The following is a 258,715-nucleotide window of genomic DNA, read 5'->3' on the forward strand; positions in this document are numbered from 1 at the left end:
CCAACAAGACATAAGAAAAAACCACAACAACTCAACATAAAACGTTGTCACATAACAGGACCCCTCACAAAAACCGCATGAAATCATACTCCCACTCCTGGCCTAACCCACCAGGAAGGACGTCCTGAGCATGCTCTATAGCCGGCCTAACCCACCGCGCTACATCCACGCTTTGTGACCACACCTCTATTTTTAATAAGAGCTACTCAAGGGTGAGTAACTCTTCAAAATAACCGAACTAAAACAAAAAGCTTTTGTGAAAACAACTAACTAAAATCAAAATTAAAAAATATTAAACTAATAAAAGTTTTATAAAATGTAAATTACAATATGCAATACATAGATCAGAATACAACACCAAGGACGAACATCTAAAGACAAAACGACCCCACTACACTCGAGAGAGAATGGCCAACTACAATCGATATGCCACTCACAATCACAACTCAAAGGATTTAGAGTACGACTTGACTTCGCAGAAAAGGACTTCATTGAACTAGACCAATGACCACCTCGATGTTCAAGTATACGTACAGATCCGAGTAACCAGGCATCCCCTCCACGCACAATCTCCACGCCATTCCCAAACTAGATCAGACACAAAAGAAGTTCTCCACGCAGAACAGAAAAACCTGACATATCCAACCATTCTGAAATCAGATTTGAGTTTGTTGCGAAGACTTAGTCGTTGTCACTAGAAGACACAACGTCTTATGTCTCTAACTCCAGCTTCCTGGAACTTCCCTAACAAAGAGGAAACGGAAGAAAATTATGATGTTCGCCAAAAACCAACGTCCATCATCCATCCTTCGAATTGCAGAAGAACTATTCTAAAAAACTCTGTAAAACCCGGATGGGTGGAACCTGATCTAAACTACATTTTATGATTGGATAAATTAGATATTTTACCAATGTAAAGTATTTAATATTAACCAATCATGATCCATCTAACTAACAACCCACTTATTTGTAAGTGCTGAAATTACTTGTAATTTCAGCACCAGAGAGATTTGAATTTAACTTAGAAATTAGTTGAACTCTCCCGAGCACTTCAGCAGCCGCAATAAACCAGTATACCCTAGATCTATTGAGCCTAGCAGAGACTAGTTAAACAACCTGAGACTAGATAGTATAAGAGTAAGATTAGGATCGGTATTAGACTAAGAAGTTGCACGAATCTATCCGGCCGAAAATAAGATAGCGTGACGAGCAGACGGTGTACCCTATCCGAAATTACTCTATGAGTTATACCCATCGGTCCTAACTCAATTGCTTAATTAGGGGAAAGTTAATTAGAGTTTGAATTCTTAGCCAGCATTTCTGAAGATAAAAGATCTCGTGCGCAATAATTAGAGATTTGTTTTTGCCTTCCAAGTCTTTAAGTTCTACCGGGTTCATTTTCGCCAGGGTAAAAGTAACACTGGTCGATTCATATGTTGTAACAGTCATTAGCAGGGACTTAAAACGATTCTGATCTGAAGGAATATATGTGCTGATTAGTGTGTATGTTTGTAGCACTTGTAACAAAATTCTCTGCGGTAGCAGACTTAAGATGAACAAAAAATTCCCTTGCTGTTATTCTGTTCTTTTTTCTAAGCTGAACATTATTTTCAATTGCTATAGACAGCCTTGAAAAATAATCAGCTGCCAGATTTACTCTTAATTGAATATTCCCCAGAGCAAAATTGAACATTAGAATATGATATACTTCGTTCCAGAGTGACACAGGGACCCTTTTTGCTAGCAAGATTCTAGTGTGGTTTTTGATGTCGGTCAGAATTAGGAGTGGTTTTTCAACTCCCCAATTTACAGGTGCATAATTATCAAGGGCGAAATGTAGGACCAAAAAATCTTTTGCATAAACTGATATTTTGGGTTGGGCTGAATTGAAAATGCCTTGGAAAAAAGTTGGACGGTTTGGAGATCCAAAAAAACCGGTCCGTACTGTTTTTTTTTCGGCTTTTCCGTGTGATCTTAAGCCATCGAAACATCCAGCTGCGTAAAAGAATGAATCTGTTAAAACTAAATACTGGAGATATTTTTGAGTAATTGAAGGCTGAGATGATAAATCGCTTGTAACTAAGACTTCAAAGAATCTATAAATTCAAAGTGGCATCATCAGACTTTAAAAGTAAGTAGAAAGGAAGGAGCTTCTCGGCGTGCCTAGGATTATTTATTTTATAAAATTGACAAAGTCAATAAATTTTCGTTTCTGTTTAAACTTTCGCGATACGCTGAGTGTTTTCGCAATAATTTTTTGCGATACGCTGAGTGTTTTCACCCTAGTCGATCAAGGGAGGTTATCTTGCAAGATCTTGCAAGATTCTTGCAAAAGAGGGTTATCTTGCAAGATCTTGCAAGATGGAGGTTATCTTGCAAGATCTTGCAAGATGGAGGTTATCTTGCAAGAATCTTGAAAGAGGGAGGCTATCTTGCAAGAATCTTGCAAGAATCTTGCAAGATAACCATCCCAAAATTTCTGTCGAAAAACACAAAAAAATAACAGAAATTAGGTGTAAGATCAAAAAAATTGTTCTAGAACGAGATGCTTAACGAATAAAATTTCTAGAACGAGATGTTTCTAAATGCTTAATGAATAAAATTAGACAAAAATCATGCGTTAAAAAGTAGTCGCATATTTGTTGTTAATTTATTCAATGAGATTAAAAGTATCAACCAATCAAATCTTTTTAATTTATTCGCAATTATTGCGGCTACTGGTTTGCGAAAATTGAAGGATTATTGGCCAAAAAATTTTTGTGACGAATTGCTTTAATTAGTTCAAACCGGGGATATTTAGTTTTTTCGACTATCGATTTCTAGTTTTGAAAGTGGAATTTACTTTTTAGATTTCCAGAGAATAAAAACTTTACTTATTGATCCAGTTTTCTCAAGTCGGGTTCATGTTATCAAAAAAGCGCCCATCATAAATTGTTCTAGAAATTTAAAGAGCTTAAAGGGCTTCTATTTTTTTCTTTGAGTTTTGAAAGTTGAGATTTTTCAACAACGTCAGTGTTATTTTTTAATGTTTACTTGCGTTCATCTTGTGCTTAATCTTTACCTGTTTTTATTTCTTTAAATTTATGCTCTCAATTGATGTAAATTGTGTTTTTCCTATTTTGAGAGATTAAGGTATAAGTAGTCGATCAAAACTTGAAGATAGCCGCCTATCACAAAAAAAGTTTTAAAAAAAGAAGCTTTCTGGGGGCAACCGCCTAGCGGGCTGTGTGTATGTATGCGTAGCTAAGATTGCTTCCTTCTTCCACGAACGCTACTTGGTTGTCTTCGCGTGTAAAGCTGTTTTTGCCCAAAAAAATTGTATCTTTAAAGATCTTGCAAAAAAGATTATCTTTAAAGGAAGTTATCTTGCAAGATCTTGCAAGAATCTTGCAAGATCTTTTAAAGAGATGCATCCTCTTTAAAAGAATCTTGCAAGATTCTTGCAAGATCTTGCAAGATAACCTCCCTTGATCGACTAGGGCAGAACATTCCATCTTCTGTTATGGTGCTTCCGAGGAACGATACATTCGGCTGTCTGAAATTGCTTTTGCTTCTGCTTAGTTCTAGGTCACTTTTACGTATGCATTCTAGTTTTTGGGTGAAGTTGTCAACCATTTCTTTGCTAAATGTTGCGGCTGTTCCTGTTTCGTCGACGTATTGGAAACATTCATCAGTCAGGATGCACTCATCCAACTGTTATCGCATAGAGAAACATTAATAAACCTGTTTAGCGCCTGAAATGATCATGAAGATTGACTTCAAAATTTTATGTTTGCAGATGAAAATCTAAATTCATTGCTAATAAGATTCTAAATATAAAAGTTTGTGTTGGCTTTTGCCGTACAATCATAAAACTATTTAGTAAGTTTCTACTTTGTCGTATGTCGTCTCTTGTTCGAGGTCTTCTTCCAATTCCGGGTAGTTCTATTATTGTTCGGAATATCGGCTCTGATCTATTGAGTCGTAGAGACATTTCGATTAAATTATTATCGTATAACATTTTGAAAATGTTTTGTCTAAATTCTAATATATTTTTGGTTAGTTCTAAGCTATTAAGTCTTATTCGAGACTTATGGTCGCACCAGCTGAGTTAGAACCGATGTGGTATAACTCATAGAGTAATTTCGGATAGGGTACACCGTCTGCTATCTTATTTTCGGCCGGATAGATTCCTGCAACTTCTTAGTCTAATACCGATCCTAATCTTACTCTTATACTTTCTAGTCTCAGGGTGTTTAACTAGTCTCTGCGAGGCTCAATAGATCTAAAGTATACTGGCTTATTGCAACTGCTGAAGTTCTCTTGGAGAGGCAACTAATTTCAAAGTTAAATTCAAATCTCTCTGATGCTGAAATTACAAGTAATTTCAGCATTTACAAATAAGTGGGTTGTTAGTTAGATGGATTATGATTGGTTAATAGTAAATACTTTACAGTGGTAAAATAGCCAATTTATCCAATTTTAAAATGTAGTTTAGATCAGGATCCACCCATCCGTGGTTTACAGAGTTTTTTAGAACTATCTTTCTGCAATTTTGAAGGATTGATAATGAACGTTGGTATTTGGCGAACATCAATTTCTTGACCGGTTCCTCTTGGAGAAGAACGTTCCAGGACGCTGGAAATATGGATAGGAAATTGTTACGTTTTCATTCGACAACGACTGTGATCCCCAATGAAATCAATCCGATTTCAAAATGGTTTGCTATGACAGGTTTTTCTGTATTATGAAGAGAACTTGTTTTGTGTGCAACCTCGTCTGGGAATGGCGTGAAGATCGTGTGTGGAAGGGATGCCTTGTAACTCGGATCTGTACGTATACTTGAACATCGAGGTGGTCATTGGTCTAGTTCAATGAAGTCCTTTTCTGCGAAGTCAAGTCGTACTCTAAATACTTTGAGTTGTGATTGTGGATGGCATGTCGGTTGTGCTTAGCCATTCTATTGTTCGAGTGTGATGGGATCATCTAGTCTTTGAATGTTCGTCTTTGTTGTTGTGTTTTGATCTATATACTGCAAAGTATGATTTACATTTTATAGAATTATGTTAATTCAATTTTTTAATCATGATTTTAGTTAGTCGTTTTCACAAAAGCGTTTTGTTTCAGTTTGGTTATTTTGAAGAGTTACTCACCCTTGAGTACCTCTTATTAAAAATAGGAGTGTGATCACAAAGCGTGGATGTAGCGCGGTGGGTTAGGCCGGCTATAGAGCATGCTCAGAACGTCCTCTCTGGTGGGGTTAGGCGAGGAGTGGGAGTATGATTTCATGCTGTTTCTTTGAGAGGTCCTGTTATGTGATAACGTTTTATGTTGGGTTTATGTTGGTCTTTCTTATGTTGCTTTGGTTGTGTCCTTTTTTCAAAAATCAAATTGTTTTTGTTATGGGTTTGTCTTTCGACTTTTTTTATGTTTTATTATTTCTTTCTTAGATTTTATAATAGTCGTCAAAAGATTAATTTATCCAGTTTTATACTGGGTTAATCCGGTTTGGGTACCGTTGGTTTTCTTTTCTTAGTCATGCTGTTATTTTATGATTTGTGGTGTTTAGTAAGCTGCGTTGGTTAGTTTGGTTTAGTATATAATTCTTTTGCAACTGGGTTGAAGGAAAGTTTGAAACTTGTTATCGTGTGTTAGAGTTGTTGAGAGTGAAAGCTTGAAACTTAAAATCATTATTTAAACCATTCTTCGTGGGCGAGCTGTGCGAGATGAAATGGAATTTTTGTGCGAGTGAATTGGAAATATTGAAAAGGTTAGTACTGCCCCTCATTTTATTAATTTATTGAATAGAATTTGAAGTTTACTGCGTTTTGTGGGAATTTCAAAATCATAAATTTTCATCGTAATTAAGTTAACTGCTTCATGGGGAAATAATTCATAAATAAAATTACTACATTTGGTATGAATTTTATTACATTATTTAGTGCAAGAAATTAACGAATCTTAAGAGAATTTAACAAATTTGTATTTTTTTTCTTTTCTGTTTTGTAGATGATCGTGGTGTGAAGACTAGAATTATAAATCAAACATTGATAGAAAATAGTTAGTACTAATTTAAATTTATTAGTGAAGAGTATTTTGAAATTATACTTAACTGTTAATCATCTGGGAAAAAGCCGTGGGGGAAGATGTCGTGTATCATATCTGATGTTGTTAGTAATTTGGCTGGTATGCGTATGATGTTTCTAGTTTGTAGCAGTGGCCAAAGCAATTGAAGTGCTTTATTAGTATTTAGTTCTTCGGTGCCTACTGCAAACTTGTAAGGTGTGTTTTGAATGAGGTTATATATTTTGTGATTATACTTAGTATTGTGAATGAATTCTAATGTTGGTATTTCAATAGGCTGGATAAATTCATGCGGGATAAGGAATGGTCTGGATTCTTCGGCATTGAAGGTCTTCGTGATGGGACAGAAGATATACATTTGGGTAACTGGGTCATAGTTGCGGAGGATGCCGTGGAGGTTAGTATCTTTGATGCAATATGTAAAATTAAGGAAAATTGGTGACGTGTACTTTGAGTTGAGAAACTGAAAACGATGCTGAGGTTGTCTTGATGGGGTATGCAAATCAAAATGATTTTGTATAAAACGATAGTATGTATATGTGTGGGTTTGCTTAGTGCGTAACATAATATTGTGGGAACAGTGCAAATCGCGTTCCTGTGGTGAAAGAAAGTGAAAGGTTAGTGAAAATAACTGAAATTTGTCATAGAAGTTTTCGTATGCTTGAATATCAGCTAGTGATTCTGAAATAATCTGATAATTATTTCTATCAAAAATATTACGTGTGAATACGTATGATGTTTTGATGAAAACTTTTTCTGTTAGTTGCGGGTTTGCAAAGCGGTCTTTATCTAAAAAGTGGTCTTGATCAGGTCGGATGATATTATGGTCGTAATATTCTATTGCAAATTCGTTAGCTCGGGGTGCAGTGAACGTTTTTTGTAACTTTTTATATCCAACGTAAGTAAACTGTCGAGGTGTTAGTGTTGTAGTGAGTCTATATAACATGTCTTTGTTCTTTTCTATGCTGTCATGAGTATTAGTTAGTGGTAGGCAAAAGGGGTTAGTAAAATTATAATTGGCTGTCCAATGAAGCGTTGGCATTAAAACATGTTCATCTACAAAATTGCGTGTGTCATTATCGTTAGTTGTGTTTACTGTATATTGCGGAATTGAGACTAAGATGATTGCAAGAACATTTTTCGTGTTTGTATGTTGCGGGTGATTAATATATTCGCGGGCTGTTCCGGGTTTGGTCGGGAATGGGTGATTTGGGAATTTTCGTTTAAAAGTGCGATAAGCTCGGTGAGTGCTATTTGATGATTCGGTGGTTGTGGATGACTTTGCTAATGATGGAGTGTAAGCTGAGGAGGGTGTAGGAGTAGGTGGATTTGAGGATGTTATTGTGGATGATAGTTGATGTATTGTGAGGGTGTTAGGGTGTATTAGCTGTTGTTGTAGGGTGATAAAATTATTGAGTTTCTCGGAGATTTGGGGGGTATCTGGAGAATTATTAGATGATTGGTCGAATTGAAATGGAGAATAGGTTGGGGTCACTTGCGAAGCATAAGAAAGAGTGGAAACGGATGGGAGTAGATGATTTGATGGGATTGGTTGAAAGGGGGTTCTTAAAAAACGGAGGAGTTGGTTTGAGTATAATTTGAGGGTGATGGTTCGGAGTCTGCAAATTCGTCAGGGGTTTCTACATTAGGGTTATTAAATTGTGAGATAGAGAATAAAACTGAATATCTGAGTTAGTATCAGAATTCGTGCTTGATGGTATATTAATAATCGGAAAATCGGGTGTTGGGAAAGCAAAAAGTGGGATTATTGGGATTTGAGTTTAGAGGTTGGCTGGGTGGGAATTTGAGCGACGGAGAGATCCAAGTTGTCGGCTCATCGTGGGCTAAAAAAAATGATTATGTTGAGACTGAAAAGGGCCATCCTAGAAAAGCTAGAATTTCGTTCTTTAGGGTGACAAAACTGAAAATATTTATAGGTGAAATATCTTGTGGTCTGTATTTTTGCACCGTTTAAATATATGTAGTCTTTAAGGTCTTTAAAATATCCGCTATAATCTTGTGTATAAATATCTGCAAATCCTGCGGTTTCGGCAAGTTTTCTTAAATTCTGGTCAATTGACTGTCTTTGTATTGTGTCTCCATTTGTGTTAATAATTCTTGAAATTGTTGTGTTCTAATGTGATGTTGGATATCTGATTTAGAATATATTCTATTTGATTGTAAATCAATATTTGGATTACGAGCAATAGCTCTGATGCTTTCGGGTGAAATTTTTTTGAGTCATTGCATTAACGTAGGGTATGGTGTAAGGAGATAGTATTTATCTTCATCAGGATTCAATTGTACTACAATGTGGCTATTTTCTGATCCAAATGGGACTGCGGTATCCCAAAAGTTTGTTCGTCTTGAAAGTGTGTCGACAAAATGTACTTTTTTTTTATAGAATATAGGGATTCTTTTATAACATGGTTTGTCATCAAAATTATATAGTGGTGATACTCTTTTGGTAGAAGTATGAAACCATAAAATATTTCCATCGTAGTCTAGAAAATTTGATCTATTTTTTGATAATAAGTATCCTGCATAAGGTATTTTTAGTACTGCTAGTGCGAGTGATTGTAGGATTTGTGTTCTTTCCAATTCGCATAATTGGTGAAGTGTTTCTAATTCGGAGAGTGACATTTCTTGAAAAATTCGACTCATTGTGTAGCCTAACTTCATATCTAAGTGGATATCGTAATGAATAATACCGAAATAGGTGCTATTCATTAGTGATAGTTCTTGTAAACGTCTACTTTTACTGTCATGTGGTGTTAGTTTTCCTCCAGGTTGACCTGTGCTTTTTTGAAAGTTAACTGGTATGTATGATGTTCCTTCATTTATAGGGTGACTTGTGGCATAAGGGTCAAATTTTATTTTTCCAGTGGTCATGTCGAAACCTTTTTCGTATTTGACAAGTATTTCAGAATATTGTGTCTTATAAAGTGGATTTCTGTTTTTGCATGGTAATGTGGGGTACAAATTATATGTTGGTTCACTTAGAGGTGCCTGTCGCTGAACTGGTTACAATGGTTCGGATAAGCGAGCGTGTCGTTCTACAAAAGTGTATGGATTATCTTGAAAAGAAATTCGTGTGGATGTTTGGGGGTTTTGGGTAGTTGTGGGTATTGCTTGGTTTTCATAGGATGATGTCGGTGAAGACTGATTTTGTGATTGTTGGTTAGCAATTTTTGAAAGTGTTCTGATTGATTTTTTTCTAGTGGGAATATTTATGTTTATTGTAGTATTCTTCAATGAAAAGAATTAAAAGGATTGTTGCTAAGGCGAATGTGACTATTGCCTTTTTTAAACATTTGCACATTGTCAGTATTAGGGATGATAAAAAAATGATGAATATTATAAATAGTAAAAAAATAATTGTTCTACTAAAAATTGTTCGTATCATTTAAATAGATTTTGAATTATCGTACCTGTGAATATGATCAATGATTTGGGAATGTTGGAGATATATTTCAAAAAGGGAGCAGAAAAATTAAAAAACGTTGCAAAAGATTATTAAAATCATTATAAAAGCTTCAAAAGTATCAAATAGAAATATGAACAAAAGTTTGCTTATTATGAAAAAGTTTTTTAAAAAATTTAGATTTGAGCTTTTGAAGATATTGACTAATCGAGAGAAGAGCATTTAAGAAATGATTTCTTTGTCGAATATTTTTTGTTGTTTGAGGCGAGATTCGAGTGTGGTCGAGTTATTTATGGATTTTTTGACAAGTGGGTTGAGTTTTGTGAAATTTGTTGGGGGCTAATTTTATGGTGTTCGGGAGGTCTTCTTTGCTTTGTTTTTATTTGTCGGATGATCTGGGGTATTTTTGAGATATTTGTACTTTAGGCCAAATGAGTATGGTCCTTTTTTACTTTAGGATATTTTGCCATTTTTGGTTGGAGGGTTTTTGAGGTCTGAGTTGGGAAAAAATTGTTGATCTTTGCGTTATTAGATAGGGGAGGGTTGTAATATTATGGTGGTATTTATTCTAGTTGTCAAGTTTTATCCAGTTTCTTATTTTTGACCTGGAGGTTGTAAAATTATAGTTATAGATATGCCTGGAGTTTAATATTTTTCGGCTAATAGGTTGGTGTTAGAGATATAGAAGGTAACGGATTTAAATGAATCCTATTGGCTGAATCTGAACTAGAATTGTTGGGTATTTGTCAGCATGTTATCTTGAAAAATGAAAGTTCAGAATGATCCAGAGGTGCAAAAATTATAATCAAAGTTGTTTTTGAATTTCAACTTTCTTTAGTATTTTAGATTGTGAAATGAATGTTTTGTTGTTTTACGTGGTGATTTCTAAGTCGTGATGATTCTCTATGTTCGGATTTTTCTACTTAATCTAATTTGTTTTGATTTTTCTAATTTTTTCTATCTTTTTCCTGTTTTTTCTTTCTTTTTGAGGTATTTTGGGTCTGATATTTTTTGATTGTTTTTAGCTTTGGTTTGTTTTTGATTTTGATTTTCATGATGAACGTTGTCTTGTTCAACTATTTCTTTTTCTGTATGTGGATAATTTTGAATAACTTTTAAACCTATGAAAGAATATAATTGAGTTAATTCGCGTAGTGCGTATTCTTTTGGGTAGTAAGGCAATAGATTGTTACGATGTTGAACAATTTCTTTCTTTTTGAGAGATTCCTTTTTGCGTGTTAAAGTTAGGTGTTAAGACAAATGTTCCAACTTTTAAATCTGTGGCTGGTGTAGAGCTAGAATTAATTTGGTCGTTAATGTTTTGCCTTTGTAACAATTTCTTTGTTACTTTTTGGTAAATTTCATTGTGTTTTTTTATCTCTATTTAAATTCCATTCGGTGTGTGTGCCGGAGGCTAATTTAAGAATTTGTGGGTGATAAAAATGATCTTCATTTTGTGTGTGTAAAGGTAGGTTATAACAAATTGAGTTTTTATTTGGTTGGCAATAACCTTGTAGATTTTTATGGGAGTTTGCTGTAAACTTAATTGGTTTACGTGGCTTTTGATTAAAAACCATTTCGTATGGTGACATTCCTAAAGTTGTCGTGGTTTGTGAATTGTATGCTAAGGGAAACATTTTTACATCTGCTGAATACTCTGTGTATTTTGTATCATTTCCATTTCCATGATACATCGGAGATATTCTTGTAGTAAACGGTTCATACCTTCGACTAAACCGTTTGTCCAAGGTGCATGAGATGTACGTGGTTTATGTTTGATGTTATATAAGTGGGATAGTGTGATGATTTCATTATTTATGAACTCTGTACCGTTGTCTTTAACTAAGATTTCGGGTTATCCGAATTTAGCTATCCAATGTTCAAAAAGCGTCGTGTAAGCATAATAAGCATTACAATGTGGTACTGCGTTGAGTGCTACATAATGTGTGAATGCGTCAACAATGACCATAATGTAGGAATTTCCTTCAGAAGATGGTGAAATTGGTCCTTTTGTATCGAATGAAATGCGATGGTTAAAATATAAACTTTGTCCTTTAAAATCTTGTTTTTGTGCTATTTATTTTTGATTTGGATAAGGTTTGTTCAATTGACATATTATACAATCATTGGATAATACTTTTACCCAAATTGGTGCATTTGGGAAATAAAAATTTTGTGTAAAGTTTGAGTATGTTTTTTCTGATCCGGAGTGTCCTTTAGTATTTTGTGTATGTGAGATGTTAAAAGCTCTTAATATCATACTTAAAAGAAGACAGGGACCTTTTGAATCATTTAAAAGATAATCTAAAAACTCTGTATTTTCATTAATTGTTTTGTTATTAAATTTTCGGAAATACCAAGAGTGTTTTACTTCCTAAAATTGTGGTATCTGCTTTTACGGGCTGAGTTTTGTATTTGTGCCATGATTTTAGTTGTCTAATTACTGGGTCGAGATTTTGATATTGTTTTAAAAGTTCAAGTGTAATTTTATCTGTTGGGGGGAGAAAAATATTGTCAATTTCTAGTTTTTATAGGGGAATTGTGTCAAGTGGGTCATGGAGTTCAAAAACTTGATTTATTGTGTATTTTGAATCTTTTGTTTGCGGTCCTGATAAATTTTTTTTAACGGTTAAATTTTCTTTTTCGATTCATGGAAAAAGGTATTTTTTATGCGAGTGTTGTTTTATTCTTTTTTGTTGAGTGTTATTTTTTATCCATTGTGAGTATGGAATTGGTTGATGTGCCTAGTAAATCAACTTCATAGTGATTATTCTGGCAATCTAAGTAGAGTGGAAATTGCTGTAGATTTTTTATTTGTGATTGATCAATGTCCGTTTTTACTGCATATTTGCATTCTAGTCGGGCTGATGTTTCATATTTTGCGAGATAAATTTTAATATTTTTTTGGTATTTCAACTGTAGTTTTTCTTGTGAGTAATTCAGGTGGCGTATTTCGACTTGATGTATCTGGTAACGCATGGTTTTTTTCCTGCTGTCCAAACTATATGTAGGTTTGGAAATTTCATTAGAATTAGTTGAAATCTATAAACTCTATGATTTGAATTTGACTTTTGTGTAGAGAAAAATATAATTGGTTTGTGATCTGTGAATAGAACTGTTGGGTGTTTTGATCCAAGTATCAGAAATTCATATTCTGTAAGTGTATAAATTATAGCTGTACATTCTCTCATTAGAGTTGAGAGTCGTAGCTCTGCTTGAGTGAATAATCGTGAATTCGCTGATATAAGGTTCATTTTATTTGTTCTACTATGTGATTGTAGCAATGCTGCGCCGATGCCAAAAGTTGAAGCATCGCACATTGCATAGAATGGTTGATTTGGAACTGGAATTGTAATTGAAATTTGTTCAGTTAAAAGTTTTTTAATTTCTTCAAATTGTGTTTGATGTTCAGTGGTCCATTCAAAATTATTTTGTTGTCTGAGGATATTATAGAAGGGTCTTAAGTATAATCGCATTTTCTAAACATATTTACTTAAGAAGTTTAACATTCCAAGGAATTCTTGGGTTTTCTTTTTATTTGTAGGTGGTTGAAGTTTTTGAATGGCATCAATGCGTGATTTTAATGGAGGGATAGTTTTTCGTTCTATATTATGTTCTAAAAATTTAACGCGTGTTAAAAAGAAGTGTGATTTATCGGGAGCTGCCTTCAGATTTTCGTTCTGAAGTATTTTATGTTGCTGTTCTAAAACTGTAAACATTTCTTCTTTAGTTTTTGATTGCATGAAAACATCATCTAAGTAAGTGATTGCGTTTTTCATGAGTATTAGTGGTCTAAAAATTTTACTCATAAAGCTGAAAAAGCTGCTGTTCCTATGGATATTCCATAGAATAAGCGATTGAATTCATATTGTTGATTTCCAATAAAAAATTGTGTTAAACGTCGTGAATTTTCGTCTAGTGGCTTTTGATTATAAGCACTATTCGTATCTGCGGTTGTGAATTATATTTACCATTTATCTTTGTTAAGATAACTTGTATGGGTTCAATAGGCCAATTGCATTTTGATTCGTCAATTAGTGAATTGAGGTATCTAGCGTCTAAAACTATTTTTAGTGATTCACATTTTGCTAGAATGATAACAGGGTTGATAAAGGTGTTACCTTTTGGTTGTTCTTCCTTATTTACTGGTGAGATAATTTCGTATTGTTCTAAAATGTCAAGTAATCTGTTTACCTTGTCATGTAAGTAAATTGGTACTTTACTGGCTCTTTGAATTTTGAAAACTGCGTCGGGTTTTAACGGGACGTGTAGTGATGAACTAATTTTTCCAACGTCAAATTTTGATGTTGCGTAGACTGTTGAATATTTTAACAGCTGTTTTGCTAATTTATCAAATTAAATTTGTGTAATTTGTGAATGTTCAAAATTAAACATTGTTAAAAATTTTTGTTGTTCTTTTGTGTAATTTGTTATGTTGAATGTTGGTTTAAAATATTTTGTTTTTGTGAAGTAATCTGTGTTTTTTTTTCATTACTTAAAATGTTATTTATGGATAATTCTTCGTCAAGAATTGTTGATTGGCAAATATCTCATAGTTGGAGTATTTTATTAACGCTGTAGGCTACTTCATTTAGAGGTGAAATTGTAGCATTCTTTTCATAATATCCTAAAAGTCCTGAGAGTAAGGTTACTTGATATGGTGTGTTATTATACACGTGTAATGAAATGATGTCGGAATTCGTGTTTTTCGAATATTTTATGGTTGAGGTCGTAATTTTGAAAAATTTGTGAATAGGTTTAAATTCGAAGTCTGACATAAAAAGTTGTTGTTTATTTTGACTTTTATTATACTTGTGAACCTGTTTTATTGAAAAATTATTTATATTTCCCGATAGTCGTTTCAGGTGTTTCCGTTGTTGATTGTAAATGGGGTAAAACAACAAATTTTGAAAAAAAAATGGCGGTTGTTTGTTTAATCTTTGGAAGAATGTTAGGGCTGTATTTTTTGTTTTTGTGTATTTATCTTTGATATGGATCTTACTATTTAAGATGTTTATTGTTGGTATCTATTTAGATATAAATGGTATGCCAATGATATTGTGTTTAATATCAGTAATATGAAATATTTGTTTAAATGGTTTGTTTGAAATTTTGTTTTGTTCCATTGTTCTCGTGGAGAGAAGAAATAATTGGATTTTTCCATAATTTACTAATGTTGATCCTTGTGCTGTTGCTAATTTACTAGAGGTTTCAAGAGGTGTTAATTTTGGATGCAATGTTTTGATTTCATTCCATGTGGGAATATTAATTATGTTTGATTCTGCTCCTGAGTCAATTAAAAATCAATTTCAAGATCTGGTGGTTGAAATTCTTGGTTTCTTGAGCTTTCTAAGAGAAATGGAATTGTCCAAATTTTTTCTCTTGGTTGTTCTTTTTGTATATTTTGATAAATATGTTTTGTGTTTGAGCATTGTGTTTCGTCTTTTTTATCGGGTTTAATTACCGTGTTGATTCCGTTTACTTCTTGTGTAGTTTGTGTAGTATCAATGGGTCCAATATAGTAAATGTGAAGGTGTTCCAATTGATTTTCATATATCTGTGAAGTAAAAGGTTGTTCATATATGATAGGTTCACAGTCGTTTTTGACTGTTATCATAATTACATAAATGGTATTATCTGTATCACTTTCTGTATCTGACGATTCACAATTTATATGATTTAGTTGTAGTTCGTTACTTCCTGTGTCATCAATACCTGGGGGGTCTGAAGTTATTTCTTCATTTGTCTGCACTTGATTAATGTGTCTTTGATGTTTTGGTGTGCTACTTCTGTATCGATGTTTAGAATCAGGATAACGGTTAATATTCCTATGTGGTGGTGACTGGGAATAATTTTTGTATCGATTATTTTAACTTGAGTTTCGATTTTGTGAATTAATTTGTGATCTGTTTTGATAATTATCGTTTGATCTGTGATAATTTGATCTGTTATATGAGTTATTCCTTGATCGATTGTTTGGGTAATTCTGATTTTGGTTGTTTGAATAACTTCTATTTCGATTATTTGAGTAGTTTCTATTTCTATTACATGATGAGTTTCGTGATTGATTGTTTGGGTAGTATTTATTCCTTGATTGGGAATTAGATCTAGAAACAAATTGTGTTGTATTTGAATTTGATCTGGAGTAGTTATTTATTTGGTTCTTTTTACTTCTTAGGTTTATTCTGATTGTCTTGTTGTTTTTGTCTACATTGGGAAATACTGTGTCCGTATCGTCGGCAATAATTACACCATTTTTTCAAGGATGGTTTGCCTCTAAAGTTTGGATGTTTCTCGTAGATATTTGGTATTTCAGTGATTTTTTGTATGTATTTATATGTGTAGTATTTGTTTCAATTCGATGACATATTGTAGTTTTAGATTGTCTGTTTCTTCGAGTTTCATTGTGATTTCTGCTTGTTCTAGTTTATCTACTAATTTTCGAAAATTCAAATCTGATTCTCGAATTGAGGAAGGATGAGATGCTCTCTTTTTTATAGCTATTTTCCTTAATTGAGGTGTTAAGGTCATCATTAAAGTTTCTGTCATTTTTGTGTTTTTGTAATCATGTGTATTAAGTGAAAATGCTTTTCGAACTAGTGTTGCGATTCGTACTGCTAATTGTTTAATTGTTTCATTTGGTAATCTGCGGATTTCGTTGCATAAAACTCTTTGATGTTGTTTGTTTCTTTCAGAATCAAACACTTTTGAAAATTGATGTGTGAATCTTTTCCAGTCTGATTTTATTTCTATGGGTAATACTGAAATTGATATTTGAGCTGCGCCATCTAGCGTTGTTTGTATTAGTGCTGTGCGTCTATATATCCAATTTTGATGTAGTGGCGTATTAATTGGTTCGGGTCCTATATTTAAAATTAAATTTGCTGTTACTGAATTTAGATAATCTTCTACAGAATATTCAGGGTCTGTTCTTGTGATACCATTAATGGTTTATTCGAGGTTACTGATGATCCACCCATAAAGTATGGATTCATAGTCATCTGTAGTGATTCTGCGGCATTTGGCATTTGTGAAAAATTTGAAAGTTGATTTTTTGTGATTTCATTTTGCTGAAGGTAATATGGAAGCGGTATTTCATTTTGCATTTGTGTTGGTTGATAAGAATGCATTAACATTGGGTTTTGTGGTTGTATTGGTTGAAAAGATTGTGTGTTAAATGGGTTTTGTATATGCATTTGTTGTGGATTTTGTATATCTGTTGGGTTTTGTTGGTAAATTTTCATATTTTGAGATGGTTGAGATTGTCGCGGTCTCTGTGTGCGATATTCGTTAGTATATGGTGCAAAAACATCTGGTTGATGATAATCATCTCCAGATGATAAATAGTTTTTTTTTCATATGGTGTATGTTGTTTATTTTTATTTTGTTGAAAAAATGGGTAATTTTCACTATAATCCTGTGTAGGTTGTGGATTATCTGGAAAATTTACTGAATTGGTCGATGTTTTTGGGAGATTCCAATAATGGGAACAAAGGTCATTTAAATTTTGCGTATTTTTTCGGGGAGGTTGGTTTGTTCTTGGTTGGTGAGCATAATTATATTTGTGTTCTGCAAAAGTGTTTCTTGTGAAAGTTTTTCGTGTTTTTGACGGTATTGTCATTGGTCTATACGTTTGATAGTCCATATGTGAGTATTTTGGAGCAACCAAAGGTTTTACGGTTGATTGTAAGGTTACCTGTGTTAATGATCTTTTTGTATTTCTTGGTGTTGTCAGATTGGGGTGTATTGGTGAAATACTCTGTTGTGCAGTTGTTGCTGTTGTTTGGACGATTTCTTCATTTATGAAGTGTGATGGTGTTTGAATATCTTGTTGTGTAAGATTTCTGGTTCCATTGAGGTTTTCATTATGTATGACTGTTGAATTTAGGCTGTTATTTCGTGTATCAGGTAAGAATGTATTATAATTCAATGGTGTTGCATCACTGGTTAATGGTACTACTTTTACATAATCTCTGTGAAAAGATATTGTACTAATTGCTTGACTCGAGATAGCTTGTGGGATATTTAGAAATGCTGGATGAGACCAGTCACCGTCCCAAATGTAATCTGATTGTTCTGAAAGAACAGTGTCGTCATTGGTATTTTGAGGGCTGAAATTTTTTCTTGCTTGTGAAATTAAATCTAAATTGTGGGTGAAATAATCAATTATAAACCATGCTATAATCTTTTGTAAATCATGTTTTGTGTTTTGTGAAACATCACCTTTTAAATTTTCGCGAATTACATGTAGAAATGTTGAAAATACCTTGATTTAATTTCGTATTTTTGTATGTTTGGATGTTTCGATTGGTGATATACTTTGAACTTCTGTTTTTTCTAATATAGATATATAACTATATTTTACTGCAAAAGCTTCGTTAGTGAATATAGAGTTTGCTCTTTGTGAATTATGATATTGTATGCTTTTGAAATATTATATGAATACTTTTGAAAATTCTAGTTCAATATTGTCTGTTTGAATTACATATTTACGATGGGCTGTATTTGGTGTGCTGAATTCTATGGTGTAGATTCCATTTTGTTGTGTTAGATTACATATGTCTTTCAATTAATGTTCAATAATTTGTCTTTTGATTTTTACATCTGGGAATTCTGCTTTGCATGGGCTGATTCCTGTCTCAAACAAATTCACGAGTAAGTTCTGACAAAATCGTGTTTGTCCTCTATCATCGAGTGAATCTATAAGAAAGGGAAAACTGCTTCTTCATCTGGACTTTCGTCACTTTGAGTGTGGCTCATTTTTTCGTTTGATGACTGTTAATATATAACTATCTATGTGTCTAATTGGTTAATTCCAATTATACAAGTGTACTGGTTTGTGTTTGTATTGCTTTTTTCCCCTCTTTTTGATGAATTTAAATTTGTTTCTGAGTCGGAAAATATAACTGATCATGGATGGGACAATTTTTATCTATTGACTCTTTTAATTCGTATAGTTCGTTTAAATTGTTGGCTTCCGATTCAGAAAATGGGTTTCTATTTTTTGAAAATCTTTTTCGTGTGATTTGTCTCTGTTTGTTTATAATTTTTCTTTTTATTGTTTGTCGTTTTGTTCTAATGTATCCAACTGTTTGTGTATGAGGAGTGATTACAAGATCGTATTTTTGGTTGTCTATTTCACAATTGTGGAAAACGATAGTTTGTTTATTTCCTAAATTTTTGAATGACATAAGATTTAGGATGAGGGATGCAAGAAGTGGTTAGTTAATTTTATTTTCTTAGATAGTCCTTACGATTTTTTGGTTAGCTTAACCTGGGTCTTTTTGTTCAGGGTTGGAGAGAAAAGTATATCGATTCCGGAGAAGGATGTTTTATTTTCTCGTGGCTAGTCTAAGTTAACTTACTTAATCTTACTTAGGGGTACTGATTGTGTTCAAGGGTTGGAGAATAGTAAATCGATCCACAAGGTTCAGGTATAATTAGAACACAAGCAGTTCGTTAGCTACTATTTTAAACTTACTAAGTCTAAGATCTATCCTGGGTCTAGTACGAGGAGGGTTCAAGTGAAGGATGATTAACCGAAGTTCTTCACTGTTTATCGTAATTTGAATGGATTAGTTTTATTGAAAAATTTCTATTAGTCTTGGGTTTTTTGAAAGGGTTGGATAGTGAATCGACGTTTGAGGTCGTTAGACGCTAGCTAAGTGGGTGGGGGAGAACAAAATTGTTCTTTTTGATCCAAGGATAGGCCTTGATGATCAGATTTTAAATTTAGTGAGATAGAAAATTTATAAAGATCCAAGGATAAGCCATGATGATCTGATTTTTAAAATTAAGTGAATTTTTAAGTTTAAAATGGTTTAAAATTATTTTTAAAAAAAATTAGTTTTTCAATGATATTAGCGAGCTTATGATTGCTGTTATGTTTAGGTGATGAAGCTGGAACAACAAGATGATTTGTGATTACTAACTATTTATTGTCATGCTTCTAATTTTTATTTTTATTTTCAATAAATATTTTTCAAATATGTTTTATATAATACTGCAGAAATTAGGGAAACAATCTGAGATATTTTTATCAATCTTTATTGTACATTAATAATTTTGTTTAGCGCCTGAAATGATCATGAAGATTTACTTCAAAATTTTATGTTTGCAAATGAAAATCTAAATTCATTGCTAATAAGATTCTAAATATAAAAGTTTGTGTTGGCTTTTGCCGTACAACAATAAAACTAAATGGTAAGTTTTTACGTAGTCGTATATCGTCTCTTGTCCGAGGTCTTCTTCCAAAACCGGGTAGTTCTAAAATTGTTTGGAATATCGGCTCTGATCTATTGAGTCGTAGAGACATTTCAATTAAATTATTATCGTGTAACATTTTGAAAATGTTTTGTCTAATTTCTAATCTATATTTTGTTAATTCTAAGCTATTAAGGTCTTTTTCGAGACTTGTGGTCGCACCAAATGAGTTATGACCGATGTGGTTATTTCATAGAGTAATTTCGGATAGTGTTCACCGTCTGGTCGTCACGCTATCTTATTTTCGGACGGATAGATTCGTGCAACTTCTTAGTCTAATACCGATCCTAATCTTACTCTTATACTATCTAGTCTCAGGTTGAAAAACAGTTATATCCAGCATGCCGTGCAACTTTTTTCATGTCAATTTCATTGCTTGAAAACTAAAAATTTGATAATTTGTGACTGTGTTTTTTGTTCTCTTTAGGCGTAAGCGGCAAAATAATCCAAAACATGATTTCTTGTATGTATTTTGAGGCAAGAATTTTGTCATATGAGGGCTTAAAAACCTCAAAAAAAATAATATTTCTGCTTAACAGAGCGTGTCTAGACAAACTCTTGAATAACAGGAACTCTCTTTGTTGTTTTATGTGTAATTTTGATAGAACTTGCTGGCTGTCATAGGATTACACCCAAACTTACGTTTATCTTCCTCATTTTATGCTTTGATTGAATTTCACCCTAAGCGGTGCAGTAAATTCGTTCATTTTAAGCTTGATAAAATTATTAATACAAATGGACCAAAACAATTCTAGTAAAAAAATATATTCAAGATACTGCTGGATTAAAACTAAACAGAGACAGAGAGAGCCAAGAATTTACAAAAAGTAGAGCGATATATTATATGTAATCATAAATAAAAATCTCCAAATAAATTATCTCGTCGGATTTGTGAATCATATTTCATCATATATTTCTGTATCTATTTACTAAACTGACAAAATCTGTTATTATTTTGTCAATTTACTAACGTTGTATTATGCTGAGTGTCTTCGTTTTTCAACAGTGCACAAAAAAGCTCTTTTCTTTAGTATAATGAGATCAGGGGCGGATCTAGGATTTTCTCGAGGGGGGGGGGGCGGATTTTCAAAAAATTTTCCAAAATTTTGACGACCTTTTTTTTTATTACAGGTCGACCCAATTGATTTTTTGAGCTCTTCCCAAGCACTTTTTTGCCCCTATTTTGGCAAAATTTTCTGCGCCGCAGGCAAATGTTTGAAAAAACAGTCAAAAAAGCCGTTTTTGGCCACTTTTGAATTATGTTGACAAAAAATCGCGTTTTTTTTGCGCGCGCACCCCCTCAAACTAGTGTATATTTGCGCCAAAGGCGCCTTTAGAAAAATTTTAGGGTCGGTCGGCCCAAAATGGATTTCTGAAAAAGTATCAAAGGGGGGACCCTTTTGGTCGGCAGGGGGTCGAATCCCTGAGGGGGGAAGGCGATAGCCCCCCCCCCCCCCCAAATCCGGCCCCTGAATGAGATCAATTTTCTCTGTTTGACCGGGATAGGTTAACTTTCTCGGTTTTGTATGGTTCTTGCAAGTTCTTCCAAGACATTACATCTTCATTCCGACCAAGCTACCTAGTAAATTCTTGCAAAATCTAGATAGTCAAATAAATTTTTCAATCAAAATGTTTAGTTAGGTTGCGAAAATTCTCCAAGCCAAAACAATCGTACTAAAAATGTTGAGTAAACAATTTTTTTGCTTTTTCTTCGAAGTGTTTTTGTCCGCAACTACGTTGAGCAAAATTTTTAGAGGTTCGGATCACAGTTAAGCGTTTTCTTTAATTTTTTGACCTTAAACTTCATCAAAGCCATGACTAAGAGGGCTGATTCTAATTCTAAATCAAGCTTACCGAATCCCTGCTATCAAAAAAAGAAGAACTCGTTCCGTTCACTAACAATTGTCCGAAGTCAAAGAGATTCGTTGGAAATCTGAAACCTATAAAATTACACATCCGATCATGAGCCCTAGTAGCTTAATATGGGACCAATAGAGTGGAAGTACAGAGCTGGATGTGGTTGTCTTGTTTATCACTCCTTTTTTGCCGGCCTTACTGTACCTTAAAATGCATATATAAGGGAGGCAAAAAGGTCTGGTTCCAAATCTGGATACTAATTTTTCCTTTCGACAAATATAATAATTTTCTAAGAGTTTTTTGGAGACAAAAACAAATCTGGAAATTTACATCAAACTACCCTAAATTGCAGGAAACTTTGTTTTTAAACTCGTTTAAACTTCAATATAAATGGGTTTAGATTACGATTCAATTTATTTGACTTCATACAATTTTTTAAAACAACATTAAGGCCTGTAGGTAAAACTGTAAAGTATCTATAGGTAAGTTAAGCTTTAAAGATTCATGAGATATCCCTGATTCATAGGTCTTCAGGGTTTTTGCAATGAAAATCCATCCCTGATTCATGGATGACTTATGGCTGATTCATACCTGGAAATTTAGCGATATATGTATAAAGTGACCCTCATCATAGATTGAGCCATAGATGGTAATCGCTGCGATATCTCCGAATTAGCGATAATTTTTCCTGATAACTCAAGCTGGGTTGAGTTATTTTTAAGGTAATTTTCCCTAATTTTTTACAGTGTAGACAGCGCTAAATTTTATCAGATCTATTGAACCCCCCCCCCCCCTATTGCAACTAAATTATCAATGTAAAACTGTTGAAATAGTTCTTTAGAGGGGTGGAAACTCTTTATACTCGATGCTATAGGGAGATAGTTAAAGAGCTCTATTATCTCAAACTAGGTCGTGCCTAGAAAAGGGTCAAAGAGTCCACAAAAAAGCGCTCACAGCAAACATTTATTTGCGGACTTATACTTTATTCAGCTAATTAGGCTTCGGTCATTTATTTTTGTCGATTTTTGAGCACTTCTTCACCCACACAAAACAAAGAGAGGGAGGTTACACTATAGTTCTGGTTTTGCGGAGAAAAAAAGTGATTTCTCGGGGATTTGATTCCATTTTGTCGACATTGTCGTCTCAATTCTTCAAATTAAATTGCTATTACTTCTTCATTTGAACCTAAAACTAAAGTTTTAAATGTCATCAAAATGTCATCACGATGTCATCAAAATGTCTAACAATCAAATGACTTTAAAGCATTCAAAACCATATTACGACACAAAACCTTTATTTAAATTTTGAGAAATTTTACTCTTCAAAGCATAAAGTTATGAATTGGTTTTCGCAATCTGAACAATTTCACAAAGGAACAATTGTTTTGTTTCTCCTATTTTGCTTCCTTGGTCAATTGACATTCGGGCGTCGCTTGATGTCAGATCGACAGCCAACGAAGGCGCCAACTCCTGACATATGTTTAGGTTGGTGCTCACTTTTCTGATCAATCGCGTTCAATATCCTCCAAATCAATGTAGGGGCAAAAACAATTTTTTTTTGAAAAACTTAACTTTTTGAATGTAGCCAAAGTTCGATCAAATAGCAGTTTTATTAGAGAAAAAACTATTGACAACAAAAATTAGGGTATCAAAACGCAACCCCATATCAAAGTTTTTAAAAACAATTTAGTTAGAGCATTTTTCCTAAAGCATACTTTATAGAGAATCAGTTTGCAAAACTTTGAGCAGGCAAGGCAAATCAAATAGAGGATATTAAGGGTTTGATTCAGTTTTCATTTAATATGGTCGTAATCTTCATTTATTTGTCACAAATATCACAAAAGAGAACCAAAAAAATCAGAATTTTATTTTTTGTACCAAAGTTTTAACTTTCTAACCAAAAAACTACAAACCAACTCAAAGCAGACTTGGAAAAGCAGACTTGGAAAACAACCAACTATATATGCATATATGTTTTTGGTGGATTTCAGAAAAAAATGAACTTCCTCAAAATTTCCCCCATTTGGTATCTAATAAACGATCTGCACATTGTATATAAAAAGTGTTTCTGGTAAAGTTTCTGATAAACTTTGCTGCGCTCCGATTGTTTGAAATATCGCTGATTCAATGTACTTAACAGCCTGAGGTTGTTAAGTGGGTCCAAAAATAGTTTTTCAATTTCAAAGCAGTTTTTTTAGATGAAACTATTGAATTAATGCGCAGGCTACTGGAGCTGCTGTTTCCTGAACCTGTGATCGAATCTCAGGCAGGGGGATTTTCTCAAGGACCTTCTCAAGTGTCTATTGATCCGGTAGGTCAATACAAACAATCTCAAACAATCTTTTCCGACATTTCAAGTGGTCGCAGCATTCTGTGCTCCCTGTTTAGGACTACTTTTACCACTACACAACTTATCAAAATTCACAACTCATCAAACAATCACAGGAACTACTGCCTTCGAACCCACAGTATAGTCGAAGTCTTGGTTATGGTGTCTATGTCAGCGACTGCCCACCCTCGACTAACACTGATACTCTTAGATACCAACTGTTTCTAGGCGCAAGGGGGTCCGACTTCAAAATGGTTTCTTATGTCAAGCTGCGCAAATCAGACATTTCAAGGAAATATCCGGTGGAGCAGTACCCGGATGGACGCCGGTCGTTTAGAATTGATACTAATGAAAAACCAATACTACTGAATGAGATTGAACACCATTTTGGAAACCGAACCTCACCGAAAAATCCCTCAAAAAAAACTGCAAAAGTACAGACGAAAAATTAGAATGTTAAACTCAAATATGACTTTTATTTTTTTCTCAAAATGAGGCTATTTGAATTGTAGTCTTATTGACAACCTCAATATTACATCACTTTGTTTTATAGATTGGTTTAAGAAAATGGGTTTTGCAAAAGATGGGCATTTAGAACGGCTCTGCTGTTGTTACTAAGGAAACCATTCACCTCAAAATAAAAAATGCAGCAAAGGGTAAAGTTGTAGTTAACACTGTATTCAAAAACAATATTATAATCAAAAATGTTTTTTGTTGATGAGAAAAACAACAAAAAGCACTTTCAGTTGCATAGAGTAGGTTCGGTTTCTGCAACAAACAAAAACAATTTCAGCTGATTGAACTAAAATCTTTCAGCTGCATGGTTGCTTTTTTGTTTAGCTTATTCATCTCATGGCCACATTTTTCGTTGAAAAAAAACTTGAATTTAGAAAAAGTCATAATTATTTTTCTAGCCAAAAATGACATACTTAGCAGCATTTTTCTTAAAAGCAAAACTGTTAAAACATAGATATATTACAATGCCTTTTGTATATATTAGCTTTAAAACCACTTTAAATCTTGATTTGTGAGCAAACAGGCTTTTTGTGCATTTTTATTGGCTAGGAGCGCAGAAAAAATTCCGATTTTGTTTTAGAAACGATAAAAAAGATACCAAAACTAAAAACCTCAATAAAAAAATATCTCGACTTTTACAAAAAAAACTTTCATCTCGTCTCCGTTTTTTCAATGCATCGAAACAAATTAAACGCTAAGCAAATTGAGAAAAACTATTGTGTCTTTGGAGACGCATCTGACTAATTTTTGTTCAACTGGTGATACAAATGTTGATTGCTGTTAATTATTGCAGGAGTACCAACATACAATTAATCAGTATGTTTAGAAAATGAAGAGAAAACCAATTGCACTAAGGTTTGGCGTTCGTGAATTTTACAGATGTTTTTTATTTATAATTTAAAAATATATCAAACAATTACAACTAACAAATTTTCGTTAAATTCCCATCATTTCAACTTCAAGTCAAACCAGAAAACATAATGATCATCGCGTAATTAATTCATCCATGCCATTACGAAACATTTTTTCCTTTCTTCCCACATTTCCGAATTACCATTGTAGTCATCATATCAATTGACCGGTGGGAAATTTTTATGCTTAAGCGAAAATCACTTTTAATTTGACCTACAAATGAAATCGAATTTCATCTTCAGTGCGTCAAAAAACTTACTACAAAGTAGATCAAATGATCCCTCCCTCATTATCGTACTAACCTAAGATCATTTTCACAATACTAATTTGTTATTTTTATTTGAAAAAATCTAGCAAAAATATATATCACTGATTTTACAACTTGTTATGATCATCACACTCGCAGGCTACTCTAAGACATTAACAATTATTACACAGGTAAAAAATTAAAACCCCACTGAGGAAAACAATCCATAGATACGAACTTGTCAACGATCATTCGATCACAGACACTAAAAATTACCCTTCATATTGACCCCAACTCCCATAGTAGTCATTAAATCAATTGACCGGTCGAAAATTTTTATTTTTAAGCGAACATCGTTTTTGAGTTGACCTACAATTGAAATCCGTTCAAAGTCTCAAAAAACTTACAGCAAAATAGATCAAAGGATCCCTCTATCATCATATCACTGCTACTGACCGAAGATCAATTTCGCAATTTTCAGTATTTTTTTATATTTGATAGATATCTATCACAAAAATCTATCTCTTTGTAACTTGTTATGACCATCACACTCACACACTTTGGCCACATCTAACAAAACTTGATATCAATTCTTATTATCACGGGACTGGCAGTTTCTCTAACGATTTCTCTTTCAAAATCAAAAAACTATAAACCTTTCAAAAACAATCTGATAATTTTGTCAGACAAAACGTTTCACATTTATTTTTGAAAGCCAACAAGAAGAAAATTATACATCAAACCAAAATGATTATTACATGAAACTGGGTTAGTACAAGCCATGACTTTACACTCGCAGACATTATTATTACACAGATAACAAAATCAAATCCCACTAACAGAAAAACCATAGATACGATTTTGTCAATGATCATTCGATTAGAAACATTGAAACTTACACTCCAAATTTGAAAACCAGACTTCAAATAAATTTACTCGCACTAACTAACCAAACTGACTCTCACGCACACATGCCTATATACACAATATAAGTTTAGACAGCAACATTTTCATCACATGGTTCCCTTATTCATCCACTTCATCATTATTAATTCATAACCTCCAGCTATTTTTCACACTTTTCCTAAACATCACATATATCATCAAAAGAACTGAATATGTTACCCTAAGAAATTATGATTCAAATTGACAAATTATTTCAGTCCGCTATAATCCTTGTATTTCAGCCACATGTAACAAAACTTGAGACCATTTCTTATTATCACGAGTCTGACGTTTTCCCGAACGGTTTCTCTTTCAAAATAAAAAAACAATCAGTTTTTTAAAAACAATCTGAAGATTTTGTAGGACAATAAATTTCGCATTTGTTTTTGCAAGCCAACAAGAGGAAAATAATACATCAAACCAAAAACCTTTTTACATGAAATTGGGTTAGCATCAAATAACAAAAAATTTTAGAAGTTACAATTACGAAAATACGTTGATTATGTTACGCTAGTTGCGGTTCCAAGTTTTTCTTTTAAACCACAAAGAAAAAATGTATCGATTTAAACAAAATGTTTCTAAAGCCACTAAATAATGGCATAGACCAGAACAGCCCAGAGGTTCTCAAATACCCCAAATAAATTGCCAAAACTGTATTAAATATCTATCGAACCTTTAAAATAAAAAAAATGATTTACATAGTCAATGCATTAAGAAACAAAAATTTAATTAAAAATGACCCAATAACAAAAACCTTGTTGATACTAAAGAAGTTATAACAAAAATTTAAGGTAAAACAATCGCTCATTCCTTCCAAAGTATACCCCAAAAGTGGCCATAGACACTAAACAAGGTATACGTCCTGAGCATGCTCTAAAGCCGGCCTATACCACCGTGTTCAATCAAGCTTGAAACACCCGAATTAAATTTTTCAAGAGTGTTTCCAGTCGATTGATTTTCAAAAATGACTAACTAGCAAAAAGTGTTTGCGAAAGGGCTATTACTTAATATTACTGTGAGGAACATTGAGTTTTTGCTATCATTTTTTTTTCAGCATCAAAATGCTAAACGAAAGTAGACCCATTTAATATTGAGTGAAGTTAGTTTTTGTTCCACGGAAAAAAGTAAATGATATTTCGGTAAGCGAGAAAAACCACGTAAAATCTATTTAAAAAAGTCAAGCCAGTCTCCTTACACAGGCATATATGCTTATCTACCTCACTTCACATCAACTCGCAGACCATCTGATCACTGTTCAAAAACCTGTGACCTGCCTTTCAAGGGAAAAGGTAAGAACCCAGCAGATATGATCCTACCTGGCCGAGTGAAAATTTTTCAGCTGAACAACTACTGCATATCCACTAGAACCCGAGAACACTAAACGGAAACTTACCACAAAAAAGCAACAACTTGACAAAACTAACTTGAACGTGAAATGAAAAAAAAAATCATATGGATAAAAAATTTGTTTTCCATCGAATTTTCTGAAACCCCTATATGGGTGCGACCCATTTGGAGTTTCTTTGATATACCAGATTCTCCTTTGCTCTTCAAATGATTTTCAGTTTTTCTTAATTCAGCAGTCATATTTTATAACTATTTCAAAACATAAGTTTAAACAATTTTAGGAGTTTCATTTTTAACCTTGATTTATTTTTTGCACACCGATTGCTTTTATCATGAATAGAATAAAGAGGATTTCAAACACTAATTTATGTAGCATTGGGTATTATTTACTGAGACTAAGAAAACAATACAAAGCATTGGGTCAGTATTAGGCTAAGAAATTGTGCAACCCTATCTGGCCAAAAATAAGGAGCGTCACAAAGAAACAATGTACTCTATTTAAAATTACTCTTTGAAATAGCTAAACCTACCAATCGCAATTATTGTGTCAGGTAAAAACTAATCCCAAATATATTTTTGCCAATGAGTTAACCCTTGGTGAGTTGGAAGAATTGAGAAAACTTTTACAACGAGATTGAAATACAAGTACTTCATTCATGGAACCAGTTTTAAACTAGTATTTATAACCAATTATATTCTTGATGAAGCTATATCTAAAAAGTATTTCTTAATAACTAATCATGATCCATAACTAACACTGACAATTATTTTTACTATTTGTACTGCTAAAACTACTTGTAGTTTCAGCACCAGAACAATTTGAATAAATCTTAGAAGACAGTTGTTCTCTTTTGGAACAAGTTCCATAGACCTAGCCCGCAAATACCAGTATACTCTAGATCTATTGAGACTAAGAGATATAACAGTAAGATTAAGGTTGGTATTAGACTAAGAAGTTGCACGAATCTATACGGCCGAAAATAAGATGAACCGATGGTGTACTTTATCGTGACAAACAGACGGTGTACTTTATCTGAAATTACTCCATGAGAGAGCTACGCCGGGCTTTAACTCATCTGATACGACCAAAAATCTCGTACAAGACCTTCTAACTTTTAGGTTTAGCAAAATAGAATTAGAAATTAGATCAAAATAAATCGCAACATTACAAAATGTTAGTTAGCATAGACAACTTAAGAAGTATGTCTCTACGTGACAATGTGTCCATTTACATATTTCAATCGATACGGCAAATACAAGGTCGAAAATTGGACATCAGACCAAGCTTCTACATCGTGACACGACGCAAACCGCAAAGTGTATACGTCTTCAGAATTTTCTATGCTGTACTTTTTCATTCTCTGACATGACAACAATTTTACTTGGAGCAACAAGATTTGTTTCTAAGCAAGGTATTCCTTTATGTTGTATTACAAAACTATATAAATTAGAAACTGATAACAAGATACAAAAATCGTTTCTTTTATCGAAATCTGCCCTAATTTTCAAAAACTTTGTAAAATTAAAATTCATTTTTAAAACTACCAAAGGTAGTTAGTAAATAAATTAAAGTTAGTTTGTTTGAGCTCTCCCCATTCATTTTCCCCGTTCTCTTCATCCTTGTTTCCTGATCTAAATTATAACCAAAACTAATCAAAAACTTATATCACTCAAATTCACAATCTTAAATCTTATCTAGCCCTATCCTTGCTTTGTATTAATCTAAATTTAGCTTAAAACTAGATCAGTAAGGCTATCCTTGGATCTTTCAATTATAGTTTATTTTGAAATTTTATTTCTTTTAATCTAAATCTATTTGATCATCAAGGCATCGATTGGATCAATCACAACAAACCTTGTTGCCCCAACCTCCTAGAAAAAAGTTTCAAACGACCTCAAACGTCGATTCTTTCTCCAACCCCTATCGATGACCCAGGAGTAACAGAATTTCGTGAAAAACTAACGATCAAAATTAAGATGAACAATGAAGAATTTCGCTTACTCATCCTTCAGATGAGCCCCTTCTCTTAGCTGACCCAGGCTTAAGCACTATTATAGCATTTTTAAAGACCTATAATAGTATCTAACGATCTACGTGTGCTCTAGTTATACCTGAACCTTGTAGATTGATTTACTATTCTCCAACCCTTTATCACAAAATCACAACCTAAGTAAGATTAAGTAAGTTTTCTTAACATAAATCTAGGTAAACGAGAAAGTAAAACATCCTTCTAACGAATTGATATACTCTCTCTCCAACCAGTCAACCACGACAACCTATTTCCCAAGATTAGGATAACCCCACAAAAAACGTAAGAATTAACAGTTTAGGAAATAAAAAATTCTGACCCCTGGATTTTTCAACCTAAATCTCATTTCCTAAACCTCATCATCCTATACCTTATTTCAAAAGATAGTTTGGAAAATAAAAAAAATAATCAAACTTCATAACTGTATAATTCCAAACGAAAGTTACGATCTTAAAATTACACTACATAGACAAAAATAGGATATATCAGATCGAAAACAAAAACAAGAACAAAGTCAATTATAGCAAAACAAACACAAATATTTAAGCGAAGAATTTCTAAATCACGAAACGCAGTTTCGAAATCCGACACAGCTACAATACAAGAAGTTCAGGACCTAAAATACTCACAAAACAAAATTAACACATTAAATGACTATAAAAAACATTTCTGAATCAGAATCCAGAACGCCATCATCAACCAAAGGTAAACGCAGATTAATAAATTTATACCTTCGTTAACCAGTACGGTATAACGAAGGTATTGTTTTTGGAATCAACGGCTTTATATTTGGAATCAACGAATAAGACACAATGAAAGTTACACAATAACAGTAAGAAAAGACAAAAAATGATTCAATACGACGAACACACTGGCAATGCTTATATCCTCCCTTTTGTTATTCACCCACAAAGTGATCCCACTAGAGGACAGGTGCAATTTTGCCATAATTTAACCGCAAATATATTCAAAAAACTTGAGCATTATCTAAAGACAAAAACTTTAACAGGCATTAATAAATTACGTCATTTTTACTATTGAAAACTTACCATTACAAACAAATGAAACACCACACCGAATTCAAACAGTTGAAACAGACCAAACCTCAAAGGTTTTCAAAGAATATCTTAAGAAAATTCAACACCAAAGTTCACAAAGAACAAACTCAATTTTCACAAATGATGTTTTCTCTATCCATTATAGTTACATTTCCATATTAGAAACAAACAAAGTGCTGAGTGTATTACCACCTCAAGCATCTCGGCATACAATAGTAAGGCAAAAAATCAACCTTTTCTCGCAATTTTATACTCAATTCAAATAGTAAAGGTTGATCTACACATGGTTCAAATTAGACTATTTTGTACACAATATAGATCAAAACTCAGAAGCAAGAAGAAGTTTCCGACCATAAACTCTAAACGATGAAACCATGTTAGCAGATCAAACAGATTATGTTTGGGACCCGAAATGGTCTCATATATTCTTTGTTAATAACTCTTTGGACATTTCAAAAACAATGTTCAATAAAATCTTCACAAAAAAGTGGTCAAGATTCAGGTACCGAATTAGCAGAAAAAATCACTCAAATAAGAAACATTTATGAAAAGAACCCAAAGTTTAAAGGCAAACCATTATTCAAGAAATGGTACAATTATTGTCACAGATATGGAGATAGCAGTGCTAATTGTAGACAAAAATTACAAGACAAATTAAATAGACCACAAAAGCGCAGAGAACCAAATAAAAATTTCTATCAAAACATGAAATAGGATATAACAGTCGCCTGCTTAAGTTACTTATGAGGCTAAGAAAAATAGGCCCTCTAACCATTGGCTCAAGGGTTAGAGACACCATCTCTTGTGTTTTTATACCTCATTCAGTCGGAGCCGATTCGGTCACTTGCAACAAGAGGCTACAAACCGTGTTACAGCTTAGAGGCTACTATCAAAATACCCCCACTCTAGAAATAAGAACGCCACTATGGTCATGTCTCTAAATACCTAAAACGCTTAAACGCCATTAAAAACAGGGTTGGAAGCTTAATTATACCGTTAGTTTTTTTTGGACGGTAGACCTTTGGTCCATTTCAGACGGATCAACCTACAACTTGCCTTATCTCAACATAATCACATAAAATGCACTCAACAAATTCAAATTAAGTACTCGCATAGTGACGCGATTCTAGACTTAGGTAAACAATAGTAATAAAGCAACTCTAGAAGAAGTTTGAAGTAAATATGTTTAGCTCAAGAAACTTTATTCCCTGGAACATTGGGCAGCTTCGGCTGTCCAACTTCTCAGTCTAGTTTCACTCTCGTCCAATCAATTGCACTTCTTTTCTTGAACTCTCGATCCTCTCTATCAGGAACAAGACAACTCTACTCGTACTGAAAATTGTGATGAAATTACGAGTAGCAATTTTGGTCTAGTGATTTCTGTCGACTTTCCCACAAACATATCTCGAATATTCTGACCTTGTTTTTTTTGTAATATCAGTTGTCGCGAGAAACTTGAGCATGACAGGGATAATTCGAATTTTTGAAAAAATACTTTTTATCCCAAAACAAGGCTAAATTTCCAGATATAACCGACTGGCACATACTCCCCGGATTAAAGATCGATATCATCATCGCGCATCGTCGTCACGTCAGTGAGCCTCCAGAATGTTGAGTGCGTCTCAAGATATAGTGCAAGTTGTCATTTACAAAAGCTTGCAGCAGCTTCAACTTAATCTACATCCCCAAAATTCACATCCATGCAAAATTGTCACTCTATAGCTAAACGGCAATCAAAATCTGCATACACCTGCACCCTGAATTTCAGCTTTATCAGCCATTTCTTCAAAGTTTCTTTTGTCCAACCCAGGAAGATAAAAATTGTCTGCAATATTTTGATATATATAAATAGATATAGTACATTAAAAACAATGTTTTTGTATGTTAAAAATTCTTTTCCGTGCCCTCAGATTTCATCTGAGTTCACACTCAAGCCCCACTCCCCTCCATAATCAAGACTCAAGAACCAATCCCTGAGCATCCTGCTCAACTCCTGCCCACGTCTTCCAAGTACTGGGTCCAGATGCTTTCGACACATTGATTTGCCTCATTAATTCTTCCTCATCATCAGAACTGGCCACGATCTCCTCCCATGCCTTCAGTTGTTCATAGGCCTGCATCCATTCTCTTTGCTATTGCATTCTTCTCGATTGGTTTGGTAGACACTTCACTTTGGACTCTCTGTTCAAGTTTCAAGCAAAAGGAGTTATGCAAATTCAAGCTTATATTCTTCGCCAGGTCCTCTTCCAGTATCGATTCCCTTGCTTTGGTTTTATCTGTTATGCCATTACAATGAGTGAGTAAATATCTCTTGAAGCCTTCCGGCCCTATTTGAGCCAGGAATTGGCGATATTCTTTCTGGTGTTTCTTCATGTGGTTTTTGGTCAAGTTGTGCAGCCAAGAGTTCAGCGTCGCTCGAAACTATGAGAAGAACCTTATGCGACCCCACACGTGTCTCACTTCCATGGGTACAGGGAATACTTTGCAAGCAGTCTCAAACAACTCGAGCCTCCTGCTGTAGTCAATAGCATATATCGTCTCCACTGTTGGTACCTTTGACTCCCGATAATCTTCTCAACACGTCGCAACGCCAACATCAGGCCTACAACGAAGAGAGTAACCTTTTGTTGATGGTCAGGTTATCCTATCGATAGGATTTCATCGATATCCCATATCGAGAAGAGGTTTTGCTGCTCTGGAAACCACACAGTCTGTGCCAGACAGTGATATGGGTACTATCCGTGCGTCAGATTGATGCTTCGGAGGTTACACTCTCGAGAAACCTCGAGCAAAGGTTCAACTCCCTCATTTTTGCGTGTGTCACATCATTCTCGACTACCGCTTGCGTTTTGTTTGTCGCCTTCCCGATCGCGTTTTGCCTTTCGAAATCACTAGTGTTCTCTCCAGAATTCACTCAAGTCCTCCACTCGGTTCCCTGGCACCGCTCCCACCATCTTTCATAACAACCGATGCGAATGATGTGACATTCGCGCCCAGCGTACGCACTTGGGCACCGAGAAAGCTTTCTTGATTACCACCCTCTGGCTGGACGCTTTCAACCATCGCCATGCGCGGCGGGTAATGACTTCCGCACAAGTTCGTCATGATTGATCCCATCAGAGACTTCGCATTCATCGGCAGACTGTAGGCCTCACCTACGGGAAACCCCATCTCTGCCTCCAGACCGACTTTCCATCCCCTGATATGCTTCTGGACCAACTGCAACACTCCAAGCCAGGTTCCACACTAAACGCTGTCACCAGATGGTGTTCTGACTCTTGCATTTTCAGCGACTCAAGATTACACATTCTCGAAAAAAATGCCATTGTCGTCGCTAAATTCACCGTGGTGCTCGCGTAACAATCGGCCATTACTTGCACCTCAATTTTCTCCTTTTCTGTAATGTCACCTAAACAAGTGACTAGATCCTTCCTCTGAAATGACTGTATCCTTACGCAGGATCGCCCATCATCAAAGTGCTCTCCACATCCCGCTGCCAATTCAAGACATGATCCTGGCTCCATTTTCTTTGATGTTTCGTTTGACTTGTTCGTGATTTCTTTAGACTTTTCTCGATGAGGCAGGATCAACTTGTGTATCACGTTCAAGTTTCACAAATCCTCGTCCTTCCCTGGTGATAGCCTCACTCGCTCCGTGACCTCTTCATTCAAGGTCGCTTGCGGGTGTGGACGCCAGGATGCTCTCAGCAGTTTCCAAACTATCCCCAAATTTGTGGACAGTATGTCGTTTTCACCTCCTAGCCTCAATTCCACTTTCTTCTCAGAAAATGGCGCAAAGATGACCTCAGGTACCTTCCCCAGAAGCAAACCCAAGCTCGGCTTTCCTCTGTCAGTCGCTTTAATTTCGATTATTCTCTTCGTCCAAAACTTCAGCGATTCCGTGACCTCAAAATTCATGTAGGCAGCTCCCGCCTCCGAGTCCAAGGAAGGGTTGTCCGATATTCCCATCACGCCAGACACATATTGATACTCGTATGATACTCGCAATCATCCGCTAAAGCCACGTTACGATGTAAGTCACTCTCTTCTCCAATGCTTTACTTCCCGTCGCGCTCTGATAGCAGGCTTGGCTGGTAGCATCGTGTATCACTGACATTATTCATCTCAAGAAACAGGTGACATCTTTTGTCTTTGCCAGACTTAATCCCGAGTTTTCTCGAGCAAGATGCTGCATCAGCTTTCGATACACATGTAGGCCTTTGTCGGCCAACTTTAGTTTATCGTGAAGTCAGCTTTTCTAACGCCACTCCTGTCAGGCTCCATGTGAACAACAATTGCCCCGCCGTCCTGACGAAAGGATTCGCCATTATAGGTTCTGCCGACGAGGGCGCCCTCATTTCATTCTCGAAGTACTCTAGCAACAATTTCTCCCAAGCTCGTCCCAACTGGCTTCTCAACTCTAATTTGTTCAACTCGACTCTATGTTGGGTGGCCCAATTTTGGCGCTTTCTGGACGCTCCGCGATACAATTTCTTCAGGCAGCCTTCCAAATCTTTCGTCGTATCCAAGGCTATCCATCAGGAGCGGCCGTATTTCTCGTTAACCCTTTCTCGAGGGGGTCACTTGTCACTTGTTTTCCAATGCTCGAATCCAAGACTCGAGATCCATTCCTTGCCAATTTCCATTTCCCACATTTTTCCACTGGTAGAGCCTTTACTTGCATTCACCTTTCGAGGTTTGAAGTGTTCTTCCGTTCCTGGGATGGTCGCGGTTTCCATCTCGGTCAGAACGTCAGCCAACTTCCGTGCCATCGAGTTGCTCTTGAGTATTGTTGTCTTCTATCTGGCTAGGACCATCGGTGCCGTCTCTTTCAAGTTCTTCTCCGATATCACTTCTTCGCTAGGGGTAGCTCCTATCTCCGTTTCTTCTTCGTCTTCGCTGAGGGTTTCATCCATCTCCTCCCCTTCTCCTACTTCAGTTTCGTCTCTCTCCAGTGCATCCACAAATCTGCCTCCCACCGGAAGGCTCCTCTAGTCTCCAGGGGTATCGACTGACAAAGGTGAGGGCGGCGCTGGATCCATGACTTTGTACTCCGTTAGGGATACTTAAAAGGCTTCCGCCACGTCCAATTTTCGCCCATCATGCCGCAACTCCACCTCCTCAAGTCCATAAGGCGCCAGGTGTCTTTTCGTGCTGAGCAACATTTCGTCCTTTCGGGCCACGTGACCCTCTTCCATGATCATACTTCCGCTGTCGTATATGGGCTCCTTGTTCTCGAATCCAGCCATCTCAAGAATTTTTTTCACTTCCCGGACCTCATACTTGGGAGGCATTGAACCCCGCATCTTGTTGGCTTGAGTGGTCCATGAATTTATTTTAATTTCGCTCGTTTGGAAATACACTGCTGCCGAGTATCCAATGAATGAACAGGGGATCACATCCATCTGTGAACACTTTCTAGTGTCGTTCCACGGCCTCTCTAGCCTGTATCGATGGGACCATCATCGTGTTATTTCTTCCCAAAGTCATTCGCCTGATCGTTGGAAACTCTGGGATGGTGGCTGGCAACACTTCCCGCTCTAGAATCGCCTCAATCTCGCTCTTCACAAAATCAAAACTCTTCTTCCGTGCTGGAATTCTCAAAATCTCTCTAGTATTCTTCGCCACAGGATTCATGTTCCAGAATTTTGAGTAGGCCTCGATAGAATTCTCTCATCCCCCCCCCCCCATTCTACATTGCAGCTGACCTCTGAAATGGAGCACTATCAACTCTGGGTCTTTCACCTTTCCGAATAGCACCGTCTCACTCATCTGTGCTCCCAAGTCTTCTTGCCTACACCAATTCAACGCTGTCCCGTCCAGGATGCTGATTAGACTCACGTAGTACACTACTGAATGTCGGTCTCCGGTCACAAGTGGGTCTGGGAAGTCTTACGTTTCAGCGGGTCCATAGATGCAGTTCACTACCTCCCTCAGCCTCTGATCATTCCTAGAGGATCAGCCCGCATTGCCAAGCACAGTTCGGTCAGAAGGGGCATGCCTCCGTTCATCACTCTCATTTCTTCTTTAGTCTTCGAGTTCTTTTCCTCTCCTGTCAGGTGCCGATTCTGCATCAAGATTTATTCTACCAGAATGGTCTTTAATCCTGCGGCGCACTTGTAAGAACTTGGGTCTCAAGACTCGGGTGGGCTTTCCTTATCGACAGGGGGTCCACGCATTTCATCAATCGACTGAATACTGCCAGATTCCCATGCGTCAGAAGTACCAACGACAAGTACCCATCAATTCTGAAGGTTTCCACACCCCTACTGATCATGTAGGCAGGACCCATGTTGAACAAGTATCTGGGATACACCAGATACAAAGCTAACAACAGGTTGATTGACATACTCAAGAGATTCTGTACAAACGCTTCGAAGATAGTGTTTCCCGCGTAAAATATCCTGTCCATATAATTTTTATCCCAGCATGGGCTCAAGAATCTCAAGATTCTTTGTGATTTCCTCGTTTTCAAGCCACCCTCCGCATGTTCCCTCCAGAAGCCAGCGTTTGTGGTCTCGTTTGCTGATGTGACGAATGAGCCCACAGTCAGTTCCCACTTCTCAGAGTGCTCAAGTTGATTTTGCAGCAACTCCCATTAATCAAGGGAGGTGCGGTCTCCTTCGTGTCGTCAGTCACATTCTCCAGCCTTGGCGTCACGAACAGCCATTTCCCTTTTTCTGGAAATAAACGATACACCATCGACTTCAGCTGCTTCTCCATCCCCGCCACATTCTTCCGATCAATGATGGGTCTTCTCGTTTTGCTAGTGGAACCCGTTATCGTGATCTCCATATTTTGGAACCATAAACTAGCGGTCAGGTGGCTAATCACGGGATGATCATCCCCTTTTTCAGGGTTAAACTTCAGCTGTCTGGTCAGGTTCGATATCTCGAGACAAAGCACCTCATCCAACACGATCAATACGCTTGCAAGTACGTAGAAACCCCTCAAGGCGTGAGACACATCTGCCCAGGCCGCCGCAACTTTCGACTTCAGAAGACTCAAGTTCACCGGCTCAAGTTCTCTATTAGGAGTTGCCATCAACATCCGCAGCCCACTGCCCTCCGCTATCAACACTAACATCGCATATACGAACTGGAGAACTGGTGGCATGCTTGAATAGCCTGGTGATTATGTGAATACCACCTTGGTTTTCGATCCCAATCGAGAGGCCACCAAAATCTGCACTTCGTTCACTGGGGCAAACAGTGTCTGAATTGCATCCCAGATCTTTTTCGGCGTCGGTTCTCCGTTTCTCAAGGGCTTAAGTAATCCTGCAGCGTGCAGATGGTCGTTCATTCCTCAAACATCAACAACTCGGGTTCACAAGGTCTCTCCGACTTCATTGCCATTACCAGAGTCAACATCTGGTTCAGTTCCGCCCCTGGCAGCAGGTACATCAATGTTTCTGTCCAAAACAACTTTGGAGACGTTCCATCGAAGTCAGATCCCATTACGATGATTACTCTCGCGGCTCCAGGATATGAGCGATCATAGAATAACAGTGCAATGGCCAGCTGTGAGGTTCCATAAGACTTCCCATGTCGTGGATCGTTTGAAAATTTTGAGCCTATGTAAGCAGTATCGGGGAGTCCCATACTCATCGGCTCAAGAAGTTTCTCTACGGTTCTAAACTGTGCAGGATTCGCCACCTGGATTCTGACAACGCTCGTGCGCTGCTTTGGTGGTTCCACAATGAAGCCTGAGCTTCCTAAATCCTTGAGAGGCCGCTAGTTGACTAGACCAAATATCGATCTCCTCGGAATTCAAGTCAGGTCCGCCGCCTCCAAAGTCTTGTCTCGAGCAAAAGGCGCTTCATGCGCCTTTAGCCAATCCACGCAATAGTGGTTACTCAGATCCTCGTGTGACAGACTCTTGAATCCCAAGACTTCAATCAGCTCCCGCCTGCAGGCCAGATCTTTGAGATCCAGATTTCTAGCTCGCTCCAAATATCTGGCTTTGTTTGATTCTCCGGGGCCTTTTGCTGATGCCATGACGGTCTTGTCTTTCTCCGCTATCACTACTGATGACACCACCGAGCTTTGTGGCGTGGAAGACTCCATCTCATTCTTCTCCATGCGTGTCGAACCCAGCTGCTTGCTCCTGCTGCTCACTGAACTTTCTCAAGAATCGTTTTTCTCCCCCAGTTGGTCAGTCAAAGGCCTGACCAAGAAGAAGGAGGGCCTCGGGGTGGACCAAAAGTGAATTGGACATTTTCCAGTAGGTCTGACTCTAGATCGTTGATTTGTCTTTGAAAGACAACATTCAACCACTCATAGGCTTATGGAAGTGGATGCCATTTGGGGATGAGTCATGCGGCGAGGAATCCTCCATCATCCGTGCGACATCAAGCAGCCTCACGGGTAAGAGGTTCTTCTTCTGTATTTCTCTATTTATGTCGTTGATGTAGCGCCCCCTCTCATTCATGATCATTGCAATCTGGTCTGCAATCAGGTTATAGGGAACCATGCAGATCGTGATCACCGAATGGTCCAAGTAGATTCTTAGCTCCTCAAGAATGCAGTTCACTTTCTCCGGTAGCCTCATCATCTTCCTGGATTCGCCTCTAGAGACATCGTTGGTCCCCATGATCAAAGTGACCGTGTGTATCTTCCTCACTTCCAGCATCTCCAGTGACGCCAACATCTGAGTCATTGCTGCACCCGAGAAACTGAAGGCTCCCACTCACCAATGCGCCTGGGTCCTAGTCAGAACCCTGATCGGACTGTCCCCAATTATTATGTAGACCGTGCCGTCTGCTATTCTAGGTTGTTTAAAATTTTCCACCCAAGATGCATCATTGAAGGCGTCCCTCCTCTCGCGTTGTACTGCCGTCCAATGCTCCGTGTGAGGTCGGTGATTTGCGCCGTCGGTGTTCTTTTTGTAGTTTGAGAACATGACGCTCCTTACTGGCTGTACTCAGCTGACTGGTTCAGTCTCGCGTGCAGGACTCTCGGGAGTCCTTGATAGCAGCCTCCACTGCAATTCCTTGAGCCTGACTGCCACCCGTCGAGCTGGGTGTCAGACCCAGTAGTGCGACATCTACCCTTAGCGGCCTGATCCAGTCAGAATCAAGATCTCTCAAGGTAGGGACGGGTTGTGGTGACGTCCACGAGTCCAGGTCCTCGTTCTTTTGCTCCTGGGCTATACGGTCTATACGGTCCAGGTTGAAGCGTCCACTCGATCTGGAAGCTTCATCCACTTCTATCTTGTACATTGGTCTCGATCTCGTCATCAAGGGATCTATCGACGTCCTCATCTTCCGCTCCTTCCCACTTGTTAACTCTTGTTGTTTTCTCTACAATCGCTTCTGTTTTGATTTTATTCGGTCACAGTTCGCTGTGCTCTCGTGCAATTTTTGGGCTTGATCCGCTCCGCCCTCAATAAGTCCCTCTCAAGAATCACCTCCTTTTCGAGCACTGCTTGATCCCTGTCGAGATTGGCTTGGTCCCTTTCCCTTTGAGCCCTTTTCAGTTCCCTCTTCAAGTTACTGAGGTCTGGATATGCCTCCTGCGTTTGTTGAGACCGTATCATGTACAGGGCCTTGCTGCTGGACTGTGTTCCAATCCTCGTTGTCAGCCTGGTCGGGAGGGGAAATTCCACTGCGCCGTGTTCCATCGTATTGCTCAAGCCGGGACTCCTTGCCAGATCAAATACCCTCAAGCCTCCATCTAGATTCCAAGACAGCCACCTAGTCTGTTCTTGATTAGAGATCCCGTCCGAGGTGTAGCCCACCATCAGCACTGCCTCGGTCGTCGATTATCTGTGTTCCCCTTGGGACTCCAGCTGCAGGATGGCGTTAAGCATCACTGCCGGCCCACCATCAGCACTACCTCGGTCGCCGATTCTCTGCATTCCCCTTGGGACTCCAGCTGCAGGATGGCATTAAGCATCACTGCCAGCCTCTCGTCGACTTGCGTGCGATCAGGATCCATCAAGCGCCTATACAGTTCATCGAGCGTGGGTTTCTTCAATGCTGCTGGCATAGATTTCCAAAAACGGTCTGCCGTCGCTTTTTGCTTTCTAATGCTCAAGAAATCTTCTCACTTGTCAAACACTCAAAAAATACCTTTACCAGATAAACACCCAAGAAATGCCTTTCGCCGGTAATGATTGAGAATACTGGGTGATGCTCTTACTTCCGTAACTCGTATGCTTCAGTTTGGTTATCGTTGTTAGTGATTCAAAATCAATCTGAAAACAAAGCTGAAGTTCAGACCAAGAATGTTTTGCTCATGACCAATCTAAACCTCCCACTTTGCACCTCTAAAACGTTATTCGAACAATCTCTGATAAAATGAGTCCTTTGGGTATTAAAATCATGCAGGTCCATTCATGTTTTAGGACATAACAATTTTGATAAAAATTTTGTTTCGATTGTCAGGCCAGTTATAATAAAACCTATTTTCCTGTCGCGTAACCCCCTTTTACCTAGCTCAAGACCCTCGTGCTCATTCAAGATCCAGCCCCCAACTCGAGACCCTTGTGTCCACCGCAGAACCAGGCAAAATTCAAGTAGCACTTCTTGTGTAGAAGTACCATTATTTCTGTTACTGCAAAAACCACGTTCAGGATGGACTCAAGTTGCCGGGTGATATGTCTAAAGGTCGGTCTGTCGCTGTCCAGCCAAACAACGAGTTCCTCCTTCTCGCGTGTTTCCCTGCTGATATGTCGACTTGTAGGATGCTTTGTGTTTCGTTCTCGTCAGCCTGCAGACCATGTATCCACCCTAGAAACTAAGTTTGTGTTGTCCCTTTTTTTTAAATCTCACTCTGTTCTAGATCCAGCAACGAGTAGATTTTTTTCTGGCACAGTATGCTCCTCCTGCAACGAGTGCTCACTGTCGTGGACGATCTGCCACTCTTCATCTGCCACCAGGTCGGCAATTCTTACCATATCTGCTCTTATCTCGTCCGACTGTATTTTGTCAATTAAGAAGTCATCGCCATACGTGTTGTACCTCTGGTTTGTCTTTTTTCGCCCGCCCCTTCTTGTTTCCGTAGTCATGGGCATATCTGGTTCTGTCCATTTTGGCACCTGGGTCTGCTCTGGTTCGTTCCAGTCCTCTTCTGCAAAAGAGCCTTTGTCCGAGCCTACCTCTATCTTTTCATTGTAGTCCATAATCATGTTCTCGTTGCCAACATTTTTCTCCCTGGTGCCTTTCTCATTCACCTTACGTGCCGGTTTCACCACTAGATACTCATGTCCTTCTATATTTTGTGGCACGCGCCAATCTTCCGGTAATGGGAAATGAGGCTTCATATTCTCATAGTTCGCGGCGCGCCCTGTGCTCAAGCGGTAGAATCTACCCTGCTGGTGCACCTCTGTTACCATGAACGGTCCTCTCCATTTCTCCAATAACTTCTTTGTTCCTTTTGGAGGTATGACATTCTGGAACGCCCATACATATGATCCCACAGCTTATGAATTCGCTTGAAGCGTTTTCTCATCGTACTTCCTCCATTGTCTCATCTGGGCTTGGGCTGTATTCCTTCTGCATTGTTCGTTCAACTCCTGTTGTCTCTTGATTGCTTCCTTCACATATGCTTGAGGCAATGTTTTCTGCCCTTGGTATTCTGGCTAGAAGAAAATCAGAGGCATTGCTGTCTCCTTCCAATCAGACAACGGGAAATCATACCGTGATATCTAGTGCGTGATCAAGTGGTCGCAAGTTTCTTCTGCCGAGGCCGTCTGACACGGTACTGCTTCGGCCAGTTTCGGAAAGTGATCTATGAATACTAGTATCTGGTTATATCCTGAATCTGTCATGCAGATCTTTTGGTGATCTATCTGCACATCCTCATTGAACTCTCAGCTTTCAATTGATTTAAGAGGGAACTTCGTCTTCCTTCGGTTTTTTATACTTGTATGCACGACAAGCATGCGCTGACCCATCTCTTGCAAGCTTTCCTCATTCCAGGCCAATCAAATCGACGTAGTGTTCTTTGTTGCACCTTGTCTATTCCTTGATGTCCCATCTGATCATTTGATCTGAATAGCACTTCTGTTTGATAGAGCTGCGGTAAAATTACGAGATTATGTTCGTGCAGTATTTTCTCCTCGTCACTTCTGCAGGCCACCACAACGTCCGCTGTGTGGTAGAGTAAGTCCGTACGTTCATTGTAGAACTTGCTCAAGATCTTGTAGCTGTCCTCCTCCAGATCTCCCCTTTTCTTTTACTCCCGTTCGGATCCATTTGGAGAGGTTGCTTGTCTTTTTGTCTTTATTCTGTGCTCTTATCAGGTCCGATAGCCTGTATCTCGCCTTGACGTGCTCCTTTAGTTCCATCATTTGTCCGTTCAATTCTCCCGGATTGTGGATATCGTCCTTAAGCTTGATGCATACTATCCCTCTCAAGACCTCCCTATCACCTTCTGGCTCTAGATTCGTCCTGATGTTTAAACTGCTTGATATTTCCCTGAAAGGTTTCCTTGACCCCGCTATCATCTCTGGCTCTTCTCCTCCGTTCACGTCATGATGCTCAAGGTTGTATGTCTCGGACGAGGGATCAGTCTGCAATTCCCTGTCTTGATACCTTCTTTTTTCTCCAGCTATTATCGTGCAGAGGCTGTCTTGCTCAACACCACTTTCCACTGAATCGTTGTCCCATTCTCCGGACAAAGTTTCCTCCTCACCTTCCTTCTCTTGTGACAACCACTCCACGGACGCTTGATCTAGCCCGAGATCTTCAACTTTTTCTTTAAACGACACTTTTTTTCTCCGTAGCGTTGTTTGCTTGAGTATGTTTTCCGGGATATTCTCTACTAATGTTTGTACCACCTATTTGTTCTCTGGTTCCCCGGTTCTCAGTGAGTTTTCATCGCTTAAGACCTCTTTCCTTCTCATTATTGTGGTTTCTGGTTCATCATTTCTTTTGGTTGAGACCATGGGTTTGTCATCGGACAGCTTCTCAAGCAATCTCATCAAATCCTGTCTCAACATCGTTGCCTTCCCTGTTTCAACTTCGTCTAGGTCGTAACCTTTTGCTTTCAGTGTCTCTCTGTCTATCTTTGATTTGAGCAAGATTTCCTCCGGGCTCCCGGATTTTTTCTTCAGAATTGTCGTTTCCCGATGCTCACTGGGTAATTCAGGGCTGTCTTCTATCGGTTTGCCTGACTTGTCGAGCAATCTCATGAGCGGTAGGCTATCGTACGTTTCCTTGTCCATGAATTTTTTTATCTCAGGCCTATCAGCCTCCCTCTAATCTTGCCTCTCGTAGAATTCCGTTTTCTTGCTCAAGCTGTCGGCATTTTGGTGTTTATCTATCGTCCTATGAACAATTATCGTTTTGTAACCATCCAGTCGTACTATCCATCTCCCGATGTAGCTTTGGTCCATTGAGTACGTCTTCAGTCAACTAAAAGCCCTGTTGTCTACCCGTAGTTTAAAAAACTCACTGCCTAGATACGCCCTGTTTTTTTCAATAAAGCTGGCTACCGCAAAAATGTCCGCTTTGAGTGCCAATCCCGTGCCAATCCTGTTCTTGATGGAATATGCCAGAGATCGCGACCACCGATGCGTCTGTCTCCAGTACGTACATTTCCTTCCCTGTAGGCATGCCTAGCACAGGAGCTTCACACATTTATTTTTTTGTTTTTTGAAGTGATACTTCTTGCCTTTATGCCTCATGAGCTGTTGCATCGGGTATACTTTATCCGCATAGCCCTTGATGGATTCTCAGTAGTAGTTGGCGAAACCCAGTAAGCTCATCAACTGATGCTCAGTTTTTGGGTCACTTCCAGGTCACAACTGCTTCTACCGCATCTGGGTCTGGTCGGAAGCCATGTTTATCTACCATCATCCCCAGATATTTTATCGAGTCCTTTAAAATCTCACATTTCGATGGTTTACACTTCAGTCCTACCCTTTTCATACATGCAAGCACTTTGTCTAGTCGCTCGATGTGGTCCTCTACGGTAGGTGTCGCGATCACCACGTCATCCACGTAACACATCACCAAGTTGCAACATTTCTTCATTACACTTGTTAGTGCCTGTTCCATTAGTCGCTGAAATGTGGCTGTCGCGTTGCATCCTGTCGCGTAGTTGCTGAAATGTGGCTGTCGCGTAGTCGCTGAAATGTGGCTAACAAGTTGCAGGCTAAAGGGCATCCTCTTTCAAGAGTACACAGCAAGCCAAAGGGCATCCTATATCAAGAGTATTCAGCAAGACACTGACGCAGAGGCCACTCTTGGTGATCGAGAATGATCTTCCTAAAAAAGCAGCACTTTGGCTATAAGGACTCGTTACTAAACATACCTGTTTGATATCACTTAGTTCATTATAATTTTTATTTCTTAAACTTACTATGGCGGCTTCGGTCTCTTTTAACCTCAACCTTCTACTCAAGAAAACAGGAGCTTTTTTTCTCATTCGTCATTATCAAATTTACCGGTTTAATTACGTACTTCCTTTCCGGATTTCAAATCCTGAACATCGCAATTTTAAGATCAATCATTACATCAAAATTCCTGATTAAATTTCTGCCTAAAATAAATTGATCTGACTCCTCTAGATTCTCCACCACCAGAAACCTCATCCGCAGGTTGCGTTCCCCCAGGTTCAGAGATATTATCGTTGTCCTTCCAAGAATCCTCAATGCTCCTCTGTTCGCTGCGGACAGCCGTATCCTTGAGTCTATCAAGCCTTCTTTGTCGAATGCATACTTCTCCATAATTCTATTGGTATCACGAGTTGCCATTGGAGTGTCTCGATCATCTGTTGCCTCTATATTTCCTGCTTTAGCTTTTGTTCGATCTCTCTTCTCACCAAGTCTTGTTTTACTTTATTGATAACCTCTGTTACTGCTTTCTGGTATTGTATTCCTAGTGAAATTTTCGTCTTAGCCTCTCCGGCATTTCTCTCTTCGGTCACGGCCTTCATTGAATTTGTCGTTAAGTCACCACTTGTCACCTCCTTGTTCTGCAAGTCGTTCTCAGCTTGTCTGTTCCTGGTATTCTGTTAAATTGTGTTTTGGGTGATTCTGAATCTTTATTTTAATCCAAAACAGGGGACAGTCTATTCTAAAAAGGCCTTCTTGATTGCAGAAAAAGCACCTGGCGCCTATCTTAATAATCAAGCCACTATAAAATTCGTGTTTTTCTATTTGATTCATGTCCTCTTCATCAGGTGTATATCCCAAATTTTTCATCCTTTATTCGTGGTGATCAGCTGAGCCACAATTCGCTCATGACCTTCGTTTGTCTATATCGTCTCTTGTGGCTCGTACCACGACGACCTCTGTTGTTGGCTTCCCCCTTGCAGGTTCCTACTGTTTGAAAAATAGTTTTTCTTTGGTTTCATTAACATGTACTCTTTAGACTTCTGTCTCATCTCTTCTGGCGTGGGCGCATTATCCTTCGATAGCGTGTAGTATGTTCCCAATATCGTTCTCAAGTCATCACGTTTCACCCCATCAATGAATTTCGAAGCAAGGCCAAAGTTTCTCCTATTGGTTGATTTCTCTGGATCGCTTCTTCTTGTTAAGCTCTCTAGATCATCCAGGAGTCGATCAATCGATTCACCATCTCTCTGTCTCCTTTTCTCAAATCTCATCATGGCTTGGTACCCTTCATACCGGATCCAAATCGGCTCAGAAAAATTTCAAAAATCTTGTCCGCCGTGTCACGTTCCTCTTCTTTCTTGGCTACTACGCACTTCAGCGCCGTGCCCTCCAGATTGCTTAGTATCGCTGTGAACGCCTGCTTTTCATCATTCAGGTTGATATTACGAAATAAGTCATTTTATCATAACAATTGTGTTTTTATCAACTTTTCTGAGCTAGTGCGAATAAATTTGGAAACATTTTACACTCAATGCTGATTTTTTGGAGCATGTCAAGTAACTAATGCATAGCGAGTAATTAAATGGCACAAATGTTTAAGACGGAAAAAAATGGAGACAGTCGAAACATGTTCTCTGTTGGTAAACAGATTGAGAAACGTCTGGTGTCTGTCGAGCAATTGTTCGGAAAAATTTTTTGATCAAGAAGTTAGACAGTTGAAACCTGCTTTTTTGGTCCAAATTGTACCTGAACTACAACGAGCAAAAACAAATCATTTTTTTGGTTGGTGAAAGTGAAAATTAACGGATATTTCATGAGGCAGTCGGAACATAACTCGAGCACCTGGTTGTACTCGATATGGCGTAAGGGAAACAAGTCTTGAAAGTTCCCAAAGTTGATGGACTGCGCGGTTCAGTTAGAATCAGCAGTTCCCCCAAGTTATTGATGCCTTGATGCTGAGAAAAATCAAAAAATGTTTCTAATAAGCAAACTTTTAGTTAAGCAATCCGATGAGACAATTTTGATGGAGAACTTCTTTGTTTTAAAAAGCAGATGTTTGAAAGAAAATACTGATGGTTTGTTTTAATTAATCTGTGATGTTGTTTTGATGTCATAAAAAAAAATCGCAAAGACTTACATTTATTCACAGAAATTTTCTAGATGATAGGTGACGTAAAAGAAATGATAAAGCTTGAAAGTGGCGATGATAGCATTTGATATAATATATATCTGTTTTCAGGCGTGGATCTAAACATTTCTCGAGAAGGGGCGTTCCTCGAAGAATTTCAAAAAATTTTCGAAAAAAAAAATTTCATTTTGTTTAATTACATTCAATTTTTTGCTGTTTTTACTACTCCATAAAACTTAAATGGCAGTCGGAACATTCAGGGCTTCGCCCTGATACGAGCAGTCTTGTTGTTATATGTTGAAGAATTCTTTTTTTATTGCTTAGCATATATATCGCTCTACATTTTTCAACGTCTCCGCTCTCTCTCTATCTCTCTTTTTCTCTCTCTTGATTTTTATTCCAGCGATATCTTGATTATGTTTTTGTACTCGCTTTTCATTGGTTCATTAGTATTAAAAGTTTTATCAAGCTCAAAATGAACAAATCTACTGCAACGGTGGAAAATCAATCAATGGTTAAGAGACGGACGGGAAACCTAAACGTGAGTGTAACATTATGACAGCCAGCAGGTTTTGTCAAAATTACACACGAACCAACAAATGGAGTTCAAGGTATTCAAGAGTTTGTCTAGACTCGCTCTGTTAAGGACAAATAAGCCCTCAAATGACCGAATAGCTTGCCTCAAACTAGTTACAAAGCACCATGTTTCGGATTATTTCACCGCTTACGCCCTAAAAGAATAAAAAAAGAGTCACGAGGAATCAAACTTTTAGTTTTCAAGCAATGAAATTGACATAAAAAAAAGTTTCACGGCAGAAGTTTTATCATATGCTGGATACAACTGTTTTTCAAAAAAGGCGGCAAAAACTGTAAAAACTAGTCAAGGCGTCGATGGCTCTTTTAATTAGAAGGCGTCAGAAACGTGTTCTTAGTGCCAAAAACTAATATGCGGGAAATTTTAGGTTTTAAAAATATTCGCTTGAAAATTGAAAAATAACTGAAATTTCTAATAAAAACGTTTTTTTTTGTTCAATTGACACCGAATTATTGTTGGCGCAAGATTTATCAAGCAACTTCGCCATTAAACTTGATAAGTGATCCGGAAGGTCAACAAAAACAACCTTAATCATCACGTTTTTTGACTTTTTTGTACTGTAACCAGATACCCGTGTATTTGTTTAAGGCTGCTACTACTAACTTATGACACACCAGGGTGAATCATCATCAAACTTCTGCCTTCGACACTCAGCCAAATTTTTTGAAACCTCGGCAATTTAGTCTACGTCAATTTTATTGAAACTCTGCCTAAACTCGATTGACTTTGACATTCTACCTAACCAGTTTTTGAGAATGGAGAAAATTATGACTTGAAGTTTGTGTTAGGAAAATATCCGCATATGGAGCTAGTTGTATAAAATTAATAGTTGTATAAAATGGTTGCTTGTTGTATAAAATTAACAATTATCGGCAACCAATTGATTATTTCAAAATTGACTACTTCTAAAAAATTGTAAATCTAGTAAAAATTAAATTTGAACTTGTAAGGATAGGAAGATTGCTCTTTCGTGACTTTCTAAGTGCGACAATTTTTTCCTCAAAACCTCCATGATTCATGGTTTTTAACAAAATAGATTTTTCTCATTGCGCTCCAATGTGGGCTCAGCAAAACTTTGATATCAAAAACTCACAAAATGTACAAAAGCGTGATGCTGACAAAATGATATATTAGCACTTGTTTATCAAATTCTTTCTTGATTTTTATGCATACGTGATTTATTTTTCAATTTATTAAGTGTGGTAAGAGTGAAATTGTCTAGATGAGACCTGTATACCATAGAAGACTTTCCGAGACCTACTCATCATACCTGCGCCAGTTTTTTTAGTCAAATGACGGCCGTTTTGGATTTTGCTAATTGAAAAGCTCCACTTTTTTTGTTTGCTACTATTAGCTCGACTTTATTTAAAATTGCCATTACTGTACACTTTTGCTCCTTTTTATCGGATATTGCTCGAAGGATTTTGGTTTTCTCAGTCTGTTATTTTGATCTTTCAAATCGAGAGTTCGTAGATCTCAAAATATCAAGCACATTTGCTCAAAGTTGTGCGTTTCGATAATTATTTCTCCAAAAGTGATTTAAACTCAATGACAGAATTTGAAAAAAATAACAATCGATACTTAAATTTTTTGCTATTTTAAAACTAAAACAAAATCTAACAAAAACTATTATTTGACATCGTTCGATCTATGATCGGAATCTGTTTGACCCATAGTTTGACCAAACTTGATCTATGATTTGGTATGTTTGAATTATGCTTTGACCGTCGACCCTGATTAGCACTATGTAAATTTGATTGACTGTTGATTGGAGCGAGTTTTTTCGAGGTGTGGACAAAAGCTTGTTCCAGTTTGATCACAATTGTTGATTCGTAAGCTAAACTCCGTCTCACCACGGGCATGAATGACGATATTATTCACACAATTTCTCTAAAAAATCGTAAATACTGCAGATAAAAATCTCGGATTGCCCACCTTAGAAGATAATGCGCAACCACACACGATTCTTACCAAATTTTCAAAACTTTACTTCAAGATTTTTCAAAGATCGCAAAGATTGCTAGGCCTGGGTTATCAAATATGGTTCCTTGTTTATATTTTAATATAAATTTTCTGATGGTACCCATACGTCGCGCCATGCATGATACCATAGTACCCATACATTGCAAGCATCCATGGTGACATATCACTTCTCAACAGACCTGATAAAATTATCAAAAATATCTAATTTGAAGTCCCTAAACAAAAAAAAATGTGAACCGTACGTCGCGTCAAGCATGGAAAATGTGTTAATTTTTAATTACGTGGGCAGTTTTTCTTGGCTTCCATGGAACCATGCATGGTGCGACGTATGGTTGCACATTTTGGTCAAACCGGTATGTGACTAAAAACCTGGGGTCACTTGGTAAAATTGCTCATTCGAAAATTGCTCAATCAAAAATTGTTCATTTGGCCAACTCGGGACACGTGCAAATCATTATTTTTTATCGAGTATATTGAAAACACAAACGAAACTTGCGGTTTGAAACTTATTTTTGATTGAAAGCTGGCACAAAACGAATCACAGTATTCTAATCATTGCGGGGATGTAGGATTCTTTCTCTTTCTAAAACTGGAGATTTTCTAAAAATTTCCACCACTTGACGACATTTTTGCTGAACCAAACTGATTTTCCCAATCTCTTAAAAACCAGGTTAATTTTTGTAAATTCAAAGCACTCTAAAAACCAATTTGGGCAATTTCTGGAAAGTTTTGTTCGAAAAATTGTGTTCTGAGTCCCCTCAAAACTAGTAAAAATTGGCGCCAATGGCGCCGTTAGAGTATTTGGTGTTGAGTTTCGGAGAAATGACCTCTCACTTTATAGAGAAGTCACTTCCCACTTTTTGATTAAAAAAAAACATGATTGGATATCGCATGATGTCACGCGATATTGCGCGATGTCAAGTCACGAGATCAGATCTCAACAGGCGGTTAATTTTCCATATATATATAGAAATTGATTTACTACTCTTTTATCGCTCTCTAACTAAACTGTTGATTATACCTAGTTTTGCTGCCAACCTGTGAAATTTTGTGGGCTCAGCTGCTAAAATACAAGGCAGAAGTCAAGATTGTTTGACTTAACGAAAAAAAAAATTCAGAGAGCAAGGTTTAAATTGTTGACACAGTAAAAGTCACAAAAAAGACAACCGAGAAAAAAATCACAAAGTGAACTGGCAGATAGATAACAGAGCAAAACAAAGAGTCATTGAGACAGGGCATTGAGACAATTCAGTGATCAGTGAAAGCGGGAGTCACAACGAAAGCTGAAAGGAGCGCACGCGAGAAAGAGATACACACACACACAGAGAGAGAGAGAGAGAGAGAGAGAGAGAGAGAGAGGTAGAAAAAGAGAGAGAGAGAGAGAGAGAGAGAGACAGAGAAAGAGAAACTGAAAAACTGTTCAATTTGATAATTCAATTGATGTGGTGTTTTATATAAATTTGTAGATAATTGTTGTTGCTTGGGGGGATCGTAATCCGTCGCTGCGAGATCTGCACTCGAACCTGATTTAACGAGTAGAAGTTCCACAAAAAAACTCTCTATTTTGCTAATATATATTGCTATGTATGATGTCTGTGAAGTAACCTTGGCTTTGCTAAATCGATGATGTGTTATTCAGTACGTATACCGTTAGCTTTTGGATCAGACTTAGGTAATGAGATACATGATTATTTTTATTATGCGCTGCGATATGTTAGCTGATATATTATAGACTGAATTTTTGTCATTGAAAAGTACGTGGAACATAAGGTATTTGTTCAGGGCAATACGGTTAAGGTGAAAAATGTTTAAGTTAGAGAGAATAGTGTTTTCAGGAAAAGAAGAAGATTTTTTGTATTTTGCAGAGCAATTTGAGGCTAGAATTCTCCATCTTAAACTGAATAAATTTATCAATAGAGAAGTAGATGAGAAAGATTTTGCACCCATTGTTAGGAATAATGCTATTGTAGAACAGAGAGAGGCGTCTTTAAGAAAAGGGAGAGAAATTTTAGAAGAAAAAAATTGCATGTTTGGTATGAGTTGGTGCATTGTTTAGACAAAAAAAACTGTTTTGTTTTTAAGACCCTATAAAGGCAAGGGAAGTAAGGCTTGGGAAATTTTGTGCAAAAAGTTCAAAAGCGCCGAAAGACCTAGACTGCAGCAATTGATTTCAGATTTAACTTCGATAAGATTGAAAGCTAATGAGGGTATAGTCGAGTATATCACTAGAGCTGAAGAGTTGCAGTATAATTTAGATGAAGTAGACGAGGGTTTAAGTGAAAAGATGTTTGTGTCAATCATTCTTAAAGGCCTACCAAAAGAATTCAATTTTGTACTTTGGTTAATTTTAGCAAAGATGATAAGAGTTTGAACGAAATTAAGAAAGACTTGTTAAACTTTGAAAGTGATCATAAGAAGGAGAAGGAGGAGACTGAACCTTCGTTTATTTCTAGAACAAAAACATGTTTTAGGTGCAATAAGACAGGACATATAGCAGCTCATTGTATATCTAAGTAAGTGAATAAGGTTAACCAGTCATCTAGTGATAGACCTCCTGTGAAATGTTCTAGGTGCTTAAAAATAGGACACATAGCTAGGGATTGTAAGAAGGAATTGAGAGAAAAAGCGTGAGAAAAGACCAGCAGTTGGCTGAAACAAAAGAAACCTATTTTAGCTTTTACAACTCGGCTGAGAGAGTCAACGGTGACCTAGTTATAGATTCAGGTGGAACTTGCATTATGATAAAGGATAAGAATTTATTTGTTGAGCTTGACCAGAGTTTTAGCGAAACTGTGGAAAACGCTAACAAAACGGAGTCTATGGTTTTAGGTAAAGGAAGTGTTGAGTTTTTCGTGAAAGATGTTCAACAAAATTCAAAAAAAGTTTCAATGAATGATAATTTCTATGTACCAGAAAACTCAGAAAATTTCTCAAAACTTACTAGAGGAGGAGCTAAAGTAGTTTTTGGAGAGAAGTCACGTATTGAGTAAGGAAATGGGACTGTTTATCTACTTAGTTAGAGAGGTAATCTTTTCATTGGGAGAATAATAGGATTTGGAAATCACCAAAAATTAAGTGCTGAAAAAGTGGAAAAAAATTCTTCAGAGTTCAGAGTCAGTAAGACTTATTTTTGCAGAGAAACAGAAGAGAAGATTTTTAGTGAGCAAAATGAGATTTTGATAACAGACGATGATATAAGGAAAAAAGTTGAGCTGAAAAATGAACCTAGAGCCCATCCAAAATCTAAAACGTCATTAGATGAACGAGATAAGGAGGAGTCGAGAAATTTATGCGAGGTTGAGAAGTTTCAGAGTATGGACATGAAGTTATGTTCAAAGCTAAGGGAGCGTAAGAAGTTTGAAAGCAGAGCAGGCAAATTGATACGGATATTTGACTTAGGAAAAAAAAAGTGATATTGCTCTTAACAAACATCGTATGGGACACGGTCAAACTGCTCCTCCAGACTAGTGTAGGCTATGTTTTAGTAATTATTTTGAAAGGAGGAGTGTTAAGTTTCGGAGAATTGACCTCTCACTTTATAGAGAAGTCATTTCCTACTTTTTGGTTCAAAAAAAGAACATGATTGGATATCGCACGATGTCACGCGATATTGCGCAATGTCATATCACGAGATCAGATTTCAACAGGTTGTTAACTTTCCATATATATACATATTGATTTACTACTCTTTTATCGCTCTCTAATTAAACTGTTGGTTATACCTAGTTTTGCTGATGCCAAGATGTGAAATTTGGAGAGTCGATTGGCTGAAAATTGATCTTGTAAAAATGTACCAAAGAAGGGATCCATTGGGTGGTAAGATGGTCAAATCAATTGGGATAAGGAAGCGTCCCTCCGTACGCTTTGCTTTTTTTCACGCGTTATTAGCTCGCTTATTACCTTAATTCCACCACAATGTACCTAAAGATTAGCTGAAAAAATGGTAATTTTTATCTTAATTGAGTTAAGATAAACTAAGTTTGAAAAAAATGGTAGCCCCAGAACGAAATTTTGACGAAAAAAATCCAACTAACATGGTATCGTCAGAGTAGCAGACAATTCTTGAAAAATCCAACTAACAAGGAATAAATTATTCAAGGAAAAGAACCTTTTTTTATAATGTATTCGAGTACTCGTAAATGTATTTAAAGTGCGGATCTAGGAATTTCTCGAGGGGGGGGGCGGTTTTTTAAAAAAATTCGAAAATGTTGTCGACTTTTTTCTTAGGTCAACCAAATTGATTTTCTGAGCTCTCCCAAACTAGGCTCTTTTCCAGTTTTCCCTCCCTTGTAAACTTACAAAACAAAGCTGTTCATAAATTGTTCACACGGCAAATTGCACGAGAGAAATTTTGTAAGAATTTGTTCACTTGTTCACGCTGACAAGTTTTAATGCAGTTTATAACAACAAAAGTCATTTTAAATAGTCTTTCAGCAAAAAATGGATTTCGGAAAAAATCAAAAGGGGGACTAGAAAAAAGCCCCAAATTACTATAAAGACCCTAATTTGACCAAATTTTCGGTGCCGCAGGCAAATTTTTGAAAACAATCAAAAAAAAGAAAGGGGTTTTTAGACACTTTTTGGAAAATTTCGACCAAAAAATTGCGTTTTTTTCGTCGCGCGCTCCCCCCTCGATAATGTTTGCGAAATTGATTTTTAAAAACAATTGGTTTCTGATGTGAGTTTTGTGAACGCTTTTTTCCTGGATTTGATAAAATTACTCATTCACTATTCAGCCTAAATATCTCGTGATATTGTTTAGCAAATTCAAAAATATTTTAAAAGAGAAAATCCGTTGGAAATTGTTGGAAAGCATCCGATCATGAGCCCCAGAAGCTTAATATGGGTCCAATGTAGTGGGAGGGCAGAGCTTGACGTGGTTTTAATATTTTATCACTCATTTTTGCCCGGCCTTACTGTACCTTAAAATGCATATATAAGGGAGGCAAAGAAGTCTTGTTCCAAATCTGGATACTAGTTTTTCCTTTCAACAAAATTAATAATTTGATTTGGAGACGATTCCAAGGTTTGATTTGGAGACAAAAACAAATCAAGAAATTTGCATCAAACTACCCTAAATTGCAGGAAAGTTTGTTTTTAAACACGTATAAACTTCAAGATAAATGGGTTTAGGTTACTATTCAATTTTTTTGACTTCATACAATTGTTTAAAACAACATTAAGCCTGTAGGTAAAACTGTGAAGTATCTATAGGTGAGTTAAGCTTTGAATTATTTTCAAGGTAGTTTTCCCTAATTTTTTTAAAGTGTAGACAGCGCTCCATTTTTTTCAGATTTATTCAACTCCAAAAGCCCCCCCCCCCCTCCCGCTTATTGCAACAAAAATATCATATGTATAAATGTTGAAACAGTTCTTTAGAGGGGTGGCAATTCTTTATACTCGGTGCTATAGGAGATAGCTAAAGAGATCCATTATCTCAAACTAGGTCGGGCCTAGAAGGAGGTCAAAGATTCCACAAAACAAGAGCTCACAGCAAACATATAATTGCGCTCAATTATTGTTTTCGGCTTTTGAGCTATTTCTTCATCCTCACTCATTCAAAGTGATTTGAATCTGTTTTGCCCAGATTGTCGTCTCACTTCTTCAAATGTAAATGCTATTATATCTTCATTTGAAACTAAAACTAAGATTCTAAATGTCATCAAAATGTCATCAAAATGTCATCGAAATGTCTAACAATCAAATGACTTTAAAGCAACCAAAACCATATTGCGACACAGAACCTATATTTGATTTTTGAGAAATTTCAGTGTTCAAAGAATAAAGTTATGAATTGGTTTTTGCAATCTGAGCAACTTCACCAAGGAATAATTGTTTTATTCCTTCTATTTTGCTTCCATGGTCAATTGACATTTGGGCGTCGCTTGATGTCAGGTCGACACCCAATGAAGGCACCAACTCGTGACATTTGTTTAGGTTGGTTCTCAGCGTTCAATATCCTCCAAATCGGTATAGGGACAAAAACAATTTTTAGTAGTTCTTAGATCAATTAGTAGTTTTATTAGAGCAAAAACTTTTGACAACATTAATTAGGGTATCAAAATGCAATACCATATCAAAGTTTTTAAAAACAATTTAAATTGAGCATTGGTTGCTAATGCATACTATGTAGAGAATCAGTTTGCAAAACTTTGAGCAGGCTACCCGGGTCGAGGTCCGCGACTTAAGTAAAGACTTTTTAAGTCAGGCCGCATAACGTTTTCAGACTTTTAGCATAGCGCCGTCAGTCTTTTATTAATACGCGACGTCAGTATTTTTGTAAGTAGCGCCGCTTAAGTCTTTTCTTAGGTCGCGCCGTCAGTCTTTTCTTAAGTCGCTCCGTAAGTCTCTTCTTAAGTCGCACCGTCAGTCTTTTTTTAAGTCGCGCCATCCGTCTTTTCTTAAGTCGCGCCGCCAGTCTTTTCTTCAGTCGGGCCGTCAGTCTTTTTTAAGGCGCACCATCAGTCTTTTCTTAAGTCGCGCCGTCAGTATTTTCTTAATTAAAGACCCGAAAGGCGCGACATAAGAAAAAACTGAAGCGGCGCGACTTAAGAAAAGACTTTTTAAGTCAGGCCGCATAACGTTTTCAGACTGGATTTTGCAGTCACGCTGCGTGCTTAAGTCGCGCCGTCAGTCTTTTATTAAGTCGCGACGTCAGTATTTTTGTAAGTAGCGCCGCCTAAGTCTTTTCTTAGGTCGTGCCGTCAGTCTTTTCTTAAGTCGCTCCGTAAGTCTCTTCTTAAGTCGCACCGTCAGTCTTTTTTTAAGTCGCGCCGTCAGTCTTTTCTTAAGTCGCGCCGTCAGTCTTTTCTTAAGTCGCGCCGTCAGTCTTTTCCTAATTAAAGACCTGAAAAGCGCGACTTAAGAAAAGACTGAAGCGGCGCGACTTAAGAGAAGACCGACGGCGCGACTTACGAAAATACTTTTGGTATTTTGCTCAGTCGCGCATGTCGCGGCGGTTTATTCTCAGTCGCGCCGGTCTCAAAAAAAAAATTTCACTAGCGCTGGTCGCGCCATTACCTTAGGTCGCGCCGGTTTCGACAGTGTTTTGAGTTGCGCCGGTTGCGGTGGTTTTTTTCAGTCGCGCCGGTCTTCAATTGCCAATATAATGTCGTGCTGGTCCGGAATTGCCACATTTGAGTCACGCTGGTCTTTTCTTAAGTCGCAGACCTCGACCCGGGTAGGCAAATCAAATAGAGGATATTATAGGATTGATACAATTTTCATTTAATATGGTCGTAAGCTTCATCTATTAGTCACAAATATCACAAAAGAGAACCAACAAAATCAAAATTATAGTTTTGTACAGAAATTTTATTTTTCTAAGCAAAAAGAAAAACTTAAATTACAAACCACCTCCCGCCAACATTTTAAAAAAAGCAGACTTGGAAAACAACCAACTACATATGCATATATATTTTTGGTGGATTTTAGAAAAAAAAATGAACTTCCTCACAATTTTCCTCATATGGTATCTAATAAATGATGTGCACCCTGTATATAAAAAGTGTTTCTGGTAAAGTTTCGGACTTTGCTGCGCTCTGATTGTTTGAAGTATCGCTGAGTCAATCTACTTAATAGCAACATGTTGTTAATCGGATCCAAAAATAGTTTTTTTTTCTCAAAACAGTTTTCTTTAAGATGAAACCATTGAATTAATGCGCATACAACTGGAGCTGCTGTTTACTGACGTCATCATGGCTCAAGCGGGATCTTCTCCACTGACTACCGATCCGGTAGGTCAATACTAACAATTTCAAATTATCTTTTCCGCCATTTCAAGTGGTCGCAACATTCTGTGCTCCCTGTTTAGGACTACTATTACCACTACACAACTCATCATAATTTAATACTCATCAAAAAATCAAAGCAACTTCTGCCTTCGTACCCATACCAGTTTCGTGGAAGTCTTGGCATTGGTGTCTATGTCAGCGACTGCCCACCCTCGAATGACTTTTTTACTCTTAGATACGAACTGTTTAAAAACGGGAAGCTGTCCGACTTCAAAATGGTTTCTTATGTCAAATTGCGCAAATCAGATATTTTAAGGAAATATCAGGTGGAGCAGTACGCAGATGAACGCCGGTCGTTTAGAATTGATACTAATGAACAGCCAATGCCACTGAATGAGATCGAACACCATTTTGGAAACCGAACCTCACCCTCCAATCCCTCAGAAAAATTTTCTAGGGTACGGACGAAAAAGTACGGACGAACATTAAACTAAATATGATGCTTATTAATTGCTCAACATGACGCTATTTTGATTCTAGTCTCATTGATAACCTCAATATTATATCACTTTGTTGTACAGACTGGTTTAAGAAAATGAGTTTTGTGAAAGATGGACATTTAGAACGGTTCTGCTTTTGTTAATAAGAAAACCATTCGCCTCAAAGTAAAAATGCGAAGGGTAAAATTGAAAAAAATATTATAATCAAAAGTGTTTTTGTTGTTGAGAAAAACTAAAAAAAAAACACTTTCAGTTGCATAAAGTAGGTTTGGTTTCTACAACAAACAAAAGCATTTTCAGCTGCGTGTATCTAAAATCATTATTGTTGAAATGCCGGGAAAATCAAACAAAAAATGGTTGCTTTTTTGTTTAAATTATACATCTCAGGCTTAGATTTTTTTTTTATAAAAAACGCTGAATTTAAAAAAGTCATAATTGTTTGTCTAGCCAAAAAAGACAAAATTATTAGCATTTTACTGAAAAACAAAATTGTTTGAACGTTTAAACATGGATATATCTCAATGCTTTTTGTATATATTAGCTTGAAAACCACTGTAACTCTTGATTTTTGAGCAAACAGGTTTTTTAGCATTGTTATAAGCTAAAAGCGCAGAAAAATTTGCCACTTTTCTTGTCAAACTTTTAGTTTGAATAAATTTTTTTTTCAAAACACTAAAAGAAGCCAAAGAAAGAATCACGATATAAACGATATAAATGTTTTAAAGTGATGTTTACAATAAAACAAAAAAACTACATGAGGCTTTTTGAGATTCCGATAAGTACAAAATAATTACTGAAGAGCTGAAGAACAATTCCAAACTGAAACTATTTTTAGTATATGTTTTGCTTGAAATATTTATCTCGTCTACGTTCTTTCAATACGCTGAAACAAGTCAAATGCTAATCAAATTGAGAAAAAATATTGTGCCTTTGGAGCCGTATCTGACCAGTTTTATGATCAAAGGTTGATACAAATGTTGGTTGCTGCTGATTAATGTGCGAGTACCGTTCCCAACAACTTATCAGAATGTTTTGAAAACATTAGAGAAATTAAAGAGAAAATCAATGGCACTAACTTTTGGGGTCCGTGAGTTTAACAGAATTTTCAATTTTCGCTTTAAAGATACATCAAACAAATACATCAAACGAATTTAATCAAACCAAAAACTTCGTATCCCCCAGCCGCAATTGTCATTACATTTCCACCACTTCAAGTGCACGTCAAACCTGGAAACATAATGATCATCAGAGACCTGTGTGAATAATTCATCCATGCCATTACGAAATATTTTTTTCTTTCTTCTCTTATTTCCGAATTCTCATAGAAGTCATTATATCAATTGACCGGTTGAAAACTTTTATGCTTAAGCGAAAGTAATTTTTAGTTGACCTACAATTGAAATCGACTTTCAACTTCAGTGTCTCAAAAAAACTTACATCAAAATAGATCAAAGGATCCATCCATCATCATCGCACTGCTACAAACTTAAGAACAATTTCACAATATTCATTTTTTTTATATTTGAAAGATATCTAGCGAAAATATACATCACTGACTTTATAACTCATTAACTACCACCAGGGATAGATCTACCATTTTCTCGAGGGGAGAGGTTTTTTTCAAAATGCTTGTCAAACTTCTTTTGTCGACTAATATGATTTTCCAAGCGCTCCCAGAACACTATAAAGAACATATTTTTCTTCAAAAACCGATCACAAAAACCCGAAAAAATGTCATTTTTGGCCACTTTTGGAAAATTTTGACCAAAAAACAGCATTTTTTCAACGCGCACTCAAAATTAGTATGTTTTGCCTTTTAAAAAAGTTTAGGATGGTTTGAACAAAAATGGATGTCATAAAACAATAGAAAAGGAGGTAACCCTTTGGTTGGTGTAGGGGTCGAATCTCTGAAGGATTGCTCAATTCCTGAAGGCATCGACGATATACCCTGATTAGTATAAGCTCGCCAAACTCCGGTGATAATAAATTACTCAAGATCTTGAAATTTATCTACCTGAACTAACTGTTGTTCCAATCGTACTTCGACGATAACTCCTTGCAAGCCATAGATGAATCGTACACCACTACAAGGACGAAGAATGAAAAAGAGCCATTCCTTAGTTCTTCCATTTCCCTAAAAATTGATCCCTTGTGATAATAGGGCGCTTTATAAAATTCTCGTATAATTTTCATTTTCAAAAAAACATATTCAACAAAATTCAGAATGAACATGGCGGAAATTTTGTGGATCTGTTTTCCGCCAAAACCTTTCAGGAAGACTAGACTTGAAAAATTGTTGGGAAATTTGAAAATAGAGTAACAAATAATAAAAAAGACTGCTCGTATTATATCAAGGCAAAGCAAAATGATGTCAGTTTTCGAATTTGAAGATCGGATATTATCTGCCGTAGTTTTTAGTGATTTTTTTTCGACAAATCTGAATACTAGTCAACTCTGTTCGAGTTTTTTGGTAATTGCTCGATTTTCAAAAAATTTTTATTAGTTAAAAACTAAATTTTATGATCAAATTGTATGGTGACTTTTGTCATCACAAAATTAGAATGGATCATCTTTGTATCAAAATCTTTTCTTTTCATAAAGTTTTTCAACATCGCACTAACTCCTGTGTAAAATCACTGGCTTTTTGTTGTTCTTCCAAGATTGGATTGTTTTATTGTGAGTTATCCAAAAACTAATCGAGTCTGTTCCCTTCTCTGAAACGAACTTTATATGATTATTATGATTGAAAAAAAAGATGATAAGCTAATGATTTGTTTTGCAAAAAAAATCCAATATTTTTGTCTTATATTGTCAATTCTTAAAAAGTCCCATCAATTAAATGGCTTTCAATAACAGGCTAAACAAAAATGAGTATTTCTAAGCCTAAACCTGGTCGAAGACTTCCATTGTTCGGATAGAACCTTCTTGATCATTTAATAATTAGAAAACACATGCTTTTGAAAACCCCGCTTAGTCCATGATCTGATTCTCTTCGACAAATGATTCGGCTACATATGACAAATGAGTTGGTAAAATCAGCCTATATTGATCGGATTCTGATTTACGCTATATAAGCCTCATCATTCTATGATTGAAGAAATTTATTTCGAGAGGTGGTAAAAACGGAACATCGTTGGATCATTTTGGTCGATTTATAAGCCAAGCAACACCTCTACGTGGAAAAAAAAACAAAGTACTAATTCCAAATTTTGCTTAAAAGAATTGTAAAAACTGTCTATAAAATTTAAGTGGACATGGAAAAAAAACAATAATTAGTTTACTTATTTGGAAAACGATAGTTTGGCCATTTAGGAGATCTGATAGGAGCAAAGCTATCAGACAGCAAAGTAATCAGCGAATCGAAAATCAATCTGATTTGAAAGGTGAACAATAAATCAATTTATGATAACTATAGTGTGCTTCATCAACAATTTTGAGCTACTGCGATTGAATTCAGACTGGTTTTCCATTCAATGAATATCGAGCATTTAATATGATCATAAAATACTATTTTTTGTCAAGTAGTTAGCTTGAAATAACTTTTTTTCAAATTTTAAATTCACTGAAGCCAAAGTAGGAATCACGATATAAATGCTTAATTAGATTTTCCCAATAGAACAACTAAAAACTTTCATGATTCTTTTTTGTGATTCCGATAAGCATGAATCGAACACAGAGGATCAATTCCAAACAAAAACTTATTTGGATATATCTGTTAGCTTGTATCCCGTTTTTCACCGAAAAAAAAACCTTTACTTCATCTCCGTTCTTTCACGGTGTTAAAACATGTCAAATACTAAGCCGATAGAGAAAAAATGTTATGTATTTCGAGCCGTATCTTATCAACGTTTTGATCAACGGTTGATGCAAATGTTGGTTGCTGGTATTTAATGCGCGTGTATCGTTCCCAGTATTTACTCTGTATGTTTTGAATACTAATACAGAAATTAAAGAGAAAACCAATTGTACTAAAATTTGGGGTCCGTGAATTTTACACTGCTTTCATTTTTAACTTTAAATGTCAATCAAAATAATACAAGTAACAAGTTTAACTAAGCCACCAGTCTTATATCACCCAGGAGCAATTCTCGTTAAATTCCTACCATTTCAATAACGTCAAGCAAAGAAATATAATGATTATATGATAGATCATCGCGGATGATAGATCAGCCGCGCCAATACGAAACATTTTTTCCCGTTTTTCTCATATTTCCCATAATAGTCATTATATCAATTGACTGGTGGAAAATATCTATGCTTAAGCGAACATCACCTTTAAGTTGACCTGCAGTTTAATACGAGTTCCAACTTCATTGTCTTAAAAAATTTACAGCAAAATAGATCAAAGTATCCCTCTATCATAATCTCACTGTTACTAACCGAAGATCAATTTCGCCGTGTTCAGTTGTTATCTCTGACTTTGTAAGTTGTTATGATCATCACACTCGCAGACATTAACAATTATTAAACAGATGACAAATTAAAATTCCACTAACGGAAAAAAATCATAGATACGAGTTTTTCAATGATTTTTTGATCACAAACACTGAAAATCACACTCTGAAACTTACACTTAAAACCTAGTCTTAACCCGCATTACGGTTGTTAAAAGAGAGAAATAATTCCCAAGTACGCCAAGTTTTAACTTCCATTTACGCGTGTTAAAGCTTAGCCTTAACTCTTTTTACGCTTGTTAAACCTTAGTTTTATTTCCCATTTACGCTTGTTAAAGCTTAGTTTTAACTGACATTTACGGTAGTTAAACCTTAGTTCTAACTCCTATTTACGCTTTTTAAAACTTATTTTTAACTCCCATTCATGTTTGCTAGAGTTTAGTTTTAACTCCCATTTACGCTTTTTAAAGCTTAGTTTTGACACCCATTTACGCTTGTTGGAGCTTAGTTTCAACTCCCAATTACGTTTGTTGAAACTTAGTCTTAACTCCCATTTACGCTTGCTAAAGTTTAGTTTTAACTGCCATTTACGCTTGCTAAACCTTAGTTTTAACTCCTATTTACGCTTGCTAAAGTTTAGCTTTAACTGCCATTTACGCTTGTTAAAGCTTAGTTTTAACCAGCTAAAATATGACTAATAAAGCTGGCGAGAAAAACGGAATGATAAATTTTGAGTCTACAAAATTTCTCAAGTTGCGCTCGCCAACTATGAGTCAACATAATTGCTAAAAAACGCAAGTCAATTTTGTTTTTCTTGAGAAAAAATTTACAGCAAAATAGATCAAAGTATCCCTCTATCATAATCTCACTGTTACTAACCGAAGATCAATTTCGCCGTGTTCAGTTGTTATCTCTGACTTTGTAAGTTGTTATGATCATCACACTCGCAGACATTAACAATTATTAAACAGATGACAAAATTAAAATTCCACTAACGGAAAAAAATCATAGATACGAGTTTTTCAATGATTTTTTGATCACAAACACTGAAAATCACACTCTGAAACTTACACTTAAAACCTAGTCTTAACCCGCATTACGGTTGTTAAAAGAGAGAAATAATTCCCAAGTACGCCAAGTTTTAACTTCCATTTACGCGTGTTAAAGCTTAGCCTTAACTCTTTTTACGCTTGTTAAACCTTAGTTTTATTTCCCATTTACGCTTGTTAAAGCTTAGTTTTAACTGACATTTACGGTAGTTAAACCTTAGTTCTAACTCCTATTTACGCTTTTTAAAACTTATTTTTAACTCCCATTCATGTTTGCTAGAGTTTAGTTTTAACTCCCATTTACGCTTTTTAAAGCTTAGTTTTGACACCCATTTACGCTTGTTGGAGCTTAGTTTCAACTCCCAATTACGTTTGTTGAAACTTAGTCTTAACTCCCATTTACGCTTGCTAAAGTTTAGTTTTAACTCCCATTTACGCTTGCTAAACCTTAGTTTTAACTCCTATTTACGCTTGCTAAAGTTTAGCTTTAACTGCCATTTACGCTTGTTAAAGCTTAGTTTTAACCAGCTAAAATATGACTAATAAAGCTGGCGAGAAAAACGGAATGATAAATTTTGAGTCTACAAAATTTCTCAAGTTACGCTCGCCAACTATGAGTCAACATAATTGCTAAAAAACGCAAGTCAATTTTGTCGCATTAGCAGTACCAGTCGAGTTTTAAAAAAAAGAAATTTATCAGCTAACATGCCTCAATTTAGAGAGCGGATGCAATTTAACTAGCATAAGAAAAGATTCATTTAAAACATTCGACCTTGCCCAGATTTGAACACTCATATTTTGTTGGGGGTCTCCTTCCCTACCTCTACGTTACAGATTCATGATACCTTAAAGTTAAAAAGCTATTTGTAATATAATAGCCTTTGTTATTATCCTTAGCATTGGCTGTACTTAATAGTTAGTTATTGGTCAAATTGAACGCTTTCAAAATGAACACATTTTGTCGCAACAATATTTGCGAATTAAGTTGAAAAAAGATACTATTACACATGCTTTGCTTGTGTAAAAACTTAAAAATGAGCAATGTCAACTTTGATTTAAAACTTTGAAGACTTTATATATGATACTGACAACCTAACACTCTTAGCGAATAGAAAAAGTAAACCTAACACGCATTAGCACATGAAAGCTAAGTCTTTAAATTAGTTGAAACAAATAAAAAAAATTTCCTCTGAGTACAGGCGTAAACTTATACCGCTCAAAATTCTTCCCAAATGAAATCAGGAAAACTAATTATCAACCTATTGCTCCGACTTTCATAACGGAAGAAACGGAATATTTGTGCACGGGGTGGGTTTTTTTCTTCAGACAAATTTCGACTTTTAACTAGCCATTTTTGTAAAGTTATGAGGGTTTAAAAGTTGGCACTTCATCCAATTTGGGACAATTAAAGCGATATATTTCGCGCTATTAAAGCGTAAGCGGAGATTTAACCTATCTTAAAAATCGTACCAAAATGGTTGAACGAAGCTTATTTGCCATACTTGATTTTTTTACAAGGAGCGAAATCTATCCTTTTGTATTTTATGTGACACAGGCTGATTTTCACAAAGAATCTCAAATTTTGAAAGAAATAAAAATCATTTTATTTTTTTATGTTATTACTGCTCCTCCATAAACCTTAAAAGGCAATCGGAACATTTAGAGTTTCGCCCTTAATGTTTATACGGCACGTGCGTGTGGGGGGATCATTTTCACAAAAAAAAACTCAAATTTTAGAGAAAAAAAATTGCTGTTAATTTTTTTTACATTCAATTTTTTTAAATGTTTTTACTGCTCTATAACCCCTAAAAGGCAGTCGGAACATTTAGGGCTACGCCTTGATACGAGCAGTCTTGTTTCGACTCAAACTTAAATGCTTAATATTTGATATTGACAGTCTAAAATGTTGAGTTTTGTAGTTTGAAAATTTATATCTTTAAAAACACATGGAGCCCAGGTAAGAGGCAGGTAGGAGCCCAATTAGTCTTCATCTTAATCACGTTTTACCAAAAACCATGCCTTTCCTTTTGTAAATTAAGTGACATTTGCATTTTTCCAAATCGTCGAAACTTTTCAAAATTTTGCTCTATGAAGTTAAGCGAACATACGGCTGACAGTTGGATGTCTTTTTATGATGATAAGAAAAGGAATTTTTGCAAAATAATTGTAATTCAGATAGAATGATATGAAATGTCTACATGATATGGTTGCGGTAGAACTATTGATATCAATTTGCAGAGGAGGTAACTTCTAATCATCCAAATTTTAGCTTGATTATTTTTTGCGCTCTTTTCGACTCAGCGGTTCCTACTAATTGTTTTTCAGGTTCCCGTGCGAGTCGAGGGGGGCATGTTTTTCATGTTGCGGGGTGTCAAAACGTGTCTTCAGTAGAGTGCTTTGATCTTGGCCACCGACTGTGTCCAGTTGTTGCTCCACCGCCTCTCCTGGATCCTCTCGTGCTCAAAGTGATTCTCACTCTTCTTCGCTTTCATCTGGAACTCCGTCACAAACAGCTGACAAAAACACAAAAAAGCAGAATAACAAAAGCAGCCGTGCCTGAGTAGGCAACGCACAAACCTCCTAATAAGAGGGTCGTGAGTTCGAATCGCACTTCGGTCACGGTTTGAGGGGTCACAGTGTCTTGTGCATCCCCAGGTTAAGAAAAAAATTTTTGGTTATACGGTCCAAAATTACCAAATTTTTAGGACAACAAACAAATAAGCCTCACAGTTTTTTTGCTTTTCTTTTGCTATATGGCTCAAAATTACAAAATTGTTCACAAAGCTTCAGTTTTTGATCAAAACTTCGAATTTTTTATTGCTTGCATTAAATTTAGCCAACAGATTCGAGCATTATTGTGGTATTTGCAAATACTACAAGGCAAGTTTTGCGCCGTATAACAGAAAAGGCACCAATTTTCATATGCCTATAGTTTTTTTGCTGGTTTTAAAGATTGAAGACCTCAAAGTTTTCTCAATTCTGCAAGCAGTGATTACGAATCATACCGGGCCTCAAGCCTCCAATTTATCTATTTTCAGAGGCAAGTCTCTAAAGTGTTACACTTCAGTCGGCATGATCAAAGGAAACACAAGATCAAAGAAAGATCAAAGAGAAGTCGCAATGCGAATTCCGCATACAATTCTCAAAGTACACAATTGGTCTCGTAATGAAGCGGACACGTAGCCACGACTTCGGCGCCATTTTGAAAATCATCTTATTTTGCTCAGCATTTTCTTACAAGCAAAAAGTAACAGCGATATTGGCCATTAAATGGATTAATTTAATGATGCATCAAAAACATTGCCCTATTCTAATCCGGTGTCAAGACAAAAGAAGACCATACCAAGAAAAAGCTCCATGACAAATGTGATTGCACCAAAATATCCCAAAAAATAAAATCGCCCAAACCATAAGATCCCATGCCAATTAAAAAGATCCCATGAATTATGAAGAAAAGACATAATCAAAATGCAATCAGAAACATATCTAGAATAATGATACCTCAATTAAGTTCGCGTTATTAATTAAAAACGCAACTCTAAGCTAACTAAACTCCAACTGGACTCATTTTTTCGGAATAATATAGTGCCAGCATGAGTTTAATTTAGTGTTAATTTGTTACTGAATTAGAACAGCTCAAATGAAAATGTATACAATCTGCATTCATTATCTCACTTTTTAACACATCGAATAGTCAAAAAGGATTTCTTTTACGTGGAGAACCTCACAAAAAGGTCAAAAACTTATTATACTTGACGGCCATGAATTTCAAAAGAAGCGCGACAGAAAGACAGCACACAGGATCTGCAGAAAATTGAGATCACATATTTTGCCGAAAACATTAATCACATCATCATTATCATAGTCCGTATAGCACCGGCGTAAAAAAAGCTTGCTGTCAAAATTCGAATTCTGCGTGGTCGGCACTCCCACAAAGAGCCGCCGAGTGGAGATAATTCTGTAACCGTTTCATCTCCGTTCATTTTCTAACGGATCTGAAGCTATATAAGGAAAATCCAAACTGGGCATTAAGAAGACATAGGAATCAAACAGCGAGCAAGTCTAAAGGCTGAAAATCTTTCTGCCCTTAGTTTTCTACCGGAGTCAAAGTGGAAATTGCGTTCGACTTGGTAATTGAGGAAATATTTTTTTAACAACCAAACTGGATAAATCTTAAAACTATCTCCAAAAATTAGACAAGCTCACGGGTTCTTTGAAAAAAAAAACATTTTACCGACGTTTTTTTTCGATTTGATTGATTTTTTGCCTTTTTCAATTCTTTGGTTCTTTTTTCCCTTGTTATTTTAGTTAATTTATTATGGTTTTTAAATCGTGGGCGATTTGAGGACGAGGTATTTTTTGGATAGGTACCATATCAGCTGGTATCTTCTCGCTTCGGATCTTAAGGTAAGGGATCTTTTGTCATGTAATCTCCATTACAACCTGAGAAGTAAAATCACGATTATTATATCAGACAGCACGCGTTTTATTTTTCACATTGAAAGCTCAAAATACTCGATTCGGGTCTTTCCCAATATAGTCCCCCAGTCTGGAAAGAGCCTTCGATCTATCGCCCGTTCTGCCTAGTGAACAAATAAAGATAAAGGGACTGACCTCGAAGTACTTGTCCTTTAAGATGTCCACTGTCTTGTGCACATCACTTGACTTCATCGTGCTCACCACCGCCGACTTCACCACCTACGAAGTCAAAAACGACAACTCACTTCCCGAATGTTCTTTTTTGGTTTGAAATTAAATTAATCAAAACAAGTATAGTTCGTTGCTGTGCAGAAAGCCCCGATGGTTGTGACCAAACAGAAACATACTTGCAAAAAAATTCATTTTTTTAAATATTTTTGAATATAATCAATTTTTTAAAGAATTTTTCGAAAACGCCTTGCTGTCAATATATTCGAAAACGCCTTGCTGTCAATATATATTGACTTCAAGTTATACTTGCTCTAACTTTAATTTATACCTATTTTAAGGGGTGACCGCGCGCCAAAAATAGGCGATTGTTGGTCAAAGCCATCCGAAACGTGCTCAAAAACAGCGGCGTAGAAATTTAGAAATTTAATTCCCTTTGCATGTTTTTTTTGCGTATCGACGAATGTCAAAAATGTATTTGGTGGACCTAAAAAGGCCGCCAAAATGTTTGAAGTACAAAAAAAATAAATGCACAAGGGGGAGATTCGTTACTAGGTATTTAATTATCATATGCTTAACTGTTAATTTATTTTTTATAGGGGGGATATTCGTTACTAGGTACCCGAGTGGGAATAGTTAAAGAGATCAAACCATCTAAGCAAATTCATGAGTTCTACAGAAAAAAAAGTAAATTAAAACACCACCTGTAGATTAGGGTCTAAATCAGATGTGGCTAGTGTGTTAAGTGGGATGCCCTCCCAGTTTCCCCTCCCTCTGGACGCCACTGGCTGCTCCACCGGCTCCTCCAGCGACTCGCCATTCGCCTTCCGGCGGATCAATTCTTCAGTGCTCAGCTCTTTGGTGCCGAAATCTGCAAGACAAAAAAAAAAGAAATATTATAGATAATTAATTAATTCCAAGTTGAGTAAAATTATAAGCAATATCATTTTTGATTTACATTTTTGGCAGCTGATAGTTAGAAAATCTGAAGAACATAACATTATGACTAAAATATATCCAACTGACAGTTCGAAAAGAGTAAATAAACGCAAGTAAACAGAAAGAAAGATTGACTTGTTTTTTGAAAAAATCTCAACTTTCAAATTTCGACAAAAAGAAATAGATGCTTAAAGCTCTTTGAAATTGTAGAAATTATTATTGGCATTTTTAAAATAATATTAACTCAGTTTGAGCAAACTGGGTCAATAAGTAAAGTTCTTATTTCGCTGGGAAAAATGAAAATTAAATTCCACGTTCGCGACCTATATATAAGAGTCTGAACTACGTTCATCGACTCTTAATTAAAATACTATTGATAAAAAAATTATTTACAAAATGGATAAGCTAATAAACACCATCATTAGTTTATATACAATTTTGACAGCATATAGACAAGAAATATTAAAAAGATCACATTATGACTAAAATTCATCAAAAGAACTTATTTACTTCTGTTTGAAAGATGATCAAATTTTGCAAAAAAAACATCACGAAGTTATTTACTTGTATTTAAAAAGATGATCAAATTGAAGTCAAGTTTATCGAATTGGCTTCCAATTGAATGAAAAAGACCGCGTTTTTGATGCTGGAAAAATCAGTGATAACAATCAAGGCAACTAAAACATTAATCGTTAATTTAATACAACTAATTGTATTACTAATTGTTAATACAACTAATAACTAAAAATGACACAATTGTTAGTATGGCAATATTTTTGAAGACCGATGATATAAATCCATGCCTCGATTTCTTAGAAATCAGGTGGGCATGATCCTTTATAAAAACTTTCAGAGCTTCTAGGGGGGCGGATCTAGGATTTTCTTGAGGGGGGGGGGCGGATTTTCAAAAAATTTTCGAAAATTTTGTCGACTATTTTTTAGGCCGACCAAATTGATTTTCCGAGCTCTCCCAGAGCTTTTAGGCACTTTTTGCACTTATCGCTTTTTTGGCGCGCGCTCCCCCTCAAAATTAGTATTTATTGGCACCAAAGGCGCGTTTAGAAAAATTTTAGGGTCCGTCACCAAATATGGATATCTCAAAATAGTACAAAGGTGGACCCTTTGGGTAGAATCCCTGCGGGGGGCGTCCACCCCCCCCCCCCTCTAAATCCTCCCCTGAGAGCTTCCGTAGTTTTACCGTTTTATACAGCTTTCAATTCAGCTTTTGGACCACCTTTGGAATTACATTCAGCCCGGTTTTTTTCAGACATCGAAAAATAGAACAAATATATCTTACAGCATGACTTGTAGTAGTCTACAAATAGAAATTTATGAAAAAAATAGGTAGCTCGACCACATTTTTCTAGCACAGATGTTGAAGACAAAAACGTCTTAGGATATTTTTTGTAATAATTTTTCTGTAACCGTCTCTAAGGGAATTTGTAGGACTTGTCCTTAATTAATGAAATGAGATTTAAGAACTTTAACTTCAAACAACATCCTCCATAGATATTAGTCGCCTGTAAACCGGATCTTGTTTTGGATGGTTATTTTGTATATTATTTCCGAAACAGTTGAAGCCCTTTCAAACCCCCCTAACTTTGCAAGTTTTCTATTTTTCGATATTTCTGCATGCTATTACGGCTAAATGCATGATTTTATTGGGAAAAAATTGGAAACGAGAGTTCAAAATACTTAAGTTGTTGAACATGAAAAAATTCATTCCAGCACTGAAACGTTGAAATAGATTTTTTTTTTGAAAATGAAACTAAAATGCGGGGACAATGGATAAAAAAAGTATTGCTGAACATCAAATTCGGATTCTAAAACGATTTAATTAAGAAAAATTTCAGGTGCTGAGAGAAATTTACGAAATTTTCCGCAGGCAGAATGAAGGTTTCCCAAAACATCATGAACATATTGGTGATAAAAATGTGTGTGTCTACAATCTTCCCAATGAATGGTCAAACAAAAATCTATTAAACATGATCAAACATCCATGATGAGCAAAATGATTTCCTGAGCTAATTTGTATCCTACGTGCTTATTTTATGACAATCTGCCAAAAAAACGACACATCGACCAATAACCTGTCACACTTCACTCCTAAAAATGAACCGTCCCCCCACCCAACACTTCACTCTTAAAACAGCACTCAGTAACACAGCCATCTCCCCCCCCCCCCGCCCTAAAAAAATTTCTTGTGATGACTACTTACTGCCCATATTGACATCTTCGATGAGGAGGAGGCCGTCATACTGTAGCAACAGCTGTTCCGATAGCTTGGCCAGATCAGAACAGTAGGCCTTCGCCTGTCTGTTCAACAGCTCCTAAAATATAAACGAAAACTTTTTTGTTTATTCTAACAAAAAACATTAAACATAAGCAAACCCGTTTTTCTTTATTTCAAATGTCTATGTTGGACACTAACTCTTTGTGTCTCTGCTGTTCTTTACTGGAATTACATTGACGCCTGAGTTGCAAATGTCTATACTAACACTAACTCTTTGTCTCTGCTGTTCATTGCTGAACTTACATTGACGCCTGAATTGCAAATGTCTTTTGTGGACACCATCTTTGTGTCTCTCCTGTTCATTGGTGGACGTATATTGACGCCTGAGTTGCAAATGTCTATAGTGGGCACTAACTCTTTGTGTCTCTGCTGTTCATTGCTGGAATAACATTGACGCCTGAGTTGCAAATTTCTATAGTGGACACTAACTCTTTGTCTCTGACGTTCTTTACTGGACTTACATTGACGCCTGAGTTGCAAATGTCTATAGTGCACACTAAATCTTTGTGTCTCTGCTGTTCATTGCTGGAATAACATTGACGCCTGAGTTACAAATGCCTGTACTAGACACTAACTCTTTGTGTCTCTGCTGTTCTTTACTGGACTTAAACTGACACCTGAGTTACAAATGTCTATTGTGGACACCATCTTTGTGTCTCTCCTGTTCATTGGTGGACTTATATTGACGCCTGAGTAGCAAATGTCTATAGTGGACACTAACTCTTTGTCTCTGACGTTCTTTACTGGACTTACATTGACGCCTGAGTTGCAAATGTCTATAGTGCACACTAACTCTTTGTGTCTCTGCTGTTCATTAATGGAATAACACTGACGCCTGAGTTGCAAATGTCTATACTAGACACTAATTCTTTGTCTCCGCTGTTCATTGCTGAACTTACATTGACGCCTGAGTTGCAAATGTCTATAGTGAGCAGTAACTCTTTGTGTCTCTGCTGTTTATTGGTGCACTTACAATGACGACTGAGTTGCAAATGTCTATACTAAACACTAACTCTTTGTCTCTGCTGTTCATTGTTGAACTTACATTGATGCCTGAATTGCAAATGTCTATTGTGGACACCATCTTTGTGTCTCTCCTGTTCATTGGTGGACTTATATTGACGCCTGAGTTGCAAATGTCTATAGTGGCCACTAACTCTTTGTCTCTGACGTTCTTTACTGGACTTACATTGACGCCTGAGTTGCAAATGTCTATAGTGCATACTAACTCTTTGTGTCTCTGCTGTTCATTGCTGGAATAACACTGACGCCTGAGTTGCAAATGTCTATACTAGACACTAAATCTTTGTCTCCGCTGTTCATTGCTGAACTTACATTGACGCCTGAGTTGCAAATGTCTATAGTGAGCAGTAACTCTTTGTGTCTCTGCTGTTTATTGGTGCACTTACAATGACGACTGAGTTGCAAATGTCTATAGTGGGCACTAACTCTTTGTGTCTCTGCTGTTCATTGCTGGAATAACATTGACGACTGAGTTGCAAATATCTATAGTGGACACTAACTCTTTGTGTCTCTGCTGTTCATTGCTGGAACAACATTGACGCCTAAGTTGCAAATGCCTGTACTAGACACTAACTCTTTGTGTCTCTGCTGTTCTTTACTGGACTTAAAGTGACGCCTGAGTTGCAAATGTTTATACTAAACACTAACTCTTTGTCTCTGCTGTTCATTGCTGAACTTACATTGACGCCTGAGTTGCAAATGTCTATAGTGCACACTAAATCTTTGTGTCTCTGCTGTTCATTGCTGGAATAACATTGACGCCTGAGTTACAAATGCCTGTACTAGACACTAACTCTTTGTGTCTCTGCTGTTCTTTACTGGACTTAAACTGACACCTGAGTTGCAAATGTCTATTGTGGACACCATCTTTGTGTCTCTCCTGTTCATTGGTGGACTTATATTGACGCCTGAGTAGCAAATGTCTATAGTGGACACTAACTCTTTGTCTCTGACGTTCTTTACTGGACTTACATTGACGCCTGAGTTGCAAATGTCTATAGTGCACACTAACTCTTTGTGTCTCTGCTGTTCATTAATGGAATAACACTGACACCTGAATTGCAAATGTCTATACTAGACACTAATTCTTTGTCTCCGCTGTTCATTGCTGAACTTACATTGACGCCTGAGTTGCAAATGTCTATAGTGAGCAGTAACTCTTTGTGTCTCTGCTGTTTATTGGTGCACTTACAATGACGACTGAGTTGCAAATGTCTATACTAAACACTAACTCTTTGTCTCTGCTGTTCATTGCTGAACTTACATTGACGCCTGAATTGCAAATGTCTATTGTGGACACCATCTTTGTGTCTCTCCTGTTCATTGGTGGACTTATATTGACGCCTGAGTTGCAAATGTCTATAGTGGCCACTAACTCTTTGTCTCTGACGTTCTTTACTGGACTTACATTGACGCCTGAGTTGCAAATGTCTATAGTGCACACTAACTCTTTGTGTCTCTGCTGTTCATTGCTGGAATAACACTGACGCCTGAGTTGCAAATGTCTATACTAGACACTAAATCTTTGTCTCCGCTGTTCATTGCTGAACTTACATTGACGCCTGAGTTGCAAATGTCTATAGTGAGCAGTAACTCTTTGTGTCTCTGCTGTTTATTGGTGCACTTACAATGACGACTGAGTTGCAAATGTCTATAGTGGACACTAACTCTTTGTGTCTCTGCTGTTCATTGCTGGAATAACATTGACGACTGAGTTGCAAATGTCTATAGTGGACACTAACTCTTTGTGTCTCTGCTGTTCATTGCTGGAACAACATTGACGCCTAAGTTGCAAATGCCTGTACTAGACACTAACTCTTTGTGTCTCTGCTGTTCTTTACTGGACTTAAAGTGACGCCTGAGTTGCAAATGTCTATACTAAACACTAACTCTTTGTCTCTGCTGTTCATTGCTGAACTTACATTGACGCCTGAAATGCAAATGTCTATTGTGGACTCCATCTTTGTGTCTCTCCTGTTCATTGGTGGACTTATATTGACGCCTGAGTTGCAAATGTCTTTAGTGGACTGGACACTAACTCTTTGTCTCTGACGTTCTTTACTGGACTTAAAGTGACGCCTGAGTTGCAAATGTCTATACTAAACACTAATTATTTGTATCTGCTGTTCATTGCTGAACTTACATTGACGCCTGAGTTGCAAATGTCTATAGTGCACACTAACTCTTTGTGTCTCTGCTGTTCATTGCTGGAATATTGCAAATGTCTATACTAGACACTAATTCTTTGTCTCCGCTGTTCATTGCTGAACTTACATTGACGCCTGAGTTGCAAATGTCTATAGTTAGCAGTAACTCTTTGTGTCTCTGCTGTTTCTTGGTGCACTTACAATGACGACTGAGTTGCAAATGTCTATAGTGGACACTAACTCTTTGTGTCTCTGCTGTTCATTGCTGGAATAACATTGACGACTGAGTTGCAAATGTCTATAGTGGACACTAACTCTTTGTGTCTCTGCTGTTCATTGCTGGAACAACATTGACGCCTGAGTTGCAAATGCCTGTACTAGACACTAACTCTTTGTGTCTCTGCTGTTCTTTACTGGACTTAAAGTGACGCCTGAGTTGCAAATGTCTATACTAAACACTAACTATTTGTCTCTGCTGTTCATTGCTGAACTTACATTGACGCCTGAGTTGCAAATGTCTATTGTGGACTCCATCTTTGTGTCTCTCCTGTTCATTGGTGGACTTATATTGACGCCTGAGTTGCAAATGTCTATAGTGCACACTAACTCTTTGTGTCTCTGCTGTTCATTGCTGGAATAACATTGACGCCTGAGCTGCAAATGTCTATACTAGACATTAACTCTTTGTGTATCTGCTGTTCTTTACTGGACTTACATTGACGTCTGAGTTGCAAATGTCTATAGTGGACACTAACTCTTTGTCTCTGGGGTTCTTTACTGGACTTACATTGACGCCTGAGTTGCAAATGTCTATAGTGCACACTAACTCTTTGTGTCTCTGTTGTTCATTGCTGGAATAACATTGACGCCTGAGTTGCAAATGTCTATACTAGACAATTACTCTTTTTGTCTCTGCTGTTCTTTACTGGACTTACATTGACGCCTGAGTTGCAAATGTCTATACTAACACTAACTCTTTGTCTTTGCTGTTCATTGCTGAACTTACATTGGCGCCTGAATTGCAAATGTCTATTGTGGACACCATCTTTGTGTCTCTCGTGTTCTTTGGTGGACTTATATTGACGCCTGAGTTGCAAATGTCTATACTAAACACTAACTCTTTGTCTCTGATGTTCATTGCTGAACTTACATTGACGCCTGAATTGCAAATGTCTATTGTGGACTCCATCTTTGTGTCTCTCCTGTTCATTGGTGGACTTATATTGACGCCTGAGTTGCAATTGTCTTTAGTGGACACTAACTCTTTGTCTCTGACGTTCTTTACTGGACTTAAAGTGACGCCTGAGTTGCAAATGTCCATACTAAACACTAACTCTTTGTCTCTGCTGTTCATTGCTGAACTTACATTGACGCCTGAATTGCAAATGTCTATTGTGGACTCCATCTTTGTGTCTCTCCTGTTCAATGGCGGACTTACATTGATGCCTGAGTTGCAAATGTCTAATGTGGACACCATATTTGTGTCTCTCCTGTTCATTGGTGGACTTACATTGACGCCTGAGTTGCCTATGTCTATAGTGGACACTATCTCTTTGTGTCTCTGCAGTTTATCGGTGCACTTACATTGACGCCTGAGTTGCAAATGTCTATACTAACACTAACTCTTTGTCTCTGCTGTTCATTGCTGAACTTACATTGGCGCCTGAATTGCAAATGTCTATTGTGGACACCATCTTTGTGTCTCTCCTGTTCTTTGGTGGACTTATATTGACACCTGAGTTGCAAATGTCTATACTAAATACTAACTCTTTGTCTCTGCTATTCATTGCTGAACTTACATTGACGCCTGAATTGCAAATGTCTATTGTGGACTCCATCTTTGTGTCTCTCCTGTTCATTGGTGGACTTATATTGACGCCTGAGTTGCATATGTCTTTAGTGGACACTAACTCATTGTCTCTGACGTTCTTTACTGGATTTAAAGTGACGCCTGAGTTGAAAATGTCTATACTAAACACCAACTCTTTGTCTCTGCTGTTCATTGCTGAACTTACATTGACGCCTGAATTGCAAATTTCTATTGTGGGATCCATCTTTGTGTCTCTCCTGTTCATTGGTGGACTTATATTGACGCCTGAGTTGCAAATGTCTATTGTGCACACTAACTCTTTGTGTCTCTGCTGTTCATTGCTAGAATAACATTGACGCCTGAGTTGCAAATGTCTATACTAGACATTAACTCTTTGTGTATCTGCTGTTCTTTACTGGACTTACATTGACGCCTGAGTTGCAAATATCTATAGTGGACACTAACTCTTTGTCTCTGAGGTTCTTTACTGGACTTACATTGACGCCTGATTTGCAAATGTCTATAGTGCACACTAACTCTTTGTGTCTCTGTTGTTAATTGCTGGAATAACATTGACGCCTGAGTTGCAAATGTCTATACTAGACAATTACTCTTTTTGTCTCTGCTGTTCTTTACTGGACTTACATTGACGCCTGAGTTGCAAATGTCTATACTAACACTAACTCTTTGTCTCTGCTGTTCATTGCTGAACTTACATTGGCGCCTGAATTGCAAATGTCTATTGTGGACACCATCTTTGTGTCTCTCCTGTTCTTTGGTGGACTTATATTGACGCCTGAGTTGCAAATGTCTATAGTGGACACTAACTCTTGTCTCTGACATTCTTTACTGGCCTTACATTGTTGCCTGAGTTGCAAATGTCTATAGTGGACGCTATCTCTTTGTGTCTCTGATGTTCATTGCTGGAATCACATTGACGCCTGAGTTGAAAATGTCTATACTAGACACTAACTCTTTGTCTCCGCTGTTCATTCCTGAACTTACATTGACGCCTGAGTTGCAAATGTCTATAGTGGACATTAACTCTTTGTGTCTCTGCTGTTTATTGGTGCACTTACAATGACGACTGAGTTGCAAATGTCTATAGTGGACACTAACTCTTTGTGTCTCTGCTGTTCATTGCTGGAATAACATTGACGAATGAGTTGCAAATTTCTATAGTGGACACTAACTCTTTGTGTCTCTGCTGTTCATTGCTGGAATAACATTGACGCCTGAGTTGCAAATGCCTGTACTAGACACTAACTCTTTGTGTCTCTGCTGTTCTTTACTGGACTTAAATTGACGCCTGAGTTGCAAATGTCTATACTAAACACTAACTCTTTGTCTCTGCTGTTCATTGCAGAACTTACATTGACGCCTGAATTGCAAATGTCTACTGTGGACACCATCTTTGTGTCTCTCCTGTTCATTGGTGGACTTATATTGACGCCTGAGTTGCAAATGTCTATAGTGGACACTAACTCTTTGACTCTGACGTTCTTTACTGGACTTACATTGACGCCTGAGTTGCAAATGTCTATGTTGGACACTAACTCTTTGTGTCTCTGCTGTTCATTGCTGGAATAACATTGACGCCTGAGTTGCAAATGTCTATACTAGACACTAACTCTTTGTGTCTCTGCTGTTCTTTAATGGACTTACATTGACGCCTGAGTTGCAAATGTCTATAGTGGACACTAACTCTTTGTCTCTGAGGTTTTTTACTGGACTTACATTGACGCCTGAGTTGCAAATGTCTATAGTGCACACTAACTCTTTGTGTCTCTGTTGTTCATTGCTGGAATAACATTGACGCCTGAGTTGCAAATGTCTATACTAGACAATTACTCTTTGTGTCTCTGCTGTTCTTTACTGGACTTACATTGACACCTGAGTTGCAAATGTCTATACTAAACACTAACTCTTTGTCTCTGCTGTTCATTGCTGAACTTACATTGACGCCTGAGCTGCAAATGTCTATAGTAGACAGTAACTCTTTGTGTCTCTGCTGTTTATTGGTGCACTTACAATGACGACTGAGTTGCAAATGTCTATAGTGGACACTAACTCTTTGTCTCTGAGGTTCTTTACTGGACTTACATTGACGCCTGAGTTGCAAATGTCTATAGTGCACACTAAATCTTTGTGTCTCTGTTGTTCATTGCTGGAATAACATTGACGCCTGAGTTGCAAATGTCTATACTAGACAATTACTCTTTGTGTCTCTGCTGTTCTTTACTGGACTTACATTGACACCTGAGTTGCAAATGTCTATACTAAACACTAACTCTTTGTCTCTGCTGTTCATTGCTGAACTTACATTGACTCCTGAGCTGCAAATGTCTATAGTAGACAGTAACTCTTTGTGTCTCTGCTGTTTATTGGTGCACTTACAATGACGACTGAGTTGCAAATGTCTATAGTGGACACTAACTCTTTGTCTCTGAGGTTTTTTACTGGACTTACATTGACGCCTGAGTTGCAAATGTCTATAGTGCACACTAACTCTTTGTGTCTCTGTTGTTCATTGCTGGAATAACATTGACGCCTGAGTTGCAAATGTCTATACTAGACAATTACTCTTTGTGTCTCTGCTGTTCTTTACTGGACTTACATTGACACCTGAGTTGCAAATGTCTATACTAAACACTAACTCTTTGTCTCTGCTGTTCATTGCTGAACTTACATTGACGCCTGAGCTGCAAATGTCTATAGCGGACACTAACTCTTTGTGCCTCTCCTGTTTACTAGTGCACTCACATTGACGCCTGAGTCGCAAATGTCAATAGTGGACACTATCTCTTTGTGTCTGCTGTTCATTGCTGAACTTACATTGGCGCCTGAATTGCAAATGTCTATTGTGGACACCATTTTTGTGTCTCTCCTGTTCTTTGGTGGACTTATATTGACGCCTGAGTTGCAAATGTCTATAGTGGACACTAACTCTTTGTCTCTGAGGTTTTTTACTGGACTTACATTGACGCCTGAGTTGCAAATGTCTATAGTGCACACTAACTCTTTGTGTCTCTGTTGTTCATTGCTGGAATAACATTGACGCCTGAGTTGCAAATATCTATACTAGACAATTACTCTTTGTGTCTCTGCTGTTCTTTACTGGACTTACATTGACACCTGAGTTGCAAATGTCTATACTAAACACTAACTCTTTGTCTCTGCTGTTCTTTACTGGACTTACATTGACGCCTGATTTGCAAATGTCTATGTTGGACACTAACTCTTTGTGTCTCTGCTGTTCATTGCTAGAATAACATTGACGCCTGAGTTGCAAATGTCTATACTAGACACTAACTCTTTGTGTCTCTGCTGTTCTTTAATGGACTTACATTGACGCCTGAGTTGCAAATGTCTATAGTGGACACTAACTCTTTGTCTCTGAGGTTTTTTACTGGACTTACATTGACGCCTGAGTTGCAAATGTCTATAGTGCACACTAACTCTTTGTGTCTCTGTTGTTCATTGCTGGAATAACATTGACGCCTGAGTTGCAAATGTCTATACTAGACAATTACTCTTTGTGTCTCTGCTGTTCTTTACTGGACTTACATTGACACCTGAGTTGCAAATGTCTATAATAAACACTAACTCTTTGTCTCTGCTGTTCATTGCTGAACTTACATTGACGCCTGAGCTGCAAATGTCTATAGTAGACAGTAACTCTTTGTGTCTCTGCTGTTTATTGGTGCACTTACAATGACGACTGAGTTGCAAATGTCTATAGTGGACACTAACTCTTTGTCTCTGAGGTTCTTTACTGGACTTACATTGACGCCTGAGTTGCAAATGTCTATAGTGCACACTAAATCTTTGTGTCTCTGCTGTTTATTGATGCAAATACTTTGACGCCTGAGTTGCAAATGTCTATAGCGGACACTAACTCTTTGTGCCTCTCCTGTTTATTAGTGCACTCACATTGACGCCTGAGTCGCAAATGTCAATAGTGGACACTATCTCTTTGTGTCTGCTGTTCATTGCTGAACTTACATTGGCGCCTGAATTGCAAATGTCTATTGTGGACACCATCTTTGTGTCTCTCTTGTTCTTTGGTGGACTTATATTGACGCCTGAGTTGCAAATGTCTATAGTGGACACTAACTCTTTGTCTCTGATGTTCTTTACTGGCCTTACATTGTTGCCTGAGTTGCAAATGTCTATAGTGGACGCTATCTCTTTGTGTCTCTACTGTTCATTGCTGGAATAACATCGACGCCTGAGTTGAAAATGTCTATACTAGACACTAACTCTTTGTCTCCGCTGTTCATTGCTGAACTTACATTGACGCCTGAGTTGCAAATGTCTATAGTGGACATTAACTCTTTGTGTCTCTGCTGTTTATTGGTGCACTTACAATGACGACTGAGTTGCAAATGTCTATAGTGGACACTAACTCTTTGTGTCTCTGCTGTTCATTGCTGGAATAACATTGACGAATGAGTTGCAAATGTCTATAGTGGACACTAACTCTTTGTGTCTCTGCTGTTCATTGCTGGAATAACATTGACGCCTGAATTGCAAATGCCTGTACTAGACACTAACTCTTTGTGTCTCTGCTGTTCTTTACTGGACTTAAATTGACGCCTGAATTGCAAATGTCTATACTAAACACTAACTCTTTGTCTCTGCTGTTCATTGCAGAACTTACATTGACGCCTGAATTGCAAATGTCTACTGTGGACACCATCTTTGTGTCTCTCCTGTTCATTGGTGGACTTATATTGACGCCTGAGTTGCAAATGTCTTTAGTGGACACTAACTCTTTGTCTCTGACGTTCTTTACTGGACTTAAATTGACGCCTGAGTTGCAAATGTCTATGTTGGACACTAACTCTTTGTGTCTCTGCTGTTCATTGCTGGAATAACATTGACGCCTGAGTTGCAAATGTCTATACTAGACACTAACTCTTTGTGTCTCTGCTGTTCTTTAATGGACTTACATTGACGCCTGAGTTGCAAATGTCTATAGATGACACTAACTCTTTGTCTCTGAGGTTTTTACTGGACTTACATTGACGCCTGAGTTGCAAATGTCTATAGTGCACACTAACTCTTTGTGTCTCTGTTGTTCATTGCTGGAATAACATTGACGCCTGAGTTGCCAATGTCTTTACTAGACAATTACTCTTTGTGTCTCTGCAGTTCTTTACTGGACTTACATTGATGCCTGAGTTGCAAATGTCAATACTAAACACTAACTCTTTGTCTCTGCTGTTCATTGCTGAACTTACATTGACGCCTGAGCTGCAAATGTCTATATTAGACAGTAACTCTTTGTGTCTCTGCTGTTTATTGGTGCACTTACAATGACGACTGAGTTGCAAATGTCTATAGTGGACACTAACTCTTTGTCTCTGAGGTTCTTTACTGGACTTACATTGACGCCTGAGTTGCAAATGTCTATAGTGCACACTAAATCTTTGTGTCTCTGCTGTTTATTGATGCAAATACTTTGACGCCTGAGTTGCAAATGTCTATAGCGGACACTAACTCTTTGTGCCTCTCCTGTTTATTAGTGCACTCACATTGACGCCTGAGTCGCAAATGTCAATAGTGGACACTATCTCTTTGTGTCTTTCATGTTCATTGGTGGACTAACATTGACGCCTGAGTTGCAAATGTCTATAAGGGAGATTAACTCTTTGTCTCTGCTGTTCTTTACTGGACTTACATTGACGCCTGAGTTGCAAATGTCTATAGTGCACACTAACTCTTTGTGTCTCTGCTGTTCATTGCTGGAAAAACAATGACGCCTGAGTTGCAAATGTCTATACTAGACACTATCTCTTTGTATACGCTGTTCATTGCTGAACTTACATTGACGCCTGAGTCGCAAATGTCTATAGTGGACAGTAACTCTTTGTGTCTCTGCTGTTTATTGGTGCACTTACAATGACGACTGAGTTGCAAATGTCTATAGTGGACACTAACTCTTTGTCTCTGAGGTTCTTTACTGGACTTACATTGACGCCTGAGTTGCAAATGTCTATAGTGCACACTAAATCTTTGTGTCTCTGCTGTTTATGGATGCAAATACTTTGACGCCTGAGTTGCAAATGTCTATAGCGGACACTAACTCTTTGTGCCTCTCCTGTTTATTAGTGCACTCACATTGACGCCTGAGTCGCAAATGTCAATAGTGGACACTATCTCTTTGTGTCTTTCATGTTCATTGGTGGACTAACATTGACGCCTGAGTTGCAAATGTCTATAATGGAGATTAACTCTTTGTCTCTGCTGTTCTTTACTGGACTTACATTGACGCCTGAGTTGCAAATGTCTATAGTGCACACTAACTCTTTGTGTCTCTGCTGTTCATTGCTGGAATAACAATGACGCCTGAGTTGCAAATGTCTATACTAGACACTAACTCTTTGTATACGCAGTTCATTGCTGAACTTACATTGACGCCTGAGTCGCAAATGTCTATAGTGGACAGTAACTCTTTGTATCTCTGCTGTTTATTGGTGCACTTACAATGACGACTGAATTGCAAATGTCTATAGTGGGCACTAACTCTTTGTGTCGCTGCTCTTTATTGGTGCACTTACATTGACACCTGAATTGCAAATGTCTATAGTGGACACTATCTCTTTGTGTCTCTGCTGTTTATTGATGCAAATACTTTGACGCCTGAGTTGCAGATGTCTATAGTGGACACTAACTCTTTGTGACTCTCCTGTTTATTAGTGCACTCACACTGACGCCTGAGTTGCAAATGTCTATAGTGCACACTAACTCTTTGTGTCTCTGTTGTTCATTGCTGGAATAACATTGACGCCTGAGTTGCAAATGTCTATACTAGACAATTACTCTTTGTGTCTCTGCTGTTCTTTACTGGACTTACATTGACACCTGAGTTGCAAATGTCTATACTAAACACTAACTCTTTGTCTCTGCTGTTCTTTACTGGACTTACATTGACGCCTGATTTGCAAATGTCTATGTTGGACACTAACTCTTTGTGTCTCTGCTGTTCATTGCTAGAATAACATTGACGCCTGAGTTGCAAATGTCTATACTAGACACTAACTCTTTGTGTCTCTGCTGTTCTTTAATGGACTTACATTGACGCCTGAGTTGCAAATGTCTATAGTGGACACTAACTCTTTGTCTCTGAGGTTTTTTACTGGACTTACATTGACGCCTGAGTTGCAAATGTCTATAGTGCACACTAACTCTTTGTGTCTCTGTTGTTCATTGCTGGAATAACATTGACGCCTGAGTTGCAAATGTCTATACTAGACAATTACTCTTTGTGTCTCTGCTGTTCTTTACTGGACTTACATTGACACCTGAGTTGCAAATGTCTATAATAAACACTAACTCTTTGTCTCTGCTGTTCATTGCTGAACTTACATTGACGCCTGAGCTGCAAATGTCTATAGTAGACAGTAACTCTTTGTGTCTCTGCTGTTTATTGGTGCACTTACAATGACGACTGAGTTGCAAATGTCTATAGTGGACACTAACTCTTTGTCTCTGAGGTTCTTTACTGGACTTACATTGACGCCTGAGTTGCAAATGTCTATAGTGCACACTAAATCTTTGTGTCTCTGCTGTTTATTGATGCAAATACTTTGACGCCTGAGTTGCAAATGTCTATAGCGGACACTAACTCTTTGTGCCTCTCCTGTTTATTAGTGCACTCACATTGACGCCTGAGTCGCAAATGTCAATAGTGGACACTATCTCTTTGTGTCTGCTGTTCATTGCTGAACTTACATTGGCGCCTGAATTGCAAATGTCTATTGTGGACACCATCTTTGTGTCTCTCCTGTTCTTTGGTGGACTTATATTGACGCCTGAGTTGCAAATGTCTATAGTGGACACTAACTCTTTGTCTCTGATGTTCTTTACTGGCCTTACATTGTTGCCTGAGTTGCAAATGTCTATAGTGGACGCTATCTCTTTGTGTCTCTACTGTTCATTGCTGGAATAACATCGACGCCTGAGTTGAAAATGTCTATACTAGACACTAACTCTTTGTCTCCGCTGTTCATTGCTGAACTTACATTGACGCCTGAGTTGCAAATGTCTATAGTGGACATTAACTCTTTGTGTCTCTGCTGTTTATTGGTGCACTTACAATGACGACTGAGTTGCAAATGTCTATAGTGGACACTAACTCTTTGTGTCTCTGCTGTTCATTGCTGGAATAACATTGACGAATGAGTTGCAAATGTCTATAGTGGACACTAACTCTTTGTGTCTCTGCTGTTCATTGCTGGAATAACATTGACGCCTGAATTGCAAATGCCTGTACTAGACACTAACTCTTTGTGTCTCTGCTGTTCTTTACTGGACTTAAATTGACGCCTGAATTGCAAATGTCTATACTAAACACTAACTCTTTGTCTCTGCTGTTCATTGCAGAACTTACATTGACGCCTGAATTGCAAATGTCTACTGTGGACACCATCTTTGTGTCTCTCCTGTTCATTGGTGGACTTATATTGACGCCTGAGTTGCAAATGTCTTTAGTGGACACTAACTCTTTGTCTCTGACGTTCTTTACTGGACTTAAATTGACGCCTGAGTTGCAAATGTCTATGTTGGACACTAACTCTTTGTGTCTCTGCTGTTCATTGCTGGAATAACATTGACGCCTGAGTTGCAAATGTCTATACTAGACACTAACTCTTTGTGTCTCTGCTGTTCTTTAATGGACTTACATTGACGCCTGAGTTGCAAATGTCTATAGATGACACTAACTCTTTGTCTCTGAGGTTTTTACTGGACTTACATTGACGCCTGAGTTGCAAATGTCTATAGTGCACACTAACTCTTTGTGTCTCTGTTGTTCATTGCTGGAATAACATTGACGCCTGAGTTGCCAATGTCTTTACTAGACAATTACTCTTTGTGTCTCTGCTGTTCTTTACTGGACTTACATTGATGCCTGAGTTGCAAATGTCAATACTAAACACTAACTCTTTTGTCTCTGCTGTTCATTGCTGAACTTACATTGACGCCTGAGCTGCAAATGTCTATATTAGACAGTAACTCTTTGTGTCTCTGCTGTTTATTGGTGCACTTACAATGACGACTGAGTTGCAAATGTCTATAGTGGACACTAACTCTTTGTCTCTGAGGTTCTTTACTGGACTTACATTGACGCCTGAGTTGCAAATGTCTATAGTGCACACTAAATCTTTGTGTCTCTGCTGTTTATTGATGCAAATACTTTGACGCCTGAGTTGCAAATGTCTATAGCGGACACTAACTCTTTGTGCCTCTCCTGTTTATTAGTGCACTCACATTGACGCCTGAGTCGCAAATGTCAATAGTGGACACTATCTCTTTGTGTCTTTCATGTTCATTGGTGGACTAACATTGACGCCTGAGTTGCAAATGTCTATAAGGGAGATTAACTCTTTGTCTCTGCTGTTCTTTACTGGACTTACATTGACGCCTGAGTTGCAAATGTCTATAGTGCACACTAACTCTTTGTGTCTCTGCTGTTCATTGCTGGAAAAACAATGACGCCTGAGTTGCAAATGTCTATACTAGACACTATCTCTTTGTATACGCTGTTCATTGCTGAACTTACATTGACGCCTGAGTCGCAAATGTCTATAGTGGACAGTAACTCTTTGTGTCTCTGCTGTTTATTGGTGCACTTACAATGACGACTGAGTTGCAAATGTCTATAGTGGACACTAACTCTTTGTCTCTGAGGTTCTTTACTGGACTTACATTGACGCCTGAGTTGCAAATGTCTATAGTGCACACTAAATCTTTGTGTCTCTGCTGTTTATTGATGCAAATACTTTGACGCCTGAGTTGCAAATGTCTATAGCGGACACTAACTCTTTGTGCCTCTCCTGTTTATTAGTGCACTCACATTGACGCCTGAGTCGCAAATGTCAATAGTGGACACTATCTCTTTGTGTCTTTCATGTTCATTGGTGGACTAGCATTGACGCCTGAGTTGCAAATGTCTATAATGGAGATTAACTCTTTGTCTCTGCTGTTCTTTACTGGACTTACATTGACGCCTGAGTTGCAAATGTCTATAGTGCACACTAACTCTTTGTGTCTCTGCTGTTCATTGCTGGAATAACAATGACGCCTGAGTTGCAAATGTCTATACTAGACACTAACTCTTTGTATACGCTGTTCATTGCTGAACTTACATTGACGCCTGAGTCGCAAATGTCTATAGTGGACAGTAACTCTTTGTATCTCTGCTGTTTATTGGTGCACTTACAATGACGACTGAATTGCAAATGTCTATAGTGGGCACTAACTCTTTGTGTCGCTGCTCTTTATTGGTGCACTTACATTGACACCTGAATTGCAAATGTCTATAGTGGACACTATCTCTTTGTGTCTCTGCTGTTTATTGATGCAAATACTTTGACGCCTGAGTTGCAGATGTCTATAGTGGACACTAACTCTTTGTGACTCTCCTGTTTATTAGTGCACTCACACTGACGCCTGAGTCACAAATGTCAATAGTGGACACTATCTCTTTGTGTCTTTCATGTTCATCGATGGATTTACACTGACGCCTAAATTGCAAATGTCTATAATCGACACCATCTCTTTGTGTCTCTCCTGTTCAATGGTGGACTTACATTGACGCCTGAGTTGCAAATTTCTAATGTGGACACCATATTTGTGTCTCTCCTGTTCATTAGTGGACTAACATTGACGCCTGAGTTGCAAATGTCTATAATGGAGACTAACTCTTTGTCTCTGTCGTTCTTTACTGGACCTAAATTGACGCCTGAGTTTCAAATATCTATAGTGCACACTAACTCTTTGTGTCTCTGCTGTTCATTGCTGGAATAACATTGACGCCTGAGTAGCAAATGTCTATACTAGACACTAACTCTTTGTCTCCGCTGTTCATTGCTGAACTTACATTGACGCCTGAAATGCAAATGTCTATAGTGGACAGTAACTCCTTGTGTCTCGGCTGTTTATTGGTGCACTTACAATGACGACTGAATTGCAAATGTCTATAGTGGACACTAACTCTTTGTGTCGCTGATGTTTATTGGTGCACTTACATTGACACTTGAGTTGCAAATGTCTATAGTGGACACAAACTCTTTGTGTCTCTGCTGTTTATTGATGCAAATACTTTGACGCCTCAGTTGCAAATGTCTAGAGTGGACACTAACTCTTTGTGCCTCTCCTATTTATTGGTGAACTTACATTGACGCCTGAGTCGCAAATGTCAATAGTGGACACTACCTTTTTGTATCTTTCATGTTCATCGATGGATTTACACTGACGCCTAAATTGCTAATGTCTATGATCGACACCATCTCTTTGTATCTCTCCTGTTCAATGGCGGACTTACATTGATGCCTGAGTTGCAAATGTCTATTGTGGACACCATATTTGTGTCTCTCCTGTTCATTGGTGGACTTACATTGACGCCTGAGTCGCAAATGTCAATAGTGGACACTAACTCTTTGTGCCTATCCTGATTATTGGTGCACTTACGTTGACGCCTGAATTGCAAATGTCTATAGTGGACACTATCTCTTTGTGTCTCTGCAGTTTATTGGTGCACTTACATTGACGCCTGAGTTCCAAATGTCTAGAGTGGACACTAACTCTTTGTGCCTCTCCTGTTTATTGGTGAACTTACATTGACGCCTGAGTCGCAAATGTCAATAGTGGACACTATCTTTTTGTGTCTTTCATGTTCATCGATGGATTTACACTGACGCCTAAATTGCTAATGTCTATGATCGACACCATCTCTTTGTATCTCTCCTGTTCAATGGCGGACTTACATTGATGCCTGAGTTGCAAATGTCTAATGTGGACACTATATTTGTGTCTCTCCTGTTCATTGGTGGACTTACATTGACGCCTGAGTTGCAAATGTCTATAGTGGACACTAACTAGTTGTGTCTCTACTGTTCATTGGTGCACTTACATTGACGCCTGAGTCGCAAATGTCAATAGTGGACACTAACTCTTTGTGCCTCTCCTGATTATTGGTGCACTTACATTGACGCCTGAGTTCCAAATGTCTAGAGTGGACACTAACTCTTTGTGCCTCTCCTGTTTATTGGTGAACTTACATTGACGCCTGAGTCGCAAATGTCAATAGTGGACACTATCTTTTTGTGTCTTTCATGTTCATCGATGGATTTACACTGACGCCTAAATTGCTAATGTCTATGATCGACACCATCTCTTTGTATCTCTCCTCTTCAATGGCGGACTTATATTGATGCCTGAGTTGCAAATGTCTAATGTGGACACCATATTTGTGTCTCTCCTGTTCATTGGTGGACTTACATTGACGCCTGAGTTGCAAATGTCTATAGTGGACACTAACTCGTTGTGTCTCTACTGTTCATTGGTGCACTTACATTGACGCCTGAGTCGCAAATGTCAATAGTGGACACTAACTCTTTGTGCCTCTCCTGATTATTGGCGGACTTATATTGATGCCTGAGTTGCAAATGTCTAATGTGGACACCAAATTTGTGTCTCTCCTGTTCATTGGTGGACTTACATTGACGCCTGAGTTGCAAATGTCTATAGTGGACACTATCTCTTTGTGTCTCTGCAGTTTATTGGTGCGCTTACATTGACGCCTGAGTTGCAAATGTCTATAGTGGACACTAACTCGTTGTGTCTCTACTGTTCATTGGTGCACTTACATTGACGCCTGAGTCGCAAATGTCAATAGTGGACACTAACACTTTGTGCCTCTCCTGATTATTGGTGCACTTACAATGACGCCTGAATTGCAAATGTCTATAGTGGACACAAACTCTTTGTGTCTCTGCTGTTTATTGATGCAAATACTTTGACGCCTCAGTTGCAAATGTCTAGAGTGGACACTAACTCGTTGTGCCTCTCCTGTTTATTGGTGAACTTACATTGACGCCTGAGTCGCAAATGTCAATAGTGGACACTATTTCTTTGTGTCTCTGCAGTTTATTGGTGCACTTACATTGACGCCTGAGTTGCAAATCTCTATAGTGGACAGTATCTCTTTGTGCCTCTCTTGTTTATTGGTGCACTTACATTGACGCCTCAGTTGCAAATGTCTATAGTGGACACTATCTCTTTGTGTCTCTGCAGTTTATTGGTGCGCTTACATTGACGCCTGAGTTGCAAATGTCTATAGTGGACACTAACTCGTTGTGTCTCTACTGTTCATTGGTGCACTTACATTGACGCCTGAGTCGCAAATGTCAATAGTGGACACTAACTTTTTGTGCCTCTCCTGATTATTGGTGCACTTACATTGACGCCTGAATTGCAAATGTCTATAGTGGACACTATCTCTTTGTGTCTCTGCAGTTTATTGCTGCACTTACATTGACGCCTGAGTTGCAAATGTCTATAGTGCACACTATTTCTTTGTGTCTCTGCAGTTTATTGGTGCACTTACATTGACGCCTAAGTTGCAAATGTCTGTAGTGGACACTAACTCTTTTCCTTTTTGTCTCTCCTGCTTATTGGTGCACTTACATTGACGCCTGAGTTGCAAATCTCTATAGTGGACAGTATCTCTTTGTGCCTCTCTTGTTTATTGGTGCACTTACATTGACGCCTCAGTTGCAAATGTCTATAGTGGACACTATCTCTTTGTGTCTCTGCTATTTAATGGTGCACTTACATTGACGCCCGAGTTGCGAATGTCAATAGTGGACACTATCTCTTTGTGCCTCTCCAGTTTATTGGTGCAATTAAATTGACGCCTGAGTTCAATTTTCTAAAGTGGACACTATCTCTTGGTGTCTCTCATGTTCAATGGTGTACTTACATTGACGCCTGAGTTGCAAATGTCTATAGTGGACACTATCTTTTTGTGTCTCTGCTGTTCAGTGCTGGAATAACATTGACGCCTGAGTTGCAAATGTCTATACTAGACACTAACTCTTTTCCTTTTTGTCTCTCCTGCTTATTGGTGCACTTACGTTGACACCCGAGTTGCAAATGTCAATAGTGGACAGTATCTCTTTGTGCCTCTCCTGTTTATTGGTGCACTTACATTGACGCCTCAGTTGCAAATGTCTATAGTGGACACTATGTCTTTGTGTCTCTGCTATTTAATGGTGCACTTACATTGACGCCGAGTTGCGAATGTCAATAGTGGACACTATCTCTTTGTGCCTCTCCTGTTTATTGGTGTACTTACATTGACGCCCGAGTTGCAAATGTCAATAGTGGACAGTTTCTCTTTGTGACTCTACTGTTTATTGGTGCACTTACATTGACGCCTCAGTTGCAAATGTCTATAGTTGACACTATCTCTTTGTGTCTCTGCTATTTAATGGTGCACTTACGTTGACGCCTGAATTGCAAATGTCTATAGTGGACACTATCTCTTTGTGTCTCTGCAGTTTATTGGTGCACTTACATTGACGCCTGAGTTCCAAATGTCTAGAGTGGACACTAACTCTTTGTGCCTCTCCTGTTTATTGGTGAACTTACATTGACGCCTGAGTCGCAAATGTCAATAGTGGACACTATCTTTTTGTGTCTTTCATGTTCATCGATGGATTTACACTGACGCCTAAATTGCTAATGTCTATGATCGACACCATCTCTTTGTATCTCTCCTGTTCAATGGCGGACTTACATTGATGCCTGAGTTGCAAATGTCTAATGTGGACACTATATTTGTGTCTCTCCTGTTCATTGGTGGACTTACATTGACGCCTGAGTTGCAAATGTCTATAGTGGACACTAACTAGTTGTGTCTCTACTGTTCATTGGTGCACTTACATTGACGCCTGAGTCGCAAATGTCAATAGTGGACACTAACTCTTTGTGCCTCTCCTGATTATTGGTGCACTTACATTGACGCCTGAGTTCCAAATGTCTAGAGTGGACACTAACTCTTTGTGCCTCTCCTGTTTATTGGTGAACTTACATTGACGCCTGAGTCGCAAATGTCAATAGTGGACACTATCTTTTTGTGTCTTTCATGTTCATCGATGGATTTACACTGACGCCTAAATTGCTAATGTCTATGATCGACACCATCTCTTTGTATCTCTCCTCTTCAATGGCGGACTTATATTGATGCCTGAGTTGCAAATGTCTAATGTGGACACCATATTTGTGTCTCTCCTGTTCATTGGTGGACTTACATTGACGCCTGAGTTGCAAATGTCTATAGTGGACACTAACTCGTTGTGTCTCTACTGTTCATTGGTGCACTTACATTGACGCCTGAGTCGCAAATGTCAATAGTGGACACTAACTCTTTGTGCCTCTCCTGATTATTGGCGGACTTATATTGATGCCTGAGTTGCAAATGTCTAATGTGGACACCAAATTTGTATCTCTCCTGTTCATTGGTGGACTTACATTGACGCCTGAGTTGCAAATGTCTATAGTGGACACTATCTCTTTGTGTCTCTGCAGTTTATTGGTGCGCTTACATTGACGCCTGAGTTGCAAATGTCTATAGTGGACACTAACTCGTTGTGTCTCTACTGTTCATTGGTGCACTTACATTGACGCCTGAGTCGCAAATGTCAATAGTGGACACTAACACTTTGTGCCTCTCCTGATTATTGGTGCACTTACAATGACGCCTGAATTGCAAATGTCTATAGTGGACACAAACTCTTTGTGTCTCTGCTGTTTATTGATGCAAATACTTTGACGCCTCAGTTGCAAATGTCTAGAGTGGACACTAACTCGTTGTGCCTCTCCTGTTTATTGGTGAACTTACATTGACGCCTGAGTCGCAAATGTCAATAGTGGACACTACCTTTTTGTGTCTTTCATGTTCATCGATGGATTTACACTGACGCCTAAATTGCTAATGTCTATGATCGACACCATCTCTTTGTATTTCTCCTGTTCAATGGCGGACTTACATTGATGCCTGAGTTGCAAATTTCTAATGTGGACACCATATTTGTGTCTCTCCTGTTCATTGGTGGACTTACATTGACGCCTGAGTTGCAAATGTCTATAGTGGACACTAACTCGTTGTGTCTCTACTGTTCATTGGTGCACTTACATTGACGCCTGAGTCGCAAATGTCAATAGTGGACACTAACTTTTTGTGCCTCTCCTGATTATTGGTGCACTTACATTGACGCCTGAATTGCAAATGTCTATAGTGGACACTATCTCTTTGTGTCTCTGCAGTTTATTGCTGCACTTACATTGACGCCTGAGTTGCAAATGTCTATAGTGCACACTATTTCTTTGTGTCTCTGCAGTTTATTGGTGCACTTACATTGACGCCTAAGTTGCAAATGTCTGTAGTGGACACTAACTCTTTTCCTTTTTGTCTCTCCTGCTTATTGGTGCACTTACATTGACGCCTGAGTTGCAAATCTCTATAGTGGACAGTATCTCTTTGTGCCTCTCTTGTTTATTGGTGCACTTACATTGACGCCTCAGTTGCAAATGTCTATAGTGGACACTATCTCTTTGTGTCTCTGCTATTTAATGGTGCACTTACATTGACGCCCGAGTTGCGAATGTCAATAGTGGACACTATCTCTTTGTGCCTCTCCAGTTTATTGGTGCAATTAAATTGACGCCTGAGTTCAATTTTCTAAAGTGGACACTATCTCTTGGTGTCTCTCATGTTCAATGGTGTACTTACATTGACGCCTGAGTTGCAAATGTCTATAGTGGACACTATCTTTTTGTGTCTCTGCTGTTCAGTGCTGGAATAACATTGACGCCTGAGTTGCAAATGTCTATACTAGACACTAACTCTTTTCCTTTTTGTCTCTCCTGCTTATTGGTGCACTTACGTTGACACCCGAGTTGCAAATGTCAATAGTGGACAGTATCTCTTTGTGCCTCTCCTGTTTATTGGTGCACTTACATTGACGCCTCAGTTGCAAATGTCTATAGTGGACACTATGTCTTTGTGTCTCTGCTATTTAATGGTGCACTTACATTGACGCCGAGTTGCGAATGTCAATAGTGGACACTATCTCTTTGTGCCTCTCCTGTTTATTGGTGTACTTACATTGACGCCCGAGTTGCAAATGTCAATAGTGGACAGTTTCTCTTTGTGACTCTACTGTTTATTGGTGCACTTACATTGACGCCTCAGTTGCAAATGTCTATAGTTGACACTATCTCTTTGTGTCTCTGCTATTTAATGGTGCACTTACATTGACGCCCGAGTTGCGATTGTCAATAGTGGACACTATCTCTTTGGCCCTCTCCTGTTTATTGGTGTACTTACATTGACGCCTGAGTTGCAAATGTCTATAGTGGACACTATCTCTTTGTGCCTCTCCTGTTTATTGGTGCACTTACATTGACGCCTCAGTTGCAAATGTCTATAGTGGACACTATGTCTTTGTGTCTCTGCTATTTAATGGTGCACTTACATTGACGCCGAGTTGCGAATGTCAATAGTGGACACTATCTCTTTGTGCCTCTCCTGTTTATTGTTGTACTTACATTGACGCCCGAGTTGCAAATGTCAATAGTGGACAGTATCTCTTTGTGACTCTACTGTTTATTGGTGCACTTACATTGACGCCTCAGTTGCAAATGTCTATAGTTGACACTATCTCTTTGTGTCTCTGCTATTTAATGGTGCACTTACATTGACGCCCGAGTTGCGATTGTCAATAGTGGACACTATCTCTTTGGCCCTCTCCTGTTTATTGGTGTACTTACATTGACGCCTGAGTTGCAAATGTCTATAGTGGACACTATCTCTTTGTGCCTCTCCTGTTTATTGGTGCACTTACATTGACGCATCAGTTGCAAATGTCTATAGTGGACACTATGTCTTTGTGTCTCTGCTATTTAATGGTGCACTTACATTGACGCCGAGTTGCGAATGTCAATAGTGGACACTATCTCTTTGTGCCTCTCCTGTTTATTGTTGTACTTACATTGACGCCCGAGTTGCAAATGTCAATAGTGGACAGTATCTCTTTGTGACTCTCCTGTTTATTGGTGCACTTACATTGACGCCTCAGTTGCAAATGTCTGTAGTGGACACTACCTCTTTGTGTCTCTGCTACTTAATGGTGCACTTACATTGACGCCCGAGTTGCGATTGTCAATAGTGGACACTATCTCTTTGGCCCTCTCCTGTCTATTGGTGTACTTACATTGACGCCCGAGTTGCAAATGTCAATAGTGGACAGTATCTCTTTGTGCCTCTCCTGTTTATTGGTGCACTTACATTGACGCCTCAGTTGCAAATGTCTATAGTGGACACTATCTCTTTGTGTCTCTGCTATTTAATGGTGCACTTACATTGACGCCCGAGTTGCGATTGTCAATAGTGGACACTATCTCTTTGGCCCTCTCCTGTTTATTGGTGTACTTACATTGACGCCTGAGTTGCAAATGTCTACAGTGGACACTATCTCTTTGTGCCTCTCCTGTTTATTGGTGCACTTACATTGACGCCTCAGTTGCAAATGTCTATAGTGGACACTGTCTTTGTGTCTCTGCTATTTAATGGTGCACTTACATTGACGCCGAGTTGCGAATGTCAATAGTGGACACTATCTCTTTGTGCCTCTCCTGTTTATTGTTGTACTTACATTGACGCCCGAGTTGCAAATGTCAATAGTGGACAGTATCTCTTTGTGACTCTCCTGTTTATTGGTGTACTTACATTGACGCCTGAGTTGCAAATGTCTATAGTGGACAATATCTCTTTGTGCCTCTCCTGTTTATTGGTGCACTTACATTGACGCCTCAGTTGCAAATGTCTAAAGTGGACACTATGTCTTTGTGTCTCTGCTATTTAATGGTGCACTTACATTGACGCCGAGTTGCGAATGTCAATAGTGGACACTATCTCTTTGTGCCTCTCCTGTTTATTGTTGTACTTACATTGACGCCCGAGTTGCAAATGTCAATAGTGGACAGTATCTCTTTGTGACTCTCCTGTTTATTGGTGCACTTACATTGACGCCTCAGTTGCAAATGTCTATAGTGGACACTATCTCTTTGTGCCTCTCCTGTTTATTGTTGTACTTACATTGACGCCCGAGTTGCAAATGTCAATAGTGGACAGTATCTCTTTGTGACTCTCCTGTTTATTGGTGCACTTACATTGACGCCTCAGTTGCAAATGTCTATAGTGGACACTATCTCTTTGGCCCTCTCCTGTTTATTGGTGTACTTACATTGACGCCTGAGTTGCAAATGTCTATAGTGGACACTATCTCTTTGTGTCTCTCTTGTTCAGCCCCATCCAACTGGCCCAATTGCACGACTCTATTCGGATGGCCCATCTCTGGGTGCAGCTTAGCCTCGAACTCCTAAAGAACAATCAAACACATCCTTAATTGAACGGTCGTTGTGAGATTCAATCAGTTAATAACTTAGTGGATTCGAAAACGTAAACAGTTCCGCCAAAGTCAAATAGAAACAAGGATAGCTGATTAATGTGCAAATCGCACAGAATGTTCCGATCATAGTTTTAAAAAATGCAACAACGTTTTTCAATGTATTGTTGTTTTTTTTTTCGGCGTTTTTTAATCATTTTTGTGAAATTCTTTGAGCGCCGTATTTTGAGCAACTGAATAATCACTTAGAATCAGTAGCGTGCCGACCGTCTCATACCTGTAATTCTATCTGCCAAAATTTCCCAAGAGTCCCATCCATTTTTGGCTAGCCAGCCTCAAAATTTATTTAAGCGCCAATGTAACTAAATTTGACGATTGCGCGCACCGAAAAAAAAAACAATTTTTAAAAATCTGATCAAAATCAAAGCGTCATTTTTAGCATGTTTTTTTGTCAAAAATTTGACAAAATAGGGTTCTTATAGTTATTTTTGAAGAACTCGAGAGATCAAAGTAATGAACCTAAAAAAAAGTCAAACAAATTTTTCAAAAGTTTCATATTTTCGAAAAACTGCCCAGCTGCGTTTGGTGGTAAATTGACACAGATCCTGCACAAAAAGACAACAAGACCGCACTTATCGAGGCGAAGCTCTGAATTTTCCGACTGCCTTTAACCTTTAAAGTTCTATGACTGTGTTCGCTTAAAAACAATTTGATGCAATTACCAAAATAACACTTTTTTTGAGAATTTTTTAAATCATCTCACCACACCTTATGTTAAATATAAAGTGATATTTTTCGCATATACCAAAGTACTAAATAGACCAAATAGCATGCCTCAATTCAGTTAGGAACAATTTCAAGACTGATTAAATCTCAGCTCAGGCAATTTTACACCAAGGCAATCTTTAAACCCCAAAAACCTAACAAAAAAAGCTCACAAGTAAGATACCCTTCTACATTTGAGCTCCGGATAACAATGCTTTTCAAATGGTATACAAATGCTGCCAAAAAGGGTTAGTTAAAAAGTCAAAATTTGTCCTGAGAAGTAAAAACAAAACAAACCCGAGCACAAACATTCCGTCACTTTCTTCGAACAATTACGACCGGTGGAAAAACGGATGATTTTATCCCGCACAAACAAATCAAAGATTGCAAATTATACTTGATTGTATACAGATTCGGCACTGATTGTATATAAAAGTAGATAAGTCAGCCTGTATATCAGGTCAAAGCCCTGAGAGTTCCGACCGCTCATTAACTGGTCCGGAATAGCTTTTGATTAATGAAATCTTGACACACTATGATCTTAGCGGCCTAAAATTCACAGTGTTTCAAAATTTGACTAGAGTGCGGAATTATTAAGACTTATTAGCTGGCTTCAAATCAACTTTGAACGATTTGTAGTGCGGGATAAATCGCCACGCGTAAATAATGCGCGTTACACTTTCGGTATCAAAGCATAAAACGAGCATTTTAGCTATACTTGAGCCAAATTAAAATAGTGGTGTTCGAACACGTCGGAGCGCAGAAAGATCCAGGGATCGATCCTCCGAGAGTAAATTTCTTTTGAAAGTTGGCCTGATTAAAAAACTACACCGAGCATATATATATATTCATCACTTTACTCAAAAGTCTGAACAATACGCTCATAACGAGAAGAATGAGTACAAAAAACCGAATTTCCAAAGATTGTAATATGGATTCGGATGTCCAACTTCAAAACAACTTCAAAATCTACTTATTGTTCCGACTTTCGGTACGAAAGTAACGGAATATTTGTGCTCGGGGTGGGTTTTTTTTTCTTCAGACAAATTTCGACTTTTTAACTGGCCATTTTTGACGGAATTTTTTTATATCATTCAAAAGATATCGTTGCCCTGAGCTCAAATTTGAAAAGATATTTCACCTGTGATCATTTTTCGTAAAGTTATGGTGGTTTAAAGATTGCCATTTTGGCCAATTTGGGACAATTAACTCGCGATATATTTCGCGCTATTAACGCGTAAGCGGAGAGTTAATCCGTCTTAAAATCGTTCCAAATTGGTTAAAAGAAGCTTATTTGTCATAATTGATTTGTTACAAGGAGCGAAATCTATCCTTTTGTACTTTGTATGGCGTGTGGGGAGATGATTTTCATAAAAAACTTCAAATTTTACAAAAAAAAAATTTTCATTTTATTTAATACATTTAATTTTTAATGTTATTACTGCTCCATAATACCTTAAAAGGCAGTCGGAACATTCAGGGCTTCGCCCTGATGCGAGCAGTCTTGTTTCAATTGCGTACATTATATCCTAAAAATCAGTTCTAAATTTCTTCAATTTTAAAATTACGCTAAAATAAGTTAGGTGGTCGTAGATCAAAAGGAATCTCTTTAAACATCCCCCACCCAAGTGAACATAGTAACGAATAAAGAAATAATTCTATGGTTAAGCATAGGTAAGCTTTGTACCTAGTAAAGAACCTCCCCCCTTTTACAAAAGGGGGAAATAGTTGAAGAGATCCATCAAAGGAAGTGTAATAAGCGAAGATGAAATACTAACCGATCGTTTCTTGGCTAGTAGCTCACTTTTCTCCAGCAACTCCGGACTGGGTTTCGTATCTCTCAGAGTTGCGATTCGCTCTTGGAAAAACTGTTTGATCACCAATTCGGGAACCAGAGACACCTTCGCCTCCAGGTCTCGGATCTGCTGTCGGAACTCCTGAATGGTATCCATGTTTAAACATGATCGACAGATCGTGAGAAGGATTATGTTACATGAAAACTGATTTAAGGAGAAAAAAAGTCTAGCCTTCAATAATTGAGTCCCTAAATGGAAATCAAAATCCAGTTATGGACATCATAATGAAGCTTGGTATCAAAAAACCAACAGTTTCGGAATACTCAAAACCAACAGTTTCGGAATACTCAATTTTCAATGTGTCTGCCTTATTTTGTAATTAACTGGAGTTGATAAGAGCCATTTATTATAAGAGCTGAAAGCCATTTATTATTAATACCCGAGTCGAGATTTTTCACCTAATTTGAAGCAAGATTTGAGCGGTTTGAGCGGTTTTTTTAGACAATTACGCTCAAAATCTTGCTTCAAAATGAGCGGTTCGAGCAGTTTTGCAACGGTTCATCTAAAAAAAAACGCTCAAAAACCGCGCAAGATTTGAGCGGTTTGTTAAGTATTATTGATATTGGCAACCAAATTTCAAATTGTGCCAAGATCAATTAACTCGGCCCAAATTGTGCGATGCTGGAGACTTGAATGACTTTTACCTGCAAAGTGTTGTTGTAGAAGTTCTCTGCCTGCGACTGGTAGTTCTGCAGCTTCGTGCCTATGACGTCAGCACACGAGTCAAACGAGTCCTGGATGGCCTGGGGTCGCGTGATGGCCCGGAGACCTTTGTTGCGGTAGTAAGACTAAATAAAAGTTTTAAAAAAATTCTATTTATATATTTTTTGAGCTAAAAAAAATGACTAAAAAATTGACCAAAAAAAATTGCCTTTTTTCGGCGCGCGTTCCCCCTCAAATTTAATTTAATTGGCGCCGAAAACGCTTGAACCGAAGAAAACTGTTGAATTTGATCAGCCAAAAATGGATGTCGTCAAGAATTGAGATAGGGGCGTTCAAAACCCCCACCCTCGGCACGCTACTGTTTGCATGCCTTTTAGACAACATCGCATTGAATATTTATTTGGGATATATTTTTTTGTTCTCAAGTCCTGAAAAATACATGTCTTAACATTTTCATAACTCTGGCTGCAATTATTACACGTGTACTCACATCTGATACGACTAGCATGCCTTCTAAGGTGTACTGGAGTATGCGCTGGATGTTGGCCTGGAAGTGGGTTCCCTCGGGACTCTTGTCTCCGAACACCAGGTACTTCTTGTCGAACCGGATCCCCTTGCTCCCTCTTCGAGTACTGCATGCATCAAACAATAAACATCAAGCAGTGGTAATATTAAATATACTTTACAAGTTTTGGCCCATTTTTCTTGTTACGACAGCATTTTTGAGAGTTCGAAAACGGTATCAAATGTATCAAATAAACCAATATCTTGAAATTAGAATTTTTACAATCGCATTTGATATTAGCATACGAAAAAAGGTCTTCACGAAATTACTTATATCAAACTTCAAGAAAAAGCAATTGCTAATTAAAATCAGAAATTCAGGTATGAAAATGCAGAAGAATACGATCAAACCGACATTATTCAGTCAATTTGAGGAGACGCTTTGCGGGATGCGCTTTGATGGCCAATTGATGTGATGATCTACAACTAAAGTTTCCAAGCTGTTCGCAGTTTTTTAAAAAATGACAATAGAAGCAGTTTCAGAGTTATATATCTAAAGTATGACCAGTAGTAAAAAAAAGCAGGATTTGGTATACTAACTGACCTGACATAAGTTGTGCTGGAACAACAACGCCTGAGTTAGACAAAAATTCAACTAAACTTTTTTGGACAAAAATCCGTTTAAACCAAAAACATGCTCGAACTACTCCAGGCAAAGTCAGAACATATCTGCTGGTAAAACAAAAACAGAAGTGATGTGTATCAAATAAATAGAACTCAACGAACCAAAATTCAACTAAATCCTTTTGGACTGACAAAATTGGTTTATAAGAAACACATGCTCAAACTACTCCTAAAAAAATCAGATAACATCGGCATGTAGAAAAAAATCCAAAATCAACTATCTAAATTAGACCACAGACATACACAAAAGATACCAGCTGATCGCTCTTCAAGCAAAATAATATTTTGCATTTGAAAGTTGGAAGAGAAATCTGTGTTTATCATGAAGGTTGTAAGTATTGCGATTGCGAACAAATCCTTATTTATTCCAGTCTTTCGGTGCGTTCAAAACATCCTGTAATCTTCAACCTTGAATTATAATTCAGATCTACATCTGAGATTATGATTATTAGCTCCTCAATTTGGTGCGCCTCTTAGTTTTCAACCAATCAGGGCTTTTTCAGCAAATGCAACCAAAAGTTCCAGATACTCCGGGACTTTTTAGTTCCAAGGGTTCCGTGTGCTAAAAAAAGCCCTCATAGGCTGAAAAATAGAAGAACCAAAATGTGGAGCTATTAAATACACTCTCAGTATATATGGATCAAAATCAAACCTCACGCTTGTAGAATACAAGCTGCTTTGAGCGGAATAAAAAACTGAGATTAATCAAAATTGATTCCATTAGCAATAACACTAGGCTTAACACATTGTAAAGATCTGCTAATGGTTATAATGATCTCCACCTCTCATGGCTTTTAATTAAACGAGGGATGTTTTTTTGAAGTAACTAAAAATCACAGTCACAAGTAAAGTTTCTTCTTCTTCAAGTGATTTCTTGCAATAGCTTCATTTTTTGCATTTTAAGTATGTTGAGGTCAATCAAAAAGTGCACACTAAATTTACCCTTTTAGAGGATTTGATTTGGAGGTTCGGCTGAAAGAAAGAAAAACATATTTTGAAAGCTAAGTCATACTTGATAATGTATTTATCAAACTTATCGCACTTAACTATATTAAACTTTTTTACGGTTGACACAGTTTTCGTCTCAAAACCTAATTGACAGTTTCCGTTTTAGTTCGGATCTCCTATTTCAATTTTTTAAAACTTTTTTTTATAAACTGTTTCGGTCTCTGGACTGGCAAGTTCGCAACAATAATCAGATTTTTCGATTTAAACCTTCCGAAGTAATCGACGAAAAAAATCGGTAATTAATACGGAATCTGGTATACTAAATTAAGACAGAATCCGTCACTTTTTCGTAGATTGCTAATTTTTACATCCTTTTTTCTTTGGCTAATTTTTAGATCCTTGTTTCGAAATAGAACCATGTGGACATTTTGTCTCCACTTAAATTAAATAATAATTTCACCCACCCAGTTAGTCCCTGCCCCCCTGAGGAGACCCTCTGTTTCGACCCACTGGCCGACTGGTCACTCATGTTGGTGCTCCTCCGACTCAGAGTGGCACGTGACTTCTCATCCCCAAGTCCCCCTCCCCCGTCTCCAGTTTTGCCCCCTCCTGATTCTGCCAGGGAAGCTTCTTGGTAGAGGGATAACTTTGTCTTTTGAGCACTGAAAACATGATAACTTCTTGCTAATTTTTTTAAAGTACAAATTGCGTGAAAAACTATAATTGGTGGATATCTGTGGACATTTTGGAGGGCCAAATAAAAAAAATCAATACATGGACATTAATGAAAGGCTGGGTCAAGTTTTTTTTCATCGTTTTGAAAACTCGCACAAAGTTTGCGTTTATTTATAAACCCTAAACCAATTTTTAGTTATAAACCAAACACCCATTTTTGAGACGCAGATTTTTTATCAATCAATTCTAACTCCAAATTAATAGCACTGTTTCACACAAACATATCATTACTTGCTTCTAAAGACTATCCGATACCAGTATAATGAAACAGAAACAGATGTTACTTGAATATGTTTTTCATCAGCCGCATGGTAGATTCGTCCTGGCTTTTCTTGGTCCCACTCTCGAAGAAACCCACTTTGCCCGGCTGAAAAATAGTTACAATACGTCAAAAATATCACAGAAAATAAAGTTCATTATTGATTAGGTGAGCCTTGATAAGCAAAGGACAGGGAAATAAGCAAGCTAATTTTTGAAGTCTGTTATATAAAAGTTTGGCATAGCTATTAGGTCAAATTGCACTGCAAACAAAGTTTCATGATGAAAGTTTAAAAATAACAAAATTTGGTATATTTAGTTTTCATCTCACATCATATAAAATACCTGATGAGGGAAACTCATAAAACTGTAAGGAAATATTGAACCATAAATGTTTCCTTTTTATCTTCAAAACGTTCAATGAAATGTTAACTAAGGAAAGCATGCTTAGAGCAAGAAAACTGAAAGTAAGAATCCTTAACCCTTTGAAGAAAACTTAAACATGCCAACTTTTTGAGCAATCCAGCCAATATGGTAGTAAAATTTGGGAAGTAACACCATTAAAAACAGCACATTTTGAAATTATTAATACAGGAATTTATAATTGCTCCAAAAAGTTTATAAAACTTTTTTAAAAAAGTTCCAGTCTAGCGAAAACAGCCTGAAAAGATCGAGCTTTTAATGAGAACAACTATCAAAGAAAATCCTCAGAAAATAAATAATAAAAATTAAACATTTGGAAAAAGCCAATGAAACAAATTAAACAAAAAAAAACATATTTATACGTTTTAATTGCTTTGAAACTACAACAAGGCTACTCGTATCAAGGTGAAGCCCTGAATATTCCGATCAAAAAATTTTTATGCCCCATTGAAAATATCGATTCCGAAAAACAAATTTATAAAAGATAATTTACCTCCGATCATTTTTTGCTAAGATCTGGGAGTTTGAAAATTGCCAACTTAGCCATGCTCTGGAAGAATTTATGCGCCCTTTGTAGATTTTATTCATAATGTTAAAAATGTAAACCAAGTTATTTATGCGTGGTGATATATCCCGCACAACAAAATTGTTATAAATTAAATTGAGGCTTTCTAATATGTCGTATTAATTTCGTACGACTCAATTTGTGAACGATTGGATATTGTCCAAAAATTGTAGTTTTTCATGATACTCTTTTCCCAAAAAATAATTCAATAATGATTAGGAGGCAATCGGAACATTCAAGGCTTTGCACTGATAAACGAGCAGTCTTGCTCTACTTTTAAAGTAATCGGAAGTTTTCTTACTCTCAATTTCGGGTCTGATTATTAATAATTTGTCAATTAAGAGTAATTGCGTATTTTAATTGCAGTTTTTTTTTCATAGGTAATGCAATGCGTAAGTAGCGACTCGCAATGACAAAATGACTAAAAACCGATTATCGACAGGAAAAAACACAGATTTCAGATCTGTTGTAATTCTATATAATAAAACATCGATTATGTAGTTTTGATAATCGATAATAATGCATTTTGTTTTGCAAAAGTTTTGTACTGTATATCTTCAATATATATCATTACCAAAACACACCACAGCTTTTTTCGGTATCAAATTTCATGCATACGATATAAAGATCGTATACAGATTACATACCGATTATCTAAAAATTGTCTGCAGATTATATACTGATTACATAAAGATTATATACAGACTATATACAGATTATATACAGATTTTATACAGACCATATACATATTATAAACAAATTTTATTCTGATTTTCTTAACATTTGCCATTCAAACAATATGAAAATATGGAAACAAAATTATAAGGTAGGCTTTTCGTTGCAAATCAATTTTAAATTAAGTATCTCCGCCAAAACATGAACATAGCCAACAAAGAGTTGGAAAAGAGCAAATGAACGCAAGTAAACAGAAAAAAAAACGGACTTCTTTTTTTGAAAAACTCTCAATTTTCGAATTTTAAAGAAAAAATGGGCGCCTTTTGACTGCTTTGAACTTCTAGAGCAATTAATGATTGGCAACTGATTGATAGAAATAAGCAATTTTGAGAAAAGAGGTTTAATAATTAAGGTTTTTAATTCGATGGGAAATCTGGATACTGAATTCCACTTTCGAAACAAGAATTTGACCACAATTTTAATGACTCTTACGCTTTTTTCTCTAAGATAGTGGAGTTATCAGAGGAAACGAGCTGAGCTTTAAAAATCGAGCAAATTTTAAAACTTTTCCTGAAAAAAAATCATCGCGACATAGATAAAAATTTCAACTACGTTCTTCGACTCTTTAAAACTGGAGAAAAAAAAACTTAAAGTATATCAAATAAATTTTTCAGCTTTGATATGAGTGCAGATCGTGTGAAATCAAATATGCTCTCACCAATTTCTATGTTTTTTAAAATCTCAAACTAGTACAAAAAATGAACTTTTCAGATAAGACAAACGATTAGATTAATACTATATAATCACAGTAAGAATCATAGAAAGAAAGTAAGAAAGAAAAACAACTGTCTGCTGGAAAAGCCAAACATAAAGCAAGCTAAGCGCATTGACATACATTCCAGGTAGACATCTGTTGCATCTTAGAAGTCTTCCTTTCCAGACTAGTCGACATGGACTCTAATCCAGACTGCGCATGAGGCTGCAACTGGCGAAAAAAAATCAATAAATTCGGTCTCTTTAACTACCGGGCATTTGTAAAACCTACAATTTTTAGAGAAGAGCAGCGAACATTACGAGGCCAAACTATGCACTGGATAGGCGCACAATTTTGGTCTGTGTAATCCTGGATTCCAGAGACAAATCTTTAAACATGTTAAAATTTTGTCGAAACGATCAAAGAAATTGAAAAAACAAAAGGACAACAAAGGGAGCGTCCTTGTCGCGGAATCCGCTTACATTATCAGGTCTAAGAAAATATCATGCAGTATTCTTTAACCAGAAAAAAAATTGCATGAAAGTTTTAAGAGCGGGCGTTCTCCAAAGTATGTTGCTCCTTTAGTCATAAAAATCATCATAAAAATACATTTTATCTTCATTTAAATCGTCATAAAAATACATTTTCTCAAAAAAATCAAACATATTAAATGGTTTTTAAACAAACAAACTTATATATAAGGCAAAGAGTAACTTATCGGTTCTTTATTATGGTTTGCGCTGGTATGAAAGCAGACATTTCGGTTAAAAAAGCTGATGGAGTTGATTCGCTTTAACTCGGTTTTACCGCGCCCTTGTCTGGACAAGAATTAACAGCATTTTTATCTCGAAGCTTCTTATTTTCATTTAAATAACGTAATAACGGAGGCAAATTAAATCACATAATACACTGCGCGTGAGAAAAATAAAACAAGCTAAAGATGGCCGCTAAAAGAGTCATTGTTCCGACTTTCGATACGAAAGTGACGGAATATTTGTGCTCGGGGTGGGTTTTTTTTTTCTTCAGACAAATTTCGACTTTTTAACTAGCCATTTTTGACAAAAATTTTTTATATCATTCAAAAAATATTGTTGTCCTGAGCTTAAATTTGAAAAGATATTTCACCTGTGATCATTTTTCGTAAAGTTATGAGGGTTTAAATATTGCCATTTTGGTCAATTTGGGACAATTAACGCGCGATATATTTCGCGCTATTAACGCGTAAGCGGAGATTTAATCCGTCTTTTAAATCGTTCCAAATTGGTTGAAAGAAGCTTATTTGCCATAATTGTTTTGTTGTAATGAGCAAAATCTATTCTTTTAAACTTTATATGGCGTGTGGGGGTATGATTGATTTCATAAAAAAATTTCAAATTTTAGAAATTTTTTTTCCATTTTTTTTTATTATATTTAATTTTTTTTTATGTTACTACTGCTCGATAAACCTGAAAAGGCAGTCGGAACATTCAGGGCTTTGCCCTGATACGAGCAGTCTTGTTGAGATATAAACTTTGCTAGTTTATATAGATGTGTTAACTATTTCCCAGCCTCCCCCTTTTGAACCTTGTTAACAAATTCCCCCTATGCAGGTTATATTTTAATATCCATTTCTGTTTAAAATGAGCATTTCAAAAATGTACACAATTAATTGAATGTCATAAAACAATACCAAAGGGGGAGCCTTTAGTTGGCGAGGAGGTCGAATCCCTGAGGGGTGAGGGGGGTGTGCGTCCATCTCAACCCCTCCCCTCTACATCCGCCCCTGAATACATACATTAGAACTTTCATACATTAGAAATATATACATTAGAAATATATTTTCTGAAACTTGTTTTAAATTATTGAAAAGGTGACAGCCAAAGTTGAATTTCTGAAAATCGAAATAGGGGGAAATAGTTAACAAGATCCCATTATATTAAAAACATATATTCGTCAACGTTGGTATTAAAACAGCTAATTTGAAATCAAATATTCTCTCGCCAAATTCGATTGTTTTTTTTTCTATAACAAAAACTCATATTAAAACGAAAAGTGAACTTATTTCAATGCATAACCTAAATTAGAGAAGCACAAACGCTCAAGATTAACACTATATGCGCACAGGAAGAATAAAAGAAAGAAAAACAACTATCTGGTGCAAAAACCAATTTGGAAGCAAGCAAAGGGCGTGACATACATTCGAGGTAGACATCTGCTGCATCCTAGAAGTCTTCCTTTTCAGACTAGTCGGCATGGACGCTAGTCCCGACTGCGGATGAGGCTGCAGCTGGAGAATGAAGTTAATAATTTAAGTATCTTTATTTACCCCCCCCCCTTCGCAAAACGTACCATGGATAGCGAAGAGCAATGAAATTAGTGAATTTTTATTTCAATATTTTAATTGATGTATGTCATGTATTTGGTCACCGAAAACTTATTAAAAATCTCAAGGCAGAAATCAAAGAGGTTACGCTTCCGCTTCTCAATCAAAAGGTCGTCTGTTCGAGGCCCATCATGATCCTGATCACTACTTGAGGGCGAGGCAACTCGATAAAAAAACGTTGCTTGTAATTTTTAACGAGAGGCACAACATCAGTTTTCAGAAAACTCAGGCAATTTCCTAGCCAGAAAAAAAAACTGGCGTGTAACTCTTAACAGCTTGGGTTCTCCATAATGAGCTCAACATTTCGTATTTTGCTCCTTTTCCTTGTTGATAAATCGTCTTAAAAATAAACAAAATCTGAAAATTATAAATTCTCTCATGATTGAAACGAAGAATTTGAAAGAAGAATTAATTATCAAGCTGAAGTGCATGTAGGAGTTAGAAGTCATATACCTGTGAGGGGTTCCCAGCAGCTTGGGACTGAGTCACTGGCACCTTCAGACAGTTTAGATACTCTGCCCTGGCATTGAACGTGTCAAACACTGTCACTAGCCACTCCTTAAACAGCACGTTTTAATCATTTTCAGGGCAGATCTTTAAAAAATTCTCGAGCGAGAGGAATCCGATTTTCGAAAAACTGAAAAAAAAAGTTTCCAACCTTTACCACCAAGTTGAATTTCCGAGCTCTCCCAAAGCACTTGAAAAACATCAAGCCGCAATCAAATTTTCGAAGCAGCAGGCAAATTTTTGAAAAACAAAACCAGCCAAAAATGAGATTTTGAACAACAAAAATGGCGCTAAATGATTAAAACTTGATCACATTTATGATGTTTTTTCTTCTTATTTAAACATTGTTTGGAAAGCCAAATTTCATATTTAAAAACATCTGAAAACATTACTTTAGTAGAATAAGCTGAAAATGTTTCTTGATAAAAATGGAGGAAAGAATAGAAGCTAGCCTGTAGGTCGATCGCAGTGAGGTTCTCTTTATCCGGCGATGGATGTTGGATGGCGTTTATTTTCCGATCTATCTTGCTCAGAAGGAGTGCCAGAGTCTGGCTCTGAGTGTTGCTCTCTGATGCCTCCGTCTTAATCTTCACCTGGGTGTTGGTCAGCCATCGGGACAACTTCTCAATGAAGGTCAAATCTGCCATGTGGTGCTTGAACCTTAAACCACAGAAATGGTCGGCAATTTTGACTTTTCATCAGAAAAAGAACATTTAAAACATTTTTTTTTAAAAGTACAAAAAGCGAAACAAAATTATAGTTAACATTCACAATTAAGATTCGATTAAAAATTCAGGTACAAAATCTGGGTCTTTTCTGTTATACGGTCCAAAAATATCAAAACTTTCAGTTGAGCAGGTTTTCATTGGACACTTTTTTCGCTGATATTAATTTCAACCAGTCAGATTTGAGCATTGTGATCAAACTTTCAAAACAGCAATAAGATCATTTTTAGGCCGTTTAAGAGAGAAAACCCCAAATTCTCTCTCCACGCCTTCTCGTAAAATACAAAATAAATTAGTACAAACTTGTTAATGTCACAATTTGTATGAACGAAAAAAAGTTCAAAAGTGTTCATTCTCTCATACCGACACGTTTCAGTACACTGACACATTTCAGAACAAAAATCACAGGTGATTGATTGGTAGGGGGCTGTAATGGTAATGGTGTGCTGACTTGTTTTCGAAGTTGGAGCAGACTTGGTTAGCCTTGTCCATCCTGCTGCTCTCCATACTCTCCAGATCGGCCATGATCACCCCCTCGGTCTGTTCAATCTGGCCACTCACTCGGTCCAACTGGCCCTTGTACTCTCCTATCTCTTCCACACAGAAATTGCCCCCCTCCGAAAACACCCTGGAACAAAACACACACCTTGAAAAATTGACAAACCTCACAAAACAGCAATAGAGATATAAGATATCACTAGACAGAGGCATTAGTTTACTGAACAAGAGATGTGAAAAGCGTTAAAAACTGGCTTTAATAAGATTTTTCAGGTTTTAAACAAAAGTTCTCCTTTCAGATTTTTTTTCGCCCAAAAATGGGTACATAATATTGTACGATAATAGCAAAATTATGACAAAACATTGTGAACATATACTTTCAAGGTTAAAAATGTATGAAAACTGATTAAGAATCTAAGAGAACAGAGATGCTTTAATTTATTTATTTTAAAAAACTGCTATACACTGTTTTTTTTTCTCATGGCGTTCATAACAAGTTGTAGAGCTTTTGCAATCCACTTTATAGTTCTGATAAAAGTTTTGATAAAAAACACAGAATGTTTCTGTTCGGGCTGAGCCAATGAATACATATTTAAATTTTTCTGAAAGTTTCATATAAAACGTTTCAAAAAAATTTGCTTCAGGCAGCGCCGGATTATTCAGTCAAAACATTCATTACTTTCCATTGATAATAACATTCTCATTTTTTTTTTACAAATTCTCAGATGGTACGCGTGTGTCTGCACACAAAAGCATCATGACTGACTTGAATCCCTTGATGAAGCGACTGTTGGCCTCCCGCAACATCTGGCTCGTGTCGTCCATCTTCTGCCGGAAGCTCCTCAGGTCACTCCGGATCTGGTCCATGTACAAGCCCTTCTCCTTTTTCAGCTGTGTCTGGATCTCCTGGAAACACAGAGGAAACGTAGCGTTGTGGCGCATCACTAGCGATGGTACCCAGCAATCATATGATTGCTGGTTCAAATCGCACGTCCGCTGCAACTTACAACGTTGAGCTCTTGTAAAATAACCAAGGCTTAGTTAACCTTAAATAATTAACCTTCGGGGTAGAGCTCTGGCTGGTTAACTAAAAAACAATAAACATCATTCCCAAAAGCTTGATGGATGTTGGCCTTAGTTGTTAACTGTATACATGGGCGGTACGGTACGCACGGTATTTTATTCAAGATCTGCAGAATGTTTTTATAGTGCCAACCCTGTAATCAGCAGCGGATTTAGGGGGAGGGCGGGCGGTGGCGGACTATCTCTCTTCCCTCAGGAATTTGACCCCCTGCCGACCCAAAGGGTCCTCATTTTGTACTTATTTGAGATATCCATTTTTGGTGACGGACCCGAAAATTTTTCTAAAGGAGTCTTAGGCGCCAATATATACTAATTTTGAGAGGGGAGCGCGCGTCGAAAAAACGCGATTTTTTGGTCAACATTTTTTTCAAAATTTTTTTTTGGTCAACATTTTTTTTTCACGCCTGTTTTTTTTCAAAATTTTTCGAAAGAAGGGGTCTGTTTAGTGCTTTTAGGAGAGCTATGAAAATCAATTTGGTCGACATAGTAAAAAGGTCGACAAAGCTTTCATTTTTTTAAAATGGCGCATCGGCAGTGACGGTGCCCAGTAATGATATGAATGCGGGTTCATTATAGTCTTTCGAAGCATGCAATTACTCTCAGAACCTTTTTTTTTTCATTTTAATAATTGGCATCCAAAATTTTTTAATATAATAATATAGTTAAGAGCATGAAATCAACAACATACTTTAGTTCTCACATCAAAACCTTGTTTTCGAAAAAAAAACGTGTTTTTTTTGCAGCAAGGTCATCGCCTACCTGTAGTTTCTGAGATTTGGTAGCATTGACAAACACGGCTTCCAGAGCCTGAATGGCAGTCTTGAAGTTGTCGTGGAACGAGTCGTGTTTGGAAGACATGTCTACAAACTCTTTCCGCAAGTCGTTGAGAGTCTGATTCACACCTTTGATGTGTCGGTCTACTCTTTCCGAATGCATCACCAACTCGGCTGAAAACATTAAAAAGGTCAAAGGAAATTAAGTTCTGCTTTGAAACCCGCAACTAAGTCGTCCCTTGTCTGTTTTCGGTTCCATTGACAAATTGGGGAAAAATATACCGCACAATTGGCTGGTAATGAAATTGGAAGCAAAGCTTCGAAATAGAGCTATTAAACTCTTTCGTACCAAAAGTGATTCCAAATATCCGATTTTCGTAGCAAATTTAACACATCGGCGATCAAAATCATGTCTGAATGAGATTAAGAATTAAGTAGAAAATTATGTAAAAAAGAGATGCAACCCGAAAGGCTGATGCCTTTTTGGTATTCTCCCAAGTCGAACTAAATTGTCAACGTACAATTTCATGGAATGTATGTTTATAAGTTTTGGCTTAAAAATTAAATTATTATTATTTACAAAAAAAATTGCGAAAATAAAATTATTATTATTTACAAAAAAAATGCAAAACAGTAAAATTGGAGCCTTGAGACTACCGAGGAGATAAGCGTCTCCGATTGTCTAGGTTCCATTTGCAAAATACTTTTGTAATTTGCTCTATTTCTAATTCATACTTAAAAAAACAAGCCGAGTAATTAAAAATTAGCCAAAGAAACGAACTGAACTTAAAAAGAAATCAAAAGTCAAATCGCGAAAAATCAAAATTGAGAGTAATCAAATTTTAACACTTTTTCCAAGAAAAAAATTTTAAAAAAATATTCAGGACCTACCTAAAAGTACTCACAACGTTCATTTCTCTTAATAAGAATTCAAACCTAGACCATATATACTTATATGCAAACATGAGTTCAAAATGAACTCAAAAAACACGAACTCAAAATGTCTTCCAAAAAACTTTCCGAAATTTGAACTCAAGATGAACTGGAAAATGTGAACTGACCGGCTCTGACATTGTGAATGTCTATCTCGGCCCTCTTGGCCCTGGGTTCATGCAGGTGCAACTTCAGCTGCAACTCATTCTTCAGCTCGTTCGTCTTGGCGCTCACTATGCTGTTTGCCCTCTGGTCAGACTCCTTGCGCCACTTTTCCAGCTGCTCCAGGAAGTGATGACGCATCTCGCGCTTCACCTGTTGTTAAAAAAATCAAAGGGCCACTCTCTTAGCAGAAAATCTTGGTGGCAGAAAATTTGGATCTTTAACTATCAGTCCCCCCCCCCCCTGGTACTTCGAAACAAATCTCCCACTTTTGCAAATGGGGATATTTAAAGAGATGCAAAACTGTTGACCCGATCATATCAAATGAATATCAATCATTCAACACAGAGGCCAAGTTGCTCTTCGCATACACAAGCAAAATAATGACCGATAACGCTACTGGGAAAAACTTAATGAGTAAAACTTTGAGTCTACAAAAATACTTCAGTCACGCACGGCAATTATGAGTCTACATAACTGCTAAGTGACGAAAGCCAATTATGACGCATTAGCAGTACCAGTCTATTTGAAAAAAAAAATTACCAACTAACATGTCTCAATTTATAGAGGGGACGCATTTTAGCTAGTATACGAAAAGTTTGTATAAAACATCCGATCCTGCCCAGGCTCAAACCCACTTATTTTGTTGCTGGCTCGTATCAGTGCAAAGTATTGATTGTTCCATTTGATTTTTAACGTCAATGGATTAGTGTTAGGTCTTAGATAATAAGTGAAATTAAAAGAAAAACTAAAAAAATCAAAGTTTTTTTCGATTTTTTTTAAATCATCGAAATATTAAGAAAAAATTGCGTTCCCACCCACACGCCATACAAAGTACAAAGTGATAGATTTTGCTCCGAGTAACAAATCAAATATGGCAAACAAGCTTCCTGGAACCAATTTGGAAAGATTTCTAAGACGGATTAAATCTCCGCTTACGCGTTAATAGCACGATATTTATCGCGCATTAATTGTCCCAAATTGCCCTAAATGGCAATTTTTAAACCCCATTAGTTAACAAAAAATAATAATAGATGAAATATCTTTCCAAATTTAAGCTCAGGACAACAATACTTTTTGAATGATAAAAAAAATCCCGTCAAAAATGGCTAGTTAAAAAAACGAAAATTGTCCAAAGAAAAAAAACCACCCGAGCACAAATATTCCATTATTTTTGTTACGAAAGTCGAAGCAATAATAGTCCGTGTTAAAATCCTTAGCATTGGCTGTACTTAGTAGTTGGTTATTGATCAAAATGAACACTTTCAAAATGAACTCATTTTATCAACAATATTTGCGACTTAGGTTGAAAAAAAGATAGTTCATACTATAAAACAAGCATTGCTTGTGTGAACATATTCAATCAAATCTTTTCAGAATTTCTTCCAGATTCATGAATATACAAATCTTGATTGTCTAAAAACATCCGCCCATATTCGTAACGATCAAAATCTGGCAACCAAAGATATTAATGCACAAATTTGGCTGGCTGAAAACAATTTATTCTCAAAAAATTAATTGAAAAACTTGTGAAGTCCCCTTAAGTGAATTCCCCACAGTTAAAATAATTATAACTCTCAAAGATAAAAATGATTTTTTATTAATATTTGGTTATAGCTCATATCACCATTGACAAAAAATTCAAAATTTCAAAATTTTTATTGGATACGACCAGTTGTCAAAGTTAGGCAAGGATAGCCGGTTGCTGTGCAAGTCGCACAAAAACTTCCGACCACAAAATTTAAAAAATTAATCATAAAAACAGTTTATACATATTTTTAAATTGTGTTGTTCATTTTTTGATTGTGGTGTGTAGAAAAGATCTGAACGAAGTCTTTAGCCTCCAGTGGTCGGAAAAAACATGGTTTACACAGAGGCGAAGCTGCGCTTTGCAAACACTAGTGAGAACATGAAAAAAAACAGCTCTATGAAGTGCAAAATTGAAAAGTAGAAAGAAGCCTTGAATTAGTAAAACTTCAACTAGGTATCGGATTGGAATCTACAACCTATTGAGTCCTAGAAACTATAATTCTCGCGCACTAACCATTCAGCTACGGACTATTAATCACTGACAAACTCTAGTCACAAGTAAAGCAGAGAACAGATACTATGCTATTCAATTTTCAATGCTACAGTGAAATTTCTATATAAAAGAACACTTTCAAAACTCGAAAAAATGATTGTACTCGTGGAGTGATTGAAATGATCTTTCAAAAAATGACAATCACGACAATTTAAAGAAAACAAGATTAACCGGTTACTGTGCAAGTAGCACAGGATGTTCCGACCAAGTTCATTTAAAAGATAAAAGAAAACGTTTTTTTTTTTCTTTTTTTTTTTTTCAATTTAGTGCCATGTTTTATGCGTGATATGTTAAGAAAAATAGACGAACGCGGAAAAGTTAATGAATAAAGCTTATTCAACAATTTATTTTCGTCTCAAAAAATTGACAAAAAGCTAAAAAAAAAAAAGAAAAAAATTTGAAAAATTTTCTTAAATTTGTTGTAAATGTTAAGCACTAAATCTTCTTCATCTTTTTTGACTTTATTTTTTCAAGTAAGCGCTAAAGGAAGCTCTGAAAACACATTTCTATTTCTTTAAATCAAACTTTCTAATCCAAAATAAACAATTTTTATATAGCCTACGTTACTCGATCGAAATTAGACTAAAATTCAAGTTTCAAACCGCTTTTTTTTCTCGACACTGGGACAACTTTTAGAACTTTTTTAAGATCTTCCGAATCACGGCAGAAAGAGTTTTATTATGATATATCACTGGAAATTTCTGAGGATTATTTGTGGTACATCATTTTGGGTGGAAAGCAAAAAACTAATAAAAAAAACACTTGAATACAGAGTTCCTCCCGACTTTCAATAGTCGGAACAATAACACTAGTCTAATTAATGTAATGACACGAACCTTTTGGAAGTGTGACCTCGGCAGTGCACACGTATTCAAGTGATTCCGTTGAGGATGAACAGTAGTGCCGTCCGCCTCCTCGTCTTCCGGATCCTCATTCGAGTCCTCGGGAAACTGTTGCTCGTCGGCAGCACCCCCAGTCGTCCCCTTGTCTTTCGCCTCCACAGTCGATTCAGAGATGTCGTCTTCCGTCAGCTCAATTCCGTCTCCCGAATCACCCAACTTTCCTTTACCTGGAACGAAACTTTGATTTTTTTAGTCAAGTTTCAAAATCATAATCTTGTTTCCATCATATGACAAAGTCAAGTGTTCTATATTCCTTGAAACATCTATTTAGTTTTAATTCAAATGCCACCAAATAAAGTAAATTTACAACAATTGCACCATGGTTCGCTATACGAGCTCATTCGCTCAGCAAACAACAACCCTCATTCGCTCAGCAAACAACAACCGCTCAGCAAACGACAACCATCTAATTGTTGCTCGGAAAAAAAATCTTAAAATCTTCGATAAAACTGCGCTGAAAAAAAGTGAATGCGATGGTTGAACTTCAATGAATCATTTTTATAATCTGTTGTTTTCAGTATTACCAGACAGAGGCGGATCTAGGATTTTCTTACAGGACAGGTATGTTCCGAAAAAATTCAAAAATTTTATCGACTGTTTACGTTCATAACTTGATGGCCAGGTAGTTTGGTTGGTGAAGGGACATCAACTAAATCTGCCCCAGTTATCAGAAACCCAAGTTGACTGACCTTTAGACTTATTTGACTGTTCCAGACTACTCGATGAGTCATCAGGAGTGTCAATGACCCCGTCTGACCCGGCCACAGATAGGACGAAGAACTGGACTCCAGTTGACATCTGGATGATCTCTTTCACAGTTCTCTTCATCTTCTGTTCTTTAGTCTCAGTTGACTTGTTAGCCCCATCCACTCCCGCTAGAGCTTTCATCTAAAGTTAAAATTAGAGCTCAATTCAACATCCTCCAACCGAGCGTTCAATTGTGAAGCGCTGCATGTAAAATGCTGCGTTCTGATTGGCGGAAATTTTCTACTCCGAACTTCCCCCTAAACGGATTGTTAAATTGGTCCAATATTAGTTATTTTTCCGACTTTCCAAAAAAAAACGGATTTTCTATTTAGCTAATGGAACTCAAATAATGATGATGTTGTATTAGATTAGTCCAGGAATACAAGCAATTATATAAAACAAATCAGTTTTCGGAAAAAAATGACACATAAAAAGCCCCGTATTGACCAGGACCGCCATTTCGACAAAACTCTCAGCATTAAGTGCAAAAATTCTAATCTGACTGACCAAAAATTCGTAAAAATAGTGATGAAAATAAGATTTTTTGTCCAACTTGAAGGCGTAAAAACAAACATATTCAGCAACAGGGACAGCAAAATTTCCTCACAGTATCAACATTAATAGGCGAAATACAACATTGTAAGTATCAATTCTGGTGGTTGATTTTTTAAAAATCTGACTTGTTCGACAAAGTTGTGTCCATAACTCTGAAAATTTGATGATTAAACCATTGTTAATTTATAGAACTGAAATATTCGATAAATCATAATAATGAAGAAGATGAATTTTTTCGAGCCAGAAACAGCTTAAGCAATGTGGAAGACACCTCGTAGTTACAAGTTAAAGTATGATAAGACATAAGAGAATCAACTTGAATTTAATTAAATGCCGTCGCCAATGACGGTAAGTGATGGTTACGCTAATTTAAGCGATGACCTTGATATTACTAATTAATTACTTAATAACATAATATAGGTACGTCATACATAGTCACCACTAAAAGTACGAATCAAAGAACAGATCTAGAAATTATGGTGCAAACCACAACTATTTCATCCCTCTACAAATTGAGTATCTTTAATTTTTGCCCCAGCGACATGATTTGTTATATCAGTCATGATTCCAGCAGAATAAGTTGTCAAACTCGAGACAAAAACTGGTTATGAAAACGTCCGCCGATGACCTAGAACTCGCAATAAAAAAACTCAAAGTTTACGCAGAGCGACAACTGGCAAAAATCAAAATTAATTCAAAACTAACTTTGGCAAGTAGCGACCGCTTGCTTCGGTTTTTTATTCTGTAATTTTTTGACTTTCTAACTGAGTGATTCCGAGAGTCCGTTTTAATTGTTCAAGCAGGTCTAAAAGCGCAGCGGAAGCGTGCTGGGACCATATCACAGAAGACGGTAGATCGAAACTAGCTACTGTTAAAGTAGAAACTACAAGTGCAGAAACTCAAACCCAATATACCTCGGAGTTTTTTTTTAAATCAAACACTCTGTCTTATCCAAACTTGGAAAAATTAATGCAACCCAACACGAAGTGCAATTTCATTTTGAAAACCAGACAGCAAGAAAAACTTCTGCAGACCAACACCAAAAACTGAATAACTTTAAGTATAATATTAAATACACATTTTGATTGAAATCAAATAAAGTTTTACATCCATTATGAGGCTTAAAACTCATAAAAAATGAACAAACCACCAGAAAATATGCAATCAGAAAGGAAAAGATCTATGGAAATTAATAAAAATGAAACTGAGATTCTGTTTTCATTCTTCGAGCAGGATTGCGCAGCGTAAGCGTGCTGGGCCGATAACCCAGAGGTCGGTAGATCAAAACTACCTCCTGCTAAACAAGAAGCTTCATGTGCACTAATTCAAATCCCATATACCTTCGGATTCCTTAAACTTAAATACTCTGTCTCATCCAAACGTGGAAAAAATAATGGAATCCAATTTCAATTAAAAAACGAGATAGCAAGAAAAAATTCTCCAGACCAGCACCAAAAACGGAATATTTGTCAAGTAAATTATTGAATACACACTTTTTTGATTGATATAAAATAAAGTTTTACGTCCATTACGAGGGCTTAAATCTCATGACGAAAAAAAAAACAAACCACAAAAAAATGCAACCAAGCAGAAAAGATCAATGGAAAAAATATAAAATGAAACTGAGAGTCTGGTTTAATTCTTCAAGCAGGATCGCGCAGCCGAAGCGTGCAGGGTTTACCCCAGAGGTCGATTTATCGCACCTAACTCCTGCTAAACGAGTATCTTCATGTGCACAAACTCAAATCCCAAATACCTTCGGATTGCCTAAAATCAAATACTATGTCTCATCCAAACTTAGAAAAATAATGCAGCCCAACACGAAATCAAATTTCAATTTGAAAACCAGTCAGCAAGAAAAATTTCTGCAGACCAATACCAGAAACTGAACACTTTTTAGGTAAAATATTGGATACACACAATTTTGATTGGAACAAAAAAAAACGTTTTACATCCATTATGAAGGCTTAAAACTGATGACAATTGAACAAGCATTAAAAAAAGCAATCAAGCAGAAAAGATCTTTGAAAAAATATAAAAGGAAACTGAGAGTCGGTTTTAATTCGTCAAGCAGGATGGGGAAGCGGAAGCATTCTGGGCCCAGAAACCAGAAATCGGAAGATCGAAACTACCTCCTGCTCAAAGACTACCGTCATGTGCACAAACTCAAACTCATAAAAATGAAACCTCAAAAAAGCAATCAAGTAAAAGAGGTTTATGAAAAAAATAAACGAAATGAAACTTAGAGTTCGTTTTGATTGCACAAGCAGGATGGCTCATCGAAAGCGTGCTGGACCTATCAACCAGAAGTCGGTATAACGAAACTACCTCCTGCTAAAAGAGAATCTTCAAGTGCACAAACTCAAATCCAAGTTACCTTGGGATTTTTTTGTAAATCAAACACTGTCTCATCCAAACTTGAAAAAAAATGCAACCCAACACGGAATCCAATTTCAATTTGAAAACCAGATAGGAAGAAAAAATTCTGCAGACCAACACCATAAACTGAATAGTTTAAGTGTTATATTGAATACACACATTTTGATTGAAATCAAATAACGTTTTACATCCATCATGAGGGCTTAAAACTCATGACAATTGAAAAAACATCAAAAAAACATGCAATCAAGAATAAAATATCTATACACAGCATAAATAAAATGAACCTAAGAGCCCGTTTTGATTGTACAAGCAGGATGGCTAATCGAAAGCGTGCTGGACCTATCAACCAGAAGTCGGTATATCGAAACTACCTCCTGCTAAAAGAGAATCTTCAAGCTCACAAACTCAAATCCAATATACCTTGGATTTTTTTTTAAATCAAACACTCTGTCTTATCCAAACTTAGAAAAAATATTGCAACCCAACACGGAATCCAATTTTATTTTAAAACCAGACAGCATGAAAAAATTCTGTGGACCAACACCATAAACTGAATGATTTTAATGTAAATATTGAATACACACATTTTTGATTGAAATAAAATAACGTTTTACATCCATTATGAGGGCTTAAAACTCAAGACAAATGAACAAACCACAAAAAATGCAATCAAGCAGAAAACATCTATGGAAACAATATAGAAGTAAACTGTTTTAATTCTTCAAGCGGGATGGCTCATCGAAAGCTTGCTGGACCTATCAACCAGAAGTCGGTATATTGAAACTACCTCCTGCCAAAAGAGAATCTTTAAGTGCAAAAACTCAAATCCAAAAGAACTTGAGATTTTTTTAAATCAAACACTCTGTCTCGTCCAAACTTGGAAAAAATAATGCGACCAAGCACGAAATCTGATTTCAATTTGAAAACCAGACAGCAAGAAAAACTTCTGCGGACAAAAATCAAAATTTCATTAGTTTTAGGTTGAATAAAAACTACACATATTTTTGATTGAAGCAAAATAACGCTTTACATCCATTAGGAAGCAGAAAAGATTTATGAAAAAAATAAATAAATGAAAAGAAACTAAGAGTCTGTTTTCATTGAACAAGCACGATGGCGCAGCGAAAGAGTGCTGGGCCAATAACCCAGAAGGCTGTAGATCCAAACTACCTCATGCTTAAAGAGAATCTCCATGCTCAAAATTTCAAATCGATCATACCTTGAGATTTTTTCAAACAAAACATTCTGTCTCATCGAAACTTGGAAAAAAATCGCAATCAAATAGAAAAGATCTATGAAAAAACATGGAATTGAGCTATGAGTCCGATAAATAATTCCGGCAGGATGGAGCAGCGGAAATGTGCTGAGCTCATTACTCAGAGGTTGTGAGATCGAAACTAACTCCTGTTTAAAGGGAATGTTTATGTGCAAAAACTCAAAACCAATATACCTTGGGATTTTTTTTACAAACTATTCTGTCTAATTGAAACTTGGAAAAAGTCACCCAGCAAGAATTTTATTTCAATTTAAAAGCCAGACAGCAAGAAAAAGCTCTCCAGACCATCTGCAGACCAATATCAAACATTAATTAGTTTTTAGGTTAACTATTGGACACACACTTTTTTTGATTGAAATTAAATAAAGTTTAACATCCATTATGAAGGCTTAACTCATGACAATTGAAAAAACCTCGAAAAAACATCGCAATCAAGCAGAAAAGATCTATGAAAAAATATATGAAATAAAACTAAGAGTCCATTTCACTTGTTCAAGTAGGATTGTGCAGCGGAAGCGTGCTGGGCCCGTAACACAGAGGTCAAAATAGCGAAACTACTAAGTGCTAAAAGAGCGTTTTTTTAATCAAAGTTTTCTGTCTCATCAAAACGTGGAAAAATTAAAGCAACCATACACAATATCTGATTTCAGTTTGAAAGCCAGACAGAAATAAAAAATTCTGCAGACAAATATCAAACGTTCATTAATTCTTACGTTAAATATTGAACACACAAATTTTTGATTGTAAAAAAATAACGTTTTACATCTATAATGAAGAAGAAAAGACCTATGAAAAAAAGAAATGAAACTTAAGAGTCCGTTTTACTCAACAAGCTGGATGCCGCAGCAGAAGCTTGCTAGTCCCGAAACCCAGAGGTCGGTAGATCGAATCGAAACTACCTCCTGCTGAAAGACAATCTTCTTGTGCAAAAACTCAAATCCAATAAACTTGGCAGCCTTTTTAAGTCAAAACATTCTTTTTCATCAAAATTTCTAAAGATTGAAGCAACTCAACACGAAATCTAATTTCAATGTGAAAGCCAGACGGCAAGAAAATTTTATACAGACCATCTGCAGACCAATATCAAACATTCATTATATCTTAGGTTAACAATTGAACACACATATATTTTTGATTGAAAAAAAATGAGTTATTACATCTATTATGAAGGCTTAAAACTTATGACAATTGAAGAAAACTAAAATAAAATGAAATCAAGCAGAAAAGACCTATGAAAAAATATGCAAAAAAGTAAGAGTCCGTTTTGAGTGTTCAAGCAGGATGGCTCAGCGGAGGCGTACTGAGCCCAGAACCCAGTGGTCGGGATATCGAAATTACCTGCTGCTAAAATAGAATCTTGACGTGCAAAAACTCAAATTTAAGATTTCTTGGATTTTTTTTTCAAATCAAAGTATTCTTTTTATCAAAACATGCAAAAAATTATTACAGTTTAACACGAAATTTATTTACAATTCGAATGTCAGACAGCAAGAAAAATTTCCGCTGCCTTATATCAAATATTGAATAATTTTTAGGTAAAATCTTGGATACACGCACTTTTGATTGAAATAAAATAATGTTTTGCATCCAACTTAAAGGCTTCAAGCTTATGACTATTGAGCAAACCTAAAAAAATGAATAAAAAACGTGTGAGGCCCATAACGCATAGGTCTGCAGATCAAAACTAGCACCTGCTTAAACAGAAAATTTCTTTTATAAAAACAAATCAAATACAGCTTGGGAGGTTCTTAAAATCTAAACATTCCGTCTCATCGAAGCTTGGAGTATTTATTGCAATCTCACAAAAAAAATATTTCAAAATGAAAGCCAGACAGCAAGAAATATTTCTGGGCACCAATATCAAAAATTGAATAGTTTTCAGGTTAAATATGGAATACACAATTTTCGATTGAAAAAAAAATAGCCAGCCCGCCTCCAATAATAAATTAGCTCGGAAAAAATTAGTTAAAGTTCTTATCAAGCATGAAACTTTGAACAATATCAAATTAGGCCATATCGTAAATCGGTTAGAAAAACGTTAGGTTTCAAAGAACTAATCGGTTCCCAAAATTCAAAGAACGAACAAGTTCCCAAAAAAATGAAGTTTTTCTAATCAAGCTACTCAAGCTATTGAACATTGAAAAAATTTACAATTTTTCAAGAAGCAAAAAAAATGGGGAACCTTTAGGTTTTCTATAGGAGCTATTCAAGCAATGAAATATTGAATTAATCCAAATGTTTCATCGAACAAATCAGTTCGCAAAAATAGTAAATTTATTTTAGGCAAGCTATCAAAGCAAACGGACTACGAAAATGTTCACGTTCTTTGACGGATTCACGTTATCAGTTGGTCAATAATTAGTTTTCTTTAATAAGCTATACAAGCTAAGAAACTTTTAAAAAATTACTGTTGTTCCACAGAACGAATCAGTTGGCGAAAAATTAAAGTTTTTCCAAGCAAGCTATAAGAACTATGCAACTTTGAAAAATTTCAAGTTTCTTCACACACCAAGTCTGTTCGTGTATAGCTTTAAAATTTTCTAAGTATGCTTTTAAAATATGAAATTTTGAATTGTTTCAAGTTTTTTCGTAGATTGAATCGGTTCGCGAAAACTTTAGGTTTTTCTAAGCCAGCTTTTCAAGCTATGAAATTTTCAAATACTTCAAGTTAATTCATCGATTGCCTCGGTTTGCGAAAAGCTATAAATTGTTCGAAGCAAGCTATTCATTCTATAAACTTTTGAAATACTTCAAGTTATTCCGTGGACCGATTCGGTTCGCAAAAATTTCAAGTTTTTCTCAGCAAGCTTTTAAAGACATGAAAAATTGAAGTTTTTCGTCAAGTTATTTCGTAAATTGAATCGGCTCGCGAAAATTTTAAAATTTAAAATAACTTCTAAGCGACATTTTTAAGGTAGAAAATTTGAAATATTTCAAGTTTTTCAGACAGCGAATCTGTTCGCGAAAAGCTTCAAAGTTTTCTATACAATTTTTTTTCAAGCTATGAAGTTTTGAGTTATTTCAAGTTATTGCATAGACAGAATCGGTTCGCGGAAGTTTCAGGTTCTTTTAAGCAACCTATTCAAGCTATGAAACTTTGAAATATTTCAAAATACTTCACACACCGAATCTGTTCGCGAAGAGCTTCAAAATTTCTAAGCAATTTTTTCAAGCTTTGAAGTTTGGAATTATTTCAAGTTATTGCATAGACAGAATCGGTTCGCGGAAGTTTCAGGTTTTTCTAAGCAACCTATTCAAGCTATGAAACTTTGAACTTTTCAAACTGATTCGTCGACCCAAGCGGTTCGCGAGAATTGTAAGTTTTTCCAAGCAAGCTATTAGAACTAAGCAATTTTGAAATATTTCAAGTTTGTTCATACACCGAATCTGTTCGCGAAAAGCTTTAGGATTTGCTAAGCATGCTTTGAATTGTTCAATCAACACGAAATTATTTCACACATGAAGGCTTCAAACTCATGACAATTGAAAACACGTCAAACAAAAATTGCAATCAAGCAGGAAATATCGGTGAAAAAATAGGCAAAAAAACTAAGAGTACGTTAAAATTATTCAAGCAGAATGGCGCAGCCGAAGCGTGCTGGGCCAATAACTCGGAGCGCGGGATCGAAACTACCCCCTTCTATATTAGAATCTTCATGTGCACAAACCCAAATCCAATATACTTTGAGATATTTTAAATCTTAAGATTCTATCTCCTCTAAGATTAGATTAAATAGTGCAACCCAACATGAAATCTAATTTCAATTCGAAAGCCAGACAGCAAGAAAAATTTCTGCAGATCAAAATCAAAAATTGAATGACTTTTGAGTTAAATATTGATTACACACATTTTTGATTGAAAGAAAAAAAGTTTTATATCCATTATGAAGGCTTAAAACTCATGACAATTGAACAAACCTCAAACAAATTATGCAATCAAGCATGAAAATATCTATGGGGAAAATATATGAAATGAAACTAAGAGTCCGTTTGAATTATTCAAGCAGGATGGGGCATCGGAAGGGTGCTGGGCCCATAACCCAGAGGGCGGTAGATCGAAACTGTCTACAGCTGAAATAGAATCTTCATGAGCACAAACTCAAATCTAATATACCAAGTGATTTTTTTAAAACACAAGATTCTGTCTCATCTGAACTTTGAAAAATTATTGCAACCCAACATGAAATCTGATTTCAATTTGAAAGCCAGACAGAAAGAAAAATTTCTGCAGACCAATATCAAAATTGAAAAAATTTTGAGTAAATTATTGAATACACACATTTCTGATTGAAATAAAAAAACGTTTTAAATCCATCATCAAGGCTTAATACTCATGACAATTGAACAAATCTCGAAAAAAAATGAAATCAAGCAGAAAAGATCTATGAAAAAGTAGGCAGTAAAACTTAGAGTGCCTTTTAGTTGTTCAAGCAGAATGGCGCAGCGGAAGCGTTCTGCGCCCATCCACCAGATGTCGGTAGATCGAAACAACCAACTGCTGAAAGAATCTTCATGTGCAAAAACTCTACTAAAATATATCTTTGGATTTTTCTAAATATAAACATTCTAACTCAGTTCGTAAAAACCAAATCAAGCATTGCTTGGGATTTTCAAGTCTAAAAATTGCGACTCATCGAAACTTGGAAGAATCAATGCAAGTTAACATGAAAAGTAATTTCGAATTGAAAACCACATGGCAAAAGCCTTTTCTGCAGACCAATATCATAAAGTAAACAATTTTCAATGGTCATATTGGACACAAAAATTTATTGTTGAAACGTTGCACCGATAAAAAAAACAGTTTTGCTTCCAAACTGAAAGCTTCGATTTCATGACATTAGAACAAAACTCAAAAAATATTGCAATCAAGCAGAAAAGATCTAAGAAAAAACAGGCAATAAAACGAAGAGTCCGTTTTAAATGTTCAAGCACAATGACGCAGCGGAAGCGTGCTGGGCCCATAACAGAGGTCGGTAGATCGAAACTATCTCCTGCTAAAAGAGAATCTTCAGGTGCAAAAGTTCTACTAAAAATATCACTAGAGTTGTTTTAAACTAAACATTCTAACTCATTTCGCAAAAACCAAATCAAGCATTGCTTGGAATTTTCAAAATTCAAACATTGCGACTTAGTTTAATTTAATTAACGCAGACAAATTTAATTAACGCAGACAAACACAGCGCTGCTTAGAAAGAAACAAATTCATGATAGAGTAAAAAAATAGAGTTATCTTATATTACCGATACCAGGGGCGGATCTAGGATTTTCGGGCGGATCTAGGATTTTCTCGACGGGGGGGGGGGGGGGGATTTTCAAAAAAATTTCAAAAATTTTAACGATCTTTTTTTTAGGTCAACCAAATTGAATTTTCGAGCTCTCCCAAGGCCTTAAAAGACGCTGTTATGACCAAATTTTCTGCGCGGCAGGCACATTTTTGAAAAAACAGGTAAAAAAAAGCGTTGAAAAAACAGGTCAAAAAAGGCGAAAATTTTGACCAAAAATAGCGTTTTTTTTCGGCGCGCGCTCCCCCCTCAAAGTAAGTATATACTGGCGCCAAAGGCCTTTAGAAAAGTTTAGGGTCTGTCACCAAATATGGATATCTCAAAATAGTACAAAAGAAGAACTTAAGAAGTCTATTTCAAAAACTTTAAATCCACGAGACATTTTTTATGAAAAGGCCAACATACCGTTTTTGACTCAATTATGAAAAATTTTGACCATACAGTATTGCACTTTTTAGATAATACTCCCACAAAATACTATTGCCGGTAAATTTGCTCACAAATTCGCGTCGAAGAGCCGGAAAAGAATTCCAAATTTTTAGCCTAGTTGTAAGGCGTTCTCTTAGGGAGTGTCAGATCGTGCATTCGATCCCCTCCCATGGTAATGATAGAGTGTGAGGCTAAGCTCCAACTTGACCTATAGCTTCAGGTTTACCACAGCCTGACCGATTTCGGCTGCAATAGTGGTTCCGCGTGAAAGTCTTGAACGTAAATATTGATAAAAATGACAATAAGAAAAAAGATAAGAACTTTTTAAGCCTGAAAGCATACAAAATATGCCAAAATATTGCTAATTTTCATTAACTAGCAACAGCAATATTAGGAATATCACAAACATTTAGTACTCAATCTACAATTGCATTTATCTCCAGTTTTTTGCAATTAAAGAAGTTTTCTGACTTCTCGGAAACCTTGCAAGAGAAGTTTTTTATTAGGTGCATAAATCAAAACGTGCAGAAAACCAAAAATGAAAACCTAAATCATCAGACGATCATTTGCAACTAAGGAACAGCAAGCAACTGAGCCGCCATAATACACTGCAGATGATAATGAAAAAACGCCAGGCTGTCAAAATCAAACCACACTTTTCTAAGAGCCATCAATTGGGACAATTGAGGCAGTTTACTGACATTTCCCGTGACCACGACTGTCCTCGTGATATTGGTCTTGTAGGCGCTACTTGGGGGAGTGGACATGTTTAGTACGGGGGAGTCAGCACCCCCATCCTCTCTGTCGGTTTTGTCCCCTTCGGAGGGGGGAGGTTGGGCACCTCGGGCCGAAACCCGACGAGCAGCCGAACCGACTGGCTGGAAATATGTCATTTCACTTAAAGCGCAGTCAAAAATTAGAATCAAAGGTTACATTATTTTCTTGTTTCAAGTTCTAAATATGTAAAGATTTCTTGATTTAACATCTAATCAACAAGAAAAATTCTAACTCTAGTTTTTAGAAATTCTAAAAAAGTTGCTCGCAATAAAAATCAAATCTAAATCTTGTTCAACAAATTCCGCAACTTTCCTCACTTAGGACAAATGTTTTCAGAACAGTTTACATGCTTTCAGCTCATATTATAACAACTTACATTTCAATAATTTCCTTTCAGTTTCAAAAAACATCTCCAATTGCAGAATTTCAGAGAACAATTTCAATTTTTGAAGTAATTCTTACTGTTTTGGTTGACCGTGTCGTATCTTGATGTCCATGATGTTTGTCCCGGTCAGTAGTCGCTCCCTCTTTATCTTTGGGTGCTTTAGAGGGTCTCGCACTGTTTCCGCCAGCGTCGGCTGCTCCCGCTGTCGGCTTCTTCTTCTGATTTAAAACATGATTAAGGTAATTAATAAAAGTATGACCTTGACGTTGTTCCTGAAGATGATTATTAAGATATGCGGCGTTTTAAATCAAACTTCAAAGCTACCTTTAACAATACAGTAGATCTATTTTGCATCCTGTATAATTTTAAGCTAAAACCTTACATAACAGCCGACAAAATTAACGATAGCTAACGACGAATAGCAAACTAACAGACCTTTTTGGTATTCTTCCAAGAGCGGATTTTTTTGATCATTTTGTAAGAAATAATCAAAGGTTTCTTCTTGAAAACCAATTCATTATATTATGCAAAAACAAATTTATTATATTATAGCAAAAATAAAAACTCTTACATCAGCTGGGTTCTTGCGCGATATTCCGAAGAACTTGAGCAAGTTCTGGTCATATTTGTCGAACTCCTGATGGACTCCTGTGGGATACTTCTTCACTAACTTCTCCTGCTGCAGAGCGAACTCATCATAGCCTGCTCGGATTCGATCCAGGATGTCCATCACTTGTTTCAAAGTGGCCTTCAGGCCCGCTTCTGATGTCTCTTGGCGAAGTTTGTCGATTGTCATGTCTAGAGTGGCCTCACGCTCCTAAAATGAAGTTAGACTTAAACAGGCAGTGTACTTTCAAACCAATCTTATCAGGGAGACCAACAGTGAAAAAGCCAAGATATCTACCTCTCAACCAAAATACCGATGGTTCGAGGCCCACAACGATCCTTGCTGATTACTTCAGTTTGATTCAACAAAACCTAGCCTAAAAATATTTAAAAAATTTTTTTTCTCATGGTAAAACGAATCCACTTACAAATTGGCGCGGAATTCCCGAGCAACTACTTGCAACCCAAATTTGTGAGTAGAAAAAATGTTGCGGAAATTGCGAAATTCGCAATGAGCGAATTTAACAATAATTTTAACAATTCGCAAAATTAAACAGATTTATAAGCAGTTTGTGGATTCTGATCAGAAAATGCGTTTTCCTCTTAAAGTTTGTGGATTCCGCAAATTGTTTGTTTATAGATTCCCAAAAAAATTCTAGACTCTGACAATTTTGGTGCAGATTGGGCAAGTTGTGCTGCTTTTGGAGTGATGCAGTGTTTTAGCAATCTGTTTGTGGATTCCACAATAGCTAAAAGATAAAGGAAAATAGCTTTGGCGCGGATTCGACAAAAACAACGTTTTCAGCCTTTTTCAAAGTTTAATAGAGCAATATTGAAGAAGACTGCTTGTTTATCAGAAGGAAGCCCTGAATATTTTTGACTGCAATTTAAGGCCAACTAAAAAGTTTTCTGCTGGAATAATTGACAAAAAATCAAACAAAAAACTTTTTTTCATTCTTTTCTTCATTTTATCCCCTCACTTGCTGTAAAACACAAAGCGAGTTTAGCGTCGTTTCGTATTGTTTTAATAAAAACAAAATGCTGACCTCAATTCAATTTTCAACGCAGTAATTCGCCGCTTACGTGTCTTATAAGATCGCAACATATCGCGCGTTAATTATCCCAAATTGGCCAAATAAACCCCTGTCAATTTAAGAAACCAAATCACACGTAAAGTATCTTTTAAAACTGAGCTCAGGATAACAATAAACTTCCAGATCGTGTAAATAAAATTCCGTCAAAATTGCTTAGTTGAAAAATCGAAAATTGACTGAATGAAAAAAAAACTAAATAAAATTTAAATTTTTTGTTGGACTAGGTCTTATACTGCTGAATTATTCTGACTTTGAGACAGTGAAATGACATGCAAACTGTACCGGATTTTCAAAACTACATTTGAACTATCCAAAAGAGCATTTCAAAATTATCACGCTTTTTCAGAGATGTGTTATTTGAATAACTTCAAGCCCACAACTTCAAAACTTTTTTCACTTAATAAACCATTACTTCGAATCAGCTCCAGCTTGAATGTCAGAATTAATTCAAAAATTAAAATGGTGTTCACGAAACTTGATGAAAAACTAGGCCAACTGAATTTGAAATACATTTCACAAAAGACAAATCAGCTTCAGCTTGAATGTCAGAATTATTTCGAAAATTAAAAGCGTGTCCAAAAAATTTGATGAAAACTATGCAAACTGCAAACTGAAATTAAATAAGACTAGCATGTACCGCAACCTCCGGATCTTCAAATTTTCAACAACTCAAAGAACTATTCTTTGAGTGTACTCTGACAGCATGGCAGCACCCAATTACAGGGCTCGAAATTAAAAATTTTGCAAAGTTTTTTATTCAAGTTTTTTATACAAATTTTGAAGCACCATAAAAGTTTGTGAAGTTTCATATAAGTTCTTCAACACATCTAAATTGAACTAAGAAACGTCACATTTGGGAAACTGAAAGCAACTGAGCAGTCGCATTTGCACGCAAGATTTGCAACTCCTGAGAGTAACTTCGAATTTGGTAAAATTTTTCATTAGATTTTTTCATTCAAATTTTGAAAAACCATAAAAACTTTTGACATTTTTTATATCAAAGTTTATAATAAATAAAGAAACGTCACATCTGTGAAACTGTAAGCAATTGAGCAGTCGCATTTGGAGGCAAGATTTGCAACTCCTGAGAGTACCCTTACAGTACCCAACTACACCGTTGGGAAATTCAAATTTTGAGAAACTTCACCTTAAGTTTTCTGAAAGAGGTATTTTTTTGAAAACCAGAACAAAATATAAAATCACTTTTCGAAAACTACCAAAAAGTGAACAGTCTTTTTGATGACAATATTTGCAATCTTTGAAAGTAGGCAACTACAGGGCTGGGAATTTCACTTTAACGAATTATTTTGTAATTTGAGTTTTCTGGAAATTTCCAAAAAAAATCGAAAAAATCGTCTTATCTCTTGAACAAAAATGATTTGGACATTCTTGATAGGAGGCCGAATTTGTAACCCTTGATATTACTCTGACAGCCCCCTAACTACATGTTAGGAATTTCATACTTCATAAAAAAATTAATTTAACTTTCATGAAATTTTTTTTGAAAAAATCCCAAAAAAACGTCATATCTGGAAAACTCCAAGATTTTGAGCAATCCTATTCAGAGGCAAGATTCGCAACCTCCTGAGAGTACCATCAAAGATTCCAATAACAGGATTGATATCTCCAAAGTTTTGGAACTTTTTAACAATTAAGTTTTTTTTTGAAAATTTCGGAGAAAATCATAAAAAACGTCATATCTAGAAAACTACAAGGATTTGAGCAGTCATATTAGGAAAAAATATTCGCAACTCCCGCGAGTACCCTGAAAGAGCCTCACTACAGAGATGAGAATTTCGAGCTTTGCTAAAAATTTTTATACCTAAGTTTTCTGAAAAAATTTGGAAAAAATCCTAGAAAAATAGTCATATCTCGAAAACTACAAGGATTTGAGCAACCATAATCAAAGGCAAGATTCGCAACCCCTGAGAGTACCCTCACAAAATCCAACAACATGATTGACATCTTCAACCTTTTGGAAATTTTTAAATTAAAAATTTTTGAACATTTTTTGGAAAAATCATAAAAAATGTCATATCTCGAAAACTACAAGGATTTGAGAAGTCAGAATTGGAGGCACAATTGGCAACCCCTGAGAGTACCTTGACAGCACCCAACTACAGGGTGAGAATTTCAAAAATTGAGAATTTTTTTTAAAATTAAACTTTCAAGAAACTTTTTTGAAAAACCTCGAAAAGTGCCTATCTCGTAAACTAAAATTGTTTGGTTATTCATATATGGAGGCCAGAATCAGAAAACCTGGGAAAATCTGACAATATCCTACTATTGAGTTGCTAATTTCAAACTTGGAATAAACACTGAATTTAAACTGGAAAATCGAAAAAAAAACTTTAACCATTGCAATATACGATATAGCTTAAACGTGAAGAAAATCATTTGTTAAACATGTTAAAAAAATTACGTTGAAAAAGCTCAAACAGGGCGAGATAGTGAAGCCCGCATTTAAATATATAATAATAAAAGATAGATAATAGACAGAGATTAGATGAAAGTTTAAAAATTAGGCGACGGATAGACAGACATAATCAAATCAATTTAAAAAGCAGGTATACAGAAAGACAGACTTAATTTGGCCTCGAAAAAAATACTGAAAAGTTAGTGACCTTGCGAAAAACTAATTGAACAATTTTCTTAAGCATTGCAATATATGAGAAAGCTTAAGCATGAAAAAATTCGTTCGTTAAACTTGCAAAATTATTATGCTTAAACATGAGAGATAGCTGTCACTCGCATTTAAATATAGTATAGATAGATAGATACAGATAGATATAGATAGATAGATTTCAAAAGACAGACAAGAGGAGAGAGAGAGAAGTAATAAATAAGAACCTGGTTAATTTGATCGTTTTTGATTCGATTGGCGTCCAGATTGGTCTGCATAGTTCTCTCCTGCTGGGCCAGTCCTGCCTCGTGCTGGTCCCACACATGAGCCAGACCCTGGCTGAACTTGAACAGACTCTTCACCTCCTCAAATTGATTCTTGTTCTGATCCTCCAGACTCGTCTGAAAACAAGAAAAAAAGAGTTTTAAATACGAAGAGCTTAATAATTTGTTTGAATTCAAATAAAAACAATCAAGTGTTGACACTTAAAACATACATTTGCATATAAAAAAGTATCTTTTACAATAATTTTGCAAAACTTAAATCAGGGATTTGTGATTGATTTAAGCAAAAAAACTGTGCTTAAAATTTACACAAGCACGAGAAATATTTACGTACTTGTGTAGTTTGTTCATGCAGGAAAATTTTGGCGAGCAAAATAACAGTTTATAAGGAAAAACTTTCAATACAAAAAAACAGTAAAAATATCGACTTCCTGAGTTCAAATGGAACAAGACTGCTCAAATCAGGGCAACGCCCTGCATGACCCGACTGCCTTTTAAGGTCTATGGATTTGTGCTGGCTTACGGAGCAATCGGATATTTTTTCCGCATTCTCTTATCAATTTTCTGCGGGTTCAAAAATCGCCACTTTGGCAACGTACTGGACTAATTTAGGAACGCATTCAAGGTTTTATACATGATGCTGAAAGCGTAACTTGAAGTAATTATGCGTGGCAAATTGTATCGCGCTCAATATTGTTCCAAATTCAGTTGGGTAAAGCTACTAGGTCATATTAAATTTTTCGACTTTCGAAGAAGTGCCAGAACCTTTGTGCTCGGTGCGGTTTTTTCTTCAGACCAATTCGACTTTTAAGTAGCCTGTTTTGAACGGAATTTTTTCTAGCATCTGAAAATCACTTGTTTAAAATAGCTTTGTACCTCTACATATTTTTCATTAAGTTAGAGCTACTTGAAAGATTCCAATTGAATTAAAAAAATGGAAAACAAAATCATTTATCATTATTTTGAGCTTACAATTTTAACATCGATCTTAAAATGCTACGGAAAACAACCGAGGATTCGCATTGCTACGACAGTTTGGTAAAATTAAAAATTCAGCATGAACAAAGTTTGCGACATTTGCTAAAAAAACAAAAATTCTTCACAACTTAAATAAGTGTCTACATTGACATTTGATAAACTTTTGGAAAAATTTCGAGGAATATTTTTAAGACGAGATCAAGTCCTTTTTAATTTTCAAATAACATTTTTAGTTTTCATAGTGACTTTCAATTTCATAGTGATTTTTAAAGATATTATAGCTAAATGCGTGATAATACGACTTAATGGATAAATACCAAAGTTGTGCAAATCAATTTATTTGCTCACCTTTCAAAGTTTGACCTCCTTATAACTATAAAAAAAATAGTTGCTGACAATTATAGCAAACTATAGCCCCCCAATTAGTATATAGCCTCCCTCATTTCGCCAGCAAATTATACTTACAAAAAAGTATAGTTTTCCCATGTAATTTTACAATTATAGTGGGGCTATAATTTGCTATAACTTCTTTTTGTAGGGGGGGGGGGGGGGGGGGTTGTTGATATAATTCAAAAGTGGTTGTGGAAAAAGGAAAATAGCGTGATAACATGATGGTAATGAACATACATCCATGTTTTCGAGTATCTGTTCGAACACTCTCTGCTGTTTGCCGACTAGAGGAAGGAAGTCTCTTTCCATCACCACAGCAGCACTTTTTTTATCACACACTTGCGACTCAATCAACGTCTTCTAAAACACAACAATCATCCAACGTCTTCTAAAACACCTAACTGAGCGCTGGAATCTAGAGACAAGTCTTTAAACATGTGAAAAATTTGTGGGAACGATCAAAGAAAACGAAAGAACAAAAGAAGAACAAACGGAGCGTCCTTGTTGGGGAATCCGCTAACAACTCACCAAAAACACAGTTTGGTCTTGTTATGATATTTAACAGATTCGTTTAAAACTGCCGGGTACATTTCTTTTTTTAGTCATTCAGAGCGGAGGCCTAACAGTAAGGTTAATTATTAGGTTGGCATGAACGCTTATAACCAGGGCCCATTTAATCTATGACTTACTTGAAAGAGCTCACCTTGCAAATTGCAACGCATGTGAGATTTGAACCAGCAATCATATGATAGCTGGCCACCACCTTTACCGGAGCACCACGATGCCACTTGCAGGATGTACAAAATGCGCAAAAATCCTCAACCAATCAACGCCCTTTAAATTTCCGATGACTGGCTGAACTTATTGCTTATTTCATTCAAATTTTTGAATACTGAGTTCTGCTTGTTTGTTAAAATTTCGCGTATTCCGTTATTCGTGCATGATGGATTCACCCAAAATCTGTTACGCAGAATAATTAAAGCATCAGCACTTCTGCTTCAAAACAGGGCAACTTCCAAAACAATAATTATCCACATCAATCACTCGTTTTGCTACAATACCGTACCCAGGGGATTTCTGTGCAAGATCTGAAAGTCTTTATTTCTTACATTAGTTGACACTCAGATCTAAAATTCTTTATTTCATATTTGGATAAGAATTTATAAAATTAAAATCTGAAATTTGGATCTGGAATAGAAAAGTTGAAAATCAAAGTTTCAAATCTGAAATTAGATCCGAGAAACCCTTTGTTAAAAAATAAGTTATGCATTTCGAGCAAACAATTGAATTTTTCCTTTTTGATGTTTCTTCAACTTATAAATATTTTTAGATTAGCTAGCGGTAGAAAAAACATTTCCAAATAGTTTCACAAGCAGTTTTTTTTCGACCTAAATTTCTTGTTCAACTGTGATACAAAGTTTTCAAAAACTGTTTCAAAGACCTATCAATTTTTCTTTGATTTTCACGCGCTACTTATGGGCTTCCAATGTTTATCTCACGCTTGGGAAAACATATTTTGGCAGTTTTTCAGTTAGCTAGCAGAAGCTATCAAATACAAAAGTATCAAATATAGCAAAAGGTGTGTCAAAATTATTGGTTGTTTAGATCTGAAATAACTAAAAAAAACTAAATTTCAGATCTAAAATTAGATTTGATATAGATTTTTTCAAATCTGAAATAACCACGAGAAGCAAAACTTCAGATCTGAAATTAGATCTGAAATAACCCATTCCTAAAGTATCCAAGCGTTATTTTATCATTTCACAACCCATTTTAGATCTGAAATTTAGATATGAAAAAGATTATTTCAGATCTGAATTAGAACATTTACTAGGTACGGGATAATTGAATTTTTTTGATGGATATTGTACAAATTATCATGATTTGTAGATAACTTTAAATAAGAACAACAAGCTTCTCAAATTTTTGACCAAATTTATTAGTTTTCAAGAAATTAATGATTATAAACAAAACTGTAACACTTGAAAGACCTGAATGAAACTGGTTACTCTGAACTACATAACTCAAGGGTTGACGAAAATCACCGGGGGTTAGACAATTTTCATTACGAGGCCAAATGGTGCATTGGATGTCTTTCAACATGTCAAAATTTTGTCGGAATGATCAAAGAAAACGAAGGAGCAAAAGAAGAAGAAAAGAATCGAGCGTCCTCGTTGCGGAATCCGCTTAAAATTCACAAAACACACAGTTTGATTACGTTATATTTGAAGAAAAAAGCGTTTTTCATTTCAGGCGTGGGGGGTCAAAATTATCAGGGGGATCCCGCAATTTTAGATAAGTTATGATTAATATATATGCTCTAGTCAAAAAACTTCTTGCATTTTAAAAATGGCAAACAATTTTGTCCATTCATTCCAGACCACAATTTTTCAAGCTGAAAAACATTTTTTGGAGTTTTGAAAAAAAGAATTCTTTTCTAAAAATTGACAACAAGTTTAATGATATAAGAACTCCGGAAAGGTCCATTCAGAGCCCACAAAAGTTGGGGGTCAATATTCTAGGGGAATGGGGTCTATGAAGAAGTCGACTTGTACTGCGGGATCCCAACAATTAAGTAGTGCTGAGTATGCGTAATGACGGGGTTTCAAATTTGAATTTCGAATTACAGCTCTTTTTCGGTTTCCTACCTCCTCGAAAATTTTCAAAAAAAAAGTTCATAAATTTTTCACACTGCATTTTGAATGTAAGAAAAGTTGTAAAAAGTGTTCACCGGGCATTTTTCATGTGAGAAATTATGTACAAATTTGTTCACCTGTTCACGCTGACACGTTTAAATGTAATTTATAACATGAAAAGCCATTTTAAAAAGACTTTCATACATTGAATTTCATTAAAACTCAAAGGGGGAACTGGAAAAGAGCCCAAAATTCTTTTTCTCATCAGTATTTGCTGCAGGTTTACCTTATGCACTTGGAGTTCGCCCAAGCAGTTCTGACAGACTCGCTCGTACTCTGTATGCAGAAGGGTCATGTATTTCTCTTGAATGGCCACTGAAAGCAAAAACAGAATTTACACAAGAGGGGAGGGGGACTTCAATTCCCAAGCGAGAAAAAAAAGACGATTAAATGAGCTTTTAAACCAAGAAAATACGAACATACAATTCGAAATTCCAAGCAAAAACAGGAAAAATAAACTTTTAAAATCTAAGAACGTAGCAAACAGATGGTTGGACAAGTAAAAAAGAACTTAAGAAAACCGAAAAAAAAATTAATTGAAAATGTTTGCACATTTTTTAATTTTCGAAGAAAAAATATATTGTTAAAGCTCTTTAAAAATCAACAGTGTTTTCGATTGGCAACTTTTTCATTAATTTATCGCATTTGAAGTTCAGAGGTTTTTATCCCTCCGAAAATTCAGAAAGTTAAAGTCAAAATTGAAAATAGAGATAATCAAACTATCGTACAGCAAAAAATTAAAGGTCACGAAAAAGACGAATGACGTCATTCACGTTTTTTCATAACCTTCTTTTTGATCTGTTCGATACCGGAATTTACCTTCCTTTAAAAAAAATCAAAAATTCAACCGCGAAAAATCAAAATTGAGCGTGAACAAATTTTAAGTCTTTTTCCTGAAAAAAAAAGAACAATAAATCATCACGATCTATATAAAGGCCATTATTTTACTGGAATTACTGGAAAAGTCAAAAGAAAATCATCACGATCTATATAAAGGTCATTATTTTACTGGAATTACTGGAAAAGTCAAAAGAAAATCATCACGATCTATATAAAGGTCATTATTTTACTGGAATTACTGGAAAAGTCAAAAGAAAATCATCACGATCTATATAAAGGTAATTATTTTACTGGAATTACTGGAAAAGTCAAAAGAAAATCATCACGATCTATATAAAGGTAATTATTTTACTGGAATTACTGGAAAAGTCAAAAGAAAATCATCACGATCTATATAAAGGTAATTATTTTACTGGAATTACTGGAAAAGTCAAAAGAAAATCATCACGATCTATATAAAGGTAATTATTTTACTGGAATTACTGGAAAAGTCAAAAGAAAATCATCACGATCTATATAAAGGTCATTATTTTACTGGAATTACTGGAAAAGTCAAAAGAAAATCATCACGATCTATATAAAGGTAATTATTTTACTGGAATTACTGGAAAAGTCAAAAGAAAATCATCACGATCTATATAAAGGTAATTATTTTACTGGAATTACTGGAAAAGTCAAAAGAAAATCATCACGATCTATATAAAGGTCATTATTTTACTGGAATTACTGGAAAAGTCAAAAGAAAATCATCACGATCTATATAAAGGTAATTATTTTACTGGAATTACTGGAAAAGTCAAAAGAAAATCATCACGATCTATATAAAGGTAATTATTTTACTGGAATTACTGGAAAAGTCAAAAGAAAATCATCACGATCTATATAAAGGTAATTATTTTACTGGAATTACTGGAAAAGTCAAAAGAAAATCATCACGATCTATATAAAGGTAATTATTTTACTGGAATTACTGGAAAAGTCAAAAGAAAATCATCACGATCTATATAAAGGTAATTATTTTACTGGAATTACTGGAAAAGTCAAAAGAAAATCATCACGATCTATATAAAGGTAATTATTTTACTGGAATTACTGGAAAAGTCAAAAGAAAATCATCACGATCTATATAAAGGTCATTATTTTACTGGAATTACTGGAAAAGTCAAAAGAAAATCATCACGATCTATATAAAGGTAATTATTTTACTGGAATTACTGGAAAAGTCAAAAGAAAATCATCACGATCTATATAAAGGTAATTATTTTACTGGAATTACTGGAAAAGTCAAAAGAAAATCATCACGATCTATATAAAGGTAATTATTTTACTGGAATTACTGGAAAAGTCAAAAGAAAATCATCACGATCTATATAAAGGTAATTATTTTACTGGAATTACTGGAAAAGTCAAAAGAAAATCATCACGATCTATATAAAGGTAATTATTTTACTGGAATTACTGGAAAAGTCAAAAGAAAATCATCACGATCTATATAAAGGTAATTATTTTACTGGAATTACTGGAAAAGTCAAAAGAAAATCATCACGATCTATATAAAGGTCATTATTTTACTGGAATTACTGGAAAAGTCAAAAGAAAATCATCACGATCTATATAAAGGTAATTATTTTACTGGAATTACTGGAAAAGTCAAAAGAAAATCATCACGATCTATATAAAGGTAATTATTTTACTGGAATTACTGGAAAAGTCAAAAGAAAATCATCACGATCTATATAAAGGTAATTATTTTACTGGAATTACTGGAAAAGTCAAAAGAAAATCATCACGATCTATATAAAGGTAATTATTTTACTGGAATTACTGGAAAAGTCAAAAGAAAATCATCACGATCTATATAAAGGTCATTATTTTACTGGAATTACTGGAAAAGTCAAAAGAAAATCATCACGATCTATATAAAGGTAATTATTTTACTGGAATTACTGGAAAAGTCAAAAGAAAATCATCACGATCTATATAAAGGTAATTATTTTACTGGAATTACTGGAAAAGTCAAAAGAAAATCATCACGATCTATATAAAGGTAATTATTTTACTGGAATTACTGGAAAAGTCAAAAGAAAATCATCACGATCTATATAAAGGTCATTATTTTACTGGAATTACTGGAAAAGTCAAAAGAAAATCATCACGATCTATATAAAGGTAATTATTTTACTGGAATTACTGGAAAAGTCAAAAGACTTATGACGTGCAATATTAGAAAATTAAGTCACTTTGGAAGCTATTTTACCCTAAAAATGATGATATGAAACAAACTCGGCTACACATTTAAAATCGGTGAGATTTTCAAAAAAGATGAAAATGTACTATTTAAACCGATGACTCACGGAGTTGTTTGGAGAACTGTCCCATGGCACTGTTCCACTGATACACATTCGACTTGTGAGACTTAGGGGGGATAAAAGTCTCCCTGAAACAAAAAAAAATGCTCAATTTGTCAAACAAAACTATTAAAACTATTAGATACTACAAAACTACCCCCCCTTGCAAGAGGTACAGATTCGTTACTAGGTACAAAACGTACATTTGCTTAACTATTGCATTATTTTTTTATAAGGGCGGCAATTCGTTATTAGGTACCCTAGAGGGGGGATAATTTAAGAGATCCGACAAAACTTGTGCGAATCAGAGAATTATTTTCTAGATTTTCACTATAAACCTCTTTTCCACAACCCCCAAGCGAACCCATATGAACTTTAATTTTAAAAACCTAAATTAACACGGTCATTATAATTGAGGATAAAACAAATGCTAGTCAATTTTTAAAACCTCTGTTTGAGTATAAAAACAATCTCTTACTTGAAAGTTACAATCAACTCTTTTCGTGCATTATTCAGCATCTCCTGCTCATCGTAAAACTTTTCAAGAATGGCAGAGGCACTTTCAGGTTTCGTAACTTCCGATGAGTTCATGTACTCTTTGAATTCGGCTAGGAGCACGTTCTGCTTGGTGGTGCGCCAGAAGTTCCTCTTGTCAGTCCAGTTCTCACGCAGACTTCGTTCCAGTTCGAACTCGTGTTTGACCATTAGACCGATGAACTCAGAGAGCCGAACTTCATTTTCCATCAGCACTTCGTTCAAAGACTGAAAAATAACAATTGAAGATTTGTTTTGTAGTCAGAAAATTCTGTAGACCGAAAAATATCTAATAACCTTGAAATTGAAATGGTTTGAAATTTGGAAGATTCTTTTACTGATCAATATGACATGTTATCGACCTTATTTTGACTCGGCAAATTTTAATATTTCGAGCACTGTCGAAACTTCAATGACATTTTAACTGAAACATAGCTGTTTTTGAGAACTTTTTTGGAAAAAGTTCTCCAAAGAAACCTGTTTTTTATATAAATTGACATCAAAAACACCTTGAGTAAATTTTTAGGTTTCGTTAATTTAAAATGGCTGTCGTAGAAAAGTAGCGAAGGGTTTCCATTTAGTAAAGATTATTGAACTGACTTGTGTCTCGACTTCCATCAATTTGCGCACATCTGCGGGCAGCAAGTGGGCGATCCTCTCGAATATGAGGAAGTACTTTCTGAGGATGTCGAAAGTGAGACTCCTCCTCCTTTTTTCCATCTGCTTCAAGTCCCAGTCCAGTTTGCGGATGGACTCCTGTCTGAACTTACAGATCTCCAACACTGCCTCCCACACTTTGAACAGACCCCCACTGTCGAAACTCTGCAGCACCTAAGAGAGAAGATATTTGGACTCGAATTTCTTCTACTTCCCAGCAAATTACAAATTGTCTATTATCATAATTGTTTTACGTTTTTTATGGCTAAAAGCGCAATGTTACGATGTAAAGAATAAAGAACCAATCTGATCATAATAACTTTTGTTCATTAAGCCAAATTTCATAAGATTATGAGCAATTTTAAAAAAGAATTAACTTTGGGGCTGGAAAGGAAAAAAATTAGATTCTACACAGAGGTGAAGCTGAGCTTCACACCACATGCGACACAACACAAATAAGCGACAAAAAAATCAATAATATCGAAAAAATTAGATCTATCATAATGACTGGAACTAATTTTGAAACACAAACATGCCGAGACAATAGAATGTGAAATTAACAAACGGAAGATAATTAACCAAGCGGTAACAAATACCTTGGCAGAAACCTTTTGAGCCGAAGAAAAATCAACAAGATTTAACATTTATGAAAATGCCCCGTAGCCTTCAAAAGAACCAAAAAACATTATTTGATCGTCAAATGAAAGAATATGAGACAACTAGGCCGACATAAAATAGCCCGAAACCTAGGAAGCCCAAAACAACGAAAATAAAAAAAATGTAAAAAGTTTAACTTAATAGGAAGTTATTAAGCACCCCTCGCCCTCAAAACACAGACACGCTCAACAGGAAGCTCGTTTTTTCGCTCGTCGAAGGACGCAATAAGAGGCCGATAAGACGATATAATATAGGCCGAAACCTATCAACCCGAAAAAAAAAACAAGGTGACGAAAAATCGTTGTCATGAAAAATGTGAATTATACTTTTTATTAAGATGTTTAGCATTTTGTTCAACCCACAGTGAGGAAAAAAAATGTTTCCATCGAAACAATTTGAAAATAGGTCACTAAGCAGATAAAAAAATAGGCCAAAATCATTTGAGCAGAATACATTTTTTATCGAAAAATATATATATATATATACACGTACAACTAATATGAAAACCAAAAAATTGAAATAATGAGGTATCAATAGGAAAAAAAACCTGATAATTCTGAATGTAATGAGAAAAAATTTAACAAAAATCAACTTTTTTTAACACTACGTTTGGCCTGTAGACACCATGGAAAACTTCTGTTCGTTACTGCAGACAAAAATCTTATTGAAGACTAGGAGAAATATGAGCGTTTTTTATGGAGTCTATCCTTGGATTCTAGGAAACTTTTCCGTATGTATTAAACAAGCTCAAGCAAAAATGCTAACAACTACAAAGCTATATTTACAACAATTGGTTAAGCTCTTGAAGTTATATTTTGAGTCGACTCAACTGATGATGAAATTAAAAGAGCAAAAAAACTGCTCGTATATCAGGGAAAAGCCCTGAATGTTCCGACTATCCCTTAATTCATATCGAATAGTTTTTGGGAAACGAAAAAAAAATTGAAAACCTTTAAATTTTGGACAATATCAAAGTAAGAAATGTTGAGTCGTACGAAATAAATACGATCCCATCAGCTAGCCTCAATTCAATTTGGAACGATTTTGTTGTGAGGGATAATTCGCCACGCATAAATATTTCGCGTTACGCTATCAGCACTAGATGGCAAAAAACTCAGATCGGAAGCAATAATAGCGCAAGAAATGGCAAAATGTCTGAAAAACAGATTCAACGTTTTTTAAATGAAATTATCAAGTTTGATTTAGAAATAATTGAAAATCTCGTAGACAAGATGATAAACATAGCTGCCAGTGTACCTAAGAAATGCTTTTATTACTATATTGTTCGATAAAATAGTTCTTTATATTTTAGTTCGGCAAAAAAGTGTTTCCAAGTTCTCTGCTTTTCAATATTACTAAGATCTAATTGCGGTAAATACTTTTTTTTCAATTTTTGAAGTTGAAAAAAAAAGTATTATAGATCACAATTTTTACCAATGAAACTAAATATATTTTTTTTTCTCTTAAATATTGATCTCTTGAAAGATATTTAGAAACGGGTAGCAGGATCTAATAGTGTTCTAGCATTTGTTTCAAATGACGTAAACGAATTTATTACGTTTTTTTTCGATATTTTGTTTTCGTTCAAATTAAAGTGATCCGGTGAAAAAACAATTGATGGACTAACATTACATGGAGTGCAAATCTATGCTCTTAAGCCTGAGCTATAAAGTTACCGGCCATCAGCATTAACCAGCGTAAGAACATTTTTAATTAAAAAAAAGATCATCAGTTTTGCTGTTCGAATACGAAACAGGGTCGCATCCAAAAAAGGGTCAGAAAAATAAAAGTTGTCATAAAAATATTGGTTGCTGATTGCTTGAATTTGGCTTTCAATTATCAATTGTTCATCTCGATGATTCATTACCATTACATGTTAGATTTTCTACAGATTTTGCATGAATGTTCTTTTCTTCAAGAAGATTGTTTGAAACAGTTTTGAACGTTTTTTAAAACTTCCCGGATCGATAAAAAGTTAACATTGATTCCAAATTTGAAACTAATTTCTTAACATCACTAACATTACAGGCATTATGCAGCCTTTTTCCTTGATTTTTCTGAAACTAGGTTTACAAAAGTCTATTTTAAATGACTTCTGATGTTCTAAACTGCAATAAAATATCCCAGCAAGTGAACAGATTCGAGCAACATTTCGAACAAAGTAAATTGACTTAAGAACAATGAGATAGCGGCTCTTTTCCAGTTTCCTCCCCTTCAAATTAATTTTTGAAAACCTTATTTAACGTAGTCATAATGCAGTGAAAATTGGCATGGTGAACAAATTGACAATTATGAACAGATTTGTTCTTCAAACATTACAGCGTAACATCACGCATTTAGCCGTAATAACACGTAAAACAAACACAAAACTCGGTATTTTGAAAGGTGGGGGAGAAAGTGGAAAAGAGCCGAGATAGCTTTTCATAAAGAGTTTACGAGGAGAGAGTAAAAAAAAACAATCGAAATTAGGCTCTTTCTCCTTTCCCCCCACCTGTAAATTTAGTAGTAAGTTTACTGTTCATATTTTCCGATCTTTATGAAAATTGGCAAGCGGACTAATTACGCCATGGCAAACATATTTGGTCTTCATAATTAACCTTGTAAAACCACTCGTTACACCATAAAATTGATGATCGTACGAGGTGGGGGGAGGAAAAAGAGCCCAAGATTACCTCCTGGTCGTCAATGCTAGTCATGATGCGATCAATCTCGTCCTGTTGTCGTTCCAGGAAATCACTGGTCTCTTGTGAACGCTTCTGCATTTCACCGTCTATCTCCTAGAACAAACTTCTAATTCTCACTTTAAAAAAAATTACTGATGATTCGAACGCAGAAATGTATAGAAGCAAAATCAAGCGTTTTTTTTAAATCGCTTCCAAAGATTTCTGTACAATTCTTCTGACAGCTTACATGATCAAAAATTTCAAAAGTTTGTGGGAATCAACTCACAAAGAACCGATATTATGAGAATTTTTTCTCGAGCAGATTAAAAACAGAAGAAAAAATCACTTATTTGTCGAGACGTGTTATGACCCTCAGTAAGCAAGACCATTATCCTGTCGTACCCATTACAGAAAACGTCACAAACTGTTTGTTTGACGCCTTTGGAGGGTCTCTCGACATATCTAAGGAAGTTCAAGAAACTGAATGAGGGAACAGATGGACTGTGAGTGTGAACCTCCAAGGCAAACTGTATTTAGTCCCGGGGGAAACATTGGCCGTAAATGCGTTGATCTTTTAACGAAAGAAGTCTGCCGATTGAACCAAAACGAATGTTCAGAACGACTTCTTGTATTCAGCCGATTAATCTTACAGCGGGACCCAATGATAAAAACCACACGTGATGTGAGAGCTTTGATAGGAAGACGACTTGAAGACTGGGAAAATAGTAAGTTCAATATTCTACTACAAGAAGCCAAACGATGTTCACAAAAACAACCGAGAAAACCCATGAAAAAAAAAACAGATCTGAAGACGAGCACACCGCAGTGGTTTTTGCACGAATGATGATGGAAGTAAAAGTTCGGTCTGCCATGCGTTGGCTGACAAGCAGATCTGGCGGAGGTTTGCTTCATCCAAATGACGAATTTATTGATTCCACAACAAAAACAAGAAAATTAGTCATTGACATTCTGAAAGAAAAACATCCCGTAGCAAAACAGTCAAAAGAAGAAGCAAGAATACAAGTAGACAGCTTGCCTGAGTTAGAAACAGTAACCATCACTTCTTCTTGTATAGAAAAATTTGCGAGGTCAATGCACGGTGGAGCCGGACCTTCAGGAACAGATTTGGAACACTGGAAAGACGCATTTCTTCGATTTGGAGGACACAGTTCGGCTTTGAGAGACGAAGTGGCAGCGCTGATCACAAAGATAGCTAACGAAATTATTCCATGGAACCAAATACGAGCATTGATGTCAGGTCGTCTGATCGCTTTGGACAAGTGCCCCGGAGTTAGACCCATTGGCATAAGTGAGTGTTTGCGAAGAATAATGTGTAAATGTATGGCCGAAGCGACCAAAAAAGATCTCGAAGAAACCTGTGGATCTCAACAACTAGCTTGTGGTGTGAAAGCAGGAATAGAAGGAGCTGTACACGCAGTGGAGGAATTGTTTAATAGCACCAAAGAGGACGGACATGGTCTTCTATTGATGGATGCCTCAAATGCATTCAATGCATTGAACAGGGAAACGGCTCTATGGAATGCTAGAATACTTTGGCCAAGGTGCTCACGATTTCTTTTCAACACTTATAGAGGGTATGCGCCGCTAATTGTTGCAGGAACGACAGAACTTCTTTTCAGTAGTGAAGGCACTACACAGGGTGATCCACCAACGATGTTATTCTATGGTGTTTCATTGATGCCATTGATTGAATCACTCAAAGACCGAGATAAGTATTTACAAACATGGTATGCAGATGATTTGGGAGCTCTCGGCGCACTAGAAAACCAGGTTGAATGGTTGTCATCTTTGACTGAAAACGGCCCGAAGTATGGCTATTACCCCGAGCCAAGCAAAAGTTATTTGGTTGTTCACCCGAAATTTGTTGAAAAAGCTCATCAATTGTTTGACAGGTTCGGCATCAGAATAGTTGAAGGTAGAAGATATTTGGGCGGATTTATTGGCTCTGATGAAGGCAAAATTCGTTTCACTTTAAAAAAGGTCCAAGAATGGTTGGATTGTCTTGGCGAGTTGTCCAAAGTGGCAGAAAAAGAACCTCAAGCTGCTTTAGTTGGATTAACAAGATCACTGCAATGCGAATGGAATTTTGTCCAGAAAGTAGTCAAAGATACGTCGCAGTTGTTTGCTCCTCTCGAGAAGATGTTGGAGGAAAACTTTTTGCCAAGCTTACTAGGAACTTCTAGTGTCACACACTCAGATCGTGTTTTGTATTCACTTCCTGTCAAGAGGGGGACTAGGTGTGCGAAATCCAATAGAAGGTGCCGAACTGGCATTTTCCACTTCACGTGAAGCAACCGACTGTCTCGTGAGTTCGATCCTTCTCCAAGATGATTTCGACCAAACTCTACACAAAACAAAGATGAGAGAAGCAAGAAAAAACCACGAGGAGAAACAAAATGCTGTGGACAAAGATAAACTCGATGAATTGCTTGCAGTTTTACCAGCAGATCAGAAACGAGCAATCCGGAGAATAATCTACAACAACGGTTCCTTGTGGCTAACTTCGCTGCCCTTGTTGAAAGATAATTTTGATTTGTCAGCAACAGAGTTCAGAGACGCTCTAAGTGTCAGGTACAGAAAACCACTCAAACGCTCTTTCTCGAGATGCGATGGATGTCAACAAGATTTTGACTTACAGCATGCACTTTCTTGCAAGAAGGGCGGACTGACAACACTACGACACAACGAAATAAGAGACGCAGTGGGCGATCTTGCTTCACTTTTGTGGAAGGATGTGAAAAGAGAACATGTCGTAAAAGAACCAGATGTAGAAAATGGAACCCCGGCACTAATTGCAGATCTTTCAGCTCGTGGGGTTTGGGATAGACAGTCGGCTGCGTCGTTCGACATCCGTGTTACAAACACTGACGCTCCGTCTTACCAAAACCGCAATCCCATGAATGTACCGAAAACTGCAGAGGTTGAGAAGAAAAATAAGTATGGACCAGCTTGTGAAGAAAACACATGTCTTTCACTCCACTGGTCACTTCAATAGATGGTGTTTTGGCACCGGAGTTCACGTTTTTCCTCAAACGACTAGCAGATGGTCTGGCATCAAAATGGGACCGCCCATATAGTCATGTCATGTGCTGGGTGAGATGTAGAATTTCATTCGCTATACTGAGAGCAACCAACATTTGCATCAGAGGCACAAGATCCAAATGGCAATCAATCGGCGTTGAGGACGGTTACACAATTGGAATGGCATTCTAAATATTCACACGCTGTTAACTGGGGCTTTCATCTTTTCCTTGTTCATCTGTTATTTGTCGAGATAGTATTTTCAAAACAAAAACCACTGCAAATATGAAGTACATTTTACATCAAAATATTATGTCAAATTAGTTGTTTTGGAAATAAGAGATGTGTTTTGTGGAAGCTGACCTTTCCTAATAAGGAAACCTCCTGCTCCATGTCTTCATGTTTTGTATTCACTTCCTGTCAAGAGGGGGACTAGGTGTGCGAAATCCAATAGAAGGTGCCGAACTAGCATTTTCCACTTCACGTGAAGCAACCGACTGTCTCGTGAGTTCGATCCTTCTCCAAGATGATTTCGACCAAACTCTACACAAAACAAAGATGAGAGAAGCAAGAAAAAACCACGAGGAGAGACAAAATGCTGTGGACAAAGATAAACTCGATGAGATGCATGCAGTTTTACCAGCAGATCAGAAACGAGCGATCCGGAGAATAATCGACAACAACTGTTCCTTGTGGCTAACTTCGCTGCCCTTGTTGAAAGATAATTTTGATTTGTCAGCAACAGAGTTCGAAGACGCTCTATGTGTCAGGTACAGAAAACCACTCAAACGTTCTTTCTCGAGATGCGATGGATGTCAACAAGATTTTGACTTACAGCATGCACTTTCTTGCAAGAAGGGCGGACTGGTAACACTACGACAAAACGAAATAAGAGACGCAGTGGGCGATCTTGCTTCACTTTTGTGGAAGGATGTGAAAAGAGAACCTAGAAAATGGAACCCCGGCACTAATTGCAGATCTTTCAGCTCGTGGGGTTTGGGATAGACAGTCGGCTGCGTCGTTCGACATCCGTGTTACAGACACTGACGCTCCGTCTTACCAAAACCGCAATCCCATGAATGTACCGAAAACTGCAGAGATTGAGAAGAAAAATAAGTATGGACCAGCTTGTGAAGAAAAGCACATGTCTTTCATTCCACTGGTCACTTCAATAGATGGTGTTTTGGCACCGGAGTTCACGTTTTTCCTCAAACGACTAGCAGATGGTCTGGCATCAAAATGGGACCGCCCATATAGTCATGTCATGTGCTGGGTGAGATGTAGAATTTCATTCGCTATACTAAGAGCAACCAACATTTGCATCAGAGGCACAAGATCCAAATGGCAATCCCTCGGCGTTGAGGACGGTTACACAATTGGAATGGCATTCTAAATATTCACACGCTGTTAACTGGGGCTTTCATCTGTTCCTTGTTCATCTGTTATTTGTCGAGATAGTATTTTCAAAACAAAAACCACTGCAAATATGAAGTACATTTTACATCAAAATATTATGTCAAATTAGTTGTTTTGGAAATAAGAGATGTGTTTTGTGGAAGCTGACCTTTCCTAATAAGGAAACCTCCTGCTCCATGTCTTCATGTTTTGTATTCACTTCCTGTCAAGAGGGGGACTAGGTGTGCGAAATCCAATAGAAGGTGCCGAACTAGCATTTTCCACTTCACGTGAAGCAACCGACTGTCTCGTGAGTTCGATCCTTCTCCAAGATGATTTCGACCAAACTCTACACAAAACAAAGATGAGAGAAGCAAGAAAAAACAACGAGGAGAGACAAAATGCTGTGGACAAAGATAAACTCGATGAGATGCATGCAGTTTTACCAGCAGATCAGAAACGAGCGATCCGGAGAATAATCGACAACAACTGTTCCTTGTGGCTAACTTCGCTGCCCTTGTTGAAAGATAATTTTGATTTGTCAGCAACAGAGTTCAGAGACGCTCTATGTGTCAGGTACAGAAAACCACTCAAACGTTCTTTCTCGAGATGCGATGGATGTCAACAAGATTTTGACTTACAGTATGCACTTTCTTGCAAGAAGGGCGGACTGGTAACACTACGACACAACGAAATAAGAGACGCAGTGGGCGATCTTGCTTCACTTTTGTGGAAGGATGTGAAAAGAGAACCTAGAAAATGGAACCCCGGCACTAATTGCAGATCTTTCAGCTCGTGGGGTTTGGGATAGACAGTCGGCTGCGTCGTTCGACATCCGTGTTACAGACACTGACGCTCCGTCTTACCAAAACCGCAATCCCATGAATGTACCGAAAACTGCAGAGATTGAGAAGAAAAATAAGTATGGACCAGCTTGTGAAGAAAAGCACATGTCTTTCACTCCACTGGTCACTTCAATAGATGGTGTTTTGGCACCGGAGTTCACGTTTTTCCTCAAACGACTAGCAGATGGTCTGGCATCAAAATGGGACCGCCCATATAGTCATGTCATGTGCTGGGTGAGATGTAGAATTTCATTCGCTATACTAAGAGCAACCAACATTTGCATCAGAGGCACAAGATCCAAATGGCAATCCCTCGGCGTTGAGGACGGTTACACAATTGGAATGGCATTCTAAATATTCACACGCTGTTAACTGGGGCTTTCATCGCGCATAACTGACTCCTATATAATTAAAATTTCGACACCATTTGCATATTATTTCGAAGAATATGAGATGTTTCAAGATAAAAACGCAGGATGACAACTGTGAACAAGCAACCAAAAACTTTTCCTTGCACCATTCAAAACCAATTTATTTTGAGTTTATGATTTCAAATGCTCAAAAAAAAACTTATTTGTCGAGATAGTATTTTCAAAACAAAAACCACTGCAAATATGAAGTACATTTTACATCAAAATATTATGTCAAATTAGTTGTTTTGGAAATAAGAGATGTGTTTTGTGGAAGCTGACCTTTCCTAATAAGGAAACCTCCTGCTCCATGTCTTCAAACGCAGCCCTATGTCTCTCCATGCGTCCCTCAGTCAGTTTGTTCACAAGCACCAAAGTCCTGGCCCGCCCAGCTGAGTTGGGGTCGAAAGACACCGGCGCCACAACATCCGGCAACGCCGCAACCACGTCTTCGTCTTTGTACATCATATGTCCCTTCACTCTTTTCTGCTGAGCTACACTTTTGTACCTGACAATAATCGAAAAAAAATTATGATGAAAATTATGTTAAAGGGGTTTTAAGCTAGTTCGAAGGGAGATATCGAGGCTCTTTTCCACTTTCCCCCATATTTCAAAGTTTCCGTTTTCATTGTTGTCTTACGTGTGCAAAGTATTAAGAACAAATATGTTCCCAATAGTTAGTTTTTTCATCATGAAAAACTTCATTACATCATTACAATGTAAAATTAGTTTTTCAAATCTTAAAATCAAATGTGCGGCTGAAGAATGGAAAAGAGCCAAAAGCGAAACTCGAAACTACATTGAAAGGTGATCACTTAAAAATCATAGCGCACGGGATTTGACCACCTCGGGAATTGACTTGACAATTATGAACAGATTTGTTCTTCATTCTTTACAGCGTAACATCACGCATTTAGCCGTAATAACACGTAAAACAAACATAAAACCCGGTATTTTGAAAGGGGGGAACTGGAAAAGAGCCATTTTCTGCAGATCGACCCTGAAAATCTCCTAAAGGATATTCAAAATTAACCAACTTAAATTGTAAACATTTCTTCAGTTCTATTGTTGTATCTAAAAAATTATTTTTATCTGTCGTTTCAAACTCGGTGACAGTTAACAGTGACCTTTGACTTAACAAAAGTGGCTGTCATTTTCAAATAGAATTTTTGAAAGTCAAAAATGATTTTTTAAATACAAATGTTTTCATATCTATTTCAATGCGTGAAATATTTTTCATGTGAACAATTTATCACGTGCTAATTTAAAAATATTTGAAATTGAAAAAAAAATGGTCATCAAAAAACTGCTCATTAGCATTTTGCTGCTTCCATTTTTACCCAGCGCACTGGGCGAATCAAGCACTCCAGACTTCAGCAAAGAACTCCCAGCAGAAAGCAATTTAACCGATGATAGAAGCGTTTTCGACTATGATTACAATTCGGACAGAACAATTTCAGTCGAAAATACATCAACAAGTGAGAACTCGACAGAAAAATCTAAAAAATTGCCACACGGAAAATGCTTCAAAGAATCCGATTGCCTTGGAATCGATTTTCAGGAAGCTTTTAACGATAGTGAGTTAGCTTGTTGCGACTCAAACGGGGTCGAAAATTCTCAGAATTTGACAACCTATGTTGGATTTTGTTGCTATAACGGAACCCTGTTAAACCCTTCGAACAAACGAAAATGCATGACAATAGCAATTTTAGCGATGTCTCTTGCCTCGTGTCTGATTGTAATCGGATTCGTTTTGTTCCGACTCAACGCGAAATACGATCCGAGAGACGAAAAAATTACCGCATTCAGTCATTTAGGATTCACTCAAGACAAATCGCCTCCCAAAAGAAGCAACATGTCTCTACCCGTTGAAAAACCTTACGTGAGTTGCCCGCTATTCGAGGAATCAGCCAACGAAACATCAGAAGATGAAATGACGTCATTTGGAAAATCAATCAATGAGAATCTAGAGAACCGCCTGGCTTTTGAAATGCTTCAGGAGGACTTTGAAGAGACTTTGAAAGAAGAAGAAAAATTGATGTCGTATGACACAAGATATTACATGAGAGAAAAAGCAAAAGCTTCAAAATTGTTTGAAGACGGTAGTTTCGGCGACGCCTTCCGACCGATTCAGAAAGAAGACGACTTCAATGATTTTGTTGGCGAGGAAGATCCAAAACTAGATGTTTAATCAATGAACACGTCTAATCAATGCTTTTTCCAGTTCGTTGTGAAAATCAATAGTTATGAGAACTTTTTCAAAAAAATGTGACATTCGTGCGGTATGAATGGTTCAAAATTGAAACAAAAAAATCTGTCTCTGAATTAGAATTCAAAGATTAAAAATTTCTAACATAGTGGGGTCTTAGGAAATGGTACAAGAACTAGAAAAAAAAACTAATTGAAATACGAGCAAGTTTAGATAAAGACGTGACCAATTCTAATTTTAAAACGTAAATCAATTAATTTAAGAAATTGACACTTTTTATATCACTCTTATAACAAAATAACCAATTCAACTTTAAAGAGCCAGTAGCGGGACAACCAGAAAAGATAAAAATAATTTCATTATCCAACTCAAATTAGTCATAAGAAAGCTAGCTATCAATGACTTTCAAGTGCCAACTTCGAAAATATTCAACGATTTTCTTTAACTAAATTTTTTTTTAGCTTTGAAGTTTTGATTATGATTAACAGTCAGTTGACTAAATTACTTTTGATGTTTCATCAATTTTCGAATAACTTTTCCTTTCATCAGCAGTAATCTGTGTTCCTTTTTGAATTGTTGCTTTAAATATTGGAATCAAAGTTTCTGAAGTTCGGTTAGAATAACATACAGTGGAGAGGATTCAGCCGTGTCTCTACAAATTCCTCAAAACCTATTGTTCATTGACAGCATGCGCACATTTGTAATTTTTCTTTCTAAAAAAACTCTCGTCTATCTCTACGGCTTTGTCAATTCCCTAAATTTTCAAGGGGGTATCTAAGACGAGTTTTGATGTCTGCATTTCTCTTATTACAACGCCATCGATACTTTTTCTCAGTTAAATGAAATTTCACTGCAGATGCACAATTATTACAGCATCTATCTGTATAAAACAATCCGTTTTCAGTTGGAAAATTGAAAGCGTCAGTTTCATCTTGTATAATGTTGTTCATTTTTATCAAATTCATTTCGCATCTTTTTCAAGTTTTTCCATGCGGAAAATTGGATAACACTGCAACTTCTGGTGTCTTATACAACATCCGTTTGAACATCCATTGTAAGATTGATGTCAATAATAAAGAAAACTCTTTTTTGAAACCTCAAAAGGCGGAAAAAAAGCCAACTGCTTGTATTAAAGCAAAGAATTCATTATTTGGATTGCAGTTTGGAGATATATGGTGTAGTGATTGCTTTATACAGATGAAGTAAAATTTTAACAAAAAAAGAAAAAATATCTGCAAAAAATCATCCGGCACTCATTATGTCAAATAATAATATATTTCGATTATAGTAAAGTAATATCTAAGCCCAGATTTTTTGATGTCTGATCGACTTTCGGAAAACTTTTACTTTCACCAGAAATGTTGCTTTCACTATTGGAATCAAGGTTGCTTAAGTTCGGTTAGAACAAAATAAAGAGGGGAGGATTCAGCCATGTCTCTATAAACTCCTCAAAACCTATTGGTCTTAGACAGCATGCGCACAATTAAACATTCTCTTTCGAAAAACTCTCGTCTAACTCTACGGCTTAGTCCAATCCCTCATATTTTAAAAGATTGGCTAAAAACACTTGCAAACAAACTTCGTTTCAACCAAAAATGACTTATTTAGAAGACATGTCTTACTCTTTTTGTCAACAAGCAACAGTTTGGTACTCATTTGCCAAACAGTAAACATATAATGTGAAATTGCTGTATAAATGTGCTATGGAAAACAGATTCTACTTTTCATTTGGGTATTGATGTCTGCATTTTTTTAAATTAAAATGCCATCGATATTTTTCCTCAGTGAAATAAAAATGCACTGAAGATCCACAATTATTACAGCATCTATCTGTAACTAGCAATCCGTTTTCAGTTGGAAAATTGAAAGCGTCAGCTTCATCTTGTATAATGTTGCTCATTTTTATCAAACTCATTTTGCATCTTTTTCAATTTTTTTTCCACGCGGAAAATTGGATAACAATGCATTTTCTGGTGTCTTATACAACATCCGTTTGAACATCCATTGTAAGATTGATGTCAATTGGAATAAAGAAAACTCTTTTTTGAAACCCCAAAAGGCTGAAAAAAAGCCAACTGCTCGTATTAAAGCAAAGACTTCATTATTTGGATTGCAGTTTGGAGATATATCGTGTAGTGTTTGCTTAACACAGATGAAGTAAAATTTTAACAACAAAAAAGAAAAAATATCTTCAAAAAATCATCCGGCACACATTATGTCAAGTAATGATATATTTCGATTATAGCAAAGTAATATATAAGCCCAGAACTTTTGATGTTTGATCGACTTTCGGAAAACTTTTATTTTCACCAGAAATGTTGCTTTCACTATTGAAATAAAGGTTGCTTAAATTCGGTTAGAACAAAATAAAGAGGGGAGGATTCAGCCATATCTCTATAAATTCCTCAAAACCTATTGGTCTTAGACAGCATGCGCACACTTAAACTTTCTCTTTCAAAAAAACTTTCGTCTATCTCTACGGCTTTGTCCACTCTCTCAATTTTGAAAGGATTGGCTAAAAACTCTTAAAAATAAACTTCACTTAAATAGTTGTTTCAACCAAAAATGACTTATGTAGAAGACATGTCTTATTCTTTTTGGCAACATGCAACAGTTCGGTACTCATTTGCCAAACAGTAAACATATAATGTGAATTTGCTGTTAAATAAATGTGCTATGGAAAACAGATTCTACTTTTCATATAGATATTGATGTCTGCACTTCTTTTATTAAAATGCCATCGATCTTTTTCCTCAGTCAAATAAAAATACACTAAAGATCTACAATTATTACAGCATCTATCTGTATCTAGCAATCCGTTTTCAGTTGGAAAATTGAAAGCGTCAGCTTCATCTTGTATAATGTTGCTCATTTTTATCAAACTCATTTTGCATCTTTTTCAATTTTTTTTCCACGCGGAAAACTGGATAACAATGCAACTTCTGGTGTCTTATACAACATCTGTTTGAGCATCCATTGAAAGATTGATGCTAGATGGAATAAAGAAAACTCAATTTTGAAACCTCAAAAGGTGGAGAAAAAATCTAATTGCTCGTATTGAAGCAAAAACTTGATTATTTGAATTGCATTTTTGAGGTATATGGTGTAGTGATTGCTTTATACAGATGAAGTAAAATTTTAACAAAAAAAGAAAAAATATCTGCAAAAAATCATCCGGCACACATTATGTCAAATAATAAAATATTTCGATTATAGCAAAGTAATATCTAAGCCCAGAACTTTTGATGTTTGATCGACTTTCGGAAAACTTTTACTTTCACCAGAAATGTTCCTTTCACTATTGGAATCAAGGTTGCTTAAGTTCTACTAGAATAAAATATAGAGGGGAGGATTCAGCCATGTCTATAAATTCCTCAAAACCTATTGCTCTTAGACAGCAAGCGCACACTTAAACTTTCTCTTTCGAAAAAACTCTCGTCTATCTCTACGGCTCTGTCCCATCCCTCAATTTTTAAAGGACTGGCTAAATACCCTTGCAAAGAAACTTCACTTAAATAGTTGTTTAAACCAAAAATGACTTATTTAGAAGACATGTCATAATCTTTTTGGCAACATGCAACAGTTCGGTACTCAATTGCCAAACAGTAAACATATAATGTGAATTTGCTGTATGATAAATGTGCTATGGAAAACAGATTCTACTTTTCATTTAGGTATTGATGTCTGCACTTCTTTTATTAAAATGCGATCGATGTTTTTCCTCAAGGAAACAAAAATGCACTGAAGATCCACAATTATTACAGCATCTATCTGTATCTAGCAATCCGTTTTCAGTTGGAAAATTGAAAGCGTCAGCTTCATCTTGTATAATGTTGCTCATTTTTATCAATCTCACTTTGCATCTTTTTCAATTTTTTTCCACGCGGAAAATTGGATAACAATGCAACTTATGATGTCTTATACAACATCAGTTTGAGCATCCACTGAAAACTTGATGCTAGATGGAATAAAAAAAACTCATTTTTGAAACCTCGAAAGGTGGAGAAAAAAGCCAACTGCTCGTATTAAAGCAAAGACTTCATTATTTGGATTGCAGTTTGGAGATATATCGTGTAGTGTTTGCTTAACACAGATGAAGTAAAATTTTAACAACAAAAAAGAAAAAATATCTTCAAAAAATCATCCGGCACACATTATGTCAAGTAATGATATATTTCGATTATAGCAAAGTAATATATAAGCCCAGAACTTTTGATGTTTGATCGACTTTCGGAAAACTTTTACTTTCACCAGAAATGTTCCTTTCACTATTGGAATCAAGGTTGCTTAAATTCGACTAGAATAAAATATAGAAGGGAGGATTCAGCCATGTCTATAAATTCCTCAAAACCTATTGCTCTTAGACAGCAAGCGCACACTTAAACTTTCTCTTTCGAAAAAACTCTCGTCTATCTCTACGGCTTTGTCCAATCCCTCAATTTTTAAAGAATTGGCTAAAAACACTTGCAAACAAACTTCACTTAAATAGTTGTTTCAACCAAAAATGACTTATGTAGAAGACATGTCTTACTCTTTTTGGCAACATGCAACAGTTCGGTACTCATTTGCCAAACAGTAAACATATAATGTGAATTTGCTGTATGATAAATGTGCTATGGAAAACAGATACTACTTTTCATTTAGGTATTGATGTCTGCACTTCCTTTTAATAAAATGCGATCGATCTTTTTCCTCAGTGAAATAAAAATGCACTGAAAATCCACAATTATTACAGCAACTATCTGTATCTAGCAATCCGTTTTCAGTTGGAAAATTGAAAGCGTCAGCTTCATCTTGTATACTGTTGCTCATTTTTATCAACCTCAATTTGCATCTTTTTCAATTTTTGTTCCACGCGGAAAATTGGATAACAATGCAACTACTGGTGTCTTATACAACATCAGTTTGAGCATCCACTGAAAGATTGATGCTGGATGGAATTCAGAAAACTCATTTTTGAAACCTCAAAAGGTGGAGAAAAAAGCCAACTGCTCGTATTGAAGCAAAAACTTGATTATTTGAATTGCATTTTTGAGGTATATGGTGTAGTGATTGCTTTATACAGATGAAGTAAAATTTTAACAAAAAAAAAGAAAAAGTATCTTTAAAAAATCATCCGGCACACATTATGTCAAATAATAATATATTTCGATTATAGCAAAGTAAAATCTAAGCCCAGATTTTTTGATGTCTGATCGACTTTTGGAAAACTTTTACTTTCACCAGAAATGTTCCTTTCACTATTGGAATCAAGGTTGCTTAAGTTCGACTAGAAAAAAATATAGAGGGGAGGATTCAGCCATGTCTCTATAAATTCCTCGCAACCTATTGCTCTTAGACAGCAAGCGCACACTTAAACTTTCTCTTTCGAAAAAAACTCTCGTCTATCTCTACGGTTTTGTCCACTCCCTTAAATTTTAAAGGATTGGCTAAAAACTCTTGCAAACAAACTTCTCTTAAATAGTTGATTCAACCAAAAATGACTTATGTAGAAGACATGTCTTACTCTTCTTGGCAACAAGCAACAGTTTGGTACTCATTTGCCAAACAGTAAACATATAATGTGAAATTGCTGTATGATAAATGTGCTATGGAAAACAGATTCTACTTTTCATATAGATATTGATGTTTGCACTTCTTTTATTAAAATGCCACCGATCTTTTTCCTCAGTCAAATAAAAATACACTGAATATCTACAATTATTACAGCATCTATCTGTATCTAGCCACCCGTTTCCAGTTGGAAAATTGAAAGCGTCAGCTTCATCTTGTATATTGTTGCTCATTTTTATCAAACTCATTTTGCATCTTTTTCAATTTTTTTCCATGCGGAAAATTGGATAACAATGCAACTTCTGGTGTCTTATACAACATCAGTTTGAGCATCCATTGCAAGATTGATGCTAGATGGATTTAAAAAAATTCATTTTTGAAACCTCAAAAGGTGGAGAAAAAAGCCAACTGCAAAAACTTGATTATTTGATTTGCATTTTTTGAGGTATATGGTGTAGTGATTGCTTTATACAGAAAAAATAAAAAATTTTAAAAAAAATTGTCTTTGAAAATTATTCAGCACACATAGAGTCAACTAAAAACAAATTAATTTTGATGTTTGATCGATTTTCGAATGTTCTTTTCTTTTATCAGAATTGATATGAGTTCGTTTTTCAATTGTTGCTTGAAATATTGGAAGCAAAGTTCTAAAATTCCGTTAGAACAACATACAGTGGAGAGGATTCAGCCGTGTCTCTACAAATTCCTCAAAACCTAATGCTCTTCGAGAGCATGCGCACATTTATACTTTTTCTTTCTAAAAAACTCCCGTCCATCTCTACGGCTTCGTCAACACCCTCAATTTTTAAAGGATTAGCTAAAAATTCTTGCAAACATTCCTCTCTTAAGTAGTTGTTTCAACCAAAAATCACTAATGTAGAAGATATCTCTAGCTCTTTTTGGCAAAATGCAACAGTTGTGTTTTACCATTGGCCCATCAGTAAAGTATAATGTGATTTTGCTGTCTGATAGGTAAGCCATGAAAAGCAGTTTTCTTTTTTCAGTTGGCTATTGATGTCTGCACTTCTTTTATTACAACACCATCGAATTTTTTACCCAGTTAAATGAAACTATTTTGCAGATTCATATTTAATACAGCACCTATCTGTATGTAACAATCCGTTTCCAGTTAGAAAAAAGATAGCTTCAGTTTTTTCTTGTCTAATCTCCTTCAAATTTATCAGATAAATTTTGCATCTTTTTCCAACTTTTTCACGCAGAAAATTGAATAACAATGCAATTTCTGGTGCCTTATACAACATCTATTGCAAGATTGATGATAAATGGAATAAAGAAAACTCAATTTTGAAACCTCAAAAGGTGGAAAAAAAGTCAACTGCTCGTATTAAAGCAAAAACTCGATTATTTGAATAGCATTTTTGAGGTATATGGTGTAGTGATTGCTTTTACAGATGAAAAAAATTTTAAAAAAATTATCTTCGAAAATCATTCAGCACATATAAAGTCAAGTACAAATAAATTTCGAGAATAGCAAAGTAATAAATTAGGCAATAACTTTTGATGTTTGATCGATTTTTGAATAATTTTTTCCTTTTATCAGAATTGATCTGAGTTCCTTTTCGAATTGTTGCTTCAAATATTGGAAGCAAAGTTCTTAAATGCGGTTAGAAAAACATACAGTGGGGAGGATTCATACGTGTCTCTACAAATTCTTCAAAATCTAATGCTCTTCGACAGCATGCGCACATTTATACTTTTTCTTTCAAAAAACTCCCGTCCATCTCTATGGCTTCGTCAACACCGTCAGTTTTTAAAAGATTAGCTAAATTATCTTGCGAACATGCCTCTCTTAAGTAGTTGTTTCAACCAAAAATCACTTATGTAGAAGATATCTGTAACTCTTTTTGGCAACATGCAACAGTTGTGTACTCATTTGCCCAACAGTGAAGTTTAATGTGATTTTGCTGTCTGATAGATGTGCCATGAAAAGCAGTTTTCTTTTTTTTCGGTTGGCTATTGATGTCTGCACTTCTTTTATTACAAAACCATTGAATTTTTTCCCCAGTTAAATGAAATTATTTTGCAGATTCAAATTTAACACAGCACCTATCTGTATGTAACAATCCGTTTCCAGTTAGAAAATTGATAGCTTCAGTTTTTTCTTGTATAATCTTCTTCAAATTTATCAGATTAATTTTGCATCTTTTTTCGACTTTTTCACAAAGAAAATTGAATAAAAATGCAATTTCTGGTGCATTATACAACATCGATTGCAAGGTTGATGATAAATGGAATAAAGAAAACTCAATTTTGAAACCTCAAAAGGTGGAAAAAAAAGTCAACTGCTCGTATTAAAGCAAAGAACTCATTATTTGGATCGTATTTTTGAGATACGTCGTCTAGTGTTTGCTTTACATAAATGATGGTTGCTTACACAATTGCTTTACACAAGTAATTCTTATTAATGTGATCAAAACTTTTTGTGCTACTTGCACAGCAGTCATCCACTCTTTTCATATTTTTAGACTTTGATCAACAAAAAATGAGAGGATTAGAAAAATACTGAAGGTTTTTTAAAAAAATGCAATTCACCAAATCCGGCAATTCTAGGCAAAAGTTGAACTCAGATCAATGTAACCAATATAGTCAACGAAAATATGGCAAAGATTTATCTTATGAAGCAAGCTGAATTAAGCTGAATAAAAATTTGTTAAGTTAAGTCGCATCAAATTTTTTTGAACATTTCGTTTACAACACCAGTTGCTTGAATTAGCTAGGTTTCAAAATTGAAAAGCTTGAATGAACTCTAGGAAACAAAATTAATGACCGATGATTTTGAAATTTATTTTAACGTAGGACTGATTCATTTTAAAATTACTTGATAACAACAATCGTTATTGATTGGCAATATTTATCAAAATAAATAAAATAATTTGAGAACACTGGATCATTTGGTAATTTTTCAGTTCCACGGGAAAATCTCGAAGATAAATCCCATTTTTGAAAAATAAAGTAAAGCTCAACTTCTGCACTATTTGCAATTTCGTTATTGGAGAGCTTAACATTCATTCTCTTTAGCGAGTAATTTTAAATGAACTTAAGAGAAATCGAAGATCAAAATGCCAAAATAAACTTCAACGCCAAAAAATCAAAAGCCAAAACACATAAATATAATTTTGAGCGTGAAAAAAAAACAAACACAGTCACAGCATCAGTAGACAGAACCTAGCGACCCCCATTATCATTGTCAAAAAAAAACCCAAAAAAAACGATTTGTTCCTTCAAATTACCTTTTTTACCTGAAAAAAAAGTTTTTGAAAAAAGCCTTTTTCTAAGTTTTTGTTATTTGATTATAGAATCTCTCACAGTATACTAACCAACAGTTTATATGATTTAATGTGCATAAATGAGTTTGAACGTGCGAAAAATGAATGTGAAATGCCAAATTATGAAATGTCAATGAGTCTTCGCCAAATTTGAGTCTGATCAGCTAACTATTTCTCGACACTGAAAAAGGTTTTCTGGTTTTTTTTGAAAATATGACTTACGGCTGATACAGTTTTGATATAAAAGCTCACTGCCCCCTTCCCCCAATTAGTTTTTCCCTATGGTCGTCAAAATTGAGTGGAACAAATCGAGTGTCTTTGGACTCAAAGGATCTTGGATATTTCAAGAAACTAACTATTTTCAAGAAACTGAATGAAAACCAATGTTCAATTGTCTATAATTCAGCACAGATACTTCGGTCATAAAAGGTTTTACCAATTTGAAACTGAGACAAGGCTGATCGTATCTCAAGAAAAATCTTCAACGTGTCTGCGAGTCTGAGGAAAAATAACGAGTCAAGCCGTTTTTGGCAAACACAAATGATATCATCAAAAGAAGCAACAAAAAAGCTTTTATCAGGGCGAAGCCCTGAAAAATCCGACTGCCTTTTAAGGTCTATGCAGTAAGGTTCGCTTGAAAAAAAATGAAAATCATCCCCCTACACGCTATATAAAGTACAAAGTGATGAACGCACAGAGCAAAGTATTAACAGAGAGGCGAAGCTGTGTTTCGCAAAAACTAGTGAGAACACAGCAACCAGTAGCTCTAGAGTTCTAAAAAGTGCAACAAAAAATAAGCTTCGAATTAGTAAAAATTCGGCGACATCTCGAACTCGTACCTACGACCTGCTGCGACCGAGAGATTATGAGTCTCACACACTAACCACTCAGCCATGAAAAGAAGATAGGGTAAATATCTTTTGAATTTTGAACTCAAGACATCAAGTATTTTCACAGTTGATAGACAAAATTCGGCGACAAAAAGTTGAAAGCTGTTGGATGGGAAAAAACAGGCTAACTTCAAATATTCCGTCATTTTCAGCCAAAAACTCATCAGAAATCATCGCCAGACATTTCAACCAGTTCACCAAATGCCTCATATCAGCCCAAAATAAATTGAGGAATAAAAACTGTCTACTCAGTAAAAATCTGATAAAAAAACGATTAATATCATCAAAATTTACAAAAAAAATAACTGGTATAAAAATGACCTTTTCAAAACAGGGTTTTCGGTCTTCCAGTCATTCGGCATAGATGTCGCCCATGTCTTCTGTCGCTCATCCATGCCCACTAATGCATTATTCACCACAGGTTTGTCCCCCTCTAGTTTTTTAGCCTGCACCAGTAATGTCCGTTTAAAATTAAAAATCAAATTTTTAACAAAAATCATTCAAAAACATTACAGAATAGTTCAAAAAAATTTCAAAAAATTAAATTTTTAATTAAAATAGCTAATTTGTGACAGAATTTATGTAACAAGTGTATTCGTTGCATTGAAAATGCAAAACTATATCAAAATGAAAAGATTAATTCTGTCTGTCTTATTTTTTTGCAATTCCAAAAATTGCTTTTTTTTGTAATGGATATTACTGGCCTGTACTCTGGAAACATCCTCGTTTTCTAGTCTCTTCTGTCGGCGAGTCGCCTTTGAAGTGGCTAAACTGTTCACTAGTTGAACTTCAGCCTCGAATATTTGTCGGTACATTTGCCCATTTTGAATAGGCTTCATACCCACAGTTTCCGACATTTTTGAACTTCTATTTTTCTGTTTTTTTTCTCCTTAATTAGATCGAAGAATCAATTTATACTAAAGGTGTGGAAAAAATAGAATGGATAGAAAACTACATTGATGCTGATTGCGCACACGATCACATATCTGACCTGAAATATGAAATATTAAATTTGAATTTAGTTTATAAATTATAACTTTGAACACTGTTGTGAGGTTTTATTCGCAAAAACAATTCTTTTTAAATTTAAATTTACAAGATTCGTTTTCCGACAATTATAGTCAAGCAATTATTTATTATGTTACATCTAAATTTCGGATTCTGTTAGACTTACAATTAAAAATATATACATGTTTCGCTATGTACAGTCTTTACAAAAGTTAAATTTTTAGTTTTGTCGAAAGCGTCAATTAGAGATGACTTTAATGATGATAGAAGACGGATGGTAAGTTAGTGATGGCTACTATCAGATGAAAAATAGGGAGGCTGTCTCAGTTTAGCCAACTGTTCGTCAATTACAGGTTGAAACAAATTGTGGATGAAAAGTCTAGCAGCGGCTGAACATGCATTCTGATTCAAAATCAGCAAGCAGTCGCTGTAAAGACAGACTAAGTCTCGTTTATCCACTTTCTTGAAGTTTTTCAGATTCAAATACCGCTCACGCACAATGACCTCGAAAGCGTCTGAAACCATCGAATGTTTCAAATAGCCGAAAACGAATTTACGCATGAAATAGTCCATGTTCTTAGCTACTTTCGTCGATGTGAAGCTGCAAAGTTCGGTTGTCCAAAGCAGCAATTTGTCCCTATAATTTTTTGGCAAGTATATGGCATCAGTTTTGGTTGAGAATCCATAATAACTTCCAAATCGGCCAGGATTTTTTTCGGTTTCTCGTGACGCTGACAGTTGGATTAGGTTGTAAATGGTTAAGCATTGGAGGCAATTTTTCCCTTCGTGCGGCAGATTGGCTATTGAATCGAGAGAAGTTAGCGTGCTGTTGCGGTTGAACTCGTGAAATTGATTGCTCGGATATAGAGGTGAAGTGAATTCATTCTCAGATTTGGCCGAGAAACTAACCCTGAAAAGAAAGCAAAATTGTCCATATTGCTGCGAAAAAACCATTTCTGAGTGTATCGAAATTATCTATTATTGTCCGACTTTCGAAGAAAGTGGCGGGATAATTACTCATGTGTGGATTTTTTTATTCAGTCAAATTTCAACTTTTTTTAAACTTTTGACAAAAAATTATTGAACCATCTGTAAAATATCGTTGTCCTGAGCTCAAATTTAAAACAATTCTTCACCTGTAATCCTTTTTTTTTACAGTTATAGGGAAATAAAAATGGGAATACTTGGACCATAAAAACTAAAATTTACATAGTTAACGCGCAATATTATTCATCCTATTAAAGCGTACAGGGCAAAAGAATTCAATTTGAAATGAGGCCAGCAATTTTGTCTTATTATACAATAAAAGACATTGTATACATCCCTTCGTGTATTACATATCGCATGGGAAACAAAAAGAAAAACAAAAAAAAACATTCAATTTCCAACTTATTTTTTGGATCTTTAGCTTCAAGTGCTAGTCAGAAAAAGCCGTGATTTTGCCCTGATATATGAACTGTAGAGTTTATTTACAAGCGCGTTTCACTATGTCGTTCAACTTTCAGCTTTTGCTCTCTCTCTCTCTCTCTCTCTCTATTTATCTATCTATCTATCTATCTATCTATCTATCTACCTATCTATCTATCTATCTATCTATCTATCTATCTATCTATCTATCTATCTATCTATCTATCTATCTATCTATCTATCTATCTATCTATCTATCTATCTATCTATCTATCTATCTATCTATCTATCTATCTATCTATCTATCTATCTATCTATCTATCTATCTATCTGTCTATCTATCTATCTATCTATCTATCTATCTATCTATCTATCTATCTATCTATCTATCTATCTATCTATCTATCTATCTATCTCTATCTATTCGTCTATCTCTTTATAAATGTAGACTTCACTATCTCACCCCGTGTAATTGGGTATATTAAACTTTTTTCAGGTCTTTTTTACTGCTTTCATCTACTTTCTGTGTAGGAAAACATTCATGGGGCTGTAACTTGATACTGAATGTACAAAAAGCCAAAACTTTTCACAGAGGAAAAACTGAGCTTCGCACCACTTGTGATAAAAAAAACAAGAAAACCACTTGAAACGAGTCAAAAAAATCAATGCATCAAAATGAGTAGAGCTAGTTTTGAAACAAAAACAAGCCAAGACAAAAGATCGTAGAATTCGCATCGAAAGAAAATTTACCAAGCGGTAACAAAGCCGAAAACACTTTAGCATAAACCCTTCAAGCTGAAAAAAAACAACAAGACTTATAAAAATGTATTAAGTTCCCCTCATTATTAATACAAACAGGCACCTTACACGCACGTCAAATGAAACAATATGAGGCCACTAAACCGATACAAAATAAGCCGAAGTTTATTAGACCAAAAAAAAACTTTTAAAAAAAGCCAAAAAAAGTTTAAGACTTATAAAAAGTTGTTAAATCCCCTTCACCCTCAAACCTCCCAAACACGCAAAAAACTTTTTCGCTTCTCGAACAAAGTAATCGGATGACACTCAGCCGATATATTATAGGCGGAAACTTAAGTAGCTGAACAAAAAAAAATAAAATTAAAAAAGCCGACAAAAATTCAAAAACTGTAAGACTACTTTAAAGTTATTAAGTCCCCTCGCCATCAAAACACAAACACAACATTAAAAAATATTTTTGCTCGAAGATCGACGCAATATGAGGCCACTAAGGAGGTAAAAATAGGTCCAAATCAATCCAGCCGAAAAAAAAGGAAAAGGGAAGAAAAAACAAAAAAATAAGAAAACTTTAACAAATCGAGTTGGTTAAATTACAAAGGACATTCAGAAAAAATCGACCAGTGCAAATGTTTTAAGTCCCAACAAAAACAAAAACTATCTGTAGCGGTAATGTGGCTATCTGTAGCTTTAAAATAATTGCTAAGAGGCTTCAAGGAAATGACTCCAGATGAGAAGACTCCGGTTAACAAAGTTGTTTAGGGGAGAAAAAAGTCTAGTACCCGGTGCAATACCCTTGCTTATCGCAAGGGTAAAAGCAATTCAACTTTTCGAACGCATTTTTTTCGTGTATTTATCTGTAGAAATTTTGTATGTTTTATCAGAAGTATATCTTGCCATATTTTAATTTTTCTATATAAATCCGCTTTTGATTTGTTTAATTTATAAAAGGTTCAAGCACCGTTTCATTACTTTCAATATAATTTTTTTATACCTGCAGTAAAAACCGGCATATAACAGCGCTTTAACACTTTGGTATTCCCAAAACGTTAAGTTTGATCGGGATTTGCTTTCTAAAATTGAGTTAATGTTTTTCAAAATTTTAATATAGCTGCCCCTTCCGGAATACCGTATCAAATCGCAAAATTACACCTAAAATATGAGATTCCCAAATGCTTTATTGTTTTAGATTTCAAGAAAAGATGTTTAAATAGAAGATTATAGAAAGTTCATAATACAAAATCATTGCCATCAAAAAATATGCTGAGATGATGTTCTTCTTTCAAAATGTCCAGCTAAGAAAACGTTGTAAATAATCATGTTTTAGACAGAAAGTTTCAGACTATTGAACCTTTCTGTGTTCGAGATACTGGTTTGGCTACAAAAAACAACGCGGATTTTCATTTAAAAAAAGTGAGTAGATTCAAAATGATTGGGTTCTTTTACTTTAAAATGACCAATTATTATTAACTTTTTAGACGTATTTTTAACACCCACCCGTCTATTGATGGAGGTCGTAGATATCTGTTTCGGTTGTTTTCGAAATTGGCCGCATCCCTCTGCATAGTTATAACCCTAGGTTGATGCACAGGAGTTGAAGAGAGCACTCGGATCTCTGGAACCATTGGCAGGTCCCCGGAAGACCTCGGTTCTTCATTCGAAGTCAAATTATTGGTCGCATAACCGCCAGAAAAACTTTCTTGTTGAAAAACATTATCATTCATTGCAAAACTTGAGCGGTCATCGATTTCATTGGAATCGAAGAAATCGCTTTTGGAATTTCGTTGTTCAGATTCCTCGAAAGAAACTTCCAGGGAGTTCCCATCACGTTTTGCTGTATATATTTTGGTTATTTGCCTCATTTTATAGGGCAACACACGCCGCTGACCTGAAAAAAATTACGAAATCTGTTAAATGAATCACGAGATCTGTCAATGTCATATAAATTTCATTAGAAAGAAATTTGATTCCCAATTTCCTCCTTAAAAACTGCGAAGACAATTCTATAAAAAGAGAAATCATTGCTTAAGAAAAATTATCGCAGAAACTTAGAGAAAATTTATTGTAGTACAAAAAAAAACAACAAAATTTGATTGCTCTAAAACCGGCTCTTAATAAGGAAATTCACATTTAAACTATTCAAAACAGAACAGCAAAGTATATTTAATAAAACTAATTCTTTCAAAATTATGAGAGGAGAAAAAATCTGATTCTTACCACTTCTTGTAGAATTTCTTGCAATAACGGACACACCAGTTTCCTCAGCGGTTGTACATCGGGTTAAGCTTCCGTCGTGTAAATCATCCGTCTCCTTTCTGCTTTCACTTCGAGGAATTTGAACGAAAATATTTTCTTCCGTTTTCAATTTAGGATTCTTCTCGTGACAAAACTGTCTACAGAGTACTTCAACTGTCGCTGGATTGCTGAAAATTATATGCATTGCGTCATAACTCAAAAGCACATCGAGATCCAAAGGCTCCGAGTTCGAATCTGGCACTGGGCTGGAAACATGTGAGACCCAGTCCAATTTTGCAATAGCTTTTAAAGCACTTTCGCAGAGAAGATTCAATGCCATCATTGCAACCCCGCGAATTGACAGGACACGACATTGCTCGGCTTGCATAACTAAAAAGTCAGAAAAAAAAGACATCACAAAGCTGAAAAAAATGGAACTTGACAAATTCAAATCAGGGGCGGATTTAGGGGGGGGGGGGGGGCGGGTTGGCGGACGCCCCCCCCCCCCCTTTCAGGGATTCGACCCCTGCCGACCCAAAGGGTCCCCCCTTTGATACTTTTTAAGAAATCCATTTTTGGCCAACCGACCCTAAAAATTTTCTAAAAGCGCCTTCGGCGCCAATATATACTAATTTTGAGGGGGGAGCGCGCGCCGAAAAAACGCAATTTCCGGTCAAAATTTTCCAAAAAGTGCCTAAAAACGCCTTTTTTGACCTGTTTTTTCAAAATTTTGCCTGCGGCGCAAAAAATTTGGCCAAAATAGGGACAAAACCGTGCTTTGGGAGAGCTCGAAAAATCAATTTGGTCAACCTAAAAAAAAAAGTCGTCAAAATTTTCGACAATTTTTTGAAAATCCGCCCCCCCCCCCTCGAGAAAATCCTAGATCCGCCCCTGATTCAAATAGTTATTATTTCACTAATTTAAAATAATGCGTTACATCTTGCGGTGCACATAATTTTGATTAAGGGAAATAATTTTCAATAATGCAGGAGAACTCGAAAAATGGGCTTTTATAGGAGAGCTCAAGGTTTTTTAATAGCATAGATCATATAATTCTTTTGGTCGGTCTTCTTGAAGGAAAAAAAAACGTTTTTACCATCTCTCCCCCTTATCGCTTTTTTCTCCTGCTTTGCTAAAACCCCGGACATTATCCCGGTTCACATTCTAGACAAAACCTTCCAAAGCCAAAACGTTCATAAACAGCGAAAAGTATTTCATCAAATATTTCAGTTTGGGTTTGAAAAACTGACCAATCAGAAGGACTGCAGCGAAAGGGAGCGTCGCGTATCCAACTTCAGAGGAGGCTATCTGAGCTATCGACCAAATGGCCGCCGTGACAGCTGCAGCCTCTTTCTCACTCGGGTCCAGCTTCGTCAGCCAATCGGCGTGCTTCGAAATGATGTCACCACACAATTGAAAAAGAAGATTCACACCTCGTCTTGACTGGGATAACTCTCCGAACAAATGGGGAGGAATAATTGAAGACTCCGTGAATCCTAATATTAAAAAAGAATTCGCATGTGTCAATAACCTTCAGTGATTATGATCCCTGCTGGACTAATGATTTACGCACTTCAAGAATTTAATGCAGCGATCAGTTTGACAGCGGCCAAGCCGAGCTTCGCAACACTTGCTATACAACAAAAGCATAGCATGACAAGTTAGCTGATAGAAATTGAGACGAAAACCGCAGAAAAACATGATCCTTCAAAAATTTTGAAAACCTCGCGAAAATTTTTTTTTATCTTTGTCTTAAATCAAATACATTTTGAAAAAAAAGCATGATGAATAAGAAAATTGAAATTTACATTTGCATAGAAACAAAGCGGTATTAAAGCCGAAAAATTTTGAGCATAAGGAAACTTGTTTCGCTCATCTAGCAATGTAAAATGATGCCACTAAATCTATTAAGTAAAAACCAAAAAAAAACTTCTAAGCCGATCAAAAAAAACTAAAAATCAAGAAAAAAGTTCCAGCAAGCCGGAGTTGATAAAAGTAAAAGCAACATAAACACAGAAGCGAATCAAACACTAGCGAGAACACAACACAAAGCAGCTCTATAAAAAGCAATTAGGAAAAGTAGAAATAAGCCTCAAATTTTTAAGTGGCATTCAAAGTTAGGACAAAAACGTAGCCTTAAAAAACTATTCAGGGCCACGGGAACTACGCCGACAAAAATAAACATTAGGACGATAGTCCGAAAAAACTGAAAACTTCTAGTTTGAAAAAAAACAGGTCCAGATGCGCCGGGTGGTTGATTGATTTTGAACTTAATATGAAGCAAGATGAAACAATTGCGAAAAATTGTCTACAAAATTTTTTAAAGCGAAAAAGTGTAGTGCCCGGTTTCAACACCCTTGCTTATCACAAGGATAGACAAGTCTTAGAGAAGATGATACGGAAGAATAGGAGCTGGTTTTTATGGAAAATAAAATACAAAAGACATTAAAACTTGTGACGTTATATTTAACCCAAAACAAACTTATGCTGAATGGTGACAAAATAAAAATTACCTGTGGTGACAAATTTTGAATGGTGACAAAATAAAAATTAAAAGTTCCCTTAGCCTGATCAACATTCAGAAATTTTCGGTTCGATTTAAATGAAACTGAAGAATTTACAAATAAAAAACCAATCAGCTAAACATCGTTGGGGATTATTAGACGCAAACTGTATTTTATGGGACAATTTAAATGAATGTCTACGCCAAATGGCACATGAAATTCAACCAATCTACGTCGTGCGATATAAGCTGCCACTATTTTCGCGTATTACGTCATTGAAATCTTTTCGATTCAATTTAGTCATGGCAAAAATTGTATCTTCAGCCAATTACCACAGAAAATCATCGATCATCAAATAAATAGGGTATTAAAGTCTTTTTTTTTATGAGAAATAATAAAAAGCCAATTGTCAAAAACTGCTTTTGTAAAATAATACTAAAAAATCGACAAATATACGGAAAAGAAATTGAAAAAAAAAACAGAATTTTTTAGTCAGGAAACACCCTGAGTATTTCATATATTTTTAAATGTCTATGGGCCAGTCTTCAATTTCAAAAAAAAGAAACTGATGAAGTTTCAAAAATGGAAAATTTTATAATTTGTTTTTTTTGCTAACCGTGGTATTGAAAGTAAATATTGAAACTTTTACTATTGAGCAACGTATCAAATCGAACAATTAGCATGATTCAGGTCAATTTGGGATTGACTTTGAGCCGGATTAATTCGCCGCTTATGTGTTATCATTATGAAGTATATCGTGTGTTAGTTATCACAAATATGCCAATTTGGCAATTTCTAAATTTTCATAACTTAGCAAAAAACGATTACATGCAGTGTTTTTTTAAGTTTGAGCTGAAAATACAAATAGCTTTCAGATAACACTAAAAAATGTCCGTCAAAATGATTAACTAAAAAGTCAAAAATGTTCTCGAGAAAAAACCCAGCAAATACAAAATATTCCATCCTTTTCTTCGAAAGTCAGGACAAAAAATTGACTACCTACAACAGGTAAAAAATGCAGTGTGGGACAAATTTAAGCAAAATAATGATCAGAACACTGTCGATTGTAAGGATATGCGGTAGAAGTTGAGTAAACTAACCAAAAAATTGAAAAAAAAACTTTCTAAAATAAGAAAAGACAAAAGAAACGAACAAAAATGTAAGTATTATTAAGTTAGATGCACAACAAAGATTGTGAGAGTTTCAACATAAAACTCAAAACGAGTATCCATCTTCGAGGTATAATTAGAGGAGTACTCAAAAATAGAAGAACACTGGCAGGGCATTGCAAAGTTTTCATGCGAAAATTTAAAAAATATATGTTTTGAAAAATGGTAGCTATAATAAACGTATAAGAATTTGAGGAACCTCACCAAAAAAAAGAAACCGTCCCCGCAAAAGAATTTTCTTCTCTTGTTCCAAAAGATCCATCCAATCACCTGCACCAGGCTGATTTTCAATTCCCAAAAACTTAAATTCCCGAGTAATACACAACCAGTCTATTAGTCAGTAGCAGAACTTTTTTGCGATAGTTGCTTGAGTATTTGCTTCAATTTTACGATTAAAATGTCTTGAAAAAGCCTGATAAAAATTTAGTGTTGTTCATAGTTTAGTGTCGCATTATGACAATGTTCGCATTATGACAATTTCTAATTTTGTTTGTGTAATGATCTCACTTGAAAACAATTTTTTGTTCCAAATTTTGAATAAAAAAAGAATTATTGTGCTTGAGATTGTTTTTGTATTCAGTCAAAATTCGACTTTTAACTAAGCGTTTTGACGAAAATTTTTCTTGACCCTCTGAAACATTTTGCCATCCGGAGCTCAAATAGAACAAACCAGCTCGTAAGTGGGCGAAGCACTGAATGTTAGGAGTGCCGTATATATTCAGTAAAAAGATTTCAAATCAAAACATGATAAATTAATCGAAAAAAATTGTTTTTTTTTTTAATTTTTCTTTTTCATTTGATGCACCCCTCACGCTATATAAAGTACAAAATGAAATTTTTGAGCCTGGTCAATTGAAAAAGAGCAAATTGCATGCTTCAACTCAATTTAGCACGATTTATTTTTCCGCATACGCTTTAATAACACAAAATGTATCCAGCGTTAATTATCCCAAATTGACCATTTTAAACCCCCTAAACTTTACAAAGAATGATAATAGTTGAAATACTTTTTTAAATTGAGCTTTAGCCAGCAATTTCTTTCAGATTAAATTCTAACAAATTGCGTCAAAATTGGCTTGTTAAAAGTCAATATTGGCCTGGATAAAAAACCGTTCCGAGCACAAATATTCCGTCACTTTCTTCGGAAGTCGAAGCCAATACAATTTTCACCTGCAATAATTTTTCGTAAGGCTATTGGGGTTTAAAAATGCTAATCTGGACAACTTGAAATGATTAACGCGCGAAATATGCGATCTCAGAACGCGTGTTAACGGCAGAATAATGTGATCTAAACTGAAGTCATTTTGATTACATACATCTCTTTATAGTTTAAATTAGCTTTTATGGGGGTGAGGAAGACACTGAAAGAAAAACTGAAATCAGTTTTTGTCCTGATATACGAGCATCTTGTTGTTCCGACTTTTGAAGAAAGTGACGGAATATTTGTGCTTGGGTTGGTTTTACTTCTCCAGACAAATTTCTACTTTTTAACTAGCCATTTTTGAAGGATTTTTTTGAAGCAAGTTTCTGCCATTTGAGACAATTAACGCGTGATAAATTTACGCATAAGAGCTATTTAATACGTCTTAGAAATCGTTCCAAATTTGATAGAGGCGTGCTCTTTAGTCTAGCAGTGCTCTTTAGTCTATGTAATACTTTGTCATATGCAAAATATATCATTTTGTACTTTACATAGCGTGTGCGGGTTTTGAATAGCGTTTTGAAAATTTTTAAAGCATTTTTATGAAAATTTCTTCAACTATTTTATTTTTAATTACTCCACACAAATTAAAACGCAGTCGGAACTTTCAGGGCTTTGCCTTGATACAAGAAGTCTTGTTATTTTTATTATAACCCACCTCTTTTTTTGTTTCTTTCCTCTCTGATATGTTTCGAGAACAATCCTAGACTCATTTGCTCAACGCATTTTGCATATCGCTCACAGAAGTTTCCCTTCACCCAAACTGCGACTATTACGTAATACAGTGTACTACCAACTCCCTGGTCGTTGTACTCATCCAGCAGTAGATCCAGTCCTTGTTTTTGAATAGCCAGATTTTCGCCGACATGCGGTATTTCGACAGAGATATGGGAATGTCTGGAAGCAACAATAGTTTAAACTATAAAAAGAATTTTATTTGCCTTACACAACCCAAAAAAAACGGGGTGCATACAGTAAATAGTTGTGTCAGTAAATTACCAGATCAGTAAACCAATTTACGTAATAATTACATCAATTGCGGTATTTAAGATTTATAGAATAAATGTTTCCTGAGCTGGAACAATAATTTTAAATTACGGGGCGCATGGGAAGAGTTATTTCATTCCATTTTTTATTCAACTTTTGTTTCAAAGTTCAAAAAAAACTTTTGTTTTGAGGAAAAAAATTTGTCATTTTGTAAAAATCTCAGTTTTTAGCTAATGGGATTACGTAATTGAATCATAAATTTTCGGTTTACTGATACATCGATTTGCTGATCTCCCCCAAGAAAACGCTTTTTACCTGGAATAAGGCAAACATTTGATGGTACATTTAATTTAACCTTCTTTAAGTCTTGTTTAAAGAAAATACAGACAGTTTGGTTGTATCTTGATAAAAAATATGCACGAGTCCAATAATTTAAAAAAAATAAGAATAGCCGGTTAATATGCAGGTAGCACAAAAGGTTCGACCAGTCTTTAAAAAAATTTATTTTTTCAAATTCGTGTAGTTTTTATCTGCGAGGTGTGATAAAAGGTCTGACGTAAAACTATAATTTAGGCAAATTGGCATTCATAGTAACATAGAAAAATTGGACAATAATTTTTGCAGAAAAAAAATTACTAGAAAAACAAAAAATCAAAATCTTTTTTTTACAAACTTTTTTTTGCAAAATTGTTGATTTTTTTTCAAGTTTTTGGTTCTCAAAAAGGCGCTTAAAAGCTCCAAAAACTTGTTTTACTTGTTTAAAGCTAAATTTTTTAGGACTTATTTTAAACATAAATAAGCGGTTGTGAGCCAGCTCGCATGCTTTCTTCGCTCGAAACTGAAATAAAAATCAAAACGTTTAAACCAGTTTTTCTCGATACTGAGAAAAATTTTTTAAATTTTTAAAATGTCGTTCGAATCACGACTAAAACGGCTTCAATTTCGTATACCAGTCGATCCAGTCCAATGATATTTTGAGGTGCCTGATTGCGTTGAAAAAAAAAACTAAAACACACCCGAACACAACTCAAAGCAAATCAGCTCGAAAAGAATGAATTGCCAGCAAACACTATAAAATCAAAACTCCAACCTAGGGCGTTCAAGAGTGCCGAAGTAAAAGAACTGATACAATTATCAACCATGATTTCGTATTAGTTCCATTTTTAATTTTTTCTCTCGCTTTATTCGACTTAAAAAATGTTTGCTTTATTTATTTCGACTTAGTTTCCTCATATTTCGTTGTTTGAAAAGCAGAAAAAATCTTCCGCTTGTGCGAGTGCATCCAGGGTACATGAAAACCGCAGTTTTTTCTGCTCTAAAAAGTACGTTGTTTCTGCTCCCAAGTATTGTTTTTTATAGCCCCCAGACCGCCCAAACATTGACCGAGGTGATCAATCTGTACTTTCAAATTTATTGAGTGCACTCAATCTCTTAAGCAAAATTGTGGCTAGCTATAGATATCACACCTGTTATTGAGATGAAGTTTTTCATTCTCATCTTCTTCTGGCTGTTGTTCAATGTTTTCAACCCCGGAGATATTTTGGACTTCTTCCTTCATTTCTTCTACCTCTAAGGGGGTGATTAAAAACTTAGAGAACAGACAAATCAATTTCAATTGAGTCATTTCTTTATTGTTCGCCTTTCGTCTTGGTTCATTGCCAGTTTCATCGAAGTCTATGACGTACAGGCTCAGCAATTCAAATGGTTTGCTTCCACTGAAGATTATTGGCAGGATTCGTTTGTCTGCTGACAATGCGATCAGTTGGTTCAAAGCTAGCTCCCTGAAACAAGGCCCGAACATAAAAAAATCTCAACTATAGGTCGACTTCGTCATTATGCTTGTACTCGAAATCATTATTCGAAGTAATCGAGCAAGATATTCGAGCAACAAAAAAATGTATAGTTCTTATATCATTTTTTATATTTTTTTTGCCAAATCTGACAAAAAATACCTAGCACCGTAAAATCTTCTCACCTTCTGAGGGGTGCTCGGAACAAAAATTTTAAAAAATGCCGACATCACAGCCCAGCACGATTCGAAAGTTCTTTAACGTCTATGAACTAGTTTTTCATTACAAAATTTGATTAAAAAATTCAAAATATGAAAAATGCTGATTTTTTTTTCAAAAACCTTCAACCTAAACGTTATGTGAAGCATAGAATGATATATTTTCTGCCTGACTATTCTACATTTGAATCCTTCGGAGGAAACTGGAAACTTAGAGCGTATTAATTATTCAGCATTCACTAAATTGGCAACTTTCAAATTTGTTTGTATATTGTGTATACTAAAAACTAAAAACAATTTTGCTCTGAATTTCGAAGAAATTGACGGAATATTTGCGCTTGGGGTGGTTTTTCTCCAGAAAAAATCTGAAAACTATTGATTCCCTAAGCTCAAAGATATTTTACCTACAAAAATTTCGTGTCTTTACAAAACAGTCCCATACAAAACAGTCCAATACAAAACAGTCCGGAAAAACATAGCAAAGTACAAAAAAAACAGTCCCATACAAAACAGTCCCAAAAATAGTCCGAAAAAAAGTCCAAAAAACAGTCCCATTGATCGAAGTGATAATTGTTCTAGAAGCTGATAAGTAAATTTATCTCATATTAAACACATTTTGATTCCAACTAATCCGGATAACAATAGGTAGTATAGTAGAGAAATTAGAACAACCTAGATAACAGCAGCGGCCACTCAATAAAAGCAATAATATTCGAAACATTAAAGTTAACGCAATTTAAGAAAATGGACTCTTTTTTAATCCAAGCAAAAAAAGACAGGTTGTTCAATCTCTTTCATTTGCAAACACTTGACAAGACTCAATAGAAACGAAACTCACTATCTATCGATGGAAATCATACTTACAAACTAAAATTCTGAGTTACTGATTTTTGAAGGGTATGTGGTATGCTTATATTAAACACAGAACACTGGCAGACAACTCCCTTTCCTGGCGTTGCGGACAAAGTAGTTGCAATGGCAACAAATTAAATCAATTCAAACTTCAAACGAAATTGAGTCAAGCCATCTGCCCTTATTATTAAGTTACCAGGCGTTATTAAATTTTCTGTAAAATTTTCGACAAATTTCACACAAAAACCTCACTGACTCTAAAGAGCAGTCTGATCAGTTGACGCTTCACCCCGCTCAGTGCATTAATTAGAACAACCAGGAAAATCGTCAGCCAAATTTCACGTATTTTATCCCTCTTGAAGGCACCCAGTGGCTAACATTAAAGCAGACGCAATGTGTTCACTCATAAATAGCCAAAAGTTTGCGCTCATTTTAAAATAAAAATTTGAGGGTTCACAAATTGCTTAATTAGGATATTTGGGATAACTTATGCTCTAAAATTCCAATTTTCGATTAACGCTTAGCGTAGACGACAAATTATTCCGTCTAAAATCATTCCAAAAAAGGAGGCAAAACATTTTATTCAAATACTGCCTCAGTAAGCACGAAAAAAATCCAAATTGTACTTAAAGTTTTGCGTGGGGGCAAACTATATAACATTGAAATCAATTTCAAATTTTTTCTTTTTTTTTTTGAAAACCTGACCTAACTTAATTTGCCAAAACAACATCAATCATTAAAGAGCGATCGAACATTCAGGGCTCTGCCCTGACGGTAGCAGTCTAGCAATCTGTTACAAAAACTTCCATGAGGACAAGTCAGCGCATTGTCATGTATTGATTGAAAAAACCGCCTATTTGTATTAAGTGTGCTTTAATACGAACTTATTTCCCATGTCAAAAAACTCGTTCCTGAAATTTAATGGCAAATTCAAGCAGTGATGCCTGCATCTACTATGTTCAAACATTATTGTCTGATATTACTTTTATCCAAGTCTCCTCCCTAATTTGATTTAGTGAGGGGGGGTTAATTTTTTACCTGGTCCAAACTAATCATTTATCAATCGGTATTTATCACAGTAAAATATGTATTTAGTTCGGTATTTCGTTTGAATCAATCAAAAACAATTTTCACAACTTTTCGACAAATTTTGAACTTAAATTTTACAAAATATACTTGTAATTCCATTCCCAGTACTCGTGTATTGAGTACCGAACGAGTATTATCACGATTAGACACTGGAACAACTGTGATAGTTGGAGCCCAGGAATCAGCATGTAAAAAAGATGGGCCGCGATTTTCACGAAAGTTCAAAGCCGTTAGTAACCAAATGCACATACCTTTTTTAGGGAGCTGACTATCGTACTTGTACTTTTCAGTATATTTTTAACACAGAGGTGAAGCGGAGCTTCGCAACACTTGCGATACAATTAAAACATAAACACCAGAAAATTGGAAAATAGCCAATGAACGCAATGACTGACTTGTTTTTTGAAAGAACAATATACTTCAATTTTCAAAAAAAAAAACAGATAAAAATTTCAAGGGCCTGAAAGCTCTTTGATTTCAAGGAAAGTTTGCAATTGAAATTTATTTGATCTCAAATTAACCGAATTTAAGAAAACTGGATCAAAAGTTAAACTTTTTATTTTGCTGCGATATCTGAAAGATGAAATTTATTTTCGAAAATAGTGGCTGTTAACGTTTTCGTGACCTTTACACTTTTGCTGTTCAAAAGTGGATTCTGCTTTCAGTTTAACAAAGGAAAAGAATTGAACTTAGAAAAATCAGAAGTCAAACAGCGAAAAAGTAAATTAGAGCTTGAATAAATTTCAAGGCTTTTCATGAAAAAAATCACGATACAATATAAAAGATCTGAACTACGTTCATTGACTTTTAAATATCGCATTACAAAACATTGAATACAAAAGAATGATTCATTTTTTTTAAATTAGCTGAAAAAATCAAGTCGAAAAAACTATGTCTACACAATTTCCATACCTTTCCGATGAAAGTTTCCGATGATATTAATAAACGCATTACCAAACATTGAGATTCAATGACCAAGCGCCAACTAGGGCAACAAATTTGGATTGACCCTATTAAGCCTAACCGCATACTGCTATTATGAAAAAAACTTCAAGCTATAAAATTTTACACAGAGGCGAAGCTGCACTTCGCAAAAAAAGCGAGAAAAGGGTATAAAGTAGCTGTAAAATAGTCAAAAGTTTTTTAAAAAGTAAACTAATTAAAATCTGATAAGCGTCGGAATCAAAACTCCATACTAAAGAATGAAAATCACGCGTCTTAGCATCTGCTCCGTGGCAGCTTAACAATAGTTAAACACTAGAAGCCCAGCTAAAGCTGGAAATACCTGTTAGATAAAAAATTTTAAAATGCACTGATGTGGAAAGCAATGCGTAACTTTCATAATAAGCCAAAACGTCAGAAAGTCTGACAATTTTCAACTCCATTGCTGTCATTTGCTCACTCCATACCAGACGAAAAACACGCTTTTGCAGGGAGAATTTCCAAAAAAAAGTGAGCCAAAAATTCCTTCGCACTGAAATTTTTGAGGGTCGTAGAACGCCCGATGAAATAAAAAGACACTAGCGGAATATCCATTCACGCAGCGAAGTAGGAGGTCTCTCTATTTAGACCTTTTTTTTTCGAAAAACGGCGAGCAGTTTTTGAAAAAAAAAAGGATTAATTTGCAAAAATTTTAAACATTTCCATAACCGTCTCAAAAAATAATAAATCTACAACCAAATCCCAAGCATTTTAATCTTATCTGTTTTTTATCAATTAAGAACTAGCCACCAAAAAGCAAGATAAAAAAAGTAGAATGTCATGAGTAAAAATTAAACAGATATAAGAATGCATTGGAGCCCAGTCACGCAACGAAGTGCCCTGTGACGCAGTGAAGTAGAAGATCTCTCTTTTGAGACCACTTTTTTGAGAATCGGCAAGCAGTTTTTGAAAAAAAAAGAGTAATTTGCGAAAAATGCAAAAAATTTCATAAGCGTCTGAAAAAATTTTAAAAAAATAAAACCAAATCCCAAGCACTTTCATGGTAACTGTTTTTTTATCAATTAAGAACTAGCCACCAATAAGCAAGACACAAAACAGGTAATGCCATCAAGCAAAGTTTAAACAGATGTAAGAATGCATAGGTGCCACCAAATTATGGGAAAGTTTATTTGCGACTTAGGTTGGAAAAAATGGGTACTGTTATATGACACGACGCTTCACTGGTGTGAAAATCAAAATTCTGATAACCAATCCCTTCTAACGTAGGCAAAAGCAGTTGAAAACTCGCATTTTGAAAGTACGCAACATAAGTTGACTGAGCCGGTATAACATAGGTCAAACCCGTTCAACCAAAAACAAATTTAAAAAAAAATCAGAGTTGGTAAATTTACAAACCACACAAAAAGTTTCAGTTACAGTCAAAACTGTTTAAAACAAGATTTAGAAAACCGAAATATTGAAAGAAACTACTTGAAAAGCGTACCACATAATTAAAAAAAGGCATTTGAAAAAAAACGGAAAATCAGCCGACAGAAATTAGGACGAAAACCACAATTCTGAAAAAAATCATCAAAAAATCAATGAGCCTAAAAGTAGTTTTATTTGAATTTTCAAGAAGGTGAGCATGTCAGCAGAATTAATAAAGTTGTTCACGGGAAAAAAGGTCAAACAAGCCACCTTGCTCTCGTAATTGAAAAAAATATGTATAAACACACCAACCGTATGTCACAATCATCGCTTTTTACAGATTCGAGCAACATGTTCACGATCCAAGGAAACTCTTTCTTCCCGTACTCACTCCATGGCAGCTTTTCATTTGCTCTGAGCCAAAAGTGGCTCAATAGCTCAAGAAAGCGAAGGGCAAAAATGCGCAGCTGCTTCGTTGCTGATACCATAATTGAGATTTCTAGGAGTTGAGAACATTCATTTGTGCCTTGATCACCTCGATAGGGCATACATATAAGTATAGTCTTGCAAAGAATCTCATTTTCGCCCGAGAGCAACGTAGACACAAAAATGTCTATTAAACCGAATTTGTCAAGAACGGTTCGTCTGTTATGAGAAGGCAAAGCTCCAAGAAAAACAAAATACAGCTGCGAAAAAGATTTAGCCAAGTTTGCAGACGTGAAAACTGACCGTGAATGTTCAGAACTTGAGCTTGCAATTTCACCAGCAATATCACTGAAAAGATTTTTCGCTTTTTCAGAAAAAGAATCGATTTCTTCTTCACGGGTTCCAGATCCAAAAAAATCCGTTCTTGTACCACTAACACGGCTTTCATTTTGTTTGTAATTGCTAGCGAGAAATTTAAACAACAAACTTCCGGCCTCAATTTTTGACCCAGTATCAGCGCTATTTTTTTCCGAGTTTTCTCTTGGTTCCACAAGAATTTTCTCCTTGCTAAAATACTTCGAAGAAGGCTTAAAATATGTGATGAGGTATTCGACAAAATCCAGGACTGTTTTCGCCATTTTGCCGAACCCCACCTCGCGCAAAGAGTCGAAATAACGGAGACAGGTGCAAATCGCTGGCCAATTCCAAGTTTGAAGTCTGCGTTGAAAACCAGTTGCTCATCCGTTATCATTATTTAATTTCTCAGTTTTCATTATTAATTCATAACTCATAACTCATAAAACTTTTTGGAACTCTAGTCAAAATTTTACCGCAAAACGTTTTTTTTTCGCTTTTCTAAAACATTTTCCAAAGATTGGTTGTGCCATGGTCTTGGTATATCATAGTGAGCCATTGCGCCTCAATTACAAACATAACAATTCACTATTTGATACTTTATTGCTTCTACTCGAAATTTTGCTATACTGGTTTTTACATGATGTTGTAAATATTATTAATTTGCTTGTGCAAACTAAGTATAGTAATTTCACTGATCAAATAGTCCGGTTATCAGCAACAACGATAGCTGTATTATCAAAAAATTATATGCATAAAAAATCGGGGTTTTAAAGATTGTGAGATAACTTCTGACGCCAAAACGTTGATAAAAATCATACTGAGCAACTAATTGAACATTTTTTTCATACATAGACAGATTGAATTTCCGTTGCATTCTACTTTCCTGGACAACAACGATGAACTGTTGACCCAAAACATTACTGTCAAAGATAATCAGGGCTATTTGTGTTTCAAGGGCCATCAAGTTTGTTTTTCCGTTGTTTCGGAAAACTGACAAACACGGGTCATACAGAAAGCTCAAATGGTCCATAAAAATAGACGATAATGTTGTTATTTTAAAATCATGCTCGTTTGAATGTTCGGAAAAGGTTCGTTTTGAAATTTCGTTGAAGAAAACTCCGTCGTCGTGAGCCTCGAATTGCAGATCTTGTTGCAAATTTTTCTGGTTAATTTTAGGCAAAAATCCGGAGAAATATTTAGGCAGAATAGCAGAGTAGGTGGAGCGCAATTCTTTTATCAACTTCAAAGTAGAATTTGCTATCTGAGTAAAATTTGTTTGGTTTGGTGATTCTGCATTCAACTGTGTGGTCTGACAGGACAATACTGCATATCTATGATAAACACTTGTCAAGGTCTTGATCAAACCGGCGTCTGCGAGACAATTAAACAAGACCAGTCGGAAGTAGAATAACATATCGACAAATGTCGCCGAAATGAATTCAGGGCCAATAGAAATATAAAAATTTGAGTCGAATATTGAAGCAAGTGAATCGATTTGCGCAAATTGTAAGCTTTCTAAACTTGAATCTGAGCAGCCCATCCCAAGAACAGAAGAAAAAACTTGTAGAACTTCAACTTTCACGTAATGATCTCCCAGTTGTAATACATTCATCAAACATTTTAAGCCTGACTTCGAGTACTGATCGGTCCTTGTATCGGTGGAAGCCATAGAGATTAGTCCAGTCCATGAAGATGTCAAAGAGATCAAAAGTTGCTTTGATTTTTCAATTTTTAACTGAAGAGTCTGCTGAACCAATTCAAAACTATTCAGGGCAAACGGCATGACAGAAAAGTCTGAAAGCAGTGGTTGAATAATTGAAATTAGCATCACATGTCTGAGAGCGCTGTAATCAACCGAGCAAAGAATAGCGGCAAATAACTCATTCGTAAATTTCTCATTTGTACAGTGCGACATATAATCGAAGAGCACGGAAAATGTATGGGATTTAACAACGGAAACACAGTCATGCCGCAGAAGTTCAAGTAAAATAAGGGCAACTGATTTATGTAGCAATCCAGCTGGATAAAAATATGTCTCAGACCGGCGCTGCGAACCAATACTCTGATCATTCAGTGATAAACCAACTGCAAGATTTACGAGATCTCTTCGTTTTCGAGTTTCTTTCGGGTCGTTCTTTGAAATTTCAATGCAATCTCTTAATATTGACTCAAGCGATGAAACCATTGACAAAATGGCGTTTTTATTGAAAAGATGCGATTCATATTTCAGAATTGATCGAAGACAACGAAGGGCTTCAATGCATTCTCCTTCTTGCGTTGAAGGATTGCAGCATAAGTCCAAACATCGTGCAATAAGAAGATGCGTATTCGAACAAAAAATCTGAGTTACATAAAACTCAGTCATTCTAGAGTTTTCAATCGACAACTGCAATACAAGCACCTGATTTAGTAACGATAAAACACTACTTCTTATATCTTGGTCAGTTTGCAGCAATCCAAGAGCCAGTAGATCGCAAACTGCAGCTGTCGAATGAAACTGAGATAGACAGCTGCTTGTATTGGAATCGAAGGCATAATTTCGAGATCTAATTGAAATCACTGACGAGCATGTGGGTTGAAATACCCAGTAACTGCTGATTAAAGCAGAAGCCTTAACCAAATGAAACAAAACTTCATTTTTTCGGTCTTCTTCTCTCAATATTCTTTCAACTGAATCATTGGGCCATTTCTTCTTCGGAATAAACGCCTCTAAGAAAGCGTTTACAAATTCATCTTGAAATTCCATCATCATAACCAAGTTTCTTTAGACATTTCAAAAAGGTTCTGAAAAGGTAATTGAATTGAGGCGACTGTTTTTTGACAACAAAAAACTTCCTGGAATTTGTTTTAGATGGCATGAAAACCTGTTTTCAACTCTCGTTTCTTATTTAATGGCATTGCAGCACATGATAGTGGCGCTTGCATGGTAATTTTTTTTCATCATAAATCAGAAGGTCAGAAGTATCATAGTAACCGAGGTTACAGTCAGTAGTCCTTTCATCACGTATTCCAGTCAAAATCCTTGGAATTTTCTAGATATGGAAGTGATAATGATAAAAGAAGATGACAAGTGTTGAAGTCCTTTTCAATTAAAATCGATACGGGTTACGTTTCTTCAATAAGAACGCGCAACTCGACACGAGAAAACATAATATACAAGTGTTACAAATAGAAAATTTCGTCGAAAGTTATTTTTGTCATTTATTGTTCCGAGTACACAAGCGGCGTTCGCAATCTGTATTGCCAGGGAGATTCTCTGTTTTAAAAAGCTGCCTGCTCTGGGTTCCTCAGTGCATATACTTAGGTTCATACAAAGCTTGCTCAAAAAAAGTTCCGTGCTGGGGCCGGCCGCGTCCTGAATCTCAAAAGCTAGCGGTTGAAAAAGATATGCATCATCTACAAGATCTTTATACTTGTCACTTTTTCGCTCTTCCGCTTCAGCGGCAGCCGTACCAGGGTTACAAACAGACACGGCATTAATCCTACAAGGAGCTAAGGAGTCTACTACCGTTACATCCCACAAAAGCTGCTTACCAACAGCCCATGGAACGAGCGTCAAACCGTCTGGTCTCTTCTGATCGGTCCTGTAGAGGTGTTGTGGTTCTAAAACAGTTCTAAATTTTTTGCTCTCGCATTTTAGCCCCAGCCTAAAAAATGCAATCCCCTGCACAGTAATTTTTCTATTATAGGATTCCTAGCCGAGATCCCGCTAAAATTCCGCTCAAGACTTGCGCAATTAGAGCAGCTTTTCGTTCAAGACGATTGCGCTTAAAACACCAAAGACCGCTCAAATTCTGGCAAAAACTGATCAACCCATTCAAAGCTGCTCAAATGCGAGCAAGAAATTTTATCTTTAAACAGTGTAATCGTTGCAGGGCGTACTCTTCATAACTAATATTTCAAATGGCTTGATAGTTTACATTTTTCGTGAATATGTGTAGCCAAACAAAGTTTCATTCTGGTGGCCAGTTAATAAGCAAAATTGTTAAAGCGCAGAATGGCTCCAAGAGCAGCAAAAAGAGAATAATATCAATTTTTCAGTCCCCTAATTATAATAATAGTCCATATAACCAATGAAACGAAAATGTAACTAATTGTGATGGTTTTTTGTTAATTCTCTTCTTGTTTTCGTTGTATTCTTGTTTTCTTATACATCGATTTTCAGCACTTTTTCTATCTACATTTGGCTGCTCTTTTTCCAACTGTACAGTGAGATCCAGAAAACCATACTCTTTTACAATTTCTGTTTTTTTATGTTCAGCATGTTGAAAAAACTGATTGACAGTAGAAAACGAAATATTTGTTACGATTTTCGCTTGAATGGTACTTTGAATTTTTTAAACAGTTTCCTTCTGAATGAACGTCCTACACCTAAAAACATAAGAACAGGACCCTCCACTACAATCTGAATTTTATAAAATTGCTAAGCGCTGCATAAAATCCTCCATCGTGATTGACTGAAAATTCCCAACATTCTCCCTTCCAAACTGCTTCGGGGGGGGGGGGATGTTATTTTGGTCTAACAATTCCGACTTGACTTGCGGATAATTCCACATTCGTCAAAAAATCGAAGTCTCTCAATTTTTTTCGAATCAGTTTGGAGTGTAAGAAAATCTGGAAAAAAATTCGTTTTACAACGATTCAAGAACGAACCGCATGTGATCTATAATTAAATCAAGAAAGGAGAAGTGAATAATATATAGTAATTTCGTCTAAACTAGTGCAAATTTGTTTTACTATTTCTCGAGAACTGAACGGAGAGAGGCGGCCTTAATGGCCGATGACTTGGAGGAATTCATCCAAGCTCAAAAAGCTAAATTGGCTCAAGCTCGTAGATCACACGGAATCAAACAACCACAACAGGTAACTTAATCTTTTCAATCCTTTCCAACGGGTCTAGGATAACATGCCGACGGAACTTCAAGCCGAAGGGACTTCAGGCCGAAATTTAAACTTTACAAGCACCTCAAATCACTATTTTTTCATCGGTAAAACGTTGCTTTTCAAAATTGTAGGCAAATTTAGTCCATAACAAGTTTTATTCATGACAGTGAATCACTTGGGATTGGCATCCCTTAATAATATCAGCCGGTTTTTGAAATGCATAGCTTATAAATAAATGGTGGGTATTCACAAGTACCAAAATGTTAAATCAGTCCCATATGTACCAAAATAAAAAATCAATTGCGTTAGTACCAAAAAATATTCAATTGGCCTAAGACTATTAAGCCGACTACTTTAAGCTCTTGGTTTGCAGTAAAGTTTCGCATAGGCCTGGGCTAAATGGTGCGTATTCATAGGTTCCAAAATGAAAAATCAGTCCCATAGGTTCCAAAATAAAATATCAGTCGCATAAGTTCCAAATCTTTTCAATTTGCCAAAAGACTAAATAAGCCGAGTCTCGGTTTAAGGTCGCCGGTGGGCGCGCTACGCGCGCGTCGCCGCTTCGCGGCGATAACCGGCTCTAATTTTCGTATAGAGTCCTACCCTCTGTTGGCAAGCTCGCAACACGTTGGCGCGACTGCGGCGGTCACTATTCTGCTGTTTAGTTTTCTTCTGTTTGAACAGTGGAAAATTAATGTAATAATTCGTTGGCTCACAATTCGACCAATCAGAAATCGAGTTGAATAATTTTGGAACAAATGGGACGATTTTTCATTTTGGTACAAATGACCGTTGGTACAAATGGGACATCACCAAGAAAATTGCCTTCGGCCATGTTTTTTTCAACTTTCCTTGAAAACGACAATAACTACTGGAGAAAGATCATGAAATTGAGAAATTCTTCAAAAAAGTTTTAATGAGAAAAATTTTGGCTTGAAGTCCCTAATTTTACAATTCGGCTTCAAGTCCCGTCGGTTTGATGTCCGGCACCTCTTTGCAAAATTTTTCTTTTTAAAAGGAATTGAGTTGTATTGGTAGCTCATAAAAACATGCTCATGATTTCAATATTCTTTGAAGGTTCAGTTCCATCAGAGTGAAAATGCTGGTCTTCGTGAAATTGCGGTTCCTGGGACCAGTCAGAACACTGTTCAACCTATATCATCAGTGAAAGGTTTGATTTTTTTGAATCATTGCCAGTTCAACATTGTTTAATGGGTTAGAGTTATCTCTGCTTTTTTCTTTCTCTGTCATAGCAATACAGTCAGAATACCTTCATCACATATTCCAGTCAAAATCCTAGGAATTGTCTAGACATGGAAGTGATAATGATAAAAAAGGAGATAATTAGAGTGATACGGGTTACGTTTCTTCAATAAGAGCTCGCTACTCGTCACGAGAATAAAAAAACAACATATTATGTATTCCAAATAAGAAATTTCGTCGAAAGTGGTTTTGTCATTTATTGTGCCGAGTACGCACGAGGCGTTTGCAATCTGTCATAGGAATTGTTATTTTAGATTACACTGAGAGTGGTGTGAATTTTGGTGACTACGAAAACAAAAAGCGTCTCTATCAGGAGGAGAGAAAAGCCGAGACGAGGAGCTTCTTAGCTAAAGTATATTAACAGGAGTATATTAACAATAAGTTATTAGCGTGTTGGCAAATAACTGATTATTCCTACATAGTGTTCAATGTCTCAAGTGGTTTTTGGTCGAAAATTTGAACAAAAATATGACATTTTGAAATGAGGTTTTTTCTTCTTGTCTGCCATGGTACGCTCATCTAAACAACAAGCGATATAATGTGCATTAAGTGCATCAGGTATTTTGGAATTAAATCTTTGCTCAGTCTAATTTTAGTCGATTTCTGAATCAATTTGAATCGGCGCCTGCGCGTTGTAAATACAGAAAAGTAGAATGAAGTGTTCAACTTAAATGGGCAAATCTGCAATTAAAAAACTAAATTGCAAAAATTTTGGTCGCCGGATTTTTTTTGTCGAAATTGATATTTTACTATAGCAAGAGGTTTCCGGAGAAAAAATTACAGCTGTGCAAACTTTTCATTTCTACTTCGGCGGTAGAATAATAATTTGAAAAATTATTGACGCAACAGATATTGATCACATAAATTGCTTTCTTTCAGGATCGTCAGCGAAAACCAGTAGATCGCAGCAATATTGCACCTGAGGCGGGCTTACATATCCGGGACACCCAAAGCGACAAAGTAAGCAATTATTTTCTTCTTAATCGGAAGCTTTTCTTTTTCTGGTCACCGACTGTTCGTACATGTAAAATTGGTGAAAAAACTTGATCGGTCTTCGGTATATGATAGCAGAGCCGTTCCAGATTATCAGTCACTACAACTACTATTACTAATTCGTTTATTGTCCGTTTTCCCACTGTGGCGGGGTCCGGAAAGCGTCTAAGCAATGGTTCAGATGAGGACTTTCTGAATAGCATTCAAGATATTCAGTGGAGGATACCACGTTTTTCCATGAGGTTCGATCAAATCAGTCTGTGGATTTGAGACCTAAAGTATTCAGGTCTCGTTTAACACAATCGATCCATCGTTTTTAGGCCTCCCTGCTGGTATTTTCCCTGGGATTGAAACTTGGTCTGTCCATTTCAGCGCATGGTCATTTTCTCTTCGGTGAACATGGCCGTACCAGAATTGGCCGGAGACAAGCTCGCTATATATGAAACCTTGTAATTAAGTCAAAATCTTTAGTCAGCAGCAGACGCAATTTGCCGCCATTTCGCCCAGAAAACTGCTATTTTGGTCGATGATGCACGTATTGCGTCATTTTCAACGGAAATCGTATCATCCCGTTTTGGAGCAAACAAAGCTTGTTTTAAATGGCAAGATAATTTGTTCACGCGTAAACTAAATTGAAAACGCATGTTAATTCTCCTATAATTGATTCAATGCTTTAACCCGCAATTTATAGTAACTAAATCATCATTAATTCATTTTTCATACGATACAGTCGCTTTCCAGCTATCGCGAAGTATCCATTCTGGTCCGCCTCATAACCTAAGGAAACTAAGCACACTGGTTGAGCCTACTACAGAAAGTCAAACTCCATCAGCTATGAAGAAGCTTAAACCACCTCAAGGAAACTATCTACTGAGTTCGAAACGGCAAATTTCTCAAGCCAGCGAGCTTTCTACTAACCTGAATTGTAATCAAGACGAGTTGAGCGATGAAACAACCGAGCGTGAGCATTGCTTGGCTCAATCCTCAACTGCTGGTCACGAGCTGCCTGACGCTATCGCCGATGATGCAGATTATGATCAAGTATTCGATCAATGTCAGAACGCACAGAAGGCTGCTCGCCAAACACTACAAGCCGCAAAGAGAATGATAACCGCATCAAGTCAGCCTATTAACTCTGTTGCAACTATGCAGATTGAACCTACAAAGTTTTCATCAAGATTGCCGCAGATCAATCTGCCTTGCTTCAGTGGCGATTTCACTGCCTGGCTAAGCTTCATTGATTCATTTCGATCAACTGTCCATGACAATGACAAGCTGTCACCTGTTCAGAAATTGATGTATCTCAAGGGTTGCTTGACGAGCCATGCTTCTAAGCTCATCATGAGCTTGGAGACGACAGAAAGCAACTATGAGGTAGCGCTTCAAATGCTACAGCTGAGATACAAAAACGATCGAGTCAGCCTTCGAAAGCTTTTGTCACGGATTTACTGCACTTCGAACGGAGAATGTGTCTCAGCTTCGTCAGCTGCACTTAGTCTTCAATGAGACTTCTCAACGAAAATATGGCGAACAGGAAGAAGTTGAGGATAACTGGTCGGTCGATGAATTACTGTCACAGCAGCTAATATTGGATCCAGAGGAAGTGAGAAATAAACTTCAGGACAGTCCGACAGTGGTCACCTCTAAAGACACAATGCAGGGTGGTGGTCTTAATCTCGCAGTGAAAAGGGCCAAACCTAACAACGCAGGACCCTTCACTAAGCCAACTAAAATAAAGTGGGGTGGGGGATCGAAGGATTAAACGCAACCAATTCAAAAAACTGCCCGAAACAAGAGTGCTGCTACTGCAGCAGAAGAAAATCAACCATCACCAGCGTGCTCGTCAAGTTCAGCGGTGGTCCCACTATCGACTTCATCGCCTCAAAATAATGCAATCGCAAAACCAAAAGAAACATCACGTCACACATCTCCGGAAACAATCCTGGATACGTTCAATAGTAAAGACTTAACACCAGCGGATTGAAACAGAATGGCTGACCAAGTGTTAGAAAGGGGAGTACAGCGAGCGGCAGAAGATGTACTAAAACCCAAAGATGCCACGGGAGAAGATGAGGATTCTAACAATCCACCCGGATTCTCCGACGAATCAGAAGCGGGAGAAACTTCTGTGCGTAGGAGTGGGAGATCAATGTCAGAACGCACAGAAGGCTGCTCGCCAAACTCTACAAGCCGCAAAGAGAATGATAACCGCATCAAGTCAGCCTATTAACTCTGTTGCAACTATGCAGATTGAACCTACAAAGATTTCATCAAGATTGCCGCAGATCAATCTGCCTTGCTTCAGTGGCGATTTCACTGCCTGGCTAAGCTTCATTGATTCATTTCGATCAACTGTCCATGACAATGACAAGCTGTCACCTGTTCAGAAATTGATGTACCTCAAGGGTTGCTTGACGAGCCATGCTTCTAAGCTCATCATGCTACAGCTGAGATACAAACACGATCGAGTCATCCTTCGAAAGCTTTTGTTACGGATTTACTGCACTTCGAACGGATAATGTGTCTCAGCTTCGTCAGCTGCATTCAGTCTTCAATGAGACTTCTCAACGAAAATCTGGCGAACAGGAAGAAGTCGAGGATAACTGGTCGGACGATGAATTACTGTCACAGCAGCTAATTTTGGATCCAGAGGAAGCGAGAAATAAATTTCAGGACAGTCCGACAGTGTTCACCTCTAAAGACACAATGCAGGGTGGTGGTCTTAATCTCGCAGTGAAAAGGGCCAAACCTAACAACGCAGGACCCTTCACTAAGCCAACTAAAATAAAGTGGGGTGGGGGATCGAAGGATAAAACGCAACCAATTCAAAAAACTGCCCGAAACAAGAGTGCTGCTACTGCAGCAGAAGAAAATCAACCATCACCAGCGTGCTCGTCAAGTTCAGCGGTGGTCCCACTATCGACTTCATCGCCTCAAAATAATACAATCGCAAAACCAAAAGAAATATCACGTCACACATCTCCGGAAACAATCCTGGATACGTTCAATAGTAAAGACTTAACACCAGCGGATTGAAACAGAATGGCTGACCAAGTGTTAGAAAGGGGAGTACAGCGAGCGGCAGAAGATATACTAAAAGCCAAAGATGCCACGGGAGAAGATGAGGATTCTAACAATCCACCCGGATTCTCCGACGAATCAGAAGAGGGAGAAACTTCTGTGCGTAGGAGTGGGAGATCAATGTCAGAACGCACAGAAGGCTGCTCGCCAAACTCTACAAGCCGCAAAGAGAATGATAAACGCATCAAGTCAGCCTATTAACTCTGTTGCAACTATGCAGATTGAATCTACAAACATTTCATCAAGATAGCCGCAGATCAATCTGCCTTGCTTCAGTGGCGATTTCACTGCCTGGCTAAGCTTCATTGACTCATTTCGATTAACTGTCCATGACAATGACAAGCTGTCACTTGTTCCGAAATTGATGTATCTCAAAGGTTGCTTGACGAGCCATGCTTCTAAGCTCATCATGAGCTTGGAGACGACAGAAAGCAACTATGAGGTAGCGCTTCAAATGCTACAGCTGAGATACATAAACGATCGAGTCATCCTTCGAAAGCTTTTGTTACGGATTTACTGCACTTCGAACGGAGAATGTGTCTCAGCTTCGTCAGCTGCACTCAGTCTTCAATGAGACTTCTCAACGAAAATCTGGCGAACAGGAAGAAGTTGAGGATAACTGGTCGGACGATGAATTACTGTCACAGCAGCTAATATTGGATCCAGAGGAAGCGAGAAATAAATTTCAGGACAGTCCGACAGTGGTCACCTCTAAAGACACAATGCAGGGCGGTGGTCTTAATCTCGCAGTGAAAAGGGCCAAACATAACGACGCAGGACCCTTCACTAAGCCAACTAAAATAAAGTGGGGAGGGGGATCGAAGGATAAAACGCAACCAATTCAAAAACTGCCCGAAACAAGAGTGCTGCTGCTGCAGCAGAAGAAAATCAACCATCACCAGCGTGCTCGTCAAGTTCAGCGGTGGTCCCACTATCGACTTCATCGCCTCAAAATAATGCAATCGCAAAACCAAAAGAAACATCACGTCACACATCTCCGGAAACAATCCTGGATACGTTCAATAGTAAAGACTTAACACCAGCGGATTGAAACAGAATGGCTGACCAAGTGTTAGAAAGGGGAGTACAGCGAGCGGCAGAAGATGTACTAAAACCCAAAGATGCCACGGGAGAAGATGAGGATTCTAACAATCCACCCGGATTCTCCGACGAATCAGAAGAGGGAGAAACTTCTGTGCGTAGGAGTGGGAGATCAATGTCAGAACGCACAGAAGGCTGCTCGCCAAACTCTACAAGCCGCAAAGAGAATGATAACCGCATCAAGTCAGCCTATTAACTCTGTTGCAACTATGCAGATTGAACCTACAAAGATTTCATCAAGATTGCCGCAGATCAATCTGCCTTGCTTCAGTGGCGATTTCACTGCCTGGCTAAGCTTCATTGACTCATTTCGATTAACTGTCCATGACAATGACAAGCTGTCACTTATTCAGAAATTGATGTATCTCAAAGGTTGCTTGACGAGCCATGCTTCTAAGCTCATCATGAGCTTGGAGACGACAGAAAGCAACTATGAGGTAGCGCTTCAAATGCTACAGCTGAGATACAAAAACGATCGAGTCATCCTTCGAAAGCTTTTGTTACGGATTTACTGCACTTCGAACGGAGAATGTGTCTCAGCTTCGTCAGCTGCACTCAGTCTTCAATGAGACTTCTCAACGAAAATCTGGCGAACAGGAAGAAGTTGAGGATAACTGGTCGGACGATGAATTACTGTCACAGCAGCTAATATTGGATCCAGAGGAAGCGAGAAATAAATTTCAGGACAGTCCGACAGTGGTCACCTCTAAAGACACAATGCAGGGCGGTGGTCTTAATCTCGCAGTGAAAAGGGCCAAACATAACGACGCAGGACCCTTCACTAAGCCAACTAAAATAAAGTGGGGAGGGGGATCGAAGGATAAAACGCAACCAATTCAAAAACTGCCCGAAACAAGAGTGCTGCTGCTGCAGCAGAAGAAAATCAACCATCACCAGCGTGCTCGTCAAGTTCAGCGGTGGTCCCACTATCGACTTCAACGCCTCAAAATAATACAATCGCAAAACCAAAAGAAATATCACGTCAAACATCTCCGGAAACAATCCTGGATACGTTCAATAGTAAAGACTTAACACCAGCGGATTGGAACACAATGGCTGACCAAGTATTAGAAAGGGGAGTACAGCGAGCAGCAGAAGATATACTAAAACCCAAAGATGCCACGGGAGAAGATGAGGATTCTAACAATCCACCCGGATTCTCCGACGAATCAGAAGAGGTAGAAACTTCTGTGCGTAGAAAAGGGAGATCGAAGAAAGGACCCAGTAGATACGGCGATCCGGTTAAGCATTCAGTAAAACTGATCTCATCACAAAATGATATTTTGGATTTGAACAGGGCCGCATTAGAGGCATATCGAATTAAATTGGCAACATTTAAACCCGATGCGAAAAATTCGATTCAAACAAAATTTGGCCTCCTGGAGAAGCATCTTTTTAGAAGGAAATTCGGGAGCGAGGCGTTGGAAATTAATCGGTCCTGGAACGCAGAGTGGCGGGTTCCACTACAATTTAATGAAGAACAGAAGGAAAATGAAGAAATACATCAATAGAGACGTGCACAAAAACTTATTAAACTGAGTATTAAAACTCATATATATTATTAAAATTTTATAATGTAGTATAAAATTTATTGGTCGACCGGGGAATGTGGTACAGCAGCTGCTACTGCATTTGCAGTAACCGTACTATAGCCTTGGTCTCATTGTTCATATTGTTATCTACAACTATATTATTGTTATTAATTGTTCACGGTCAAATCATGTGTGACCTCTGTTTGATTTAAGAAGAGATTCAGTTCTCTCTGCTTTAGCCATAGCGTACAGTTAGCTACAGATCTAAAGCTAAATAAAAAGATGGTTTCGATATTAAATTAAACTCTTTGGAAACCAATATTGTTTTCACTATCAAAACCAACGAGGTTCTATTCGGTATCACACTACCAAAACTCTTGTGAACACTTTTTCAGGTTTACTGTTAAACAATTGAAATCAATCCAGTATTCTACCCGTTGTGTTCCTTTTTCGAATATAAATGTTCTCACTTAGCTTGAAAAACAATGTCGTATCATCCGCGTATAAAAATGTTTTTTTTTACTAACTTAAAGGAGATCTTTTGCGATGATGAAAAACAGTAACGGCTCTAGTTCTGATCCTTGCCGGACACCACAGTTCAAAAACTGCTTTTGAGATATTTCATTATCAATAGCAACAAAATGCTTACGGTTTGTTAAATAGCTTTCGAGAAGTTTCCTAGTGTTTTCGCCTTATTTCATATTTTTCCCTTTTGAGAATGAGCATTTTATGGTTTATTGTGTCAAATGCCTTCCTGAAGTCGATAAAAAATGTTTCACCAAAAAGACGTTCATCAAAAATTAAAAGAATGAATTCGGTAAATTCTACTAGTGCATCACTGCAACACTTTCTAGGCTGAAAACCGTATTGTTCCTGTCGAAATATACTATTTTCTTAAAGAAAATGAAAAGGCTACTCAAAATTTTTTGTCAAAAACCTTGCTTATAAAACTTAGTAAGCCTATTAAGCAACTGACTATTACCATCTTTATAAAGTGGCAGCACGTTGAGACTTCTTAAATCATGCTGGAAAAACTCCTTCACTTGAAGAACTATTGATTAAATTTGATATATGCTCGCTAATCACTGTTGATGAACTCTTGATTTTTGTCGAAGCCATTGCACTTGGACAGCTGGTGCTTTTTGACATTTCTGTACTGACCATAGAATATTGTCATTTAACGAAGAAAGAGTAACGGTTTCCTTGCAACTAGCCTCGAAGTGATCGCGTATTTTGCGCTAGTTGTTATATTTTCAGCAATGGCTCTTTTCAACTTCGTCAGATTGGAATTCAAGAGTGAATTCTAGTGATCAAATTATCTCTGCGTCTTTGCTTACTGTGAATGGAGTTTTTTTAGAAACAAAAGGAAATCGAACGGAATCGAGAGTACAATCAGTTTTTGGCTGCCAACCCCAAAAACAACCCCAAGTCCAGAAAACCTGAGGAAACAGGTCCAGGCAATCAGAACTCATACTTCCCCGACCCGGATAGAAACCACGAGGTTAGTCGTTGGCAGCTCTCATGTTAATGTGATGAAACCTTTTCAGCTATTCTCCACCCCCCCCCCCCCCCATTGCAAAAGGGGCAAAGTTTCTTTGTATGAACCGCAATGAATAATCTTAACCGTTGAATTGGTTCTATATAAGGGAGTCTATTCCTGAAATGGCACATTTAGCGATGTTTGGTTTGACGAGGTCACCATAATTTTGTAGCAATATGATCTTTATGCAATATTTTATAACGTTTTGACAAGAGGCGGAAAGTTTTTGTTGGTAATAACTTGTTCTTGTGCTATCTTTTATGCGTTATAACTTTTTCAACCATTCGTCGCAGTTTGTTGTCGTCCACGTCGTAATCCTTAGTGTTGATAGACTCATTTATTGACTCATCATGAATTATAAGCTTTTTACACTCTCACAAAAGAAAAGCTAAGTTTTTATCCAACACTGCATCTCTCAGTTGTTTTTTTTTTGCTCCATTTCAGTGCTATTTGTATTAAGAGTCGATGGACATAGTTAGTGTTATATAGGTCGCGATGATTTTTTTTCAGGAAAAGTCTTAAAGTTTGATCTGGGTCAAATTTTCTGTTTCACGGTTTTACTTTGATTTTCTTTAAGTTCAGTTCATTTTCTTTGTTAAAAGGAAGGCGAACTCCACTATCGAAAAGCGAAAGCGTAAAGGTCACGAAAAACGTGATCCACTTTCATTTTCAAAAGTGGATTTCAATTTTCAGATTTCCCAGCGAAATGACAATTTTACCGAAAAAAAAAACAGAAGATATAACCGAGAAAACTTTACCAGAAAAAATTCAAAACGTCTGCAATTTTTTTCTGTTTACTTGCGTTCATTGACTCTTTTCTAACTGTCTGTTTTCTATGTTTTGTTCTGCCAATTCAGTGATTTTTGTGTTTTGGTTAACAGTTTAATCAATAAAAATAACATCTTCGAACTTGTTTGAACTAGTGGAAAGCCTCTGTTAAGCTTCGTTTGAATTCTGCAGACAATACTGTTTAGTTTTTCCGTTATTTTAGGAATGCTCGCTCTAGCCAAATAAAGCTTTGCTTTGGAAAATTCGCTCAGCGAAAAAATGGCTAAAAATGCACCTGCTTAAATCCGTTGGATAACAATACCTGCACCAACTTGTCGTGCTTTAGCGTTTTTTTTATATTAAAAAATTTCTTATATTTTTCCGTTTTTTTAGCATATTAGCATAGTCTGTCTTTGGTTTCAAAATTGCACCGTATGCGACCAATTTGTTGTTTTTATTTTCAATTTGTTTATTGATTCTAGAGTAAATTGCGCATTTTTTTTTATTTTCAATTTGGTTATTTATTGTAGAATAAATTGCGAAATGAGAGAAATCGAGAGTATAACGAATATCTTCGACAGCGTGATGAGCAAGAAAGATTGAAGAAAAACCAACAACAACAAGGATCTCAGCCCCAGCAAAGATACCAACCCGCGCCCGTTGCCGCCCCTGTGCCTCCCGTAGCAATGCCCATTCCGGTCGCTTATCCTGGAGCGGGGGGTGCGGCGTATGCCTACTATGGTCCGCCGGTTGCTGCTGCTGCAGCTGTTCCGGATTACAATGAATTGTTGAGGCAGAAAATGGAGCTAGAACAGAAATACAGGTGAGCACTTCGAATCAGAGCTATTTTATAATTTGCATTTTTTTAAAATCATAGTATGTAGTTTATTATTGATGTGCTTTTTTGAACTAATGACGCCACTTTTTGTGTTTCAGTTTTTGTTAAGTTTTTGTTTTGTAATGGGAATTGTATATTGATTAAGTTACGTTGTAAAATTACAAACCCCAGCTGCTTGATCGCTAATACTTTACTGAAAATTAGAAAAGAAACGTTATATAGAGTTAAATCTTTACAGAGTTGGAATGAATTTATTATTGCAAAAATTTGATCTGGACGAGTGATATATCATATTAAAAAATTAAAGTCCGTGCAGTCGTCTTTTGATCGATATTTAAAACTTTCCAAAAAGTTTTTTCAATGAGAGTCGACAAAAACCGGTTGGAAGTTTTGTATCTTAAGCAAATTTAATGAAGAGTCCTTCTCCAACTTGGAGTGCGGTCTGTATTTAGACAACCGCGTATTAATACTCGTCAGTAAGCAGACAGATACTACATAAACCAATCAGAATCGAGATGAGAAAGCAAACTTACGAAATAAATAATTATTTGTTTCTTCCTTGTCTCGGTTCTGATTATAGTTAATAAAGTATTTGTATTTGACTGACGGGTATGAATACACGGTTGTCTAAATACTGCTACGTAACCCTCCAAATTGGTTTAATTTAAGCTAAATCTGAAGTGCCTTACTTGTATTAGTATACGTTAAAGAAGCCGTTGATAGTTTAAAGCAATAAACTGGAATTAGCCCAATAAAGCACAAATTGAATTCAACTCCTTAAATCACCCGCACAAAAAAGTTTGCTTTAAAAATTTTGGCTCTTTTTCATTCAATCCTACCCCCACATGTTAAAAAAAACAGTAAAGCACAAACAGATTAAAAAAATATTCACTGAACTGTCCATTTCGACATTAAACTGAATTTTGAAATAATCACGGTGTCATTTTTACATAATTATTATGTCATTTTTACTGCAGGCAGTCAAACGGTTTGCCCACTTCTCCTTCAGCTGCATACTACAACCAACAAAAGTGAAATTCCCTTTTTAAATTTGTAGATTCTGTCACTAGAACTAGATTTAATATTTGAATCAAAAATCAATCTAGAATCTGTCATTGCAATATCGTTTCATAGTTTAAGCCCAGTTTATCACCGTAACATTTGTAGCATCGAGTATAAGCAAAGTTATTTTCTGTTAATTTCTAAAATTGATAATAATTTTCTTAGCAATTGAGAAAATAATCTCTCCTGAAAATGTTGCCTCAAATAGATAAATATAGCTAGTCCTTGTGAATAGATGTATTTTAAACGCGTCTTTAGTCTAAATCAAGTCACATTTAGCAATAATTTTCCTTTCTTTACCAAAACGCAAAAATGATTATCACTAAACTTTCAAAACTGAAATTTGAATTTATCGATATCGGAAAAGTGTATTTTTCGATTTTTTCTAAAACCTCATGATTTTTTTGATGGTGAACAAACTAACTATTTGAACTCATATGTTTTTAACACCTTGCATCGAAAAGGCCCACATTCAGCCAAAATAACAGTCAGTCAAAAAATTATGAAAATAAAAAACTTTCAATTACGGGAGAGGAAAAGAGCAGAAAAAGTATTCAGCAACGTTCTGTTTCCCATAAACTGGTCTCGATTTTAAATTCATATACATCATCCTCTTATCTGATGATTTCCAACAAACTGCACTAAAACAAATTCAATTTGACATGACCTGATTTAATTTAATGTAAAAAAATCCGAACTTAAGGTCGCCTCAGACGGGCGGGGACGGTGGGGGCTATCAGCCGAGGAGTCAAGGTGCTCCGCGAAGGACATTGCCACCGGTGGATGACCTTGAAGCACGGATGCAGACTTACGACTTTGAACTGGGCAAGCGGAAACAGATTCTCAAGGACGACTCATCAAACTCACACCAATATGCTCAATCTCGAGCAGTCATCAATGATCCATCGTATGTACTTATAATTAATTGGTATATAAACCAGCCGAAGTATAAACCAGTCGAAGTATCAACCAGCCGAAAATACGTAATTGTTACTTAATACTTATGTAACAATTATGTTAAAGTTACTAAAATTACGCAAGTTCATTCATATGATGTAACTTTTCGGCTGGCTTATATACTCGGCACATTTTCGATTGGTTTATACTTCGGCTTGTTTATTTGCTCTCTATAATTAGTAGCGAAAAGTTTAAACTGACAGAGTTAATTAATAAGAGCAATCTGCAGATTGAGAATAAAAATTGAATGCAAGTTTGAGTTTTTAGACGACCTTAGCACGTAAATGTTGTCTGAAAAACTATAAAACTCAAAGTTTGAAAAAAGTTTTCTGAAAGGGGTCATTTGTTTCTTTGTTGAAATAAATTAATATGTTCCAACTTTTCGCTACTCATTATGCTATCAAAAACTTTCGACTGGCAAATTTTGGACTGGTAAATATAAAAGGGCAATTGAACTATTTTGGAAACATTTTGCATGCAAAAGCTAATTAATGAGACCTATTTTGGGTATCAAGGTTGTCTCGAAAAACCAAATTACATGCAAAATTCTACCCAAATGGAAAGATTGCTCTTTGTAATTAATTCTTTCTGTCCGACCTTTTTACAACTTTTTGATCAGTTTTATCAAGAGTTTTGATCTTGAATTTTTTGAGTTTTGAACTAATCGAGAACGTAGACTCTCTTTTTTTAATTTGATAATTTTTTTAAACTTTTTTTTCAATAATTGTTGGTTTGTTAACCGGGAATTATACTTTTATAAATGTTTGTTCCAATCACTGAGTTTGGGAGAAACTAAAGACCTTTTAGTACTGAATCGATTGAAATTTTAAAAGTTTCAAACAAGGTTCCTGTGCCGAGTAAAATTTGTTTGAAATTTTTGCTCTTTAGTCTAATTTCAATTTTTTCTGTTTTATATTTATGTTATGACTGGTGTTATAATAACACAAAGAAACAGTTTTCTAAGTCTGGAAAAACTTGTTTTTTTGAGCTTCACTTGCAGCTTATTTGACGTACTAGTTAGAGAAAAAATTACATTCACACTAAAAATAATTTGATTATAACAGACCTCTCAATTTAAATCTACTATAATTTGAACTATGTTTTTGCTATTAATTTGCACTCATTCATGCATTTTTTGCCTGAACAATCGCGCTTCCACTCAAAAAAATAACGGGAAACTTAGGACAAAAACTGATTTTAAAAACTTTGAAAAATTTTCGAATTTTTTTCGTCAATCAGTGGTTGGAACACTCTGTGCTACTTGTATAGCGACCGAATATCCTTGTAGCTAGCTGTCTTATAATGTTTCCATTTCTTAAATATATTTTGCTTTGTTGTAGTAACATGATGGACCCTGGCAGGTACATGGGTGGGGACACGTTTCTGGACGACCGACTCATGTCTCAGTTCGGAAGGAGGGGAGATGACCCGTCTCTCAGGTCAAAATCAAACTGAACTTTTTTCCTTTTTGCTAAGTTTCCTCCAGGAGTTGGGATTAAAGGAAGACGTAGCATTAGGCATGTAGACCATGAAAAGACTGCTCGTATCAGGGCGACGACCCGATTGTTCCGACTGCCCTTTAATGCCTTATTGAGTTGATTTCTGTTTTGACGAAGTTTTAGAAAAAGACAGAATTGATTTAAACCACAGGCTTTTTTATAGTCCAAAACGATTTTTGTAGCATATTAGAAACTAATTAATTAAAAACGTCTTGTAGGCCGGATTGATGAGCCGCGCAAGCGTTAATAGTGCGAAATATATCGCACATTAGTTAAATATTGCAATCAGGTACTAGACTTTTTTTCGTAAATTTTTTTGTGCACAGGACTTATTTCATAAGGATTTATCTCTAGTCGTACCTTATTTCATAATTAATTCACACTTTTTAGCGTTCCGGGTTTTTTTCTAGCCTGGAGGTTACGAATACACGCAGGACGCAAAAGTTCTTGGTTTGAAACTATCCAGGACCTGTTATTTTTTCAAACAGGAAATGTTCTGTTTGAAATAAAATTTTCAGCCAATTATTTGTCGGCTTATCTTTCGTCGACTTAGTTCCCACATCTTAGAATTGGTTTTTTTGCTGCGCGCATGTTTTGAATGGTGCTTTTACTGTTTGTAATTTTACTTGCTTTGATTAAGTGTTTCCTTTTTTTTGTTCCGGTTAAAAATTTTATTCGGCCCAAATTAATTTGGCCTATTTTTTATCGGCTTAAGAACCTAATTTTTGGTCGTTTTATGGGAAACACAACTTTTACGTTCCCCTCCGCATTTTTTAAAATTGATTGTATTTTTGTTTTTCGTTTTGTTGAAATTTCATTTTTTTCTTTTTTTGGCTTAGTAGGTTCTTGCTTGTTATATCGGCTTAGCTTCTTTTTGCGTCGTTTGATGCGCGAAAAAAGTTTTTGTGCGCCTGTGTGTGTGTGTGTGCTATGAGGGGAAGGGGACGTAAAGTTTTTAATTAGTTTTGAATTAAAAAAAAGTTCGGTATGAAGTGTTTCTGCTCCGTTATTTGGTTAATTTGTTTCTGCTCCGTTATTTGGTTAATTTGTTTCTGCTCCGTTATTTGGTTAAAATAACTTGATTAATTTGGTTCCGATGCTAATTTTGCATTCTATTGTTTGGGCATGTTTTTTTTTCACAACTCTCTCTATTCATTTTGATAGATCTAGTTGTATCGCAAGTGGTGGGAAGCTCAGCTTCGCCCTTGTGTCCAAATTTGTAACTTTCAAGCCTCGATTATTTTTGTAATTTTCTGACCGTTTGATTATTTTCTTTTCCAACAACTATTCGACACGGATTGAAGGACAGTCTGAACATTCAGGGTTTTGCCCTGATTCGAGTGGTCTTATTGTTCCGACTTTCGATACGAAAGTAACGGAATATTTGTGCTCGGGGTGGGTTTTTTTTTCTTCAGACAAATTTCGACTTTTTAACTAGCAATTTTTGACGGAATTTTTTTATATCATTCGAAAGGTATTGTTGTCTTGAGCTCAAATTTGAAAAGATATTTCACCTGTGATCATTTTTCGTAAAGTTATGGGGGTTTAAAGTTTGCCATTTTGGTCAATTTGGGACAATTAACGCGCGATATATTTCGAATTATTAACGCGTAAGCGGAGAGTTAATCCATCTTAGAAATCGTTCCAAATTGGTTAAAAGAAGCCTATTTGCCATAATTGGTTTGTTAGAAGGAGCGAAATCTATCCTTTTGTACTTTATATGGCGTGTGGGGGGATGATTTTTATTTTAAAAAATTCAAATTTTAGAAATTTTTTTTTATTTTGTTTTATTTCATTGAATTTTTTAATGTTATTACTGCTCCATAAACCTTAAAAGGCAGTCGGAACATTCAGGGCTTCGCCCTGATACGAGCAGTCTTGTTGCGTTTTTGTTCCAGTCGAGCTGTGATTTAGCTTAATTAACAGGTCAAGTCGTGCAAATATGTTCCTTAAATTACAGAAAAGTTTATATCAAGGGATTATAAGGGCATATATACTAAATAAGACATCCCTGGTTGAAAGTTTTTTGCACTGTGAAGACTTCAAGCTCCTAATCTTGCAAGCACCTTGCTTGAAAGCTAAAGCTGACATACACTTTTGTTTATTTCTCAGTACGTTGTTTCAATGGAGCGGGTGAAATCATTTTTGAATTTTTAGAAAAAATTATTCTAAACGATTCCCGAAAAACCTAAGATGTGGGCTTTGAACGGGGAAGAAAGTAGAATAAAATGGTCTCGTCCCCTGTTAGCACCTGTCACTTGTTCATATTTGTCACTAGTCACAACGCTTACAATTTGAAAGCTTAAAAATTTCGAATTAGGTTAAAAAATTTTGAAGTGAATTCCAAAAATGAAGATTCGTAACGCGTATTTTGATAAAAGTTTTGGTTTTTTAGTTAAATATTTTTCTTCATTAGGCTCGACAACTTGCCCACGTCATCGGCGCCCCAAATGCAGCAACCCGCTCCTAATCGCTTCGTTGGGGGGCAAGGAGGCTTCTCAGGTGGTGGAATGGGGGGTCCGTTGACTGCCCCTGGAGGTCCCCCAGATCCGAACATGGAGAAAAGGCGAAAACAACAGGAGTACAAACAACAGCTAGAAGCACAGATGAGCGCATCTGCCATGGCAAAGAGAATGTAAAACTTTACATTAAAACATCATATTGCTTAAAAAACCCTACAAAAGTGATTTACGTTTTTTGTTAAGTTTGCACCACGAAAACTTTGGCAAAAAGCAGCGAAATCATATTTTGATAGTTTAATAAGTTTGACATTTAAATTATTTGCTTCAGAGAAAAAGAGAAAAATCTTCAGATCAATCTAACAGGCGAGAAGAATCCATCAAAATTTGTAAGTCAATTAAGTGTGTATTTAATAATATTTTGAATAGTTTATTTTAAGACCAACTTTTAGGCTGTTTTTCGTGTTTTGGTGGACCGCAGAAAATGAAATTGATTTTTGTCAGCTTAAAAACAGTTTGGTTTTTTTGAAAATCACCCCCCTCCTTCTTGCAAAAAACCTAGAGTTGCGCATATTTTCTAATTAGTTTTCAGGTGATATAAATATTTTTTGAAATTTGAGCCAAAAAAACAGTCGTTTTTTTCTGTGCGTGCAAGTTTCTGAGAATTTATTAATGCTTTTTCCAACTGTCTGCTGGCTATGATTATATTTGAACATTAATGGTCTCTTTTCAGCCGAGTGAATTCATGCGCAATGTGGGAGTGGCACGTGATCCACAAGTGAACATGGCTCGTCATGCACAGTCAATGCCTCCTCCGGCGTCCCATGGACCTCTGCTGGACAAGTATGCGATGATTCATTTTGGTGGGAAATGGGCGAAAAAGAATCTTTGGTCTTGTTTCATAGCTATCGACGTAGTTTCAGCATAAAAAATCAGAATAAAATGATCCGGAAAGCAAATAAAAACGAGTATATCCAGTTGCTATGCGTGTTGCACAAAAGTTTCCGATCACACTGATGTTTTTTGAATAAGAAACGCGAAAACTAAGTGTTTCAAAAAAACATCTTTTCAATTTTTTCAGGTTTGTTTGCAGAAACTTTTGAAATTTTTTGATAAGCCGGAGGCGCAAACTGAAGCTTCAATAACTTATCTGTAATCAGCCTAATTAGCGAATGAAAATTTTGTCACCTTTTTTGTTTTATGTTTAACAAATTGTTTTTCTGCGTTCAACAAAACCCTTGTAATGACCTTTTTTGCTACGTTTTTCAGCGTAAAAGTTTCCAAAAGTTCTTGGCTCTTTTTGAAAGATTTTGACGAAAAAATGTTTTTTTTTGGCGCGCACTTCTCTCCCACAATTTTTATCCATTGGCACTAAAGTTGTCTTTAAAAAAGTTAATGTATTTTGTTTTGTTCTCTAATGCAACTGTATTGTTTCATTTCAGACCTCTTGACATGTGGGCGACTGGTGTTTCCGGAGGCATGGGAGGGTTGGGTCCGACCGCGTATGACCCCAACTACCAATACTACGCCACTGCAGACCCCCTTGATCCCATGATGGTCCCAAGTAAGTACAAAATGAGCAGAAAGAAAATTAAGAGAACATTACCATAATTATATAGTTCAAACAGAGAAAATTGAGTTCGTACTATTTATTTTTCAACTAATTATTTATTTGATACATCTGCATACTTTTGCTAAATGAACGGTTTTTAGTCCCAGCCTGACCAGTCTAGTAACAAAACACTATAGCCCCACTCCCTGACCCCACACAGGGATTTTACTTGTTAGGGGCTGTATTTTGCTAAAAGCTATAATGTAAATTACCCTGGTTTTGTTTTCAAATTTATTAGGAATATACAGAACGAAAAAAAAACATGTTAAGTTAGAGTGAATTTAAACAAAATATGTGTTTAGACTCCCTCGGCGGAATGGATATGTAAGTCTACGATTCACTTTTCGCGTCATTATATTTTTTCTTACTAACCACCTATCTCTTGTCTGATTTAACCTCTAATTCAAGGTCTAGACATAACCCTGTAAATGACGTCATGTCAAGGAGTCCGAGAAAGCAACAGCCATATAAGGAAATTCCGCCTTTGTTCGGGACCGCATCGGAATCTTTGCTCGACCGACCTATGAATCTGAACAACTCAAATCATGGAATGCTTAACAGTTCTCATTTTAACCTCAATATTAACCAGAATAACCCGCATTTCAACAGTTCTGCGCCAGCTGCTGTTAATAACCATCCTGTACCTAACAATAATTTAGGCTACCAGCCTAGTTTGGGCAAATTGGGGAGTTCTGGCGGGCAAAATGGACTGAAGTCGAGTTCTTACTCTGTCATCAATCCCAAAAATATTATTTCGTTAGTCCCTTTACTAACTTAAATTACTTATCTTAAATGGCAATAAAACAGGATCTACTTAGCAATCGCCCCCCCCCCTCCCCCTCTGTATTGTATCTGCTAAAGAATTGCTACCCATTTATATAAAAGCAGTAATTTAGCACTAGAGCTTTTCATTTAAAGTTCGAATTTTGATGCATTCTGATTGGGCGAAAATTCGACTAGCTTAATCTACTTAACAATTACCCCCTTCTTGAAAGAGGGAAGGGGGTGGTTGGGGGGAATCGTTAAGCAATTATGTATGTTACTGAATAACACTATGCGTACCCACACCGAACGCCCATGGATTTTAATCGATTATTATCCATTTCAGATGTAAAAATCAGACCACGAAATCGATTATATATATATGATCTTTGCAATATACTTTTTACAAAAAAAAAATAGATCAAAATTGATTAAAGTCCTTCATTTTTGGAACTGAAATAGATTATTTTAACAAGACAATCCGTTATCTTCTAATATTTTAGGAATGAAAATCCATTATAATCGATTATAATCCATTTACTTTTTTGTTCGAAGTTGCAATATTTTTGCAAGAAATTTTTTGCCACGTGTACTACAGTTTTGGCAAGCAAAAAAAATAAAAATTGAAATTTGTTGAACCGACCCCATCCCCATGTTTGCTAAAATTTACCTACCTCACTACCCCTTTCCCTCTTTTACCACGCCCCCCCCCCCCCCCCCCCCCACAGTTTACCCCCCATCAGTAGTGTTGTGGTTGGGGGAAAACTAGACGGGGGTTGGTTGGGGTAAGCTAGAGGGGGTGGTAAAAAGAGGTTGGGAAAAATAATTAAAATGTTAAAATGTTATGAATTGAGAAAAAAAAAGATATATAAAATCTAATGTGGACTATAACCATTTAGAAAACGCAATTCGTAGCAACTGCGCTAAACACGAAATGAGATAACTTCGAAACAGATTTGTAAATTTTATCAATAACCTCTCAAAATGTTGAAATCGATTATAGTGGATTATGTTGAAATAAAAAATATTACGAATATAATTCGTTTTTAATGGATTATAACTATTTTTCTGCAATTTTGTAGGTACTAACTATAAAATGACAATATAATAGATAATGATCCATGAGTATTGCATAATAATGGTTTGTGCTTTATGATACTTTGAATGTAGTATTAAGGTCTTACCTTGTTAATTTTTGCTTTGACTCAAAATTTTTGGTCAAACTATGTTGTTAAAGATTTTTAAAAAGTACTTCTTTGCTTCAATTGGTTTGTGCTTGAAAAAAACAACAATTGTTTTCGTGGTCTTCAAAAAAAAACTTCAAAACAAAACAATTCATTCCATCTGCTACTCATGCAGCCCCCGAGGGAATAACTCGTATGAGTCCAAAATGAGAGGCTCCAATGACTTCGACACCACTGCCGATTCCGAGGGGGGAGGGGGATTCTACTCACACTTCGACTTCGGAAAAGACAGAAGGTCTTAAAGACATGTCGCAACCCACCATTTAGCATTTATTTCGCATGAATCATACCGATTTCTTCATTTGTAGCCAGTTTTTTGTATGCTTATTGTATCACTTTAGTTTTCATTTTTATCACCTTTGCCAAACAAAAAATTTGTAGTTATCCACCAGTATTTAGGATAATCACCCCTTTGATGCGTTGGAATTTTCGTTTGATGTTTTGTTTCTTGTTTTTGTTTTCTGTTATTTTGACCTTCTCAAGCTTCGAATAGGCAGTACTTTTGTAAGAGAATAGTCCTCAATGCACTTGATTGCAAATTAAGCAGCTCAATTTTAACAATGACGGGTCTCTTTCGTTATATGGCCCAAAATTGACAGAATTGTTGACCGATTTTCTGATTTTAAAGAAAATCCAGGTTTTCTGTCGCTGGCTGTAATTTTAACAAATCTGATTCGACCATTATAATCATATTTTTAAACTATGAAAAGTATCTGTTTTGGGCCGTATAACAGAAAAGACCCGCAATGGCTTAAAAAAACAGTTTATTGGTTTATGTTTTGTAGATTTTCATGTTGGAAAAATTTTAGGTCCAATATGCACCAGCAGGTGAGCTCTGGGGGGAACAATTACCAGGCGGACTTGCTGAATCAGATGAGAGAGAAACAGGATAGACAGTACAGAAACAAAATGGAACAGGAAAGGTAAACAAAGGAGAGACATTTTGAGCACATAGGCGAAGCGGAACTTCGCACTGCTTGTGATACAAAAGATTACTTTCTGTTAAGAAAAAAGAACTACATGTAGAAAAAGATCCAATACAAGGCCAACGTTTTGGTTTTTAAGAGTCGATAAACGTAGTTCAGGCTCTTGTATAGGTCGTGATGAATTTTTTTTTTCGCTTCTTTCAGGAAAAGTCTTAAAATTTGTTCAGTCTCAAATCAAATTTACTTTTCGCGTTTTGACTTTTGATTCATTTTTGCAAACTCAACTATAGAACAGCGTGATTGACTTGTAGTTTTGAAGGTTGAATTTAGTTTTCAGATTTCCCAGCGAAATAAAAATTTAACTTATTTTTCCAGTTTTCTCAAATTGAGTTAATGTTATCAAAAAAAGTGCCAATCATAAAATGTTTCAGAAATTCGAAAAAATTAAGATTTGGTTCAAAAAACAAGTTAACTTGCGTGCATTGACTCTTTTCCAACTGTCTGTTGGCTATGTTTTTTTATCCAGTTGATTCGGCAGTCAAATATTTAATCAGGTGAAATTGAGATTTCCAATTTCACTTGGTATTTTGCAACCAAGGGATTATTGTTCCGACTTTTGAAGAAAACGGAATATTTATTCTCGGTGTGGTTTTTTTTATTCAGTCAATTTTCACCGATCAAAAATGATAACCAAAGTTTTTTATTGCCCATTGAAGTTATCGACTTCCTGAGTTCAAATGTAAAATGATATTTCACCTCCGATTATTTTTTTGTTAAGTTCTGGGGGTTTGAAAATTGCCAAATTTCCCATGTTTATTCAAGAGTTTATTCATAATGCTGAGAGCGTAACGCGAATTGTTTATGAGTTGCGGTTTATCCCGCACAACAAAATCGTTCCAAAAATTGAATTGGGGCTGGCTAATTGGTCGTTTTAACTTCGTACGACTCAAATTTTTACACATAGATATTGTCCAAAATGTATAGGTTTTCAATATTTTTTTCCGCAGAAACTATTCGATATGAGTTAAAGGACAGTCGGATCATTCAGGGTTTTGCCCTGATATACGAGCAGTCTTGTTACGTAATGTTAAGCAGGTCTGAGTTTGCGGTGTGAACCAAAGCTTTCGTTCCACTCTGTGAAGTCCACCTTTTCACACATCATCAAAACCTTTGAAAAGTCGCAAAAACAACAGACAAGCAACGCACAAAATGTATTGTTTATTAAATTTAGTGGTACCTAAAATTTTTTGAGACCATTAAAAGGGCCATTGGAACAATCGGGGGTCTTTGTTGCGCTTCACAGGAGATTATCTTTGATATAAGTTTGTGAACATTTGACCCGGTATAATTAGCCTAATTTTTGATTGACTAAAAGGCGCCAAGTTGAAAGTTGACATTTTGAGGCCGAACTGTGTATTTTGCGAATTTTAAGTGAATTTCGCAAGAAGGACTGTGTTTTTGTTTCTCATTTGTTCTTTCGTTTCCTTTGATTGTTCCGACAAAATTTTCACAAGTTTAAAGACTTGTCTTTGGATTCCAGAGACCTACTAACTCGAAATTGTGCACCTATCCAGTGCAGTGTGGCCTCGTAATGGATCCATTTTGCTGTTAAATTGTTGCCAAATTTTGAGTCGAATTTCGCAAGACATGTTGCGCCATAATAATCTTGGTTATTTTATTACCATTTTTCGGTCTTATCATTTTTGTCTCAATTGATATTTTCTAATTTTTTCCGCGTGCTTGTGTTAGGTGGGAACGCAAGAAAGATGCCGAGGAACAGTACTTCCCCTTCGGAAAGGGAGGAGGAGGCGCACCCCTGAAGGACGCTGATGGAAAAATCATAGGTAAGACCATCAATTCTTTTTTGAAGGTTATTTTAATTGTTCCTCAAAATTTTGTGTGATTCACTTATTGAAGAACACGCATTAATTCATTTGAAAAGTATGAATCCTATTTTTTAATGAAGAAAAAATTTAGTAGTCGTGTCTAAGAAATTTTCAGTTTCCCAAGTGAAGTTTTTTCTTAAGCATAAAGTTATGCTCGAACATTTGTAAGGGTTTTTTTTCGGAAAAATGACAGTTGCTTTATTTAGCCGATTTGCGCTCAAGGCGCAACCATCAAGCTGTTGGTAATACTAACAGTAGTGGTCTTAATGAGTCACTTAATAACGGAGTTTCAACCGGCAAAGAGCAGACATCAAAAGCAGGTGGTTACGTAATCTAATGACGTAAAGCAGGTGGTTACGTAATCTAATGACGGAAGAGTGATTGCAAGACATCTGTAGTTTTATCTATTCAATTTATCTTTTCTGCACATGAAATTGACTTTAGTTAACTTCAAAGTAGACCTTAGTAAACTCTCAAATGCTATTATTTGTATCAGTATATCAAAAAAATATCGAAAAAACTGCATCAAATAATAGACAATTGGGCTAGAAAGATGTCAATTAGCCTTTTTTGCAACTGGTATCTTGCTCGCCCAAAAACAAATATTTATTTTTTTCATTACAAGTAAGATAGCTATGTATGGGTCCTTAAAATTGTCCTTTGCAATCAAAAATAAGAATTAAATCTTCGAAAACAGCATGCCGTTGTTTAGTTATCACAAAAATGGTACGGCCGAGCCCATCCTTATCACTTGGTCATTTAGGGACTATCTTGTATACCTGAAGTTGTTTTTTAACATGTTGATAACCTTTGGCTATTATAGTCAGACCAACTGGAATAGGCAAGTTTTGCTTGGAGTATTTCATTCATCTAAACATGTGATTGCTACGCGTGAATTTGGCTGAATTCAAAAGTTTTGTATTTGTGTGGTTTGAATTTGCTCTGAGCAAGATCTAAAATACCAATCGTCTGATTGTTTCTAGATATTTTGCATGCACATTTTTATGATTCACAATCTGAAAGTATCAAAAACTACATAATTTTTCAGCCGACTTACGCGAATTGCATCACATAGCCGAGACGAGCAAACAGCCGAATGTGAACCACAATTACCATGGCCAACTCACCGAAGTCACCTCGTCTCGTCCGAATGACTTCGGCGGCGGAGTGTCGGCGCGAGACCCGACTGCACCACAGCATGCGAGGGGAAGAGTGTTCAATGATGCACCTGTTGTAAGTTTCAGCTATATTAGTTGTTGATTACACTAGCAAACGCTTTTGTGATAATAAGAGTTTCCTTAGCAGACTTTTTTCCTACCCAACTCGCATAAATTATTCCTCAACAAAATTGGTCAATTTCAACATCGGTGCACTGCTCTTTGATGCATCGGTTTTAAGAACTTTATGTGATTATATAGAATCATGTGTTTTATCCGCTTTATTAATGGCTGATGTTTGGATGACCTTTCGGCGGAATAACTCAATTGTGCAAACAGTATCCTCTAACTCTAAAAATCGAGGGTTCGGAATTTGAAGTTTATTTCAAAACTTAAGTCTTTTTTCTGTTTCGTTGCATTCATTGACTCTTCTACAACTGTCTGTTGGCTATGTTTTCTATTTTTCAAAGCTATTTTTGTTTATCTTTGTATTATGCTGCAATTATCAAGCCTTTTTTGTTTTTTTTTGCTTGAGCTTATTAATTGCAGCTTCTATTCTGTGTATTTGATTTGAATTTTTGTGAAATAGCAACATTTACCTAATTGTATACCAAGTTACTTATTGGTGTTCGAATTTCTGAGTATAATATTTGAACCAGCTCGGGCGGTTTGGGCGGACGCCCCTCCCTCAGGAATTCGACCCCCTTACCAACCCTTTTTTGAGTTCTGGAAGCGCTTGGAAAATGAATTTGCTCGTTCTAAAATCCATAGCTTTTTTTCGTTTTTGAACTAAAACAATATACGGCTAGGACACGGGGTTGGTATGATAACATGGGTTGTTTTTACTCAGAATTGTCGATATTATTTAGAACATGGAATATGAAGGTCGGTCAATCAAACTCGGTTGATGCCAAATCCGGTCGGTTTGATACGTTCAAATCCATCTTCCAGTTAGCAATTGAAGCCTTCATTGAAGCTTTAATACCCTCTGAAAATATCGATGCATTGTGCTCAAGAGTAAAAAATTATCTTACCTATATTAATTTTCTTGAAGTAATTAAGATTTGAAACTTTCAGTTTTGGTCTACTTTCACGTTATATTGCCAGATAGTTTAATAATTTTATGACTAACGGACGTCATATAGACCATAGATTGGTTTGTTTCAGAACAACTATTTTAGTTCGATTTTTGCACCCTGTCTAAGTTTGCAAAATCTTTATTCATAACATTTATAAGTGTAAAAGAACGAAGTGATTTTGTCTTATATGGTCTTTATTGTTTTACCTTTGCGGTTACCAAGAGTGATGTAACTGGGTACCAGAGTTTTTCCCATTAAAAACTTGTTCACATGGTTACTCAAAGTGGTTGTCATCTCCAATTCTGTAATTTCGTCGATTAAAAGACAAATTTAAAGCATGCCTGAATTTCAATACCCATTGTTTTTGAAGTTTATTTTTTACATTTGTTTTAATTTACCTACTCTGTGTTGTTTGATGAGCAAAAGAAGGCTGTTATCTAAAAATTTTGAGGGTAGACTTTCTAATTTTTTTTGAGAAAATAAGTTTCTTATGACATTTTTTCCTGCTAAATAAGTGTCTGCTCAAGTATTGTCCGCTTTGTTGTCGCCCCTCTTTCTACGTTTTTTTTTTCGATGCTCAATTAGTTTTAAATTGTCGTACTTTGCACGTTTGTTCTTAGAAGGAAGATTTATGAAGACGAAATCACGACAAAAATTTCGAAAGAACATGTTTTTCCCGCAGATTTGTCTCTTAATCTATTGATTTTTTTGCCATATTGTTTTTGTTTTGTATCGCAAGTGATGCAAAGCTTCGCTTCGTCTCTGTGTCTTATGTCTGTTTTCTTTTTAAGGAAAATTCTTAAAATGCTCTAATAACTACAGAAGTGCAATCATAAGTTTTAATGCATTAATGACTGCACTTCTATATAAATGAGATTCAATTCCTATTCATCTGCTAAAAATTGGTTAAATTGCACTCTCCAGTTAAGAAAACGGAAATGACGCGAATAAGCGTGAACGACTTTTCGTTTCGAAAAGGGATTTTAATTTTTATATTTCCCAACGGAATGAAAAATTAACTCATTGATCCAGTTTTTTAAATAGGATTAAATTTATCCAAAAGTGTCAATCATAAATTGTTTTGGAAAATCAAGTTTCGACATTTGAAAAATGTTTCAAAATTTTAAATCCGTTTTTTTTTTCGGTTTTTTTGTTTATTTTTGCCAACCTTCTGTTGAATCTTTGCTTAGATGTTTTTTTGTTTTCAAGCTTGAAAATGGAATTAGGCAGATAACTGCAATAGTTTGACAGCCCATTGCAGCGTTTGCACAAATGAAGTTTTTTTATAGTACTTAATTGGCAATTTCCCATATGTCTTAAAGTCCCAAAATTTTTGTTCTTGAATTCTGATTGGCTGAAAAATGCGCCAACGGATTTAACTGTTTATAGTTCAACAGCATAAAAACAAATGGCTTAGTAGTTACCGCTGCAGTCGCCTCAACGTGTTGTGAGCTTGCCAAAAGACGGTAGGAATCTATACAAAATTCAGAACCGGTTGTTGCTGCGGAGTATTTACGCGTGCCCATCGATGACCTTAAACCGAGAGTCGGCTGAAGCAGTCTCTGACTTATTGCAAAGATTTGAGTTTTATGCGACTGCTTTTTTGGGATCTATGGAACTGATTTTTCATTTAACTACCCATGAATACGCCCCATTTGAGCGATTATAATGATTTTAAAAAATAGTTAATGCATTGTGTGTTAATGTATCGAGGAAAAAGGAAACCTTTCAAAAAAAATACAAATTTTGCGAAACCTTCCAAAGCCGATCTGAATGAAAGCTTAGCAAATAAGTACATTTCTGGATTTTGTTTCTTCTCAAAAAGGCGCCACAAGAAACTTCAAAAATAAGTTTTTATGGAGTAAAATCAAGCGTTTACTTTTTATTTCCTTATTATAGACCTGCTCGTTCGCTTTATTCTCTCGAAATTAGGCCAAAATCAAAACTTTTAAACCGTTTTTTTTCTACGCCGAGGAAGTTTTTTTCAGATTTTTTTCTTGTATGGTATGGCACGACTGCAAGGGCTGCTTTAAAATGATATATCACTCGACCCTTTCCGACGATTGCTTGGGGTATCTGATTTCGTGTAAAAACTAAAACACCCACACCCCCCCCTCTCCCCCCCCCCCCCCCAATTCAAACTTCTTCGCAACTTTCAGTGGTCGTTACAAAAAGAGCCAATTAATTGAGCTGTCGGAGTACCTTTTAATGAATTTGCTTTAGTTTTTGTAATTAAATATAGTACAAAACTCTTTTCAGTATTTTTTCACCAGTCTTCAATCTGGTGTCAAAATTTCAGTTTCAAAAGTTCAAAGACCCAACTAATAGTTAGCATTGGGTGTTTATTTTAAATACCCTGTACATCATGTCATCGAAAATTTTCTAAATTTAAAATAAGCACTTTAAATTATATCAGAAATAGTCTTTAAGAATTTAATAACTTTTGTAAATGGAATTTTTTTCATTTTATAAAGTTTTGTATAAATTATCCACTTTTTTATTTCGATCTGCGCTTTTTAGAGGCATCAAAGTTCATAAGCTCTGAAGTTTTGTTTATTCAGATGCACATGGAGCAATCTGTGCTTTAACAACTCGACTTTCTAAACCTTTCAGATCTTGAGAAAAGCTTGTTTGTTGAGAAAGCAATTTAACTCGATGTTTGGGAAAACACTTCCAATTTAAAAAATCAATCAAAAAGATTCCAAAAATTTTGTCCTGTCTGTGATGCGTGGCAAAAAAAAACTTTCAATAAAAAAAACAAAAAGCTTACAAAAATTTAATCTTGTCTGTGATTTTTGACAAAAAAATCCCATAATAACTCAAAAACCTCCAAATTTTTGTCTTGTCTATGCGATGCTAAAGAATTTTTTTAAAATCCTAAAATAATGCCTTGTTCTGGGATATTTGAAAAAAATATCCCAAAATTTTTTTTTCCGAATTAGTAAACTGGTATTTATTGTTTCTGTTGCGCTATAGTCCAAGCAGCAGTTCTCGCAGCAGGAGCAGTACAAGCTGGACTTGAAGAGGCAGATAGAGGAGAGGAACCGGGTGAAGGAGGAGGAGCGGAAGCGACAGGCGGATGAGGATGCGCGGGAGGAGCAGAAGATCAAAGCACAGATGGCCCAGATCCAGGCAGAGTACGACAAGGAGCAGGAGAAGATCAGAAAGAAGGCCGAGGAGGTTAGATGTGTTGTTTTTGTATTTATTGATACTTGAAATTGTACTTGAACTTGTAATCAATTGTTCTTATTTTTGAAATAGCATTTACCCGAAATTTAATTTGAAAAAAAAACAATTGAAATGCCTAAAAAACTGACATTGACAAAAACCAAACGGAAAAAAATAAGAATGTTGAGGTGAAAATGATGTTTTTTTTTGTATTTTTGATACTTTTTTGTTGTGATGATTTTTGATGATTTTTTTGAGGCCTGAAATAAAATGAAAAAACAATTGACAGTCCTAAAAAACTGACAATCCTGTTTGTTATTATGTTTATTCATACTTTTTTTATTGTCATATTAATTTGATATTTTTCCAGCCTGCGCAGTTGAAAAAAAAAGCAATTTAAAGATCTAAAAATCTTAAGTTCAGTGAATGCACCTTCAAGCGTACCATGTTTTATTCGCGTATGTAATTTGGGGCTGTTCGGTTAAAATCGATGGTTTAGTAATGAATTCTTAAATGCTTTTGGGCTCTCTTCTCAGGCTGTGCGGTTAGAATAGATAGTTGCCTAATAAATTCTTCTGAGGATGATCCGAATCCTCTTCTGTGCTAAATGATCTTTTTCGTTTCTTTGTTTTACAGCAGCAAAAGAAGAACGATGAGTTGCGTGTGGCGGCGGAGGAGAAGCGACTGGCAGTGGACCGGGCCAGGAAGGAGGAGGAGGAGAAGCAGGCTGACGAGAGGAGGAGAGAGATGGAGAGGGAGTTGGAGGAACGCAGGAGACAACAGCAGCAGCATGACAAACCGGTCAGTTGATACATTCATACTTCGGATGTCATATGCCACAGATCGGGCGATCGAAACTTGATCGAGTCCTCTTTTTTTCTACTGATTCTTTTTAAAATGGGGCGAAAAACTTGGTATTCATTAGGTCGGGCACCAAAGATTGAGAGGTTAAATCTTGATTGGGTCGCGATGTTCGAAGAGAAAAGAGGGGGACTAGGTTTTCTTTGCGTCACACAACATAGGCCCGGTATTGAAGCTGTGTTTCTTTTTATTACCGGGCCATTTTTTATTACCATTTATCATCCGTTGTTATCATCGCGTCGCATACCACGACTTGCTTCGGATGCGATAATAAAAATATTATTTCAATGATTTATCAATTTGTAACTTTAATTCATCAAATCTGGTTTCTTTTTTCAGAAGTCCCCGCCTGTACCAGCGCAGCAGCAGCAGCAGCAGAATACCGCCCCTCCCCCCTCCAACAGGGCCCCTCCCCCAACTGTGCAGCCAAAACCAGCTCCACCCACGGTGAGAACATAAATTATGTTATTTGTATGCAGTAACAATATTCACAGTCTCGATTGGATTAAAAGCCTGCCTTTAAAAGTTATCAATTGAAATCAATGATTATTCCGACCATTGGCTGTGTTTTAGTTTTTTCTTTTTTTTCTTTTTCACACAAAATCAGGTATTGCAAATAATCTTCGGAATGGGTTAAATGATATATCATATTAAAGCCTTTTCAGTCGTGATTCGAACAACATTTTAAAAATTTCAAAACATTTTTCTGATGTCGAGAAAAATCGTTTTGAAATTTTTGATTTTTTCGTCTAATTTCGCGAAAGTAATGCGAGCGAGCAGGCTCACAATAGCTTCTTTATGCTTAACTTAAACCGTAAAAATTTAATTTTACTCGAGTAAAGTTACATTATGGTGCCATTTTGGGAATCAAAAGTTCAAAAAGCTTCTGCAAAAGAAATTGAGAAAAAATTCAACGTTTTTTAAACTTATTTATTTTTTTGTTCTTTTTCATTTTTTTTACAAAAACTGTTGTGTATTTTGTTTATTGTTCCGACCTTCGCAGAAAACGGAGCATTTATGCTTGGTGTTGTTTTTTTTTGTTCAGTTAATTTTGGCCATTGAAATAATAATTTTTTTAAAAAAATTATACCCTATTGAAGATATTGTTTACCTGGAATCAAATATAAAAGGATTTTTACCTCCGATTATTATTTAGAGAGTAAAGTTAATTTTTGGAGTTTTTTTGCGCCATTTTCGGAATCAAAAATTCAAAAAGCTTCTGCAAAAAAAATCAAAGGTTTTTAAACTTATTTATTTTTTTGTTCTTCTAGTCAGTTTTCTACAAAAAATGTTGTCTATTTTGCTTATTGTTACGACTTTCGAAAAAACAGAGCGTTTATGTTTGGTGTGGTTTTTTTGTTCAGTCAGCTTTCGGCCATCAAAACAAGAGTTTTTAATCAAATTTAAAAAGACATTTTTACCTCCAATTATTTTTTGCAAAAGCGTGACCTTTTAAAAATTGCCCATTTGACCAGGCTCTGGACTAATTTATGCGCGCTTTGAAGTTTTTATACATAATGCTGAAAGCGCAACGCGAATTATCTATGCGTGGCACTTTATCCCGCTCAACAACATGGTTCTAGATTTGAGTGAGGCTAACTAATTCGTCGTACTAGGTTCGTAAGACTCAATTTTTCACACTTTGTTTTTGATATTGTCGAAAATTTATAGTTTTGATATTTTTTCCCAAAAACTATTCGATATGGATTAATGGGTGTCAGAGCATTCAGGGTTTTGCCCTGATATATGAGCAGTCTTGTTTTACTATGACTGCGAATATGCTTTAGTTTTTGTTTGTCGCTCAGATTCTTTAATCAAATCACGCAGAAAAAAAACTACACTGATTTGAAAAGAAAACTTTTCATTCTCCTCTGCTATTTGCACAGTAATCGGCTATCCTTGTTCCTTATTATCAATCGTTATTTTAAGTTTGATGAATGGTACAAAGTTTTCACTCAAAAGATTGTGCTATTACATTTCATTCGATCACTATGACGACAGCTTTACAATAATTTGAACAAGAGTTTTTTTTTTTCATTTAAAAATTTTCAAAAAGGGTGTTTCAGCCCTGAGTCTGTTTTTACCCAGAATAATGTCCGTTCAACCCAAAATTATATCTGTTTTCGCTCGGAATATTGTCTGTTTTCTTCCAAAATAATGTCTGTTTTCGCCCAAAATAATGTCAGATTTCCCCCAAAAGCTTCACCGTTATGTTCTATCAGAGTGGTACATGTGATTGCATAATATTTATGCAATCTAACATCTAAGAGTGGTACATGTGATTGCAAATTAGTTATGCAATCTAACACCTAAGAGTGGTACAAGTGATTGCATAATAGTTATGCAATCTAACATCGCACACTGTCATTAGTTAAGTTGATTATAAATTAATTTTAATAACTTAGTTATCGTGTTTTTTGGCTGCTTTCCAGAGAAATATGGAATCTCCGCCTGTACCGGCTCTGAGAAAGAAACTGAACGGATCGAATCCTCTTTCAAACTTCCCATTTTAGAACTTTCATCTTTTAGAACTTTGTGGAACTTTGCACAATTTCAGTTAGATGTAATTTTGCTCTTCTAATGTTCTTTGTTGATAATTTGCTTAATGATGGTTATTAGGATTAGTTGTACCATTCTGATAGAATTAATTGAAAATCAAATATTCAAATTAAAATTCAGGTTTGAATTTATTTTGCCAAAATTGTATTTTTTGCGCACATGGTTCAAATTTTTTTTAGTGCGACCTCGTCTTTTTTGTGATAGGGTTTTCGAATATCAGCAAATTAAAATGACTCACTTTTCAGGGAAACTTATTTCTCCTTTCGCCAGAGCCCTCACTTGAAAAAGCATATTTGCCCCCCGAGTCAAATCGTGAAGATTCTTTCGCTGAAATACAGGCGGCGCCTCTCAAAAATGTCTCCGCGATCAGAGCCCCGGCGACAATAGATGAGATATTTTCAAATGATGGTTCGCCTGTGTTCGGCGAAAAAAGTCCGGCGCTTGATCCAGCGTACACACCAGCTTGTGAAGAACCTGTAAATTTTACGAGTTGTAGGGTGATAGTGTGTGTTGTATCATGACCCTGAGAGAAGAGATTTAATTTGCAAAAAGAGCATGACATTATTCCATTTTTTGTCTACCAAATTTGCCTTAAGGCCATTTTTTGCGTGTTGATTCATAGTTAATGCCCAAATTGTTGGCAATATCGGTGACGTTGAGCAGTTTAATTGGTCAATAGCTTTCTAGGGTAAATAGTTTTTTTGGACACAATTTTTAAAGTAGAAATCAGTGAAACACAGAAATCCGACGTCAAAATGAGCAGTTTTAGGTTAATAAACTTCGTTCAGATTCGTTGGCCGAAAAAGATTTTGCTAACATTTTGGCATTAACTATAATAACTGCTTATCAAAGATGTCCATAAATCATTTAGCCCAGGCCTATGCGAAACGTTACTGCAAACGGGATTCAGAAACTAGAGCGTTGCTTATGCATGACGTAATCCCACCAATTTTCTCGCCTCTCAAAACTAATTAACAAATCTCTCATTTCTTTTTTTAAATAACAGATTTTATGTATGGTCTTTAAGAAAAAAATTGAGGTTGGTTTTTATTAGGACGTGTTCTTTTTTTCTAAAATTTTCTCGTTTGAAAGTGCTTTTGGCTATTTTCTAGACTTGACCACCGAATAATTTCAATTTCGTATTTTGACTCTTCAATTTTCTAGCATCAAGTGATTTCCAGCATTTCTTCTTTCGCGTTCTTTGTAGTGGTGTCGGATTTTGTTCTTTTCCCAGTTTAAAATCTGATCTGTCATCTGTTTAGGAGCCAGTGTCACCGGACATGCCCCCCTCGCACCCTGTGAGGCTGACTAAAAACAAAACAAATCCAGAACGAGGTATGTATAATATAAGATGTCAATTGGATAAGTTACCTCAAAAAAAATGCCAATTTTTTTCAAGACTTTCCGAGAAAGTGTGCTATATGAGTACCTTCTGGGAAATGTTTTTTTTGATAAGTAAAATGGCCTTTGAAAGACTTTCAGCTGAGAAAACGTGGTTTCAAATTATCGAAGCTCAAATTGTAAATTATTATTTGGAGTTAATATTTAAAATAACAAGACTGCTCGTATCAGGGCGAAGCCTTGACTGTTTTGACTGCCTTTTAAGGTTTTATGGAGCAGTATGAACATCAAAAAATTAAATGTAATAAATTAAAATGAATATTTTTTTTTCTAAATTTTGATATTTTTTTAATGAAAATCATCCCACCACACGCCATTCAAAGTACAAATGGATGAATATCGCTCCTTGTAACAAATCACTTATGGCAAATAAGCTTCTTACAACCAATTTGGAACGATTTCTAAGACGGATTAAATCTCCGCTTACGCGTTAATAGCGCGAATTATATCGCGCGTTAATTGTCCCAAATTGGCCAAAATGGCAATCTTTGAATCCCCATAACTTTACGAAAAATGATTACAGGTGAAATATGTTTTCAAGTTTAAGCTCAAGACAACAATAGCTTTCGAATGATATCAAAAAATTCCGTAAAAAATGGCTAGTTAAAAAGTCGAAATTTGTCAGAAGAAAAAAAACCCACCCCGAGCACAAATATCCCGTTACTTTCGTATCGAAAGTCGGAACAATAATTGAAAAGATCACAGAAAAATTCATAATCAAAAATGAATTTTCTGTGATTTTTCTGTGAAATGAAAGTCGGAACAAAAATTGTTTTACGCGCATTGAATAAACCTAAGATTGAAATTAGCCTTAATCGATTTTTATATAATTTGAAAGAAATATATAATTGGGTTTCAATGGAAGAAAACCCCATTGAAACCCAATTGGGATAATTAAAATAGATAATTTAGGGTTTTATGCAGTTCAAAAGTATCGAAAATATTTGCTTCAAAATTACATAGTTTTATTTAAGAAATGCGTTCGGCCACTGTATATAAACAGCCCCTATAAGGTTGATTATAAAACTTAACAGAAACAATAATAATGATTCAGTCGTTTCAGAATAGATTATATTATCCAAAAAATTATTTGCTGTTAAGTTTTTTTTTGAAAACAAGAAAAATAGTTTGAATCCGAAAATTAACAAGACTGCTCGTGTATCAGGGCGAGGCTCTGAATGTTCCGACTGCACTTTATGTTTTTTTGTTTTTGGTTGAATAGACAGAACAGTCGAAAAATCAGGAAAAAAAGTTTTAAAGAGTCGATGAACGTAGTTCAGACGAATGTCCCACGTTTCGCCCCGCACACATTTGACCCCTCTTAAATCTAGTGGCACATGTCGCCCCCACACATTTCGTCCTCGCACGTTTCGCCCCTAAGTTATTACACAGTTAATTAACGCCGCTTTCTTAATGTACATTTTAGGGGCGAAATGTGCCAGTAATTTATGAAGGGCGAAACGTGTGAGGGGCGAAATGTGTGAATTATAGTTCAGATTCTTATATAGGCCGCGATTATTTTAGTTTTTTTTTCAGGAAAGTTCTTGAAGTTTGTTCAAGCTCAAATTTCCTTTTTCTTGTTTTGAGTTTTGATTTCTTTTTAAATTCAGTTAGTTTCTTTTTAAGCTCCCCAATTTCTTTTGTTAAAAGGAAGGTGAAATCCACCATCGAACAGTAAAAATGTTAAGGTCAAGAAAAACGTGATCGATATCGAATTTTGAAAATGGAATTTAATTTTCAGATTTTCCAGCGAAATAAAAAGCTTACCTATTGATCCAGTTTTCTCAAATTGAGTCAATTTTATCAGAAAAGTGCCAATCATAAATTGGTCTAGAAATTCAAAGAGCTTTAAGGGCATATATTATTTTTTTGAAACAATTTAGTATTTTTTTTGAGTTTCTTGGCTTTTTTCCTACTGTCTGTTGGCTATGTTTAATCAACTGCTGGTAAGTATTCTTCCGACCTCTCTCTTTAAGGAGAACATGAGCTATGGCATAGGGACATTTTCGTTTTTTTTTTTCAGTCCATTTTGATTACGTCTACGAAAGTAGAAGTCAAGTTTGGAAGAAAACTCGTATTGTATTAAAACCCTTTAGGCCGTGATTTGGATTCTGAAAGAAATCAGAAAATTTTTGCTACGATAGAAATTGGTCTGACGGTTTATGTTTTCAGAATAAGTTACATACAGCCTGAGAGTTAGTGCGTTCCAAATTGAATTGAGTCCTATTTTTTTTAAAATTTGTTATTGCCATCAATTCAGTCCTATTAAAATAATACGAGACACTAAACACGCCTTTGTGTTTACATAATGTTTGAGGGGGGATAAACTGAATAAAAAAATGGAAAAAAAAAACTTTTTATTTGACTTTGAAGTGCAGTTGGAAAGTTGAGCGTTTTGGATCAATTTTTTTAAATCAACCTCATGAATGAAAACTTTGCTTTACTATATTCAAAGTTTATCGCGATGTACTTGCCATGGGTTGTGGAAGGTTTTCAAATTAAAAGAACATTTCAAAACTTTTTTCAAGTTGTTTTCTGAAAATTAATCCAAATTTATTTTGCCAAAAATTACTTCAGATACTTTAAGGGACAGTCGGAACAATCAGGGCTTGACATTGATACAATCAGTCATGTTTTATAAGCGTTGCCTTGTTGTTCTTAATTGATGTTTTTTAATTGTTGTTTTTAATTGTTGTTTTTATTCAGATGCGAGTCGTGCAGAAGTGAACCGACAACTTTCGGCTATGCGGAAACAGCTGCTAAGTGAACAGAGGCGAATCGAAATGCAGATCGACAACAAAAACGTACGTTTTTAACATTGCAGTTTGCATGCATAAACTCGTTTTCAAAATTTTGTAATAATTATGGTGCTGTTATGTAAAACTTAAATTGTGTTGAAAAAAGTGTACATCTCATTCGCTTTGTAAACTTTTTACAAATCAATTCAATGAAACATGCTTCTGCTAAATGAAATCTTAGCGGCTTTTATTTTAAGTAAACAATCTGGGATCAACGGTACAGTCCCCCCTAAGTAGCGAGTAGCCTACCATCCATAGAATGCCCCCCTCAAGCATGTATTTACTCTGAAAATTAATTCTGTATAAAATATGCATTTCATACAAACTCGCAAAATTCGGGAGGCGAGGGAGGGGGGATTGTACGGTTGATCTAAAATATGTCTTGTTAAGCTTTGAGATAAAAACTTTTTAGCATGTTAGGTTAAATCTCAATTTTCATGTAATGCATGCATGTATGGCAATAACTAACAATTTCAGGTTTCATCAAATAAAGTTGTTATTTTATATTCGAAACGTAACCAAACTAACCGTAAATTTCAGAGTTGATTTAATTAGTGCTGTTTTTTTTCTGAATGACCTGGTTTAGGGTTTTAACGCCTGGGGCCAAACTGGCTCTTCGGTCGTGCAGTACCCCTTAGATTTGACCTCGATTGACGCCGAACTGTTCCGTCGCGAGCTGGAAACAGAAAAACACGAGAAGTCTATGAATACTGGAGGTCGCGAGTTTCCGATAGTACAGTCTAGACCAGCGACTCAATTGCCGCCGATTAATCCCGCGTTAGAAACAGAACCAAAAATTTAACTGCAATCAGAAATTTTTAATAGGGACTGAAAAAAAAACTGGCTGTTTGAATTGCTGATTTTTTGAAAGAATCTTTCTTAGTTTTTTCAGAAATTCTGTTTTAGTTTTACGTGATATTTTTGTACCATCAGTAATGGTGATTTTGAAATTTTTGAAAGTTTGGCTTTTTACATTTGATTAAATAAACAACTCTGAAAGCCGTTTGAGTTTATTTTTGTTGGGTTTTTGTCATTTTATTTGAGGACTTTTTTTAAAAAAAAAAACTAAGAATTGGACAAAAAATTAGATACTGGTTATCATAGATACCGAACCGAATCGACATCAAGCAGCATCGAAGATAACACAAGTAAACCCCTTACCGAACCCTTAAGAGCCTCGACTTCAAATGGACGTCCAAAAAACTCGAATCACTCTTCCAGTAATACGCCAGCGGCCCCTGTCACGCCTCTGCGCTCGACCACTCCCCGCCGCAGGGGATCCGCGGGAAAACGGGGTCGGCTATTCTCTCGAAGTAGCTCACTACCCCCGACTGCTGTTCCGGTGGACAGCGAGATGATGCCGCACATTCTGGAAGAGTTTGATTTGAGTCCCAAAACAACTAAGTCCACCACGTCTACAGGGGTAAACACAATGCCGATGACTTCAAACGGAACAGAAGGGGGGACAGCTCAGGCCCAACAAGTTTCAGAAACGAAGGAATCGGATAGACCTTCGGAGAGTGAGTTTCAAACGGACTTGCTGAATCCGGAAGATGTCAACCGGCCCGATTCAGAAACCCTAACACCACCGGATGAAAATGAAGCAAAACCAGAAAGTTCCAATGAAAATAAAACCAAACCAGAAACTGCAAATGAAAACAAAACTAAACCAGAAACTGCAAATGAAAATGAAAATAAAAACGAAACGACAGAGAGTTCGACCGAAAAAGAGCCTCCGCCGCCCTATAAACTAGAAGTAACCCAAACTTCAACTGATAATCTGAGTCGACAAGAAACAACCGAACAAGAAAATCGTGCTGATTTAAATGAAAGTTCAACACAGTCGAGAGAAAAAGAGCGAAGTTTTCCAAAAGAGGAGTCTCAAACTGAAATTGATCAAATATTTTCTGGTGAAACTCAGCCGCAAAATTCTGAAGATCGAAACGCTTCCGCTACAAATACAGTAGAGGAAAACACGATTATCATTCGAGAAAATTCCGAACAGAGAAATTATGTTGAAAATGGAGACGAAAACCAAGAGTTGGATGTAACAAGGTCTACCATTCTTCCAAATATGGCAGATGATGCAACCACGATTCCCGACGATGACGTAAGTGAAGCACAGACTCTCGGCGACCAATCAGAAAACAATACTGACCGGTTAGAAAACGATGATGCGAACACAGCTAATGCTTCGCTTGAAAGTCCAAACGCGTTTCAGAATTACAGCTATTCAAGTATGAATATTAAAGAGCCGAAAAAGGGAGGAATTCTAAAAAGGAACCAATCAAACGATGACCAGGATGAAGCTAATACTAGTCAAAACCAAGAAGTAAAATTTGAACCTGATTCTGAAGTTAAAGATTTAGAAACTGACGTCTTTCAACCCGAAGGGGTAAATCGAAACGACGCAAATTTGAATACTTCTCAAATAAACGATCCGAGTACTGTAAACGGAACCGAAAGTATAGCTATGGGCTATTTAGCCGAAGCCCAGAGCGAAACAGATGCTGCTAAACCTCCCGGACGTAAACGAAAAAGCGTGCGATTCTTCGAAATTATTGAAGACGATCCAGGTCGGCCAATCGAGCTTCGAGACTTCGCGATACCAATCAATAACAAAATGCCGCCGAGGGTTAAAAGCATTGCGGCCGAATCAAATATGCAAGTTTTTGAAGATTATAAAGGCCATGGACCGTATCCAGATTCAGCTCGTTTAGCCTACATTCATACTAAATTAGAAGACGAAGATTTTCGGCAAAATTTAACGGTTCCTCAAAGTCAACGTGTGTTATCTGGTCCAGACTCTTCGGCCATGCGATCATCTCTGCTAATTGAGAAGCCAGCTTGGACCGAAACGTCGAAATCTCGAGAAGCCAAAAATGAAGAGTCAGTGTCCAAAGACAAACCGTGGTTGGATTCGTTCAGTAAAAAAGAAGTGCAAAAAATTGAAGCGCAGTTTTCAGGCAAAGATATCGTGAGTGCTCACGAGTATCTCCGAGTATCTGGCGTGAACTAACTCGGTTGTACCGATCAAAGCTTAATGTCAAAGTCAAAGTCATGACTCATTTGAAGGTCAAAAAATACAATTCATTGAAGGTCGTCGAAAATATGTCAGTTTGACATGCATCGTTGATTTACAGACATTAGCTTTGTCTGTCACTAACTGTACTAACCACATGCAAATTACAATATATCAATGTTTTTATCATAATTTATTATTTTTTTGTCATAAATTTGAAGCTTTAAAATTAGTTTTTTTTTTTGGTCGGAACCCGATTTTTTAAATGTCACTTTACGTTTCAGCATTACCCTGATTATCCTCAAGGTCGTCAGGCTAAAAAGCGCATCGATAGCGTCTTCGAAAAGGGCGTAAGACCCGAAGATATAGATCACTATGGTTTTTCGAAGCGAGACGTAAGTTTGAGTTTGTGAGAAAAAAATCATTACATAAACATGTAAAAGTGATTTCTGATAACTAACCTACCTAAACTCGAAGCTATTCTTGAATTTTAATCACAGCTTGGTTCCATTTGTCTCGATTAAATTTCATTTTCAGTATTTTATTAAATTGGCTGAGCGTTATCATTAATTAGACTGATGGTCAAAATCAATCAACTTTGGTTTATAAGAAAAGTTTTCTAAAATGATAGTTTTTAAAAATTTTCAGTACATCCGAAGTTTATTTCGTCAGAAGAATTTCTACTATGTAAGATGCATGTTCACACTTTTTGTAAGCGAAAATCCGGACACGTATTAGCTTATAAACTTTTTCGACTATCTTGTAATAAAGTTTAACCCTCTAAAAAGTTACGAACAATGCTAAATAATTGTCCAAGGTCAGACAAAACTGAAGCGTCGGCTATATACTTTGTTTTACTAAAATTTGATGTTGTTAATTTAAACCTTGACTGTTTGCTCGTACAATTCATCATTGCGACTCAGTGTTCCTTTCGAAAAATCAGGTAGCATCTGTAATTCATATTTGAAAAATCCTAAAAATTTTTGTTGGTGCGAATTTTAAAAATGTTTTGCTAAATTTGCTTGCAAAACTGTCCTGAGCAAATCACATGCCATGTTATTTGTTTGGTAGGCTAGAATAGACTGTTAACTAGGAATCTAACAAGTTTAATAGCATCAACCGATTTGGAACTCTTGAGAACCGCAATGATTTTTTTTCAAAAATTTTTTTTTATAAATTTTTGAAAATTCCAGGTGCGAGAACGACCTTCGAAGCCACAGGGCGAGATGATTCTAACTGAGCCCGCGAAAGTGAGGAGGCCAGCACAAGCGGAGTCCTGGAAGCCCATCTTCAAGGACGAGCCAAATGAGGCTGCCCTGGACTTGTTCATGCACTCCAAATACGACCGTAAGTTGGCTATGTGTTCTGTAACGGAGGCTATTCTATCAGGAAGCGGGAAAAAAAGTTTTTGATCGAAAAAAAAATACTTTTTTTTCTATTTCTTTATGGCCAAAAAAGTTTAAAAACCTGTAAGTGCAAAAACCTTGAACTTTGATATTTAAACGCATAAATCAACACTTTTCCTCATTTTCCATCTGCATTTGTTGCGATCACGCAGTTTTTGCTTCAAAACACTGAAACATTTTTCAATTTTTTTTGGATTTTATCCGCGCATGAACGAATTTGGCCGAATGTTTTCATCACAAACTCCAGTTTTTGGTTTTTTAATTTTTTTTTGCTGTTTTTCTTTACACTCTAAGTTCCGGGATTTGAATCCCTTCTGACCTTGTTGTTTTCAGTAAGTACGTAATTGAACTTTTTTTTCGATAAAATCTAATTTGTTGGACTTCAGTTTACCTGCTCAAATTTTGTCGGCTTAATTGACACATCACGATTATTCTTTTGCAGTAGGCAAGTATCATGGCAGTTTCTTGTCTTTTTTGTTGTAGTTTTAGGGTCGACTCTAAACTTCTAAAAAAATATATAAATTCAATTTTTTCTGCTCAATTTTTGTCTTCTCTAAAATTGTTGTCTTTGTTTCTGTTTCGTAAGTTTTGTTCCGTTGCTTATAAATGTCTTGCTTGGCTTTTATGCCAAGAATGCCTGTTTGGTTAAAACAGGTTTTATGAAAAATGTATGGGATTGGGTTTTTTTGGACGTTTTGGAAGTTTTTTTCTGAATTTTTTATTTTTCTCCAAATCTGTTTTGTCTGCCGCCTTCGAAGAAGTCGTCTGTTGGGGGGGGGGGGGATATTTGACTCATATGTTTGATAATTTTTTCTGTTTCTCAAAAACTGCCCTCCAAAATCTGAGATTTTGGTTTCAATGAAAAAAGTTGAAAAGCTTCCCTGCATAAGCGGTTACGCTCCAATTTTTTTTTACATGACGTAATGGTCCTCGGAGTTGTCAAGTTTTTGATTTTTTGACCTTTTTTCGAATCTTTTTGACTTTTTTTGAAAACTAACATCTCAAATCTGATATTGGGGGTTCAATGGATAACGGGTAGTGAGAAGCTCATCTGCATTGGCGGCCACCCACGAAAAGTTTTACAAAAAAAGTTATCGCCCTCGGAAAAGTCAAATTTTCGATTTTTTTACCGTGTTTTTGAACCTTTTGGATTTTTCTCAAAAATTACCCTCCCATATCTGAGGTTTTGAGTTCAATTCAAAGAACGGAATTTGGAACCTCCTTTGCATATGCGACTTTGCCCAAATGTTTTGTTATAGCTCTTGGAAAAGTCAAAATTTTGATTTTTGAAACATTGACTTTTTGAGAACTGCCTTCTCAAATCTGAGTTTTTCTGGTTCAGTGAAAATTACAGATTACATGAACCTCTTCTGCATAAGCGGCTGCGCCCTAACTGTTTTTGCACAAAAAATTTAGATTTTCAGATCTGTCAAAATTTTGATTTGTTTTTTGGACTTTTCTCGCTAAAGTTTAGAAGAAGAAGTAAGAAGAAAACTTTTGGAAGAAAATTATTTTTTCGGAAACTTTTTGACTTTATTCGAAAACTACCGTGTCGATTCTCAGGTTGAGCGTTCAATCGAGAAACTCGGTTTTCGGAATCTTCTCTACTTAAGCGGTCACGACCTGCTTTTTGCAGAAAAATTTTTAGGCTTCGGAAAGTCAAGTTTTTGAACGTTTGACCGTTTTTTAGAAACTTTTTGAATTATCTTAACAATTACCCTATGAAATCTGAGATGAATAGTTCAATGGAAAGAGCCGGTGGCGACTCCTTAATTTTTGTAGGAGAAATGTTATGTCCTTGGGAACATTCCATTACCTCACAAACTTTACCTTCTTGCTTTTTTAGTATAGAAACAACGCGCTTTTTAGTATAGGAACAACAAAGGTTTTTGGTTAAGTTCATTTTTCGAAATCATAAATTTTGTCCCGCAGCAGTATAACAATTTCCAAAAATATCAAACACGTACCTCCAGCTTCAGCTAGGCCTCTAGTTGTCTTTTATCGAGACATGCGAAAGTTGTTTGCCTGGTTTTTTTCAACATTTTCATTTTTTTCTACTTATGTTTTTAAGTTTGTGTCTCTGTATATATTTTTTTTGCCTCGTGAATGATTATTGAAGTTAATTTGTAAGTTTCAACGAAGATTTGTTAATGCTCAAATGTATTTTTTTTCTAGCTTTGACTCGTTCTCGGGACAACTTCAGACAGGAGTTCCCGAATGCACCCCAGTCGAGTGACATGTTAGAAGTGCAGCAGAGGGAGCTCATCCGACAACAGGAGAGAGAACTGCTCAAACTCAGACAAGGTCAGTACGGTTCAACTTCAGTCATTCACGCGCATATATACATATATAGTTTTTTTTTGGGTTTCTGTTTATTCAAAAGATGAGCAAAACAAGTTTCCTATGTGTGAGTCTTTTGAGGGGGTAACTTGAAAAGTTTATGTTTTTTATGAAGACATTTTTTTTCAATAGTTTTGTTTGTCAGGTTTTTTTCAAAGCGAACAATATTCAAGGCAAAGGTGTGGAAAATTTGGTCGATCTAGCTTTTCTCGGCTTTTTCAAAGAAAAAAAATTTAAAGCGACTTTTGTCTCAATTGCTGACTGCTAGTTTGTCATGCTTTGTTTGTATTGTATCCCAAGTGGTGCGAAACTCTGCTTCGCCTCTGGGTAAGAAAATTTGCTCACACTAAATATCTTAGAATCGAATGATACACTTGAGGAACAAATATCTCGCCTCATTTCAATCTGAAATAATTTCTGTGGCGGTTTATTTAAGCCTGCATTAATCATTCATTCTAATTTGAAAGTTTTGAAACCCCTGTTGTTGCCTGAAATACGTGATTAAATGCGTGAAATAGTTATAACACGCATGAAAAACGCAAAGCTACAAGAAAAAAACAAGTCTGCGCGTGTTAAGTCGAAGCCTCGATTGTCCGTAGGCGTCTCTGGAATGAAAGTTTTAAAGTTTTTTTTAATTATTCCGAGTGTTATGTCAAGTCAATTTTCATCTATACACATTATTTGGACCAATTAAATTGCATGGATTCATTTTCCGATGGAACGTTTTCCGATCCCGACATTTTTTCAATTCTTGCATTAATAAAAATCGAGTTCTAAATAAAACACACTCTTTGATTATCCTTGATTATCAAATTGGTAACTTTCAAGAACTGTTTTTTAGCTTGTCCAGAGAAAGCGCTAAAATAGCACAAATATCCCTTTTTTTGAATTCAATGATGTAATATAAATCTTCCAGATAGTAATGGAGCTAATTAGTTTGCCCCAATTTAGTTTAGAGTGATTTTGAGCAATGATAGGCGATGATATGAATAATTTGAAATATAATTTTTTCTGAAAACAAATATTCAAAATGAAATTGAATTCAAAAAATAGTTTACAACAATAATAACCATGATAAATTGATCATCATGGCGTGATGTTTTTCTTGATCATCTTACAGTTGGAAAAAATTTTAATCGTATTCGCTTCCGCGCAAATTTAATCTGCATATAATTGACCGAAAAGCAACAAATTAGCTAGAAAAAAACTCTAGAAAAAGTACTTGTGCCTTAAAAATACTCGGCTTCAACTAGCGGTTTTCTTGCTAAGAGGTCAAAAGGCAAAGAGATTAATTACCACTTGTACCACTTGGAATGCTTAAGGGGGTAGGAAATCTGATAAATGCTTCGCGGAACTTCATTTTATGCAGAACATATATTAGATGGGTTTAAATAAAAATGAAATTTGAGGAAAATCAGAGAAAACAAAACAGTTAATTTGGTCCGCGTACAAATATGCGCTAAATTTCCAGTACATTTTTTCCAGTACACAACTTTTTGTCTGTGATCTAAATGCCCGGGACACAATATTATATGCACTAGTTTTACAAATGAGCAATATTGGAAAATAGAATTGTAGATTGCTCAAATATTTTGAGTATAAAAAATGTGGCTGTCAAATTACCAAGTGAATTATGATGAACAAATGTACAGTGAATCCGGAGGCTGGTCTTGGAGATATTCGAGAGGATGATCTGGCATTCCTCATAGACCATCCGGACGCCAAGTCTATGCCACTGGCATCCGATTCCGCCTATATTGGTGGGTAAACACCCCCACCCCTCTTTAATCAAAGTTGGATCTGTAATGAAGTAATAAGACTGAAATTTAATTGATGAGCCGAGAGTTGAATAAATTCTGGATTTTCTGCTAACTAATCCATTTGGACGCATCGTTTTTCGTTATACGGGTTACGAATGAAACAACAGTTAATCGTAGTCATTTGGCATATAAAAGTTTCGTCAGATATTTAACTTCGGTAATATACAATGATCCTGTACATTAATGATAAACTGAAAATGAAGCTTAATTTTATCTATGATTTATATAATCTAATAAATACCAATATGTAATCCACAGTTGCAATAAACTAAACTTATAATTGGGAAAATATTAACTTTTTTGAATTAATTCTTGTGATTGAAATTGATTACTTATCTAACTCAACTGGTTTGATTGACGACTGAGTAATAATTCATTTGAGTTAGAACACAATTAATTATTTCAGTTATTATATAACTACTTATCTAACCTGACTGATGGTGATGATGACTAAGCAGGTCTTCGCCAGTCGGAGTTGGATGTGATGATGGGGCGACTGAGTCTTCTGAGAGACAGTCCAGACTACCACGTCTCCAACCTCCTCGTCGCAGACACTGCATTCATCGGTCTCAACTCTCAACTCACCCCCCCCCCCCTTCTCTACTACACTCCACAATCAATTGAGCAAACCCCCCCCCCCCCCCCCTCTTTTCAACTACACTTCATCGTCAATTTAGCAGCCCCCCTCTTCTCAATCAATTTAGCAACTCCCCCCCCCCCGCTATACTTGATAAAGATTGAATCAACCTCCCCCATCCCCCTGCGGAATTGGGTAGTCTTTTCTTAATTTTTTTTATTGAAAAAAACTTTCAGACAGTCGTTGGATTGCGTGCTATTTAGACATCAACACACAACTAGCGCGTTCGATATTTGTCGATTTTTTTTCTCGGTTTCTTATCTGGGGGAAATTGTTCAATTGATCATAATTAATTAGTCACTTACTACTTTATTAATACTAGCTTAACAGTCTATCCAAACTGTAATTGTATGCTGGGTTAATTTTTGGCCGGTTTATTTTACATTCACTAAGATTAACTCAATGCTCATTTTCAGCAGACACAAAAACCTTTAGTAATTTTAGGACAATGATTAACTTAACTTCTTTGTTGCGCTTCGCTTAAGATCATTTTGCTCTAAATTGAATTGAAATTAAAATTGAAAAAAGCGAAAACTAAAAAAGGAAAAAAAAGTTGTTTTAATGTCATTAATAGTCTGAAAATAACCGCTCATAAACACAAAACAATTAGCTAATAGTAATGAGTCATTTTTTTGCCTTTTTTGGAAATTTGTCTGTTTATTAAGTAATTTGACTCTGATATTTGCCGATTCCTTTGTTGCGCTTCGCTTAGGCCCGTTTTGATTCACTTAGAAAGAAACTGAAAAATGAAAGACAAAAAATTAGTTTGATCTCATTAAAAGCCTGCAAATAACCACTACTAGCAATGAGTTTTATGGAATACAACTATTTATTTAAGGAGATATAGATGAAAAAGATTTGATTCAGATCAAACCATTCATAGATGAACTCTAACAACAACTGAGTTCTATAGGTCAATAAATGATCTTGGGTCTTTTCTGTTTTACGGCCTAAATTTAAAGTTTCTCTTTTATCGAATATTGAATACTTGAATGAGTTGCTTGAATCTGATCTGGTTGAAACTCATCAAACCAAAATGACAAGTTTTTGTTAGCAATGTTTTCAAAATTTTGGGCCTTTTAACAGAAAAAAAACCATGATCTTTGCCCCCATTTTTTAAATAAAAGGAAACATTTTGTGTTTATCCAGGTATGAATGGGGAGACGTTAGTCCCCACACCTCCGTTAATCACCAAAATGGAGCGGATGAGAGACCGAAGGAAAAAAGAGGCAGAGAAGCCCTCAACTCCCCCGACCAACATAGCGAACGAACCCAAACTCAAGGACCTCTTACCTTCTCCCCCGAGCAGCGCGGGCGGACTTACTAACCACCACAGAAATAGATCAGCTAACACCACCAATAACACCCTACTTGTTTCTCCCGATGTTGATGATGTCACTTTACCCTTCGAGCCTTTTCAGGTTAACAACGACATAACGTATGATTTAAATAGTCCCACTGTTATGTTTCCAGATACTCCGCAACTTTTTTCAAGCACGCGGAAAAATTCACTTGTTAAAGTTGACAAAGTGTATCAAAAAAGTGATAATTGTTTTGGTAGATCTAAACAAAGTCGGCAAAACGTTTTTGTTAATACTAAAAGTAAGATAACCAGAAGATCACCTAACGATACTCCGTTGCCCTGTGATTCCAAATATTTGCCCGGGTTTTTGCCCTTAAGTGTTGATAACAATTCAAACCTCGTAGATGAAAGTCCGCCGCTGACCCCGACGCCTACCGTCATCGCAGCGAGTCGTCGGGTTTCCACTCGGCAACTTGTTCCGCTCGTGGACACCGTCGGACCGGTAGTCGTAGACCAAATACGGAACGAAGCCCGCTCGGTGAAAGGGATGAACTCGACAACGTTTTGTCAATTTCCCGACACTCCAATCTCAGAGAGAACTGTTTATTCGGAGGGGAACTCAGAGATCAATGTCTAGATGTAGCAAAAAAGCATAACATAAATGAAAAGCAATTTAATTAACCAAACTATTGACTCCATTTTTTTTCCATCCAAGCACTTAGTTGTCAGCGCACAGTTTTTGTTCCGATTTTCGAAGAAAGTGAGGAATATATATACTTGAGCGGTTTTTATTCAGACCTAATACCAAAATAACCTTTACTAGTCTGGGGATTGAGTCCTGGATCTTAGTCGTGATGCTTGCGAGGTCGCGCAAATCACTATCCCAACATGACTCTACGGTTGCTGTGATGTGTAAGAGTCGCTGAACGTAGTCCGCGAAATAGGCCGCGATGATTTTTCTTCGAGAAAAATCCTAAAATTTGTTCAGGCTCAAGTTTACTTTTCCGCGGTTTGACTGTTGACTTCTTTCTAAGATCATTTCATTTCTTTTGTGAAAAGGAAGGCAAACTCCACTATCGAACAGCAGAAGTGTAAAGGTCACGAAAAACGTGATCGACTTTTAGTTCCGAACGTGGATTTTAAATTTCAGATTTCCCAGCAGAATAAACAATTTGCCTATTGATCCAGTTTTTTGAGGAAAAATTACCAAAACCCACCCGAAGACAAAGTTCGTGCCCGGTCAATTTCAGTGATCGGTACAATAAGCCTGTTAATTTTGTTTTATAAAAGGATACAATCTCCACTTTTTTCTAGGCAGAGAAGAGTTTCTCCAAAGACGACTACATGAACAAACAGTTGCCCAATCCTGACTCGCTGTCTTTGGGTTCCAACTTCAGCTTCGACGTTGACGCAGTGGCGAGGAAAAACAAGGAGCGCCTCAAGAAACTAGACAACTCCAGAGGTCAGTAGAACCATCACAGGTCTATTTCTAAATATTCTATCTGCCTATCGCATTGATATGTCTTAACATAAAATTGAAAGATATTTTACGCCTTCTATTTTTTTTTCGGAAAACCGAAACAGGTCAGTATTTTTTTCTTTTTACTTGCGTTCATTGACTCTTTTCCAACTGTCAGTTGGCTATGTTTAAATTGGGTTATTTCATCAAAAAAGTGTCAATCATAAACTGTTCTTGACATTCGAAGTGCTTTAAGGCTATATGTTTTTTCTTTGAAATTTGAAAGCTATAGTTTTTCAAAAAAACAAGTCAAGATTTTTTCTGTTTAATTGCGTTCATTGACTCTTTTCCAGCTGTCTGTTGGCTATGATTTTACATATAAATTTGATCCCTGTTTACGACAGAAGGACCGATTAGGTGAAATTTTCATCAATCAGTGTCTTTCAAGTAGCTCAAACTAACCGATTTCCTGCATGTTTCTTTCAAATTTTCTTATAACGAATTATGAGGGGCTAACATAGTTTTCGGATATTCGGTTTTTCTGGCACAAGGGATTCTTCCATAAATCAGACGCAACATAAAACGTTAAAAAGTAACCAGAAAACACATTTAAATCTTAACCGAAGGCAAATCAGCGGTTCTCCGTAAAGAGCTGAATACTTTTTACGTTTGTTGTGTTCACTCGAGGATAAATTGTAAACGAGACAAGTCTGCGTGATTCTCGGCCGGAAATAATCAAGTTTGAAGTAGCGAAACACCCTCAAACGGACTACTGCCCAAATAGCCCAAAATTTAATTGAGTTAAACACTGATTCACGCGCACTATACTATTGGTGCGAATTTGACTTTTTGGTCGTATTTTGTCATATTCAGTTCAGTTTACCCGAAAATTTTTTGGTTAATTGGGAAGTTTTTTCGGCTCTGCAAAACGCTAAACTTGTGGTAATCTACTTTTGAATGCTTGCTGGAGTATGTAATTTTTCTAGACATGCCATTTTATACACCCCCTGCAAGGAAAAGTAGTTGTGTCATTTAAAATTTTTGCCAAACTAAGTCAATTTCTCTATTTAAACCATATTTCAACCGGATTTTTTTCGGATCATTTATTTTCAAAATAAATTACTGCTGTTGAACTATCGATAAAACTTTCATGCTTCTTTAGTTTTCTCGTGGGCCTCGAAAAAAAACACGTAATTTCAAAAGTTAAACAAATTCGTTCTATTTTCTCAGATGTGTCTTACTTCATATCCAGAATCGATTTCTGAGTGAAAAAAGCCCGATAAAATTTTATCAAAGGTATTTGTAGTTAGATTGATCATGATATTATCGTATAATACTCAAATTAGTTTGAACTCATTTCAGAAACTATTTCATTGTACAGAAACTATTTCATTGTTTTGTTTAATCTTAAATCAGCTACGACCAAATAATGAAAAAATTGAATCTTGTCTAGTTTCTGTAATGTTCATAAATTTTATTTTTTCTATGGTTATTTGCCGTGTAGTTTTTGCAGTGCTATTTTTTGCGGCGGAAAAATTTGGATTTAGCAGTTTTTTTTTGCATTGTTTTTATGCAGCGTTCTAAAACTCAATCTGGTTTTATTTACCCTGACAGATAAATATCTGTTTCAGAAGATGATGACCTATCAATCACTGACCCTGACGAAGTACTGCGCAAGTTTGTAGATCACGATCTCAATCCCAAGAACATCAGGTAATTCTTTTTTTACACACCTCAGCTATCGTAATGTTATTTTAGTGTTACACCAGCGTAGTTTTATATTATCAATCCACTTTTGTCTAATCCAACCCGCGTAAAATAGTGCTCTTTTTGGTAGCACTTTTGCTGCATAGCGTTTTTGCATATTAGTTTTTTTTATTTCAAGCGCAGACGGCAGGACTTTGGACTCGGTTTGGCAGTTCGAATCCGCCAAACCACGTCTAAAATTTTATTTCTTGCAGTTTTCTCGCTTGGCATCGCGAAGAGCGGCTTCGCCTCTGTGTCTAAACCGAATCCGTATTTGATACACTTATAGTCAATGCCAAATGGGTGGCAAAATCTGGGACCTTGAGCAATTTAATCGGTTCGGTTAAAAATTAAAGTATTTAAGATTTGTTGTTCCGACTATCGATACGAAAGTAACGGAATATTTGTGCTCGGGGTGGGTTTTTTTCTTAGACAAATTTCGACTTTTTAACTAGCCGTTTTTGACGCAATTTTTTTATATCATTCGAACGCTATTGTTGTCTTGAGCTTAAATTTGAAAAGATATTTTACCTGTGATCGTTTTTCGTAAAGTTACGAGGGTTTAAAGATTGCCATTTTAACCAATTTGGGACAATTAACGCGCGATATAATTCGCGCTATTAACGCGTAAGCGGAGATTTAATCCGTCTTAGAAATCGTTCCAAATTGGTTGTAAGAAGCTTATTTGCCATAATTGATTTGTTACAAGGAGCAAAATCTATCTTTTTGTACTTTATTTGGCGTGTGGGGGGATGATTTCATAAAAAATTTCAAATTTTAGAAAAGAAATTTTCATTTTCGTTACATTTTTTTATAGGTTACTACTGCTCCTTAAACATTAAAAGGCAGTCGGAACATTCAGGGTTTCGCCCTGATACGAGCAGTCTTGTTAATAATTTGGCCACAGTTTTTAAGAGTGGAAGTCAGTGATGAAGAAAAATCCGACGGCAAATTGAGCAGTTTTTGGGTAATTAGTTTCGTTCAGATTCATTGACCGAAAAGATATTGGTAATAATTTGGCTTTAACTGCAGTGTTGATTTGAATAAACCGGGCAAAACGAAAAAACTTGAAATTGTAAACGTATTTTTCTGAAATTGTATTGAGGTTAGACAAAAAAGTAGAGAACAAAAGTTGATTAGAATTTTACCAAAAATAAAATGGTGCACTTTCTTTTCCAAAATATGCAAAAAAAAAGATTATTTTCATTACGAAGCCAAACTGTGCACTGGATAGGCGCACAATTTTGTGTCTGTATGTTCCTGGTTTCCAGAGACAAGTCTTCAAACATAATAAAATTTTGTCGGAACGATCAAAGGAAAGTAAAGAACAAAAGAAGAACAAAGGGAGCGTCCTTGTTGCGGAATCCGCTTACAATGCACAGTTTGGCCTCGTAATGTTGTTTTTTTCATAATTAAACAAGAATTACGCTTCAGCTACCAAATTAATTGAACAGAAAGTTATATCACATAAAGCCTTCCTCAGCCAATAAAAATTCTAGAAGGATAAAATCTCCAAAAAAATTATAAGAGAATATCTTTTCGATTGATGGCCAAAAAAGGTCATTGCTACTAAGTAAAACCAAATCGTTGCCTAAAAATAATTTTCAAACGTTTTGCGCAAAGTTGTGTTTGGAGATATTACCATTCTAGAATTTTGATGGTTTGGGTAAGAGGCCTCATATGTTTTAATTTCTTTTTATCATTTAACTTGCAAGTTCAATCGTAATTTTTGATAAACAAAAAAAAAGCTGAAATGTGACCCACTTTGGGGTAAATTTTTGTTTACAATTTTCATATTGAACTTCTGGTAAAATTCTAACCAACTTTGGTCTTGTTCATTTTTGTCAAATCACCGCCTAAGTTTGATGGACCTCTTGAATACAAGGACCATTGAATCATATCTATCTTTTCATTGTCTTACGCTAAAAATATAATTTCTCATTAAGCTAATTTAGCAATTTGCAGAAGTTTTTTAAAATGACTTTCCGCTTTTGTGTTAAATCATTTCAAGAAGTGCTGTTTGTTTTCAGGCCAATTTCAAGAATGACTAATGACACGGAGCCTGATTGGTTAAGACCTACCAACTGACACGCAACGTGATAGGTTGAGGTGTCTAAAATCAACCGAAGCAGGATCCTGGGGGATCAAGGAGGATTGTCCGAAACTTGCCCCCCCCCCCCAATTTAGAAGTCAAAAAGGAGAAATCAATAGAACTATAGCGAGATAATCCATTGATATCAATTCGTCCCGAATATTTTTTGGTCTGAAGAAATCGCTTGTAAATAATTTAAAACTGCAAATTGTATATTGTAAATTTTTTCCGGCTCTTATGCCAATTATATTGTTCTCGTTTTGCTCAATATGTTTCAGTTTAATCTCTAATCACCTACAAATATTTTGTGTCTAATCGGAAACCACTGTTAGCGTTAATTATGTTTTCAAGCTCTTGAATAGGGTGTTTTTTCTGTTTTTTTTCCTTAGAAAAATTGGCATTTCAAGAAAACTTCAGAAGTTATTACAAAAAGAGACAGCCAGAAGTTACATAGAGAAAGTTGGAATTGATTTTGATGATTGTTAAGTCGCGATTTCCGTTGTAAGCCATAATCTAAATACATCTGTTGTCAAGAAAAATTATGTATTTTCTCCTCGCTATTTATTGTCATCAGTTTTTTGTTATAGTCCAAAATTTGTTGTTATTGCAGAAATTTATGCAACCAGTCTTCAAAATTGCCTAATTGATGTAATAAACTTAATTGAGCTCATTTGCTTTTGAATCATTTAAAATGGTATGAATATCTTAAGACAAACTCGGCCTGAACTAAAAAAACATCTTAGTCATATGTATTCTTTTTTTCAAAAATTTAAACAGTAATCCCAAATCGGCGCCTTTTACAAAATTCAAACCTTCATACTTTTGCGGTCACAGATGAAGTAAAGTATCTTAACACACTTGCGAAGCTAGCGTATTAGCACGAACCTTTTTTTTCCAACCTAAGTGGCTAATATTGGTGCCACTGGAGCACATTTACAGCTTTTTGATAGCGTGTGCTTTGACATTCAAATAGTAACAAATTAAGACAGTTGATGCAATTTTAATTCATCAAATGAACCGAAAAAAAGCTATCTCTTTCAAACAAAATCACAATAATAAAAACTCGATTTCAGAAATTTTCCAACTTAATAAATCTCAAAATTTTTTGAAATGCATAATTTATACATAATGGGGCTTTATGCTTTGCAATTTTTAGATGCAAAGTTAGTGTGGATGCCTTCAGTTTGTTATAATCCAAATTATTGCTTGCAAGATGAGTCTATTTATATTTGGTGAATCGCATTGGCAATTTATTAGCATATGTAGCTGCTTTTTTCCTGACTATTGTTTGTCGGTTGTTAAGCTTGGGTGGCTGAGGGGATAGTGCGTAAGACTCAAAATCTCTTGATTGCAGTAGGTCGCAGATTCGAACCCTACACGTAGCCTAGTTTTTGATACTTCGAAGCTTATTTCTGCTTTATCTTCACTTGATAGAGCTGCCCTGAGAGAGCAATTGCGAGGGACATGAACTTACTAATTAAAGAAAACTGAAAAAAGTTGCATATTATTGGGTAGGTAAAACCTTGAAAAACGTTTGAAAAAAAAAATGAGAAATGATTATCAACCATTTCTAACGAGTCTTCAGGACTTAAACTATTTTTGATCAGCCAATTATAAGCTAAAAGTAGCTGATGTTCAATTGATTTCCGATTTTGAAAGGTTCTACAGTATTCAGAAAGTAATATGTATTTTGTAGTCTTTTCAAAAAGAAAAGGTTTTGTTTTTTTCTTAATTAATCAAGAATTACGCTTCAGCTACCAAGTTAATTAAACAGAAAATTATATCACATGAAGGCTCCTACTCATCCAATAAAAGTTCTAGAAAGATAAAATCTCCAAAAAAATTATACGAGAATATACTTTCGCTTGATGGCCAAAAAAGGTCATTTTTACTAAGTAAAACTCAAAATCGTTGCCTAAAAAGAAATTTCAAACGTTTTGCGCACGTTTTGCTCCAAGTTGTGTTTGGAGATATTAACAGTCTAGAATTGTGGTGGTTTAGGTAAGAGGCCTCATGTATTTTAACTTTTTTTTATCATTTACCTTGCAAGTTCAATGGTAATTTTTGATAAACAAAAAATGCTAAAATGACCCATTTGGGGGTAAATTTTTGGTAGCGATTTTCATATTGAACTTCTGCTAAAATTCTATTCAACTTTGGTCTTTTTCTTTTTTGTCAAATCCCTGCCCACTTTGAGAAAAACACATTTGATTTTTTATTTTTTTTTATTTGTCCGGATAATTCAAATCAATACTGTATAAATAATGGGGCTTAATACTTTTCAAAAGTTGTATGGACCTCTTGAATACAAGGACCATTGAATCATATCTATCTTTTCATTGTCTTACGCTAAAAATATAATTTCTCATTAAGCTAATTTAGCAATTTGCAGAAGTTTTTTAAAATGACTTTCCGCTTTTGTGTTAAATCATTTCAAGAAGTGCTGTTTGTTTTCAGGCCAATTTCAAGAATGACTAATGACACGGAGCCTGATTGCTTAAGACCTACCAACTGACACGCAACGTAAATTGTAAATTTTTTCTGGCTCTTATGCCAATAATATTGTTCTCGTTTTGCTCAATATGTTTCAGTTTAATCTCTAATCACCTACAAATATTTTGTGTCTAATCGGAAACCACTGTTAGCGTTAATTATGTTTTCAAGCTCTTGAATAGGGTGTTTTTTCTGTTTTTTTTTCCTTGGAAAAATTGGCATTTCAAGAAAACTTCAGAAGTTATTACAAAAAGAGACAGCCAGAAGTTACATAGAGAAAGTTGGAATTGATTTTGATGATTGTTAAGTCGCGATTTCCGTTGTAAGCCATAATCTAAATACATCTGTTGTCAAGAAAAATTATGTATTTTCTCCTCGCTATTTATTGTCATCAGTTTTTTGTTATAGTCCAAAATTTGTTGTTATTGCAGAAATTTATGCAACCAGTCTTCAAAATTGCCTAATTGATGTAATAAACTTAATTGAGCTCATTTGCTTTTGAATCATTTAAAATGGTATGAATATCTTAAGACAAACTCGGCCTGAACTAAAAAAAACATCTTTGTCATATGTATTCTTTTTTTCAAAAATTTAAACAGTAATCCCAAATCGGCGCCTTTTACAAAATTCAAACCTTCATACTTTTGCGGTCACAGATGAAGTAAAGTATCTTAACACACTTGCGAAGCTAGCGTATTAGCACGAACCTTTTTTTTCCAACCTAAGTGGCTAATATTGGTGCCACTGGAGCACATTTACAGCTTTTTGATAGCGTGTGCTTTGACATTCAAATAGTAACAAATTAAGACAGTTGATGCAATTTTAATTCATCAAATAAACCGAAAAAAAGCTATCTCTTTCAAACAAAATCACAATAATAAAAACTCGATTTCAGAAATTTTCCAACTTAATAAATCTCAAAATTTTTTGAAATGCATAATTTATACATAATGGGGCTTTATGCTTTGCAATTTTTAGATGCAAAGTTAGTGTGGATGCCTTCAGTTTGTTATAATCCAAATTATTGCTTGCAAGATGAGTCTATTTATATTTGGTGAATCGCATTGGCAATTTATTAGCATATGTAGCTGCTTTTTTCCTGACCATTGTTTGTCGGTTGTTAAGCTTGGGTGGCTGAGGGGATAGTGCGTAAGACTCAAAATCTCTTGATTGCAGTAGGTCGCAGATTCGAACCCTACACGTAGCCGAGTTTTTGATACTTCGAAGCTTATGTCTGCTTTATCTTCACTTGATAGAGCTGCCTTTTGGTCGTGTTTCGCAAGTGTTTGCGAAGCTCAGCTTCGCCTATGTAAATTTTGAGCTCAAGGTAACGAAATTTTTCTGACTCTATTAAAAATATTGATGAAAAAAAAATTGACGAAACTAAAATCTTTCGGAATTTTCAAATAAAACGAAGTTCTCGCAATATTGTGATGCGCAATAATTGTGATGGGAAACAATATTTTTTCTTAATGTTTTCAAAAATTTGATCAAAATTAGCTGGTTGGAAACTCAGATTTTTCTTAGCTCTCAGAATAAACAAAAGATCTCTCGCGAAATTGAAGTAAAAAATGGGGAAAATGTAGAGAAATTGAATCAGTGGGTTTGTTTTGTTTTCGCGCGAAATCACACCCTAAACAGTTATCTAAGTTAGATTCAAGAAGTCGAATGAAAACGAATTCAAATTTTTGTTTTCAGATCAATTTTTAGCAAAAAAAACGCAATACCAGGCAGGCGCGGATCTAGGAATTTCTATAGGGGGGGCGAATTTTTTTTTTAAATTGAAAGTTTTGTCGACCTTTTTTTTAGGTCGACCAAATTGATTTTTTGAGCTCTCCCAAAACACTATAAAGACCCTAATTTGACAAAATTTTCTGCGCCGCAGGCAAATTTTTGATAAAAGGCCTTTTTTAGGCACTTTTTGGAAAATTTCAACCAAAAAATCGCGTTTTTTCGGCGCGCACTCCCCTCTGAAAATTAGTATAGATTGGCGCCGTAGGCGCCTTTAGAACAATTTCAACGTCAGTCAGCCAATAATTGATATCTCAAAATAGTACAAAGGGGGGACCCTTTGGGTCGGCAGGGGGTGGAATCGCTGAGGTGGGGGGGGGGGGGGGGGCTAAATCCGCTACTGATACCAGGCTTTTATTTGGGCGAATAGCTTCACTAAGGTTATTTTACTCCAGTATTTTTAGTTTGTTATTAAGAATCGATGTACATAGTTCAGACTCTTTTATATTTTTTTATAGGAACAGTCATTACACCAGCCGCAGCTTAGTAAATTATTAAGAAACTTCTATTTTTCTAACCTAAGTCGCAAATTATTTTAAAATCTTTTTAGCTTTCTCATAGAAATAAAATATTTTTTATAAAGTTTCGTTTTTTTTTGTATTCTCTGTTTGCCAAAATTTGTGTCGAACGAATCAGCCCAATGTATATAATGATCAATCAGACCTAAATACTCAGCTATCGAATATGTCGAAAAATTTAAGTTTTTTCATCGTATCACACGACGAACAAAAAACGACACAAATTGAAAAAAAAGTTCCAAATAGATTTTATGATTGGTGTCCGACCCTTTAGTGCTACTTGCACAGATACCACCTATCCTTGTTACACAACACTTTTATTTTATAGCTGAAAAATTGTTACTAATCTTACTTTTATAGCCTCTCCTCTGCAAACAAAAAAAATCGAGTTAAATTTTGGGTTGCTATAAATACTACGGCAAGTTTCTCTCGAAAAATATTATCGAATTTTCATAAAACGTTAATTGTTTCAAAGCTTTGTAAGTTTAAAATTTATTCTTTTTTGGATTGTTTTTTTGAACTCATGTTTTTATGAACATCAGAATTATCAGTGTTGGTTTTACGCTAATCAATGTTATCATAAATTGGAAAAAAGACTACAACTTTATACTTTTCCATTTTTGCAAACGACTCCCAAAAAAGTACCTATATCAAATACCAGCAAATAAAAAAGAATGGATGCTTTAATTATGTTTTTGACAACCGATTTCCTTGAAAGGTATGCTTTATAAGCTTTTTGGAAAATTTTAAGTTAATTAATATCAGCGCATGTCAGTGTTTCATGATAATAAGAACTACCTTAAATTTACAAACAAAAACCTCAGCTCTAATTTGCTGATTTTCCTTGTTTTATTTGTTCCCCTTTTGAAATAATTGTTTTTTTTAGCCTACATTAGTGTTGTAAATCTAATGCATAATATTCTTTGAAGAAAGCATAAAAATCGTTTCGGTAACAAATTGTTGCTTGCCTGCTTAGGGTTTGTAATAACTTTTTTTATGATAGCAAAAATCGGGCAATGATCCTCGGGGATAATAAGTTGTTTGATGGCAGGGCAAATTTATTCTTTCGTATTCTCTGTTTAGTTCAAAGCTTTTCAAGGTCTGGTGATTAACATCCGGGATGATTATTACTCACTCTTGTTTATATACTCAGTTTAGAAAATATAGAGTTTTATACGATTTTAAAATATTTAAAAGCAACTAATTTTGATCCATTAGTGAATCCATGTCAAATAGAGAAAATTGATCAGACCGCTGTTTAAAAGAACAAAACTGATCGTGTATCAGGGAAATGCCCTGAATGTTCCGACTGCCCCTAAATCCATATCGAAAAATTTTTGGGAAAATAAAATAAAGAAGAACTATGAATTTTGGACATAATCAAAAAACAAGTGTGAGAAATTTAGTCGTAAAAAAATTAATACGACCGATTAGCTAGCATCAATTCAACTCAATTTGGAACAATTTTGTTGCGCGGGATAATTTGTCACGCATAAATAAGTCGAGTTACAATTTCAGCATGATGAATAAAATCTTCAAAGCGAGCATAAATTAGTCCAGAGCATGTCCAAATTGGCTATTTTCAAACTCCCTAATTTTTTTTAAAAAGGAGCACAAGTAAGATATCTTTTTGTTCTGAATTTCGTAACGAAAGTCACAGAATAATTGTGCTCGGTTTTTTTGACATGGTTTTTTTCTTCAGAAAGATTTTGACTTTTTAACCAGCCATTTGGCGTTTTGTTTTGTATTATTCCAAAGGTATCGTTGTCATGAGCCTAAATTGATAAAAACATATAAATTTTACCTAGGATAATTTTTTTTTAAGATATGGGGGCTTAAAGATTGTCATTTTGGCCAATTTGGGACAATTAACGCGCGATATATTTCGCGCTATTAACGCGTAAGCGGATTTTGAATTCGTCTGAGAAATCGTTCCAACTTGGATGAAGGAAGCTTTTTTGTCATAATTGATTTGTAAGTAAGAGCGAAATCTATATCTGTGGACTTCACATGGCCTGTGGGAGGTTGATTTTAACAAAAAATCCTATATTTAAAAAACATTCAATTTTTTTATTACCTTTGATTTTTTTTGTGTAATTACTGCTCCACAGACTTAAACAGGCAGTCGGAACTTTTAGGGCTTCGCGTAGATACGACAGTTTTTCAATTCTCACAAAGCGAAATCTTGAACAAATGAACTTTATTTTCTAAGCGTTGTTTGGACCATAAAACACTATAAAAAACGATTCTAATTTTGAAATAATAACTTATCATAAAGCATTACTGTCAAATTCATCATGTAACCATGGGAACAAAAGTTATCACAGCCATTTAACAAGATGGTTTGACAGACTGTTTTCATTTAACGATTCGACAAAATGTTTGGGTGGCCAAAATATGGGTTTTCCGATCTCATTTCAAGGTTTTCAATTCAAAAGCCACTACCACCCTCAAACTATAACAACGAAGTTGCGTTGGCATCAATTTCGAAAATTAATTTTTTATATAAAAAAAATTTTCATTCCAATTCAGACCTTATTGATCAAATATGGGAAAATTCCAATGACGCACTATTACGTAATAAGATTATTGCATCGTTTCTAAATTTAGTTGGTTCAAGCTACAGTCAGAGTTTATGGTGCACCTTATCAGGGGGTTTGGACGACTAGGGCCAACTGAATTTTATATCTGAAACAAGTGTAATCCCGAAATAATTTAATTAATCTCTGAAAATTTTCCCTTTTGTTATCACCAGGGTTGACCACACTTTTCAATCTTAAAAGTTTTTTTTGTAAGAATCTTTTAACTTCTTACAAAATTAGGCTCTAAGAATGTTACAAGATAGAGACTTCTTCTTCTAAGAAATTTGTAAGATAGGGTTTTTTGAAGTCAACTATGTGATGAACTAAGGAACTGTCTTATATGTAAAACAAGTGTAATCCAGAAGTAATTAATCTCTGAATATTTTCTCTTTTCTTATCAGCTTATTACACCGAAGACTTTAGTCAAGGTGTTATGGTATCGTGTAACGGGTTTTTTTTTTAATGTTGTCTGTTGTCAAGTGTCGACAAATAACGTCCACAGTTATCAATTATCATGTGAGCTGGACTATATCGCGCTATGTCACGTGATTGCGTATGTTTGTTTCTTTATTTGTTCATCTTTATTTATTTAATTATCTGTTCTTCTATTTATTCAATTATGTTTAGTTTGCTTATATTTATTTATAATTTATGTATGTACATATTTATTTTTGTTTATTTTTACTTTTATTAGGTACACAGTTATTCTATTTCAACTTTTGTGTATACTTGTATTAGGTACACTGTAGTTTCAATCAACTGGTCTGTGTATACTTGTATTAGGTACACAGTTTTTCTATTTCAACTGCTGTGTATACTTGTATTAGGTACACTGTAGTTTCAATCAACTGGTCTGTGTATACTTGTATTAGGTACACAGTTTTTTTTCAACTGCTGTGTATACTTGTATTAGGTACACTGTAGTTTCAATCAACTGGTGTGTGTATACTTGTATTAGGTACACAGTTTTTCTATTTCAACTGCTGTGTATACTTGTATTAGGTACACTGTAGTTTCAATCAACTGATCGTGTATACTTGTATTAGGTACACAGTTTCTTTAGTTTAACCGATCTGTGTATACTTGTAATAGGTACACTGTAGTTTCAATTAACTGGTCTGTGTATACTTGTATTAGGTGTAAAACAGGAGGCGTTTTGCTACACATACAAACACAATCTTTTGTATTTTATTATAGCTATAGAAATTGATCTACAATGCGTAAGTACGACATTTAGTTCTACGATTGTTATTTCAGGTCCTTTGTCAATATTTCAGGCTCTTTGTCAATATAGCAAAATTTTGGTGTATATATGTGTTAGTAAGATTTTTAGTTCTACAACGTTTATTCAGGCTCTTTGTCGATATAGCAAAATATTGGTGTATACATGTGTTAGTACGATTTTAGCTCTAGAATTGTTATTTCAGGCTCTTCGTCAATATAGCAATATTTTAGCGTATACATGTGTTAGTACCATTTTTAGTTCTCGAACTGTTATTTTATGATCTATGTCAATATATCAAAATTTTAGTGTATACATGTGTTTTTACGATTTTTAGTTCTCGAACTGTTATTTCATGATCTTTGTCAATATATCAAAATTTTATTGTATACATGTGTTAGTACCATTTTTAGTTCTCGAACTGTTATTCCTTGATCTTTGTCAATATAGCAAAATTTTGGTGTATACATGTGTTAGTACGATTTTTAGCTCTAGAACTGTTATTCCATGATCTTTGTCAATATAGCAAAAATTTGACGTATACATGTGTTAGTACGATTTTTAGCTCTCGAACTGTTATTTCATGATCTTTGCCAATATAGCAAAATTTTGGTGTATACATGTGTTCGTACGATTTTTAGCTCACGAACTGTTATTTCAGGCTCTTTGTCAATATAGTAAAATTTTGGTGTATACATGTGTTAGTACGATTTTTAGTTCTAGAAGTGTTATTTTATGATCTTCGTTGATATATCAAAAATTTAACCTATACATGTGTTAGTACGATTTTTAGTTCTAGAACTGTTATTTCAGGCTCTTTCTCGATATAGCAAAATTTTGGTGTATACATGTATTAGTACGATTTTTTGTTCTAGAACTGTTATTCTTCAATTATTAGTTGTTCAAGTTGTTTGGTTTTTGCTTCAGTTTCTATGCCTTCGGTGTATTGCGCGTAGCGCCTATGTTTTAATGTAAGTTTGCTGTAGAAACAATGTCAACAGATCAATGTTCTTTGATACCGCGGTTCTCTTCCATAGATACGGCAAAAAATACCGCTATTCTCTCAAAATGCCCAAAAATGATTGGGAATTACAAAAACTTCTTCAACATTGAAATGATCGCGTTGTTTACAGAAGAAGACAACATTATAAAACCTTTGGTCAAAGCTTTAGAAGAGAAAAGGGAGTTACAAACCTCTAATGATGATCGGTTTTTTTCAGCAGTTTTATAAAGATCTTTACATTGCAGGATTGTTATATATTGACAACAAGCTGTTTACTTTTTTTTCTCAGGACAGCGGCCTTGAAATTACTACGTGAAATTCCATTAAATACAAATTTTAAAACAAATTTTGACTTTTTAACTATTCCTCCTTTTTGACGGAATTTTTTTGTATCAATCCAAAGTTAACGTTGTCCTGAGCTTAAACATGAAAAGATATTAACCTATGATGTTTTTTTGTAAAGTTATGGGTGTGTAAAGACTTCCATATTGGCCAAATTCTAACAACTAAAACGCGATCTATTTCGCGTTATTAACGCGTAAGCGGAGATTTAATCTGTCTTAGAAATTTTTCCAAATATAATGAAGCGGGAAAGAAATGGGTTTTACCGATCTCATTTCCCACCACAAAAGTGCATGCCAATAAAGTTAAGTATACAATAAAATACGTACCATTAATAAACCAATTTTCCCAACTTTTCTAAGTATAAAAGTATAAACATAGGCATTTATACCACAAAAACTTCAGCTTGAGTTTATCATATTGGAAAAACTAAATTTTGTACCTAAGTTTTTATTAAAATTGTTTTTTTTTATTTCATTCATGTTGCAAAAAAACCGTAGCCTTTATAATCAGTTTGCAAAAGGCTTCAGAAGCCTTCAGTTTGCTAAAGACTTCTGTCGTTTGATAACAAGTGACATCTTTTAGACTAAAAATGAAAAAGGTTGTTTATTTAAAACTTTAAGGCTCCAGTAATTGCAAATTTACTATGGGAAATACTTATTTCACGCACAAATTCTGATGAAATTTGAATTCTTCGAATTTATTGAAAAATAATCACAATTGCAGAACAACCAAAAAAATTGCAACAGGCAACTTTTAGTTCATTCGCAGAAAGAAACAGATTATAACTAAGCAAATTAAATTCATCTTCTAACAATTTATCTTTACTGGTGTCTAAAATAATAAGAAGAGTAAATCTGATAAAAAAAAATGACAGATGTTAAATTCTTGAAAAATTGAATAAGGTCAAACTCAGTGAAGTGTTAGAAAAAAAAATTCAGAATAAACGCGAATTTGTTTTGTTTTGTTTTGTTTTATTTTGACCATTATCCGTTCTACATAGTCTTCTATAATTAAACGGTCAAAATCTATGGCAGCAGATAGATTAGTTATTTAACAAGTTTTTAAACGTCGAACTCAGTGATTAAAAAAATTGACGTCAAAATGAGGAGTTTTAGGTTAATTAAATCCGTTCAGATTATCTGACCGAAAAGAAAAATCATGTGACATTTTACGCTGATTGTCAAAAGAGATTTTAGGTGAATCACTCCGGTCATATTCTTTGACCGAAAAGCATTATTACTATTTTTACTGTTTTTCATCTGTCAAAAACGAAAGACCAAATTCTTGTGACATTTTACGCTTATTGTCAATAGAGGGCAAATTATGATGCGCCTTTTGCACTTATACAAACTGCCCTAGGCGTGAGCAAACTACTAGTGTTAGCAGCGAGACAGAACCAGGTCATAAGTTAGAGTTCGAAAAAGTAATTATTTAAAAAGGAATTCGTTGGAAACGTTTTTTTGCTGTTAAATGCAGCAAGTTTTTGTAAAAACTCAAGTTTTAATTAATTTTTGTTCAAAGAATTCGATAGTCATTTGAAACAGAAGAGATCGAGTTAAAATTTCACAAATGATTCCTGTACTATTGAGAATTGAGTTTGAGTTGATAAAAAGGAGATGGCGTAGGTTAATGATACCTAACAAAAGCTGTTTAGTTTTTTTTCGTGTCAAATTAGAGGTTTCAGCCATGCCTGTGTAATAATCCATTGAGAAATAACTGATCAAGTTTCCTAATTTTATATAAACAACAGATTATTGAAAATTTTTCTCTCGGGCTAAATTTTCAAAAAATTTCAAATTAAATGATGTATTACTTATAATTTTTGATGAAAATGTAGTAGGTAACGTGTTTGAAGATTTCTTTATTCCTGTTGTGTTTTTTTTAATATATCAATTAATTATTTATCTTAACAGATCTCTGATTGTGATTTAGCTGAAAAGTCTTATAGTGTCATTGTGATAGAGTTAGAAATGACACACATTTTATTTGAGCTCTATTTCTTGCATTCGTACTTTCGTACTTTCTTATAACTTTCGTGTTTATCTTGAGCATAGTTTAGTTTCCTCATCAAAATTTTCCATTATAGCGCGGTCATCTGTAATTGAATCTGGCATGAGGAGAGTCCCAACATTCTGGCGCAAACTCACAAGATTGACCCCCTACTCATTCAGAAGACTGGAGGGATATGTTCCATTTGGCATTAATAGCCAAAAAGAAAACTTGGCATAGAAAACTTACTAAATATGCTGGATCTTTTGAAACCAGAAATAAAATTAGATAACAGCAAAAGCGGAACGATTAGCAAGAAATGTTGAATAAAAGAGAAGATGGGACGAATCCAACACCAATAGAAACCAAGACATTCAACGGAAAGCGCATGGAAGAAGCGGATCAAAAGATTTGCTCTTGCTTTACTTGGCACTCGAGAAAAAGGGTAAGCGCATCTTCGCACACAAAATCTCAAAATTCAAAATCCTTGGGATAAGCTTGCATTTTTAGTGCCATTTTGCCAAAATTTGTAAATCCAGAATAAAAAAAAACGTCAACATTAAAAATATTCACGAAATTGTAAACACCGAAATAGTCAGATTAAGCTGTTCTAAATAACCATGTACAAAAAAAAGCTGCGTTGTATTCAATGCACGGTCTGAATCAGGACCAATTGAAAATGTGACAACAATGATTGATAACGATGGAAAAGAACTAAGAAAACCAAAAGAACTGCTGAATATTGGGTCGGAAAAAAGGTTTCGTTCAACTAAATTTTCAAGTTGATTCAACAAACTTGGTAGGTTTTTTTCAAAGAAAAATGTGATCCACGAACTCAAACTACGTGTCCCGAAAATTAAAGCAGTCGACCAAGCAAGGAAAGATCTATACTGAGAAAACAGCCTTCTTTATCACCGACAGACATGAGCAAAATATACTCGGAAAAATTATTTAGGCCACTCTGGGATTGAAGTTGCTCATGAACTTTTTCCCCACTTCATGACCTGCACTGAAAAAAAGGTCAACCGTAAATTCCATCGGCTTGATCAAGAACAAAACAGATAAAGCTTTCCAAAAAATTTTATAGCTTTTTTTAAAAAAATGGTAAACTTAAAAACCAATTAAATCTTACCCAATTTCACGACCCTTTGACACCGATTTAATTGAAAGGAACAGAGGTACTTTTACGTTTAGTCTCAGCGGTAAATCAAGAATTCGATAGGTTAATTTCCGATGGACACATTAAAACATTAAAAAACTCAAAATTTGTGACGAAAATAGTTTTATCAGTCCAATCATGATCACTTGAAAGAAAGATAAATCATTAAAGCTCGCGCTAGTTTCAAATGTTATAAGCAAACAAATCATCAAAAACAAATACCAGAGGCCAAACATTTACGAACTAGTTTTTATTGTAGCATCACAGCTTTCGAGTATGGTGACAAGCCAAATAAATTTCGAAGAGTAATGGTTTCAACCGTTACCAACGTTTGTCTTAACGATATCCGAATTTATTCTATCGACATAGATCGACATAGATTGACAGTCGAAATGATTTTTTTCTACCCTCAAAAAAATAAGTGGCCAAAATGTAAACATAAAAAAGAAATTGAATGGCTGGGTTTCAAAATATCGGAATCAAGACTAGTTTCATTAGTAGGTAAAACTTTAGTCATAAAATTCTTTCCAATCGCTCGGAATTTGAAAAAACTAAGCTCATTTTTCGGGCCAATTAACCAATATATGAAAATAGCTCAAGATCTTGGGAAGTCCTTTAAGAACGGTACGAAACAAGAATTCATTATTCAAGGGGTTGGGCGAACACAAAATCGCGTTCGAGAAAAAAAAGTCAGTAGATGTACACCCAAGGAAAAATAATAATTTGACGTGAATATATGTACAAGAGTGAAAAGAGGCGCCTCTCATAGCGATATCGTTACAACACTCGAACAACTCCATGGGTATGGCTGGAGATCTGTTTCTTTTGCGAGCCAATATTTAAACCCTCACAAAGCGAAACCTTGAAGCATGGATTGGAATTTGAAATAATAACCGATCAAAAAGCAATACTGTCAGATTTAAAATATAACTATCGGATCAAATTTTATCACAGCCGCTTAACAAGATGGGTTGACAAAATCTTGCCGTTTACTTTTCAACTAAATTTTTAGCCGTCAAAGATTAGAGTTTTACCAAGCTCAGTTCAAGATTTCTATATCGAAAATCTCTACCACTCTAGAATTATGACAACAAATTCAAAGTGGCAGCAATTTCGAAGGCTATTGCAATCAGCAATTCATCGGTTATTTCATGAAAAATAATATTCATGCCAATTCAGACCTGATTGATCAAATATTGGAAAATTCCGATGACGCACTACTACGTAATAAAATTATCCAATCATTTCTGAATTTAGTTAGTTCCAGATTGAAAAGTTGCAATTTTAATCACAATAGTTCCAAAATTTGTACCTCCGTTGGATTGCTCGAAAAGTAACCGTTCAAGAATTGCAATATCAAATTCTACTTTTTTACAATTTTTATCTGTTCTTTTCAAAACAATTAAAATCTCCTATGGGATCTAATATTGTTAAGAAAAAGTAAACGTAACTTGTAATTACTCCCTCTTCAACCTGTTTTTATGAAATTTTTGTTGTAGAAACAAGGTCAACAGATCAATTTTCATTGATACCGCAAACAAAAACCGCGACTCTCTCAAATTGCCTGAGAGAGCTTGGGAATTTTTATCTTTTTCATCAATCAAAAGATTGCCTTGATTGCCGAAGGAGACAGCATTCTGACATCCGTGGTCAAAGCTTTAGAAGAGAAAAAGGAGTTACTAACCACTAATTTTGATCGTTTTTTTCAGCAGTTTTATAAAAATCTTTACACTGCAGGATTTTCTTATATGGACAACAAGCTAAGTTCTCCCTATGTTCTCAGGTTAGCGGATTTTGAATTACTAGATGAAACTCATCCAGGCCATTTTGGGATGAATTTTTTTGGAATACGTTTGCTGGCAACACTTTAAAAAGGTAAGGTTTTTTCACCGGAAGAGTTGTTCAGATCGAGAAAAAGCAGGTAAATTCTTAAAGCACTTGATTTCTGAAAAAAACATTGCAATCAAATTCCTGAATTGAAACTTTTAAAAAAATGAATTAGATTTTGCAGATCTTTTGGTTTCAACTCAAAGTCCTGGCAAATTTTTTTTTAAATGTATAGTTTGATCCTCAAAGTTTCTTTCGTCAGAACTACTTCAAGAACAGTTTTTGATTTTCTGATTGATAAGATTGGTTTACATGGAATTTCAAAATCAATTCGGGTCGACTACGCTTCATGTTTGACTAGACATGTTTTTAAATCATTTTGCGAGTCAAAAAATTTCGCCATTTTTATTTGTACAGTAGCCGATCATCATTCCAATGGATTACTAGAAAAATTTGTGCATACTGTTAAATCAAAGTTCAAACGATCTCAACAGAAACGCCTAAGCCTTTAATACTCGACTCGGTTTCTGAAATCATCTGATTTTCACGGATCACCAAACAATGGAAAACTATTCGCCACCGTCTGAAAAACACTTTAGTTTTTTTCACCAAACACCCTTTGGAAGAAATTGACCAGTCAAAACAGTAATGACTTTTGAGACACCGCAAAATCAATATTGTGAAAGAACAGGGCACACAGCTGGGCAGCAGACAACATTGTGGAGGACGAATACCTAGAAACTCTTTTGGACAACAAAAACACAGCGCGGGACGAGAAAGCATGCGAGTCTGAGCCAAGCCCACATTCATCTCATGAAGCCCCTAATTAGAAGACATCGAGACTACCTCTTCCAAGCCAACTAAAGCAAGGTAATATCTTTCGAAAGGTTTCAAAACGAAAGAACAGGGATCCTTATTACCGATCATTGGGCGAGAAAATTATTCATTCAATAAATACAGCTGTGAAACTAGCGAGCGGAAAATCCCTGCGAAAATCAGATCCAGCTATTGGAAACAATTCTTCCAAGCAACCCAAATTTTTAAAAGCAGTGTTACAATTCACGATTTTAACAATATCATAAAGTAGGATCAGAGAAAAGAAGAACGTGCGCGATAAACCAACAAGAAGCGGCAATCTTTCTTTTGGACAGTCTCACTAAAACAAAAACAGGAAACCAAAAAAATCTCAAAACCTTCACCAAAGAAAATAAGTTCCAATCGCAAAGTGTCGAAAAAAGAACTTCTTCTCAAGTTATTTAGTCGAAGACGATTTTTTTGTAACCTTTTGACACTTCTGACTTCAGTGCTTGGGAATGCACCGTAGGCGGTTTTGCTTGTAGGGACTTAGACAGGGAAAAGCTTGTTGAGGATTTCAACAACTCAATGGCACATCATAACAAAGAACCCTTTCCAATATCTAGCCAAAATGAACCGGAATATGTAGACTCAGATTGGAACTCAGAGTACAATCAACAGAATTCCCGATAATCATCATTCCCGCACATATCCCAAATCGTACCGGACTGGGATACCCATAACAGATTGTGGGCCTACACAGCCGAGAGTCCACAAAATAGACGACGATTCTCCTAGATATCCCGGTTTACGAAGTGTCCGACTCACAAGAACAAATTAACCAAATGTTGACTAGACCAGGACAAAAAATTGGACCAAAAAACGACTGGACCTCAAAAATTTAAAGTGAAAAGTTGTTTGTAGATAATGTAGGTGAGCAAGCATTTGGGAAGCGCAGAAAACTCGTATCTTCTCAGCAAAGCGGAGTCAGTGACATCATTTCGGAATCACTCTAGTCTCGCAATCTGTTAGTCAACCTAACCCCATGTTCTCGGCTGTTCCGACAGAGATAATTCCCGAAGCAAGGACCTTCACCGAGAAAGATGTACAGAAGCTACTTACCTCTTTACCGCCTTCGGTGGTAGAAAATTGCGAGGCATCAGACATCGATTCAGATCATATAAAACAATGTGACCATTACCTAAAGGACAATTCTACTGATTCTAAAAATTAAATTTTATTTTAATCCAAAACCTTTTCTGGAACATTTTTTTTGATTTCTTAAGAAAGTTTTAATCTCCAAAAAGTGGCTTCCAAAATTTTTCTCCATCGATTGAATTGAAACTATTTTAATACTTTTGGACTTTATAAGGCACTACTCGTTTAATAAACATGTACAAGTTTAGACTGAAAACGAAAAATTTAGACTGAAAACTAAAAACTTCTTGAGAACCAATTTTTTTTCTCAAGACTCGGAAAATTTTTTAGCTACATTCAAATCACGACTGACAGAACTTATAATTTTTTTCTTTAACTCAATCCATGAATCATTTGTGGTTCCTGCATTTGCGTAAAAAAATAAAAAAACGATCGAAGACAAAGTTTCTCCCCATATTAAAAACTTAGGGCATCACAGGCAATATTTTGTTGAAATCGTCAATTTGTCACTATTAGGAAAGCGATAATTCGTAATTTAGTCAAGATTATTTGAAATTTTTCCCCACTAAAACTTTGTTGTTCTGTGTAAAAGATTTTTTTATTTGAGTTTCTCATCAATTAACGTAGAAGTTCCAGCATTGTTCTTGATCAACTAAAAAACTCCAAAATTACCCATTTCCAAAATGACCCAATTTCGGGAAACCAATTGCACCATAACAAGCAGTTCTTGTGGAACTCTGTGCAACTTTTGTTATCTTACCCCAATTTGAGAAATAAAGCGTTAAAATTTTCCAATGTTGTTCGTTTTTTCCGGTTAATTTAAATGAGCACTGTCACTGTACTGAAAACGGATGAAACGGTGTTCAATGCTGATTTTTTTTCAAGCAAACTCAAGAAGGAACCCCTCAAAAAACTAGATTACAGACGTCAAATTATAACTCTTAATTGAGGTTTTTGCGATTCGCAGAGGATCTATGAAAAGCTATCAGACCTACAGGTCAGCATTGAACACGTGACCGAAAAGGTTTAGTGCTTATTTTTTATCTTGATCTAAGCAATTCGCAAATGGGACCGTTTATCTTTCTAAAATTCAACTCTGCACAGAGGACGAACGACCGTTTTTTATCAGTTTCTTATCGCTAAACCGAATAAGGATTATTTAGGTTCCCTGAAGAGAATTTAATTGGTACATCCTATTAAGTGTCGATACCAGGAAGCCCGATGATCTATTTCCCGTTTGATTAAAACCACACGGAAAGAAATGACTATTCCTAAATGTCGCGGCGCCGTTGCATTTTTTTGTAACAAGACTTAATTGAATGTAGAAATGAGCTCCATTTTAGGTACCTAACTATTCTTTTTTGAAGCCACTGCATCGGTTGACGAAACAAAATAAAGTGCGTCAATTTTATGAAACTTAGAAACTTGGCAACTAATTAACAGCCAAAACTACGTTCGTTCTTCTAACGTCATCTTCTGAAAGTTTTCAAAGTTTAAAAAAATGCATTTTTTTCTGAATATTGAGCGTTTTGTCCAGGAACAAAAGAATTACGCGGCTCCTTTTTCCTTCTTTTCTGCCTAATTGGGCAATTTCCCGTTTTTTTTTCATAATAGCTTGTAAGTTAAATGAGGACGTTTTTTAAGAAGAGCGAGAAATTTTGCAAACGCGTTTTGCCTAATTCTGAATTTTCAGGTTATTTCAGATTGTGAGAGCCTTCTGCATAATACAAAAATGAAAAACTAAATTTTTTGGCTCTGTGCTTCTTTTTTTTGACAGAAACGACATCTTGGACAGTGGTGGATTTAAGGGTGGGTGTACCCCCTTTCTTCAGGGATTGGACCCCCTCACCAACCAAAGGGTCCCCAATTTGTTATTATTTCTTTTCATCTATTTTCAGCCGACCAATCCGATTATTTCAAGATTTTTGGATGAAAGTCTTTTGCTCAAATTCATGCGCGGAAAATGTTTTATCAGTTTTATTTGATGTTTTTATCGAAAAACTCAAATGTTTCTTTTTCGACTTAAAGTTGCGCGTTTTTGTCAAAATATCCGCCGGATTCATTCCAACCAGCTTATTTTCCTTGGTTAGCTCTATTACTTCCAGCTTTTGAAGAAAATGATGAAATACTTGTGCTCGGGTGGTTTTCTTGCTATTACCACGTCAGCTGAGATTTAATTTTTATTAGAAATTGTTCCAAAATGAATTGAAGCAAAGCTTTTGGTTCATTTAATACTTTTATATTTCCGAAACATATCACTTTTTTACTTAAGATAACGTGTGAAGGGATGGTTTTTCATCCAAATCTCAAACTGAAGTTTGAGTTTTTGCATGTTTTAAAAAGATTAATAGTTTTTGGAACCAAAATTAAACCCAAAGAGCTTAAAAAGCGGTCAAAATGTTCAAGGTTTTGCTCTAATACCAGGCAGTCTTGCTTACTTTGTTAAACGAAAACATTGAAGAATCTATTTGAAAGATATGCGTAATGGGAGGTGGCCTTTATGAGTGGGAGACCGTATGCTGGAAAGTTAGTTTCAGCCAACAAGGAATTATCATTTAAATCTGTAAGGAATTGAAAAAATCTTAAAGCAAATGAATCCAGACAATTAAAAATAATAATGACCGATTATATACTCCTGAGATTCAAAAATTTTGAAAAGTCGCAAAAATCTTTATAATCTAAGAAAACAGATTTAGCGAATCAAAATTAAAACAAAATACTCCTTTTATATCTGCTCGAAACAGCAAATATGTCCATTATTCGGTCCCTCCATCATGAGAAGAGTACCTTCCACTTGATTTACTTTTTCTTTCTCGATCTTTTGAATTACAATTGAAAACTACCTAAGCTTTTTTCTTTCAAATTTATGTCTGTTCCATTGTCAAGAGGCCAAATATTTTACTGGTAAGGCGCACAGTTTGGAGTTTTGTATCTGTAGGTCACTAGAACCCAGACACAAGTCGTTAAACATGCTCCAAATTGTAAGTGGAATCCACTTAAAAACTTCCTCGCACAAATACTTTAACGTAATTTTTGTCGGCACATTAATTTTGTCACGGATTCAGCAACGAGCGAATAGAACCAGCTGTTCTGGGTTCTGCAAATTTAAGCAGATCGGGGACAAAAACTGTAAACGACCTGTTGTGGAATCCGCTTAAGTTTCACAAAATTCACAGTTTGGCCTCATAATGGTAATTATAAATCGGTGAGAGGCAGAACAAAAAATCAACGGTTCCAAGAAGCATCATTTTGCGGCACTTTAGAACAGTTCTTCAGTTTCGGCACTGTTTTACTTCGGCACTGTTGAACGCTTTCATCGGTGATTTCAAAACTAACGAGGCAGAAAACTTAAGGCCCAAATATAATTTGTACATGCCCACTTTAATAGACATTGGATAGAAATACGGTGGAGATTTTCTTAGTTGCTTTTTTTCTGTATTTGGAGCAGTGTCGTCTAATTAGTGAATATTTTTGATGTTTCATTCGGTGATGATGCTTCAACTTTGGGGGTATTAAAAAGACAAGTAACTCTCAAGCACAATCTTTTCACAAAGCCTTTTTTCAATTTCTAAATATCCCTTGCGTCAGAAAAAATTGGATATGCTGACGGTTTAAGCTTAACTGAAAGCCATAGTTATTGAAAAATGTAATTAAAAGCGGAGAATTTGAAGATTTGGGTGAACGTAGATTAAAACGGACGAGTCTACATGGCAATTAAATTTGACACGGTTCAATTAACTCCAAAAGTGTTCCTACTTTTTGTTTCAGATTGCATAATCCCATGGAGTAGTGATTCTCTTTTTTATTATTCACTTCGGTATAATTTTCTGAGGGGTTAAAATGGCTCGAAACCTCAGAATCAGGAAAAGTGCTGGACCAAAACTGACTCTTGAGAAAAATTGAGAAAAAAATTACCATAATTATAAAATTAGCATTTCACGTATTCGCCAGAACCTCTTTTTTTATACTTTGCGTCGTCACATTTTCACAATTTCTACGTCAGTAACTCAGTTTTGGAAAACCTTTCAAGCGTTTTTCAAAATGGATTTTTATTTGCACAACAATCTGCTCGATGACTTTTCCCTCTATTTGAGCGAACCAATTTTGTTTTAATTACAATGTAGAGTGGGGTTTTTATTTGCGAAAAAATATTTTCAAAAGTGGGCATCAAACCAGCATATAAAATAATTACCCTTAGACCAAATTCAGTTCAAATTTGAAAATGAACTTTAATTGAGACGGGTTAAAGATTTTGTATGATGGTATATAGTTTTCTAAAATAAAATCAGACCTGGATTGATATTTTTGCGACATTTCATCATTATTTGCTTCTCTGATTTTGTTCATTACCAAAATCTGTTCACGTCTCAGTGCTAATTTTCCGCCAATTAAAAACTCCGCCTTCATTTTCCAATAAATCACTTCGCCGATTCAAGCCGATTAAATTTATTGAGAAATATTCAATAAGTTTTTTTTTCAATTTTTTATCAGCAACCTCAATCTATCCTAGCCTATTCTATCAATGCCATTGGCCATATTTTGCGCCATACTTTTTAGTAATCTGCTTTTTTCTTATTGTCAAATAAAAACGATTCAACTGAAACTTTAGTGGAAGATAGATATATTTCATCAGATAACGAAAGACATTACAAAAAGACTTTAAATATTTCAATGTTTTGTTTCCCTATTTTATTTTTAAAAAAAACTTGACGATGGATAGTTCTCTTTTTCCCCAGCCAACCCAAATATTCTCTCTTTTTCTACTCCATCAATCCATTTTCAAACTACAACTTCCTTTACTTTAAAAGAAAAACAGTTTAACGAAAAGCAAGTGCTTGCAAAACAGAAGCCATTAAAGAAGGAGACGAAAAAGCCACATTTGAAAACATTACCAATTTGAACTCCCCTAAATTGGAAATCAAATTTCTAAATTCTCCTAAATTGTTTCGTTATTGTCTGAGCAAACAAAAACAAATTAATTTTTTGCTTTAATATTTAACCGCATTTAGCATTTCTTTTCTTGATTTGCCATCAGCTAAATTTGAAGCAAGATAAAATTTGAATTGATTTCATCTAATCTCTTCTGTAATTTAACTAATGCTTAACTGCAATTCACCTTCAGTTGAGGTGGTTAAAATCCTTTGAAATCGGATCATAGTAATCCCTCAACATCAACGATGACTGAAAATCTTACTGCCGCATCGAATATATCGGAGTTCGACTTGGACCCTGAGTCGGGTACTTTTATTTTCGCAGACATCTTTTCACCAATTTTAATCATTATTTTCTGTGCTATTGGAATCTTCGGAAACTACCAAGTTATTCATTTCTACCGAAACAAAACTAACAAAACACCCAGCGAGTATATAATTATGAATTTAGCTTCTGTAGATTTGGTTTACTGCGTTTTGAGTTTGACCTTTGACCTTTCGTTGAGAATTGTTCGTCCCGACTGGGAAAAGCTGGCGGAAAAAGCGATGATAGTGAATGCGGCTATATGGGCCATCCCCCCTTCTGTGTTTACATTCATAACTACCTACTCATTTGTGTGTATTTTTGTAATCACTATCAATCGATACTTTGCCGTGTGCCACTCCCAAGCATATAGGTAAGAACTTAAATTTTAATATTTGATCGACCCAGTTGTCAATCACGATGACACTCAAAACAAGAAACTTTAAAAGACTCATTTCTTACTATCAACCATTTGCAGATTTTTTTAAAAACCCAAAGTTTGCAAACGGTTATTTATAATATTTG

The 258,715-nt window shown here is 36.0% G+C and overlaps 4 protein-coding genes across 12 annotated transcripts in view; 2 read left to right on the top strand and 2 right to left on the bottom strand.

The window, feature by feature from the left end:
• Window positions 1-65,833: 65,833 nt before the first annotated feature.
• On the bottom strand, window positions 65,834-161,457 carry LOC134845305 (coiled-coil domain-containing protein 180-like). Of its 5 annotated transcripts, XM_063862272.1 has the most exons (33): window positions 161,175-161,457; window positions 160,792-160,916; window positions 148,814-149,039; window positions 142,849-142,953; window positions 139,463-139,693; window positions 138,807-139,090; window positions 138,335-138,417; window positions 135,367-135,455; window positions 132,682-132,804; window positions 131,020-131,193; window positions 127,041-127,286; window positions 126,547-126,687; window positions 115,326-115,524; window positions 114,571-114,803; window positions 111,618-111,804; window positions 110,543-110,730; window positions 109,467-109,606; window positions 108,654-108,830; window positions 107,930-108,137; window positions 107,424-107,528; window positions 106,785-106,874; window positions 102,218-102,300; window positions 101,663-101,860; window positions 101,193-101,222; window positions 100,171-100,185; window positions 99,553-99,694; window positions 99,044-99,187; window positions 98,322-98,480; window positions 95,617-95,751; window positions 71,462-71,573; window positions 69,009-69,175; window positions 68,272-68,355; window positions 65,834-66,170 (listed from the first exon to the last, which is right to left on the bottom strand). In XM_063862272.1, exons 1-33 carry the CDS (start codon window positions 161,325-161,327, stop codon window positions 66,042-66,044), a joined length of 4,905 nt encoding a protein of 1,634 aa, XP_063718342.1. In that variant the 5' UTR covers window positions 161,328-161,457; the 3' UTR covers window positions 65,834-66,041. The 5 variants fall into 5 exon arrangements, with proteins under 5 accessions (XP_063718342.1, XP_063718346.1, XP_063718344.1 ...); XM_063862276.1 differs by lacking the exon at window positions 106,785-106,874; XM_063862274.1 differs by lacking the exon at window positions 101,193-101,222.
• A 123-nt stretch (window positions 161,458-161,580) lies between these two features.
• On the bottom strand, window positions 161,581-181,627 carry LOC134843939 (uncharacterized). Its single transcript, XM_063860294.1, has 8 exons — window positions 179,667-181,627; window positions 178,348-179,178; window positions 173,204-173,518; window positions 171,409-171,647; window positions 167,127-167,372; window positions 165,859-166,266; window positions 165,139-165,529; window positions 161,581-162,388 (listed from the first exon to the last, which is right to left on the bottom strand). The coding sequence occupies exons 1-8, from the start codon at window positions 181,568-181,570 to the stop codon at window positions 161,761-161,763; spliced, it is 4,962 nt and encodes a 1,653-aa protein (XP_063716364.1). The 5' UTR covers window positions 181,571-181,627; the 3' UTR covers window positions 161,581-161,760.
• A 1,812-nt stretch (window positions 181,628-183,439) lies between these two features.
• Window positions 183,440-236,374, top strand: LOC134845083 (centrosome and spindle pole associated protein 1-like). Of its 5 annotated transcripts, none has more exons than XM_063861932.1 (31): window positions 183,440-183,681; window positions 184,780-184,873; window positions 185,220-185,317; window positions 185,845-185,925; window positions 193,030-193,173; window positions 194,511-194,803; window positions 195,796-195,849; window positions 196,584-196,787; window positions 198,178-198,276; window positions 200,753-200,971; window positions 201,127-201,184; window positions 201,529-201,638; window positions 202,238-202,359; window positions 202,710-202,731; window positions 205,223-205,336; window positions 207,089-207,183; window positions 208,274-208,458; window positions 212,438-212,641; window positions 213,266-213,430; window positions 213,830-213,937; window positions 217,312-217,384; window positions 220,157-220,254; window positions 220,835-221,025; window positions 221,353-223,225; window positions 224,464-224,617; window positions 226,852-226,980; window positions 229,295-229,402; window positions 230,623-230,894; window positions 232,091-232,238; window positions 233,867-233,948; window positions 236,012-236,374. In XM_063861932.1, exons 1-31 carry the CDS (start codon window positions 183,592-183,594, stop codon window positions 236,067-236,069), a joined length of 5,745 nt encoding a protein of 1,914 aa, XP_063718002.1. In that variant the 5' UTR covers window positions 183,440-183,591; the 3' UTR covers window positions 236,070-236,374. The 5 variants fall into 5 exon arrangements, with proteins under 5 accessions (XP_063718002.1, XP_063717999.1, XP_063718003.1 ...); XM_063861929.1 differs by lacking the exon at window positions 229,295-229,402 and adding an exon at window positions 228,669-228,776 and having other exon boundaries at window positions 183,441-183,681; XM_063861933.1 differs by lacking the exons at window positions 195,796-195,849; window positions 229,295-229,402 and adding an exon at window positions 228,669-228,776 and having other exon boundaries at window positions 183,442-183,681.
• A 20,586-nt stretch (window positions 236,375-256,960) lies between these two features.
• Window positions 256,961-258,715, top strand: part of LOC134844367 (uncharacterized) — a 31,610-nt gene continuing 29,855 nt past the window's right edge. Inside the window, exons 1-2 of the mRNA XM_063861018.1 lie at window positions 256,961-257,075; window positions 257,965-258,563. Coding sequence (XP_063717088.1) covers window positions 258,133-258,563 — 431 coding nt within the window. The 5' untranslated portion in view covers window positions 256,961-257,075; window positions 257,965-258,132. The remainder of the gene's footprint in view (window positions 257,076-257,964; window positions 258,564-258,715) is intronic.

Source organism: Symsagittifera roscoffensis, chromosome 4 (assembly GCF_963678635.1).
Source record: "Symsagittifera roscoffensis chromosome 4, txSymRosc1.1, whole genome shotgun sequence".
Lineage (NCBI taxonomy): Eukaryota > Metazoa > Xenacoelomorpha > Acoela > Convolutidae > Symsagittifera > Symsagittifera roscoffensis.

Coding starts and splice junctions, on each gene's coding strand:
- LOC134845083 (XM_063861932.1), top strand. CDS start 183,592: ATGGCCGATGACTTGGAGGAATTCATCCAAGCTCAAAAAGCTAAATTG. Junction 183,682..184,779: donor GAATCAAACAACCACAACAG/GTAACTTAATCT, acceptor TATTCTTTGAAG/GTTCAGTTCCATCAGAGTGA. Junction 201,639..202,237: donor CATGGACCTCTGCTGGACAA/GTATGCGATGAT, acceptor GTTTCATTTCAG/ACCTCTTGACATGTGGGCGA.
- LOC134843939 (XM_063860294.1), bottom strand. CDS start 181,570: ATGATGATGGAATTTCAAGATGAATTTGTAAACGCTTTCTTAGAGGCG. Junction 179,179..179,666: donor CGGAAATTCAATCTGTCTAT/GTATGAAAAAAA, acceptor TTTTCAACGCAG/ACTTCAAACTTGGAATTGGC. Junction 165,530..165,858: donor AAGAAATTCTACAAGAAGTG/GTAAGAATCAGA, acceptor AATTTTTTTCAG/GTCAGCGGCGTGTGTTGCCC.
- LOC134845305 (XM_063862272.1), bottom strand. CDS start 161,327: ATGTCGGAAACTGTGGGTATGAAGCCTATTCAAAATGGGCAAATGTAC. Junction 131,194..132,681: donor AGATACTCGAAAACATGGAT/GTATGTTCATTA, acceptor TCTTGTTTTCAG/ACGAGTCTGGAGGATCAGAA. Junction 71,574..95,616: donor TTTGCAACTCAGGCGTCAAT/GTAAGTACACCA, acceptor TTTATATTTTAG/GAGCTGTTGAACAGACAGGC.